At 31.5% G+C, this 288358-nt stretch overlaps 6 protein-coding genes and 1 long non-coding RNA gene across 8 annotated transcripts; 5 read left to right on the forward strand and 2 right to left on the reverse strand.

Moving 5' to 3' along the window:
- Positions 1–5117: 5117 nt before the first annotated feature.
- Positions 5118–11914, forward strand: LOC132750221 (C-type mannose receptor 2-like). Its single transcript, XM_060740165.1, has 6 exons — positions 5118–5712; positions 6040–6079; positions 7897–8073; positions 8559–8638; positions 9851–9935; positions 11242–11914. Exons 1-6 carry the CDS (start codon positions 5380–5382, stop codon positions 11475–11477), a joined length of 951 nt encoding a protein of 316 aa, XP_060596148.1. The 5' UTR covers positions 5118–5379; the 3' UTR covers positions 11478–11914.
- Positions 11915–89709: 77795 nt separating this feature from the next.
- LOC132750232 (C-Jun-amino-terminal kinase-interacting protein 4-like) lies at positions 89710–164552 on the reverse strand. The gene is given in 32 exon segments (XM_060740176.1): positions 89710–90799; positions 93942–94088; positions 98667–98702; positions 103407–103592; positions 104892–104994; positions 111021–111093; positions 111095–111146; positions 112157–112228; positions 114393–114536; positions 114924–114986; positions 115685–115900; positions 116266–116443; positions 117457–117609; positions 117956–118181; positions 120530–120568; positions 121928–122110; positions 139738–139928; positions 140513–140663; positions 141194–141250; positions 142079–142136; positions 143056–143073; positions 143960–143995; positions 145900–145935; positions 150343–150428; positions 151914–152019; positions 153078–153557; positions 154529–154809; positions 155704–155778; positions 155993–156084; positions 157191–157261; positions 157883–158003; positions 164117–164552. Coding segments are annotated over 32 exon segments (4146 nt in total). The 5' UTR covers positions 164417–164552; the 3' UTR covers positions 89710–90683.
- A 22-nt stretch (positions 164553–164574) lies between these two features.
- LOC132750224 (uncharacterized) lies at positions 164575–181661 on the forward strand. The gene is made up of 19 exons (XM_060740167.1): positions 164575–164795; positions 167197–167297; positions 167978–168050; positions 170618–170748; positions 170953–171041; positions 171273–171372; positions 171973–172016; positions 172571–172648; positions 173093–173289; positions 174092–174156; positions 175246–175352; positions 176112–176217; positions 176508–176607; positions 177167–177206; positions 178130–178181; positions 178590–178782; positions 179300–179417; positions 179783–179873; positions 180839–181661. The coding sequence occupies exons 1-19, from the start codon at positions 164600–164602 to the stop codon at positions 180911–180913; spliced, it is 1956 nt and encodes a 651-aa protein (XP_060596150.1). The 5' UTR covers positions 164575–164599; the 3' UTR covers positions 180914–181661.
- Positions 181662–182088: 427 nt separating this feature from the next.
- Positions 182089–183932, forward strand: LOC132750222 (uncharacterized). Its single transcript, XR_009628517.1, has 3 exons — positions 182089–182260; positions 182480–182662; positions 182813–183932. It is a non-coding gene; the product is annotated as an uncharacterized LOC132750222 (long non-coding RNA).
- Positions 183933–185758: 1826 nt separating this feature from the next.
- LOC132750225 (transcription factor IIIA-like) lies at positions 185759–196881 on the forward strand. Its single transcript, XM_060740168.1, has 9 exons — positions 185759–185902; positions 189689–189798; positions 190202–190298; positions 192545–192636; positions 192951–193024; positions 193388–193474; positions 194072–194295; positions 195394–195447; positions 196267–196881. The coding sequence occupies exons 1-9, from the start codon at positions 185798–185800 to the stop codon at positions 196825–196827; spliced, it is 1404 nt and encodes a 467-aa protein (XP_060596151.1). The 5' UTR covers positions 185759–185797; the 3' UTR covers positions 196828–196881.
- Positions 196882–200325: 3444 nt separating this feature from the next.
- Positions 200326–221470, forward strand: LOC132750226 (hyaluronan mediated motility receptor-like). Of its 2 annotated transcripts, XM_060740169.1 has the most exons (18): positions 200326–200481; positions 204722–204817; positions 205710–205789; positions 206115–206290; positions 207141–207227; positions 207763–208715; positions 209861–210041; positions 211505–211630; positions 211994–212119; positions 212498–212623; positions 212977–213102; positions 214291–214404; positions 215115–215198; positions 216444–216548; positions 217060–217151; positions 217417–217550; positions 218233–218392; positions 219140–221470. In XM_060740169.1, the coding sequence occupies exons 1-18, from the start codon at positions 200436–200438 to the stop codon at positions 219151–219153; spliced, it is 2826 nt and encodes a 941-aa protein (XP_060596152.1). In that variant the 5' UTR covers positions 200326–200435; the 3' UTR covers positions 219154–221470. The 2 variants fall into 2 exon arrangements, with proteins under 2 accessions (XP_060596152.1, XP_060596153.1); XM_060740170.1 differs by lacking the exon at positions 215115–215198.
- Positions 221471–271126: 49656 nt separating this feature from the next.
- On the reverse strand, positions 271127–274457 carry LOC132750228 (uncharacterized). Its single transcript, XM_060740171.1, has 4 exons — positions 273330–274457; positions 272718–272777; positions 272091–272274; positions 271127–271862 (listed from the first exon to the last, which is right to left on the reverse strand). The coding sequence occupies exons 1-4, from the start codon at positions 273378–273380 to the stop codon at positions 271831–271833; spliced, it is 327 nt and encodes a 108-aa protein (XP_060596154.1). The 5' UTR covers positions 273381–274457; the 3' UTR covers positions 271127–271830.
- Positions 274458–288358: the final 13901 nt, after the last annotated feature.

Here is a 288358-nt window from a genome sequence, read left to right on the forward strand (position 1 = left end):
GGTTTTACTCGGGTGTCTATTCGTGCCTGAAATACGTTATGCACGGAAGGCCACCTAAGGCCTTCCTCCATTAGTTCAGATTAAAAATCTGTAAAATGTTGTTGTTGTTTTATTATTTAAAAGTAAGTTATTTTGTAATAGAACCATCTTCTCTATCTCTGACGTGTGATGCAAACAGTATTAAGTGTAATAAAATTAGATAATAAAATAAAGACCTAAGTAATGAAGAGTTATGTTTCATTATAGCTGGTAGATGACAATACACTTCCTGACCCCTATCTATATGACTCTGTGGAGTTTAAATCAAATTCCGTCAATTCTATTTCCAAGACGATCATAACTGAATATTGTAAAGAAAATGAATCTAAAAGCAGAATTATGGTTCTGAACAGTGCACATTCTCTTATATGTCAGTAAAATAGTTGCCCCTGGCGGGCGGCGTCCATTTTTTTGTCCGGAGCATATCATCTTCACGCATTGATGAATTCTAATGAAACTTAATAGAAATGTTCACCACTATGACCAGGTCTCAAGATCACATGTCAAGGTCACACTTAGAGGTCATTGTAAAGCGCTTGTCCGGGGTAAAACTTTTACATATGATGTAAATATAAATTGGCACCATGGTAGGCTGAATCTCGATTAAAAAAACCAAGTGCCTGTGGTCAAGGTCACACAAAGGGGTCAAAGTTCAGATGAAAATATGTATTTGGACCATTTAGTCATCATTTTATTGACGGATTGAAACACAAATGGTCATTATCATGACTACCATTGTGAAGCTAAGTATTGCGCACATTATCAAGATCCCTGCTACCAAATTCAAGGTCACATGGAGAGATCAAAGTTTGTGTACGGTGACCATTTAGTCATCGTTTATTGATGGATTGTAACATAAATGTTAACTATCATGAATGCAAGTGTGACACATGTAATGTAGGCTAATATTTGAAATGTTCAGGTCATTATGGATGATAAAATATCTAGATATTGTCCGGATATTGTTCAGAGCATACCTCCAATATGCATATCTATCATGCCACATCTCTGAAAAAAGCTTTTGTGGCGGGCGTATTTGCCACATTGTTGTCCTTCTTAAGTATACTTAAGGGAGATAATTGAAAATTCTGCATATTGACGAATAACTGGTTATACAGCGTCCATTACTATTTTGTTCGCATAGCGACTTTCTAGCTTTGCTGTTGGAGGAATAATTAAGATATGATTACCGATCGATCTATGCTTTGGTTGGTACGGAGTCAATGTCACGAATCTGTGCAAAATTATAGCATTGAAGGACATACTTGACAGTGAAGTATTCATTGATGGTGCATGATCTCCTTTCACATTTAATTCAACAGTATCGAAAGTGTTTGGGTTTGTTTTCGTAGTGTTTCTTTTTCTAGGTGGAGATAAGGAGGGGAGGGTTATTCGCCCCTAGTACTAGTTGTTTTGGCGCATTTCCATATGCTGCTCCGTGCCTCATCTGACATCTTAGAATAACCAGCGACGTTCTATAAATTTAATATTCTATTACTACATAGAAATATCTTAACATTTTAATGAAAAAGTGATATTATCTTAGGTTCTTAATTGTGTTTATCTTTTCACTCTTTTGGGTTGCAAAGGATTGAAAAAGTAAAAATGGCAGAGAAGTTGTTTGCAAATCCCTCATTGTCATAAAAATGGTTAGACCATGGCCTTAATTTATTCGCTCATCGGCACTTCGGTATTTAGTAAAAGTCACTAGTATTTTAACGGAAAGTAATGATTTACCAACGAAACGTTATTTGATCATTTATGCTCTTCAAGTTAACCCCTTTTTCACCCTCTGCTTTCATAATTGCCTGTATTTGTCTTGATGTGTTTAACATTTATGCAGTATCACTTAAATTAGACTAATTAGGAAAGATAATAGTTATCAAGGGTGGTTCTCTTGACAATTTCATGTCGTTCCATATATCATGCCTCATTATGAAAACAAGTGATGGACATGAAGTTTCTTTGGTAACAAAAATAGCTTCAGACAACTCCCTGATTGGAATCATATAGTCAGTAAAAAAGTCATAATAATGATATGAAAAAAAAGACAATGACATTTGTAACACCCACCTTCATAGTGGGAATTCCTATTAAGGTATAATAGTGACAAATTCATATTTTATGTTTTATTCAAAGCATTTGTAGGCAAATTGCGTGAATAGATCCAAAACAAATTTATTTTACAATCAAAAATGTATCGTTACAAAAAAGTTTATTTGCTTTTGTTTTAATTTTGTTTTTGTACAATGTCAAACGGTTTAAAAGGTCTGTTCATGAGAGATAATAATAAAAATAATTTCTGTCGCTCTCCTAGCATGACGCTGTAATCATTTCTGAAACATGTAAATCAATAGATAGTTGTTGTAAATGAAACCCTACAATATATATAGAAAAAAGTTTAGTTATGATATTAAGAAAAGGAGGGAAATTAAGATGCAATGAGATTATTATGATCATAAATTAGAAATAGTCAAGTCTCTTAAACTTATAGGGGTTGTATCTTTCATGCTGCAAGCATCGAACAAATTGGCTAAATTAAGATCTTAACAATTCTAATGTGTTATGATTCGTAGCATGGAAGTTCCAATAAATATCATGTTTAATATTTTTATACGTTTGCACTTTCTGTTTTAAATTATGGCGCAAATATATTGGATTATTTAATTTCAGAGGTTATGGAGAGGGTACTTAAGAAATCCTTGAGTATTTTTGACTAAATAGAGTCTGCTTATATTTGAAATTTGAATTTTATATAAACGTTTAAAAGTTGAAAATTGACCCTGAGATTGCACATCTGGATAAACGGGAAATCACATATATTTTTTTTTAACCAATGTTTAATTTTGAGATCTATATGGAATTCCATCCATGTGATTATATCAGTCTTTTAGAAGAAAATATAGAAATACACTGGATATATTAAGTTTCTCTACTCATAAATTCCTGAACAGGCTGTATCATACCGATCCTGCAACATTTTCATTTTTGCCGTGTTGGGCTTTCTTCATGGATACAGTTTTTTCTTTATTTTTAACCTTGAAGCCGGTCGACATTATTACATTCTGCCCAATGAACGAAAATGTACACTCTTTAACTTAAAACGATATTAAAAACGAACTTCACTTAGTTTTAAATTGAACAGCTTATGCTGACGTAAGGACATTTTCGGGTGTTTCATATAGACATATAGGCAAATAGAATTTCTTTAAACTTGGCATGTTGTTAGAATAATATAACAGAAACATTTTAAGCGAAATATATGGGGTCAATTTAAGTATATTTTATTATTGTAAAGCAGTAATAAGTATTTTTATAATTGACTATGTATTGTAACAAGAATTTGAAATTATTATAATTATTGTAATAATATAAATATTTTCATCAATCTGTATTTATACATTTTGTTTTTCATGTTACTTTGAGTATGTTTGTTCTTTCTTATATTCTTGTTGAATATATGTTTAAGAAACAATATTTAATTTATAATATACCGTATGTATTTTCTTCTCATGTCATACCAAGTGTATTTGTTTTCATTGTATAACGACGATAAGCTTGTAATACTTTAGTCAAATAGAATATATGTTCTGTTGTATTTTATTTAGTAAGAAAATCCTTGTGATCTGTGTAAACAGGCATCATCCATGCAAATTACGTAATTTCTCTTTGTTATTTTATCAATAATGCAAGCTTCAGCACAATGTACCTTATGGTTACCCAATGCGACAGTAGATAAAAGACCTTGTTCATGCATAAATAGATAAAAGTTGATGGTAATGAGGCATTTAACTCATTAAGTGTAAAACTAGAAAGGTGATTGATGACAGTTACATACTTTATTCAGTTGACAACTAAATATCGATTCAGTGACAAATCCATTTAATTTAAAGATAGAATTATTGAACGGTTAAAAAGAATGACTTACCTTTTGTTTGACATGCAATCTAAATAAATTCAAACATAACTTTCATGTACTTCCGTGTAAAATAAGAATATGTAAGAAAATGTAACAAGTATTCAACATTGACATAGGATCGCCACGATGGGGAAAAGCATAGGGTATAATAATTATGACGATCTTCTGCGTATCGTAGTTTGGAGTGATACTTGTGTCGACGTGCCAAATGTAAACAGACGAAATGCTATTTCAAATTAAGTAACTGCCTTCCCAAGAATTATCATTTTACTATGACAGTTGGCTTGGCTATTGTAATTTCAAATTTCTTACTGATGTTCGAAAAAAGACATAAGTCTGTGTACGTATTCACTTTCTGATTATGTTTTGTATAAAAAAGACACACTGGGGGTAACATACGTTTTTGTTTTTTATTTAAATATTCCACTTGAACAGGTGAAGATGTGACAGTTCTACTTGGGTTCCCATCGTGTCTGAAATAATGCATGCGGGCATGATATCTTTGTTATCAGTTAAGTTGGAAAGTCACCACCTGAGACTTACTGTGTCACATTGAAGGTTCCACAGCCGTATGAACACATCTGCGGGTGTTTCTAAATTCAAAATTTCACCATTTTTATGTTTAAATGTTGAATTCTGCTTAAGACGGTGCTAGGGGCCTGGACGGTAACTTGCACTTTCCAGTACCGTCCATGAACAGGTTCAATCAAACAAGTTTGCAACATTTTCAATATTGCCGTGTCGGGCTTTCTTTAGGGATTCTGTATTTCTCTATTTTAGTGTTGATTTAGTTTATAACTTTGCAAAATCTGATATGTGATGCATATTTTCTTAAGTAATCTGCTATTGATGAAGTGCTAGTTTCAAACTCTAAAGCGTAATAATATTTTCTGGTATTTTCATGTTTATTTAACAGCCTTAAATAATTTTAACATCGATAATTCTTTATTCTGTTAAAGTGATTATAATGAATAATAAATATACTTCGTGTAACAAACGATGACATGTTTTCTTTCTCTCATTTAAACCATACATCTGTCAGAGTATTGACTTTATTTTGTTGTATCTATAATTTAAAATACATGCCCTCAAATCAATAAATTGTTTAAGTTTATTGCAGCTAGAATACTACTAATCATGACAATTATGCTGGGAAAGTTTAAATATATAGATGAATGACGACCGTGCATTTTCTCTCTTGTCATATTGAACATAAAAGCGAAAATGTCTGTAAATATTAATCTATGAATATCTCAAACTTCTTTAGCTTGTTATTATTATTCACGATACAACTTGCTGTACATATATTCTTAAATTTTGACATGGAAACAATTGTTATTTATGTACAGGTTTTTGTTTTTGGTAAAAAGGGAAATGGTAAAAAGGGAAATAGTTAGATATTTAACCAGATACAAACAATAATGTTAAGTTTTAGCACCTTTTTGAGTTGTGTTTTTATTCTCGGGAAGGTGTGTTTGGCGGCGGAAAAGACTTTCATGGCAAAGTGGATACAAACTGATTTAGAGTATCCTTGGAATATCTATGCTGTTAAAATTATTCTTGGCAAAGGTTTAGATCGCTGTGTCGAAAATTGCAAAAATACGAAAGAATGTGATTACATTAATTTTGAAAGAATAGTTAATACATGTTTCCTTATAGGCGTTAATACTTCGGATGGAGGCACATTTGATATTGCTGAAAGAATACAAACCAGAAAAGGCTATGTGTTTGGAAACAAACAGGACTGGACTTTGGTAACAGATTGTTATCTTATGGTTGTCGTGAATTAAATATTGACTTCTTTTTAATCTTATGAAATTTAACATATTCAAAGTAATATGTGTATTATAAAATTATTCGCTAACTCATTGAACCACCTTTCTTGCCAAACAAATATCTTGTTACCTTTTTTCTTGTTGTTTTTCTTTGTTGTTTTTTTATTGTTTTATTTATATTTGTACTGTTATTCCTTTAATGTTTAAAAACTTAAAAGGCATTGGTGATTAGTTTTGATTCGATGCAATTCGGTGTAATCAGGGTTTTCTTATATATAAAGTGACCATATAAACATTTTGTTTCAGAACATTAATTATGAAACGTGCAGTGATTGTGAAACCAAAGGTAAATACAAACAAAAAATATTTTTTAGATAAATTCACAATATGTCAACACCCACGTGAACAACACACCAATATTTGTAAATCTTTGTTGATTCAATTGTTAAAAAAACTAAACAAAGTACAAAAATGTATATTGCAGCGATATAAAAAAAGTAGAAAGAAATGTAAATGTGAAAAAAATGATCCGTCTTGTATTCACATATTGTATAATTATATATCAATATATAATTTTCATTGGTCCAATGATTACTGAGCATTTAATATGTTATTTATTGGAATCTCGTGTAAGGAACAGGAACTAATTGTTTAAAAGCTTTAAATTCGTTAAGGTTCCTCCATTGGTACAGCTGAACGTCATATGACGTATGAAGTGTTTGTGCGACTTATAACCAAACCCAAAAGCAATCCTTCCATATCTTGTTCTTATATAAAATAAAGTTAAAAATTAATTATTTTTAGATGCGTCACAGGCTTTATCTAATACGGATTTTGAATAATAGTTTCCTCCTTACTAGAAATAAACAGAAGTCTTATTCTATCGCTAAAAGCTTTGGAAAAAAATCGTATTTATGAATGCATGAAACTTTGCACCAGCAAGGTCAACGCCGTATAGGCTCATTTTGACTACCACCAACCGCTGAAGTAGGTGAACTCTCTCTTTATCTGCATCGATTAAAGCGTTATCTTCAAATACAGCCAGTATATCGTCAGATAGTAAAACTCCTACTGGAAACATAATTTGTAAACCCACTTTTAATGACCATGATAAACCGTAGGAAATTCAACAATTGACCCTTTGTTAAAAAGATAGTTTAGATACATTTAAATTGAACCTAAAATATACCCTCAATGGCATTGTAAATCACCAGAAATAAAACTATAATCGTTCAACTTTTTTGAATTCATCAAATTCTCCCTAAGTTGTTAAACCTATTTTTTTTCCAAAAATCTAAGAATGTTTAGGGATTCTGTGTTTCTCTATTTTATATTTAATAACATTAAAATGGACGGTTCAAAGGAAGGTTGCAAAATTGATACAGTTGTCTTTAAATATCATTTAACATCTAAAACGAAACTATCTGACAATGTAGCTATCTTTCCTGCTTGATTTTATTTTATTTATACATTTCACGTCATAATTATATAGCAAAATTTTAATGGTGTTGGAAAACATTAAATCAATCAAATTGTGTTGGTATACGAGGAAAATGTTACGAAATATAATGTTATGAAATATAAAACACTTAACCAGTAGTCTACGTGTTACATTATAGTAAATAAAAACCTTTTAATGTACATAATCTCAATAAAAAATCAAATGTTGACGATGCCTTATTCTTCAAACTTCATAATATTAACCCGTGTCTTAATGTATCACCCCGTCAATCCCTTCTAAACCGTTATTGTTAAGTAGGTCTTTTCAATGTCGATTTGGACAAATCAGGAGAACACGTCTTGTATAGCTTGCAATTACCATGGCATTGTCAACTTGAGTTTTCAAAAATTCATGATGGATTTTGTTGAGAATATTCACTTGCAGCATATTCGCCTCAGTTCCATTAAAACACTGATTAATTATGTATATTTTCAAAATCCCATTTAGTCTCCTATGAATTTACTAGCCCATTTAAGCTAAATATTTATGATATTCTACACGATATGGACGTGCCGTTAAACCAGAACAAACAATTATGTGATTCAATACACCATCCTGCTAAACTCATTCAATTAGAAAACGAATCTATATTTCTTGCTTATATAGATATTATTTTGATTCAGAATCATAATGCTGTTCTTAAATATGTATATTTATTACAGGATGTGGTCCACCTGCACATAAACCTAACACTGTTTTAAATGGAAATATGTGGTCGTTTAACAATAAGATAGAGTATCATTGCCAGGCTGGTTTCACAGATGTCTCTTACAGCACTGGCAGTGTGATATGTCAGGACAATGGTATCTGGAGCACTACATCTATTCGCTGCGTACCAGGTAATGTATCATCTGGTTTTAACATCAAGTGAACATACTTGTGCACAACAAAACATATAGTTTCATTTCTCATAAATTATCAGTAGACTTAGGGTGACAACCGCTCTAGAAATCCAAATCTCATTGGTGGATCGACTTTAAAGTTCACGATAACAAGGCAATGCGCAGAATCAATGCCATTCTTTGTACTGGATTAAAGTCTGAGCCAAGTTTAAAGGTCAAATGTCAATAACGTGTCTGCTCTATTCATCTTTCACTTCTCCTATCTCGGCTCAAATTCTCACATCAATAAAGTGATTAACAGAACCCAAGCCGCTGCTGATCAAGGTCACACAAGGTCAAATTCAGACACTTCTGTGTCCGCTCCTCAAATCATATACCCTTTGAATGATTTTAATGTGTTGACTAGATATGTTTAGATCTAATATTCACTTTATTATTATTTGTATGTAAGTGTTACTTTTTATTGTAGCTTTTCTTTTCAGATGTAGCAGTGCCTAATGTCTTTTTGGATTCATTTTACTTTTTTGACGCGGGTAACAGGCGAACCTGGCAAGAAGGGAAGGTACGCATTATTTTGCTCAAGGATTGTGTTATTTCTTAATGGTGAACAATAAAGAATATCTATTTCAATACCATTTTAGAGGCGCTGTGGTGAAAAATAAACTTTACAAATTGTTTTTCTAAATGTGTAAGAAGATACCTATGTGACTTATATGTTAATGTATTTGAAGTGATATATATACGTATATATATATACTCATATACAGCACCTATTAGTAAAGGATTTCAAATCAGGGATGGTAGACTCAGTCACAAAGCGAAACGCTTCAAAACAGCACGACTTAGATTTATGTTAATTTTCATGAAAATTTAAAAGTAAAATACTGTCAAGTGAACATAGAAAGTAATCGACACATTGCAAACGGCACTTACAATCTACTTAAATATAAAGAAAAGGTCAAAATATGCAAAAGTAGTCCTTACTATATAAGTCACGCAGTATAAATATGGCGACAAATACTGAGAAATAAGTTATAAATCGCATAAAACATGTTAATTATTGCTTGAATCTTTTACTTTTCTTAAAATCATAGAACATGTTTCTCAAGTCAGACTTTGTTGAAATATTTTGGCATCTGGAGGCATGCAACTTTAATAGGAGTTAAAAAATCTGGAGAAAAAAGATCCCTCAAAAGCATAAAATCTCAACAAAATCAGATGAAAATAGCAGACTCGGTGTGATTGAGCCTGTATATGAGATACAATGAAAAAATGCAACATCCCTCACACCCATTAGCACCGTCTTAAAACCGCATTTATTCCAAATAACTTAAATGAAGGAATAATAGGTTGGTATATTTATAAGCACTAAACAGTATTTAACAGCAGAAGATTATTATATTACACTTAGGAAACTCTGTTTTATAAATTTCCTTAACGAAGTGATCAAAACACACCGCAGTGATGCCGTGTTTTACTTTAAAGACACCGCCTCCGTGATCGAGGGGTTAGAGTCGATGACTTATAATCCAGTTACCTCTCTGGCGTGGTTCGATCCCCGGGAGATGCTTTGGTAGTTTAGCACGGAGGAAGGTAGTCTAGTACTGGTGTTACTCTCCAGGAACGATGGTTAGGAAACTACCCGCCTATATGACTGAAATACTGTTGGGAAAAGGCGTAAAATGAAACAAACAAACAAACTAACAATTTATTTTAAATGTCAGGTAGAAAAAAAGGTGGGTTGTTTCTATACTAAATTTTATTATATCATTAGACATACTGTGAAGGTCTAGGAGGACATCTCGCTGATATCAAGACAGATATTGAGATGGAATATATAACAACCTTATTTGGACCATGTAAGTATCGCCTCATTGAAAAAAGATAATATGAATAAATTGATAGTGTTGTGTCTATAGTCGACTTACTGAAGCATCCTCACAAGACACTTAATCAGATCTTTTTATGTCATAAAAAACGAAATCCCTAAGGAACACTCAAATTGGCAAAATCAAAAATATTGCAGGTTCGGTTTGATTGAGCCTTAATTAACATTGACGGAAGTTGAAATTACAAGTTATCGCCCAAGTCATTAAGTATTTTTCTATCTTATGTCCCCCCCCCTCCCTCAGCTCTAAAAATGAACATTCTTAAGACAATTTCTTCACATAAATAAAAAACATGTAAGAACTGTTTCAAGCAGATATTTCTGACTAATCCTTAATATGAAGCAAATTACGGATTTATATATAGATGGTCTGATAGAAATACTCAAACGTTAGCAATATTTGAGCATATTTATGTGTCCTACGTTTATAACAGTTTTCTAACAATTTTCGCTATGCTCTTAAAAATGTTGGTCATTTTACTTAAAATATAAATGAATACTATTAAAGGATATGTAGCTATATCTTATGTCTTTATACAAAATTTTATTTGTTATTATTATATTGTTTTCATAATCCGTATGATCGACTCTCTGAAAAGTTGTAACATAGAATGTCTCTATAATTTAACTCGCATGAAAAATGTACGTGAACAGAACAAAATGTTCTGGAAGAATATTTATGCTGCTATTTATGTATGTGTTTAACCGCAAAGTAATGATTCCGTGCATGCTCTATTTGTTCAAGAGGAAATAAACCAAAATATTTCTTTTATACTTGTATTTTGTAATTTTTCTATTTTTTTCTTTTATTTTTTTTCTTTTATTTTCTTTTCAAATTTCAAACAAAATATTTGTGAACTTCACTCAGTAGAGATAACTTGAAGGTGGTGGATAGGTCTACACTGGGCACATTTTCCTTATTTTCTTCAAATATTGATTAAAAACAATAGATATGTATCATTTGGATATTCTTACAAAAATTTGCTTGAAATAAGTTCAAGGTGATTTGGAATGAACATTTATTTGGCAAAAGTAATATTTTGTTCTAGTACATTTTATTATCTGCAATATATGTAATATAGCTTCATGTATCCCACACTTGTCAATAACTTTCATATTTGTCATGGTTTCAAAACCCTTTCAACGTAATAATTCATTGCATTACAGACTTTCCATTATACACTTATAAATATAGACCGATTCGCCTCTCGATAACTTCATTTTTATAACCATTTTATGCAATGAGTACAATAATATAAACTATCCTTTACTTAAAGATTTAGACGCATGGGTGTGGCTTGGAGCTGATGATATAGCAGAGGAAGGGAAATGGGTCTGGTCAGATGGAACTGCAGTCGACGATGGTTACATAGTATGGGCAACAGGACAGCCATCTATCAATAATGCTGAAAACTGTTTGATAACCAAAACAGTTTTTATTAGTACTTCAAGATATCGCGTTTGGTCGGGTAATTCATGTGATATGCAGTTGCGAAGTATCTGTGAATTCTAAGAATGGCGATTTTTTTTGAAAGGGTACTGGACAGAAAAAAAGATGTGTACATATGACGGGAAATGTAAGCTCAATAGTTAATCATGAAGACCAGTTGTTATGAGATATTGCATCTGCTTTATGATTTAACCCCGACAATATCTGATGAAATATTTAATGATGTAATTTTAATAGTATCTTACAGAACTGCTATCATATACAATTGTTATTCTCTGTATGCTGTAATAGAACTGAAATCTCTTTCTCCTTAAATAAAACATTTTATAGCCTATCATACTGTTTATGTTGTTTTTGTTTGGTTTTGTTTTGGTCACCATTAAAATAAACAGTTCAAAGGAATTGCAAGAATACATATATCAAGAATATAATATTCTCTGTAAGTATTATCAAAGCCAATATGCACGTATAGTAGCCTACTCAGTTTCAGATAGTAAACATTCACGACCGTCTTAATAGGAAATTAATTTACTATTTTCATTCACTTCTTCTTTGTCCAATGATGCAATACACTGACAAAATTCAAACACATATTTAAATTACACAATATATAGATAGCAATTTTATCAGCAAACATATCTAAGAAATGTCTTTATTTAAATGAGTTTGCTATATGACAATACCATATATGCAATAAGCTCTTTATATACTATAGTCTCTCCCTACTCCCAGAAACCTCCTTTTTCACCCTTTAAGTATTTTACAACGTAGAGAAATAAAACGTTTTCAACCAAACCGCCGACAATAACTCTGCAGACCTTCGGGTTTTAGCTATCAAAATTTGTTAGAATTCAAGTGCTATGTGAATTAGATTGCACAATAATATTATAATATTCATACAGCATAAAACAGTTCTTTGATCTACAACATTCCTTGATTTTAAAATTAAAACGTTACCTTGCCGACAGAATTCTAGCAGTACCACTCTTCTCTGAAGTCTTAATAGCTCATCTACAAGCAGCTGAAGCGGGTGCTTGAGGGTCGTTTTAGAATTCAAATGCAGCGTAATATCTCTAATTAGTCTTTCTCTCTTTCATGTGGCTTAATGTAATGTTATTAATACAGCAGTATATAAATAACACATGGGTTTTTTGACGAGGGATGATATTTTTACTGTTACTCACAAACCCATGTGTTATTTATTCTATTACCCCGAACAAAAATACTGTGATGATCTGAAATTGTCAACTAAATCTAACTGTAACAAAAATAAACCATAAGTAACAAACTGTAAAACTTTGTAACTAAACTGTCCTTACCTTTTAAGTTTTAAGTGTACTTTAGGCCTACTTGAGAAGTTTTTCTTTTTCTTTTATTCTTTAAGCAAGTGATGATATCTACAAATCATAAACATACAATAAGCTAGGTTTTATTTAGAAAACAAAACACTAACCCATTAACACGGTTATGATCTGTGAAATCTGATCCTTCTGTTTCCAGAATATTCTTAGCATGGTTTTTGACAAAATAACGATGATATCCTATGTGTGTCCACCATATCTGTAACGTGTCACTGATTATAATTTTTAAATAATCCTTTGTTGCATGTTTAAATAATTATTTACATTGCATAATTATTTACATTGCAAATACTTACGTTGAAAACGGATGTTCACTTTTTGACTATTCGACAAAACGATATTTAATACGCGAAAAGCACACCAGGGTGCGAACAACTAAATTTTATGAGTGTCATAGTTTCTCCTGAGAAGAAATTGATGTCCTATCGGGGTTTAACGTCGAAAATAAGAATGAATCGAGAAAAAAATGGCGGCCATTTTATTTCATTTTATTTTGGAAATAGACCACGTGAACAGATTTTATACTGTTACCTATGTAACAGTAATGACTGTTAGTCGTTAGTGTTATGAAATAAACTAAAGCTATGTTATATTGATAATATCACGGAAAATGTGTCAAAATAAAGATAGGCATATGTTCCAACATACCAAATGTTTTCAGTTTATACAGTAGATATAACCTGTAAACTATACTTAAAACCACGCTCATATATTATAATAATAATAATAAAGACTTTATTTAACGAGAGAACTCATTTGAACAAACATATCAATCTTCCATGAGGCCCTTAACAAGGAACAATATAAATTTAACATTTTCAAACTATTAAAATACATAAATGTAAAAACATACAGGAGATTATCAATTTGTATACATCAATGCGTGATAAAACCTCAAGTATAAGGTTTTAAAATGGTTAACAGATGTAGCAGACTTAATATAATCAGGAAGGCCGTTCCAAATACAAGATCCAGAATAAAAAAAAGACTTACGATATTATATGTTTTATTAGAGAGAAACTTTTGAAATTGCGTGTGTGCGTGCGTGTGTGCGTGCATGGATTTGATAATACATGTATCAAAAAAAATAATTGTCGACTATTGAATCAGGTTGATTAAACTACTGTTTTTTTATCAAAAGGAATATGCCTATGAATAATTCAGAATATTAAAACTAAGTGCAATTAAACCAATATATTGCTGTTTAAACATGGAGTTGGAACAAGATCTCTACAAATGCAAATTTTATTTTCATCAATACATGTAGCAATGTAAATGTAATTTTGTGCAGTTACATTTCCATATTCTTTGTAATTTTTCTGTAAACGAAATAAAACGTTGGTTGTAGTGTTTTTTTTTTTTATTCTAAACTATAAGAATTGGTAGATATCTAATTATCACAAGAATTTTTAACACACATTATTAAATTAGTATAAAAAAAATTCTATAACAAACAACGAAATTCTTATTTCTATACAATGTTATAAGAAGTACACTTGTTCCATTCTTCTTTCTATCTGTTGTTTAAGAAATGATCAGCTTATAAATAATTTTAGAATTAAGGCGTAATTGAAATGCAATATGACTTATAAATCTCCGGCACCGATTTAGTAAGGTTTAATTGGTGTACGAACACAGTTTTTCATATATACTGAAACAAAAAAGAAACTTTCTCCAAGTTTGAATGTAGATATGTTAGTATAGTGTTTTAATCCTTTTGAAACTCGATTTTTACGTTGAATAAACATATCGGGCTTTTATACGGGGATTATAGCTAACCGATTTTGCAAACAAAACAAAACGAGTTTTACAAGCTACTACATGTATATATGTGTGTACATCTAAGTGGTACCCTTGAACAACTGGCACATACTTTGCGAAAGTTTCTTTTTTGGTTCAGTATAGCTGGAATATACAAACTTGTGAAAATTGTTTTCTTGATTTTGGGTCATGCACTTCATTGAGAGGATAATTGACAAACTTGTATATCTGGAAGACAGTAAAATGATGTTAGAAATGATTTAGAATCTTTAGAATGACAGGAAATTACGTTATTCGGTTAAAGTAAAGATGTTTTCATGATATTAAGATCAATTTACGAATAAAGAAGATATTCTAATAGATATCTGATATTTGCACTACAACAAAATCTGGAATCAGAACATGTTGCTCGTCAATATTGTTTTGAAGACACAAATATTCAAAGAGAAAAACAAATAAAACCACTAAAGGAAAACACGTGTTGAAACAACACTGTGGACAGTCCATCTTTTTCATTGGTGGAGCACTTAATTTTTCTCTTAAATCACTCTTTAAGATTTGGGGAGCTTATGGAACATATGTTTGAACTTTAAATAGAAGAAAATTCTAGCTATAAGACCTAGATCGCCATCACAATCATTGTCTGTTTTTAATTACATTGTAAGAGTTTAATTTAATATAGAATAACAATTTCCGAAACTCTTTTACATTATTCTATAAGTTATATAGAGTTTACTTTAGATTACCAAGTTGAAGGACGGGAAATAGACGCACGTAAAAAGATAGCATTAGAAGTTCATTTCATAACCTATCGCTGTGCAGACAAAAGTTATTTGAGTCCATAGCCATTATCGATGCGAAGCTATTTGCTATTTTAGTGAAACATATCTAATGATATTTGAATATGACATTAAGAACAAAACGCAACAATTGCTTTTTATGTAATTTTATAAATTTACGGAATCATACAGATATTTACGCGCGCCAACACAGTGAGAGTGAAATGGATTTTATTTTACGGTTAAAACCCCGCATTTCTCTGGTAAGCATAATATTATGTCCAATATTACAATTGCATCAAATACTTAAAACAGATTTTATTTTCATCTTTAAAGTTTTCCAGACGTTTCGTCGTACTTTAAAAACAACAGATCCATCATATGATTTAAGAGGTTACTGTCTGGAATGGTTCTGGTATATCAGATTCTGTTCCTGACCTGATCATGTTGATTCATTGCATTTGTGTTTAAGTATGATATATTTTTTTATAAAAGAGATGTAAAACTTTATACTGACTAGCCATTTTGGGGGGAATATTCGAGACGAATAAAAACATTCCAATGATAAATATCTGCAACATGCTCTCCCGGTTATTTGCATAGACAAACATTAATAAAAAACCGACCAGAATATAGTTTGAGAATAAAGACGACAAGGAAGGTTTTGTACTTTTCATTTTTATCTTGTTAATAGTCTCAATTAAACAAATGAAATAAACTGCTGCAGACATGGCAAAATTGAAAACGTTGCAGGCTTGGTCGGAATGTGGATAGTGGTAAATGGATGCATCCTCTAGCACTAGTTTAGGCAAAACAACTCAACTTTTAAAAATTGAAAATCTTGGACAGTTTAGAATTTTGATACATCTGCAGATATGGTCATACGGCAATAAGTAAACATTCAATGTGCCTCTTTCTTGTGGCTTTCAGGTAAATGAATATGATTGCTATAAACGAAGACAACGGCGAAACGAAATAGTTTCTAAAAGTTGAAAGAGACTATTAGGGGTTAACAAGCTTGTGTGTCACAGAACAAAATTACATGATTGGCAAAATATTCTTAGGGTGATACTGGAACTACCAAACAAGAAAAAGATTATTTTGATAGATCTAAAACTTTCAAATACACAACAAGAATGTTTTGTTGAATCGACATGGGTTTTAAATGTAACATTTTTTATTAAATATACGGGATTTTTTAATTCGCCTTTAAGAACTACATCATGTATATAAATTCATTTGTTAGATATGTAAATATGTTCATTAAAGACCTGAATCTTGATAATATTTCAATGAATTCAGTTTTCAAAATCCTATAATATAGATCATATCTTTTAGATGAAAATTGTGTTGTTCGTACATACAGTTTATAATTATACAGACATTTTGTAATTGTACATACGTTTTGAAAGTAATTCGTACGTCCATCAGATTTCCTTTTATTGTAACAAAGAGCGCAAAATGCCTTCTTTGTATAAATGTACTAGTATTATATCTTATGTGATATTAAATTGATGTTAATTTAATATGAGAAAACACCGGCAAGGAACCCTGCAGGTACCGAACAAATAAAGATCATAAACTTATTAGAATATTGATAATGTTGATGAAAAATCTTGAATTTAATCTTTATAATCATGTAACTTCGATTTGTTCTGTTCATATCTGTTCTGTTAAGGTAATTTAGAGTTTGTATAGAATAATCCTATGAATTAAAATATATGTATACAAAACAACTAATAAAGAACACTTATTTCTTGACATAGTATGCACCTTTATCAACATATATAATGGACAATCAACGTATCGATTCTCGCAAATTCCATCTAAGCTTATCTTTTTACAATATGATTGGTTCTGTTCCGTAGCATAAAGACAGTAAATTATATGTGTTAGAGGTACAGCATGATAATTTTGGTTGCATTTCATCTCCATTGGCATGTTTCTTTCTTTCATCTTCAAAAAATGTTAAAATCGCCTCGATCAACAATTAGATTCCAAAGTATATCGTAATACGAGTGTACATGACAAACACCATATTAGTTTATCCCATTGCCCATTTGATAGATTTGTTTTTAAAAATATATTATTTAAATGGAGAATGAACGCTGACAAGCACTAACTCTTCCGAGGAAACAAAAACTACCCTAATGCTTTTACACGTACGTTATATCAATCTATTGTGTATGAATGATTAATTTCTAATTGAAATTATGCCGAAAGAGTCAGTAAACGTCAGATAGAAAAAAAATGTATCTAACATTTTTTTCTATGTTGGCACTTCATATTAACAATCATGTTAACATCTCTATATCTTTTATTTTTTATTTTTTATAGCTTAACTTCGAAAAGCATCAATCGTCATTTGCAAGTTAAAGCAATGTAATGTTTTATGTCGTCAGAAGGAAAAGACATAACAATATTTTACTTTAAAGGCAATCATGATATAACATATGAAATAATTTTCTCCAAGAACTAGGTTTGTTGTGACATATAAATGTCAAAGAGTATTTGCCTACAGATTCATCTCGACATAATTGTACAGTTGATTGGGAATGAATGTTTGCTTCTAGTTTAATCAAAATAGAAAGGCTTAATCTCAAACATGTGTTTCTGAGCACGAAGTTTTCCGTTGGTATTGATATAGATAATAGTAAATATAAAACCACTAATTTTTTTTTAAATTTTCATCGGTTGAATACTTTAATACCATATTAAAGCTATATTTTAAACTATTTTTGTTGTTAATTTGATGTACCTTCGTATTAATTAAAGTACTAAATATCCTATATCTGTCCATGATCTGCCTTAAAAAAGTGAGCATACAATGTTAACATATTTCTTACAAGCCTTTTAATAATCATTTGATGAACATCTTTAATGCCAAGCAATGACTAAAATTTTCAGGCAAAATCGAAAGCATGTTTTTGTTGACACATACTGGTATTAAAATAATAATGTTCATAATGATTTTTTTATTTGTCAAAAACTTAAATAAGCGGATAACTTTACAACACTAAAAATACAGAATATAATTTGGTCTAATGCTGTTTAATTGTATGTGTGAATTATCAGATACGTGGGAAATCTTATTTTGTTTGAATTTCACTTTTTTAAAGACTTTTTATGGGCAAAGGTTAAGTTGGTGTTATATAGAAATGCTGATGCAAATGTGCTTTTACAACTGACAAAACAGGGTTTTTGCTATAGCTAAAAAGCAGACAGGAGTAACTGTGTACTAAATACTTTTTCCTAAGAAAAGATCACAAACTATTTCTTATGCATTTCCCAGCTGTCTAATACAATTAATCAAACGAATCATAAATATCAAATATGATATAATTTCAAGATATTAGGAATTGATGCCCATCACATTTTTATTCTTATGAATTTTCATGTATCATGCGACTTAAATGCCACCTAAAGTTTTTCTATTGCAAATTCACCGTTGCAGTAAAGCTGTCGATTTGGACTAATCATTTAACTTGAATGTGTTATTTATTAATGTTTTATTTATTTTCGGTTGGGACCTTCTAAAATGTTATGGGTACGTTCCAGCTTGACTGGCGAAAGAATACTACATGTGCCCCTCCTTATATCATTTTGGATTCTAGCGGCACTTAAGTTGAACCACCGACGTGTGTAAGCAAACTGAATAGCTTCCTCGCAAGAAAGAATCCGAAATCTTGGATGTGGCGGGAATCAAGCCCACAGTGATAAGAAACCACCTTAACCACTCTGCCGCGAATGCTCTCCATGTATTTTCTAACCTAGAAAAAAATGCAATTGAATATTATCAAATATGCATGACAATAGTACATATTCTTTGTAAACAGTATGTTATGAACAAGTTTAAATCATAAACGTTTCTTAAACATGATAACAAGATATGAAATATACAAATGTATGCTAAAATATAGGTTTCATTTCAACATTGTCCTTGCTTTCTTAGATACACCCCAAGAGCTCAATTTTACTATCAAACTGAAACAAACTGATTAGATTTATAGCATACATACATGTAAAAAATAACAATAAAAGTAATATAAAGATTTGTTTAAAATAGCTTGTAAATAATTCGAATAATATGAACAGAAGAAATTAGATGATAGAAGAAATAAGATGAAGAAAATAAGACACAGAAAGGTATTGCAATTTTTATGAGAAGGAAGGTAAAAGTATGAAGTAGATAATGTGTGTAACTTCAGCGATTTTTAGGCTAATGAGTTTTACATTTAATTCATTTTTTATACAGTAAACAGAATACAGACTCTTTCAGGTACCTGCATAAAGATTTCAGAATGAAACAAGTTTATTTTTACCAGTAATTATCCTGTAGGATTCAAGTTGCTATTTGCCGTGCTCAAATTCATATCGAAAACTTCATGTTTATCTGTGTGTGTTTCAGAAGAGACCATATATATTTCGAGGTACATGCAATAAAAGATTAATTAAAAGATGTCTTGATATTTCCTCCACGACATGTTTTGTGTTATATATGGAATTGACAGGTTCGTTAGTTTGAAAATTTACTCTGTTTGTGAGGGATCACCTTCCTTGTTGTTACTCCGTTCAAACAAAGTTGGAGTTAATGTTTTTGTTAATATAACGGGATGATGTAATTGATTTAGTTATATTTTGGCCAAGTTTTCTACAAGTTCTTTGGCCATTTAGTAATTATCGTAAGATCGGAGTTTAAAGTTACTGCAGCACTAATCGGATTATAAACGGTCTGAATTCATAAAATACGACAGAGGTACTGCAAATTCGACAGTTCTTTTTTAATTATGCTGTTAACAATTAAGTTTGAGTCGTGATACTTTGCTTACATTGAGTAAATTAAAAGTATTCTGTACCTCGCAATGAATACGTTATATTAGCTTTGTTCAGTTTGCTTTTATTTGGATTGACATAAGAGTTTTGAATAAATTTATCATCAAGTGAAGTTTAGAATTGCAACTTCATTTTCAGATATCAATTATCTACCGTTAACATTCAGGCCCCGAGTACTTGATAAAATTGAACTTGAAATAGTTTGTTTATGAAACTTTTTTATTTCAAAAGATAAGAGTATTTTACAGTTGATCCAAATATTGATCTTTAGACAGAACAGACCTTTCCGGATGGCTATAAAGAATCAGGTTCCTACAGAGTTAATAATCTTTGTCGATCCTTTGGTACTTTCAACTTTATTCCAGAACATAACTCCAAAAGTATTTGATAGCTCAACTTGTTACTTAAACGATAAATAGATCTCATAAAAGGCTAGTGCAGTGCACAAATATAATAATACTGACCTTCTAAATTCTAAATTATTGCTCTTTGTTATTTTCCGTCCTTAAATTTTTTATCAAGCATTTGAGATTTCAAATTGAAACTTCATAGCTGGAAAGACCTCATTAAGGAAAAGTGCTGTAAATAAGAATTAAAAATCTACTCTGTATATCTTTGTAACTACTGCCCTTGGTCATTTGTCATTTTATCAAAGCGACTTCCATAAAAACACACATAATTATGCTTGATTCTAAATAGACATGCAAGTATTTGACGAGTGTAAATGTGTTCTTATCTAAATCATTTCTTGTAATCTAGGATCATTCATTTCAGTTGGTTTAGCTTAGAAATTAAAAAAAAAGAAAGAAAAAAAACAGTCCTTTGCAATTTTTACTAAACTTCAGACAGCTTATAGTGATATGACGGCTGTAATGATTGCAGAACTTAACGTCTTTGTTGTTTTGGATATCTTTGTGTACAAGCAAGTAGACGTGTTCTGTAAAATTCATTTTCTCCATTCTTGATTTCCTCTTTTTGTCTGTTTTGCCCTTTTCCCAGAAAAAAACAATATTCTAGATTCAATTTGCAAAACTTGTATTAATGACTCTAGGTCATATTTTTGGTTTTGGTGATAATTAACACACATTTTGTCTCGGAACAAGTGAAAATGACGGCAAATAATTTGGAATCTTTTGAAAGACGGATTTTTTTAATGAAGTACATTTATAGAAGCATTTCATGAAAGAAAGAATATGTGTCTTTAAGGTTTGATTGTAGCTCAGCACTTGTTGATAAACAGATGTGTTATGACATCTTGGCCACCAGAATCACATTTTCAATAATTATAAAACTTCAATTACGAAATAATTGAAGCTTTTTCAAAACTTGTGAAAAGATCACCCAACCCTGCAAACTTGTCAGGTTTGATTTGAACAAACTTTGACATTAGCGGCAATGGTAATATTGAGCATCATTCACGCCCCTAGCACCGGTTAGAATATTCCATGTCATACTTTTAAATCCTGCGTTTTCAATTGAACGACAAAACAATATATTACATCATCGCAACATATCGTAAATTTATATTTAGCAATAAGTATTTTATAATTGGTCTTGAGTGTATCAGGTTGTGCTTTAAATCTCTCAAAATGCGTCACGAAAAAAATCATCATCAACTCAATATAAATTTATATGTTTCCAAGGGTTCAATCTCCTGCCGGTTATACCAGTAAATGAGGCAAATCATTCTGTCAATTGCTTTCTCTTATTTTGCTTTACAAAATGAGGAAGTAATACTTCTAAGAACGATTTTGCTCAATCATGAGATTTTTGTTCATGGTTCATATTAATTTCTGAGGAGTGTTATGATGATGTAAGAAGATCGCAAAATTCAGCAAATACAGATATCACTGCGGTATACCGTACCCCGGATATTGCTCGATATTATGAGGACTTTCATACCAATTCGCGACTTTGAACGAGGAAGGAGGTAAGTTTAGTGACGATATTTAAGCATTTGTAATTGGTTTGATGTAAATTTTATAGAAAAAAACAAATACTTCGATAATTTCTCTAGTTGCTGAAACCCCAAAAATGTTCAGAAATAGCTTTGAAATGTAATTAGGAGGTACAATTCGTCTCTTTGCTCACGTGATAAATGAGCTCGGATCAGTTAAATTTGATGTTTTTGTGCATATACTTCCTAAAAGAAAAACTTGAATTGAGTGAAATGTGATAATGATGATAATGGTTATGATGTAAATGTTCAATCAACAATAGAACCCCAGATGACAGTGCATTTTGAGAATAAATACACATGTCAGTGTACCGAGTATTGCGTTGGAGTTGCCCGCCGGTGTCACGAGTATTGCTTTTTAGTGTAACGAGTATTGGTTATCAATATAAAGTAAATGCAAGTAGTTAACACAGAGTATTACCCACATTTAATTTTAAATATTTCTTATTGTGTATACTTATTTACACTATATGTGCAGAATATGCAGAGTTCGGAGGTACTTTACTGGAAACATCTGCGAATAATCCAGATTTTCATTCCTGCTCATGAAAAATCTCAGTCGAACGAACTCAGCAATTTTCTGTGTTTACAAAGTTCTCGTTGCTACCGAAGGATCAACCTTTCCAGAATTTGTTAATAATTATTGCATATCTTACTTTAAATAGTAAAAAAATGCATATAAAGTGCATTAATGCTGCCTCAAGATTGTCAATATTAGATGGTATTGAGCAGGTGTGCCAATATCTAATATCAACCGACTTCCTACTCTGCCAAAACACCATATAAAGGTAACTTTCGGTCTTTTGTACCTGCACTCTAGCAACGGCAGACTGTCTGCACGTGAAATGTTACGTCATTAGCAATGAGTTACCGTATGACTGCCGAGCGGGTACAGCTCAAAAATCGAATAATGGATTTTGATAAGATTATGATAAAGGGCAGAAAATGCAATAAGAAGGATATGTTCCTTATTACCTTTTACCTCAGAAAGGCGTGATTTAGGGCTGTCTTGTGCTGTCCTGTTTTTGTTTGGGGCCCGCCTGGGCTCCTTGCCACAGGTTTGTGTTGCTGGGTTGTAGGAGGTTGCGTTCATTGAACGCCACCTTTCCTTGTTGATCTTGTTTATCATATTTTAAGGCTTTACACCCCATCCCTTTTGAGGCCTCAAATAGTGTAAAACATGCGCTATTTAGAAATTTTGAGTTTGAGAAATATTGTTCAAAAGAGTGATCACTTTTTCGCCCCCCCCCCTCCGTTTAAAAGGTACATCAAGGGGGTGCCACAGGGGGGGTGCCTCCTTCTGTTTGGGGGTTTGAAGTGGGACAGTAGCCCCTCTTATCGCCGAGAAGATTTGGGACTTGTGGAGGGGGGGGCTAAAATGGCCTCAGGTCGATTTAAATGTACCGTGTAATCAACGCCGAAAATCTCCGACTTAATCTCAATCAATTGAGAAATTGCCGTTGTCATGGTAACTGGAAATTTAAAATTGAGCATGGTGTTCCACAGGCTATGGTCCAGCCAACATTTGTGCCCAGTTTCATTAGTATTGAAGCATTTTTTTTATAGTTTTATAGCCGTTTGAACTTGTAACAAGAGGCTTAATCAATGAAAACAGGCTTTTTCGCAATATGCTCATGTAGTAAAAGGTTAAGACAATATCGGCATTCTTGTACGGCATAAGCCCTCGGGCCAATATTTTACTTAGTGTGTCGATATGTTTCTTAAAGCAAACTTGCCCTGTAAAAACCTATTATTAATGTCATCTAAATATTTTTTCTTCTCCTTCTTTTCAGAGATGGGTCTCTCTTGAGACATGCATTTAAAGATTTTTATCGTCAATTTTGATGGTTCTACCCTGCTCCTGACCCTGCTTCCGACCCTGCACACACTTTATTTCATCCATAGTGTGATTTTCAATCAAATGGAAAATTAAATTAAATCTCTGTATTTGCCCGTAGGAAAAGAACAGTTATAACACTGAAAATGCATTGTTGATTCTGAATATTTGAATAAATATCATATTTAAACAGTGCATTATCAGCAGAATGTAATGGAATCGATAAACAGACGTGAAAATTAGACAAAAATATCGATTTTCCATACTAATGTGCTCATTTTGTTTTGCAATACACTGTACACTAAAGTTGGGCTATTTTGCAATACTCTGTACACTTAAAATCAATACTCGGTACACTTTCTTGTATCTTTTTTGACCTGTATCTTTTTGTACTTTCACACTTTTTGCCTGAAATTTGGACAAAGCATACTTGGATTGTGAATAAAAAATTTGCTCGATTCAATTTTTTTTTATATTGGTAATATAATAATTTCTAACGATTCTACAGTATCGCCGTCAGTATTTCCTAGTGAGCAGCAGATCGTTTAGAGGTAGTTTAATCAATTTTACAAATACCTGTAATACTTTTACGTCTTTTAGAGCTACAAAAATACCTCTAGATATATTAAACCCGTTGAAATAAATGAAATAGCCATTAGTTTGGAAAATATCGTCGTTGAACTTACCTTCGTTCTCCGTTCAAAGTCGCGAAATGGGATTAAAGTCCTCATAATATCGAGCAATATCCGGGGTACGGTATACCGCAGTGGATATGTGTCGTTTTTATTTTCAATGTGACACCCGTCAAAACCGAACGTGTTGTATTTTTTGTGTTGTTTTTGTTGTTGTTGTGGGTTGTTTTTTGTCTTTTTATTGGAGGTCTAGTTTATTATATTCAGAAAACATAAATTTAATCGATTTATTCAGATTTACATCATTCATTTCCTTAAAGAATCTGAACACGAATAGATTTTCTCTGCTGAATTGCATATAACTTCATTTAGGAGGAAGAAGCAATGAAAAATTTAACGCAAGATAAATGATTTTAGCTGTTTTGTCACAACAAACTGCATTTTAAATGTCATCTATCAGTAGATAGAATAAGAATTGAAATAGTAAATGCTATACATGTGTACATGTACTGTATTTATTCCTATGTACCATACGGAAATCCATACAAGGTGCAAAGTTAATTTTACAACAGTGCCAGTGAAATGGGGGTTTTAACCCTAATGCAATGATCATTTTATGACCGTGTTCACACCAATTATTTCTTAACAACATCCCGTAGAGAACTAAATCACTATCTGTTATTGCTATTTCTGCAGGCAAGTGTTTACCTTATCAGCCTGTACTTAATTGAATATTTGTCTAAGAATGTCTTTTGGATTATATGTGTGTGGCTCACTTTGTTTCCATTTTTCTTAGAAACGTCTTGTTAAATTCATCGTTTATGGTGAAACTCAATTTTTCAGGTCCTGCTGGTGCCTGTTTGGCTAATAGTGTAGATATATTGTTTACAACTGATAAGGAGAATAAGCATTGTGTAATGTCTAAATCACATTGAGAAAAGCTTACCTCAATGACAGAAGCTTATTATTAATGATTTCTTGTGAAAGCTGCATTTTATAAATTTCATAAAAATGATATAACTACATTCTTTTTATAAAATGGGTTTCATATCGACTTCCTTTCTTCTTTTGTCTTTTGGTGTCCAGACGACCAAGATTAATCTTTATAGCAAATTCATTGTGGCGAAATCAAGAGTAGATTTCCTTTTTACATATGAAAATCTGCATTTGGGACATTCACACATCAGTAGTAAATTAGAAAGCATGGTTTTAAGTAGAAGTCCGATTTTGATGGTATACTTCCGCATTAAATATCGGATGTTTTCATAATTTTATTAGTTGATCGACAGGCTCAATGTACCGCCCAGCAAAAATGGTAAAAGTTGATAAGATGGGAAAATCCTACATTTGCCGTTTACAACTATTAATTTTTAAAATATCAAACACAGTGACATAGCGCATATACAAGCTTATTACAGCTTTCATTATGCATGTTAAAATTCGTATACGCGCTTTAGTAGTACATATCTTAACACCACTACCATCATCTCTTGGAAACAAGTTTAATCATGTTAAGGGAGTGTTGAATTCTTTTGTTGAGATTAATGCTTCCGAGGGATCACTTTGTTTCCAGATTTTTATACTTCACAACAGCAGGTGTCAAGTGCCGTGTGGCAGCTGTAAAAGTTGCCCCGTACTTCACTTCAGTGTTGTTATATTTTTCTGGTCCTTCCGGGATCATTGATACCAGCACTATTAAGTGTTGAGAATTGAGTACCGCTCAAGCCGGTACTAGGGGCGTGAGGGATGTTGCACTTATTCTGCAATTCTTATGTAATTTTGTTTTGATTAATGCTTCCGAGGGATCACTTTGTTCCCAGATTTTAAAATACAGAAATTTGTTCTGCTATTGAAAGACTATATAGCAATTGTCGTTACATGTCAATAAATGAAATGATATTAACGAACAATGATATTTTAGAAACAATACATTTGACACTAGCGTGCAAAAACAAACATCAGGAAAATACTAAATTAACATATGAAAGTACAGAATGCTTGACACGTGAAGGCTATGTTTACGTAAACATACATATTTTAATCAAGTGTTAATTTTATGTAAATATTTAGCATGTGTGTGACTTAAATAACATTTCTCTTTCTTACTGTTCAATTACCATTCAATTTAAGTTCTGCCATAGGGCTTAATAACCATCGCTTATGGAACAACCACATGTGTACTGATTGAAATGTTGACAAGTTGATTTATTCATCTTCAGTATGAACATTTAAATAAGTTACAAAACATGGAGATAAAACTAGGCTTATTTAGATTAATTATCTAACGTTCATGATAAATAAACTAAACACGTTACTTAAAATGTACTTTTCTACGTACTTTCTTGTGATTTTAATACTCTCAGTGGAACTGAAATGTAATTATTCAATTTCTAAACGCATCTTTGCGACAATTGCCCTCTTGGAAAAACTGCTCACTATCACAGTATTACACAATTTCCTGTCTTATAACTTGAGTAATTATTCCTGCTATTCAAAGTCTTGGTATCATTTGAACACGTCTGTTGTCGATACATTTACCCTCCAGCATGAGAGAGAAACAATTTTCTACTAATGTATCTATTACAGTAACTTTCCGAAACATGGGAGTTACACAATGTTAGAGGAAATTGACAAGATACATAATACTCCCTCAGTACAGACTTAACTCTTTTGTTGAACTACATGTCTATTAATGGCAGATTATCATTATCTGAGAGAGGGGAGTTTAACTGTAAAATGTTATTTTACTCGTTTCTTCTTTTCATACAAGTATTTTTCTTTTATGTACAATATCTGTTGTAAGCGTTTTATAATTCATAAAGAGTTTTCCACTCTATACAGGGACGAATATTTGACAATGATAAAGAGACATATGCGCAAATGACAAGGTACCGTACAGTGTTTTATGCCATTTACGAACTTTTTGCAAATTAGACTGACATTTCCGTTAGTTTTACCCTTGTTGGAAATTTCATCTAGTTTTGGAGTGCTAGATTAGTCGCGTGATTTAGAATGTCGTTATTTCGTTGCATTTTAAAATGAAGCTGCATTAGATGTAAATTTATACGCTACTGTAGGAAAATAGTAACTTATTAAATTACATCAATTTCCTTGACAAAATTAATAAGGTAAACCATGAAGAAGAAAGAATATCCAAAAAAAAATGTTCAGATCGGAATATCCGTCCGAAAGCAAGTGTCGTTACAACCGAAATGGGCGAGTACTCCTCTGATTGTATATTACGATCCAAACTGCAACACATTTCGTAAAATGATTCCAGTACACGTTTCCTTTATTTCAAAGCTGCCAGCTATACAATATCATATTTCTTCTTTAAATTATGAATGCTATTAATGTTGGTGCTAGGGGGCACAAACGGTAGCTTATATTTACCACTGCCGTTAACAAACAGACATTGACATTGAAGTAGTTCTTATATCAATACACTAGTTTCCAGACATAATCATTTTCGAATTATTGACGAAATAAAAGACATACAACAATAATTGCAAAATATATCCAAATTAATAGTTCTTGGGTAAACGATCCGGCACATATAATATCAGTAATTATTAGATGCACAAAGTAGCAAAGCTGACTGGTTAATATTATTAAATATTCGATTTAAAAGTTCGTGATATATGATTGATTCAATAGGTATGCGTGTGTAACAAAATTTTCTGTCAAATATTTTGATTGATTGATTGAAATAAATAAAATAAGGTATATGTATTTCAAGTTCGGCTGTGGGATTGTTGCTTGGCGCAAGAGTGTCATATACTGTAACCCAACGAATATTCGCGACCAATTAATATTCGCTTTATTCGCGGATGGCCACGAAGCGCGAATATTTGTTTGCGCGAATAAGTCCGCACGATTTCGCGAATAAATTGGAGATAAATTTAAAATAAATGTTTGAACAAATCGTTTGACAAGCGTGGGAAAACTATCGAGCATCACAAAAGGCTATTGTTTTTTGGATCCTATAAAATAATTGTTTGAGTGAATTGTTTAGACATAGGTGGTATAAACCTATCGAGCATCACAAAAGGGTATCGGGTGTACATAATTACAAACAGTGAAATACAAGATGGTTTCATACTAGTATCGATATTTACCCGTCAAACTGAACAGCCTGTATAGCTCAGTTGGTTAGATTGCGGACTCATATAACATATTTTTCTCGGCGTGGGTTCGATCCCTGATTGGAAAGGGTATCTTTTTTATGAAACGCTTAAATTGAATTTCTTAAAGACTTTTCTAGATAAGTTTGCCGCTTTAGTCATTTTTTTTCTTTTCTGGTGTGCTTTCCAGATCATGATCAGGCAAAAACGATGCCAAAACATCCCTGCATTCTGAGGGTTTATATTTTATCAACCACCCTTTTAACGACATGTTTAGAAATGAAGACGAACGATGCGTACATGTACATAATTATATAGATCACAATTCACTTACCAATACAATATAAGGCTAGCGTATTGTTAATCCCATTTAACCACCAATGATGACCTCAATTATTGAAGATTAATAGTCGGCTAATGGATTTTACGGCCCTATCGGACTTTCCAATCCGCGAATATATTTTTTTCGGAAATCAAGAAAACGCGGAAATTAATATTCGCGAATTTATCCGACTTCGGAAAAACGCGAAAATTTGTATTCGCGAATATAAATTGGGTTACAGTAATACAAGAAGGAAGCAGATAAAATTTTGATTCGGGTTTATTTTTTATAAAGGAAACCCAAATTTTGGGCTTTGGGGGCATCATTTCAAAAATTCGTTTAAAAGGGTCTCAGTCTTTATTTTATTTTGCTAATTTAAAAATTGTTTTTAATTTAATTTATGAAAATGAGCAGATTAGTAAATTTAATTTAAAATTTTGACAAAACCCACAAAAGTTGCATTCAAGACGTGGCCATATAAAAAATTTTTAGTGATGAGGTTTTTTAACAAAAAGGGTTCAGCAACCGAAAGCGCTTATTTTTTTCCCCTTTAAATTTTCATGTCCCAAAAAAAAGTTTTTTGGCCTCTTTTACTGCCCTTTGGGTGCTCCTTTTGGGGCCCATAAAATTTGCACATTTCTGCTCATTTTTGGGTACTTTCCTGGGGGTTATTATCACTTTTCTGTTAAATTTTTAAACACGGTGACAGTTTAACTTCTTATTCCTTATTACCAAGTCGAATGATACAGCAAACAAATATAGCTGCTCGCAAATTGATTGATTGAATTTACATAAGTAGGATAATGCTGTTATATATTGCAGACTCTGACATTTCTATATTTGATTTTTTATGTACTAACAGAAATACTGAATGATATGTGCGTTAGTAAATATCTGTTTGATATGTTTCGCTTCCAAATGTTATGATTTAAAGTGACCAAACTTTGCACAGTAAAGATATTATGAACAAAATCAATTCTGAGCCGTGTACCTTTTTTCAGTACATTTGTGTAGGGGAAAGTAATTAGTATTTTTTTTAATTTGGGCGATGAGTTTTCCTCCTATGACACTAGTATTTGTGTGTTCCAAGGAGCAGGCTTATATTTATATAAAATACGATACCAGAACGTGTTTCATAATCTAGCATAATTAAACAGGTTTAAACATTGAAAGTTTCACAAATCATAACAGTTCAATTGATTGTTTTGATTGTTTGATTGATTTGAAAGTTTTTAAAAGAAAATGAAAAAATTGTTTTTGCAAAGTCTACAAAAACACTACTTTTTTACAGAATTTTTTTTTGCTGGGTTTTTTAAAATTTTGGTTAAAAATTAATCTTTCGATTTAAATTCTTTTTAAAAATCTCTGTTCTTTTGGGTGCTTTTTGGGTTTTTTTTAAAATTTTGGGCCAGTGTACCTTTGCGAATCCTTTTTCTTTTATTCTCTTTTTTCATTGACAGGGCCCAGCGGGAAACCCTTTTTAATGATCTGGGGTTTTTTTAATCCCCTAGTGGTGTTTTTAAATTTTTAAAAAGAAATCGGGTTTAAAAGGGCTTCCGTTTCCCTTCTCACTAACTTTGGGTAAAAGGGGTTTAAAAAATGAGTACATTATTCGGCGTGATCCATTATATAGTTACCTGATTGTTTTGAAGAAAATTTGATTTAAGAAAATATTTGTCTATGGAGATTAAATAACCAATCATTTACCACATTGTTAAAATGCCGAGCTTACTTAAGAATTTACAAAAAAAAAACACAAAAAAAACACGTGCTATTATAATAATAGGGTAACTAGTTTATTTCAAAGTGTAATAAAATGAGACATACACTCTATATTATTCAATTATGTCTTATTAATTCATCATGTGTTTATAAAAAGTACTAAGCAGAAACATTACTGGCTGAATTTGTAAGAGAAATGTTGTCGATATGGAATATTAGGAATAAAGTTGATTATTATATCTCACAAAATTATCTGATGTAGGAAAAGATAAATTTCAATCACAATTTTGTTATTTGATTTGCATTTCCTTTGAAACTTTGTATAATCGGTTAATTAATAAATTAATATGAATAAAAATGTAGTGTTTGTTAATCACGAAAACAAGTTTAGTGTCTGCTCAAAATCTAATCTTTATCACGCAAATTATCTTAGGAAATGTGTTGAACGAATGTAAACAAGCATAAAACCGTGCACTTGTCACATGGGTAGATACTGTAGCCGCCGTTAGTCATGACCAAAGTGAAAGTAATCGCGCTAAACTGTTAAATGACTTTCCTTTTACTGTTTCTCATTAAATGAATGTTATTGTATCATAAAAAATGATCTAAGGTCATTTTTATAAAAAGCAACGAGTACAGTATAATATAAGCCCTATCATTCTACTTTCCAGCCATCCAATGTAATCAATAATACGATGAAATACTGCAATTATAAAATATAATCGTAAGATAAAGGAATAGTATTTCTATATAAAAGGGAATGAACTTCATTTAGACTTATTGTTTTTATGAAACAATACAGAAACGAAGGAAGCAATAAATATATGAGGCCTCAATAATCGGTATTTTACACGCTTCTGTCCTAGATCTGATTTCATTTAAGGAGCAATGCATATAACAAAGTCAGTTCATCAATGCTATGGATTTTTCCTTTATATTAAAACATACAAAACAATTTATATTGCATACATTAGTTTAAGCAGTGGACTCGTCAGGTTATAACTTAAGACTTGACCATTTATTGACAGATCCCTACTCTGACACAATAGATTTAACCAAAACCATTGACATGTGTTCTTTCGTTCACAAAATGTTGTAGTGAAATTCTTATTTCATCCACTAATCTGATAATTAGACTTAGACAGGCCATCTTACATGATGGGAGATTAGCTGTTATAGTGTATCGAGTGATGACGTAAAGAAATTGATTATGTTGGTATTGTTTACAACAAATGATTATAGAAACTTACAAAATAAATTATGTTTTACTTTTCATCATACATTCATACCAGTTCTAAAAATATATATTATCATCTTTAAACATGTTTAAGTTATCTCTAAGGAGGCTATGTACCTTTATGAACGATGTCAAAATAAAAATAATTTGCATTGCTTATGAAACTTTAAATGTTGTATGTTGAACTGGATTAAACTATCATTCTGATACTTTATTAATCAAGCTCAAAGCAACACCTTAAAGAAGGTTTAGTCAATACACATATTGAACTGTAATGTCTTTGACTGGTATTTGTATTTTTTACAATCCAGATATTGAAGCAGTTATAATCAAATTTTACGTCATCTATCAGCACACGTCTTTCCGGAGCGGTATAAAAAGCATATTCCAACAGTGTTAATAAACGTCGTCGATCCTTCGGTACGTTCTAACGTTCAACTTTATTCCAGAACATAACTCCAAAAGTATTTGAGATCTCAACTTGTTACTTAAAAGGTAAATAGATTTCAGTGCAGAGCACAAATATAATAATACTGAACTTAAATTATTGCTTTTTGTTATTTTTCGTCTTTAATTTTTTTAATCAAGCATTTGAGATTACAAATTGAAACTTCATAGCTGGAAAGACCTCATTAAGAAAAGTGCTGTGAATAAGAATTAAAAATCTACTTTGTATATCTTTGGAGCTACTGCCCTTTGTCATTTGTCATTTTATCAAAGCGACTTACATAAAAATACATATGCTTAATTTTAAACAGATATAAGTTTAACAATTCTTTGCATTTTTTTTATTTCAGACAGCTAATACTGATGTGACGACTGTTAAGATTACAAAAATTAACGTCCTTGTTGTTTTAAATATCTGTAAGTGTGTACAAGCAAGTAGACGTGTTCTGAAAAAATAATTTCCTCCATTCTTGATTTCCTGTTTTGTCTGTTTTGCCTTTTTCCCAGAAAAGAAACATAAGCTAGATACAATTTGCAAAACTTGTATAAATGACTCTAGGTCATTTTTTTGGTTTTGGTAATAATTAACACACATTTTGTCTCGGAGCAAGTGAAAATGACGGCAAAAAATTTGTAATCTTTTGAAAGGCGGAAAATTTTGTAATGAAATTTTTTATAGAAACATTTCAGAAAAGAATAAATTGGAAGAAAGAATATCCATCTTTAAAGCTTAATTGTAGCTCACCACCTGATGGTATATAGATGTCTTTTAAAATCTAGGCCACAAGATTCAAAGTTTCAATAATGATAAAACTGTCAATTACAATTACGAATTAATAGAAAGTTGTTTCAAAAATTGTGAAAAAATCACCAAACACTGCAGACTTGTCAGATTTGATTTTAACAAACCTTGACATAAGCGGCAATTGTAAAATTATGCATCATTCACAACACAAGCACCGACTTTAGAATATGGGGTATACGAAACTTAGAAGCTTATTCTTTCGAAAAAAAAATAGAATATTCCGTGTCATACTATTAAATGCTGTGTGTATTGTGTTCCCGTTTAAAAACTGAACGACAAAACAATATATTACATCATCGCGTCATATCGTAAATTTATGTTTAGCAGTGTATCAGTTTGTGCTTTAAAATCTCTAAAATTGCGTCACGAAAAAAAATCATCATCAAGTCAATATAAATTTATATGTTTCCAAGGGTTCAATCTCCTGCCGGTTATACCAGTAAATGAGGCAAATCATTCTGTCAATTACTTTCTCTTATTTTGCTTTACAAAAATGAGGAAGTAATTCTTTTAAGAACAATCTGCTCAATCAGGAGATTTTTGTTCATGGTTCATATTAATTTCTGAGGAGTGTTATTAAGATGAAGAAGGGTGTTCGCAAAATAAAGCAAATACATATATGTGTCGATCTTATTTTCAATGTGACATTCGTCAAAATCGTTGAATTTTGTTAGTTTACATTGTGTGTATTTTTGTTGATGTTTTCTTTTGTTTTTTGTTGTTGATTTTCTCTGCTGAATTGCTCATAATCTTCGTTAAGGAGAAGGGAACAATAAAGCAGATAATGCAAGATAAATATTTTAGCTCTGTTGTCACAACAAACTGCATTTAAATGTCATCTACCGGTAAATAGAATAAGAATTAAAATCGAAAATGCTATATACATGTACAGTACTGTACTTATTCCTATGTACCATACGAAAATCCATACAAGGTGCAAAATTAATTTTTACAACAGTTCCAGTGAAATGGGGGTTTTAACCCTAATGCAATAATCATTTTATGGCCGTGTTCAGACTAATTATTTCTTCACAACATCCTGTAGAGAACTAAATCACTATATGTTAGTGCTTAATGTGCAGGCAAGTGTTTACCTAATCAGCCAGCACTTAATTGAATATTTGTCTTATATTGTCTCTTAGTTAATATGTGTGTGCTCACTTTGTTACCATTTTTCTTAGAACCGTCTTGTTAAATTCATCGTTAATGGTAAGCTAAATTTTTGAGGAAATGCTTTCCAAATCCTGCTGGTGACTGTTCGGCTAATAGTCTAGATCTATTGATTAAAACTGATAAGAAGAATAAGCATTGAATAATGTCTAAATCATATTGAGAAAATGTTGCCTCCATGACAGATGCTTGTTATTAATGATTTCTTGTTGAAGCTGCATTTTATAAATTTCATAAAACCAGATATAGCTACAGTTGTTTAAGAAATTGGGTTTCATATGGACTCCCTTTCTTTTTGTGATGTCCAGCTTTATCATAGCAACTTCATTGTGGCGAAATTGAAAGTAGATTTTCTATTTACATATGAAACTGCCTTTGGGTCATCCAAACATCAGCAGAAAATTAAAACACATGGCTTTAATTAAGTAACAGTCTGAGTTTAATGTTTTATATTTCCGCATTTAATATCGGATGTTTTCATAATTTTATTAGATAAAAACTCTTATATAACCGACTTGCCTAATGTACCGCGAAGCCAAAAATTCCGGGCAGTATTTGATTAGATCTGTTAAAAGGATTAATAAAAGAGTAGACTACTTGATTTTTAAACTGACGGCAAAATATTTCTACATATTTATAAAATGTAGCTTTTTACACATATTTCGTTTTTGTTTTTTTAAATTCCTCAAAATCATTAAAATATGTGTTACAGTAACGTCTTAACGCTACTACCATCATCTATTGTAAACAATTTTAATCATATTAAATGAGTGATGAAATACAGTTTGCTTCGCTATTGAAACAACATATAGCAATTGTCGTTATATGTCAATAAATGAAATGATATTGAGGATCAATGATATTTAAGCAACAATAATTTAACCCTTACGTACAAAAACAAAAATCAGCAAAATACTTAATTAACTTATGAAAAGTACAGAATGCTTGACATGTGAAAGCTATATTTACATACTCAGACATGTTTATAATCAGGTGTTCATTTTATACCCTTTCATTTTCAGCATATGTATGCCTTAAGTAACATTTTCGTTTTCTTACTGTATAAATACCATTCAGTTAAACTTCTGCCATAAAGCATACTAACCATCGACTTTTGAACGAACACATGTGCGTGGACTGAAATAAATGTTCATTTATTTGCCTTCGGTATGAACATTAACATGAGATAAGATTAAAACTAAATTAGATCTATAATCTTATGTTCATGTTCATGATAAATAAACTAAACACGTTGCTTAAAATGGACGTTTCTACTTTCTTTATTGTCATTTTAATATCTTCGATCGAACTGAAATGCCATTATTGAATTTCTAAACGTATGTTTGCGACAATAAATCTCTTGAAAAAACTTCTCACTATCACAGTATTACACAATTTCTTGTCTTATAACTTGAGTAATTATTTCTGCTACCAATATGAAGTTTCCAAGTCTTGGTATCATTTGAACACGACTGTTGTCGATACATTTACCCCCCAGCATGAGAGAGAAACAATTTTCTTTCTAATGTATCTATTACAGTAGCTTTCCGAAACATGGGAGTTATACAAAGTTAGAGGAAATTGACAATATACATAATAACTCCCTCAGTACAGACGTAACTCTTTTGTTGGACTACATGTCTATTAATGGTGGATTATCTGGTAGAGGGGTGTTTAATTGCGAAATGTTATTTTACTCGTTTTTTCTTTTTATTATATTTTTTTTCTTTTTTTGTACAATATCTGTTGTAAGCGTTCTATAATTCATTAAGAACTTAAACAACTATATACAGAGACCGAATATTTTTTGACAATCATAAAGAGATAGGATGTGCAAATGACAAGGTACAGTACAGTGTTGTATGCCCATTTACCAAACTATTCGCAATATTAAACTAACGTTTCCGTTAGTCTCACCCTTGTTGGAAATTTCATCTGGTATTGGGGTGCCAGATAGGTGCCGTGCCGTGAATGTCGTTATTTTCGGTGCAATTTTTTGAAAATGAAGCTCTATAAATTGTTATACTCTACTGTAGGAATTTAGTAACTTATTAAAAGACATAAATATCCTTGAAAAAAAAACTATTGAGGAAAACCATTTGACATATGGTAGAATAAGCAAGAAAGAATGTTCAGATTGGAATATCCGTCCGGAGGCAATTGTCGTTACAGCCCAAATGGGCTGAAACCCCTATGGTCTGATATTCTTATCCGAACAACTATGACAATATCATACCATGCAGTGGTTCCCATTTTTACTGCATTCATATAACTCTCAAGGCACCAAATTATTTCTAACATCAATTACACTAGTTTTCAGACATAACCATTTACGAACTGTTGCTGCGACCAACATTTTTTCTAAAGACACAAAACAATGAAAGCAAAAATCTATCCAAATTAATAGTTCATAGGTTAATAATTCGGAAACAAATAATATCAGTAACTTTTTTAAATGCACAAAAAAGCAAAGACTGATTGGTTAATATTATTTATATTTCGATTTTAAAGTTCATGAAATTGTGCAAGATATATAATTGATTCAATAGGTTTTGTGTTTGTAAAAAAATATTTTGATTGATGGAAATGAATAAAATAAAGTATATGTATTTCAAGTTCAGCTGTGGGATTGTTGCTAAATCCAAGGCAGAAAATGTATATAGTAAAACTTGATCAGCAGAAGAAACAAATGAAAAAGTGTAACCATTAAGATGCGCTTACGTGTTGCCCAAATTAGATTTGAAAGGAACAGATTAGCAACTATCCCACATACAAGGAGAGAATTAACAAAATAGATATATTACAAATTTGCTTATACAATAGTCTACAAAAAAACACATAGATATCAGAAATGATATATTATAGCTATCACCGGGTGTTGGAAGAATTAGCTTTTCCTACAATAATAAATCATACCTAGAATATTAACGTTTATATAGACAGCGAGCTTCCATTTGACGTTCAAAACTAATTTCAAAGTATTCTTTTTTTTTGGGTCTAAATAAGTAAAGCACAGCAACTGTGTATATAATGTCCAATGAACGAAAATGTAACGCCGAATATGTTAAATAGCTTTGGCCATCTTTGTCATTTGCGTCAAGGAAGCAGATAAAATATGATTTATGTATTATTTATAGGTAAACAGTGTTGCTTTGATGCATTTGATGCACATTTCTGCGCTACTGGATACACACGGTGACAGTATAACTTCTAATTCCTCATTACCAAGTCGAATGATACATCAAACAAATATAGCTGCTCGCAAATTGATTGATTGAATTAATTATAAGTAGGATTAATGTTTATATATAGCAGACTCTGACATTTCTATATTTGATTTCTGATATACTAACAGAAATACTGAATGATATGTCGGTCAATATATATCCATTTGATATGTTTCGCTTATGATGAATGTTATTATTTAATCGGACCAAACTTTGCACAGTAACCCCTTATGAACAAATCAATTCTGAGTCGTGTACCATTTTGAAGTACATCTGAGTAGGGGTAAGTACAGTATTTTTGTGCATTTCTTAATTGGGGCGGTGAGCTAATGTTAACTTTATTTGCCTTCCAACTCGAGGATCATGTGTTAGCGCATAATTTGGAGCAAGACTATAATAAATTCATACGACTATATTTCCTCACTAAAACACTAGTATATTTGCGTTTTAAAGAGCGGGCTCAAAATTTAGATAATAAAAAAGATACAAGAACTTGTTTCATAGTCTAGCATTATTAAACAGGTTTAAACAAGTAAAGTTTCACAAAAATTTAATCATGATAGTTTGATTGATTAATTGAAACTTTTGATTGAAGGTAAATGATACATTATATATGCAAAAGTGATATCGGTTTCAAATTTTTTAAAACATTTTTTTTTATCATTTCATATCAGAAAAATGTCATAAAACAAGTCAACAGGTATTGGTCTATCAATGTATGCCCTATAACGATACTAGCTCACTACTCTTTTAAAGATACGATTTCAACAGACATATAAAGTTAATATGTACCTCGAAACAAATTACAACCCTAAAGCAATATGTGATACATATACATATTAATAGTTGTTGCTGTTTTTGTTGTTTGCTGCTGATGATGATATTGTAGGTCATCATCATGCAAACGGCACTTATAATTCATGTAAAAACAATCACCAAAAAGAAGTCAAAATATACAAAAATAGCCTTAATATGTTGATGAATACTGTAAAAGCATTCATTTATTGAACATACCAAATAAATTTAATATTTGAATATTGAATCTTTTCATTTTCCTAAAATCTTTGCACATTTTTCTCAAGTTTGATTTTGCTGATCTTGATGCATATATCTTTAAATAATTTAGGATACAAAAAAAACTATGCTTCAGTTTTTTATATCTATAAATACCATAGAAATATATTATATCAACATAATCACTACTATTTAATACTGGTTTTGTTGTGCGGTATTAAATCTGCTGTTGATAGTAATGTACGATATAAATTCATTTCAAAATGTACCGTCAACGTTTGGTGAAACAATATTGGGAAATACTTTTTTGATGTCTGCCGTCTAGCAATATCATTTGATTGAATCCATTTTCATGATTATAATCATCTAAATATTCATTGACATGCCAATCAGCAGGTATCCTTTTTAATGATCTAGTGGTGTTTAATGAAGTAATGGTGAGTTTAAATATTTAAAAGGAAATCTGCTTAAAAGCTTTTGATTCTCTCCACTAAATCTAGATTAAATTTGAAAAAAAATTTTAATTTTTAAAAAAAATAAATTTTAACTATGCTTGATTTAATTTCCCCAATTTTTTACCCGTTGTTCCCAAAAAGCCCTGGGAATTTCCCTGGCAAAGCCTTTTACATTTAGTTTGGGGGTTTTTTGGGTTTATGATAAAAATCCCAAAATGAAATTTTTCAAATTTTAATTAAAAATGGGCGACCCCCCACTTTAAAATTTTAAAAGAAAAAAAAAGACCCCTTGGGGTTTTGTAAAAAAAAACGGATAAACCTTTTTTCAATATAAAATTTACAAGACATGTTTAATAAAATTTTAAAACAAATTCCTTTTATTAAAATTTAAAATTTTTTTCTTAATCAAACCCCTCCCTGTTTAGAAAAAAATACAAAAGCCCGAAACCCTTGTGGCCCGTATTTTAAAAAGATGTTTTCCCCTATGGAATATAATATTTAAAGGAATAAAGTTGAAATTTTTATATCTAACAAAAATTATCTGATAAGGAAAAAGGAAAATTTCAAAACAAAAAGCCCTTGGGTTTTTAAAATTTTCATTTCCTTTTTAAACGTTGAAAATTTGTTTTTAAAAAAAAAATAAAATTTTTAAATAAAATTATAGTACAATTTTTTTGATCTCGAATATTAGTTTTGTGTTTTCCTTCCCCCATCCCGGATTCCCCCTTTTCAAGGTTTTTGGGGCCCCGATTAAATGGTAAACACACCCAGTCTCATTGATATTTCTGTAGCCCCATGTAAATAATTTGGGGAATTGAACCTAGCGTAAGTTGAAAATTAATAAAAGTTTTTTTATAATTTTTCGCTAAAAATTTTTAGATACTTTCCTTTTAAATGTTTCTTCCCCTTAAGTGAAAGGGTTTTTTAAAAAAAACTATTTCAAATCATTTCAAAAAGAAAAAACAACTAGTCCAATAAAATATTAGCCCTATCATTCCAGTTCCTAATCAGAAATACAAAGCCATTCAATTGTTATCAATAATAAGATGAAATATTGTCATCATAGAATTGTATGAGATCAGGGTAGTGTTTCTATATTAACGGAAATGTACTTCATTTATACTTATTATGTTTTACGAAACAATACAGAAATGAAGGATAGCAATAAATAATTGAGATCTCAATAATCGGTGCTCACACGCTTTTCCTCCCTACACTGTTTTTTAAGAACCAATCCCCTTAAAAAAAACTAAGTTTTTCCCCAAGGAAAAAGTTTTTTTTCCTTTGTAGGGGATTTTGTTTTTGGCAGGAAAAATTAACCTTTAAAAAATGCCCTTTCAGGGCCCATTAAAGATTGGATCTTATTTGGTGAATTTCGTCAAAAGGTTGATTTAACCCCAAAAAATCTTAAAAATAAAAAGCCGTTTGGGGCTGATTTTAAAAATTTGAATTCGAAGGATTGAAAAAAAAGATTTAAAAAAGAAATTATTGGGTTTTTAAAATTTTCCCCCCAAAAAAATAACCAAAAAAATTTTTTTAAAAATTTAAAAACATTGGGTTTTTAAATTTTTTAAAACACCAAAATTCCACACAAATTTTTTTTTAATAAAAAGTAAATTAAAATCCCTTTAAAACCAAAATTTAAGTTAAAATTTTTAAAAGGGGTGCTTGGGAAATTTTATAAAACGATAAATTTAAAAAAAAAAAATAAAATTTTGCTTGCTTATAAAAAACCAAGCGTTTCAAGTTAAACTGGTTTTAAAAAATTTTTTTCTTTAAACTTTTTTTTTATCAAGCTTTAAAGCAAAACAAACAATTTTTGTGAAATTGTCAGTTTTATCTAATGAAAATAAATTAAAGTTTTTTTGGTATTTTTATTTTGTATTTGCAAAAATCCCGAAAAAATTAAGCAAATTTAAAAAAACGTTTTAAAAGTCGTTTTTTACGTTTTAAAAAAAATTAAACAAAAAATTTTCTAAAAAAAAAACAAAAAAAACCTGTCCCAAAATAAAATATTTAAAGGGAAATAATTTTAATTTGGTAAAATTTTTTTTTGGTGGGGGTTTTTTAATGAAAATTTACTTTCCAGAACTTTTTGGGTTTTTTTTCAAAAAAAAAAAATTAAAAAAGGAAGCCAAAATATTCCCAGAATCCTTTTCCCCCGTATGTGGGTTAAACTTTCCAAAAATTTTTTTTCAAAAATTGTTTCCCCGGAAAAATTAATTTAAACAAGACTTTTACCGGGGAAATTTAACTCCATTTTTGACGTAAATAAAATTTTTTTCGACATTTTTCGTGAGAAAAATCTAAAAAATTTGTTTTTTTCAAATTTTAAAATTAATATCATATCGTTTTAAAATTGTAAAAAAATTTAAAATTTTTATTTGTAATATCCTTATTTGTTTTTTGGGGTTTTACTTCCACCTCCGACCAGTAATAGGGCAATATCCCCTTTTGAAAGTTTCACTTTACTGGTTTGGAAAAAAAGGGACCCCAGGTGCCCTTCCCTGCATTATTTCAAAGGGAAACCCAAACGGTTTTTCCCAAATTTGACCACCCGACTTCCCCCAAAAAAGCTAGGGAAGGGATAGCTTCCTCACAAAAGAAAGGAAAACCAAAAAGGTCCCTGTCGGGGGAAATCGAAACCCCCCAGCGGTGAGGGGCAAGTGGTTTTTTGTCAAGACCTTAAACCCCTCGGCCACGGAAAGCCCCATTTAAATTTCCTTACAAAAATGTCACCCTTTTTTAAAAAAATTTTTTATTACTCACTTATATGGGGAAACGACGAGTAATTTAAAAAAAAAAAAAAAATTCTGTCCAAACAGTGAAATAAAAAATTTTGCTATTTATGTTTTTAAAAAACAACAAGAAAAAATCTTGTGCAAAAATTTTAAAAGGGAAATTTAATTCTTTTGCAAAAAAATAAGCTTAGAAAATAAAAACAATAAGAAAACGGGCCCCCTTTAGAATGGTAAAGGGAAAAATTTTCTGTATAATAAACCATTGCATGGGAAGCAGGACAAAACTTTTTTCTGTTTTACTTTAAATTTCAAAATTAAAATTAAATAACAGAAAAGGGGTTTTAAGTCGCTTAAAAAGGGCATCAAGCCAAAAAAAACCCCAATAGAAAGGGAAAAAAAATATTTTTTTCTTTAAAAAAATTTTTAAATTTTAAAGTAAATTTGGGCGTGAAAACAACCCCGTGCCCAAAGGGGTTATTTTAAATTTTTTCAAATTTTTAACTTTTAATTTTTAAAAAAAGCAAAGCATTTCGTATCCCGTTTTTGAAACTACACTGGCTTAAAATTATGAAAAAAAAATACAATGTGTTTTTTTTCCAAATTAATGCTCCCTTTTCTTTCATAATTTACAATTTTCCCGTCTTTCTAAAGTTCCAAATTAAAATTTTTGTCATCAAAAACCCAAAAATTTTCCCCCCTCAGCCCCGGGTTTTAAGGGCAAAAAATCATAAAAACAATTTTACCCTAAAATGTACCAGCTCTAATTTCCTGATAAAAAACCAAAAATAGACAAGAAACAGGAAATTGGGAAAGTAACTGCAAATCTTTACAAACGACGGGGAATATTGCTGCTTGATACGATTCCAAAATATTAAACATCAAATTCCTAACTTTAAATTGTTTCAATCTATAATAAAATATAGTTTTAATTTCTAAACGACTTCAGTATATACATTTTTACTTAAAATTTGTTAAAAAGCACGCTAGTGACAATGATGCTCGTTTGTTTTAGTCTTTCAAAAGTTAAGTTTACGTTTAATTTTGTTATGATTAAAAGAGGTGGATTTATATGATTAAAAAACCTCTTTTGAAATAGAATTAGGCATTGTGGCATGAGAGCTATTTTTATGCTTGCAATATTTTGTTGTTGTTGTTGTTGTTGTTTTTGTTGTTGTTGTTTTTTCTCTCTCTAAAAAACAGAACCCTGCATTCCAAAAGAAAGCAAGTCAAAAACAAACAAAAAAGCTGACATAATGGCGAGCATTAACGTTATTAAAATAAGTTAGCTTCCGACAATATAGCATAAATAATATAAAAATATAATAGTACGTAACAAACACATTTGGACAAAAAACTCAAACAAAGAGGAAATAAAAGGGAAGGGGAATTTAAAGAGTATACTTTATTAGAAGGAAAAGACTTAAACATTAACAATAACAATACTCATAATCAATATCCGGAAAAATGAAGTGATTCCTCGGAAGGCATGAATCACAACAAAAAAATTACATGAAAAATTGACATACTCGGTTTATGAGGCTGTACATAAGGGATTATAGAAAAAGGAAACATTTCCTTGTAGCCCCATAGCAACGGCTAGAACTATACATTTTAAAAAACATAAATAACTCAATAAAAAAAATAAACAATAAACTTTCAACAAGAAATATTTGAAACTATTAGAAGAAACAACGGGCATTTGCTTGAAAAACTGGTTGGAAACAAAAAGAAAACTTTTTGGGAAACTAATTGGATAAGGTGCAAGAAAAAGCGCACTGTTAAGCCCATCGACAAGAACGACAACCTGGTAAATTTTAAATTTTTCACTGACAAGGCCGTGTGAAAAATGCCTGAATAAAGCGTTTCATAGTATTTTTTTTATTTACTTTATGCATAATGTATGTTTCAATATAGTTCAGTTTAATACTAATTTTACAAAAAAAACAATGCCTAAAATCTGTAGGTTGAGTTGCTTTTCAAAATTTTTTTGGATTTTTTTTTAATAATTTTGGAACCTACGTTAAATTCCCAATATCAACCGGAATGCAAGTTATTTTAAGGCCAATTCACCTTATAAATTGAGTAAAGGTATAGCATAAACAAAGGCGTATTTGTTGACTTCGCGGACATTTTTTTCAAAATAAACAATTTTGCCTCTGCCGCGGCAATAAATTCTCGTTTTACGGTTTCTTGAACGACAAGAAAAAATGTTGGCGTAATAAAAAAATGGTTTGTAAGAATGTAACACAATTTGCACTAAAAAAATTGTACTTTAATGATAAGGCTAACTGTTTTCCGAGAAGTAAAAACAAGCACTTAAAAGAAAGCCAAAAAAAATACAAAAACTTTTAATTAAAAGGGGTCAAAAACCTATAAATCTGAATTTTTACCCAAAAAAAAAGAGAAATTTAAAAAATCCCTAAAGAAAGCCCCCAAAAAGAAAATTTAAAAAATTTTCAAGCTCGGGGTTTTATTTAAGGGCTTCAAAGAACGGGAATGGAAAGTGGTAATTTTCCGTCAACGCCCCCTACAACCCCGGCCCTTTAAAAAAAATTTAAAAATTTTTAAAACAAAGGAAAAAGGTGAAATTTGAATTAAAAAAACCCTCCGCAGATTGTTTTTTGGTGGTTTTTTCATTCAACCCCTTTAAATGATATTTTTCGTGCCATTCCAGGGAAAAGCGGGGGTATTGTCCCTAAATTAAAAAAAAATGCGTGTGGGGCCCCAAACGAGAAAAAAAAAATGAAATGGAACTAAATAAAAAGGAATTTTTGAAAAGGGGAAACAGAGGTTATGAAGCCTGCATATCAAAGATATGACGTCAAAAGACAAATTTAAAAAGCAGGCAACATACCCTAAAGGTGATTTAACATTATTCAAGTAGGCATATTGTAACCATCCAACTAGAAAAAATGCCAGCTCATTCCTAGTGAACATCATATAGAAAAACAGAGTTTTAAAAGGACAGACCTGTGCGTTTGTGGTTAACAATTCAACATGTTTGCCTGAAAATCTAAGGGGCAACAGGGTAATAAAAACCAATAAATTTTCAACATAGGCAAACCAGTTACGACAAATATAAAGAAGCAACTTTAAAAAGTTATTAAGATAATTTACAAAACCAGTTCGACTTCTAGAATATTTTATGGGTTTTTTTTTTTTTTTTTTTGCTTGATTTCTGTATAGTTCTTAAAATTTAAACATTATTGTCATATTGTCATCCTATTAGTTGTAAAACTAATTCAAATTTAAACAGTATGACTTTCTTTTTTTACATAATAATAATAGTATCTTTATTTAAAGAAGGTAACACATGAAGATATACCATCGTCAAACAAAAATAACAAATCTTAATTTTAAATGTGGCCCTCTTAAAATATATATTAAAAAGACACAGAAAACAACACCATCAAACAATAACAACTATTCCATTTGTCAAATCAGATTTGGTCCTATAACAAACACAATTTGATTGTTTTGACAAACGTTCCTTTTAGATATTAAAATAACATTCATACAATTTTCTTTTACACATAATTTACAAATAAACATGCATACACATTACGAATGTATAAACGTTATAACATAATGACAAAGTTCTCAAGATATTTATTTGATCTGCAAGATATTTTTTTCATATTTATTTTAAAAAAAAATTAGAGAATTAGAAGAACGGACATTAATGGTATTTTACTCCATTGTAACAAAAGGTCTTTTTACCACAGTGTGTGCGATGTTTTGGTATAACTTTGTCATTATGTAATACAGATCATAAACTGGGAATTTCATTGCAGGAAAAAGTCAAAGTTTTAAGATATACATGTATATAAGAAGGGGCTAGGTAATTACAAGTTTAATATATAATATTTCCAGTATGAAAATTACATCGTTCAATGAACAACAGCCACCCAAGTTCTTTCAGTATATTTTGATTTTTTTTAATCGACATGTTTAAAATAATCTTTGCAGCTCTAATTTGTATTTTAACCATTTTATTTTCCTTCGCTTCAAACAGTACAGCAATAATTAAAATTCGACATTATAAATGCTTTCAATTCATTGGTCAAATATATAATAATATATACGTCTAAATAATGCTTTTTGAGGTAAGTTTTGAACAAAGTGCTTCAGTTTGGTAATTCCAGGATAAGTTTTTAGCTATATTGTATAACCACCTAATATTTTTCGTATTTTTACATTTTCTAATTTTTGCTGGCAGTACTTCTGCTGTTCAATACAATAATTGGCCGGGTTGCACATGTGCAAACCCGGGTTATAGTATGGTGAATGATGGGCGGCGGGCGGGCGGGGAAAAACTTTCGTAACAGTTTTCTCAGCAACTACTTATCACAGCTTCTTTATATTTTGCATACAGCAATGACACGTGGTCCCATAATGTGGGATTCGATTTCAGGTGTGTCACTCATCCACTATCTGTTTATTGACTTAGTTAAATTTTCGACATTAATGGTCAATGGTAGGAAATTTTCGTAACAGTTTTCTCAGCAACTACTAATCACAGCCTTTTGATATTTCGCATACAGCATTAACACAGGGTCCCATAATGTGGGATTCGATTTCAGGTTTGTTGCTCATCCTTTTCCTGTTAATTGACTTAGTTTAATTTTCGACATTAATGGTCAATGATAGGAAATTTTCGTAACAGTTTTCTCAGCAACTACTTATCACAGCCTCTTGATATTTGGCATACAGCATTGACATGTAGTTCCATACCTTGGGATTTAATTTCATGTTTGTTGCTCATCCACTTCCTGTTTACCGACTTAGTTAAATTTTCGAAATTTATGGTCAGTCGTAAATTTTTTTTCGTAACATCACAGCATCATGATATTTGGTATACAAATGCAACCCGGCCTTTTCTGTCTTTGACCCATTTTTACTTTTTTGTTTCGTACATAATATCTAGCATTTTGTTTTATTTGGATGGATTAACATATTGTTTAAATTGCACAATCGATCTATGGCATCCAGTTTTGTTGAAGCTTACTTTCTACTACATTTAAATCATGATTGTACAGTTGTAGCTGTAGCGATATCATTTATATATAATGAAAATAAAAGACGACCAAGAATAGATCCCTGAAAAACACCAGAAGTTACAAGCCTGCTATTGGACATAATACGTTCAACTTTACCAACTTTTGGTCTATCAGACAGATAAGATTTGAAAAGATGGACACTTTTATCGTAAAAACTGATAAAGTTTTAACTTATGCAATAAAATTTCATGGTCGACAAGATCAAAAGTTTTCCTTAGATCTAAAAATACAGTTTCAACATATTTACCAGAATCTATATATGTTAGCCATACATGTCTAAAATGATAAAATTGCACAGTGCAAATTACAATCATAGAAATATTGAAACCCCTGCTGCTAATAACATTAAATTCTATATATGTGAATGCATGTCATATCTGAATGATCAACAACTATTGAATGTTGGTTGTAATAAAAATGATGGAATATCGACTTTGAATTAAAGTGTCAGAATTTTTAACCTGTCTTGCACAAAGCTCGTTTCAAACACACCCTGTAAGATGACAGGCATCATTGAAATATGTACAATGTCAGTCAATATGTCGAAGTGAGATATAATAATTATTTGAATATTTGAACTGGTACAGTGCTTTGCTAAAATTAGATAAGTGTGTTATTAGTTTGATTGTTTGTATTGCAACTAGTAAAATAGCAACCACTTACAGCTGTAAAAACAAATTAAAGATAACATAGGTGATGCCAATATCTTCTGAAAAATATTAAGCTCTCAGATATTAATTTGTCTGTTACAACACAGCAAGAATTCCAATTCGTATGCCTCATTACCAAGTCGAATGATATAATAAACAAATATAGCTCCTCGTGAATTGATTGATTGAATGTACACATGTAGGACAATACTGTCATCGTAAACACTGATATTTTTAGATCATTGGTATTCTAGATACAAACATATATATAATATAATAAATGATATAATATGACATCTGAATATAAATATCAACTGATGTATATTTTATACATGCAGACGTGTTGATTTCTGTAGATGTTATTTCAACTTCTTTGTCCAGCTTACATACTAGTCAGAAACAGTTAGTATATTGTCATTTTTCATATAGTATTTCTATATTTTTCCTAGATTATTTAACTTTCAATAACACCCACCCCAAGTTCTTTCGTTTTTAAGTATTTTCCTTCTTCGTTTTCATGAAACACGGTATGTAATTTATATAAAAAAAGAACTATGTAAAATAATTAAGAAATGCTTGCGTGTTTTTTCTGTTTTTTTTTTCTTCTTTTTTGTTTTTTTGTTTTTGGAGGGGGTGTATTTCTGTTTAATTTTTTTATCGGGGGTTCTTTCCTTCTTTTCTTTTCATTTGATATTTTACTTGCCCAGGCGAAAATAACTTAGGAGATAGCGGAAAAGTTACTGAAGTGTGTGAATGGAATTGATGAGAAGTTACATCATTATACATGTAATTGATATCAGTGAGGTGCATTTTTGATAACATTTCATCAATCATTTCATGTTAGGACATAATTATAAAAAGCCGTAAATTAGAGAAATGACCCATCAAATTCTTTTCATTCCTTACGAACTTCATTAATTGATTGATGCACAGCCTGTATTGATTTCTGTACAATCATAAGATTTCTTGGGATACTATAAATCTCGGAATATCTTGAACATTACACTAGCATTTTTTATTTAAATGAACAAAAATATGAAGTGACTAAGTCATTTTCTGATTAATCGTCGACGACATTTTCCTTAGATATTGTAAACTTGATTTCGTAAACTATGAGAAAGTCATTCAACTTCTCTGTATCTATGTGTTTTAAGTGAAATAGTCTAGACATTAATTACATTAATGACTTACATTTTAGGTAGAAACTTAGGGTTGAAATTCTTTATGTCGTCTACTTAATGCAATTGCATTTAAATGTTCTATTTATCTAAGAAATGTTATTGAGTGTTCTGTAGAAAGAATCAAGTTGTCAGAGTTTAAAGCTTCAAGTTTATTCTCTCTCCTTGAAATGTTTCTTTTTTATATATTTTTGTTAGTTAGTAATGAATAAATGTATTGAAGGAAAAGTCGTTCAACTTGTTTGTCATTATTTGAAGAAAAAACATACAATAAAAACAAAATAGGCTCGACATTAATGATTGATGACTCGTTTTTTATTTGGAGAGTCAAAACGAACTGCAGTACGTCTTAGAACAGTTTATAGAATTAGTTTGTCAAAACATAGCTTTCATCAGATACGTTGATTTTTTTCTCCTTGATTCATGTCAATACATCGCGTCTAATCATCTATAAATATTAAAGCATTATTAAAGCAAACATGTGTATAATAATACATCATTTAAAATGAACTTATTGTTCTTAAGTAAGTAAATATTTATTATTGTGCCGCGTACATCATATGATTACAAACAAAAAAGTTGCCCAACCGGTTGGCCTACAAGACACCTTAAATACAAAAACAGGTTACTTGTTTCAACAATTATTAAAGAGACTCAAATGAGTTTTTTGACATGGGGGAACTTGAAAAAGTTTCGAGATCAATGTTCCATTTGAAGTAACTCTAGACTAAAAACGTGTTTGCACAATTTCAGATCGTGCGCTCATTGTGATGTTTTGTTTGTTTGTTTGTTTTATTGTGTTTGTTTTGTTTTTTTGTTTTAATAAATTCAGAATAATTGTTCTGTGAAATATGTCCCAAACTTTAAAATTGCAACGCATATCACACAGGTATATATTTCTATTATAAGTACTCCTGCCGATCTATGTAAGACTTATGCTTTTGGACCTCAGTGGAGTTTCTTGCAATGGGGATAGGAGAAAAAGATCAAAAACCAACACAATTGATTAAAACATGTTTCACTTTAATAAGCTTTATCAGTTGATATGAAATTGGGAGTAGTACAATCAAAGTGAAAAAGATAATGATATTAATTTCAATTTATCAAGCGAAGATGGTTTTCCTATGTTGATCATAATATAATTGAATTAATCACATTTAAATTATTCCAATTTATTACAAAATATATAATAACGTTCCTGAAATGAATGCAATGAACTTTGTTTAAATGATTAATCAGGTTTATCTCTTGCATGTATTACTGTAATGTTCGTGTGGTAGGTATGGATAAAAGAATGAAGTTTTTCTCGTTATGGTGATGAATTGAACTGTATTATAATAATACGTTTATATTTTGAATTCACAAAGATGTAAACAGCCATAGATAATTTTTGGTTTGTCATTTTTTGGAGGTGTCCCTTTATAAATGTGTGTTGCAATAAACATGACTTGTTTTCTCACTATCAATACTGATAGAAATACGGTGCTACGGAATAAAAATAAAAGATCCAGCCTGCTTTCTCTGATGAGAAAGGAAGCAAACATTTTCCTTCCCATTTGAAACGATAATTAAAGTAAATGATCCATGGATAAATAAAATTTGACACATAACTGTCCTTAGTAACATATCTTGAGAACTGACACGACACTGTTCTTTCATAATTATCTACAATGTATACTATGTTACAGGATGTACCCACATTATGTACCCACATTTATATGAACGATGTAACGCAGTTCTAATGATTATCGGCATATATTGAATATGTTCAGCTTCATCAAGAAATGGTAAATACTAAAATATGTACAAATTTAGTTTTTTTTCTGTGTGAAAGATCCTTAATAGGTCAACATAGAAAAGGGTATGTGTTCATTATTATAACTGATGCTCCTTTGTAAAAAGAAAATCGGATTGTGATATACATGTATACCTAAAGAGATAAGGGATTACACAGCGCACTTTTAATAGGTGCTATACCAGGTTCTGGAAAAGCAATTAAATGTATTGTTCAATCAGTTGCTGTTTTGCACCAAATGACTAGTGTCTCTACAACACCCAGTAGAGGAATATAGCTGTGGCAATAATTACTTTTGCCAGAATCACAGGCTGGTTTTACCCAATCAGTCAGACAATTATTGAATTTACATCACATACTGTCTAGTAGTTGTTCACCGTGTTCAATTAAGTTCTACTTTCCAGTAAAATAGATATTATTATATCATCAATATTGTTAACATTTTGTTTCAGGTAATGTTTCGCCAATACTGTAGCATTTACAGATAATGAGGACATTGTGGCACATATTTCCAGGTCTGACAGATTGAACCATCAAGCAACATTAAAACGCTTTTTCATGATGTCCTGGATTCCATACAGAATAAAATCCAAAAGCACTTGGTAAATATTTAGTCGTTTTTACGCTAATAATGAATCCACTTTAGCCTTTTTCTCTGTTTTTTTTGTACAAACATATGTAGGAGGATCACACGCAAGTAATTGTCAGTTGTCACAAGTACGTTTTTTTAAAAAGCATTGTACTTTTAAGTCGTGCATGCAGCATATCGGATCTCTATGCAATATCAAGATAATTAATATAATCGAGGCTGTAATTATCAAAGAAGTCATCGTGCTTGCTCTAAAAGTGGTTTCCGGTATATTGAAACGTAGTCTAAACATGGACACGCTCTTTCTATAAAATTGGACGTTTTATTGTTTAAATAAATATAGCACAATGTTTATTTAATCGTGTAATAATTAGTGCAAGAGTTTCAAAAACCCAACTTATTTTATGAAGACAATTCTTCTGACAGTGTCCTCTATGGTATTCAGGTGGTATTTAATTCTTCTCTAGCTTTACAATTGTTTTTCAATTAGTTTATAGGACATAAATAGCTCACTATTTGTGGTGTTTGGCTTGGTCACTGTCATAAATGTCTTAGTGTAATCTCTAAAGCGTTTTTAACAAATATTTAAGTCTGGTAAATATTTTACTTAACTTATATACTGTCATTTGAGTCATTTGATCAACGTTTTACTAACTTTATATTTACGTCTTAAACATAGAATAATACATGGAAGGGAAAATATGAGTATAAACAAAGTTCAACATGATATATGATGTCTGGGAAATCATTTTTATTTCAAAGTTTTTACCAGTATAGCAATAATATAACATCTGCACACAAACATTCATAGCAATTATACATCAACTGAGAAAGAAAGCTTAAACCAGGTTATCAAAATGTATATAAAAAAATCACAGGCTTACAGTTAACTTAGTCATACAATTCAAATATACAGATTTGTGTAATATAATTTTATAATGCCTATTATCGTATGGAAATCAATTAAATACAAATTGTGAAAATAAAATAAATCTGCTTCTTCTTAGTCTTATATGTTTATCTGTAACTAATGTTGTTTATAAGTAAATGTTTCTTATACAAGTTTCAAAGTTTTATTTTCCCATTGCGCCACTCTGTATAAATAATTGATACATGATAAATAAATAGCATTAAAAATCTATAAATATATGCAGGTTTGCCTTATATAAACAATGAGTTATGAAAATGCAACACAATAAGAATTTATTGTTGAAAGTTGCTAATGTTTGACTATAAAATAGACATGTTCTAACAAGTTATACTTTTACTATCATAATCCATAAATTTTTAATATTTCTTTAACTAAAACTTTGATAATTTAAAAAAAAAAGCCAAACATCTGTAGGGAAGGGGTTTCAGAAGGTTGATATATTTTGTTTCTTTTGAACCTAGGTGACGTTCAATATTTAACCGAAATGCAAGCAAATATAACGGTCATTCACTATAAATGAGTAAAGTAGAGCCATAACAAAGGCGTATTGTTGACTTCGCGACATTTTTTAGATAATTCTCGTTTTACGGTTACTTGAACGACAAAATGAAATATTGACGTAATAAGAAAATTGTTTTGGTGAGAATGAAACAGTCTTTTATGCACTAAAAGAATTGTACTTTAATGGTAAGGCTAATTGTGTTCCGAGAAGTAAAAACAAGCACTTAAAAGAAAGCCATAAGCAATACTAGAACATTATCATTTAGCGCGACACACGCTATACATCTGAAACATTTTCGTCAGAACAATCTTAGTAGTAGAGTTAAACGTTTTTACTAAAACCCATTCCTAGTGAACGTCATTTTAGACAAACAGGGTTTTAAAAGGACAGGTGCGTTTGTGATTAACTTAAACATGTTTGCCTGTACATTTACTGGTTTCACATATAAAACATTTCTACTTCATGAATATTTTCTTCTTCTCCTTTTTTTTTTTTGCTTGATTTCTGTATAGTTCTTAAAATTTAAACATTATTGTCATCCTATTAGTTGTAAACAAATTTCAAACACTGTTATAAGGGTTAGCATCTTTGCGTTACTGTATAAATTTAATATTATCATAATTTCAATAAATAATTCAAATTAGTCCTTTGGAAAATTTTTTGAAAGAACGAACAATTTCCTTAGGTGTAATATTGGAAAATGCCATTTTCATGAATTTTCATTTTTACATAATTAATAGTATCTTTATTTACAGAAGGAACATATGAAGATAAATCATCTTAAAAGACAATTAGCATATCTTAATTTTAAATGTGGCCTTATTGAAATATATATTAAAACAAACACAGAAAACATCATCATGAAACATTTATAACTATTCTATTTGTCATTAAGATTTGATCCTATAACAAACACAGTTCGATTGTTTTGACAAACGCTCCTTTTAGATATTAAACTTATGCAAAAAAATTTCATGGTCGACAAGATCAAAAGTTTTCCTTAGATCTAAAAAATACAGTTTCAACATATTTAACCCCAAAATCTATATCTGTAAATCATACATGTCTAAAATGATAAAATTACACAGTGCAAATTACAATCTTAGAAATATTGAAACCCCTGCTGGTATATTATAACATTAAATTCTATATATGTGAATGCATGTCATATCTGAATCATCAACAACTATTGTATGTTTGTTGTAATAATAATGATGGAATATCGACATTGAATTCAAATGTCAGAATGTTTAACCTGTCTTGCACAAAGCTCGTTTCGAGCACACCCTGCACAATGACAGGCTGCATTGAAATATGTACAATGTCAGTCATTATGTCTATGTGACATATAATAAACATCTGAACATTTTAACCGATACAGTGTTACGCTAAAATTAGATTAGTGCGTTATATGTTTGACCGTTTGTATTGCAACTAGTAAAAAAACCTTTACTTTAAAAACAACTAACAGCTGTAAAAACAAATGAAAGATAAAATAGGTGATTTGTGATGCAAATATCTTCTAAAAATATTTAGCTCTCAGATAATTTGGCTGTTACAACAAAGCAAGAATTCCAATTCGTATGCCTCATTACCAAGTCAAATGATGTAATAAACAAAAATAGTTCCTCGTCAATTGATTGATTGAATGTACACATGTAGGACAATACTGTCACCATAAACCCTGATATATTTAGATAATTTGTATTCTAGATACAAACAGATATATGATATAATGAATGATATAATATGACATCTGAATATTAATATGAACTGATCTATGTTTTACACATGCAGACTTGTTGATTTCTTTAGATGTTATTTCAACTTTTTGTCCAGCTTTCATTCTAGTCAGAAACAATTAGTAATTTGTTATTTTTCCGGAGTATTTTTTATATTTTTCCTCTTTTTTTTCTTTCAATAACACCTACGTTTTTTCTTTTTTTGTATAATTCTTCGTTTTCAAGAAACAATGTGTCAAAATTTTAAAGAAAATAATCAAGAAATGTTTTCTTGTTGTTGTTGGTTTTTTTTTTTGGTGTTTTTTTCTTCTTTTTTTCTTTGTGCTTTTGTTTTTCTCTATTTTATGGTTTGCTTGTGTGTTTTTTGTTGTTGTTGTTTTTTTTGAGGGGGGTCTTTCCTTCTTTTCTTTCTTTTCATTAGATATTTTACTCACCAGGACCAAAAGTTCTTTCCAAGCGAAAATAACTTAGGAGATAGCGGAAAAGTTACTGAAGTGTGAGAATGGAATTGATGAGATGTTGCATCACTATATATGTAATTGATATCATTGAAGTGTATTTTTGATAACATTTCATCAATCATTTCATGTTAGGACATAATTATAGAAAGCCGTACATTAGAGAAATTACCCTATAGCTGTTCAACATCAGACTTATTTTCATTCCTTACGGACATCATTAATTGATGCAAAGCCTGTAATGATTTCTGTACAATTATAACATTTCTTTGGGTAATATATTTTGAATATAAAAACAATTCAATTTTTACACCTTACTAACCATTTATATTTTAGTACAAGGGTCGTGCAAAATGTTATGTCATCTGAGAATATATCCCGAAGTGTAATGTAGAAATGTAACAACAATATTATGATGTTGTACGGTGATTCGGTTGTTCGGTGATATTTTCACAACATTTAACACATTTGTACAGAAAGATAAGTCTAGCCCATGAATTCTTCATATTAAAAAAAAGAATCTCGGAATATCTTTACTAAAGGCGCGTTGATGAAAATTGACTCATTTTTCTCACTTTTAACGGCCTTTATTTTGGCTATGTGATAAATAGAATATTAAATTCGTGTTAAGTTCATAACCGAATTTATTGAACTCGTTGAATTAAAATAATAAATTATTCAACTCGTCGGAAAAAAATTCAAATTTTTGAAAAAATTACACTCCCTTCAATACCTTTTATATCTTGAAAATAACACTTTGCATTTTCTTCTTTATTTGTTTCAAAAAAAATTTTGAAAAATGACAGGGGCAATTTTTTTTGATTATTCCGTCAAACGAACATTTTCCTTAGATATTGTGGGAAAAATTTATTTCTTGGGAAATACGAGATTTGTCAAATTTAAATTCTCTTTTATTTATTTTGTGTTAAGTGAAATAGGCAAAACAAATTAAAATTAATTAAAGACTTACCCTTTTAGGTTAAAAAAAAAATTTAGGTTTTATTTTTCTTTAAAGTCATCTACTCAAATCAAAATTTCATTTTAAAAGTTTTTAAAATGTATTTATCTAGAAAATGTATTAAAAGTGTTCTGTTTGGAAAAAAATTCAAAATTGTCAGAGTTTAAAGCTTTAAGTTTATTCTCTCTCCTTGAAATGTTTCCTTTTTATAATTTTTTTGTGAGTTAGTAATGAATAAATGTATTGAAGGGAAAGTCGTTCGACTTGTTTGTCATTATTTGAAGAAAAAAACATACAATAAAAACAAAATAGGCTAGACTTGATCCATTATTAACAAATATGTTTCTCAATATAAGTAAGTAAAGTTAATAAATTTTTATTGTTGTGCCACGTACATCATATAATTACAAACAAAACTGGAAAAAGGTTGAAGTTACTTAATTTAGACTAAAAACGTGTGTGCACAATTTCAGATCATTTGCTCATTCTGATTGGGTTTTTTGTTTTTTGTTGTTGTTGTTGTGGTTTAAATAAATTCAGAATAATTGTTCTGTGAAAAATGTCCGAAACTTTAAAATTGCATCGCATTTCACACAAGTATATATTTCTATTATAAGTACTCCTACCGATCTATGTATGTCTTATGTGGATTTTCTTTCAATGGCGATAGGATAAAAAGATCACAAACCAACACAGTTTATCAAAACATGTTTCACTTTAATAAGCTTCATTAGATGATATGAAATGGGGAGTAGTACAATCAAAATGTAAAAGATAATAATTTCAATTTCAATTAACTAAGCGAAGATGGTTTTCCTATGTTGATGATGTGCATAATGTTTAAATTTATCACATTTAAAAAATCCCAATATATTACAAAATATATAATTAACGTTTCTGAAATAAATGCATTAAACTTTGTTTAAATGATTAATCAGGTTTATCTCTTGCATGTATTGATGTAATAGTGTTCGTGAGAATGCAGTTAATTGAACAATTGCGATAATAAATTGTTGAATAACTTGCCTATTTTTCATCTTATAAACAAGTAGACCACTTACATTTACAATACACTTACATTAATGTACAATATGAAGAAACATCTTTATTTTATTTTCACATGATTTGAGTAACAATCACATATTAAGCTTGTGTTGTCAGAAACGAAAAAAGCGTCATTTATTCACGAAATTCCAGAAATAAAAGAAGCTTTAAAGAAAGACATGAATACCGTCATATTGTTGTGAACGATATATCGTATTAATTAATAAAAGCTCGTTTGTAGCATTATGAACAAATCATGTTTTTATTGTACCAGAAATGTTATTGATAGGTTATAATAATAAGTTATATTTCTATATCAATTTTTGAACTTACCCTTACAATTTTGATTTAAGCAAAGTGATTAATTTTCCGTTTTAAATTCAATTAAGTCATCGGACAGAAATTTATAAAACTATATTAGAAATAAGTCCAACGAATAATATTTCCTTTTGTACATTCCGAAAATCATTGTTTTCAAAGCGCTTTCACTTTCATGCGAAATAACTAAATCAGAATTATGAATTGAGAAATTTTATTGAAGGATCAGTATTACAAAATGCCTTAAATCTTACTAATTGAACAAAGATAAATATTCATGTGGTATGGATGGATAAAATAATGAATGTTTTTTCTCGTTATGGTGATGAATTGAACTAGCTACCCATGTATTATAATGTTACGTTTATATTTTGAATTCACAAAAATGTAAACAACATTCAATCTTAACCACAGATCATTTATATGTGATGTCCCTTTATAAATGTGTGTTGCAATAAACATTATTTGTTTTCTCAATACTGACAGAAATACGGAACACAATTTAAAGATCCAGCCTGCTTTCTCTGATAAGAAAGGAAGCAAACATTTACCTTCCAATATGGAACGATAATTAAAGTGAATGATCTATAAATAAAGTTTGACACATATCTTGAGAAGTGACACGTCACAGTTATTTTGAACGACTTATACATAATAAGCTGCAATTGTATTCTATGTTATAGGATGTACATTATGTACTCACATTTATGTAAAAGATGTTACGAAGCTCTAATGATTATCGGCATCTCTCACATATTCGTAAATAATGGTCTTAGTTACATTTTATCTGCTAATTTAAGTGTAATATGACAAATGCAAATCTGTATTTAAAGATATCGACGAAACACAAAAGTCGCATTCAATACGCTAGCCAGGTCGTCATTCTCTCGAATGATCTTGAAAATAAACACTACGGTGGAAATATGTTTGATGAGGTTTTAAATATAATGTCTCAGTTTAAACATATTTTATTGCATTAAATACATTTTTACAAACAAAGTATACAAATAATGAGTATATATTAAAATGCAAATGGGTTAGGCAACAAGTTCTTACAACATTAGAATAAGCCCCTCCCTTAGATTAAGCCCTTCCTAATAATGTCTCAGCAACCGTATGCGCTATTTTTTCAATTTGATGTACAATAAAAGCTATTGGCTCATTTATAGTTTTGGTGCTCCTTTTGACCATAGAATTGCACGATTCTACAATTTCTGCATTATTATCACATTTCTGCGCTACTGGATACACACGGTGACAGTATAACTTGTATTTTCTCATTACCAAGTAGAATGATACATCAAACAAATATAGCTGCTCGCCAATTGATTTACTTAATTTACATAAGTAGGATAATGTTGTTATATATAGCAGACTCTGACATTTCAATATTTGATTTTTGATATACTAACAGAAATATTGAATGATATGTGGGTAAATAAACGTCTATTTGATATGTTTCGCTCATGATAAATGTAATAATTTAACGTGAGCAAACTTTGCTTAGTAAACACATTATGAACACAAGAGCGATCAGTAATCACATGTGTCGCCTCATAATGGCCAATTTCATGTTGGGACAAGTTTTGTGACAGACAGACAGACGGACAGTGCACAACTAGACTTGGTACTGATCATTATTGTAAAGTTTGAAAAAAATTGCACCAGTAGATTTTGAGGAGTAGTCTGGACAAGCTTTTGTGTATCTGGCAACACACAGAAAAAAACACCTTTTTATCAAAGGGCCATAACTCAGCCAAAATCATTCAACCGGAAAACCCGTGCAATATGCGCAAGGACTTGAGCTACAGATCAATCCTGTAAAATTTCATTGAAATTGCATCAGTGGTATAAGAGAAGTAGTCCGGACAAACTTTAAAAATAAAAATTATTAAAGGGCCATAACTCTGACAAAAATCATTGAACCGGTAAATCCTGACAACATGCACAACTAGACTTGGTACTGATCATTCCTGTAAAGTTTGGATGAAATTGCACCAGTAGTTTATGAGGAGTAGTCCGGACAAGCTTTTGTGTATCTGGCAACACACAGAAAAAAACACCTTTTTAACAAAGGGCCATAACTCGGCCAAAAATCAATCTACCGGAAAACCCGTGCAATATGCGCAAGGACTTGAGCTACAGATCAATCCTGTAAAGTTTCATTGAAATTGCATTAGTGGTAAAAGAGAAGTAGTCCGGACAAACTTTAAAAATAAAAATTATTAAAGGGCCATAACTCTGACAAAAATCATTGAACCGGAAAATGCTGACAATATGCACAACTAGACTTGGTACTGATCATTCCTGTAAAGTTTGGATGGAATTGCACCAGTAGTTTATGAGGAGTAGTCCGGACAAGTTTTGTGACGGACGGACGGAAGGACGGACAGACAGACAGACGGACAGACAGACGACGGAGAAGTGATCCCTATATGTCGCCACTACTCCGTAGAGGCGACACAAAAATCAATTCTGAGTCGTGTACCATTTTGCAGTACATCTGAGTAGGGTACGGGTAAGTACAGTATTTTTGTGTATTTCTTAATTTGGGCGGTGAGCTAGTGTTAACTGTATTTACATCACAACCCAGGGATCATGTGATCAGGGACAACTAACTTAGCATGATTATACAGGTTTAAACAAATAAAGTTTCACAAATCATAACTGGGTATTATTGAAACGTTTCATTGAAGGCAAATGATACATTGTATATGCAAAAATGATATTTGTGTCAAAACTTTATGAAGTTTTTCGATCCTTTCATAATTTAGAAAAAATGAACAGATGTCAGAGAGAAATACTTACTGGCAACTTGGTTTATCAATGTTATGCCCTATAATATACTAGCTCACTACTCTCTTAAAGGTTTACATTTCAATTTAATGATGTACCTCGAAACATATTAAACACGTCAAAACAATATGTGATTCATGTACATAATAATAGTTACTGTTGTTGTTGTTGTTGTTGTTGTGCTGCTGATGATGATTGATTTTACGTAATGATGAAAATCATATCATGCAAACGGCATTATAATTCAAATGCAAAAAACAAATTCACAAAAGAAGTCAAAAATCAAAAATAGCCTTAATATGTTATGAATACATAAAAAAACATATTTATTGAACATAAATTTAAATTCAATATGTGAAATTGATACTTTTTATTTTCCTAAAATTTTTGCACATTTTTCTCAAGTTGATTTTGCTGATCTGGAGGCATATATCTTTAAATAATTTAGGATACAAAAAAAAAACTATGCTTCAGTTTTTTTATAATTGTAAATACCATAGAAATATATAGATGTAGATTTTTTAGAATAAAAACAATAAAAACACTTCTATTTAATACTGGTTTTGTTGTGCGGAATTAAATTTGTTGTTGATAGTAATGTACGATATAATTTTATTTCAGAATTTACTGTCAACGTTTAGTGAAACAATATTGTTAAATAATTTCTTGATGTCTGCCATCTAGCATTATTATTTGATTGAATCCATTTTCTTGATTATAATCATCTAAATATTCATTGACATGCCAATCAACAGGTACCCTTTTTAATGATCTAGTGGTGTTTAACGACCTAGTGGTGAGTTTAAATATTCAAAAGGGAAATCTGCTTAAAAGCTTCTGATCTCTCTCTTAAGTTATTGCTATAGGAGAAAAAAGATGAAATACATAATCCGGCGTGAATCCTGAATATAGTTAACCACATAGTTTGAAAGGGAAATTTTGATCTAGAAAAATATTGTCTATTTGGTGATTTAATAAGTCAATTTCAATTTAATCACATTTGTATCGATTTAGGGGAATAATACATTAAAACACACACAATATTGTAAAACACAATACATAACAAATACATTGTTTTCACAATTAACCTGAAAATACTTGTGCATGCTTCTATATATTTAGTTAATTTCAGTTGATAGAGTGACAAAATGCAAATGCATGTTTTTTTTCCATATTTTAAAATGTGACATTTTACTTTAAAATTACAAAAACAAAAAACGTTGTTGTTATTATAAATAGAGTAAACCCTTAATTACTTATTTCAATGCTAATGGAATTTACAAAATATAAAAAATGAAGAAATAACATAAATTTTAAATTCAGTTATTTTATTCAATTTCCACCAATGTTTAGGGAAAAAAAATTGTACTCGTGGTAAGAAACATTTTACTGGCTGTATTCGTAAAAAGGGAGATGTTTGTAATAATGGAATATTAGGCATAACGTTTCCTTTTTTAAATATATTAACAAAAATTATCTGTAGGAAAAGATATATTTCAACAATTTGTTTATTCAAATTTGGCCCATTTCCTTTTCAACCTTAAATTATCGTTAAGATTAATTTAAAGTGATTTGAAATTTAAAGATAATATTACTGTATTTTGTTAATAAGAAGATTAGTGTTTTGCTCGAATCTAATCATTACCATACGCAAAAAATTAATTTCCTAAGAATTGGTAAACAAAATACTAAGGGAAATTTGCATTGGTCGATGGTTAGAAGACAGCCTTTAATGAAAGGTAAAACTTTAAACATAAGACCCTATTGAAAGGGTTCGTTGTTTTAGATAAGGCTTAAAAGTTAACTCTTTGGGGCCCAATTTAACCCTAAACCATTTTTTCATATGTTCTTTTTGGCAATAATACAGTTTTTTATTTAAAATATGAAATTTGGCATATTTTGTTAACTTTTTGCTACTTTTTTTGTGACAAATTATTTACATCTAATTCTCAACTTTATTTTTCATGGGTAACAGCATTCTAAGATTCTCAAAACCATTATTTAAACATTATTTAAAAATTCATTGTTTGCTTATAATAGAAGAAATTTTTTATCTATTTTCGAGACAAAATGTCCCTTTGAATGATGGTTATTGTATAATAAAAACAAATTTATTTTAAGTAATTTTCATAAAAACAACAAGTTCAATATAATATAAGCCCTATCATTCCAGTTTCCAATCAGAAATACAAAGTCATTCAATTGTTGTCAGATGTTATAAATAATAAGATGAAATATTGCTATCATAGAAAAGAATCGTATGATATCAGGATAGTATTTCTATATTAAAGGAAATGCTCTTTATTTTGACTTATTGTGTTTTATGAAATAGGATAGCAATAAATATATGAGACTTCAATAATCGGTGTTTTACACGCTTCTGTCCCAGATCTGATTTCATTTAAGGAGCAAAGCAAATAGCAAACTTAGTTTATCAATGTAATTGACTTTCTTTATATAAATACAGTAAGTACAAGTAAAATACATTCAAACCTTTTAAGAGTACTGCATCCTTTTTTGGCATCTTACTATTTTGACATATACTTTTTTTACTATTTAACCCAAATTTTTTGTTGACTTTATGCCAATATTTAATTAATAAGTGTATATTACGCCAAAAATTGACAATGAACTAAAAAAGCTTTTTCAATTGTGTATTGTTTGATATTTATGAATGAAACAAAGCTTATTCTATTTTTCTATTAAAACATACAACAAAATTTTATTTTGCAATACATTAGTTTAAGAAGGGTTTCTTTAAATAATGAATGTTCGTTCATTATTGATTGTAATAGTTGTTTTTTGTGAACTTGGCAGGGTTTGTCCTTTTTTCTAACATGGATGAAAGATTTTGGGCTTGAGAAAAGCATTGCTGCTATGTTTTTGTAAGGAAATGGGTGATGTTGGTATCGGTTGTAACAAAATATTTATAAAAAAAGATAAATCATGTTTATCTTCTCATCATACATTCACACCTTTTCTTTTTAATCATTATAATTATCCTTGGACATATTTATGTTATCTCAAAGAATGCTATGTCCCTTTAAAAACGATATCAAAAGAATATTGTTCGCATTGCTTATGAAACTAAGTGTTGCATGTTGAACTGGTTTAAATTATTATTCTGAAACTTTATTGATCAAGCTCAAAGCAACCATAAATGTGATTAGAATGTCAGTATACCTAGTGAAGTATTACGTCTTTGGTATGGTATTTGTATTTTGCACAATTCTGATATTAAAGCAGTTAAAATCGTTTTACGTCGTCTGTTACGTTAAACAATTATACAAACATTTTCTAAAAAAATCAATTATCCTGTCCTAGATACATAGTAATGGAATATTAATCCTGGTAAAAATATTATTGGTGTTTTTTATGAAATTTACTTTCCAGAACATGTGGTTTCTTTCATAACAGGAAATTAAAAAGGAAGACAATATTCCCAGATCACTGACCAGTCAATGTGCGATATAAACTTTCAAGATTTTCTTTCAAATTGTTCTGAAAATAATAATAAAGAGCTTCACACGGTGAAATGAACTCCATTTTCGACGTAAATAAGTGATTTGTTCCACATTTTGTCGGTGAAAAAAACATACGCGATTTTTTGTTTATTTCAGATTGTAAGTTGATATCAATATCGTCGTATTGTACATATATGTTATTCGTAAATTGCCTTACACATGTCACTTTAAAACAAAATAACTGCTCACTTATATGAAGCAACGACGAGTCATACAAAATGAAATAAAATAGTATTCTGTCCAAACAGTGACATAACTTTGCTATTATGTTAAATAAACAACAAGAAAACTCTTGTGCAAGTATATGAAACTAACTTGTGTGCATAAAGTAAGCTTAGACAAATAAAACATAAGACACGACACTCAGAATGGTAGAAGGACAAATTTGCTGAATAATAAACAGTTGCATGCAAGCAGGATAAAACTTTTTCTGTCGCTTTAAATTACAAATTAAGTTACTTACAGTAAACGGTTGTCTGTCGCTTAAAAAGAACAACATAAAGCAAAAATAACCTAATAGAGGTAAAAAAAAATATTTTCTCTTTAACTATTTTAATTTCATGTATTTGACGTGAAAACAGCGCGTGTTAGTTCTTATTTCATTATTTTATTCTTAACTTAAATTTTATAGAAGAAATGTATACTTATTTTTTCTGAAACATACGCCGACTTAAATTATGAAGAAAATACAATGTGGTTTTTTTTCCAAATTAATGCTCCTTTACTTTCACTGAATTATACAATTTCCTGTCTTTCTAAAGATTCCAAATTATTTCTGTCATCAAAACCAATTACTCCTCAGCCGGTTGTATGAGCGAAAGTCATAAAAACAATTTTCACTAAATGTATCCAGCTCTAATTTCCTGATAAAAAACAAAATAGACAGAAACAGGAAATTGGAAAGTAACCAAATCTTTACAAACAACGGAATTTGCTGCTTGATACGACAAAATATTAAACATCAATTCTAACTTTAAAGTCAATCTATAATAAAATATAGCTTTAATTTCTAAACGACTTCAGTATATGCATTGTAACGTAAAATATGTTAAAAAGCACCAAAGTGACAATGATGCTCATTTGTTTTAGTCTTTAAAAAGTTAAGTTTACGTTTAATTTTGTTATGTTTAAAAGAGGACAAAGGTGCATTAATGGAAATATGTAAATCGTCGTAAGATAAACAGTTGCAACCTTCATGCTTCCACCACAGCCTTATACTAAATGTATACAGTTTGACACTTAAAATTATATAGAATTCAAAAATAGATAAAGCATAGACAGAAGACAAAGCTTAAAAGCCCTTAACCCATTACCCAATAAACACGCCTTTTAAAGCCTTTTTCACCCCCACCCCCCATTTGTTGTCTCAAATGGTGAAAAAATGCCTTATTTAGGCCCGAACACTTGTTTTTGTTTCAGAAATGTTGCTTAAAAAAGTGACCACTTTTTCGGCGCCGCCCCCGTCCAAAAGATACATCAGGGGGTTGCCAGAAGGGGAATGTGCCCCCTTCTGTTTGGGTGTTTGAAGGGGGCGGCAGTCCCCCTATTCGCCAAGAAAATTTTGGACTTGTGAGAGGCTAAAAATGACCCCAGGTCAATCATAAGGTAACGTGTAATCAACGCGCAAAAGCCTTTGACTCTATCTCAATCCATTGAGAAGTTGCAGCACTTTGAAATCAATTTTGATGGGAAAAAATCAATGCAAAAAAGTGATTTTTGGCAATTTTGAGATGTCCCCTCGTTGCCATGGTAACAGGAAATTTAAAAGAGCATGTCGTTACAAAGGCAATGGTCCAGTCAACATTTGTGCCAAGTTTGATTAGTATTGAAGCAGTTTTTATAGTTTTATAGCAATTTGAACTTGTAACGGGAGACTTTAAAATGAAAGAGCCATTTTTCACAAAATTCTCATGAAGTAATGGGTTAAGCGTCTACACATTTATAGCAGAAAGGGCTATTTTTGCATTTTTTGTTTTGCATATTTCTTTTTTTTTTCCTTTTTATGTTATTGAATTTGTTTGCAATGTGTAAATAACTTTTTTGTTCACTTGTCAATATTTTATTTTTGAATACATTTTTAAAAAAAATTATGAAAATTAGCTGGAGGTATGCTGCATTGAAAGCAGGTTCTACTTTATTATTTTAATTACTTAATTTTGTGTTATGTAACTCCATTGACTTTGGTACAATTGAATATGAATAAACTTCACAGCTGCCTCAATACTTCATCTAACATGCAAAATCCTAAAGTGTCAGTAAAAATTGAAATAAATAATTGTTTGCACACAGTTCTTTTCTAGCTTAAATTACCGTGAAAATATGACCCGAAGCGTTAAGTTGGGTGGAATTATTTGATTAAAAAACTCTTTTGAAATAGAATTACTTAATTAGGCATTATATCATGAGAGCTATTTTTATGCTTGCAATATTTGTTGCTGTTGTTGTTGTTTTTTTCCTCTTAACAAACAGAGCCTTGCATTCCAAAAGAAAGTAAGCAAAAAAATGTGTTGACATAATGGAGAGCATTAACGTGATTAAAATAAGTTAGCTTCCGACAATATAGCATAAATAATATAAAAATATAATAGTACGTAACAAACACATTTGGACCAAACTCAAACAAAGAGGAAATAAAAGGGAGAGGAGATTAAAGAGTAAGGAAGTGTGTTAAATCAAATACTTTATTAGAAGGAAAGACTTACCATACAAGACAATACTCATATCAATATCCGGAAAATGAGTGATCCCTCGGAAGCATGAATCACAACAAAATTACATGAAAATTGCATACTCGGTTTGATTGAGGCTGTACATAAGGGATATAGAAAAAGAACATCCTTGTAGCCCCATAGCATCGGCTAGAACTATACATTTTAAAACATAATAACTCAATAAAAAAAATAAACAATAAACTTTCAACAAGACATATTTGAACTATTAGAAGAAACACGGGGGCATTGCCTTGGAACGGTCGGAAACAAAAGACTTTTTGGGAGAATTAATTGGATAATGGTGCAGAAAAGCGCACTGTTAGCCACGACAAGAACGACACCTTGTAAATTAAATTTTTCACTGACAAGCGTGTGAAACTGCCTGATGAATCGTTTCATAGTATTTTTTATTACTTTATGCATAATGTATGTTTCAACATAGTTCAGCTTAATACTATTTAAACTTTTATAATTTTAAAAACAATGCCTAAAATCTGTAGGTGAGTTGTTTCATAATGTTAGATTTTTATATTTTGAACCTTCGTTAAATTCAATATTAACCGAAATGCAAGTTATTTTAAGGCCATTCACCTATAAATGAGTAAAGTAGAGCATAACAAAGGCGTATTGTTGACTTCGCGACATTTTTCAAATAAACAATTTCCTCTGCCTTGCATAAATTCTCGTTTTACGGTTACTTGAACGACAAGATGAAATATTGGCGTAATAAGAAATTGTTTTGTGAGAATGAAACAGTCTTTATGCACTAAAAGAATTGTACCAAAGATGGGAAGGCTAATTGTGTTCAGAGAAGTAAAAAACAAGCACTTAAAAGAAAGCCATAAATATACTAGAACATTATCATTAGCGCGTCACACGCTATAAATCTGAACATTCCTCAGAACAATCTTTGTAGTAGAGTTATACAATTTACTAACCTTTTTATAGTGAACGCCATTTTAGAAAAACGGGGTTTTAAAGGACAGTTGCCTTTGTGGTTAATTTCAACATGTCTGCCTAAAAATCTAAGGGACGCAGAGTCATGACTATAATTTTCACATAGGCAACCAGTAAATGTAAGACAAGATGAAAAAGCAACTTAAAAGTTATAAAGATAATTTACAAAAACAGTTCTACGTCATGAATATTTTTGTGTGCTTGATTTCCGTATAGTTCTTAAAATTTGAAAATTATTGTCATCCTATTAGTTGTAAAACAAATTCAAATTTAAAACACTGTTATAAAGGTTAGCAAAAAATGCTACAATTCTTTGCGTTACTGTATATTTTGTCTGAATACTATCATAATTTCAACAAATAATCTCCATTAGTCTTTTGGAAGTTTTGAGAACGAACAATTGCCTTAGGTGTAATATCAAAATGCATTCATGATTTTCTTTTTTTACATAACAATAATAATAATAATAATGATTTTAATAATAGTAATAATAATACTTATAATAATTATAATAAAAATAATAATAGTATCTTTATTTAAAGAAGGTTATCTTTATTTAGGTTACACAAAAAGATCATCGTCAAACAAAAATAACATATCTTAATTTTAAAAGCGTCTTCTTAAAATATATATTTAAAAGACACAGAAAACAACATCATCAAACAATAACAACTATTCCATTTGTCAATTAAGTTTTGGTCCTATAACAAACACAGTTTTATTATTTTGACAAACACTCCTTTTAGATATTAGAACATTCATACAAGTTTCTTTTACACATGATTTAGAAATAAACATGCATAAACATTACGAATGTATAAAGATATTTATTTGATCTGCAAGATATGTTTTTTTTTATATTTATTTTTAAAGGTTATTAGAAGAACGTATATTAAATGGTATTATATTCTAAATAACAGAAAAAAATCTGGAAACAAAGTGATCCCTCGGAAGCATTAATCACAACAAAATTACATAAGAATTGCAGACTCGGTTTGATTGAGTCTGTACATGAGGGATAATGAATAAGTGCAACATCCCTCCGGTTTAGAGAAAAACAGAATCCCTAAAGAAAGCCCAACATGGCAAAATTGGCAAGTTCTTTCAGTGTATCTTGATTTTTCAATCGACATGTTTCAACATGTCGTTTAAAATATTCTTTGGAGCTCTAATTTGAATTCTAACTTTTTTATTTAAAGATCTTGGTTCGTACATAATACCATGCATTTTGTTTTATTTGGATGGATTAACATATTGTTTAAATTGCACAATCGATCTATGGCATCCAAATTTTGTTGAAGCTTACTTTCTACTACATTTAAATCATGATCAGATACATATATAGTAGGATCGCCAGCAGAAAGATCTATATTACAATTTGTTGTAGATATAACGATATCATTAATATATGATAAAAATAAAAGACGAGCAAGAATCGATACCTGAAGAACACCAGAAGTTACAAGCCTGCTATTGGACAAACTACGCCCAACTTTACCAACTTGCGGTCTATAAGACAGATAAGATTTGAAAAGATGAACACTTTTATCATAGAGAAATGATAAGGTTTTAACTTATGCAATAAAATTCTATGGTCGACAAGATCAAAAGATTCCCTTAGATCTAAAAATATAATTTCAACATATTACACAGAATCCATATCTGTCTATATGATAAAATTGCACAGTGCAAATTACAGTCATAGAAATATTGAAACCCCTGCTGCTAATAACATTAAATTCTATATATGTGCATACTTGCCATATCTGAATGATCAACAACAATTGTATGCTTGTTGTAATAAAAATGATGGAATATCGACATTGAATTCAAGTGTCAGAATTTTTAACCTGTCTTGCACAAAGCTCGTTTGTTTGAACACACCCTGTAAAATGACAGGCTTCATTCAAAGTTTCAAAGTTTATTTCAGAACTCAATTCATGTACACACATGACAATATGAGCTATAGCATATAAACGTACATTACATAAAGAGGCATAGCATACACATGAAAATAATAATATTAATACAATTCATCTTAACAAAATGGAGAGAAACACGCATTTTCAAGGATGAACAAATATGTAGAAATGTTAACTATTCTCAAATTTTGTGATTATTTCCTTAACAAATAAACAAAAAATTTCTGTATTCATTACAATGAGTCATATTCATATTCATAATAGATTTAAAAGGTAATATATTTGGATGTCTTAAATAATTATGATCTAGCATTCTTTTTCTTAGTACAGATAATTCATTGCATTCAAAGAGATAGTGGAATTCATCTCCAATACTTCCGGAGCCGTTACAAAGAGTACATTTACGTAAATTTAAATCTATACCATTCCAACTTCTGGTTTCTACAGGAAGTCTGCTGTTTCTTGTTCTAAACTTAATTACATATCTTATTAAGTTTTTTGGTGTATTTATTAAATAGGGTTCGAAATGGAATGTTTCTTTAAATAATCTATAATTTTTTACATTTACTTGATTCGTTTACTGTACAGTACCAGTCATTTAGAAATATATCTGACAATTTATGCTTCACATTAGCAACTAACCATTTGTGATTAGGAAACATCTGGGTCCATACATTAGGGTTTCCACATTTAACAAGTATATTTTTATATGCTTAAACCACAGAAATGTATGTCTATTAACATTACTACTTGTATTATAAGTTTTAAGAGCAATTTGATAAAATGTGCTTGATAGTTTTAATTCATTAGGTACAACTAGATTAGACCAAAAATTAATCATTCTACAATCAATATCAATAGAAATTGGTTTACACCACATTCGCCGTACACAATACAATTTGGTGTACTAGATTTTAGGCCTAATATATGTTTAAGATATTTCAATTGTACTTTTTCAAGTATACTGTTATTCCCATATCCCCAGCATTCACAACCATATAATAAAATTGGTTTTACAAGTTTGTCAAACAAATCTATTTGCATATCTAAAGGTAATTGAAGATTTTTTGATTTTTAATTAAACAGTACATGGCTTTTATTGCTTGGTTAGCTATATAGGTCTTTGCTTTTAAGAAACTACCACTTCTACTAAATAATACTCCTAGATATTTGAATTCCTCGACAACTTCTAGATTTTCATTACCATATGTAAAACTATACTGCGTTCGCCTACCTTTTGAAAATATAAGAACTTTTGTTTAAGATGTATTAACTGTTAATTTCCATTTGTCACAATAACTTTTATATAGGTTAATTGCAATTTGTAAATCGTTTGCTGACTCGGATAAAATAACAGTGTCGTCAGCATATAGAATAATAAACAATTTTACAAGGCCAAGTACTTCATCATTAAATGTCACACCTTCTATACTATTACTATTTGAAAAATAATCATGCAAATCATTCAAATAAAAAGAAAAGAGCAACGGCAATAGATTTTCGCCTTGTCTAACACCAATGTTACATGGAAAAAAATCAGACTTTTCACCATTTGCACATACGCAAGTTTTCGCATTATTGTAAATACTTTTGACAACATTTAAAAATTTACCACTTATATTATTCTTATTCAGCTTTATCCACAGTCTTGACCTACTAATGGTATCAAATGCACTTTTTAGGTCTATTAAAGCACAAAATAATTTTTTCTTAGAATTGTGAAGTAGATCAATTAACATTTTTAAAACAAACATGTTATCTACAGTTGCAAACCCTTTCCGAAAACCAGCTTGATATTGATTTATTAGATCATGTTTACCAGCAAAATTTTGTAATCGTATATTTAAAACAGAGGTAAATAGCTTTCCGAAAAAACTCAGCAGTGTGATCGGTCGATAGTTACTAGGCTCACTAGCCTCACCCTTATTTTTATATATGGGATTTATAACACCAACTGTCCAGGAATCAGGTATTACACCATAGTTAAAAATAATGTTAAAAAGTCTGTAATAAATATGTTTCATGATGGGGAAGGAGTGTCTAATATGTTCATTTAAAACATTATCTAAACCGCATGCTTTATTGTTCTTAAGTAATTTTACTGCAAACTCAATCTCTTGCAAAGATATTTCTTTATTTAACATGTCATCATTGATAACATGTAAATCCGAGATATCGTTGTCAGAGAGTGTATAGTTGTCATTACTACAACTATTGATATTTTTGAAAAAATTATACAGATCGTTTAATTCAGAATTAACAACGTTTTTCTTTCCACCATCTAGGATCTTCCAGTACTCTCTAGGACTTGATTTTTTTAGACTTTTAAGTTTTTTAACATTTGTCGTTTTAAATTGATAATAACTTTCCTTCAATTGTTTTTTATATATTTTGCTATTATTTTTTAAAGTTTGTTTATAAACATCATTTTTACGTAATTTGTACAAATATTTGGCTCGATGAAAATTTTTTAAATACTGAGCAAATATCTGTTACTAACTTATTAACAATTTCTTGAGAACAGTTGTTAGTTTTCTGTATAGTGATTAATTCATCATATATTCTATTTACATTATCTGTATCTAAGTTATCAACAAACGTTTGAATATTATTTTGATCCCACAATTTAGGTCTCTGATTAATAATAGTTGGTTGAGTCTTTACAAATGTATCCCCATGATCAAAAACAACTTCAACAGGACAGTGAGCGTCAGAATACATGGGACAAAAATCTAAAACAATCAGTTTAGAAATAAAGGAAAACATGCTACTATTACAAATAAATAAATCAATGGTACTAACATTTTTGCATGTAACGCGGCCACAGAAGTCGCCATTTGTTCTTCCATTAAGTATATACATACTATTGTACTTTAAAAAATCAATAAGTTTGTTGCCATAATTGTTAACAGAGTTGTCTTCATTGTTTCTTAATTTAAGCACATTTGTACTTATGAATATATTTGTTTCTTGTTCTAGTTCATTATATAAGTCTATCATATCATTTTCTCGAAATATGTCAATATCTGGTTCGGTGACTTCTTGCATTTGTTTTAGTCTAGCATTCCAATCGCCGAAAATACAAATGTGTTTATATTTACTTGTAAAAGTATCCAATTCTGTTTGAATTTCTAAGAAGGGGTCGTCAGATGCAAACATCGAATTTTCAGGTGGCACATAAACTACACCATACAAAATATCACCTTTTTTGGTAAGACTATTTGAAATAACAAACCATTGCACAAGTTGTGAATAAGTATCTATAAAAGAAATGTAAGGTTCAATATCCTTTTTATATATGCAACACAAATTCCGCCAGACTTTCTACCTCTATTAACTATTTGTTTCCTGTGTTTAAAGTAAAGATTAAAATTTTCTAAAATAACAGTGTCAAGTGAATCAGTTTTAGTTTCTTGGAGTCCAATCACATCGTATTTCTGAATAAATGAGTTAAATTCTGGACTTAATTGTTTTGACGCGAAACCGCAAACATTTAAAGATAAAAAAGATAAGTTTTTTGCTTGGCCTTTAAAATTTTAAAATCAAAATCTAAATCCGGGTAGATTTTTTTGTTCGAATAAACAATTTGAATAGTTATCAATACATGCACTGTTATTTTCAGTCACGAATTCTCTCCGCCTGGCATAGTGACCAGGTGAACTTGAGTTTATATTTACTTCTCCGCTATTTATTGAATCTATGTGAGGCCCCACCTGAGGGGACAGAAGTTTCGGTGTTGCTTGGTCGTTATATGGATTTGAAGCGCCTTTGATGAGACAATTGTCTACGTGTGCTCTCTTGATGTCAGTTTCCTCAAGGGGGGATCGAGCCTGATGTTTGCTTCTTTGCAGCGATTCAGAACGTTCTCATTGAAATATGTACAATGTCAGTCATTATGTCTAAGTGACATATAGTAAATATCTGAACATTTTAACTGGTACAGTGTTACGCTAAAATTAGATAAGTATGTTACAACACAGCAACAATTCCAATTAGTATGCCTAATTACCAAGTCAAATGATATAATAAACAATTATTAGCTCCTCGTCAATTGATTGATGGAATTTACAAATGTAGGACAATGCTGTCACCGTAAAAGCTGATATTTTTAGATAATTTGTATTCTAGATACAAACAGATATATAATATAATGAATGGTATAATATGACATCTGAATATAAATATGAACTGATCTATATTTTACACATGCAGACTTGTTGATTTCTTTTGATGTTATTTCTTTGTCCAGCCTTCATTCTAGTCAGAAACAATTTGTATATTGTCATTTTTTTCCTAAGTATTTCTATATTTTTCCTAGATTATTTTACTTTCAATAATACTCATACCACGTTCTTTCTTTTAGAAGTATTTTTCTTCGTTTTCATGAAACACGGTATGTAACTATGTAAAATACCAGGGTAATTAAGAAATGTTTGCTTGTTTTTTTCTGGGTTTTTTGTTTCAGTGAAGTGTAAATTTGATAACATTTCATCAATCATTTCATGTTAGGACAATATTATAAAAAGCCGTACATTAGAGAAATGACCCTATAGCTGTACGCCATCAGATTTCTTTTCATTCCTTACGGACATCATTAATTGATACACAGCCTGTATTGATTTCTGTATAATAATAAGATTTCTTTTGGGTAATATTTTTTCTAATATCAAAGAATTCAATTTTTACACCTTACTAAAAACTTATATTTTAGTACAAGGGTCGTGCAAAATGTTATGTCATCTGAGAATATATCCCGAAGTGTAAGGTAGAAATGTTACAACGTTATGATGATAATGTCCAGTGATTCGGTTGTTCGGTGATATTTTTTAAAATATTTAACACATTTGTACAGAAAGATAATTCTAGCCCACGAATTCTTCATATTAAAAAAGAATCTGTGAATATCTTTACTGTGGGCGCGTTGATGAAAAATTACTCGTTTTTTTCACTTTTAACGGCCTCTATAAATAGATTATTAAATTCGTGTAAGTTTATAACTGAATTTATTGAAATCGTTGAATTAAATAATAATATTATGCTCGCCAGAGGCTCGCGTTATATAATTTTTTTCAACTCGTGCAATAAATTCAGTATTGAACTTACACTCATTCAATATCCTTTATATCTTGAACATAACACTAGCATTTTTTCTTTTTTTGTTCCAAATTTTGAATTTCTGATTATTCGTCAACGACATTTTCCTTAGATATTGTGAACTTGATTTCTTGAACTACGAGAAAGTCATTCAACTTCTCTGTATCAATGTGTTTTAAGTGAAATAGGCTAGACATTAATTACATTAATGACTTACATTTTAGGTAGAAATTGAGGGTTGATATTCTTTATGTCATCTACTTAAAGCAATTGCATGTAAATGTTGTATTTATCTAAGAAATGTTATTGAGTGTTCTGTAGAAAAGAATCATGTTGTCAGAGTTTAAAGCTTCAAGTTTATTCTCTCTCCTTGAAATGTTTCTTTTTTATATATTTTTGTTAGTTAGTAATGAATAAATGTATTGAAGGGAAAGTCGTTCAACTGGTTTGTCATTATTTGAAGAAAAAACATACAATAAAAACAAAATGGGCTAGACATGATTCATTATTAACAAATATGTTTCTCAATATAAGGAAGTAAAGTAAATAAATTTTTATTATTGTGCCACGTACATCATATGATTACGTAAAAAACTGGAAAAGGTTGAGGTTACTTTAGAATAAAAACTACTTGTGTGCACAATTTCAGATCATTCGCTCATTCTGACACAAAAATAAAACAACACAATGTATAAGTGAATAATTAATCGCATGTATTGCTATATTTTGTATGTGATAATGCAGTTAATGGAACAAATGCGATAATAAATGAATTTGTTTCGTATTTTGATGAATATCTTGCCTATTCTAACATATTATAAACAAGTAGACCTCTAACATTTACAATACAAAGTTATTTATAGACAATATGAAGAAACATTTTTATTTTGTTTTCACATGAATTGAGTAACAATCACATAATAAGCAAAAAGATAGCGCTAAAACTTAAACTCGAAAGCGTCATTTATTAACGAAATTCAAGAAATGAAAGAAGCTTTAAATAAAGAAAGACACGCATACTGTCATATTGTTGTGAACGATATATATCAGCTCGATTGTAGCATAATGAACAAATCATGTTTTTATTGTACCTGATGTTATTGATAGATTATAATAATAAGTTATAGTTCGATGTCAATTTTTGTACTTATCCTTACAATTTTAATTGAGGCAAAGTGATTTAATTCAATATTCAATAAAGCATCGGACAGATATGTATAAAACTACAAAAGAAGTCCAAAGAATAATATTTCTCTTTGTACATTCCGAAAATTATTGTTTTCAATGCGCTTTCACTTTCATGCGAAATAACTAAATCAGAATTTTGTATTGAGAAATTTTATTGAAGGATAAGTATAACGAAAATGCCTTAAATCTTACTAATTGACAAAGATACATATTCGTGTGGTTGGTATGGATAAACGAATGTTTTTTCTCGTTGTGGTGATGAATTGAACTAGCTACATGCCACATTTATATTTTGATTTCACAAAAATGTAAACAGTCATAGATAATTTTGGTATGTCATTTTTGGGGTGTCTTTTTATGAATGTGTGTTGCAATAAACATTATTTGCTAGGTCCATACTGACAGATATACGGTGTTACTGAACACAATTTAAAGATCCAGCCTGCATTCTCTGATAATAAAGGAAGCAAACATTTTCCTTCCAATTTGGAACGATGATTAAAATGAATGATCTGTGGATAAATATAGTTTGTCATATATCTGTCGTCAGTAACCTATCTTGAGAACTGACACAGCACAATTCTTTTGAACGACTTAAACATAATTATCTGCAATGTATACTATGTTATAGGATGTACCCACATTATGCATTCACATTTATGTGAAAGATGTTACGCAGTTCTAATGATTACCGGCATATATTGAATATGTTCAACTTCGTCAAAAATGGCAGAGATACAGTACAGATGTTATCTTCTGTATCTCTGGAAATGGTAAATACTAAAATATATAGTACTTTTTCTGTGTTACGTAGAAAAGGGTATGTGTTCATTATTATAATTGATGCTCCTTTGTAAGAAGAAAATCGGATTATGATATACATGTATATCTCGAGTGGTAAGGGATTACACAGCGTATTTTAAATAGGTGCTATACCAGGTTCTGGAAAAGCAATTAAATGAATTGTTCAATCAGTTGCCGTTTTACAGCAATTGACTACTGTCTTTACAACACCCAGTAGAGGAATACAGCTGTGGCAATTATTACTTCTGCCAGAATCACAGGCTGGTTTTACCCAATCAGTCGAACAATTTATTGAATTTACATCACATACTGTCTGGTACCTTTTCTCTGTGTTCAATTTAGTTCTACTTTCCAGTAAAATAGATTATTATATCATCAATATTGTTAACATTTTGTTTCAGGTAATGTTTCGCCAATACTGCAGCATTTACAGATAATGAGAGTATTGTGACACATACTCCCAAGTCTGACAGATTGATCCGTCAATGTTCACCAACATCAAAACGCTTGTTCATGCTGTCCAGGATTCCATACAGAATAAAATCCAAAAGCACTTGGTAAATATTTAGTCGTTTTTATGCTAATAATGATAAATCTTTTGTAAGAAAATTTTATTTATCTAAAGGTATTTTTCCAGATAGCTTTTCATTTTCAATTGTTTCAGAGAACAAAATTATAAATTACCTTAATAGGCTCAGTGCTAATAAGGCCACTGGGTTAGATGGTATCCCCAGTAGGTTCTTAGGGGACAGTGCAACAGTTATAGCATGTCCTTTGACTCATATTGTCAATCTCTCCATTATTCAGGGTTCTGTTCCCGATGATCTCAAGAACGCACGGGTTATCCTTCTTTACAAGAAAAGTGATAAAACTGAAGTCGGTAACTATCGGCCAGTGTCTATTTTGTGTGTTTTTTCGAAAAAGTTTGAAAGGGCCATCCATGATCAAATGGAAGGTTATTTCAGTAAGAACAAGATTTTATACAGTTTTCAGTCCGGTTTTAGACGCGGCTTTTCTACAGACACGTGTCTGATCCATTTATCTGATTTTGTAAAATTTCAAATGGATAAAGGTAACATGGTGGGAATGGTTCTCCTTGTTTTGCAGAAAGCGTTCGACACGGTCAATCAAAGTATTTTATTAATGAAACTGAACGCAATTGGTCTCAGTTCTGATGCTGTCCGATTGTTTCAATCTTATCTTTCAGATAGACAACAGTTAGTTCAGGTATCTGGTGTTTATTCCAGCCAGGCTCCCGTCACTTGTGGGGTACCCCAAGGATCAATATTGGGCCCCTTTTATTTTTAATTTATGTTAATGATTTGTCGGCTGTCGTCAGAAACAAACTATTATTGTATGCCGAGGTTAAGGTCAAAAGGTAATTTAAATATTTCATGTAATGGTACAAATATCCAGGCTACCAGCTCAGTTAAATATCTCGGTGCAACTTTAGACCAGAACCTTTCCTGTGAAGAAATTGCACGGTCAGTGGTTACGAAAGCAAATGCCCGGCTGAAATACTTGTATATGAAAAGTCAATTCTTAGACCTCCACACTAGGAAACTCTTGGAAATGTCCTTAATTCAATGCCATTTTGATTATGTTTGTTCTTTTTGTACCCAAGTTTGACTCAGTATTGGAAGAAAAGGCTCCAAACAACCCAGAATAAATTGGTTCGTTTTGTTTTGAATCAGGACAGCAGGTCACATGTTGGACCAGAGCAATTTAAGGTTCTTAACTGGTTACCGGTCTCCAAAAGAGTTGATCAGATAACTCTTTGCCATGTCCATAAGATAAAGTCTGAATCAGCCCCAAAATACCTTAAGGAGCATTTTGTACCCCTTAATTAGGTCCATGACCGCTGTACCAGGTCCAGAGTGTCTGTACTTTCATCATCAGATTCCTGTGTAAGCTATTCTTTTAGTGACACAGGACGATTTTCTTTACCAAAGGTAGGAAGCTTTGGTAGAAAATCTTTTGCTTTTAATAGTATTGCACTATGGAACGGCCTTCATCAAAATCTTAGAAATATTCAATCTTCCCACACCTTCAAGCATGCCATCAAAGCCCATTTTATGGCCAGTTAATTTTAGTTTATTTTTCAATAGTATTTGAATCTTTTAATGGTCTTAATAGAGTCCCAGATTTTACATATCCTTAAGTTTAAGCACAACACACATATGTTGTGATTGTCCTTTAGTAATTTACCCATTTTTAGCTTGCACATTTAACGTTTTATAATATTTTATTAAATTTTTACAGTTTGACTGACAACTTCTGTGATGCACTATTTCATGATTCATTGATGTGATACAAACTTGGACTGTGATTTTAATGTGATACAAACTTGAAATGTAATATATTGTGATCTCAACTAAATTATTGCAATTAATGCCTTATTGAATAATACAAGAATTTATTTCAATTTCATACAAATTGACATGACTTTCTGTGTCATGCCTCCAATGTCAGGGACCACAATGGAAATAAGAGGAATTCTTTCCTCTTTTTTGTGTTATCCCTGGTATTGGTGGGCACTACATGGCTCATATATTAATATTTTGTCGTATACTTTTGTCATGTCATATTTCTAGTCTTCTTAATAATTTGATTATTGTTATATGTATTGTATCATTATGCATCATTATGTCATTGCCATGTCATGTACACTTTTACCGAATAAAACTACATGTACTACTACTTTAGCCCTTTTCTCTGCTTTGTTGTACAAACATATGTGGGAGGAGCACACGCAAGTTATTGTCAGTTGTCACAAGTACGTTGTTTTTTGTACTTTTAAGTCGTTCATGCAGCATATCGGATCTCTATGCTTTATCAAGATAAGTATTGTAATAGAGGCGAAGTTATCGTGCTTGCTCTAAAAGTGCTTGCTCCGGTATATTGAAACGTATTTAATCTGTGTTGTCTAAACATAGACACGCTCTTTCTATAAAATTGGACGCTTTATTGTTCAAATAAAGAATTTTTTTATCATATAAGGTATCTCCTCTTCACACACTGTTTGTTTTAATCGTGTAATAATTAGTGTTAAAAGTTTCAAAAACCCAACATATTTTAAGAAGACAGTTCCTCTGACAGTGTCGTAACTCTATGGTATTTATTTCTTCTCCAGCTTTACAATTGTTTTTCAATTAGTTTATAGGACATAAATTGCTCACAATTTGTGGTCTTTGGCTTGGTCAATGGCATAAATGTCTTAGTGTAATCTCTAAAGCGTTTTTAACAAATATTTAAAGTCTGGTAAATATTTTACTTTACTTATATACTGTCATTTGAGTCATTTGATCAACGTTTTACTAACTTTATATTACGTTTTAAACATAGAATAAAACAGGGAGGGAAATATGAGTATAAACAAAGTTCAACATGATATAGCTGTCTGGGAAATCATTTTTATTTCAAGTTTTACCAGTATAGCAATAATATAACATCTGCACACAAACATTCATAGCAATTAATACATTAACTGAGAAAAGCTTAACCAGGCTACCACATGTATGTCCACTAATAAAAAATCAACGGCTTACAGTTAACTTAGTCATACAATTCAAATATACAGATTGTGTAATATAATTTTATAATGCCATTATCGTATGATCAATTAAATACAAATTGTGAAAATAAAATAAATCTGCTTCTTCTTAGTCTTATATGTTTATCTGTAACTAATGTTGTTTATAAGTAAATGTTTCTTATACAAGTTTCAAAGTTTTATTTTCCCATGCGCCACTCTGTATAAATAATTGATACATGATAAATAAATAGCATTAAAAATCTATATTTATATGCAGGTTTGCCTTATATAAACAATGAGTTATGAAATGCAACACAATAAGAATATTGTTGAAGTTGCTACATGTTTGACTATAAATTAGACATGTTCAAACAAGTATACTTTTACTATCAATAATCCATAAATTTTAATATTTCTTTACTAAACTTTGATAATTTAAAAAAAAAATGCCAAAAATCTGTAGGGAAGGGGTTTCAAAAGGTTTGATATATTTTGTTTCTTTTGAACCTAGGTTAAATTCAATATTAACCGAAATGCAAGCAAATATAAGGTCATTCACCTATAAATGAGTAAAGTAGAGCATAACAAAGGCGTATTGTTGACTTCGCGACATTTTTTAGATAAACAATTTCCTCTGCCTTGCATAAATTCTCGTTTTACGGTTTCTTGAACGACAAGATGAAATATTGACGTAATAAGAAATTGTTTTGTGAGAATGAAACAGTCTTTATGCACTAAAAGAATTGTACTTTAATGGTAAGGCTAATTGTGTTCCGAGAAGTAAAAACAAGCACTTAAAAGAAAGCCATAAACATACTAGAACATTATCATTAGCGCGACACACGCTATACATCTGAACATTTCTCAGAACAATCTTAGTAGTAGAGTTAAACGTTTTACTAAACCCATTCCTAGTGAACGTCATTTTAGACAAACAGGGTTTTAAAAGGACAGGTGCGTTTGTGATTAACTTAAACATGTCTGTCTGTACATTTACTGGTTTCACATATAAAACCAGTAAATGTACAATTATGTACAAAACATTTCTAATTCATGAATATTTTCTTCTTCTCCTTCTTTTTGTTTTTTGTTGTTTTTTTTTTTTTTGCTTGATTTCTGTATAGTTCTTAAAATTTAAACATTATTGTCATCCTATTAGTTGTAAACAAATTTCAAACACTGTTATAAAGGTTAGCATCTTTGCGTTACTGTATAAATTTAATATTATCATAATTTCAATAAATAATTTCAATTAGTCCTTTGGAAAAATTTTGAGAACGAACAATTTCCTTAGGTGTAATATGAAAATGCATTCATGATTTTCATTTTTACATAATATAATAGTATCTTTATTTACAGAAGGTTACATATGAAGATATATCATCTTAAAAGACAATTAGCATATCTTAATTTTAAATGTGGCCTTATTGAAATATATATTAAAACAAACACAGAAAACATCATCATGAAACATTAATAACTATTCTATTTGTCAATTAAGATTTGATCCTATAACAAACACAGTTCGATTGTTTTGACAAACGCTCCTTTTAGATATTAAACTTATGCAATAAAATTTCATGGTCGACAAGATCAAAAGTTTTCCTTAGATCTAAAAATACAGTTTCAACATATTTACCAAAATCTATATCTGTTAGTCATACATGTCTAAAATGATAAAATTACACAGTGCAAATTACAATCATAGAAATATCAAAACCCCTGCTAGTATATAACATTAAATTCTGTGAATGCATGTCATATCTGAATGATCAGCAACTATTGTATGTTTGTTGTAAGTAAAACGATGGAATATTGACATTGAATTCAAGTGTCAGAATTTTTAACCTGTCTTGCACAAAGCTCGTTTCGGACACACCCTGTACAATGAAATATGTACAATTTCAGTCATTATGTCTAAGTGACATATAATAATTATCCGAACATTTTAACTGGTACAGTGTTACGCTAAAATTAGATAAGTGTGTTGTTAGATTGAACGTTTGTATTCCAACTAGTAAAAAAGCCTTTACTTTAAAAACAACTAACAGCTGTAAAAACAAATTAAAGATAAAATAGGTGATTTGTGATGCCAATATCTTCTAAAAATATTTAGCATTCAGATATTATTTTGGCTGTTACAACACAGCAAGAATTCCAATTCGTATGCCTCATTACCAGGTCAAATGATATAATAAACAAATATAGCTCCTCGTCAATTGATTGATTGAATGTACACATGTAGGACAATGCTGTCATCGTAAACACTGATATTTTTAGATCATTTGTATTCTAGATACAAATAGATATATCATATGATAAATGATATATTTAATATGACATTTGAATATTAATATGAGCTGATCTATATTTTACACAACCAGACTTGTTTTTCCATTTTATTTAGTTCCGCCCATTGTTTTCTCGTTTAGGGCACACGCATCGTTTTACTTGGGGATGCCGCTTTTCATGGGATGGCAGTTACGTGTCACATTGAAGGTTCCGTGATAACCGTCATATTAACACATCTGCGGATGTTTCAAAATTGTACCAGTTCATGTTAAATGTTGAATTCTACTAAAGCCGGTGCTAGGGGCTTGGACGGTAGTTTGCACTTGACAGTACCGTCCATGAACAGGCTCAATCTAACCGAGCCTGCAACATTATCGATTTTGTCGTGTTGGACTTTCTTTCGGGATTCTTATTTTCTCTATTTTATCGCCACATCAGCGTTGTTTGTGCAGTGTGGACGCTGTAAAAAGTCGCCCCGTACATTTAATCAGAGATTTTATATTTCCGATCCTTAAAGATCGTTCAGCACGACATTATTATTGTGCTTGTCGAAATTTAGTTCTATCTATTCGGCTATTTTCTTGTTGGGTGGTTCCAGTATTCCTCACGTGTTAGGCTTCCTTTTTTAAGGATTCTTATTTTCTCTATTTTGTTGATTTCTTTAGATGTCATTTCAACTTCTTTGTCCAGCTTTCAATCCATCTAGAAACAATTAGTATATTGTCATTTTTCGGAAGTATTTTCATATTTTTTCTAGATTTTGTTACGTTCTTTCTTTTTTTTAAAGTATTTTTCTTCGTTTTCATGAAAACACTGTATGTAATTTATAAAAAATAACTATGTAAAATAATTAAGAAATGTTTGCCTTTTTTCTGATTTTTTTCTTTATGTCTTTCCTTTTCTTCTTATTTGATATTTTACTCACCAGGACCAAAAGTTCTTTCCAAGCGAAAATAACATAGGAGATAGCGGAAAAGTTACTGAAGTATGAGAATGGAATTAATGAGATGTTGCATCATTATACATGTAATTGATATCAGTGAACTGTATTTTTGATAACATTTCATCGATCATTACATGTTAGGACATAATTATAGAAAGCCGTACATTAGAGAAATTACCCTATAGCTGTTCAACATCAGACTTATTTTCATTCCTTACGGACATCATTAATTGATGCAAAGCCTGTAATGATTTCTGTACAATTATAACATTTCGTTGGGTAATATATTTTGAATATAAAAAAGAATTCAATTTTTACACTTTACTAACCATTTATATTTTAGTACAAGGGTCGTGCAAAATGTTATGTCATCTGAGAATATATCCCGAAGTGTAAGGTAGAAATGTAAAAACGTTATGATGATGTTGTCCAGTGATTCGGTTGTTCGGTGATATTTCCAAAACATTTAACACATTTGTACAAAAAAATAAGTCAAGCCCATGAATTCTTCTTATTAAAAAAGAATGTCGGAATATCTTTACTATAGGCCAGAGTCTCGCATAATATAATTTATTCAACTCGTGCAATAAATTCAGTATTGAACTTACACTCATTAAATATCCTCTATATCTTGAACATAACACTTGCATTTTTTTCTTTATTTGTACAAAATTATGAAGTGACTTAATCATTTTCTGATTATTAGTCAACAACATTTTCCTTAGATATTGTGAACTTAATTTCGTAAACTACGAGAAAGTCATTCAACTTCTCTGTATTAATGTGTTTTTAGTGAAATAGGCTAGACATTAATTACTTAATGACTTAGATTTAGGTAGAAATTGAGGGTTGAGCTTCGTTATGTCATCTACTTAAAGCAATTGCATGTAAATGTTGTATTTATCTAAGAAATGTTATTGAGTGTTCTGTAGAAAAGAATGATGTTGTTAGAGTTTAAAGCTTTAAGTTTATTCTCTCTCCTTAAAATCTTTCCTTTATATATATTTTTTGTGAGTTAGTAATAAATAATATGTATTGAAGGGAAAGTCGTTCAACTTGTTTGTCATTATTTGACGAAAAAAAACAACAACATATGGTAAAACAAAATAGGCTAGACATTGATGATTGATGAGTTGTCAAAACGAACTGCACTTACGTCTTAGAACAGTTATTCTGAATATTTCCAATATGCTGTTGGTCTTCGTCAAGGGGAGGTAATGTCCCCTCTACTATTTTCAATTTTTGTAGAAGACATCGAATTGTATCTTCAAAACAATCCCGACTCAGGTTTAATACTAGATGATATTGTTTTAATTCTTTTACTTTTTGCAGATGATATGGCAATTATAGGCAAAAGCCCTGAGGAAATACAGGAACTATTAGATCTTTTGTATTTATATTGTAACAACCGTGGCCTTAAAGTAAATACAACAAAAACTAAAATAATGGTATTTAGAAAAAGAGGTCGTATTTTACCAACTGAGCAATGGAACTATAATGGCCAAAATATTGAAGTAGTTAATGATTTTAATTATCTTGGGACAGTTTTTAATTATACGGGCAATTTTACATTAAATCAGGAATATCTGAGTGGTAAAGCTTTGAAGGCAATGAATGTACGTCTTTGTAAATTGAAAGAATTTGACCTTTCTCCCAGAACATTATGTCAGTTATTTGACTCATTTGTTTCATCGATATTAAATTATTCATGTGAAATCTGGGGATATACTAAGTCTAAAGAGCTAGAAAGAATACATTTAAAATTTTGTAAAAGGTTATTAAGAGTTCAACCTAACACCTGTAATGCTAGTGTATACGGCGAGCTGGGAAGATATCCCTTATATATTCATAGGTTTGTAAGGATAATAAAATACTGGTTAAAAATTGTAGAAACTGATAACATAATCCTTAAGACAGTATATAATCAAGCTTTGTATGGTAGCAACAATGGTCATAAAAACTGGGTTTCAAATGTAAAAAAGCTTTTGAATGATTATGGATTTTCATATGTTTTTGATAATGTTAATATTATTGACAAAAAAAATATTTTTATTTGAATTTAGAAGTCGCGTTATTGATTCTTTTAAACAGGAATGGTATGCTACCTTAGATAATAGTTCTGTATTGTATATGTACAAAAATGTTAAATGTAGTTTTGAGTATGAACTTTATTTGGATATCTTGCCAAGATGTTTTAGATTTTATTTCTGTACATTAAGAATGAGTACTTTGTCTTTCAGAATACAAACTGGCAGATATTCTAGAAATAGAATTGTTAGAGAGGAAAGGTATTGTTTATGTTGTAATGCCTCAGACATTGAAGATGAATTTCATTTTGTTTGTATATGTCGTTGTTATGCAGAGTTAAGAAAAAAATATTTGAAAATTAAATATACCAGAAATCCATCAGTTTATAAATTTTTACAATTATTGAACTCAAATAGTAAATATGAATTAATTCAGTTATCCAAATTTGTTAAAGAAGCACTTGCTTTGAGAAACACACTGTTAAATGTTGAGCGTTAAACATAATTATTGCTCATTCTCCTGTTTGTATGTCTTTACTTTTTTAATTTGTAGTATACATATTTATTATTTCATTTTCTTGTTACTAGATAAATTAAGATTAAGAATTTTGAAAATGTCATACTTGCTATTACCATTATATTGACGTTATGCTTGCAAATATTATTGTATTATAGATGATGTACTATGTACAAATCTTAATAAAGTATCTGTTCTTTTCTGTTCTGTTCTGTTTATAGAATTAGTTTTTCAAAACAAAGTTTTATGGCCGTCGTGTTTCTCGTAAGTAAATCCGAAGAGTTTGTGCAGCTATTAAGACACAATAAATAAAACAACGCAATGTTTAAAAGAATAATTAAACAAGTTTATTTCTCGCATGTATTGCTATAATTTTGTATGTGAGAATACAGTTAATGGAACAAATGCGATAATAAATGAATTTGTATCGTATTTTGCTGAATAACTTGCCTATTCTAACATCTTTTAAAAAATTAGACCACCACTTACATTTACAAAACACAATTATTTTTACACAATATGAAGAAACATTTTTATTTTATTCTCACATGATTTGAGTAACAATCACATTTTAAGCTGATGTCATCAAAAACGAAAATATAGATTGTCAGTGAATAGCCAAAACTGAGACTCCAAAGCGTGATTTATTAACGATATTCCAGAAATAAAAGAAGATTTAAAGAAAGACATGTATATACTTCAATTTGTTTGTGAACGAAAATATCGTATTAAAATTCAATATAGTCGTTAGTTAGCAAAATTTTGGCAAATTTCATGTTTTTATTGTACCTGAAATTTTTATTGACTAGATTATGATTACATGTAATACGTTATATTTCTAGGGTATATATACTAAATATTATAGTATATTTTTCTGTGTTTACGTAGACAAAGGGTATGGTGTTCATCATCTAATTTAATTTTCTCCTTGTAAGAAAACCCGGATTATACTATACATATATAATTTACACAGCGTACTTTACAAGGGTTCTGGAAAAAGCAATTTAAAATGAAAATTGTTCAATCAGTTGCCCGTTTTACACCAAATTGACTACTTGTCACAACCCCCCCACCCAGTAGAGGAATACAGCTGTGGCAATTCATGTATTCTGCCAGAATCACAGGCTGGTTTTACCCAAACAGTCCAACAATTTATTGAATTTACATCACATACTGTCTGGTAGTTGTTCTCTGTGTTCAATTTAGTTCTACTTTCCATTAAAATAGATATTATTATATCATCAATATTGTTAACATTTTGTTTCAGGAAATGTTTCGCCAATACTGCAGCATATACAGATAATGAGGACATTGTGGCACATATTTCCAGGTGTGACAGATTTCAGCAAAATTAAAACGCTTTTTCATGCTGTCCAGAATTCCATTCAGAATAAAATCCAAAAGCACTTGGTAAATATTTAGTCGTTGTCACGCTTAAAATGAATCTACTTTAAGCTATTTTTTCTCTGTACTTTGTATAAATATATGTAGGAGGATCATACGAGGGTATTTGTCGTCAGTTGTCACATACAATTATGTTTTATTAGCATTGTACGTTTTTAAGGTCGTACATGCAGCATATCGGGTCTGTATGCAATATCAAGATAATTAATATAATTAGAGGCAGTGTAATCATCAAAGAAAGTCTCGTGCTTTCTCTGATATTGGTTACCAGTATATTGAAACGTATTTAATTTGTATTGATTAAACATGGACACGCTCTTTCTGTAAAATCGGACGCTTTATTGTTTAAATAAAGATTTTTTAATCATATAAGGTATCTCCTCTTCACACAATGTCTGTTTTAATCGTGTAATAATAAGTGCTAGATTCAAAAACCCAACATATTTTATGAAGACAGTTCCTCTGACAGTGTCGTTACTCTATGGTATTCGTGTGGTATTTATTTCTGCTCTACAATTGTTTTTCAATTAGTTAATAGGAAATCACACTGGTGTTTGGCTTGGTCAATGTCATAAATGTCTTACTGTAATCTCTAAAACGTTTTCAACAAAGGTGAGTCCAACATTAAAGTCTGATGAATGTTTTACTTTACTTATATACTGTCAATTGAGTCATTTGATTAACGTTTCACTAACTTTATATTACGTTTTAAACATAGAATAAAACAGGGAGGGAAATTTGAGTATAAACAAAGTTCAACATGATATAGCTGTCTGGGAAATCATTTTTATTTCAAGTTTTACCAGTATAGCAATAATATAACATCTGCACACAAACATTCATAGCAATTAATACATTAACTGAGAAAAGCTTAACCAGGCTACCACATGTATGTCCACTAATAAAAAATCAACGGCTTACAGTTAACTTAGTCATACAATTCAAATATACAGATTGTGTAATATAATTTTATAATGCCATTATCGTAAGATCAGTTTAATACAAATTGTGAAGATCAGTTAAATACAAATTGTGAAGAGAAAAAAAATCTGCTTCCATAGTCTTATATGTTTATCTGTATCTAATGTTGTTTATAAGTAAATACATTTGTCAAAGTTTTATTTTCCCATGCATCACTCTGTATAATAATTGATATATGATAAATAAATAGAAATATATGCAGGTTTGCCTTATATAAACAATGAATTATGAAAATGCCTCAAAATAAGAATATTGTTGAAGTTGCTACATGTTGACTATACGTTAGACATATTCTGACAACTTAGTGACAAGTATACTTTTACTAGCAATAATTCCATTAATTTTAATATTTTCTTTACTAGTTTCTACTTTTCAAAAAAATACTGTGCCCCTTTTTTATATTTAACCCATTATCTAATCTATAATATATGTTTAGTGATTATATAAACTTATGATGAAATCACAGTGAGAAGTGTTAAACTTTTACTCCTAACATTTACTCTATTGGATTTTTCATATACATATGTATAAATAAATAGTGTTTTTTATATTTCTTTCATATAATATCTACATTGTTACATTTAAGCAGAATTACTTATGGCATTGACAGAAGTCTACAATTAGTTATCATGTAATTATTGCATGGAATTTACAGGTTACGAGGTAAGGTTTCTTGTGCTTATAATAACTGAAATACCTTTGATATTTTAACCTTAATTAGTTTATCAGGTTACCTTATTAACATCTCATGATTTCAGTACACAGGATTTATATGAATACTTAACATGTACTTTTTGTTGATGCCAATTAAGGTTATAATTCCTTGTTTATGAGACATAAATCTGATAACCCTGTATATATATGAACTAAATACCTTATTAATATATAAGCTTATTTATACACAGTTAAAGCCATCCATTTATATACCCAGTTTGATATACATACAGGATATTTACAGTTGAAATATTTCTACACGATACACATGTATATTGCACATTCAATAATTTACAATACACAATGAACTTTGACATAAATTTACTACACAGAACAAGTTGAAATAAAAGCTTCAAGCATAATCCAAAGGAAAGTACAAGTCTGTCCATAAAATTGTAAGACTCTTTAAATAAATTTTATTCTCAATAGTCCCTTGTACAGTTAAGCAAGTCCAGTGCTTACTTCTATGTGAAGTCCCCTATCAATGAATACACTAGAAATGATTAAATAAATAATGTGCTATATAAATAAATACATTTACAAAGTATATTTACTTTATTGTAATCCAAGTATGTAACATTTTTTTCAATTTCATCAAAAATATGAAAAACTGTAGATTGATGATATAAAATTTTCCTTTCAGACTTCTGTATTTTCATTTAAAGTACAATGTAATTCCTATAATGTCTGTGTAATTTACAGAAAAATAATCAAAAAGTACCAAAACATAACTAAAATTAAAATTACATGATAAAATGTAGATAATATGCTAATATAGACATAATATGCTAATATAGACTATGTAAATAAAAGAAATTAAACTTGTTTTATAATTCAATAAGGAATATATAAAAACTTGTCTATATGCTGTCAGTATTAATTTTATTCTCTAAGACAATAACAAGTATTCATTTTATATTTGATAAATATGAACTGTGATGTGTTTTAAATTTACAATTCATTCAATATGAATAGAAATATCAATACAATTTGAATCATAAAATTCGAACTTTTTTTGTATTTCATAATGAACAAAAATTTGCGGACTTTTCTTTCTAGAACAAAAATTTTGATGACTTCTGTAGATAAGGTAAAACTAAGTGAACATAAATGGTGCAGTAAAATGCAAACATGAACTAAACTTTGTAAAACTAATAAAAATAAATCTTAACAAACATTCAAAACAAATTTATAATCAGTAACAGGTAAAATGTTCTGGAAGGAACACAAGTCACACACCAATCCCAACATCTGCCATTTTCAAGGACTAAGTTACCTTGACAACATGTTTATAACCATAGTAACACTTATTCTAATAATTAGGAGCAGTAGAATGATGCTCTATAGTTTGTTCATGTAAGATATTTTAAAACTGAAATTATACACTTCTAATATCCTAGAAGTATCAATAGTTTAATTTTTTAATAAACTATGAGTCACAATATTCGACAAACACAATGTAAATAATAATTATGCTATGTAAACATGTTATGTTAACATGCCAATTTAACCCTCTAATTGGTACTCACACTGTTTGATAACCCTCATATATTCCAATATAATTGTGTCCATTGGTTCATGTCCAACCCAACCCTGTATCGAACCCCCGGTAGAACAAGCAGTGTGAGTCACAATTTATTGATGAGATTATAAACACATACATGAACACAGTAACTGATGAATCTAGTATCACATTGGTCATACCCCACCCACTCCTTTCTACAAGACCTATTCTACCACCAGCCTTTAGTAAGAGTTATGACTTAAAATAACATATGACTTCATAATTTTTGTTATGCAATGTATATGTACTGGTATATGACCTTATCATATAGCCATTTATGATGATGTATAACTTTATCAGTGTATGATATTTCCACGGTGTTCTAAAACAATACAGCTGAAGCTTTAAATAAATATTGACATTTAATTTGGTTTTCCCAGGCTGAACATGATTGAAAAGCATTTGAACACTTGGAGACAACATCTATAGAATAGTTTGCAGTAAATGAAGTCAGGCAGTTTCTAGATGCGATTTCTATTTGTCAGAATCATTTCAATCCAAACTTTGTTTCTTCTAATCAGATCTTTAACAAATCACATGTTAAATCATCTCCATACATAAATTAATTGTCTGCCATACAAAGATGGTGAGACTGATATTGTCCATGGTGTATGATCATTAAAGGGAAGTTACTCCAGTCAATATATTCATTCAGGGGAGGAAACTTCCCACACTATCAGATGACTTCTCTCCCCTTTACTCAGTGATGATTTCTCTTCCTTTTCCTCAGCATCACCTAGAAGAATGTCATCATCTCCATCACCTAAAAATAAATAAAAAAGATAAAAATTTAATTTTAATTTCCCGCCCATTTACACTTAATTTTTAACAAAGTACAATAGTTTCTTTATTTTCATTTAAAAAGCCCAAAAAGAATTTTAAAAAATGATGGGTCTAAAATGGAATGGAAAATTAAAACTGTCTATAAAGAAACCTTTTTTTGAAAATTTTTTAGCTTCTAAAATAAATTTTGGTTTGGGGCTTAAATTTAAAAAAAATAGCCTGAGATGAAAAAAAACAAATAAAAGTTATATAATAAAAAGATAAAACCCCCCAATAATTATATATGTGCATAAAATATGGACAACAAGAGAACCACATGCGGTCTTAACACTCGTCTGCTTAAATTCTAAGTTAAAAAGGGGCATAACTCCAAAATATTGCTTTCAGAATTATGCCCCTTGTCTAACAACTGCACCTTGTTATAACAAACAAGTATTCCAAGTTTCATGTTGGTAACATTTAAAAATTTAATGTTTGAATAATGGGCTACATCAAAGTTTGTGGGCGACGACAACAACACAGTGATCATAATAGCTTGACTTTTTCTTCAAAACAGACAAGCTAATAAATAAAAAGACAAAATGTTTCTCAGTGCGAAATAGAGTATAACCATGTGATTCTACGGTACTAGAATACCCTAGCGCTTCAAAAATTTCCCCAAAATTGTTTTTTTAAAGGGTTTTTTACCCGGGGTTTTTTTTTTTCTTTTTAAAAAAAAACCCCCAACCAAAAATTTAAAAACCTTCTTTTCCATTGGATGACAATACAGACTAAATGACATTTCCCTTCGCAAATGATGAGCTTTTTAACCTAAAGACCTACTTGTATTTATCCCCCAAAAAAGTACTATGATGAAGATTCATAGACAGATAGTAAACATTGTTTTATATTCATTTTGATAAACATTTTCATACAATAGAAGAAATATGTTTTCAAATACATGTATAATTACATATACAGCAGACAGATATTTTCTCTGGAGGACAATCAATATAATAATCTTGCAATCTTGCACTATTTAATAAAAGATGAATCTGGAAGCATGCAATTTATTATTACAGTAATGTTTTTTATGACAATACAATTGCCATAGTAGATTTACCATAGAGGAAAATCAGCTATAAAATGAGAGAGGGAGGTCATCAATGGCTGTGGTAATATGTCTACACTCTGAATAATATGCACTGCAAAACTTAATGTTTTATATACACTGCTGGAATAGTCTTAGAAATCAAGTTAACTTGATAACAGATATTAGATATTAATAATAGTTACATATACCACTGAATTATATTTTTGAACTACAACTACATAAAGGGTAAGAACATTTTTGCAAAACAATAAATAGGAATGGACTTTAAACTCAAATATCCATTACAAGGTCTGGTTATGTAATATTACTGGACAGTTCCAATGGAATTCTGGCCAATGGTTGATGGTATAAAATTTTTGGAAAAACTTAATGAAAAGTTGGGCACTAAATATATAAGATAGGCATAACACATACTTTTTCTTTAACACAGTGCCTTTACCACATCTGTGTAAGGCAGAAAACCATTACAAATTAGGTTGTACAATGCATTTTCTTCTATAACTTTTTTCTTTGGAAAAATCAGTATTTCTTTTTTTTAATTGACACAGTGTGAATTTCTGAATATAATATAACACGCTGTTTCATTTAATGAAAGAAATATTGATTTTTTTTTCTTGAAAAACGTTTTCTGTATGGGTTGCTCATTAAATTGGTTGGGCTCTACACTTTATCCCATTTGAAATAATGAAACATAAAATAGTTATAGAAAGAAATATACTATCTGGACCTTCATTTGTATTGGTTTTCTGCCCCATACGAATCACAAAAATTCACATGGTTATAGGCACAGTGTTAAAATACATTTCTCAAAGATTCCAAAATTGATACCTAAAATCTTTTTTGATGGATAGAAAATCTCAAGGCTTGTGATCAAGATTGTAGAGAAGCAAATGGCAGATGGATGATAATGATATTTTATACTTGTCATTTAAAGACAACATTATGTCATGGAATATTAAGTTTGACCATATTTATTGGAAAAAAAATTGTTTTAACTAAAACTACATATAATTAAAGTTTAAAACAAAAAGTAAAAAAAAGAAAATATGACACCAACATTAATAAACATCAATTACATTAACAATCAGGCAACAAGTAGTCCTACCTTTTACGTTACCTTCAATTAAAACAAATTTCACACTTGACATAGAAAATCATATAAGGCTTTGTTCAATTTTGTTACTATAAAAGGTTGAGCGAAACAAGTAAAATGTTATTTTTATAGCAAGAACCAAAATACCATGATTTTTGTTTCCTTTTGCAAAAAGTGTATGATGAAAGCAAAGTACAGAATGCACATTAATAAGTAGTTCAATGAAAATGTGTATGCAAACATAGGAAGTTATCATAGAAAGTTTGAGAAATGATCATCAAGCTGTTATATTTGCTAGAGCAGTATACCCATTATTTTTCTGGCTTTGGGTAACTGTAGATTGAATACTGAAACAATTTTCAAAGTGAAATTATCTTTCATACATTTGTACAATTTTATTTATATATTTTATTTAGTTATATATCTTATATACATGTATAAGCAAACTAAAAGACACACTCTTTCATTGTTCTTTTTTGCAAAAGATTCAAGCTTTTTATGTTAATGTATAACTGACAAATGCTGATGTTCTACAAGCTTTATATGTCAATAAAACATGCCCTGGATTGTACTCAAATAATGCCCCCATCCCCTTCTTCCCGTATCACCAAGGATTGGATGGGGAACATTTAGTGCAAGAATTTTGTTGAAATTCTCTATTCTAAGTCAATAACTTTAAATTATAAAGTGATAATTATACAGAACATAAACCACACACTGCTAGCTTGCCTGCCAATATAACTTATACAAAATATACAAAATAGCACTGCTTTTTAAATGTGTTCATATCAGAACTTCTTGCAGATTGCAAGCAGTTACTATTCATTATGTTTTAACCATTTTGTGTCCACTTATTTTCTCAAATTAATGAACAAATTTAGCATAAGCATGTACATTATGACAATTTCTATGTTTTCAATGTAATAACAACTGTACCTATTCTAAAGTCAACATAACCCTCTCCGCCAGAAATGACAAGCCGGGAACCATCATCAGATCCTGGTTCACCTGGTTCCCCTGGTTCCTCTGTCTCAGGTTTGTCAACATCTGTTGTCACATTGGTCATTCCTCTCCTCTTTTTTCCTGTAAAATATACACATCATGAAAATCACTTGTCTGTACTATGATATCGAATTCTACCCTATACAAAATAATTTATCACATCATAATGTATGGCTTTCTTCAATAATCTTTGCTTCTTTTTATTTAGATATGAAATGAATGAGCTACTCTTCTTTCAGTAAACATTATTTCTATAAGTACAATGTATAAGAAAATTGACATAGGTTTTAAATGACCAAACAACTTTTTACCAATTCTTGAAATTTAGCGCAATCATTCTACATGAAATGCAGGAAAAATAGGCATTGCTAACCATAATTGTGAATTATCTGCTCTTGATATCAGTAACATTTTCACATTCATTGGCAGATAACTCAAAAACGAGATTGATGACCCACAAATTATCATAGGCTTAAAATTTCTCATATTCTAAGTTTCCTAAATTCTAAGTTTAATTAATTCTTGTATACAGTTTTCATTTTGCCTAAATGTCTAAATTTAGTGTAAAGTATTGCCCACATATAGAAATGAGGGTAAAGTTATTCTAGTCAATGTGAGACCATGATAAAACGGTGCTACATTCCCGCAGGAAAACAGAACAAACTAATGCAGGATAAAAAGTATGGAAGGAAAATGTTAGTACAGGAGTACTTAGTGCTGGAAGGAGGGATCAGAATGGGGGCAGACATAATAAAAGAAAATTAAAAAGCAACTTCATAATTATTAAAAGAATTGAAAAGCAAATAAACATAATAAGGACTAATCTAAAACTTCACTGGCTAAACAAGCATGAAGAAAGAAGGAATAAATTAAATGAATCAATGTTAATTTTGCCATTACAATATTGCAACAAGGGTGCCATAGTCACAAAATACGCCCGTTTACGAAAGCTTTAGATGGAGATGGGGGCATTATGGATAAGTGTTATCTAGCAAGCAAGTTTTTATCCTTGGCACTGTGTTGTTAAATGAACCTTAAAACAAATCAGTAGGGAAGATATGCACAGGATGTGTGACCTTGACCTTGGTCGCAGGGACCTGAATTTTATGCACGGCACTCTGCCTCACAATGATGAACATTTGTGCCAAATTATATTGAAATCCCTCTATGCATGTAGAAGTTTTGCTCCAGACAAGCGTTTTGCTATGAGCTCTAACTGTGACCTTCACCTTTGACCTAGAGACTTGGTTCATGTGCAGGGCACTACGTCTCATGGTGGTGAACAATTCTATAAAGTAACATTAAAATTCCTCCATGCATGTAGAAAATATGCTCCGGACAACATCTGGATATTTCATCATCTTTAGTGACCTTGACCTTGCATATATTAACCTAAATTAAATGTGTCACACCTGTAGTCATAATAGTTACCATTTGTGCTACAATCCATCAATAAATGATGACTAAATGGTCCCTATACACATCTTCAAATTTTATCTGAACTTTGACCTCTATGTGTAACCTTGACTTTGGTCGCAGGGATCTTAATTTTGCGTGCGACACTCAGCCTCACAATGGTGAACATTTGTGCCAAGTTATATTGAAATCCCCCTATGAATGTAGAAGTTTTGCTCCAGACAAGCGTTTTTCAATGAGCTCTAAGTGTGACCTTGACCTTTGACATGGAGACCTGGATCATGCATGGAGCAATACATATCATGGTGGTGAACATTGCCATAAAGTATTATAAAAATTCTTCCATACATGTAGGAGATATGCTCCAGACAAAATCTGGATATTTCACCATCTTTAGTGACCTTGACCTTGCATATATTAACCTAAAGTACATGTGTCATAGCCATAGTCATGATAATGACCATTTGTGTTACAATCCCTCAATAAATGAAGATTAAATCGTCCCTATACACATCTTCATATTTTTATCTAAACTATGACCTCTATGTGTGGCCTTGACCTTGGCTGCAGGGACCTGAATTTTGTGCGCGACACTCCGCCTCACAATGGTGTACATTTGTGCCAAGTTATATTGAAATCCCTCTATGCATGTGGAAGTTTTGCTCCGGACAAGCGTTTTTCAATGAGCTCTAAGTGTGACCTTGACCTTTGACCTAGAGACCTAGTTCATTCGGTGACATGGTTTCTCATAATGGTGAACATTTCTATGAAATTTGATTAAAATCCCTCCATGCGTGTAGGAGATATGCTCCGGACAAAATCTGGATATTTCATCATCTTTAGTGACCTTGACCTTGTATATATTGACCTAAATTATATGTATCACAGCCATAGTCTTGATATTGACCATTTGTGTTACAATCCCTCAATAAATGATGACTAAATGGTCCATATACACATCTTCATATTTTTATCTGAACTTTGACCTCTATGTGTGACCTTGACCTTGGCTGCAAGGACCTGAATCTTGCGCGCGACACTCCGCCTCACAATGGTGAATATTTGTGCCAAGTAATATTGAAATCCCTCTATACATGTAGAAGTTTTGCTCCGGACAAGCATTTTTCAATGAGCTCTAAGTGTGACCTTGACCTTTGACCTAAAGACCTGATTCATGTGCGCGACACTGCTCCTCATAATGGTGAACATTTCTATGAAGTTTCATTAAAATCCCTCCATACATGTAGGAGATATGCTCCGGACAAAATCTGGATATTTCATCATTTAGTGACCTTGACCTTGTATATATTGACCTAAATTATATGTATCACACCCATAGTCTTGATAATGACCATTTGTGTTACAATCCCTCAATAAATGATGACTAAATGGTCCATATACACATCTTCATATTTTTATCTGAACTTTGACCTCTATGTGTGACCTTGACCTTGGCCATAAGGACCTGAATCTTGCGCGCGACACTCTGCCTCACAGTGGTGAACATTTGTCCCAAGTAATATTGAAATCCCTCTATACATGTGGAAGTTTTGCTCCGGACAAGCATTTTTCAATGAACTCTAAGTGCGACCTTGACCTTTGACCTAGAGACCTGGTTCATGTGCGCGACACTGCTCCTCATAGTGGTGAACATTTCTATGAAGTTTCATTAAAATCCCTCAATACATGTAGGAGATATGCTCCGGACAAAATCTGGATATTTCATCATCTTTAGTGACCTTGACCTTGTATATATTGACCTAAATTATATGAATCACAGCCATAGTCTTGATAATAACCATTTATGTTACAATACCTCAATAAATGATGACTAAATGGTCCATATACACATCTTCATATTTTTATCTGAACTTTGACCTCTATGTGTGACCTTGACCTTGGCCACAAGGACCTGAATTTTGCGCGCGACACTCCGCCTTACAATGGTGAACATTTGTGCCAAGTAATATTGAAATCCCTCTATACATGTGGAAGTTTTGCTCCGGACAAGCATTTTTCAATGAGCTCTAAGTGTGACCTTGACCTTTGACCTAGAGACCTGGTACATGTGCGCTACACTGCTCCTCATAGTGGTGAACATTTCTATGAAGTTTCTTTATAATCCCTCCATACATGTAGGAGATATGCTCCGGACAAAATTGGACGCCGCCTGCCCGCCCGCCCGCCAGGGGCGTTCCCATAATACGTCCCGTTTTTCAAACGGGCGTATAAAAAAAATCAAAGACACCGATATGAAATTTTACAGCATTTATTTTAGTTCAATCATCTGGGAAGTAAGTTAAAAAAAAAACAGTTTTACAGAAGTGCCATTATATAATCTATATAACAGACTCAAACAGACATTAGATGCGTCACATCACAGGTGCAGTGCTGCAATGTCATAAAAATAGGCATAAATCTGCCAAAATGAATTTTGGGGGGAAATATTTGCCATTTTAAAAGGACTTTGTGCAAGTAAAAAAATAAATAGTGTTCTTTTTTTGTTCTACTTTCTTTATTTTTGCTTCAAACCATAGTATTTTTCAAGAAAATCCATATTGGGCTGTCCACATTCAATTCATCTTGTATAAACTAATTAACAAAAACCATAAAACCCATATCTGGCAAATCTTAACCATTTCATTTGTTTAATTTCTTTTATAAACAAAATGGAAATCTTGTCAAGTGAACTTTCAACCTAATAAATACTTCTAAATTGTACATGCTAAAACATATTTACTATTATAAGAACGTTTCTTTAGTGTCCCTGTCTTTTAACAAAACTTCTTAGATTGTTTAACATGACATTATGGCAAGTAATTAATAATGAGATAAGTTTTGGTGAAGCATGCATGTGTAGAAAGGTCAAAGCTTTATGTAAATGCTAAGGGAGTGAATGGTGTTTCACGACTCATTACATCTCAATAAGACGTATAATTAAACCAAGTCTACAATTTCCCTGTTGACATTCTATTTTCTTCCAGAGAGTTTTCTTTTTATATCATATTTACTATCAGGTATATTATATCATTCACTCAGGGAATCAGTTATGATGCTTTCATCAAACTATAAGAATAAGGAATTTCTCTCCATTTCCCCCTTCCTCTCTCAATCATTTCCTCTCCCAAGTCATCCTATAACTCAATCACAATGTTTTTATTTCCCCCCTCTCTCTCTCAATATAGAAAGAATGCAGTGTGAGCAGCATCTGCAAGCAGTAAGCACTTTAAGTCTGTACAATACCTGTGAGAATTGATGCCTGTCTTTCACATGGCTTCACTAAATAAAGTGAAACAAAATATTGCTATAAACAATGCAAATTGCTTTGAAAGTGCAGGGTTCTCTCCATGCAAGCCAAGCATGCTATTGTTACATTATTTTCATGCCAAGTATCAGTTTAATAATTTTTGAGATTTAAGATTTTTAAAATTTATTCCAGGTTAAGCATTATTTAATATACCAGTAGCTGAACATTTTATAAAAAGCTTTACTTTTCATATTGTTTATACAAGTATCATAGGAACTGTAATGTGTCAACTGAGATTTTTAAAAATTCATTCCAGGTTGAGCTTTATTTAAATATAGCTCAAAGCTCTACTGTTCATATTGTTTATACAAGTATTATAGAAACTGTAATGTGTCAGTTATCAACTGAGAATTAATCTTCACAAAGTCTACTGAACCATTTAATATTAGCTATCTCAATAATGGTAATATTAGCACAACCAATCACGTCAAATCATGCTGATAGTTTCTCATGATCTAGAGAAAATCACAAATTGATTAAGGAAATATTGCTGTCAACTGGTATAATTATTTTTTTTCTGTTTATCCTCGAGGACATTCGTCACATTTTAATCAACTGAAAACAATCCTTCAGTTTTACATTTGTCTAACAATAAAAAAGTCTAACAATTTTAAAACATCAACCTTATAACAAAAATTACAGTCAAAGTGCTAATGTACTTTTTTCTTATTTAGCAGAATTTTTATAATACAAAAAGTGCAATTTTCCTAATGAAGGTAAAAACAAGTGAAAGATTCCTGGTTGTCCGAAATCAGATATACCTGAGATATTATAAACTATCTACACAACCCAAACCATCAATAAATATTTTCACAGAGAGAGAAATAAACAAGAGGGCCATGATGGCCCTGAGGTCGCTCACCTGTATATAGCCCCCCCCCCCCCCCCCAACGTTGCAGGGCCAATTTAACCCAAGGGCTTTTATTTGCACAAACTTGGTAGACACCCATAAGAAGATGTTTCATGCTAAACATCTAAGCTCTAGCTCATTGGGCTTTTTAAAAGAAGATTTTTTTAAAGTTTTTACTATACACATATAGTTAAAAACAATGACACCCCTGGGGCCGGGCCAGTTTTGACCCCAGGGCTTTTATTTGAACAAACTTTGTAGACACTTGCTTAATATCTAAACTCTAGCTATTTGGGTTTTTTCAAAGAAGATTTTAAGTTTTTGCTATACACATATAAAGAAAATCAATGACCCCTGGGGCGGGGCCAATTTTGACCCCATGTCTTTTATTTGAACAAACTTTGTAGACACTCACTAAAAGATGTTTCATGCTTAATATCTTAACTGTACCTATTTGGGTTTTTTCAAAGAAGATTTTTTAAGTATTTGCTATACACATATAAGGAAAATCAATGACCACCGGGGCGGTGCCAATTTTGACCCCAGGGCTTTTATTTGAACAAACTTGGTAGACACCTATTAGAACATGTTTCATGCTAAATATCTTAGCCATAGCTCTTTGAGTTCTTTAAAAGAAGATTTTTTAAGTTTTTACTATATGCATATAGGGAAAATCAATGACCCCCCGGGGCGGGGCCAATTTTGACCCCAGGGCCTTTATTTGAACAAACTTGATAGACACTTATTAGAACATGTTTCATGCTAAATATCTTTGCTCTAACTCTTTTGGTTCTTTATAAGAAGATTTTTTAAGTTTTTACTATATTCATATAGGGAAAATCAATGACCCCCTGGGGCGGGGCCAATTTTGACCCCAGGGCTTTTATTTGAACAAACTTGGTAGACACCTATTAGAACATGTTTGATGCTCAATATCTTAGCCATAGCTCTTTGAGTTCTTTAAAAGAAGATTTTTTAAGTTTTTACTATATGCATATAGGGAAAATCAATGACCCTCCGGGGCAGGGCCAATTTTGACCCCAGGGCTTTTATTTGAACAAACTTGGTAGACACCCATTAGAACATGTTTCATGCTAAATATCTTAGCTCTAGCTATTTGGGTTCTTTAAAAGAAGATTTTTAAGTTTTTACTATATGCATATAGGGAAAATCAATGACCCCTGGGGCGGGGCCAATTTTGACCCCAGGGCTTTTATTTGAACAAACTTGGTAGACACTCACTAGAAGATGTTTCATGCCAAATATCTAAGCTCTAGCTCTTATGGTTTTTAAAAGAAGATATTTAAAGTTTTTTCTTTCGGTTGCCATGGCAACCAGAGTTCTGCATGGAATTAAATTCTTTGAACAATTCTTAAAGGTGACCACCAAAGGAACATTCCTGTGAAGTTTGGATGAAATTGGCTTAGTGGTTTATGAGGAGATGTCATTTAAAGTAAAAGTTTACGGACGGACGACGGACGGACGCCGGACGAAAAGCGATCACAAAAGCTCACCCTGTCACTTTGTGACAGGTGAGCTAATAAAAAAAAAAGAAACAGCAAATTAAAAAGCAAGACTAGTGTGTATACATAAAATTAAAGAAATCATTTCAAAACCTTAGCACAAAAACTGAAAACTCAAAAAATTCTCAACCACAGCAACCAGGGAAATAACTCAATAAAAATGATAAATATAAACTTTATTCAATCCTGCTTACATTAACAAACTCATTATGATAGGTGACAGTACAATATGACATGAAATCAATCAGACCTCAAAAATATATAATCAATTTCAATCAGCCAAACTGAACCTCAGGCCTAATCAAAATAATTGCTTCAATAATGTATATAATACTGGCACAGTCCTAGCGGAAAGAGTGGCTAAATTAATCTAACAACCTAAAGCTGTAATTGCTCGAGTAACTCATGAATAAATAATCTTGTTACCATCAATATATATCCTTACTGGAAATTTCCCGCCATGCAGAATGTCTTTACCTCACATCAGAGGGAAATTAAAGAACCAATCACAATAATTTACATATATATGTGTGGGAATTTCCAGTCATTTTCTTTCTAACAATACATAAATATGTGACTTTGGTCCTCAGTCTGGAAACAGTTTTCAATTCTAGGTTTAAATTGTAAAAACATTAATGTTATAATGACATAAGGAATTATTGTAGCTTAAAGAATTTTGTTTCATCTAGACTATACAATGCATAGAGAACAAATTATTGCTGGAATTGCACCTACATTAATTCCCTATTTTATTATCCAAGAACACAAAATAGTGTGATACATGTCATATCAAAATTGTCATTATCTACCAACGCTTAATGTCAGTGAACATATTGATTTTAAAATTACAATGATTTCTTCCTTCCATTATATTTTGATGTGAATGTTTAGGCATGCTTCAAAGTAAGTAATTATTTTAAAAAACAACCACAACAACATTTCTTTAGTGTTTATTATAAAATTAATTCTATATTTTGAAAACATAAAATTTCTTTATCGTCAAATTAATCAATGTGTTATCCTGATAAATTCATGGGTTGTAAAGCAAAGAGTCTTAGATTATTAAATCTAACATACCTGTATTTAACACAACAGGTAATAAATTCTATTTGGTGTTCTGGGTCAATATGCATGGTGTTACAGTGGCAAAATTTCCTGAGAGTATAGTCTTGAAATCTATCAGGTTATTTTAGGAACTGTGTTCACAATAAAACATCATACATGTAGTATTGTTTGAAGAAAATGTGCATCACTTATTCCTTTCAACTTAAGATATCAACGCTTATACCATATCTAATAAATTACTATTTAATTATAAAAGAATCAATTATTTCCACAGAAAAGTAACAGTGAAAAATTAAAATGATTTACATATCAAATTTGTTTGATGTTTAATTGAAAATGATCCTTGAGGAATTAATTGATGTACTTATATGTATCCTATCTAATTAAGTAATTAAAGAAAAGAAGTAATAGTTTACAGTGTTATATTTCAATCATAACTTTATCTAATAACTGTAAGATAAACATGTATTTTTACCAATCAAACATTGTAGCCATAGAAAGTAGCTATTTATCTTTTAACGATAACATTTATATTTTAGAAAAAACTGAATCCAAAAACCCCCAACTAGTTTTTAAAACAGAAAACCCAAAGTTTTTACAATTTTTTTTTTCTTTTTTTTTATGAATTTAAAAAAAAAAAAAAATTTTAAAAATTCCCATCAAAAGTTTGGGAAAATTTGGGAAAAACTTTAAATTTTAAAAAAAAAGAAAAAAAAAATTTCCAAAAAAAACCTTTTTTTAAATAAAATCCTTTTAAAAAAATTTTTGGGGTTATTTTGGATGCAATTGAAGAAATTTCAATGAAATCTTTTTTAATATAACGAAAAAAACCCTTTTAAAGTTTCCCAAAGTAACTTTTGTTTAAAAAATTAACTCAATCTAATGGAAAAAATTTTCCCCCCAAAAAAAACCAAAAACCCCCCAAATGCGGGAAACCTCAAGTTTTCCCCTTTTTTCCCCCAATTCAAATTTAAACAGGATGGCTCCAAAATTGAAAACTTGGTTAAGAAGCATTTTACAAGCTAGGAGTTTTGCTAGGAGTGTTAACATTAAGATCATGCCTCACTTACACCATTCAACATTATGTCACCATAGTCACCCACTCTGGTCAACAATATAACAATTTGAAATTTTAACTTCCCAACCTAAATACTCAACATAAAGAACTAAACCAGAGTGCTAACAAGAGAAATTAAACAACATATAAACAACTGACTATAATCTATATGTGTACTAACCTGGCACAGCAACAAAGAATTTCACAGCATCCCTGTGACCATGGAAAGATAGCTGGGCCTGGGCCATTGTACAGTAAGGTATAAAACTTGCAGGCATCACATCATCTGTCTTAGTGTCAGTATACACCCTCACTAGACCGCCAGGACGACCTCCTGATGACCCCATAGATACCGTCTGCTTGTTGTCTGTAATAACATTATACCTTTAATAATTTCCCTTTGTAAAAAATTTATATAATGCTGGATTTTTTTTTTTTAAAAAAACCCATTCACTGTGTTTCTTGTAAAATTTCCCCTGCTTGAAAAAAAAGTTTTGACTAATAACTAATAAAGTACTGCTTTCATGATCAGGAAAATTACTTGCAAAATTAAAAATTTAAAAAATTTTAGACTTTAAAAAAATTTTTTTTCTATCTCCCAGAAAAAGCCCCGAAAACACAGGGTACATGAGTGAAATGTTCTTACATACTGGAAAAATACCAATTTTCCTTTTTAAACTATTAAAAATGTTTTGGTAATGTCTAGGTTTGTTTTTTTTGAAATTTTTAAACAGGGTGGGGTTTTTATTTAAAATTTAAACCCCAAAACTTTTGCAATAAAAAAATTCATAAATTTTTTTTGAGATTTCCCCAAAATAACATCACAAAAAAAAACGAGGTCTGAGACAAATACTGATATAATCAATGCCACATACAGTAGATGAAGGCCATTAATGTAACATGTGGTGAAGCTATTATACAGAAGTATTTTTTATTTAAATCACACTGTAATCACAGTGTTCTGTATTTCAGGAGTGTGCTATATATTGTGTTTTTTTCCAGAGTTTAATGGAATTCTGAAATTTCCTCCTAGTTTAAATCTACCAAAACAGAAATTAAAATTGAAATTTAAGACTAGAAGTAATAGAATTGATAATAAATCTCAGTACTTCCCAGGCTATAGAGACATCATCTAAACCATTCCTATATTGTCATTAAATGTCTGTAAGCAGATAAAATATTCCAGGAAAAAAATATCAGCTTAACATGTTAACAGTCTTTGTTTGAAAAGTTTCATAAATAGATTTCCACCTACGCTGATTTTTTTTACATCAAGAGTTTTAGAGTCAATAAAAGCTTTTGATAGCTGTAGACAATAAATACCAATTATATCATGTAAGAGAAATTTTGCAATGATTTTTCTCCTATATTTCATACAACATGTTCTGATGAAAGCATTTTTCTTTTCTTTAAAATTAGTTTACAGTTTACAGATTTATTTTTTCTTTTGCTATAAAGCATAGTTAAGTCTCTGTTCTTTGTAAAGTATTTACATAAAATCATGACAAAGATCTGTATAAAATTATGGGGTATGGTAGGATTCCTGTTGTAGTGCATGCTTTCTTAAAATATTAACTAAAAAAAAGTGTAGAGACTTGGACGCAAATGATAACAGATTATAATCATTTTTTATGACAATAGTAAGAGATCTGACAAAAGGTACTACTTTCTGACAAAGGTACAGGATTATATACACCATTTCCTGTTCCAATCCATAATCTATTACACGGAGATCGAACTGGAGGTGATTTCTTACACAAATGAAAATCCTAAAATTTACCGGTTCCTGAAACAATTAAAACATGAACAAAGGTAAACATATGTTTCAAACAACAAGCATAATGCCTTCGAAACAACTTCAACAATATTCTAACTGTTTAATATAAGCCTTAATTGTAATTTCATGAAAATTATTCAGTCAAATAATTTTAAACATGATAATTTTTACATAATGAATTAAGATAGTCTATTCCATTACATAATTAAAGTGTACTTCAGTTTTTAACTGATGAAATAATTATTATCATTTCTTTTAACTCAAATTATCACGACATTTTTGATTTAAAATTCATTAAAATCAAACACTTCAAATAAAATTTTTTAAAATAAAAAAATTTTGTATTAAAAAAATGACATACTTAGCATTTTTAACTAACATTATGGTTCTATATCAACATCTTGTAAAAAGTTTTGGTGCGTGTAGGCCGTGGTAAAGACGTAAAGTACTGTCAAGGGCGTTATTGGAATAGCCAACACCATCACCGGGACCACGCTTAGCTGTCGTACCTTGACTGCTCTTTTACGAGGATGTGCATAAAACTTTTTCTGTAATATAGGTTGGGTTAGATTTATTTTTAATCCCTAAATTTTAAAATTTGCATTTTATCAATATTAACATATTAAATGATAAGGTTAATATGTTATAATATCAAAATAATGACAAATTTAAAAAAATTAAACGCAACTCAGAATGTTAAGAAAAAATTAAAATCAAAATTTTAAAGGGGCCCCGGCCCGTCAGAATATCTTTTTGAAAAATTAACAGAACCATTAAAAAAGCTGTTTTAAATTTTAAATTTTTTTGGCCCAACCCCCCGCTGTCAGTAACTTTATTCTACCCTAACCAGTCAAACCCAAAACCCCCTTTTGCCCTTTTGAAAAATGGGCTGACTGTTTCCCTTTAAATTCCCCTTTAGTTCCTTTTAAGGTTTTGGAGATTTTAAAAAAGGGGCCCAATAAAAATTTGGGAAAAAAAGTTAATTTTTTGTTTCCCCAAATTGAAAGATGAAAAAAAAGGGAATTTTAAAAATTTTTTTAAACCCCTTTGGGGGGCCAACTTTTTTTTTTTTTTAATTAAAAAAATTTTGATTTAAAATTTAAAAAATTTTTTTAAATTTTGGTTTAAAAAATTTTTGGTTTTTGGTTAAAAAAATTAAGGAACTACAAATGTGACTCACTGTAATTGTCATGGGCTGAGGGGCAACAAAAATGAACTTTGTTTCCCATATCCCCCACCAGACCCCTTTTTTTAGCAAACACGACATAACCGTATGGAATGGTTTCGGTTTTTCCCAGATCTAGTAGATGGTTAATTTTGTAGGGCCCATTGCCAAACTGTAAAAAATTTTACAAATATATTAAAATCTTATTTTGATATTTAAATTTTAAAGGGGGTGGGTATTTTTTGTCTATACGGGGGCCAGTGTTTAAAATCTTTTTAATTTTTTAATTTTTTTTTTAAATTAAAAATTTTCTCTACATAAAACAATTTCCCGCATTCCTAAGTACATTTGTTTAAAAATTCCAAAAATCAAAATTTTCAACAACAGTTTGAAAAAAAAACAAGTTTTTTTATTAAAAATTTCTTTTAATTTTACAATTTTCAACATTCCTACAGTTAATAAGTTTTTTATCAAAATTTCAACATTCCTAGAGCCAAATTTTAATTTTTCAATCAATTTTCAACATTCCTAATAAATGATTTTAATTTTCAAATTTCCAAAAATAAATTTTTTCCTTTCCCCCTTTTTTATCATTAATACAATTTATTTCTAAAAAAGTTGTAATTAAAGACCTTTATTTTCAACATTTTCTTAGTTAAATTTTGTCTATCATATGACATTATTCTAAAATTTATAGAAAACATTAGCTATTTATAGCTACATATCAAAGGCATTGAACAGGGAGAACTTAGTCACACTAAATATAGTGTACCTTTACATATATAGAGGGTATCGAAATTTCATGTAACAGTTTTATTTAAATCACATCATTCATTTCTTATTCTGAACATTTTCTAACAGTGATACAAAAGTTTGAAGGTAAATTGTAGTGGACATCTTGGTAAGGAAAACAAGAATCGTCAAACCTCAATTGTGAATATTTCTTGTCACTTTAGATAAATGTCTTCCGAATATTGTCCAGTTAAAGTTTGTCTAGGGCAGAACAAAACAAATCAAATAAGCCAAAGAGTCAGTATGCAAATAAAGACAAGGTTTAATAATAGAAAATTTGTCCACACCATCAGATATATAAATCAAATTGGGATATTTGAACTCCTTGTGGAATATAAACAAAACCTACATTAGACACAGGACATTTTTGGTCTGGCCATGGTACTCCTAGCGACTTTTAATATATACTCATTGAAATCAAGCTTCGAAAGTTTTATGTGGTTAGTGACATTATTTCATTTTCCTTCTATATTTCAAGGGAAGCATTATTTTACGTTTTCTTGTTTCTGGTCATTATAAAAAGGAAAAAGGGTTTTTACTAAACCCTTTTGTAAATTTTCTCAATATTGCAGTTTTTTAAACCCGTTTTTTGTAAAAGAAAATGTTTTGTTAAAAAAAAAAATCAGGAACAACAATGGGGGGTGGAGCATTTAAAATGTGTTCAAAAATTTTAAATAATTTTTGGGGATAGAATTTTTAATTTTTTAATCTGCCCCGGTTTCTAAATGAAAAAAAATAAAAATTTTCAGCTTACTTTTTAAAATGTTTTGTCGTTCCCTTTTTGGGAACTGGGAATTTGACCTGTTTTTATTCCTTTAAAATTTTAAACTTCCTACAAATTTAGAGTTAAAATTGAAACTTTTAAAAAAAAAAATTTGAACCAATTTTTAATTTTTAAAAATAACTATTTTTAGAAAAATACATTTTTCCCACATTAAGCTTTAACAGGGAAAGGGTTATCACTTTTTTCATATATAGAGGGTATCCCAAAAACCATAAAAACAAAATTTTTTTTTAAATTAAAATTTTTAAAAACAGTTTAAAAAAATGATTTCCTTTTATCTTAAAGGAATATTGCAACGTCCCAAACGGGCCCAAAGGGAACCAAAAAACCGACCTTTCACATGTCTGAAAATTTTTTAAAAAAATTTTAAAACTAATTTTAAAATTTTTTTAATTTTAAAATTTTTTTTAAAAGTCCTTTTTAAAAAAAAAATTCCTAACCATTCCCTTTACATTAAACTCAAGTGAACTGAAAATACTGCACATCTTAAGTCAAAACCCTCTAAGTTCATTAAAATTGAAACTTTTCAAGAAAATACCTATAAAAGATAAATATTATTATATAATACAATTATAATTAACTATCTACTTAAAATTACATGAATAATGGCAAAACATACATCTTTATACCTTCTTGGACAAAGCATGGATTTCACTTAAATTTTAACAAATTAAAAAACTAAAATTGTCATTGATATAAGGGAGAAAACTCTTTTATCTATGTATACATATTACATCCCACTCAGTTCACACTTTGTCCAATTATCTATGTTGGATATATTTAAACTAAAATACTTACACAATGTTTAGAATAGAATCTCTAAGTTTTACTTACACAATATTTAGAATAGAATCTCTAAGTTTAACTTACACAATGTTTAGAATAGAATCTCTAAGTTTTACTTACACAATATTTAGAATAGAATCTCTAAGTTTAACTTACACAATGTTTAGAATAGAATCTCTAAGTTTTACTTACATAATATTTAGAATAGAATCTCTAAGTTTTACTTACACAATGTTTAGAATAGAATCTCTAAGTTTAACTTACATAATATTTAGAATAGAATCTCTAAGTTTTACTTACACAATGTTTAGAATAGAATCTCTAAGTTTAACTTACATAATATTTAGAATAGAATCTCTAAGTTTTACTTACACAATATTTAGAATAGAATCTCTAAGTTTTACTTACACAATATTTAGAATAGAATCTCTAAGTTTTACTTACACAATGTTAAGAATAGAATCTCTAAGTTTTACAGAATGTAAACATCTCCTCCACTGGGACACCGAGGAATGAACATACAAACTGAAAATGACAACACCATAGTTTTAACTTATTGATTTAAGTACCAGTAAAGCTTTTCAAATTCTATTCACAGTTAAAAAAAAAACAAGCAAGAGCTGTGTGTGTCTGAGCATTGTATGCACCAAGTCTGTGATGTCATATGTGATGTACAATGTTAAATTGCAATAGGTTTCAACTAAAAAATAAAACAAAACTACCAGACATTAAGTGTCACTGTCATGTTGATCTTTTCATAATATATGTAAATAAAGGTCATCAACTCACAATGGGTAATATCAGTACCAGGTTTCACAAGCCCAGGCTTATTTCTTCTCAAGTTATTGATTGGATAATGATTTTACACCAAGTGTCACTGTGACCTTACCCTTCAATCTTACGACCTCAATTGGGGTCATCTACTAGCCATGATCAATATTGCCACAAAGTTTCATAAACAAGGCTTATTCTTACTCAGGAACTTGAGTGGACAAGGATTTACACTTGTCTCAAGTTATTGAGTGGGCAAAGATACTGCATTAAGTGCCATTGTGACCATGACCTTTGACCTACATTCCTCAAAAACAATAGGGATCATAAAATAATCAAGGGAATTGTCTGTACCAATTTTTACAAACCTAGACTTATTTCTTCTAAAGTTTTTGAAAATAAGGAATTTACACTGTGACCCTGACCTTTGACCTTAAAAATAAGTATGAAGAAAACAAACCATAGAGTTATCAAATAATCAAATGGATATTGATTTGACTAATGGATAGAATGATGTGACTAATGGACAGACAGACAGACAGACAGAGGGACAAGTATCATACTAAAGTATGACCAAAGGTTCTAAATTTGTGAAATGAACATGCCCTGTTTTAAACTGGAACAGTTTACTGCTAATTCAAAGGGTTTTATTATCAATTACAACAACAAGAGCTGTCAGTAGGACAGCAACGCTCGACTATTCTTAGTGCTTGATAGTAAAAAAAATGCTTGATACAGCTTACCTCCTCCTGTTTACAGGTTGGGTCATGATGCTGTGAACAAGTGTGGCAAAGTTTCAAAGCCATATGTCAATGGACTTTGAAAATATTTGAACTATTACAAAAAAACTTTAACATAAATTCTAAGTCGAAAAAACGGCATAATTCTGTCAAAATGCTTGATAGAGTTACCTCCTCCTGTTTACAGGTTGGGGTCATGATGTTGAACAAGTGTGCAAAGTTTCAAAGCCATATGTCAATGGACTTTGAAAATATTTGAACTATTACAAAAACTTTAACGTAAATTCTAAGTCGAAAAAGGGGCATAATTCTGTCAAAATGCTTGATAGAGTTACCTCCTCCTGTTTACAGGTTGGGTCATGATGTTGAACAAGTGTGCAAAGTTTCAAAGCCATATGTCTATGGACTTTGAAAATATTTGAACTATTACAAAAAACTTTAACGTAAATTCTAAGTCGAAAAAGGGGCATAATTCTGTCAAAATGGGCTTGATACAGTTACCTTCTCCTGTCTACAGGTTGGGGTCATGATGGTGAACAAGTGTGCAAAGTTTCAAAGCCATATGTCAATGGACTTTGAAAATATTTGAACTATTACAAAAAACTTTAACATAAGTGTTACGCCGACGCCGACGCCGACGCGGACGCGGACGCCGCCGACACTCGGGTGACTGCAATAGCTCTACTTATTTCTTATTCGGAATAGTCGAGCTAAAAATGCCAGCCCTTACAATATCATGGGCCTATATTTTAGACAAAAAAAATTGTTTGCAAAACTGGCCCCGTCCTGGTGGTAAAGACTAGTCTATCTTGTGTCTAGCGCCTGTCACAGTTAATATATTGAGATAATGTTGGGAGGAACAAACCTGCCACTCTCTTGCTTCCTAGCCACATTGTTGGTAACACCACTACTTGTCTTTCAACCTTTCCTCTGCCTGGATGTTACTTCCAGACGCCAGAGGCATTGATTCCATCCTTAACCATCTCTCTGAAGGCCTCGCGCAAAAAACTCGCCGGCTCATGATTACCACTGCTCGTGTCAGGGGTGCTGTACAGAAGAGACCGGAGATCCCTTGGCCTTAAACACTGTAGGCTGTAGTGTTTCTCCTATAAAATTGAGAAGTAAAATAATGAAATAATTTTAAATGAATTGATCTTGTTCCCAGTAAGAATTCCAATATAAAGGTACAATGATTTGAAGTTAAACAAAAAACAGTATTAATTAATGTGAAATCATATCATAAGAAGTGAGGATCAGGAATGCTGGACAATATTAAAAAACACAAACTAATTCAAAATGTTCAAAAAGTAAGTGTTTCAACATGCAGTGATGGATCACCTTTATAATTAAAAATGTGAAATATTTTCACTTGGAGGATTAGGTACAAGACAGTGCTTACTGCATATAATAATCATGGTGATACAATTGATCAGTTTTTATAGTAAAATCAGACACAATATTATTCAGGCCCATGACAATCTTATATTGCTAACTTGTAGACTCAAGAGAAACTACATGTACAAATAAAGTCAAAATTATATAGTCTAGTAACAAATTTTCAATATTTGTTTCAAAGATTCCTTTGTTAATCGCAAAATGTATTTAAACATGCGCATTTTTCATAGACAATGTGTATTTTCCTAACCCGTTAGGCATCTCAGATCTAAGGACTTTAGTCAGCTTTACTTACATATAAATCAAATACTTATACAAATTCATGGTCATTTTAGAGATAATCTTCAAGTACAAAAAGTTATAACCTTGGTCATGTGCTTAAACCAACTTATATCATCATCTAATCTATGAAAATTGCACATCATATCCATTATAACCCTTACACATGAAAATACATGTCATTTGTGGGTAAAAAAATATATGAAAATAAAAAAGAATTTTCATATTACATGTATATACTAATATAAAAGAAGATAAAATTGTGAACTTCTTGTTAATTTATGGCAGGGGTTGATGGGGAAGCATGGTGAAAAGCGAGAAAATAAAACAAAAATTAAAGAGTAAACTGTTTTTAAGCAGAAAAAGAATAAATTCCTCCCAGCAATTTCAATGAATCTCTTAATGACTACATACTAAATATTCATATTAACTAATTATTTACCAAAGGCTATTCTATCAAGAGTTCCAGTATGGAAATGACTAGCCTCACCACTGTGCGGCAATGATCCGCCTTCTGTAATACACATGGGTAATCACACAACACCAGAATATAAATCACACAAAACAAACATAAATATCAGCGGCATATATTCATCAACATTATAAGTCTCAATGCAAGACTTTAGCAATGTCATATATTTTCTTTTCCCATTGTTTTTTAAAAAATATTTTAACAAAATTTTGGAAAAGCTTTCTTGGGAAGTGAAAATATTTTAGATTTTTACCCCCAATTTTTTCCAGTCAGGTGTGGGGAAAATTCAAGGGTTTGTGAATAAAACCCTTTAAAAAGGATATGCCCCAAACTTCTAAAACTCCCCCAAAAGTGAAAATTTACTTGGCCCAAAACAAAAAAAATGGTTTTGAAAAACTAAAAATTTTTAAATTGAAAAATTTAACCCAATACAAAATTCCACATATTTAGAAAAAAAAACTCTCATAGTCAGAAAAATTTGTAAAAAAACCCGTAATTTTTTTTAATCATATTTACATGTTTGTATATATTATACTTAATTTTTTAATATGTTTTTACCTTTCTTTTTTAAAAATTAAAAGAAAAAAAAATTTGCCTTTTGTTGGGAATGGGTTTTTATGTCTATATTTCAGACTTTTTATGTTGATGAATACATGACCAGGTCAACAAGTGCATAGTGACATAACATTCATGTTTATAATTACATAAACATAACAGCTTAATTAGTGAAGCATATACTTATTATAAATCAATTCCTTACCAATTAAAAGCTCTTCTTCAATTACATTTTTCTCTAGAAAAATAATAGCAAAACAAAAGCTTAAGCAAAATCTTATTACATATCTAACAAATAAATTAACCCAGCATTAATTCGTTTCCTTCTTTCTTTAGTTGTAAATGAATATGATAATTAACACTAAAATATTAAGATATATATATATATCCCTCCCTGTTGTGGAAAATGCCACTCTATGCAATTGTTATTTGAACAGTGTAATATCATTGAAGGAACAAGGGTGGTAAGACTGAGAAAACAGTAGGTTGATATTCAAGTAATCATCTTAGAAATGGAATAAAGAGGTGAGACAGAAGAGAAAGACAGTTTTAATTGTTCTATGATCTAGGGAAGCATAATACACCATGCCTAAAATTATAGTGTTTTCCTTATAATATTTTAAGGTGTTTACAATAAGGTTCACATTTTCTTACATGTTTGGAAAAAGGTAGTTATGATCAAAGCAAATGTTCATCAATATTTTAGTAGATATTGTGAGCATTACTTTTTAAAATTCAGGTCAAAATTCATCCAAACTCTAGTGTGCATTTTGGTCAAATAAGTTACATCTACAGACAAATAGTAAAGGAATCAGTTGATTTGGTCTATCCAATTTTTTTTTAATTGTCAGACAATTTCCTTGTTATTATTAGAATATATTAAAAAAAACTTTCATAACTAGTTACTAATTACAGAACTCACATTTTTGCACTTGTCATAGCTAACAGAACTAAAAAATATTTTCTGTCGCATGTTTGTTGTTTGTGATAAACATGTTTTTCTATACATTGTAACTATACAAAATATAACATACAATAAACCTTGAGCTATTTTTACAAAGTATGTATACTCCAGGGCTTACAAAGTTTGATAGAAAACATTTCAAGTTCCAAAATAGAAGATATTACATGCTAACATTTCCTCCATGGAGGGTATATTTTAAATCACAGACACTCTCATATTCCATCATTAATCTTATTATAGCAAGCAAGTTAAGAAACAATCATCTATGAAATCCTGCCTTCACTTAATTACAAAGTCGCTTAGAGAGTTTAGAAAATGAAATGCCCTTTAAAAACCAAGGAAAAAAGAATGCTATATGGAAGGGTTTGGAAAAATGATACAAAGCATGTTAATTTTCAGTTTTTCCCGATTTAAATTCAAAACAAATTTTTTATGGGTTAAAATAATATTCTTCCCTTTGGGAAAACATTTTTATGTTTTTCAAATTCCCTGGGTTGATTTCGAAGAACAATTTTTCTGATCTTTTAATACAATCAAGAGGACCTTAACAATAAATCTCTCTAATGTTCTAGATTGAAGACATGCAGGTCAGCATTTGAACTATTGGCAGTATCAAGCAGTTACTGTTACTGAAAAAGGACAATTTTAGATTAGAAGGGCTCATTCCATGAATGCCATGCTTATCACCTTTCTCTACCGAACCATCGGAACATCTAGATGACCTTTTACCAAACAAAGACTCGAGGGAGGCCCTCTTGTTTGAGGGTATGTAAGAATCTACAGAAGCCCTCTTGTCATTCAAACTACTGGAACTCCTACTTTTTCCACCACCTGAATTTATATGTACTCCTGATTGGCCATACATTAAAACTTTATATATACATTTATAGCTGATACAAAAAACAAATGCACAGTGTATCAATGATGTGTTTGCCAATACGAGTTTGTGTCATCAAGAACTAGATTGTTTTGCATATAATTACCACTGTATAACACAGCTTCATTGTTGTGTATGTGGTTACTTTAGTAACTAAAACAAGTTTTTATCATTAAGACAAAGAGGGATGTTTAAAGTTGCAATCTGTCAGTAACATATACTGTCATCAATTAACTTAACTAAGATACAATGTAATATTCAACAATTAAAGGATATATATGTATGGTAAACGGTAATACACTGGAGGATAAAAATAAACATTAGACAACAACAATTCCCACCTTCATGTTTAGAGAGTACTTCGGAGACGGCCTCGGGTAGATTAGAACGACTTGGTGAAGCATCTGATAAAACATGTGCAAAGTTAGTATGGTGAAAGACCAATTTAAAGTAATGTTTTCATGATAAATTAAAGTTCTTTTGTGAAATTACAAAAACTGTATCATTTAACTGTATGAAAAAGTAAATTAAAAAATATTGTCCCAGATAACATGTATGTGAGCATGATGAAAGCTATCTGTGTAAATATGAATATCTAGATCAAAATTAGAAACATATAAGCTTTCTACAAACTAGTTAAAAAGTTATAAAGGATATTTTAAAGCAAAAAAGCCATGATGTATCGCCCACCAGAATTTATAAGGAAATTTTCTGTCTATACCTATACTAATATACTTATAATAATAATTTTATGTTATAATATAAGCATTATAATGCTTTCTTTAATAGCGATTCTGTCTGAGTCATGATAAGTCATCTTAATATTATATAAAACTATATACATGTATCTAAATTATATAAATACATATAATCTTTAGGTTTTCTGTTTAATTAATAGGTAAAGAAATTTCTTGTTACAAGACATCTAATAAATTCCATAAAGTAGTTCTACTAAGAAAAGCAAAAACAAAAGAATGTTACCACACATTTCCCACACTGTAGTTATAAATAAAACGTTGTACATAATTACCTTCTGATCTAGGCGTATTTCTAAATAGAAAGTTATAAATGAAATGTACGAAGCTATATTTGGTGTAATTACCTCTAGATCCTGGTGCAGAACCAACAGGTGATGCTGTACTGCTTTTACCAGCACCTCCTGTAGCACATTGTACAAACGATATACCACCAACCCCAGCATCCTCGCCACCTTCCTTATTCTCCTTGCTGGTATCCTCGGGTACAGGTTCTGGGTATTGAGGGTATGACTCCGCCTTCAATATATCCTCATCTACCGGATAATCTGACTCCAGAGCTCCTACAGTATGTACAACAAATTTACTACATTATGCGTGTTGTCATATACAAATTATAGAGATTTTTTAACATGGTGTTATAGTTTAATTTAACACTATAAACCCTCACTATTTTATGTAATGTTGATTTCCATTCGACCAATGGGAGTTATTCTTACTGTTAATTTAATTGTACCAAGTGACTAAAAGTTTTGTACTGATGTGTAGGTAACACTACTTTTTCACAGTAAATATTTGAAATGAAACAGTCTCCCAGTGAAGTATTTGTTCAGGTAATAAAATAAACAAAACCTAGGTTTGTGAGTAACAGTAAAAGTATCATCGCTCATAAAAATACTGTTATCCTTGGCTTACACCTCATACATACCTGGAACACTAGCTATACATAGTATAGGTGTTGTAGAAACTCTAAATGTCTCCAGTACTTCACCAGGATGATTGGCATCTATGACAGAAGCATTACTCTGTGAGTGAGAACTCGTACAAATCCACACAAAAGAAGACAACTGTTCTTTATCTGATTTCTTTATATTATTCTCATGATCCTTTATGAAATAAAAGAAGTGAAAACATGTTATTCTATAGTAAATTAATATGAACAAAACACATCTTTAACTCTGTTTCTTTCTAGCTTGACATCCCATTTTACCATCATGTCACCTTATAGGTGGCCTAAACCATTTACAATATATACTTGTTTTCTGCAAGTAACTATCAATTCTTTGTTGTTACACAAACCATACAGAGAGGTTATTGCCTTCCAATAAGGAGATCATATGTTTTAATTGTAATTTATCACCTGAACTTGCAGAAATTGTTTAAAGGAATTGCTCATGTTTGGAACTGTTCATTATCAAATTTAGGAATACCAATATGAAAATTTAAAGTTTGTCAGACAACAGCATAGAACCTTGTCAGGTTGCACTGACATGCAGGATGGCCTAGCTCAATACTGATTGCAAAACTAATCGCATAAGGTTCCAGCAGGGTAAAAGTGAAAGTCAATAAATCAACAACTCTACCAGATACATTTGGAATTCATGCTATTTAAGTGAAATTAGTATGATGAAGCATTATGATAGCATTGAATTTGTTCTTTTGTATCATAGTTTGGAGACCTTTGTATTGAAAACGAGTTAAATTGTATACCCATACATTCACAGTATGTTAACTGGACAGTTACTGCACTGTCTGTAGAAATAAAAATAGAGCATGCTCATTGATTAGCTCATTGTTTTCTTAGGTTTACTGATTGTGACGCCAGGAATGGGAGAACAATAGAAAAGTAATATTCAGATGTGCATACATTGGTTTTTTTCTGGGGTTTCATATTGTGTTGACAAGGAACATGTTTTTATTTCTGCTAATGATACAAAAGAGAAATAACATAGCAAAAATTGGCAATTTGATTTATACTCTGGGGCTGTGCCTCCTCGTACAAATCAGATAGCCATGAGTTTCAATGCTCTTTCTACTACTTTTAATGCTAATTTTTTCCTGGATAAAGTATGGAATAGTCTGATATTGGCAAAATTTGAACTTCTTCAACAATATTTACCTTGAGTTGTTGTTCTAGTTTATCCACCTCATTGTCACCCTCCTTTTTATCTTCTATCTCTGGAGGGTTAGAGTAGAAAACACTGGCCCCTACAATAGAGCCACCATCCTTTGTTTTACCACCAGTCAAGTTTACACCAGCTGCACACCATATCTGAAATATGTTTTACACAGATTTACATGTATTCACTGAATATTCAATTCTATATATACAAATAAGAACTTTTGATCCCAATATAAAGATACATGTATATAAACAGTCTTTTTTTTTAATTAAAATTCTCAAATAAAGTCTTTTTTAAAAAACAAATTCTCAGACAAATAAAACATCATCAATATTATAATACTACTTGTACTAAAATCTTTGGTTTCTTTGGCTGTTTTGTTTTTTTGTTTGTTTGTTGTGTTTTTTTTTTTTTTTTTTTTTTTTTTATAAATTTACCTTTGTTCTAATGTCATGTGCTTGTTATTGATCAGATTTATAATAAACAGCAGCTTACCTTTAACCCAAATTCACCTTCCAGTAATGGTCTACAATACACTGGCACTGGTACAGGCACTGCGCTTCGTGCGGGAGTCGAACTTGGAATCTGTGGCTGAAACTTGGCAGGTAGACTCCATCCATATGCTTGCATACGTCCATCATCCTTCTTGACATGAGCCCGAACCTGTTTATACTGCTCCTTTCTCTCCTTCTCTCTTTCCTTCTTTGCTTTTTCTGAGGTACTGAGGAAAACAATTATAAAATTGCGTCAAAAGTACAGAAATATACACAAAACACCTATCACAGTTCATCAAGCTCTTTAATTTAATAATATTATTTTTCCTGATAAAGATCATTGTTTTGATCGAAACTAGTAGATTTAAATAAATTATCTCAATCTATTTGGTGGTGACGTGCGGTTTCTCTTACTTCTTCTCTGCCTTTAGTTAATAAGAATATGTAAAATTCATTAAATGTCAGTTATTAACTCTCAATTAATCATATTAATCAACCTTTTTCTTCTTATTTTTCAATTCTGATTGTCAAAAGTAATGTACCATGTATGAATGTGATAAGATTCAGGGAAAGTCAGAAGTTGTTTATTAATTAAATTTTTGGGTTAACAGAACATAAGCAAAGAATGTGCATAATTATCTATTTAACAAAAATCAGAACTATTTTAGATTTAAGACTTAAGAATCTGTCACCCAGTTTCCCTCAACCATATTGCGACACACAGGATAGTTTTACCCCAAGGTTTACTATATGTTACTTACATATACTTGAGCAAAACACTAGCTATTTCATGACTGAAATGCATTATGTAATTATACTCTTAAATGATATAAATAGTAGACCTTCTAACCTTAAGAGATACTGTAACCCAACGAATATTCGTATAGGTACTATACGGAGCATGTGTCAGTTTATTAATCGTTTGACAAAAGTGGGAAAACTATCGAGCATCACAAAAGGCTATTGTTTTTTTTATCCTATAAAATAATTGTTTGAGTGAATTGTTAAGACAAAGGTGGTATAAACCTATCGAGCATCACAAAAGGGTATTGGGTGTACATAATTACAAACAGTGAAATACAAGATGGTTTTGTACTACATGTACATATATGGAGAAAATGTTTGCTGAATTGTGATCACAATTCACTTACCAATACAATATAAGGCTAGCGTTATATTAATCCCATTTAAGACACCAATAATGACCTCAATTATTGAAGATTAATAGTCGGCTTATGGATTTTACGGCCCCATCGGACTTTCCAATCCGCGAATTTTTTTTTTTCGGAAATCAAGAAAACGCGGAAATTAATATTCGCGAATATGTTCGACCTCGGCAAAACGCGAAAATTTGTATTCGCGAATACAAATTGGGTTACAGTACCTGGTTTTATCTGATATTTTATGACTTGTATACCTAAAATTATATACAAAGCTTAGGACTCATGTACTGAAAAATTGCAGGTATACAAATGCCTTAATTCAAACACCTATACATTAAAATATGCTCTCTTCTATAATAAATTTTATATAATAATTTGAATAATTACAATGAATATGAATTGGAAAAAGTTTCAGAGTTATCTTTGTTATGCAAAAAAAAATGACTGTCAGTGTTGAGCAGTGTTTACCTTCCTTAAGAATTAATAAGGATAAAAGTTACCATTTAAGCTTTTGTTACAAGAGGAGCTTTGTAAGACAGATTGTCTCAAAAGATGGAAAAGATAGTCTCTTGATTATATAAGGTATAAAATTTCCAATTTATTATTTTTGTTATCACCTGTTAGCATTGTTAAGAAAATTAATTTAAACGTGACCTTTCAAAAGAAATCAAGCTAGACAAAAAGTATGCCAAGAGACACGCAGAAATTTGATAAGTTCAAATAAGGAAATATATTAGGTATACTGCATGTAAGAGTTATGGGAATTGGTCAGGCAATATCAGGACTAACCCGGTAGAAAAGTTTAAACTTTCTTGCAAATATATCCAGTAAATTGATAAGGTATACTAGTAACCTTTACAAGCAATTATCTAAGCTTCAAATTCACAATGATGTATAATTAGGTAAAAAAAATATGTAAGAGTTATGGTTCATGGACAGATACCTAAAATAATGATCTCCAAGACAAGTTTCTAGTACATATTTTCAGTAATTAATTAAATAAAGTTACACATTAAACCTTAACCAAGTGTTATGTCAACACCGATTAGATGCAAATGTTAGAAGGACAGCCCTACTATTCTAAGAATAGTAAAGCTAGTTAGAAACCAAGGGTACCTCAACACCAATGAATGTTATATATGTACAGTATTATCAATTTGCTCTTTACATTAAAAGAGTGTAGACCTGAAAAGTAAGTTTTTATTCTCAAGTCTGTTTATCAAAAAAAAAAAGAAGAGAAAATACATACAAACAAGAAAACTGTTATTTTAAAAAACAGCATAAAGTGCTTTTATATTTACTTTTTTATTAAGTACCCTTGATTTGTGTATGTATTAAAGGTAGGTGTATTGTTAGTATAGGTATATAAGATGCATACACAGGAACTAAGGAAATAAAATATAATAACATACTCTGGTTGTGTAACAATTGGTTCACCGAGTGATTTGTTTCTGTAAAGTTTAAAATATAACACCTTTTCATATCATAATTTTTATCATCATTCATTTTACAACAGCCTGTTGTACTAGAAATAGCACTAAACTGGTGCCATGTAATTATCCAGACTGGTTGCCTTAAGTCCACAGACAGAAGCACTGGACTGGGACCATAGTTTCCTGATCCAATGACTGCAATCGATGGATATAAGGTAAATAATTTGACTGGTTCCAATTAAATATTCAGAAAGCACAGGTATTATAGGATTTCTCTAATGAAATCTATAAAATACTGGAACCATACAGTACTTGACTGGTATTCTAAAAACTATAAAAAAAATTCTCTATTATAACAGACTGGTACCACCTTACTTTCCTGAATTCTTCATTTCTTCCATACAATTTCAATTTCATTAAATCCCTTTTTCATTCAGGTGACATTTCAAATTTTTTAAAATGTCATTTTTCAAAATCTTAATTTTACATCTCACCTGTTATTGTCAAAAACAATTGTAATTGGGTAAAAATAACAACATTCAAAAATAACAAAGTGTTCAAACATATATATCTAACTCTTGCTACATTAAAACTGAATAACATGCCTGACAAATATTATATAGGGGGCTGCCAAAATTATATGAATTTCAATATGCAAAAAGTCAGACAAATATCTTGTTGAGTAAAAAATCAAATGATTTCATGCAAGGACAAGTTTTTATAAGTCAAAAACAAAAAAGTATTGTTTGTCCATCCTTTTATTTAAATAACAGTACATGAACCAGCAAATTTACATCAAATGTTTTCATCAATGATTAATATACAATGTATATTTTCTATGTACAAAAGAGGAAATTTATAAAACCATGGGACTAAAATTCTGCCACCAGGTCAAATTTAGAATAAGCAGTCCTTGTAATGGATTGAAGTGGTCTGGTAAAACTAAATAGCAAGCAGACACTATGCCAATATTTAGTTCCTATCCTACAATTATATATGGTCTGACAGCCCCTCAATTTACCAACTTTCATCTCCACTACTCTGAGAACTAAATGAAAAATTCAATATACTTTCAACAACAAAAATAAAACACAACACCATGCACAACATCAAAACACAGTGACCAATTATCAAAACTTCTTGTTCTTAATGCATTGTTTATATATAATAACAGATTATCAAAATTACACAAGAGATTCAGAATTTCAAAAGATATTTGAGAAGCCAAACTATAACTATGCTTGTTAAATTCCATTAATTACTCATCACACAATACAATTTATATGATTCAAAGACTAGTATTTATCTAGATTTCTCATGAAACAAAAAGTAATGACTATGGTCAATATATTTGTTACCCAATCATTGTATACTTACAGATCATCTTGAAGGAAGTCATAAGCTTTGTTCTTATCACCAAGGTTATATTTTCCTCTATTTTTCTGGTTTGGATCACCTACAGGTTGTACATTGGTTGTTGGGGCATTGTACTTAATCATGGCAACAGGAAGAGGTTTTTTCTTTGGCTTATCTGGAGAACTGCTGAACAGGTTACTGAAGCTGAAGAAAATATATAGAACATTAATTTTGTTAACAGGTCATTGCTATGACAACCAGTCCTTGTTAGGACAACCAGGGTCATTGCTATGACAACCAGAGTCATTGTTAGGACAACCAGGGTCATTGCTATGACAACCAGAGTCATTGTTAGGACAACCAGGGTCATCGCTATGACAACCAGAGTCATTGTTAGGACAACCAGGGTCATTGCTATGACAACCAGTCATTGTTATGACAACCAGGGTCATTGCTATGACAACCAGAGTCATTGTTAGGACAACCAGGGTCATTGCTATGACAACCGAGTCATTGTTAGGACAACTAGGGTCATTGCTATGACAACCAGAGTCATTGTTAGGACAACCAGGGTCATTGCTATGACAACCAGAGTCATTGTTAGGACAACCAGGGTCATTGCTATGACAACCAGAGTCATTGTTATGACAACCAGGGTCATTGCTATGACAACCAGAGTCATTGTTATGACAACCAGGGTCATTGCTATGACAACCAGAGTCATTCTTATGACAACCAGAGTCATTGCTATGACAACCAGAGTCATTGTTATGACAACCAGGGTCATTGCTATGACGACCAGAAGGGAATCATATTTCTGTAGACACATCTTTCATCTAAATACTCCAAGTTATCATTAGTTATACAGATTGTTAACAGGTTATATACGGTCCCAGTATACTTGATTGTAGGCATATATAACCCAAGCCATTTGGTGAGAGTTGAATGGCAAACAACCATTAAAAATACACTGACGGAATTATATAACCTGCATAAAGTCTTGACACAAATTTAGCCTATTTACATGCTGTGAGCCAATATAGAATAGAAAGCTTAGACTATACTGTACTGTGTAAGTGCTTTATTTCAATGTCAAAACACAAATTGCTACTAGTACATTATAATATTATACAAAAACACAAACAAAATAACTTCACATCAAACAATTGTTTTAAGAAAGACATCTCAACTGTTTAATCATATTCAACACTATTTCTATTTTAGGAAAAACAGACAGGTAATACAAACCTTTTCTTATATAAATGTCAATCTTACATTACTTAAACCAAACATAATGAAATTAAAAATAAACCATATAATAATATCAATAAATAAAGACGGTCAGAATGCATAAAGATGAAGCCACAACAAACTGTTTCATTCCTGACCTTATCATTCAAAGTTATTGACAAACACTTTTTTCTTCTAAACATCATTTTGTATCTTGAGCCAGTTAAAAAAAATACAATGTTAACTTCAACAAAGAATACTAAACAATGTTGAACTTATATAAATACCATGATTTTTTTATCATAAAAGATATGCCAGTAACCAGTCTCAACCCTGTACTTTCACCCAATCAGCAATCACCTACTATCTAATAGCATGCCTAATATGTTAAGTATAGGAATATAGCTTTCCAATAGTAAAATCCATATTCAAATGTTTTTTAGTTAAAACTAATCCAATAACCAAATACTGGCAGAATTTCTCAGTTTATATAATATTATATATGTGTCAAATCAAAATTCCATTCTCAAAACAGTAATTAAACTGTTGATTAGGAAATTAAAGGCCTTTTAAGAAAATCTAGGTATTGAACAACCTAAATGAAGATATGAAATTTGAAAAGTTTCTAGCTGGACGAGTTTCTTTGTTTTAAGGAAGCAACTACAGTCATGTTTCTTTGTGAAATGGCTTAGAAAAATATAAACTGTACCACAGCAGTAACAATAGGAGACTGTCAGAGAACATGTGATGTTTAGTGACAAATTTCCGCACTTTTTAAGATTTGGTTTAAGAGCTACACAACTAACAGTTATAAATAAAGAGTTAAAGAGAGATTGCCAAACAAACAACAATTGTAGAACAATAGCTTCTCACGTGTAACAGAACATAACAAACGTAAATAAACAGTATACACTACCAAATGTGCATTTAGCAAAAACTTTTCAACAAAATCATACATGAATATTTTGCTTACATATTAACCTTTTTTCAAAGATTTAAGTTAAACTATTAAATGCTTCATTTTATATTTGTAGTATTTATGTCCAATTCTCTTTCTATCCTGCTTTTTATATTGCCTAAAACAACATTTCCATATATTTACCATAATAATGACAATTTTCCACTTTTCTTATTTTTCATATATTTAACATTATAAGCTAATGATATCTTTCGAAAGCAAGTAGGATAGAGTAAACTGTTTTATATAATAAGTGATTCTGTAATATCCAAATAATATTAAAATTATACATTATTACATTATAATTTAGCATTAAACCTATAAATGTAAAGACCGCCAGCCAATCGGTATAAATACATAAATACACATCAAGCATGCATGTTAGGGTTGACTACATCTAGAAAACACCTTTACAAGATCATCGTATTACAAGAAAGTATATACTATCTTATACTAATTTCTGATTCCGTATCAATACTTTTGTTAGAATTTCCAAAAAAAAAAATTGAAATAATATTACTTATAACTTCAAAATCAAATGTATTTTAGACAAATGTCTAACTTTAAGAAGAAATTTTGAACATATTAACTATTTACAGAAACATTATGTAAATGAGAGCTGAAGGTTCCAATAAATCATCTTTAAAAATAATGACTTTGGCAAAGAATTGTTGTAAAATCAAATTGAATAAGAAAAAAAAAACAGATTTACAAACTCAAAAATTTGGACATAATACTGGTCTTGCAAAGGTTTCAAAAGCTACAGATTTTGTACACATGAATAACTAGGTAAAATCTGTATATATGTATGTATGTGTAAAAGTATAAAAACAAAAAAATATAATAAATAATGTAATGTGAAGGTCAAAATGAGAAAACATACCTGGCCAAGGAGCTGTAACATGCAACAAAAGAAAACAAAAATAACATGGGTGAATAAATGTAACACAAGGATTTAACAGACAGGACAGACCTGTAAGACAAGGATTTCCAGTAAAAGGTAAGACCTCTATGATTGGGAAAGTTCCCATTGTCATAGACATGCCCTCTACATTCATTTAAAGTCAATGTTTCATCCAGTTCATGCTTAGGAAACATGCAGAATTGATGCAAAACATGAAATATTTAAATAGTTAACCGTTACTATTACAAAAACATATTAGTAGAATTTATTTTGAAGCTGAAATACATTAATTATTAAGGTAACAGGCCTTTTTAATATAATTGTACTTTCTCAAAGTATTGTGAAATTGTGTTTACCTGACATGTGTGTCCTTTAAAAATTAACTTTTTATAATAATCTAGGTATATTGTATCAATTCAAACCTCAAGACTATATGTTTAAATGTGTTTTATTTTATTATAGTGATTAATTCAATATATCTAAAGATGTAACTCAGCTATAACAGAATTATTTGTTGGCAATATTCCTACTAGATTCTAGATCAAGATTCACTCATTCACCTTTTACAAAGGACTGGCCAGGAGCCACATTTTTCTTCTTTGACCCAGACCTGGTAATTTCAAGAGCTTCATTTTTCACCTTGAACCTAGACTAGTCACATCTAAAAGCAAATATGACTTGTCTTGCCTTATCAAGTTGTACAATTTTTCTAAGCTGTGGTTCTAACACACAAATCTGGACAGACTTGTACACCATGTATTTTCTGTAGTAAAGTTGGCTGAACAAAGATTACATCACATACAGATACATTTATATGTTTCAGAATGAGTCGAGTAATTTCAAAGCGATGAGTTACAGTTAGAGAGAATAGTCCTTACATTGGACATGCTCATCCAATGGTACTCACATATTTGTTATCATTGGTATAAAGTAGAGTAACCATTGATAGATAAATCTGAACAATGAAGCTCGTGATGTTATCACAAGACTGTCCCTGCTGAAATAAACACCATCATACTACATTAGTCTTCCCCTTTAAATCTTCTCCAGCCATTATATTCATATTCACTGAACATTACTGTAAGCTATGTACAATTTGAAACACTTCTGTTCTTCTATTACTTGAGTTATAAAGATAGTTCATTTCAGGCACAATTCTATATATACATTTCATATCTACGAAGTTCTCATTAAATTTTGAGCCTCTGTTGATCACTTTATGTAGTAGTTCATAATTAATTTTATAAATTTGCTTTCCAATTGATTCTGTAAAAATAATCTTTTTTTAATGAAATGGCAATTTAATGATTTTTGTTTGCTATTGCTCAAAGTAAATAATAGCACCCAACAGAAGAAAGTACTGTCAAGGTGCATGGATGGTGCAGTAAGCTTAGATTAGCTCTATCATGATGGCGATGACATGTCACGATCATTATAAGTTAGTATTTAGGAAGCTGACTGAAACTAGAACTGCCATGGCATGAATACCCCCTAAATGGCGCTTTGTCAGAATCACCAGTGGTCATTTAGAGCTTAAGGACAACCTCCCAGCCAAATCTGAGGGTAGTAAGCCGGTCCATTGCTTAGTTATGCATTCACCATGTTTTTAGTGGCAAAGATCAAAGTGACCTTTACCTTTGACCTACTGACCTCAAAACTGAAACTGCCACTGCATGACTTGAATACCCACCCCCATTCATGCTTTGCCTGGAGGTGTTTTATGATAAATAAATGAGAACATAATTATATATTTCAAATGTGAAAATCAGTGCACTGTGGACAGGCATTCTTAAGCATTTGAGCAGACAAGCTTATTGCAGTAAAAGCCCCTGTGACCTTGACCTTTGACAAAGTCACCTAAAAATCAATAAGGGACATCTACTAGTCATAACCAACCTCAACACCAAATATGAAGACTGTTGACCAAAGTATTCTTAGGCAATTGAGTGGACAAGCTTTTTAAAAGGCCCCTGTGACCTTGCCTTTGACCCAGTGAATTCAAAATCAATAGGGGTCACCTAATGGTCATGATCAACCTGCCATATATGAAAACTGTGGGTCCTAGGATTCTTATGTCATCGGGCTGACAAGCTTTTTGAAGTCAAGGCCCCTGTGACTTTGACCTTTGACCCAGTGACCTCAAAATCACCAACCTAAATACCAAATTTATGATGACTGTTGACCAAAGCAGTCTAAAGCAATTGAGCTGACAAGCTTTTTTCACTAAAGGCCCCTGTGACTTTGACCCAGGAATTCAAAATCAATAGGGGTCACCTAATGGTCATGATCAACCTGCCAAATATGAAAACTGTGGGTCATAGGATTCTTAAGTCATTGGGCTGACAAGCTTTTTGAAGTCAAGGCCCCTGTGACTTTGACCTTTGACCCAGTGACCTCAAAATCAATAGGGGTCATCTAATGGTCATGACTCACCTCCATGCCAAATATGAAGACTGTAAGTCAAAGGAATATTAAGTTATTAGGCGGACAAAGCTTTTTTTTTTAGTAAAGGCCCTTCTGACCTTGACCTCAAAATCAATAGGGTCATCTACTCATCATAACCAACCTAAATACCAAATTTATGACAACTGTTGACCAAAGCAGTCTTAAGCAATTGAGCTGACAAGCTTTTTTAACTAAAGGCCCCTGTGACCTTGACCCAGTGACTTCAAAATCAATAGGGGTCACCTAACGGTCATAACCAACCTCCATGCCAAATATTAAGAATGTGGGTCAAAGGAATCTTAAGTTTTTGGGTGTATAAGCTTTTTTTAATTCAACGCCCCTGTGACCTTGTCCTTTGTCCAAGTGACCTGAAAATCAATAGGGATCATCTTATAATCATGACTAAACTTCATGCCAAATATGAAGACTGTGGGTCAAAGGATTGTCAAGTTATTGAGCAGACAAGTTTTTTTTTTGACAAGGCCCTTCTGACCTTGACCTTTGACCTAGTGACCTCTAAATCAATAGGGGTTATCTACTAGTCATAACCAACCTCAATACCAAATATGTTGACCAAAGAATTCTCAAGCAATTGAGCAGCAATGCTTTTTGAACTAAAGGACCCTGTGACCTTGACCTTTGACCCAGTAACTTCAAAAACAATAGGGGTCATTATAAAATCATGACTTATCTCAATACCAAATATGAAAACTTTGCGCCAAAGGATTATTAAATTAATGGCCGGACAAGATAAAACTGACAGACGGCCGGACAGACCAGCTGATTCCAGTATACGCACAACAAGTATAAAGATATTGGATAGGAGCATTTTCTACCACCAGTATTCAGTGACATGTCATGACAGCTTTTTTCTGTGTTGATTTATTAGATAAAACTTAACAGTACTTCTCTAACTGTATTAAGTAAGGTTTCAGTGACTTTCCTCTCTGTTTTTCTTAGTGTATTCCAAGAAATCTTGACAAAATCACAGACGAAAGTCGTTTTTTTTTCAAACTTATGGCAACACTGTTTGTTTTAAGATATTAATTTCAATATGAATTTCAAGCGGAAATGTTTAAAGGGCAAAGCCATTATATAAATCTAGTAAGACAAATGTTTACCAATCAAATAAATGCAGTAGTCATGACAACAGCCTTATGTCAGTCAAGTCACTGTTGGCTGCTCAATTATTGTTTATTAATATTGAAATCTCTAAAACTACTTGTCAACAGAATCAAAATCAAAATGGTGCTTTTGTCTATTTACACAAATAAACTAGGGTACCTAAGTTACTACCCAATACGGATTTGTGGAAAACCTGATATTGGTGCAAGACCAATTATATTGTGCTGACTACTTCCTTATCATCCTTGAGCAAAATTAAACTTTGTTTGTATATTTATAATCATGAAATTCTGGTGGCCATTTTCAGTTGTTATCTAGCCCAATAGATTCTGGAAGCCTATCGGATATTTAGCAGGTGATGTCAAAATACCAAATGAGAGAAGATAATTTTGTAGCTAAGCACATCCTCATAATGTGTAATACATCTTTTGTTGAGGTTAAAACAGAAGCATTACCAATAGATATGTATTTTGAGTCAATGCGTTCCTAACCATTTCATTACATTATGGACTAGACTTGACTGTGTGTATAAAAAACATGTTATACAGCCCATTATACACCAAAAGAACTTGGGTATTTTATACATTAGCATTGTATGAGTGCTTTGTCTCCCGTTCTAAACATATATACCGTGACATATATGCATTTATATTCAAACTGGCTATAAGTGAGGTCCATTGTGTATGTCCACTTTCCATGTTATCTTTATTTGACAGGTTATATTGCCCTATATAAACAGTTGCTTGTAACGGCTTGGGTTATATTGCAAAAATTTATCTAATATCATATGGTCATATAACCTGCCAAGAGTCTAAATAACCAATTTATAATAGTGCAAACATCCTTCTTTATCAGCAAAAAAATGAAATAATTTTATAACTGCTTCCTGTATTATAAATTCGCTCTTGATATTTCTGACAGGTTGTATGGCTGTATGTAAATGATTGTTTGCAATATAACCCAAGCTGCATTTTCCAAACAAACATTTATATAGGGTCATATAACATGTCAAAAATCTTTATAACTATATATGGGGAGCTGGCTAGATCATCTACATTCAAGTATGTAAGGAATCAGAACATTATATTAAATCTAAACATTGCCTATTGCCTATCTCAGTGTATGCTTTAAGTATTAATTAATGACAATGTTGAATTCTTTCTAAGCATCACTAACTTTCAAAAACAGAAATTTAAAATTATAGCTATGAACTTTTCTCACTGTTCCCTACACTATATATTCAAATCTAATGTAACCAAGAGGAAATATCTATTACTCTGGTATCTTGAATAAACTTTCATTTTTTATGGAACAATGATTTACTGTTTAATGGAACAACTTGACATTTATTAGTGTCTATATTACAAAATCTTCTCAGAAAATTACACCAAGGAAGCCTCTGGATTAAAATTACAAGCCTCATTTTCTATAAAATAAGAGGTTACATCAAATTAAGATTCCAGAAAAAAATGTGACAGTCTGGTGTCCTACTTAAATTTATCAAATTAAAATGTTCTATTTAGCAGAAGATGAAGATCATAATTATAATATAGCTACCTTTTGTCTCATATGTCCTTACAGCAGTAAGAGTGCATGCATTTTGATGCGAGCTATTGGGGGTGGTAGAAGGGGTAAGGACTCACATAGTTAAGGGTCACATGACTTCTTTCCTGCTTTACTGGTCAGGTAGAAAACCTTGGTAGTCCCTCCATGCACTTATTAAATGCAAAAACGATCTCCTGAGTAGAATCATCGACCTAGCGTAAGCTTGCGCAGGAAAGCTTCCTCACATGCATGAATGCTAATTAAGTCCCTGACAAGATTCAAACCCACAGTGGTTGGGGGCCAACAATTCAAAGTCAATGACTTTAAACACTGACATGATCACTTGCATTATCCCAATATTGTGCAAAATAGATAATCTAATTGGGATCATTTTAGAAATAATCAGATACCAATCTTCCATAATGTAACAGGAGTTTTGCCTCACATAGATAATTGTGTTGACGTTAAAATATTCCATCTTATTTTTCTTTGTCCTTGAAGAAATTTAAATTGAACTCTTTTTATTTGCTAATAAATTTTTACAATGGAATTTATGAAAACGATAAATTATTGCCTGTAGTTCTTCAGAAAAGTCTGGTAAAGAGAGGCATTCATAAAACTGCTATAAAGTATGGCAAGGTAAAATTTGATTGTCTTTTTGTTTCAAATTATACAACAATGAGCAAAGCAATAAGTTCTTGTCTGCCATAAATGATTTAAGTGAATATACAAGAATGGATTTGAAAATAAAAACAAACTTCTTCTAGCAAAATAACAGTATCTTTAATAAATAAAACTTGTAACAGGCACATGAAACTAAACAACCATCAATATGCAAAAAAATAAACATACATGGTAATTCTTACATAGTCACAGACAACCAATTTTTTAAAAATCATTAAATAATTAAAAATCATTATTAGCTATATTGAAGCAACAAAAAATTGAATGTTTTGTATAATTACAATACATTTTGTAGCAAATTAGGGATCAATAAGGGATCATATATGGCAGACAAGCAACAAATCTCACATAATCTCAAATAATGAGCAAGAAATACATGCAGACAAGAAGTAAATAAAAATAAATATAAAATGATAATTATGCAGTGAGGACTGATTACACCATGAGACAGAAAAAAAATAAAAGCATGCATTTCATTGGCTGGTGGTCTAAATTTCAGCTGAAAAAAAAAGAAATATTATTGGTCCATTCCTGTCATGTGACCTTAAATTGAATGAAAATAATTAGTATAATATCAGAATTATATATTGGATAATAGTGAAATAAAAATGATATCATAATAGGTCCATCACCGGGACAAGTTTACTTAATGAACTTCATATAAACATTTTTTGACCTTGAAAGCTGCCAAAATGACCATCTTATTGATCCCTTTACATAGTTGCTATGGTAACACATGTGCAATAATTATTAAATTGCTTACACAGGAGCTGCTGGACAAACTCCCATATTTGCGGGAGTTACACTGGAAAAAAGCAGTATTAGATGAGAAAACATCAAAAACTGACATTTCCAAAGCATTACCTTAATCATCAATAAATGAGCCATGTCACGACAAAACCAACATAATGGGTTTGCGACCAGCATGGATCCAGACCAAAGTCTGATCAGGATCCATGCTGTTCGCTTACAAACTCTATAACAAGTAGAGAAACCGATAGCGAACAGCATGGATCCTGATCAGACTGCGCGGATGCGCAGGCTGGTCTGGATCCATGCTGGTCGCAAACCCATTATGTTGGTTTTGCCGTGACACGGCTCAAATGTATGTTAAAATCAAGTTATCAAATAAACAATTGAACAGCTGAAAATATACCATAACTTTTATATAATATCTCAAAGTTTTATAATTACATACCCTTTGATTCAATAAGAGTAAGATTTATACTTAAAACTTCTATTTATTGGCTAATTTAGAAGGAAAAGATAGTATTAACTTTGAAATCAGGTTTTTATAATGAAATTATTCAGAGGACCTTCATGTTTTACATGTAAATGGTTGGACGCAACACTGTTACAACTATCACATAATATATAACAAGTAATGACTATATTGCAATTAACCCTGTGATTAATGTTTCAACATTTCAACATGTTAAAAAAAAGCTGACGGACCAACGAATGTCATTATGCCCAGTTGCACCATATGTAATAGTTTGACCAAATATCATAATATATTTAAATTGAGACAATTACACTAGATTAGCTACAAGCTAACACAACACATATAAACCTCTTTGGTTATGAGATCATTTAACTCTGACTATATATTGATGATGAATGAGCAAGTTTTAATGGATTTCCATAGTAAAATATTGTTGTCTTATAGACAGAATTTCTAAATCTATTTAAACATTATATAGCTAATCAATTATCAGTTAAAAATATTTTTTTAAAATATTCTTTGATATGTTACACTTCCTTTAAAGCACTTTGTTAAAACAATTAATTACTTTAATTGTAACCTATATCTATTATCACTACTTTCAAAAGTTAAGCATAAATTATTATACAAATAAAAAGATAATATAAACAAGATATGTTTGTAAAACATGTATGCCCCCTATCAGCAGCCAATTAGTCATGTGATAAGGTTATTATGCATGACTTCTGACCCAGTGATCAAACAATTAATAAGGGTTATAAAGTATCTACTGGTCATGACCTTGACCTTTGACCCCTTGACCCAAAACTCAATACGGGTCATCTGCTGGTCACGACCAATCATCAAACAAAGTTTGAAGTTCCTAGGCCTAGGCGTTTTAAGTAAATTGATCAGAAACCGTTTTTACCTACAAGGTCAATGTGACCTTGACCTTTGACCCCTTGACCCCAAAATCAATAGGGGTCATCTGCTGGTCATGACCAATCACCATGCCAAGTTTGAAGTTCTTAGGCCTAAGGGTTCTCTTATTATTGATCGGAAACCGTTTTAACATACAAGGTCAATGTGACCTTGACCTTTGACCCCAAAATCAATAGGGGTCATCTGCTGGTCATGACCAATCACCATGCCAAGTTTGAAGTTTCTAGGCCGAAGCATTCTTTAGTTATTGATCAGAAACCGTTTTTACTTACAAGGTCATTGTGACCTTGACCTTTGACCCCTTGATGCCAAAATCAATAGGAGTAATCTGCTGGTCATGACAAATCACCATACCAAGTTTGAAGTTCCTAGGCCTAAGCGTTCTTGAATTATTGATCAGAAACCGTTTTTACTTAAAAGGTCAATGTGACCTTGACCTTTGACCCCTTCACCTAAAACTCAATAGGGGTCATCTGCTGGTCATGACCAATCATCACACAAAGTTTGAAGTTCCTAGGCCTAAGCGTTTTTAGTTAATTGATCGGAAACCGTTTTTACGTACAAGGTCAATGTGACCTTGCCCTTTAACCCCTTAACCCCAAAATCAATAGGGGTCATCTGCTGGTCATGACCAATCACCATACCAAGTTTGAAGTTCCTAGGCCTAAGGGTTCTTTAGTTATTGATCGGAAACCGTTTTTACCTAAGAGGTCAATGTGACCTTGACCTTTGACCCCTAGACCCCAAAATCAATAGGGGTCATCTACTGATCATGTCCAATCACCATCTCAAGTTTGAAGTCCCTAGGCCTAAGGGTTCTTTCATTATTGATCGGAAACCGTTTTTACCTACAAGGTCAATGTGACCTTGACATTTGACCCCTTAACGCCAAAATCAATAGTGGTCATCTGATTGGTCATAACCAATCACCATACCAAGTTTGAAGTTCCTAGGCCTAAGGGTTCTTTTGTTATTGATCAGAAACCGTTTTTAATTAAAAGGTCAATGTGACCTTGACCTTTGACCCCTTGACCCCAAAATCTATACGGGTCATCTGCTGATCATGACCAATCACCATACCAAGTTTGAAGTTCCTAGGCCTTAAGGTTCTTTAGTTATTGATCGGAAACCGTTTTTACCTACAAGGTCAATGTGACCTTGACCTTTGACCCCTTGACCCCAAAATCAATAGGGGTCATCTACTGATCATGACCAATCACCATACCAAGTTTGAAGTTCCTAGGCCTAAGGGTTCTTTTGTTATTGATCAGAAACCGTTTTTAATTAAAAGGTCAATGTGACCTTGACCTTTGACCCCAAAATCTATACGGGTCATCTACTGATCATGACCAATCACCATACCAAGTTTGAAGTTCCTAGGCCTTAAGGTTCTTTAGTTATTGATCGGAAACTGTTTTTACCTACAAGGTTTATGTGACCTTGACCTTTGACCCCTTGACCCCAAAATCAATAGGGGTCATCTACTGATCATGACCAATCACCATACCAAGTTTGAAGTTCCTAGGCCTTAAGGTTCTTTAGTTATTGATCAGAAACCGTTTTTGCTTACAAGGTCAATGTGACCTTGACCTTTGACCCCTTGACCCCAAAATCAATAGGGGTCATCTACTGATCATGACCAATCACCATACCAAGTTTGAAGTTCCTAGGCCTTAAGGTTCTTTAGTTATTGATCGGAAACCGTTTTTGCTTTTAAGGTCAATGTGACCTTGACCTTTGACCCCTTGACCCCAAAATCAATAGGGGTCATCTACTGGTCATGACTAATCACCATACCAAGTTTGAAGTTCCTAGGCCTTAAGGTTCTTTAGTTATTGATCAGAAACTGTTTTTGCTTTCAAGGTCAATGTGACCTTGACCTTTGACCCCTTGACTCCAAAATCAATAGGGGTCATCTACTGGTCATGACCAATCACCATACCAAGTTTGAAGTTCCTAGGCCTTAAGGTTCTTTAGTTATTGATCGGAAACCGTTTTTGCTTTCAAGGTCAATGTGACCTTGACCTTTGACCCCTTGACCCCAAAATCAATAGGGGTCATCTACTGGTCATGACCAATCACCATACCAAGTTTGAAGTTCCTAGGCCTAAGGGTTCTTTAGTTATCACTCGGAAACCATTTGGTCTACGGACCGACGGACCGACGGACCGACGGACCGACAAGTGCAAAGCAATATACCCCCTTTTTTTCAAAATGGGGGCATAATTATGGCAACAAACTGTATAATTTAAACACACTTCTTACTTTTTTAAATATCACCTACTGATTAGCTACCTCTTTCTAAATATAGATAATCAGATATATTTACTTTACATCTACACATACATCTAAGAATTATGGAGAAAAAAAACACACCAAGTCTGGTTCTGATTATGTCCATAAAGTTTCATTTCAATCTACACATACTTTACAAACACTTGATCTAGAAACAAGAATGGGAGATAACTCTTACTTGTACAGATAATCAGTGATAACTATCTCTATGCCTAATTTCATATCAACATAAAATATGTACATTATATTGTACAAGTAGCACCAATGATCCTGAGAATATATCAACTTACGATACAGCTACCATTGATAAACATACATTGTTGAACATTGTTCTTTCTTTTTGTAAATGAAGAACAAAGAAAATACATGGCTAGTTCATAAGAGATAAAAAGTGCACTGTTTAGAAATATGACATGATGAGTAAGTTGACTGATGAGTTAAAACTAATCATATTATAAGAAATAAGAAGCAATGATTTTAGTGAGTTAAATATTTGATTTCCAATTAATCTCGTTAATATCACTGAGTATGAAATGTCATCAAAAATAAGAACAAAAAGAAGAAAAAAACAAGACCATATACCTTAATTAGAGTAAAGACAAAATCATTACATTTGAAATGGAACCGAAAGCGTTAAGCCTTTGCCACCGGTATAGAGCCAGGCCAGCCTGCACGTCTGTGCAGTCTAACCAGGCTCTATACTGTTGGCTGACAAACTTTAAATACTCATAATTGATATCCTTAAAATTGATTATGGACAGTCCCAAAAATGGAAGTGGGACAAGTCCATTTAAAATATTCAGCATGTTAAGGGTTAAAGATCTTAAACAAGTTATAAAATACTTGATTATTTATAAAGAAACTGCCTAAATATATAGAATATCAGTAGTAGACATACAATGTAGGTAATATCATATGTTCAGGTTTTGAATTTCTATGATCCTTACTTGATACAAGCAATAAAACTTGTCCATCACTTCTTTAACAATGAGTTTTAAAAAACATTCAAAGGTAAAAAAACAGAACTGTAAAAAAAGGTTTGAGTACTAAAATATGAAGACTGAATAGTTTTTTGTCAGACAATTTGTGTTTCATATTGTCCTGCCTTCTTCTTTGGTGTAGGTGCAGGGGGTGGGTCTGGGGCCACCAAATTACTGAAACTGAAAGGAAGGTAATATGCCAAGTTAGATAACTCTCCTTGATTATAAAAAACTTTGAAATTCTGGCAAGATGCCAAAATGCTTTTTTCTATATGAAATGATAGTAAAATAGCCAGTAGAATACCTTTTGTTGTATGAAAAAAAGTCTAAAGTCTGTCAAATAACTGAGACTGAATTGAAGTACTAAGACAACTCCCCTGAGGAAATAACTTCTTTACAAATAAACTTTGAACAATGATTTGACCTATGTATTATAAATGTCCAGGAAAGTAAGTTTAAACAAGATTGCATTTGAGAAAAATGCTATGCCACCGCATTAATACAACACTAAATAGTAGTGTTGGAACAGATTTTTTTTTGTTTCTATACAATTTTGAAGAATGTCATAATGCATAGATCCCTGACATATCTTATTCTTATTATCAGATTAGTGGTTAAATCTGTTGTTAACTCAATAAAAGATCAGAGTAGGAATATATCAATGCACTCGAGTCTAGTGAATTTGGTGGTGAAGGTCATATTTCACACAGCCTAAATTTCATGACTACATCAAAGAACAGTAAGACACTTTGTCAAAATCTAGGTCAGCTGAAATCAAAGTTCACTTTACGTCTTAATCTGTGCACATGGTTCAAATTTCATAGCTGTACATCAAAGGACAAGAAAATAGGTCACATCATCAAAATCTAGGTCACCTGATATCAAAATTCAATTTTACAACTAAAACTGTGCACATGGTCAAAATTTCATTGCTGTACATCAAAGGACAAGAAAGTAGGTCACTGTCCCCTTGGGCAAGGCAAAATTTTGGACCCAAGGGTTTCATTCAAAACAATCTTGATACAGGTCCACCGAACAACATTTCAAGTCAAATATCTAAGCTGTAGCTTTCTCCCATTCAGAAAACATTTGTTTTATTTTCTGTTTTTACTATGTGTACATAATGAGAATCACTGCCCCCAGGCAGGGCCAATTTTGACACCAGGGGAATAATTGAACAACTTTGGAAGAGGACCTATAGATGATATTATATAGCAAACATCAAAGCTCTATGCCTTGTACCTTCAGATAAAAATATATTTTTTTACTATATATATATATGTATATATATATACATATAAGGAAAACCTATGGCCCCCTGGGCGGGGCTAATTTTGACACTAGAGGCAAAATTTGAACAACTTTGGTAGAGTTCCTATAGATGATATCATTTTAAAAAATATTTAAGCTCTAATAAAGACAATAAGATTTTTTACTATAAGTATATATTGAAGATACATATAAGGAAAACTAATGACCCCCCGGCAGGCCGATTTTGACCCCAGGGCTATAATTTGAATAGTCTGGGTAGAGGTCTACCAGACAATACCTTCTGCAAAATACCTAAGCTCTAGGCCTTTTGGGTCTTTGGAAGAAGGTATTTTAAGTTTTTACTATATGTACATATAGTGAAAAGCAATGACCCCGGGGCGGGGCCGATTTTGACCCCAGGGCTATAATTTGAACAATCTTGGTAGAGGTCTACCAGACAATGCTTTATGCAAAAAATCTAAGCTCTAGGCCTTTTTGGTCTTTACAAGAAGGTATTTTAAGTTTTTACTATATGTACATATAGTGAAAATCAATGACCCCCGGGGCGGGGCCGATTTTGACCCCAGGGCTATAATTTGAACAATCTTGGTAGAGGTCTACCAGACAATGCCTTATGCAAAATATCTAAGCTCTAGGCCTTTTGGGTCTTTACAAGAAGATTTTTTAAATTTATTCTTATAATTCCTTTTGGTTGCCACGGGGCGGGGCTGATTTTGACCCTAGTGCTATAATTTGAACAATCTTGGTAGAGGTCTACCAGACAATGCCTTATGCAAAAAATCTAAGCTCTAGGCCTTTTCGGTCTTTACAAGATAGTTTTTTAAGTTTTTACTATATGTACATATAGTGAAAATCAATGACCCCCAGGGCAGGGCCGATTTTGACCCAAGGGCTTTAATTTGAACAATCTTGGTAGAGGTCTACCAGACAATGCCTTATGCAAAATATCTAAGCTCTAGGCCTTTTGGGTCTTTACAAGAAGATTTTTTAAATTTATTCTTATAATTCCTTTTGGTTGCCATGGCAACCAGATTTCTGCATGGAATGAAATTCTTTGAACAACTTTGGAACCCCTTCACCCAAGGATCAACCCTTCCAAGTTTGGTTGAAATTGGACAAGTGGTTTTTCACAAGAAGATTTTTTAAGTTCACTATATAATCTATATAACACACACACACACAAACAAACACACACACACACACACACACAGGTGAATCGCTATATGCCACCGCATCGCAGATACTGCGGTGGCATAAAAAAAATCAGCCCATATTTTTCACAATCTGTTGAGTGAAATCAATTATAACTTCCCCAACAAACTATTCATATGTACTTCAACCAGGGAAACAATAGCAAAGAACTGTTTATAACTTTTAAACAACAGCATCAACATGTTCCAAACTTTGTGAGAAGGTAAATGGATAGTAACTGTCCACTTGTAACATGAATAAATATGAAACCAGAACTAGAACATGTAACATGAACAAGAAAACATTTGGATAACTGAAAAGAAAATAATGAGTAAATATGAACAATAGAATTTATAAAAACTTCAATAAAAGTAAGGTCACATGACAAGATAACCAATTATCTCTACATAATATTGCCCATGAACAGATCCAGATTCTCTCTCATATACAGTGTTACTTTTTACTTTCTTCAGCTAATTTTGACTAGTCCATATTTTACATATTGATAATTGTTTAATATAAAAACTTTCTTATTGTGTATAAACATTGTATGCAAGAATATAGACATACATTATTCGTGACAATTTTGATCACATGATGTATAACTATACTTCACTTATATAAAACAAACGATGCACTAGAAAGTAAATCTGGATCTGCTAGAAGCTTTATATGAAAAAGCACATGTTCAAGCTATGTATTTGTTATCTTTTAATGACAGTAATCTTACCGAAGACATTTTATATAGCTGTTTCAAATTTGACAAACCTTTCAGGAAATGTTATTAAAGTTCATATCTTTCAAAAACTTCAGACCAATATTTCATTTATGTTAAAGCTACAAAATTTTTTACTTTTGTAGTTGCTATAAACATCCTTTCTTCTTTTCAAAAGGCATAATCTTTTCAAGTATGAATTATAAAAGATAAAAATTTCTGACAACTGGATCATAAAACATGGTATCACACAAAATACTGGTCTGTGTTAAAACATGCATAAGATCACATCAGCTAAAAGAGGCAGGTTTATTATATATACAACAACAGTGAGTACTTACAAGTTCCATATGGAAGACTTCTTCTTAGATGTAGCAATTTCTGGATGTTCCCTGGAAGCCCGGATCATTTCTGTCCAACGCACCGCCTCTTGTAACTCCATAAGTCTCTCCTTGTATTGGTTACGCTCCATCAATACACGCGCCATCTCTACACGTGTAAAACGTTTACGCTGTGCCATCGGTACATCGTCCTGTAACATCATTATATTGTCAACTTATCATCTCAAAAACATCAATTACTTTCAGACTGACACATTTAAACAGTATCTGAAACAAGACTGACAGGAATACTAAAACAATCTCCACATACAAAGTTTTAAAGAGGGAAAAAAAGCTCCTACTGAAAAAAATACTAAAAACGATTACGTCTTTTTAGTCACATGTAATTTTGTACTAAATATATCATTTCATTGTTATTTCACATTATCTAAATTATTGGAAAGCCGCTACATTGCAATTTAATTAATGAATATGCCATGATATTTCACTTAATTCAAAAATGGTTATATCTCTATATTTTCATTAAATCCATGTACTATAAGAGAATATGCAAAGTGAAAAAGTTCATATACTCTTTTATATTCTATGGATTTTACATATAAAAGTCAAAGGGAGGCAACAATGAAATGAAATTGAACATACTAGCCATTTAGCTACAACTTAAATGTGCAATAATACCTAAAATGATATATGCCAATATGTATAACGTTACATGTTTTATATCATGTATGTATAAATCTCTAGAATGGTAGACCAGTAACCTGAAAACACTCACCTCAGTCTCTCCTTCTTGTGCTTGCTGTGATTTCTTCTCTAATTCTTCCTTTGTTTTCTTTACTTCCTCCTCTAGATCTTTTATTCTACCCTGTAATTTGTCCTTTACTGCCTTCAGAGATGTTATCTCTCCCTTCAAGATTTCTTGCTCACTGTAAATATACAAATATATATACATATATAAGCCCTGTGTACAGTCTCATCTAAAGTATAATACAAGATCTGTTGTATGTCATAAGTGAATATTTACCCATCAATCTAACTAAAATTTGGTTAACAATATATACATGTACTTTGCTTTGCTTTAGACAATTTATCAGTTTGTATTTCAATTATCATAACTGCATGCATAGTTCAGGCTATCTAACTATCCCTTTTTCAATTAAATATAATATTAAGGATTGAACGCTTAAACTTTCCTTTTGTATAATGGACTAGCCTTGCTTTGAATCTGGAATGGTTCATTGTTACTGTGAGGGCTATCATTAAAATTTTATTAAGCAGCCCTCAGAAAATAACCTACCAAAACTGAATGGATGCTCAGGCTGGCCTAGCCCTATACTAGCAAAGGCTAGTAACAGAAATGTTTAGAGAATAATTGATATTATATTCTAATGTGCATGAAATATGCTTTATTTGAAAAAAGTAGAAATAAATTTCAAACATATCATAATGTACATACCTAGACAGCTCATCCACCTTGGCAATTAGATCATCTTTCACGATGTTTAAGGCATTCCTGTAAAAGTCAACCATAATATGTGATCAAACATTCTTTATCATAAGATAAACTGTAAGATATTCCTGCTCAAAAAATTGAATATGGCTGCATTTGACATGCTATTTACATTAAGCACATGTGCAGTGTTTATAAATGGTTCCTTTTGATAAATAAGAAATAATATATCTAAACATACTCAAGGATTTAAACATGTCATAAACATATTCCAAAACATCATTATGGTTAAAATAATTTGGAAAACATATGCACATTGTATATAACCATATTTTAATGATATGAATTTCAAAACACCATTATACCTACACTGGGGCTATAAATACATTTTTGAAGATATTATACCAGTATTGTATAATGATGATGTCCGCAGACTTGGGTATTCACTCGTTCATTTGGTTAAAATTTTTAAAGTTGTCTGATTTCCTATTTTCATGCAAATAACCCCTAAATAAGCCAAATAAAATATTAGAAATTGTTTTCCTATTTTCAGCATTTGATTCTCATTCATAAGAATAGGAAGCAATAAACCTTTTCTTCCATCTTGAATTTTAGCCAGAAAAAAATGCTGTCAGAATCTATAATTTACACAGGATGTTTAATTTCCATAACACTGTTTTTGATTATTATCATAGTACCCTAAATCTTTTGAAGCCATTAATGACTGGCTTCTAATAACAGAATTTTAAAAATCTAGCACCACACTTATGAAATAATTTATTTACATCAATATCATCTAGTCGAGGGCAATGTAACTTTTTACTGACTGTCATGTGACTATATCTTGACCAATCACAACACAGGAAAATTGTCATATAAGAATGTACTTACTTTGTAGCTAAAAGTTCTGTATTTTCGAGGATTAGATTCTCCAGTTCTCTGCTCATGCCTGCAATAACAACAAAACATAAATACTTGGTCAATAATGAGCAATAGTAAAACACTTGCATGGAAAGAATTGAGACAGAAGTTGACAAAAGAAATAAAATTATTGTTAGTTTAGATGTTACAAATTCTATATTGAAACTATATTTTATTTGATTAAACAAGTTCAGATGTTACAAAGTCTATTGTGAAACTCAATTCCATTGTTAGGTCAGTATTACTAATTCTAAGGTAGATATTCTTTTTAATAATTCAATTAACTGGAAGGCTTAAAGAAGACTTTATAATTATATGAAATAAGTAGAGATGAAGAAAAAATATTTCATTATTATGCAGGTTCATTAATAAAGATTTCTACATGTTATAAACCCTAAATTTTACTTCCACAATGATAAATCAAACTATTATAAACAATAACAAACTAAATAAAGAAATTTGAATGTTTTTTTAATCATCAAACATATTCTTACCTGTTCAACACCTTATCTGACATCTTATTTAATGTACAAACCTTGTTTCAGTCTAATTGAAATATAATTTGACTACTTCCCCCACCCTTATTACAGAAACAATGATTGTCCACTATAGCTTCATATCATTTCCCAAGATTTTTATTCTTTCTTTACGGACATAAACTGGTAGATGATCTTGATTTTACATCTTGTGGATTCAAGAAAACATAATCAATGTTACCAGCTTGGCATATGACCTAATCACATTGTAATTTTCCTGTATATAAATCCTTACCAACTTTAGGCAATAGCATATCTCCATAACCCAACTGTACTCTTATGAACAAAGTATCAACTTTACATTCTCAAAAGCTGATATATACCAAAACCATTACAATTTAAAATGTTTCCATTTTCATGAACTATTAAATTTTTCATGTTAAGAGTTCTTCCCAGTAAAATAATGCTTACCAAAGAAGTTGTCACTCACTGTAGAGTTCAACAACAACAACCCGTTGGTTAGAAGAAGCATGGTAGGAAAGAAAAAAAAACACACTAGTGTTAGTAAATCATCTATAAACCACTACATGAACATCATACAACTTCTGATTCTTTACTTATATATTATATATACCAAAATATTTGTTATTTCAATTTTTGTGTTCTTAATTTCTACTTCATATTTGTTTTGATTGGCACTTTTACTTCATAAGTTATCAAAATTTACAAAGTATCAATACTTTGTGGTACCATCATCCATAAATTTGGCTGTAGATTCTTGTTTTGACAGCAGATCTTAACAAAATATTTTAATAATACATTTTTATGTAATACTTCAGATAACACACAATTCATACATAAATATTCAATATCAGAGTTTTCAAAAATTTGTAAAATGTTCCACACAGAAGCATTCAAATCTTGAACAATCTCGACAGACTGTTACAAAACTTGGTATTATGTATTTTCTATCATGCAAACATTCAACTATCTAACAATGGAACCATCCCTGAGTATGATAAATTACAAATTGAAAATGGTTACCATCTTGCATAAACACTAAAATCACAAATGCATTATATGTTTATCTTTATTTAATGGTAAAAAGAATTTAAATATATATTTCTTAACATAGATATAAAACTTTCGTGGAAAGTATTTTTGAAATTTCCTCAAGCAAATATGTAATGTAAAATAATCTTTTCAAGAGGGCATATTAAATTAAACCAAAGTATACAGGCTAATAAATAAGTTGTCCCCCCTTAAAAGGTAAATTAAGAACCAGTGTAATTTTCTTTTTAACCAGATCTAACTTCATATAATTACCGGACAGTGATAATTTTGATATATAAAGTAATATAAATGTTTTTCCTACCATTGGATCCTCGTTCATCTTTCTCATCTTCACTGTCTGTTTAAACAACAGAAATAAACAACATCAACACAATACAAACTACATGCCCTCAAACTAACGTAATATAAACATCAACAATTGTCTCACAGTATTCCCTATAATGATGTCTCAAATTTTGTTAAGAAATTACTTAGTTTTATAGCATTATTCGATCTTCAGTAGCTAAATGAACTCTTATGTTTGTAAACAAAATAGAATAAATAACAACAAATAAAGAAAAATATTTTTGAGGGTGAAATTTGACCAAAATTCATTGAGTTTTATTGGTTGAGTTTTAATAGTATTATTTTATCATCAGGCATCCTGAAAACATTTGTCTATATCTGTACATCTTATTTCTGGGTTTTAACTTGTGGTTTGTAATTTATCAGAGATATAATCTAAATCATTTGAATTCCATTACTTCTCATATTTTTTTTTACATATAATTGGAGTATAAGATAACTGTGAGACAGTTGTTAATGAATGTTAACATAAAATAATGCACAAAATGCAACTGTATTAACCAGCATTATGTTTAAACATACTTGTCATGTTGTCAATTAACTTAAATAAGTTACAATACAAGCATTATATTATGACTATAGACAATTATGCTCATATAAGAATTATTGAAGAACAACATTTGTCTGAAATATTGCACAGAATTTGAATTGACAATGTCTGGAACAAATCTTCTCAGGATTTAAATTTTCAATTTTAGGAACAAACTTTTTCTTCTTGTTTTAATTCAATACTAAAATAAAATGGTTAAACATAATACTGGCTTATCTGACTTTAGATTGTATCTATATTAAAACAATGCAGTCTAACTAGGGCTTCATTACAAAAAAAAAAAGTTACTCATGACATATTTCCTTATTACCTACCTATTTATGTAAATTCAACCTTCACTTAAGGTGAAGGAAATATAAATTAAACATCTTTATTTTGTATAACTCATCATTTCAGACTGATGCATGCAGTTTAGCAAGCATTGTCATATGAATCTTTTTTATAGAAAAGAATTTTGTTAATACCATTATGCTATGTATGAAGACTATCTAATACATAATATTAGATCTATTCTATACATTTATGTTAAAAATGATGCTATAATACGATGTAGTATACACTATCATGCAATCACCAGCTAGTCTGATTATAACCAGGAGTCACACATGAACTATCACCAAACAACAATGACTGAGCACCACAATCTTATTCTTAACGACACAACTAGCTTGAATCTGCCAGCAGGGGTTTAAACTGTGTCAAACTGCTAGCATGAGTTACACACAGACTTCCACCAGCCATCAGGAGACATTGTTGGCATAAGTTGCACTGCACACAGACTTTCACCAGCCAGCAGGAATTATAAATTGTGTCACACTTCTAGCATGTGTCACACAATGATTTCACACAGCTAGAGCAGTCTCAGTTTGAATAGGTCTGTATCGGACAGAGTGGAACATCAATTATACTGGTCAATCTTTTAGATGTCAATAATTTCCCATATATATTGGTCCACAGATAGAGAAATAGTAAGAGAGTAGAAATTCTTATTATTTTTTGTTATTTTTTAAGTATAAATATTCATGTCATAATATCAACATGCAGGTCTGTTACGAAAAATTCAAACTGATGACACAAATGAAATATAAATCCATGTGGTTTTTTTATCAGATTAGCAAAAAGTGCATATTTTTTCAATAGAAAATGTTTCATGATTTCAATAACATGCCAAAATTGTAAATGAAAGCCAATGAAAAAGGTAAGGATTTATTATTCATTTAAAATGTGTCATTCAGAGCCAAAAGTAGAAGCAAAAGTAAACGATATTGAACAAGAAGACAACACAATGCAAGAAGCACTCTACAACAAGCAAACTATATCAAACTATACTGTACATTCCAGCTCACCTGAAGATGCATAATCAGCAGGATTAACTGCCCTTCCTTCAAACAAAATCATTATATATACATATATACAGGGAGATATCACATTAAGCTCAGTGCTTAATCATTGTATATACGACTCGAAACCTACCTTGCAACAATTTAAAATGGCGACTTTTTTTAATTGACAAAAAAAAAAGATTCATAATTCATAATGGCCGACCTGGAGAGCCAATGAAAATTCTCAAATCTCATAATAACTGAGTTTTCTCATAAAAGCCGTACTTTTTGCATAATGGCCTTGTTTAATGTTCATAATGTTGTGGCGGACTTTATATTAGCCTTACATTTAAAGTGAAAACGTGCCTAATATTGAAAAGTTAATTACTAATATAATATATTGTATTCTAAATACTCAACTTGAGTAATAAATAGCCTTAATATTTACAGCGGGCGTACCTGGTTTTATTATGATTAGATAGGCCAGTTATTATTGTCTCCAGACTCTAATATTCCATGTTAAAATGCGAAAAAAATCCTCATAATTCATAGGGATATTGTCAAGTTTTATGAAACATTAAAATGTGGTAACCAAACTTCATAAATAATCAAGTGCATTTAATCCTTTTCTTTGGATAAAACAAGTATGAAAATGGAAGGTGTTGTTAAAAATTTCTTACAGCTTAGTTTAGCCACACCAGAAACAATGCAAACTATCCATCTATATTCATCAATAGTAAAACAAGAGGGCCATGATGGCCCTGGATCGCTCACCTGACACAACCGCATTCAAGCAATGTCTTAAACAAGCATCATGACCAAGTTTGATGCGACTGAGTCAAACATGTGACCTCTAGTGTGTTATAAAGATTTTTCCATATTTGGGCAATGTGACCTAATTTTTGACTGGACACGACCCATATTCAAACTTGACCTAGAAATCATCAAAACAACCTTCCTGACCAATTTCCAGGAAATTTGGATCAAAACTGCAGCCACTAGAGTGTTAAAAAGATTTTTCTAATTTTTAGCTCCTGTGACCTAGTTTTTGACCAGACATGACCAATCTAAGCACTTGACCCAGAAAACATCAAAACAACATTCTTGACAAATTTCCTGAATATTTGAATAAAAACTGCAGCCACTAGAGTGTAAACAAGCTTTTTCTATTTTTAACTCCTGTGACCTAGTTTTTGACCTGAGATGGCCCATCTTCGAACTTGACCTAGAAATCATCAAAAACAACCTTCCTGACAAATTTCCAGAATATTTGAATCAATACTGCAGCCACTAGAGTGTTAACAAGCTTTTTCTATGTTTAGCTCCTGTGACCTAGTTTTTGACCGGAGATAACCCATCTTCGAACTTTACCTAGACATCATCAAAACAACCTTCCTGACAAATTTCAAGAATATTTGGATGAAAACTGCAGCCCCTAATGTGTTAACAAGCTTTTCTATTTTTAGCTCCTGTGACCTAGTTTTTGACCGGAGATGACCCATCTTCGAACTTGACTTAGATATCATCAAAACAACCTTCTTGACAAATTTCCAGAACATTTAGATGAAAACTGCAGCCATTAGAGTGTTAACAAGCTTTTTCTATTTTTAGCTCCTGTGACCTAGTTTTTGACCTGAGATGACCCATCTTCGAACTTGACCTAGAAATCATCAAAACAAAACTTTTCTGACAAATTTCCAGAATGTTTGGATGAAAACTGCAACCATTAGAGTGTTAACAAGCTTTTTCTATTTTTAGCTCCTGTGACCTAGTTTTTGACCAGACATGACCCATCTTCGAACTTGACCTAGAAATCATTAAAACAACCTTCCTGACAAATTTCCAGAATATTTTAATCAAAACTGCAGCCACTAGAGTGTTAACAAGCTTTTTCTATTTTTAGCTCCTGTGACCTAGTTTTTGACCGGTGATAACCCATCTTCGAACTTGACCTGAAAATCATCAAAACAACCTTCCTGACAAATTTCCAAAATATTTGGATGAAAACTGCAGCCACTAGAGTGTTAACAAGCTTTTTCTATTTTTAGCACCTGTGACCTAGTTTTTGACCGGACATGACCCATCTTCCAACTTGACCTAGATATCATCAAAACAACCTTCCTGACAAATTTCCAGAATATTTGGATGAGAACTGCAGCCACTAGAGTGTTAACAAGCTTTTTCTATTTTTAGCTCCTGTGACCTAGTTTTTGACCGGACATTACCCATCTTCCAACTTGACCTAGATATCATCAAAACAACCTTCCTGACAAATTTCAAGAATATTTGGATGAAAACTGCAGCCACTAGAGTGTTAACAAACTTTTTCTATTTTTAGCTCCTGTGACCTAGTTTTTGACCGGAGATGACCCATCTTCGAACTTGACCTAGATATTATCTAAGCAACCTTCCTGACAAATTTCCAGAATATTTGGATGAAAACTGCAGCCACTAGAGTGTTAACAAGCTTTTTCTATTTTTAGCTCCTGTGACCTAGTTTTTGACCAGACATGATCCATCTTTAAACTTGACCTAGATATCATCTAAACAACCTTCCTGACAAATTTCCAGAATATTTGGATGAAAACTGCAGCCTATAGAGTGTTAACAAGCTTTTTCTATTTTTTAGCTCCTGTGACCTAGTTTTTGACCAGACATGACCCATCTTCGAACTTGACCTAGATAAAATCAAAACAACCTTCCTGACAAATTTCCAAAATATTTGGATGAAAATTGCAGCCACTAGAGTGTTAACAAGCTTTTTCTATTTTTAGCTCCTGTGACCTAGTTTTTGACCAGACATGATCCATCTTCAAACTTGACCTAGATATCATCTAAACAACCTTCCTGACAAATTTCCAGAATATTTGGATGAAAACTGCAGCCTATAGAGTGTTAACAAGCTTTTTCTATTTTTAGCTCCTGTGACCTAGTTTTTGACCAGAGATGACCCATCTTTGAACTTGACCTAGAAACCATCAAAACAACTTTCCTGACAAATTTCCAGAATATTTGGATGAAAACTGCGGCCACTAGAGTGTTAACAAGCTTTTTCTATTTTTAGCACCTGTGACCTAGTTTTTGACCGGAGATGACCCATCTTCGAACTTGACCTAGAAATCATCAAAACAACCTTCCTGACAAATTTCTAAAATATTTGGATGAAAACTGCAGACACTAGAGTATTCACAAGCTTTTTCTATTTTTAGCTCCTTTGACCTAGTTTTTGACCGGAGATGACCCATCTTCGAACTTGAACTAGAAATCATCAAAACAACCTTCCTGACAATTTCCAGAATATTTGTATGAAAACTGCAGCCTCTAGAGTGTTAACAAGCTTTTTCTATTTTTAGCTCCTGTGACCTAGTTTTTGACCCGAGATAACCCATCTTCGAACTCGATCTGTATTTCATTGAGACAAACATTCTGACAAAGTTCGATGATGATCCAATCAAAACTGTGACTGCTAGACTGTTAACAACCCAATTATTAGAGTGTTAACAAGCTTTTTCTATTTTTAGCTCGTGACCTAGTTTTTGACCAGAGATGACCCATCTTCGAACTTGACCTAGATATCATCAAAACAACCTTCCTGACAAATTTCCAGAATATTTGGATGAAAACTGCAGCCTCTAGAGTGTTAACAAGCTTTTTCTATTTTTAGCTCCTGTGACCTAGTTTTTGACCCGAGATAACCCATCTTCGAACTCGATCTGTATTTCATTGAGACAAACATTCTGACAAAGTTTGATGATGATCCAATCAAAACTGTGACTGCTAGACTGTTAACAACCCAATTGTTAGAGTGTTAACAAGCTTTTTCTATTTTTAGCTCGTGACCTAGTTTTTGACCGGAGATGACCCATCTTCGAACTTGACCTAGATATCATTAAAACAACCTTCCTGACAAATTTCCAGAATATTTGGATGAAAACTGCAGCCTCTAGAGTGTTAACAAGCTTTTTCTATTTTTAGCTCCTGTGACCTAGTTTTTGACCCGAGATAACCCATCTTCGAACTCGATCTGTATTTCATTGAGACAAACATTCTGACAAAGTTTGATGATGATCCAATCAAAACTGTGACTGCTAGACTGTTAACAACCCAATTGTTGACGACGAACGACGCACAACGCACGACGCACGACGACGGACGCCGGACATAGCCCCATCACTATACCTCACCATGACCACTTCGTGGTCAGGTGAGCTAAAAACAGATGCTAACATATAAAATTCTGATATCAATATGTAATATGTGTTTTCAAAATATAATTTATTAATATCAACTACAAAAAGGAAATTTTTGAAAATATTCTTTTTCACTATTTGATGAACACAGGTCTATTTCTTTCATGCTAAACTTAGGAAACTAACTGGATCCCAAAAATGTTCCTCTTACAGCAAGAAAAGCAAAAACAACTCAATGATGGGATATAAGCAAATGTCAGGTGTGACCAATATTTACCTGTAATATCAGCACCATAATCTACATCACCTATAAGGTCAGCATCTTGTATTGTAAGTTCATCATATATAGAGGCATCATTTCTCCTAAAATACAATCAATAAAATACAATGTTATAATCAATTCATGATCATGTTTTAAATTTTGATACTACAGTGTATATACATTAAATATCTTCAGATGTATTGGCAAAACTGACTCTTCAGATGCATTGGCCAAACTGACTCTTCAGATGTATTGGCCAAACTGACTCTTCAGATGCATTGGCCAAACTGACTCTTCAGATGTATTGGCCAAACTGACTCTTCAGATGTATTGGCCAAACTGACTCTTCAGATGTATTGGCCAAACTGACTCTTCAGATGTATTGGCCAGACTGACTCTTAGATGTATTGGCCAAACTGACTCTTCAGATGTATTGGCCAAACTGACTCTTCAGATGCATTGGCCAAACTGACTCTTCAGATGTATTGGCCAAACTGACTCTTCAGATGCATTGGCCAAACTGACTCTTCAGATGTATTTGGCCAAACTGACTCTTCAGATGCATTGGCCAAACTGACTCTTCAGATGTATTGGCCAAACTGACTCTTCAGATGTATTGGCCAAACTGACTCTTCAGATGTATTGGCCAAACTGACTCTTCAGATGCATTGGCCAAACTGACTCTTCAGATGTATTGGCCAAACTGACTCTTCAGATGCATTGGCCAAACTGACTCTTCAGATGTATTGGCCAAACTGACTCTTCAGATGTATTGGCCAAACAGACTCTTAGATGCATTGGCCAAACAGATTCTTCAGATGTATTGGCCAAACTGACTCTTCAGATGTATTGGCCAAACAGACTCTTAGATGCACTGGCCAAACAGATTCTTCAGATGTATTGGCCAAACTGACTCTTCAGATGTATTGGCCAAACTGACTCTTCAGATGTATTGGCCAAACCGACTCTTCAGATGTATTGGCCAAACAGACTCTTAGATGCATTGGCCAAACTGACTCTTCAGATGTATTGGCCAAACAGACTCTTAGATGCATTGGCCAAACAGGCTGTCATTGTTTATTTGTTCCATGGGTTTTAACCCTTAACCTGCTGAGTTTGTGTCATCGATTTCCCTGACTTTGAATTTGAAACAGTCCATTATAAGTTTAAGGGATTTCAATATTAAAATACAAACATTGAGCAGTCCACAGTATAATCCAATCAGACTGAACTGTCATGCAGGTTTACTTGGTTTTATACTGGTGGCAAGGGCTAATCAGGTTTCAGGTTCAGTAAAAATGAAACAATGAGATTCATATGGCATTATGTATAGTTGAGGAACTAGAGTTTCAATGTAAGAGACAGCTTCTATATAACTAAAACCATACAAATCTGATATAAGGCGTATGAATTATTTCCTCACATAAAATAAAAGTAAAAAAATTGTACCTAAAGTAGTTAAACACTACAACATTTACCTCTAAGATTTATATTATTTTACTATAATATTCTTGAATAAAAAATCTCTATATGTTCTTGACTGCAATTTATTATTTACAATAAAATATATTGTTTGTAAGTCATACTTTGGAGTTCTGTTATTATTCATGCTACCACTGCTGTCCATAGATTCTTCCATCTCATCTAGCTCAGGAGTTGTTGCCACTATGTGTGCAATAGTATCATCCAAACCTATATAACATATAACCCTTTATAACAAATTAACCTTATATATTACATACATGTTCTACTCTTTACAGCTTTTATCACCCTTAACAGCATATATTACATATAACCCATTACAGCCTATATAACATATTACCCTTTGCAGCCTATATACAAAATGTAACATATTACCCATTATGATTACAGCTTATAGAACTTATAACCAATTACAGCCTATATAACATATTACCCTTTACAGCTTACAGAACATATAACCCATTATAGCCTATTACCTTTTACAGCCTATATAAGACATTACCCATTACAACCTATATAACCTTTTACAGCCTATATAACCCTTTATAGCTGATATAACAGGTAACCATTTACAAAATGAATGTATACTTCATTGTTTATCATCACACTGTTGACTGAAAGTCAAACATAAAATACTGGTTTTATCGATGAAAAAAAGACCCAGGTTTCCATATTTATCATTTAACACAGGTAAGAACATGGGTAGAATATAAAAACTTCCTCAAGCTATCTTATACAGTAGTATTATTCAGCCTGCTGGCATGTAATGCAAAATTTAATGTAAAGGTATTTGTTTATATCAACTTACCATGCAAATTTCATCCAAAGGGAAAGCAATACAGAAAAGAAAAGAAATGCATGAAAATTGTATCACTGCATGTTACCAATCTAAAACCCTAACAGTATGAAACTAATAAGTGTGTCTATATGATAGTGCAATATGAAATGACTTTGTTTATGTTTTGTATGCAACAAAAACAAAATTCACATAAAAAATACATGGAAATAAAAACCACCAAGTAACTAAAAAATAAATAATGCAAACTTAAAACACAATACAGGTTTGATCCATTATATGAGAAAAAATATCTGGAAAGAAATCACCTAATTTTCTGGGGAAATTAGCAAATACTTACTGTAAGATTTTCACTTGCTCAGTGAATTTTTAAAAACTTGGCACTGCTCCAAATATAAGAATTGGTTAATGTTACAGATAAAGAGGTTTACACTTCTTGATACAAGATGTTCATGTAATGGATCACACTTACCAGGCATGACATCCTCCTCATAAGAAAAGTCTCCATGGTCAAACACTGGTGAAATAGGTGACTGAGGCATTTCAAGGACATTTCTCTCAGTCTGAGCAGGTTTCTTAGTGTCTACTTTCCCTAATTTTTTAGTTTTACTTTTCTTTTCTATAACCTTTTCTGATACTCTTTCAACATTGTTTATACCTGAAGATTCAGAACTACCTTCATTGAAGGTTTCAGTAACTGTCTTTGTGTCTACTTGATGAGATGCATCACTACTGTCTGAGACATTTGGCACATTTTCCGGTTCTGATTTAGTTTGAGCATCTGTATCACAAGTTTTATCTTTTTCTGAATCAGTTTTACTACTTTGATCTGACATAACAGATTTTTCATTATCATTTTCATTTACTTTGTCATTTTCATTTTCTTTGTCAACTGTCTTTACTTCAGTTACAGCTGGCTCAGACTGACTAGAACTTATAACCTGTTTACTTTCTGATGAATCGGGAGTGAGGCAGGGATATCCTTTTTATCTTCTTCTGTTTCTAACGAAAATGCAAACATAACTCAATATGCAAAATCATAAAATAAAGCAGAAAAACAAAATACAGCTAAACACTAATTCTAGTTTTCTTTCCTTTCTACTTAAAACTTATGCTGCAGATGTAAAAATTTAAAATATTGCTAACTTTGTTGCAAAAGTAGACTATTTCATCTTTTTAAGTTTTTGACATTTTGGAAAGGAAAGAATATCAATTTAACTACACAACATAAAGAGTATTCATAGCTTTTTATATATTTATGATCATTGAAACTAAAAACCACACATGACTGTAACAACAAAATATATCAGATCATGCAAAATGATATGATGATAAATTAACTATGAAGTCTTTGAATGATTCCTTACGAGTTTTAAATTATAAATCCATAAGCAATATATTTCATACATATTATAAACTGGGACAAATTATGACTATATATGTTCAAGGACACTGATGAAAATTGGTCATTAATTTATAAAGACATAATTATTGTACATAAATGTCATAGTATTCCACCTTAAATCTTTTGATTTGACATTATGAAATGATTGATCTAAAAAAACAAATTTAACCTTTAGAAAAAGCTGAAGATCGCATTAATCAAGTGAATAAAATATTAGCCCATAGGAGATTCTGACTGTTTAACATGACTGTATAAAGTGAAAAACATTTGACAGATTATGAGATAGGTATGTGAAAATACAAACACATGCTTGTGCATCAATAAAAACCTCAATCACAGACATTTAATATATATTTATATAAATACACACTATCTAAATAAAAGATACATTTAAAACACAAACATTCATGTAATCTTACTGGAGTGTACTGCAGCAATGTGGTTTAGATGTAAAATATTCCACTTACTTTTCCTAGTCATTTTACAAGTAAATATACAAGCATCCAGGTTATACTTACTTGTGGCAGTAGCAAATTCACGGACTATAACAGCATCAGTATTCTGTTCTTTATCACTTGTTTCCGTGGTAACTACCACATTACGTCCAGTGTTTGAATTTATATCTGGAGTGTCAGACCCACTCAGTTCACTTTTAATACTGATATTAGAGTCTTTACCACTACGCGGTGACATCATATCAAATGCACTGGCGTCTGGAGGGCTGTTAGTAGAGCTGAGTGGTGTCCCTGAAAGGTGCATGTTTCCTGTTTGCCGCAAGTTTGGGAGTTGGAAACCACCCCTGATAATAATAAATCATTTGAATTATAACATAAAGGATCAACAATATAATTTATCAGAAACAAAATTACTTTTTAATGAAGCACAAGTAATATATATATTGTGCTTTCATGGAAAAATGAACAAGAGTACTTAGAACCATTTTGAATATGCTCTTTTCTACCACTTTTTTAATTTCATACTGTCTTTGATTTGGAACACATCATGCTTTATGTTAAACAAGATTATGTGATATACACTGTATTTTTCAAAACTTCCATAAATACTGGTTACATTTCACTTGAACTTTGGTATTAAAATATTTACTTTATAAACCAACTAGCTGCACTTGGAAAACTTGGAAATAGTAAAAAAGGTAAATGAAAAATACGGTAAAATGTCTTAGAATCTATATATATATGCAGAAAAGATTGATTTGATACAGAAAAAAAAATCTTGTATTAAAATGATTTGGTTTCTAGCAATAATTTTATAGGGTTACATGAAAGATAGGAAATAATCCTTGTTTTGAATGTAGAAGAATAGTTACATTTCAAGTAACCTCAAGGAAAACATCTGAATAAGAAATACATGTATGTCAAGATGTTTCTGAGAGAATAATATGTAATGAGAACATGGACACTTTCATATTTACAATACATGCTTAAATCATGTAATAAATCTACGAAACATTCTTAATGTAATGAACATGTAAAAGATGAAGAATATAGATAATATTATGAAAACTTTCTAAAAAAATAACCAGATAAACAGCTAGGCCAAAGCATGGGCTACTATCAATTTTGAATAAGTTTGGAAGAAGCTATTCAATGTTTCAAATAAGTCTTGCCACAATAAATACAGTTTTATTTTTTTCTCTGCACTAGCAATTATCTGGTTACAACATGCGCCTTACATGTCTATAGGTGATGGTTGTGGGGATTTCCAGTTACTGTAATTATAACTGTTTTTCCGCGACCCTCGATCTATACTATAAACATCATCTCCTCATTAACAAAAACATCTTACATACTTATTTGTGGTTTAATACCGAGACATCAGATTGGAATATTTTTAAATGCCATTTAAAACATATCAATTAAAAGACAAGTTGTTGGTTTCTCCGACAAGAAATTGAATAATATATATATTCTACTGTAAGCAAAATATTAGTGTTCAACAAGCATGGATTGTGAAATACCGACCTAGATCTTGGACTGTTGGCCATTTCTGCAATGCGATCACTTCCCATCAACATCTTGGCTCTCTCCATGTAGTCCATGTGGGTACGCATCAGCTGTAACACAAACATAACACAGGTGTATACATAAACTTTACTTTTTGTTGTGTTTTTATCTTTGCGTAGATGTCATAATATTCTGACGACTTTCCAGCTTTACTGGTGGCAGAAGACCTGAGATGGCCCTCCGTGCATTACTATATCACAATACAATATCTCACTAAGTAAAATGGTAAAAGTGACAAAAAATTTTAACTTCCTTGTAAGCAGTAACAGTCAATAACACGTGTGTTACAAGTAAGCATTAATGTTAACCCTAAGCCTGCTTGAGCCAAAGTGATAAACCTTTGCAACCAGTACAGAGTCAGGCCAGCCTGCACATCAGTGCTAATTGACCAGGTTCAACACTGCTGGCTAACATTTCATTTTAAAAATTGATACTGGACAGTTATAAAAATGGAAGCTGGAATAGACAATTTAAGAAATTTAGCAGGTGAAATGTTAAAATAAGAGCTCAAATGTGAGTTTCCAGCATATACATATAACCAAATGTTCAGTATAGATGTACATAAATAATAACATAAATATAACATTTTCAATTGTTGGTATGCATTAACTTTAACACAATTATGATAAACAGTAACATAAATATAGTAGTCCATCAACTGTAACAAAAGTATATTTAACAGTAATATGAACAAGCCAGAGGCGAGTAAATTAACCAAAAACAAACATACCATATTGTATTGCAATAACTGTAAACAAATACGTTTAATGGACTTATACACATTTTCTTTGTAACTAAAATATTAACTAAGTGTGCAACTGTTTTTGTATCATAGCTGAGAATAGTTTTCTTTGAAGTGTAAATGGGTTAAATCCAATACTAAATGCAGTACAGTGCTTTAACTGGATAGAATAGGTATTAGATACCTATACTCCAATTACTGCACTAACTGAAGCTGATCATTTTTAGGACACATCAAATCCTTTTAACAACCAATACAACAACATACACCTGGGTAGAAACCAGAATCTCCCATAGATCAGTCAACTGTTTAATATATAAAGAACAATTTGTATCATTCATCCTTAAAACAGGCAAGTGCAATAATTGAAAGTTAAAACTCTTATCTATTTTACCATTTGAATATCAATCATACCTCAGTATAACGTTCATGTACTTTATTGTATTCTTTCTTAGAATCTGCTTCCTTCTCTTCCAGTCGGTTTACTGTAAAACACAAAATTAAATATTTCAATCTTGTGTCAACTATCTGCCAAATGGTTGAAACCATCTGTTTTCAACAATAGTTTAGATAGTTTGAAATATAGATCTTTAACCAATATCACTCAGTACCAGAATTAAAATATTCCATACAAGTCAGTTGTGATAAATGGCTGGTCAATTGTCACAGACAAGTGTTGTAACAAATCGCTAATAATTACTGAAACAAGTTAAAAAGTGCAGCTTTAATCATAGTATTATTATGAGTGAAAAAAATCCAAATACACATACAAACTTTTTAAAGCTTGCATTTATACATATACTATTTTGGTAAAGGATGGTTTGTTTCGTTTGGGTTTTACATCACACCAACACAGTATATGTCATTTGGTGACAATCCAGCTTTACTGGTGGAGGAAGACCTCAGGTGTCCTTCCTTGCATTATTTCAGGCATGAACGGGCACCTGAGTAGAACCACCAACGTTCCGTAAGCTACCTGGATAGCTTCTTCACATGAAAGAATCCAAAGTCCCTGTCGGGATTTGAACCCACAGCGGTGAGGGGCAAGTGGTTTGAAGGTAAAGGATGGTATATAAATGAAATGAATTTACAGGAAGACAACTTACAATGATCAGTAGCATTTTTATGTTTTAATTCCAGCATTCTCACTATAGATTCAAGGCTCTCGACTTTCTCCTCCGAATTTTTCTTGTATTCTTCTGTCTCATCCTCCAGCTCAAGGTATTTCTGAATAATAAAAAATCAAGTTATACAGGATGGTTGCATCTCTTTTGTTAACTTAAATGCTAACTGTACAATATTTTGTCTGTTTTACTGAACCTACAAACTTTTAAATGAATGTCATTTGGAGCAGAACGATACAGTAAGATAAGCTAATTGAAGAAGTAATATTATTAAATGATGAAAATATTCACGATTTAAATTAGGAAGTCATTGTGGAAATGTCAAGAACAAATAAACTTAACATTTTATTACATCTTTTATTGTAAAACTAGTATTAAAGATCATTTATATTCCATTATATATAAACATGCATATACATGTATATTATGTTTTATTTTTCGTCAATGTTTTAAAAGCTTGCAAAACTTTAAAATTGACCTTTGACCTACAATGTACTATTGATTGTTTCATCTTTGTCATTCAAGGATATAATGACATCAACCTTTTCTTTGAGAATATTACACAAGAAAAGTAAACCTTGTATTATCAAAGGGGCGGCAAAATCAATTGTTTGTATTGCCCAGGTTGTCCCACTGTCACAGTCCTAACAGACAAGTGAACTTTGTTCAAGAATTTACATCATAAATCATCATACAGACAAGAAAAGAAATGCCTCAGATAAAACAGACAAGTTAGTCATAATCAGATTTGCCGACCCTGTTGTATAGATACATTAATTTCATATTCATTTATAAAAATATTATAGCCATTTTTGACTACAAGATAGAAAGATTATACTACAGTATATTCAATTTCTTATTTCTATTTGTTAGGGAGCATGCAAAATATTATATGAAATCAAACTGTATTTAACAGTGACGGCCACATTGTCAGTATCGGACATTTGTTCATGCCAATTGTAATAGGTTTCCATCAAAATTAATATTATCTTAGAAATATGACAATCACAAATAACTGACAAAAGTTAACTAACAAGTTACCAGTTAAACACTCACTGTTACATACAACTTTGTTATTTTTCATTACATTTTGTTAAAATTACAGACTTTAGGAATTTTAATGTACTATAAGGGTTGTATAGAATGGGATATTGTGCAATTAAAGATGAGAGAGAATAATAAAATTCATTTTATATTACCAATAAATTTAACCTATAATTCCCACTGAAATAATGCTTTTTTATATATACATATATTAGTTGTTGTTGTTTTTGTTACATGTATATGTACACATATACCATAAATACTAACTGTCTTGCAAGATTGGCAGGGTACCTGTTCAATTTTAACAAAGAATATACATATAATGCAGTAAATAACCTTTAAAGAATAATTAATATGAATAAATGTAATGATTGATGATATGGTATAATCATGACACCAGGCCTATGTCACCAGTGTAGAACCTGACAGTCAGCACTTTTTGTGCAATCTGTCTGGACTCCATACTGCCGGCATTTTGTCTACAGTATTTAAACAATAAAATTCCTTCAACTAACATAGGTTAATATTGGTATATTGGTAAGGTCAAAAAAGATAAGATACAATATACCAAATAAATATTATATTAAGGATTTTACCTATTTCACAGGCTCAATGGATCATTGAATTATACTATTTAATTCACTTACAGATCTTAGACATAAACATTTTTAAATTAAAATTTCCAAAAAGTGTGACTGAATGACTGTGTAAGATGAACAAGAGCTGTCGGTAGGACAGCAACGCTCGACTATTCTTAGTGCTTGATAGTAAAAAAAATGCTTGATACAGTTATCTCCTCCTGTTTACAGGTTGGGGAAATGATGGTGAACAAGTGTGCAAAGTTTCAAAGCCATATGTCAATGGACTTTGAAAATATTTGAACTAATACAAAAACTTTAACGTAAATTCTAAGTTGAAAAAGGGGCATAATTCTGTCAAAATGCTTGATACAGTTACCTCCTCCTGTTTACAGGTTGGGGTAATGATTATAAACAAGTGTGCAAAGTTTCAAAGCCATATGTCAATGGACTTTGAAAATATTTGAACTATTTCAAAAACTTTAACGTAAATTCTAAGTCGAACAAGAGCTGTCGGTAGGACAGCAACGCTCGACTATTCTTCGTGCTTGATAGTAAAAAAAATGCCTGATACAGTTACCTCCTCCTGTTTACAGGTTGGGGTCATGATGGTGAACAAGTGTGCAAAGTTTCAAAGCCATATATCAATGGACTTTGAAAATATTTGAACTATTACAAAAATTTTAACTTAAATTCTAAGTCGAAAAAGGGGCATAATTCTGTCAAAATGCTTGATAGAGTTACCTCCTCCTGTCTACAGGTTGGGGTCATGATGGTGAACAAGTGTGCAAAGTTTCAAAGCCATATGTCAATGGACTTTGAAAATATTTGAACTATTACAAAAACTTTAACGTAAATTCTAAGTCGAAAAAGGGGCATAATTCTGTCAAAATGCTTGATAGAGTTACCTCCTCCTGTCTACAGGTTGGGGTCATGATGGTGAACAAGTGTGCACAGTTTCAAAGCCATATGTCAATGGACTTTGAAAATATTTGAACTATTACAAAAACTTTAACATAAGTGGTTACGCCGACGCTCGGGTGACTGCAATAGCTCTACTTATTCTTATCGAATAGTCGAGCTAAAAAGGGGCATAATTCTGTCAAAATGCTTGATAGAGTTACCTCCTCCTGTTTACAGGCTGGGGTAATGATGGTGAACAAGTGTGCAAAGTTTCAAAGCCATATGTCAATGGACTTTGAAAATATTTGAACTATTACAAAAACTTTAACGTAAATTCTAAGTCGAAAAAGGGGCATAATTCTGTCAAAATGCTTGATAGAGTTACCTCCTCCTGTTTACAGGTTGGGGTAATGATGGTGAACAAGTGTGCAAAGTTTCAAAGCCATATGTCAATGGACTTTGAAAATATTAAAACTATTACAAAAACTTTAACATAAGTGGTTACGCCGACGCAGACGCCGACGCTCGGGTGACTACAATAGCTCTACTTATTCTTATCGAATAGTCGAGCTAAAAAGTAACTAAATGCATTGCATTGTAATTCAGCTTTTCAAAAAATAAAAAAATTGTCTTTAAACAACAAAAATTAACTGATGAAAGCATACTGAAATAGCAATAATTGCTAAAATGTAAAACATGTACATATCAATATATAAGCATTAAAAAGGTATGGTTATTGTATATAATAATGTAATATGAGTCAAGTGGTAAAACACAGTGTGTGTATTCAGTTGGCCCCTGTAGATGTAATGATTAAATGACATACCAATGATATAGTAACAACAGGATACTAATGAATGAGTGTATTAACTCAACAAGCTAGATCACAGCATGATAACATCATACTACACATCTATCATACAGCTTCTGTCTCTCATCAACTTAACCATATTCAAACTACTTATCACACAAATACAACAAAACATTATACGGAGGCTTACAAAATTATTGTAATTGTTTCATGTTTTAACAATCTATTGTCAATGAAGTAAAGACTTTTGGCATTTCATTCTTGACATATTTTTGATCAAAAATGGTTAATATGCACAGTTCTAATCATATTTGCTAATTAAACACTTGGAGAGTTTCGTGAATGCACATTAAGGCAATGTTTCTCAGCCTCAGTAAAGGTTTTTTTTCCAGAAGATAATTTTTTCCGTTGCAACCATGAAATTGCATAATCGTAACTAATATTTTTCAAAACATGACTTTGACAATAAAAAAGAGATTTAAAAGAACATCAAAAATGCTTTAACTAAGACTGGATAAATTATGTTAAGGGGTAAATAAAGCTGTATGGTAGAGAGATGAAAAACAGATGGATGCCAGGCATTCTATAGTTATCAAAACTTATAATAAGCAAAGCATGTAAACTCATTAATTAGGTGGAGCTTCTGCACCAGACAGATTGAATTTTTGTAAAATATATTTCTTTAACAATGTTTTAATATTTCAGCCTTCTAAGACAATTGACGATTTCATAAAATTATTGAATTTAATTAATAATTCAAGAATTATTTGTCATCAAGGTACTTTAGATAAATAAATAAATCAAAATTGAACCATATATGTTTAAGGTTTTTTGTACATTAAAGTTAACTGGTTATAAATTTATGCTTTGTCAGATATATTTATTAATTTAACTCAATTCATACAAATTATTTTCTATCATTTGTGACTAATTAAACATAGCAGAAGTTCAAGCTTACAACTGAAATAATAAACACTTTTACTGCCCAAGCTAAAAAAATTTTTCTTCTAATTTCTGAACCACACTATGCCAGTCATTTCCTCTGACACAAATTGACTTGTAAATTAAAAAGAAAACATTACATATGTAACTTCATAGTCATTGTCGTACACTTTTTAAAGGAAAAAAAAACAAGAAAATTAGTTTATAGCTCAAAATTCTTCTTATAGTTGATATTATTTTGAAAATTACATCCTTAGCCCATTAAAACTGATGACCAAAACTAGGTCATACTTCTAGGCGCGCTTGATTTCAAGCAACAGGAATGTTTTACATTATTAAGCATCTTTATGTCCAGATAAAATAATTTTTTTGCAAATTTTCAGGACTTCAAATTAATTTAATGCACATTCTTACTACAGTCTACAAACATTTATTTCCAAGCATAGTAGCACACAGAAAACATTTAACAGCAAGGAAACATACTTTTTTTCAACTTGCATGTAAGTAAACACAGACATAAAAAGTTATTGAAAGTTTTTTATCTATTTAGTTATGATCTGTTTGATTAAGAGTTTGGTATTATTTCAAAAAAAGAATCAAAGTGGAATGACTTGACATTTGGTAGTTGGGAGAATTTAATTAATGGGCATATATTTCAACTTCATGACTAACAGCAAACTTGTCATGACAAAAACATATATTTCTTTTCAAATATATATCTTTTATAATAATCTTAATATTTCTTTTCAAATATATATCTTTTATAATAATCTTAATATCTAAATAGAAATTAGCATGGTTTACTTGCTGAATAAGATGTTTTATGTGTGACCTACACAGCCACGTACATTTATTTACATATTGATGATATTCGTCTGCACTCTCCAGCGAGAGGCTGGGGTGCAAGATCCCAGATGATGTCATATCCTGTTGAAAACATTCCAGTTCAGTGAAACACAAACAAAAACTGAGTAAATTCATTTAAATTTTCAAGAGAAAATGAAAGTGTGCGGAACCAGGTCCTGTGCAGAATTGGGTACACTGACTCTAAGCTACTTTTCATACATTTCAAGTTTAATACGGGGAAGTCAAAGGCCGGGACTGTGAAGTGGGCCAGGGCTTTGGCTTGCCCAGCTATCGACTACACATATTTAAAAGAATATCAAATAAAAAAAAATAAGAATATATATAGAATTCCATACGGTATACATATCAATGAAATTTTCAGTGTCAGTTCTAGTGAGGCACCACCATTTTTAATGTAGCTCAATGATAATAGGCGGGGTATTCGGATAACAAACAATCATAACTTTTCGGTTTAATAATAATCATCAAGTATTCTGAGTGAAAACAGAAGTGGTGCATAAAATACCGAAAGACACCTTTAAAATGGAAAAATGAACTCCGAAAGCATGGAGCTAAATATAAGATGGAACAGAAACTGTGATGTCACACAGTTAAAATCAGTATCGGCGGAATTGGGTTCCCGCAAGTTATCATATGTCGCGAGATTTAATGCATCCTGGGTAAAAGTAGCCAAAATACTGCCATATTGAATTCCCGGAGGAACATCAACAAAAAAGACTTAAACATTTTCTTCTAACATAAGAAGCAATAGTTATCTATTCTAAAACGTACAAAACACACTTTTCCACACAAATATTTCTCCGATGAAAATCCATGTTGGCAATGTAAGCTTAACGATAGCATAAAAACCGGAGACTAGTGGGAAAGCTCGATTATCACCGAAGCGCGCTAAGGAATGTGGGTCTGAATCGAAAATCGTCTATTTTCTGAGTTTCCTATCCATTATTTATATATCTGTGCCAAAAGACACCTTTAAAATAGATAAATTAACTACTTCTCATTCATAGGCTTTGTGTGTTTTCATATTATTAATTACATACACATTTGCAAGCAAATGCCTTCAGTCATTACCTGATCTAATGATTTTCGAAGTTGTTTTTCACGTTCATACTGTGTCAAAAGTTGTTCATTATCCTCTTTCAACAACTCAATTTCAACATCTACCTCTTGTTTCTCTGAGTACGCAAGATCTAGACTTTCAAGTATACCAACGACCAGAGGCATGAGTTCTTTAACAACATCTTCATCGTATTTCTTAATCATCTTTTCAAATTCAGAATAAACTGAGGAAGCCAACTGGGAAACTTTGTCTGACATGACATGTCCCTCTTCCCTGGCGTAAACTACTTCTGACATAGGTGAGGTTGCCATAATTGCAAGAATCTGATTATTTTAACGTAATCGCAAGATATATACTATTTACGATTTCAACTTGAAAGCTAAAATACCAAAACTATTGACATTTCTTTGACAGATTTGTCTAACCGTCCTCCATTTTGTCAGAATGATGATTAGTAGTCATGTGACTGCCACGCATGCGTAAAACCTTGTGGGATGTCCAAAATGGTGGCCTCCATAGCACACAGAGTAGTTCACCGAGTTATTTCTTCACAGAAGTCGATTATTTTGCACAGACCAGCGTTGTATACTGCGATTTCAAAGAGATCAAATAGTTATGGAAACGTTCTCAAGGGTGACACAGTGCGCATTGGTTGTGCATCCGGATTTTGGGGTGATTCAATGGTTGCAGGTTTGTTTACATAGCTAAGGGAGATAATCTTACAGACTATATTCCTTTATTTTTTATAAAAAGGGAAATAACTTAAAGAAAAATTTTTTTATGGTAAACTCAATGACATAAGTAATTGATGTCATGAATATGAAATTAGGCAAAACAGAAAAGTGGATTTAAATAATTGGTCTTTTTTTATTTTACATTCTCCGTTTTAAATGTGTCATTTGATATTTCATTCCCCGTTTTCCTTTTCACTCGGAATATCCCAATGATTATTATTAAGCCGAAAAGTTGTGATTGTTCCGTTGTCGGAATACCTTGCCTATTATCATTGAGTTACATTGAAAATGATATAATACTGAAAATTTCACCAAATGGGCAATAGGTATAGAAATTTATATATTTTTTAATTGTTTTTTTTAGCTCGCCTGTCACAAAGTGACATGGTGAGCTTTTGTGATCACTTTTCATCCAGCGTCCTCCCGTAAACTTTTACTACTACTTTAAACTACATCTCCTCATAAACCTATAATTTCATTCAAACTTCACAGGAATGTTCCTTTGGTAGTCAATTTTGAAAATTGTTCAAAGAATTTAATTCCAAGCAGAACTCTGGTTGCCATGGCAACCAAATGAAAAAACTTAAAATATCTTCTTTTAATAAACCAAAGAGCTAGAGCTTAAATATTTGGTATGAAACATCATCTAGTCAGTGTCTACCAAGTTTGTTCAAGTAAATGCCCTGGGGTCAAAATTGGCCCAGCCCTAGGGGGTCATTGATTTCTATATTATTTGTATATAGTAAAAACTTAAAAAAAATTCTTTTTAAAAAAACAAAATAGCTACAGCTTAGATATTAAGCATGAAACATCTTCTAATGGGTGTCTACCAAGTTTGTTCAAATAAAAGCCCTAGGGTTAAAATTGGCCCCACCAGGGCCAAAACACCATTTTTGGGGAAGGGGCCTCAGCCTTTTTCTTGGGGAAAATATGCGTGATTTTGGCATACTTTGGGAAAAAGGGTCTCAAATTTAACACAAATTTTTAACAAGGTCTTCAAAATAGAAAAGCAAAAAGCACTGGGAAATACAAATAAGGCAGTAAAAGACCTTAATTCAACACCGTCATTTAACTTTATTCTAAATTCTATGGGAAATTTCAAAAGACTGGGGAATTTCGAGAACCAAACTGGGGAAAAAAAGAGGCTAGTTTGGTTGGGGAAGTAGCCTATATTCAGCCTCTACAAAGAAGGGTTTTTTTGGCCCTGCCCACCCCAGGGGGTCATTTTTTTCCCTTTATGTGTATAGATATTCTTTTAAAAACCTCAAAGAGCTAGAGCTAAAATATTTTGCACGAAACATCTTCTAATGGGTGTCTACCAAGTTTGTTCAAATAAGGGCCCTTGGGTTAAAGTTGGCCCAGCCTCAGGGGTCATTGATTTTTCTTATATGTGTATAGTAAAAACTTAAAAATACTCTTAGAGCTAGAGTTTAGATGCTAAGCATGAAATATCTTTTAGAGAGTGTCTACCAAGTTTGTTCAAATAAAAGCCCTGGGGTCAAAATTGGCCCCTCCCAGGAGGTGTCATTGTTTTTCCCTATATGGTATATAGTAAAAACTTTAAAAAATCTTCTTATAAAAACCCCAAAGAGCTAGAGCTTAGATATTTATCATAAAACACCTTCTAATTGGTGTCTACCAAGTTTGTTCAAATAAAAGGCCCTGGTTTACAATTGGCCTTGGCCCAGGGGCCTATATACAGGTGAGCGATTTCAGGGCCATCATGGCCTTCTTGTTTTATTTGATTTCCTTTTCAATATACGCTTGTATGTAGTCTATTATTCTATTGTCAGGCTTCACAGACCCGGCCTTTGACTTCCCTGTATGAAACCAACATTGCATGTTAATGAAGAAAAACTACTTTTCTACAAATTCATCTTATTTTCATGAACAGTTTACCTCTTGAACAGCTCTAGTATATTTTTTTTCATTTCCCACTATTTATTTTAATGTACATACTTTTTTTGTGCAAATCTTCTTTTGATTTATATTTACCCTTTGTTAGTGGTAAAGTACTTGTGAGGGGTTTGACAGAAATGGATGATAGGAAGTTGAAACATTGCATGAAAGACGAGATAACTTACAAACAAAACTTTTAATGTAGTTCAACATTTAAACATTATATCAAAGACAGTCTAAAGATGACACAAATAAAAAACAACTAACAAATAGCTTTTTAATTTGCTGACAGATAAACTATATACTAGTATATTTGTAATTCCATTGATTTTAGAAATGCCATGAGATTCCCAGGTAATATAAGAAACAGGGATAGTAGCTAATATTCCTTCTTTACACCTGTATTACCTTCATCATATGGAAGATTTATTCTGTAAAATTTTATAAATTTATTTCAGCACCACAGTTAATTCATATGGGGAAACTGGATTATTTGGTGTTTGACTACCTGTCAGAAATTACGATGTCACTACTAGCTGCTGTAAAGAAAAAAACAAATGTAATTTGTTATCATTATATCCAGTGTCAACTCTTCATTATTGTGCCATTTATGTTCATTTTTTGAAATTTGAATTGAGAATATTTATATGACTTAAACAACACTTTTTATTCTGATCTTTTATTCTCAATAAATATGGTTATTGTGATAATTTGATTTGATGAAACCAAAATTAAGTTGTACAAGTGCAAGACAACTTTTTTTGGTAGGGTGAACAGTCTTCTGAAAACAACTAAGATTAAGTATTAATTAGATTAAGAAAGATGGAGAAATTCAAAGTTCTTGTCATGTCTAACTCTTCCCCATGATTACACGTTTAAACAGATTCGTTTTGATTTTCATTCCTAAACGTTTACGATATTTTTTACTGTTTAATCGAAATGACCATATTGTCCTACAAAATATCTTAATCATTGCCTGTAATCACGGCTTTTATCGATTCCAATTGGTTTATTCTAAAATAAAAATGGAAAATAGGTGTTTACAACCCTCTACACAGTATCACCGTGCAATAATCGCTTGTGGCATAATACATTTTTGGTAAAGTTGATTTTGTAATATTTTGAAAATATATATATTTTCATTCATGACTTTTTTAATCAAATTTCATTGGCAATTTTATATTTATAAAAACAATATATGTATTATAGACCTCATATTTACAATTATGCTTATTTTAGGGCGCTGGAGGATTTGCCCCTGATTTTGTTCAGGTTGCCATGGCACCACATATTAAAGATATCAAGAAAAAGGGTGAGTATATTATTATTAATAAGCTTTCAGATATATATTTTGTATTTAAGATATTACCATAGTGATTTAATTAATCAATGTAATTTTGATTTCACTTGTATGTGATAAAGTTTAAGCAGAATAAAATTAGGGGCGTCCATAGCCAAGTGGTTAAGATTGTTGACTTCAAACCACTTACCTTTCACATCTGTGGGTTCGAATCCTAGTAAAGCTGGAATGTCACCATATACTGTGTGAGTATGGTGTAAAACCAAAAAAAAAAACAAACAGCATCTTATCAGTACTATAAATTGGATATATTCAACTTGGTAGAGTGATAAAAGAAATAAAATATATATGTATAATGAAATATTTCACCTGTAGCAAATTAAATGACATGCTAGCCTGTACTGAAAATAGTGTCTCTAGTTGTAGTTTTATTGTTAAAGGGATACTCAGGCAAATTTATTACAAAAATATTTAAATAATCTTATGAACTCAAATCACGCTAAAATGACATTGTTTAAAATCCCAGCATGAATTTCTGTAATAAATTCTATATATTTTGGGTTTGAAGCGTAAATATATTTATATTTGTTGAACGCAATTCAGAAGCCGGCAGAATCACCGAGTAATTATACCCCCACCACAAAATTGTGGGGGGGGGGGGGCTATAATGGATTCCCTTTGTCGCGTCGGTCGGTCCGTCGGTCCGTCCGTCCGTCTCCATTTTCGTGTCCGCTCTATAACTCCTATACCACTTGAAGGATTTTCTTCAAACTTGGCTCAAATGTTCACCTCAGCAAGGGGATGTGCAGAACCCATGTTGCCCATGTGTCAGCTCAAGGTCAAGTCACAATTGAAGGTCAAATATCAAACACAATCATATATTAGACTGTATGTCGTGTCTGTTCTGTAGGTCCTACAATAATTGAAAGATTTTCTTCAAACTTGGCTAAAATGTTCACCTCAACAAGGGGATGTGCAGAACTTATGTTGCCCATGTGTCATTTTAAGGTCAAGGTCACAATTGAAGGTCAAATGTCAAACAATCAATTTTTACACAATATGTCGTGTCCGCTCTGTAAGTCCTACACTAATTGAAAGATTTTCTTCAAACTTGGCTCAAATGTTCATTTCAACAATGGGATGTGCAGAACCCATGTTGCCCATCTGTCAGCTCAAGGTCAAGGTCACAATTGAAGGTCAAATATCAAACAATCAAATATTACACAGTATGTCGTGTCCGCTCTGTAAGTCCTACACTTATTGAAAGATTTTCTTCAAACTTGGCTCAAATGTTCACCTCAACAAGGTTATGTGCAGAACCCATGTCACTCTTTTGCCGGCTTAAGGTCAAGGTCACACTTGAAGGTCAAAAATTGACCTAGAAAATGTTCTTTAATTTTAACATATATCTGAATATTTCTGAATCTAGGAAAGGTATTTGCTTGAAACTTAAAATATAAATGAAGTGTCACAATTAAGATATGCTGGTCAAGTTTCATAACTCTGTATTGCATTTTAACAAAGTTATGCCCCTTTTTAATCTTCAAATATACATACAATCACATATTAGACAATATGTTGTGTCCGCTCTATAAATCCTATACTAATGGAAGAATTTTCTTCAAACTTTTCTCAAATGTTCACTTAAACAAGGTTATGTGCAGAATCCATGTCACCTTTGTGCAGGCTAAAGGTCAAGGTCAGACTTGAAGGTCAAAAATTGACTTAGAAAATGTTCTTAGATTAAAACATGTTCTTGAATATTTCGGAAACTAGCATAGGTATTTGCTTGAAACTTAAAAGATATATGAGGTGTCACAATTACGATATGCAGGTCAAGTTTCATAACTCTGTATTGGATTTCTTTAAATTTACATACAATCAATACTAGACAATATGTTGTGTCCGCTCTATAAATTCTATACTAATGGAAGGATTTTCTTCAAACTTTACTCAAATGTTCACTCCAATTGGGCGATGTGCAGAACCCATCTTACCCTTGTGTCAGCTGAAGGTCAAGGCCACACTTGAAGGTCAAAAATTGACTTATAAAAAGTTTAGTATATTGGGAAAATGAAAGGTTATTTGTAACTGTTTCGAACATGATTTGATAATAGATATTTTTACTATAACCTGTACAATTATGTCTTTTTTTCACCAGAGATAATTTCTTTTTATGTATTTGTGTCACTTAAGTTATTCCCTTAACCACCTTTCCAAGTTGTCTTCTGTCAAGGACATTGGTGGGGGTATGAATCGCATTCAGCGATAGTTCTAGTTGTAAAACAAGTCATATCATGTGACTTGAACACACCCTTGAAGTTAAATAACAGATAACAGTGGATATTGAATGATTGAAACAAGCCTAAACAATTCATTTGACATGTTCATTAACGTTTCAAAAGTTCACTGTGACAACTATTTTAAAATCTAAACGCTCTAACTTGGCCCGCGTGGGTCAGGTTAGAAAACCATCATTTAATACTTTATAATTGGAAAAGACCTGTTCCTGTGACTGAATAATGAATGAAAAATTCAAAAAGAAAAAATGAAAATTTTGCCTGTGTCTCCCTTTAAAGGTGTAAAAGTGATAAGTAATGCAGGAGGTGTGAACCCTGAAGCTTGTGCAGCAGCCCTGAAAGCTGTTTGTGAAGCAGCTGGTGTTGATCTCAACATTGCTGTGGTAACTGGAGATGACCTCATGTCACAGGTCAGTAAGTGGTTAATATTTATAGATTCTGATTAAATTGATTACATGTACATGTACCATATTAAAGTCAAGTTTATAAATTGCTCTGTATGGTGACTCTTTAACTGAAGAACTTGGTGTTTTTGGAGTTATTTTCCTGAATTGATAGAAAATAACTTATTCTGCAGGGATATCAATATATAAATTTTTCTTGTATTTTCTTAGATGCAAGAGTTGCTGAATTCTGGTATAACTGAAATGAACAGTGGGATAGCCATGCCAAACACTATAACCAGTATGAATGCTTATCTCGGGTAACTTTTTTCTCTTACATATTCTTAAAGTTCAATGAGGCTGAACTTGATCTATACCACAGCTGCCATTATACTGCAATTAATACTGCAAGCATTCATAGAGTTAAGTCTAAAGATCTGCTTATTTTGTCTACTATTATCCTGTCTACATAAAACATACTGTTACATTCCCTTTCATTTCATAATACTTTGTATTGTATTAATATACTCTGATATATTTGTGTTGTTAAGGGCAGGTGCTATTTCACGAGCATTGGATCTTGGTGCAGATATTATTGTGACAGGAAGATGTGTAGATAGTGCTCTAGTGTTAGCCCCTCTCCTTCATAAGGTAAAACTTATATACTACATAAATGTAATACTGTAAACCATGAATGTGTTGGGATACATGTATGTTATAATGTTTAGTATGAAAATGACTCATTAGACATTCAAAACTCTTCCATTTAGGCAAGATACTAATGATATTATTGTACTAAATAAAAACAACTCATCATCAGTCTGTATTTCTAATTACATGTAGTTATAAAGATTTTTGAGAGGTTATATAGTCTTGTTTGAACAGTTGTAAGGTTATATAACTAGAGCTGCTTGGTAATGGTTATATGACAAACAATTGTTAATATGTGGTTATATGTGGTCATAAAACTTGTCAAAAGTACTTTTAACAAATAATCTAAAATGTTAAATAAACAGGTCTGTAATTGAAATGAAAATTTATTTGTCTTGTAAATAGTTTGATAAATAATAAATTTGTAGTACTTATGTTTATAGATATTATATTATAAAAACAATATATCATTGGTCACTGAAAACTGTTGTTTCTAATGTGCAGTATTTTGATAAAATTCGATTATAAGATACAATGTAGAAAATTTGTTAAGTTAAAGCCTGGTGTGATATTTAGAGCTTTATATACCTTGTGTTACAGTTTAAGTGGAATATGGAGGATTTTGATAATTTAGCAAAGGCAAGGTGAGTTCCTGATCTCTTAATTTTTTCCCCTTCTGATTTTGATTTTTGATGGCATATGTAACGGTAAGCCATTTTCAAAACTTGTACTTATATGGTCACTTAGTTAGCCTGATACAGTAGATTTTAATGAAAAGCAACTTACTATAGTTTTTAATATATTTCCTGTAGTTTGATATACATGTATTTCTTTACATTATTGAAATACATGTATATGAATGAAATGTGTGTGCAGATTATATAGGAAATAATTTAGGGAACATGTAAAATGAAAATAATTTGATCCTATCTCTGGCTTATTCAAACCAAATATTATGTTCTATAAATAGAACCAATTGCTTCATTTTTCATGCATATTGAAAATATATAAACTTTTTATTTGTTGACTTATACCTGGAACTGGCATTATTGCTTATAGTAAGTGTGACTGAAATCGAAAAAATGCAAAGGTATTTTGTTAAAAAAATTAATGTAGGTTTTCAAATATTTGTTGTATTTTAAGTTTGAAATTTAAGCCTATTTGTAAGTTTGTTATAACTGTATAAGTATATTTATAGCTTGGCTGGCCACCTTGTAGAATGTGGAGCACAGGTCACTGGTGGAATATTTACAGACTGGCATAAAGTTAAAGGCTGGTATGTTAAAATTTTAAAGTTTTTTCTTGTGTAAGCTAAAGAAAATTCCAACCCCAGGCTCACTTAGTTAATACAGACATTTATAGGAAAATACATGTAAGTCTTCTTCTGAGATGCTACAATGCTTTCTATAGTAGAGATATTTTTTTACTGTAATTAAAACCTAGGTCTTCCTATATCACATCGACTATGTGAAGAATGGTGGGGCTAACCTATTCAACCTGATGTGGAAGCTAGTATTTTGGTATTACTTTGTTTAAAGTTTTGAGTGCAGCTTCTTGTGCAATGTCTTATCTTATTAACCACTGATAACTGGAAACATGTCTGAAATCATAATAAGAGGTCACTTTCCAAGGCCAATAACTCTGACATGGAATTCGACTGTTTTTTTTTTTACATGCAGAACAAACTTTCTTTCTTGTTGTTTTTCTTTCACTACTACAGGTCAAACATAGGGTTTCCTATAGTAGAATGTGCCTCTGATGGTGATTTTGTTGTAACCAAACCTCCTAAAACAGGCGGACTTGTTTCCAAGGCAACAGTTGCTGAGCAACTACTATATGAACTTGGTGACCCCTCTAGGTACCAGCTACCAGATGTTGTCTGTGATTTTACTAATGTCAGAATAGAGGAAATACAAGGTACATTAATAAAGCTTTGTTGTAGTGTTTAAAAGACTTTCTTTATATTTTTTATACATTAAAGGCCCATTATGCCCCAGAAATGATTTTATTTTTATTTCTCAAAAGTCTTTCATACTTGGTGTCCTGTTATAGTTCCAAAAAAATACTCATTGGTTATTTACATGAACCATCTGTTGCTTCAGTTGTTGTTTGGCAATTACTATAGTTATAGTAATTTAGTATTTTGTATGGAAGTCAAAATACCACTTTATTTACACTTTGCTACATTTATGACAAATAATTCCACATTCAGAGTAACTTTCTTTCGATAATAGGCAGTAATATGCTTTAAAACCAGTAGTTAAATGTTATATTACACATATTTGTACTCTCTAAAGAAAGGAAAATTTATTCGTTTCTGATGTATAATGTGCCTTTAATGTTTTTAAAGATTAATTTTTTATTATTGTTTAGTATTTTCTTTAGAAAGCCTATAAATGATGAATATCTAAACAATTTAAAAGTACATGCATATGTATTTCAGCATTGTAACTATTGTAACTATTTTGTTTTTCATGCTGAACATAAATCACCAATTTAGTGGGTTTTTTTTATTCATTTTAGATAGAAATGAAATTCTTGGCTGTTAATTGCTATGTTATTTCTATCACAGGCAACTGTAACATCTCGCAAAAATTGTATTTTATATTCTTTTCTAATAAAGGCATTATTGAAGAGTCTTCAGTATTAACAATAAGTAAGGAAGATTAAGATATTTTCTCTAGAAATTATTTCTTTATATGATATTGTGTTGTAACAGGACAGGAAGGTGAGGCAGTGTTTGTGTCAGGAGCAAAAGGTCTTCAACCTTCACCTCATTATAAGGTAAGCATGTTGTTATAGAATATATGCATTATACACAAAGATGTATGATACAGCAAACATTTCTATGTGTATTTATAATGTTCTCTCTTTTGAATAAAGAATTACATGTATTTTTGACAAGTTATAAATTTTCATCTTTACTGAAGTTCTAATGTTTTGCCCTCTTGCATATACATGTACCTATAAACAATATCCATTTGCATAGTTTGATGTTATTTAAGTAATTTGGAACAAAAACTTTCAAACATTTGTTCAAAGAAATCTCGTTTAAGCTTGACTATAGAAATTTTGTACACACTCAGGCATCAGCGTAGGTTCTGGCATCACACTTTGGTTAAGTTTTTGCGAACAAGTATCTCCAGAACTACTGTAGGGAATGGGTTGAAAATATACTCATTGTTTGAGAGCTTGATAGATGGTCACTGTTTAAGGCCCATAACTGATACATTGATTTGGCCAGAATTATGGCTCTTTTTGAACTTAAAAAATTCTACATAATTCAGTCTTTTGTTTTACTATCAAGCACTGTGAATTAAGTCAAGCATAATGTCCTAACAACAGCTCTTGTTTATTTGAGAAATAAAATTTTGACAAACGTTTGTAGCATTTAATTGAAATTTTATACCAATCAATCATGACATTTTATAGAAAGAAATATAAACCAAATAAAATAATAATAAATATAAGGGCTTAAGTCAGAATATAGAATTAAAAAGAAAATTTTAGTAGAAAAATTTAAATGATTTCACTCTCACCTTTTCCACCTTTAAGGAAATGGTACTTCCTTTTAGAAATTTAAAGTTAATAATAAATGATTGTGTACAAATTGAAATTGCCTAATTAATACTCTAAGTACTTTGATTTATATCATGGAACATTTTATACTGATATTTAGGTATTTTGTTAAGAAATATCTTTTGTGTACGCACAATAATGTAAGAAGTTTTGATGCTGTAAAGGTCTTCCTTTGTATTTTGAATCATTTGAAAAGAAACTAAGTTCTTAAAAAGTAATAATGAATTAAGCATATTTTGTCAATGTTTAATGTCAATACATGTTGATGATGAATTTTGATTTATTTTGATGTAGGTGAGTGCTACCTATGCTGAAGGTTACAGGCTGACAGCTGTATGTGGGGTCGGAGGCCCAAGGTCAAAAGACAAGGCTCTCAGAACAGCTGAAGAAATTTTAAAAAGGTAAGTATCAGTTATGCTTTATGGTGCTTTAATCAGTTATTTCTAGTAGTTGTTGGCAGTAGTCATAAGAGAATAACTGGTCCCATACTTTTACAAATGTATGTGTAAATAATATTTAGGTTATATTGGGCAACTATACAAAAAACTTACAGAGAAACCAATAGAAATTGATTGTGTGAATTATTATAACTGCAGTTTAATCTCTGAAACACCCTTTTTGGGGATAGAAATTGATTGTGTGAATTATTATAACTGCAGTTTAATCTCTGAAACACTCTTTTTGGGGATAGAAATTGATTGTGTGAATTATTATAACTGCAGTTTAATCTCTGAAACACTCTTTTTGGGGATAGAAATTGATTGTGTGAATTATTATAACTGCAGTTTAATCTCTGAAACACTCTTTTTGGGGATAGAAAGTGATTGTGTGAATTATTATAACTGCAGTTTAATCTCTGAAACACTCTTTTTGGGGATAGAAATTGATTGTGTGAATTATTATAACTGCAGTTTAATCTCTGAAACACTCTTTTTGGGGATAAAATTTCATCATTGCTGAGAGATTTTTAATTAAGAGAGGTTAAGATAAATTTTTGTTAAGTCTGACTTTGGAAATAATGCTGCTGTTGTTGTATAAAGGTGTTTACATAGCTTTAAAGAGAGCTGCTCTGGAGAGGATATACTATATACAATTTTGTAAAAAAAACATTAGCATAGTTCTTATGATATTTGGGATGATAAGATGCTATAATTTTATAGATGTAGACAGATATTCAAGCAGCTGAAGCTGGATGATTTCACCAAAGTTCATACAGAGATTCTAGGTTCTGAACATAATTATGGTCCTATGACAAATCTACCTCAGGTAAATGTATACATATATGAGGGTTTAGATCAACAAATAAGGGCAACATTGGCTGAACTTAATCGTGTAACTTTTGGTGTTTAGGGTGTCATGTTTAACCTCATTCTTTAATTGTGGTAACTATTGTTGGAAATTAATGAAATTTCTGGAGGGGATTTGATATAAAATATATTAACATGCAATCTTATATTATAATATTGCATAGCGGCTTAAACATAATTCTCAAAATATGCAGTGAAGGTTTATAAATTTTGTTCAGTATTATGAAGATTTTGGTTATGTTGTTGTAGGGATCACGCGAGTCGGTTCTCTGGCTCGCTGTTCATCACAAGGATAAGAAACCGTTGGAAATACTGGCACGAGAAATTGCGCCTGCTGGCACTGGAATGGGTAAATAAAGAGTCTAACTTTAAATATTTATTCATGATAAAAATCATTTTCTTTATCCTTATTGGTCATTTTGTGTTTTGGTGCTTATGTGGTATAGTTGTCAAGGTTGCTTACATCATTTGTCATTGCGAGCATTTCCAGCTTGCTTATTTAAGTGAATCTGAAATGTGCAACAGTAGAATTTTAGGATTTGTTGCATCACTTAACATCAGGAAAGTTGTCATATGATTTTAACAATATCACTGTTGATTTAAAATCTTTTATACTAAAATTGAAATTCTTAGGAGGACAAAATTCAAAAAATTTGTTTTGATGCATTTTGAGAAGTTGCAATTATGTATTTAAAAAAAGTGAATTTTTTTTTTTTGATAATTAGCTTCAGTATTTATGAACTTAATTGTTTTACTATTCTTTAAAACTTTGTGATTCTTTCATTCTAAAGTTTTTGTCAACATTTAGTAGAACTATGATGTCAAAATTATTAAAACATTTGGTATTCAAACACATTATTCTGTATCAGTGACTTGTAGCTACTTATTTTATTTTCAATCATTTACAGCACCTGGGCTAACTGGCATTGTTGGAGGGAGACCTAAAGTGTATGTTCTTATTTTGTCATTTATATAAAAGTTGCAAAACAGTGTGTTAACATTTACCCATGTGAATATGTGTAATGAGCTTGCCATGATGTAAATTTTGAATTTCCTATAGTTAATTGAGTTTGAAATTGTGCAGACAACAGAAGAGAGTCTTGTGTCATAAACAAAACATTATAAAGCATTGGTGTAAGAGTAAGTCTGTCTTATTTAAACTTTAATATTGTCACCTTAGTGCAATAACTTGTTAAATCCTATTTAATTTAGAATGACTTATCCCATTACTGCACTAAGGTGACTAGATGCTTAATTTGTGTGATAGATTTGTCCTGCTTGACTTCAGAACAGACCATTCAAATATAAGGGATTTCAATATCAAAATACAAAAAATGAGATAGAAACAGTATAGAGCCTTCTGAGACTGCTAGTATGTGGATGATGATCTGGCTGTATAGTGGTGGCAAAGGCTATTTACATCCAGTTTCAGTAGGGTAAAGTTAGATAGTTCAAGTAGTAATTGTATTTCTTATTTTTCTCTGCTTTATATTGTAGAAATATAGTTCTATTATTAATACCCGCTGTATCATTTTGATCCATATCTATTTGTTAATTACTTTACATTCACGTTTTTGCGCAAATTTGTCACGTTGACTTTGGCGTCGTAAGGGACGTGACGTCAAATACTTTGTACGTTATTCTGATGAAGACAACAGTCGAAACTAGTAAAGATTAAAGAAATATGTGTTGTTTTGGTGTATCTTAACTGTAGTATTTGTAAGACATTTGTTAATTGCAGTTATTTCGTAACATTGCTTGATACGTCTCAAATGTGTTTATACTGTGAAAGAAATACACAGGTCAGGCATGCTTTTCTTGAATATGAAAGAAATTTGCTAGGAAAGTTCATTATGAATCTTGTATTTCAGATCTCCAGTGCTGAAACTTTTTTCGTTCCTACATGATAAACAGAATTATAAGGTATAAACTATAATAATTGCATTTGCTCTCCTTTTGTTCTCACACAACTTGTTTTTAAAGCACAAAATTTAAGTGTAATAATATAAGAGTGTTCATGGTGTAGTGGTTAAGTTTGTTGATTGTAAACCACTTGCTCCGCACCACTGTCAGTTCATATCACATTTCATCTAGCTTACTGAACGGCGGTGGTTCTTCTCAGATGCTTGTTCGTGACTGAAATAATGCAGGGAAGGGCATCTGAGGTCTTCCTCCACCAAAGCTGGAAAGTTGCCATATGACCTATACTGTGTTGGTGCGACGTAAAACCAACCAAAAATAAACCAACAAACAAATGTTACATGTAGAATATATATGTAATGTTAAAGCAGTAATAATTTATAGATTGTCTGTATTCATTTCTGATTATAGATAGACATAAAGATGAATGGTGAGCATGTAGAAACATTTAACCCAGTCACTGTACCAACAACAACCCATGCTGACACCTGGTTTCCTAGCACAGGTAGTACAGGGTCAGCTCTACCTCGGGGAACCAACACTTACAGACTTGAGGACGTAGCCTACACCAGGAGTGGAGACAAGGGGAACAACTGTAACATAGGTAATTAATTAACAATTATTCTTATTCATATTACTTTCAGCAATACATTAATTCTTTTGACATTTTGAAGTCTGCTTTCGAATATTGCATGTTTTAAAGAAAGATCTGAAGAACAAGATAATACCAAAATTCAGAGACTATGTATTGGGATAATTTAGAGAATGTGTAAGGTGGATAGCTTAGGCGTTAGAGCTGTGGACCATTATCCTAGTCAGGTTGTGTTAATTTTACTCACCTTTTGACACTTGGCTAAGATTGTGCATGCATTTTCACTTTACATTATCACATGATGATATTCACTCATTATTTTCCATGTGTTTTAGGGTCATAATTGTAGGCCAATAATTCTAACATAAATTGTCACTGAAACACAGCCTTTGTAAACTTTAAAAATTCCTGTTTAAGGTTTTACATACAAGTTCTATCTCCTGAATAATTAAAGATATTGATATAAGTCTGTGGTTTGGATATGAAAGTATCATGATTTAGAATAGAGATTTATATATTATATGAACAGGTGTGATTGCACGTGAGCCAGGACTACTACCCTACCTTAGAGAGGCCCTGACAGAGGAAGCTGTTGCTCAATATTTTAGTCACATGTTTGATAATCCAGATCAGAAACGTGTTCAGAGGTTTGTTATATTTTATCAACATATATTTATAAGGGTAAGCTTAGACTGACAAATTCTGTGTAAGTTATATAGAAAAGTCGAAGGAGTTTTTGTTTGAAATTATAGAAAAAGTAGATTGAATAAGTTTATATCTCTACATTAAGGTGTAGATATAGTAATCTCCATTTATGGAACATACAAAGTGTTATATAATCTGTAATAATTTTGTACGTATGACTTTTGTTGAGAGTGCCAAAGATAATACTTTTTCAGTTCCATAAAAAATTCATTCAGAAAATTGCTATTTACATTTGAATTTATTATATTTTCTTATTCATGTGTGCTTTTAATAATTTACCAACTTTTCTCATTAACTTTTTTTCCAGATATGATGTGCCAGGAATAAATGGCTTTAACTTTGTATTACATAACTGTCTTGGGGGTGGAGGTATAGCCTCTTTAAGGAGTGATCCACAGGTAAGTTTTGTCATTTTAATATTTACCTTGTAATTCTAAATTGTCTGATGATTTTGCCTTCCAAATTGATGAATAAGTGGTCATTAGCTTTTGAGATTGATAACCACTTACAGTAAAATAGAGGTAAACGGAATCCCTAAAGAATGCCGGGAATAACATAATTGAAAATATTGCAGGCACAGTTTGATTGAGCCAATAAATGGACAGTGTATCTCACATATGTCTCAATGACATTTTGCTGCATACATTTACCATACATTGTGTTAAAACCAATAATTTTAGTCTGTAACTGAGTTTTAATTAAGAGTGTCTGGTTTACTTGCTTCATAACACTACTAATATACGTTCTTATAATGTCATGGGCATTGAATCATTTCATATGTTGGAACTATCGTGTAAAATTACCTGTTGATTCTACTAAGAATGCTACTTGTGCCTGAAATAATGCACAGAAGCCTTTTAAAGTATTTGGTGTTTAAATAAGTTTTACCCATGCTGGAAATTTCATATGGCTTGTGAGTGTAGGACTCGAAGGGAAGGATATTCTGATCTGTATTGCAAACACGTGTTTTGCTTGCATATTCTAAAATATTTTAAATAGTTTTCCTAGATAAACTAATTTATCATGGAAATGAATGTCATTTCATTATGTACTATTTTCTTTATTCATATCGGCAAAATGACACCATCCTAAGCATGCAGTTCATTCATTAAAATGTGCCAAAATGATATCATTTTGGACATGTGACTCATCTAGCAGCTCTATGTCAAATAAAATTATTAGCATGTTTTAAAATAATGATGACAGTGGTCGGATATGTAAGAAAAATTTGAAAAAAAAAGTGAGATGAAAAATATATGGACTTTTGTACAACTGATTGATACGTTAAAAAATAGATTGACAAAATGTTTTATGAACGTTCCTTACTCAATTTTGATTTCAAATGTTCACATATATATTTCAGGGTAAAGCATACGGACAGATGTTACTTGACTTCGAGTTGAAAGATATGCCAGACTTAGCTGATTTAACAAGCTGATTTACCTCCCTTTATGGATTATAAAAGGGATGTCTTCAGTAGCACTGTTAGTTCAGGGATAAATTTGGAGTTATTAGTCTCCAATCAAAAACATTTACTAATACATGTTCGTAGAAGTGCTACAATTGTCTTTGTTATGTACAATTTTATTCCTGTATTTATGCTAATATCATGTCAAAATCATAGTTTTGTAAATTTTGTTTTGTAGCGAATTATAAAATTCAAGTTTCATTTTGGTCATTCTTCCATGATTAGCATTCATCATAGTTCAACAGAGAATGGTCTCAGCATACATTATCCTGTGATAATAGAATGATGTTAGGATAGAATAGCTTGGCATATTTCAATTTATTCTCTTAATCTCAAATTAATGTTTGAATTTATATACAATGTTGCTTTATTTAATTTCATTGGTCTCTACTGCCTATATTGCTGTAATATTTAGTGATAATGCATTCAAAACTAGAAACTGTTTCTTAAGTGGTTGAACAAGTAAATTTAATGTTGATGCTTTAAGATTCTAGTACTGATGTTGAATTAAATCTTAAATTAGTTTTGAGTGTGTTAAAAAAGATAGCTTTTTTATCAAAATATATAACATTATACAAGAGTAAGTCTCCACATGGTCAATTTGTTATTTCATTAGTATAGAAAAATGTTCAACTCTAAGCATGATGTTATTTACACCATTATTTCATGATTTTTATTCTAATATATTAAACTGATTATGTTTTGTTGATTCATGTTACCTTTTTATATATTAATATGACATGTGTTCACATAACTTTTACAAAATGCCAGGTAAGAGCACATTGATTATTGTAAATTGATTTTGTATAAAATAGCTGTGATACATTTAAAATATACAATGTACATGTATTTGAAATTAAAGAAACTAAAATGAATAAATATACATATATTTTTCATCTGTTTATTATTTTTTTTGTTACATAGTCTACCAATGGCTTCATAATTTACTCACTTATCAGTACAAAGTCCATGTTTTTGGCAAGTAACATAACTGTGACATCCCTTTTTACCCATGTAATTCTCTTTTTAGCACTTTGAAAACAGTAATGGTTAACAATAACCTATAGGCCTTTCTCAAATTATATGCATACTTTACATTCCACCACCAGAGAGAGGCTAACAGGTCATGAATGTAAACAAATGTCTGACCTGATAAGCCCTAGTGTGTTAAACTTGCTGGGGAAATCTCATTTTTATTCCACTCTGTTATTCCAATTCTAGATATGATTATACTGTTAATTTTCATAAATACCTAAGGATGTGAGTTTAATAAAGGAGAGGATTGTGAAAATAAGATGGATGAAAGAACATTTCAAGGTAAAATACCATTTTTCTTTTCTTATCAAACCAAGCTACTGAAGATGTATTACTGTTTACATTAATTACTCTGATTCCTCATTGATTTAAATGTTTCATTAAATTATAAACATAATTATACATGTATGTTTTGTTCATAAATTTCATTTAAAATATCACACTTATAATGATAACATTTAAAACATAATTGCTTCACGGTTATTTTATGTACTATTTCAGATCAATATTTTGCAAAAGTTGCTCGTATTGAAGCATTTCACACAATAAGATTAACAATCATGGACATAAATTCATATATGTCTGAAGAGAATAGATGTACCCTGTAGATGGTTCGACTAGAGTAATAATGAGCAGACCAGTAAGATGAACACTAAAGAAGAAGATTTCATTACCAGATGAAAGGTATACACAAGACTCAACTTTCATTTCTTAAACATAAACAAAGTTCAGCCCCTGTAAAAATATATGTGCAATTAAAATATAAATTGATATATTCTAGAAATGTCATAATTCTTGTTTCCACTTCTAAATAAAATGTATATATTTTTTCAGGAATTCCATTGGTAACAGTCATGAACACAAATTGACAACTGGTATTTGAATCGCCTTTAATTGTAATATCTCTTCATGGCAGTGGCATAACAGATGAAAAAGAAACTATCAAACAGTTCAAAGAAGAATTACAGAAAACTTAGGAAGAAAACAAACAGTGATATTAAACGTTTGATACAAACATATTTTCAAATGATGACAGTTGTATATTTTGTAATGTTATACAGGATTTCCAACAAAATTTACTATAAATTCATTACAGTTTTCAATGTATAAATCATCAGCAAAAACATTAAGAGCATTTATTATGATGCAAGCAAAACAATCAGCTTGACTGACAAAATGTTTTTAAGCATAATTTAAAGGACCATTCGTTCAGTCTTTTGCGCCTTGAATTTAATAAAAACTTAAAAAGAAATCATCGCATTACTTTGCTTTTAACATTGTGCTTTGGTACAGCTGCAGGGAATATGTCAGCATGTTAATTACGTTCAATATTTTGTCCTCATATTGCATTATATTGTTGAGAGAATATTTCTTGGAATGTTAAAAGAAGTGCTAAAACTCGATGCTGCCTTTCCTAATACCCTCCGACTGCCATGTCCTGTACAGGTTTTCTGCGAATGTTCAGTCCCCTACGTACATGGAATATTTGGGGTTGGTAAGTCCAGGCAACATCCTCTGGAAGTGCTGTGTTCCCCAATGATTTGTTATATACCAGCCAGTTGAGGGTTCCAACAATATGACCACATAATCAAGTCGGACTAACTGGACAATGCAATAATCTAATGATACTTCAGCTTCACGTCTTAAGATTTGACTGACATTTGCAATCAAATGATTGTATTTTGTTATATACTAAATATTTTATACTGTAATTAATTAAATAGTTGATAATATATAAGTTTTACGTTCCTTACTTAGCATGAAATGTATTTTTATATTGCTGTAAACAACATCATGTGTTATGATACTGAAAATCCATTGAAATGTATAAGACAGGTGTGTCATGTTTAAACAAAATATTATTTTGATTTGATAAGGCTGTCTGTAAAATTAACAAGTTTCTACATGTTCTAGAGAGTCATCCAGATTTTTTTACTTTTAAATACAAAGTGAATAAAACTTTTTTAAACTTTTTTATTTCAATAGCTAAATTTAGGGGAAGTATGGTACAGAATTCAGCATCCAACTGTTTACATCTATTATCAGTTAATTGCTTTATACACTCTTGACCAACATGTGTTTAGGTTAGCAATAAAATACTGATAACACAGATAATGTCTATTTAAGTTGCAAAGAGTTAACCTGATATTTATACTGACAAAGAATATTAGAAATTACTTGGAATTATCATGAACTTTAATCGACTTATCAGGTTTTGTATACCCTTCACTGTGCATTGTGTTAATTAAACCCTTTGTTGATTTATTTATCTCCAGAAGAGATTTTTGTAATATTAAATATATAGTTCTCAACAAGTATGTAGCAAACAGAACATTATCAAGATCTCTGACACTGTAGAAAAATCTTACGACCATGTATTCATGATATGTTTACATAGAGCAGATACCGAAGCTTGCCCTGTTAGCCTCGTTCTGAAAAATCTATGAATATGTATGAGGTAATATTAAGAAGGGTCTATTCTGGCAAGTTGGGTTTGGCTTCACAAAATGCACATTTATTGATTAATATTAAGTCTATGAGAGAAAAGAATTGATGTGGATAAACTTTACAGGCAAGTTAGTTGGTTATATAAGTTTTATCTGCTATACCCACTAACCAGTTCATTGGCCATGATCTTGGCAAGGTATATAATTACAGTAGCCATTTTAGCCCAATTATTTCCCTCTTTAGACTTTGAATATAGCTGTTGGTCACCTATTTTGCCAAGTTGGAGTGCAATCCGGTTAACTCAATCAATAGGTAGAGTGTTGGACTGTGAATCGGCTTCGATTCCCAGATGTGCATGTCACTTTGGTTGTGATTGATCATGAAATCCTGTCTATGGTCATTCCCAATGTACCTTTGCTCTGGCTTGTACTGAAGGTATCAGTTCCTTGCGAAAGTAAAGGCAACTAGTACTGGTTGACAACCTGCCCAGGAATGATGTGATGGCTGAACTGTGCTCTGGTAAATTCAATGTGGCTACTGGGCTGTGATACCATCAACTAGCCGAGTGGGATACATCTATACCAATGGCTTATAATTAAGCACACTAATCACTTTAAGGCTATAATATTATTAACTCGCATAACCCTGGTATCCAGTTTCCCTAATTATCTTCCCTTTTTGAACATTTGGTATTAGGTTTTAAGTTGAATATGTTAAATACTTTATTAGTGCCAGTGGATTCTAATAATACACATTTATTTACTTACATCACTTATCCACCACTTAAGTGGACTAACTGCTTAGATATTTCCAAAAATGTGTTAAAAACTGCATATAAACCAACCAAATCAAACTAAGAAATGTAGGACTATCCTACTTGGGTGTGTGTATGATTAGCAATTGCTCCACTGAAAAGTGATTATGATCGAGTACTGGGCAATGACCCCATCTCTCACTTTAATTTATGAGTCAATTATAAGTGATCACATGGATCCAGCACAGTGTTTGGATAGTGTAAAAAAGTAATTCTAGAAAAAAAGTATATACTGTTTATATAATATCTATCACAGGGACCCAGCACAGTGTTGGAATAGTGTAAAAAAGTAATTCTAGAAAAATATATATACTGTATATATATTATCTTATATAATTATTATATATACAGTACAGTATATATTTTTTCTAGATTTACCTTTTTACACTATCCCAACACTGTACTGGGTCCCTTTGTAAATAATAGGATTTGTTTAGTTAAGTTCTGTTCAATAACTCTTAGTTAAAAAATCGCGATGCATTTCGATGGATGATATTAGTTGAAGACGACAACAATATAGTAGGACATGTTCATTCGTTAGTAAATTTTACAGTACCATGGCAGATGGAGTAGGTACACATGTTTGTACATTTCCTGGCTGCAATAAACGTTTTAAAAAGAACAGCAGGTTACAGAGTCATTATTTATCACATACTGGCGAGGTAAATTCGTGGTATATTTTAATTTAATCGAAAGTGTAGATTTTTTAGCTAAAATTCCATTGAAATATGAAAAAGTGGAGTAGTTTTCGGATATCACTGGAACCACCTACTTCCCATTTAGTTGTCCTGTTCCCAATTGAGTTGCCTTACTCCTACTCCAGAGCAGTTCACAGCAGCTGTAGCTTGCTTTCATCAAGTCTCACCCTAGTATTCCGGGTTTTTAACATTGTGAAGGAAACTACCCGCCTATATGACTGAAATACTGTTGGAAAAAGGCGTAAAATGAAACAAACAAACAAACAAACAAACAACATTGTGAATACGTTAGAACCTTCCAGTGTAAGTAAAGGACACTATTTATACTGTCAGAGGAAAAAAAACTAGAGCTGTCATCATTAGAAATGATATTGATGTATCGTTTATAATTTTCTGTTGATCAATAATCGATACCCATTTTAAAAAAAATGATAATTTTGATTATTTTAACAGGCTGGTGAAAATGCCCGATTGGGTTAAGACTTAAAATATCATATTTCTAGAAAAATAATTGATATGTTTCTTTCTCACTTATTTTGTTTATTAAGCATTGATATACGATACAAATAAAAATCAAAATATTTTGGTTATCTTTTATTTTCTTAAAATTATTTCCCTTTTTCCCATTTTCTAGAAACAAAATATTTGAAGTTCATAAAAATTATATTGTAATGTAAAATTTTAAATAGAAATGTGTCCAACAACTTCATTTTGCTCTAGATTATTGCGCCAATACCTTTATTCAATATATCTGGATCAAATCGATATTCTGTTTCTGGCATTTATATTTTGACAATTCTTTGACACTGAACATTATATTTTGAAGTTTTTTCTGAAAACTGAATGAAATGTATGCTGACAGGTGTTGGCGCAATGAATTAGAGTATTAAGAAGTTAATTAACCTATTTTGTTTTACACTTTGCATATGTAACATACTTTTTAAAGACTTCAAAAATTATGTGTTATAAAAACATTAAAAAAATTGTGCATATTGTCAGCATTTTCCGGTTCAATGATTTTTGTAAGAGTTATGGCCCTTTAATAATTTTTATTTTTAAAGTTTGTCCGGACTACTTCTCTTATACCACACATTGATCTGTAGCTCAAGTCCTTGCACATATTGCACGGGTTTTCCGGTTGAATGATTTTTGGCCGAGTTATGGCCCTTTGATAAAAAGGGTTTTTTTCTGTGTGTTGCCAGATACACAAAAGCTTGTCCGGACTACTCCTCATAAACTACTGGTGCAATTTCATCCAATCTTTACAGGAATTATCAGCACCAAGTCTAGTTGTGCATATTGTCAGCATTTTCCGGTTCAATGATTTTTGTAAGAGTTATGGCCCTTTAATAATTTTTATTTTTAAAGTTTGTCTGGACTACTTCTCTTATACCACTAATGCAATTTCAATGAAACTTCACAGGATTGATCCTTGCGCATATTGCACGGGTTTTCCGGTTGAATGATTTTTGGCCGAGTTATGGCCCTTTGATAAAAAGGTTTTTTCTCTGTGTGACTACTCCTCATAAACTAGGCCATCCTTAAAAAAATGTTTGTTTGCAGTAACCCGACCCAGAATTTTCAAGGTGGGTAGGTAGGTTGTTTTTTTTTTTTATTATTGAACTGTACTCCCAAATAAACATGGAATTTCAAAATGCTGGACAATATATGCTTTGATAATCTGGTAACAATTAATAAATTGATAACTGAATTCTAATTTAATGAGACCTACATTTTATTTCTTCTATTTACCTTTAAAAAAACGAAAACAAAGCACAAGGAATAATTTTCTGATTCCAAAAAAAAAATTTTTATCCAGACCATGAAAAAAAATTTTGAGTAGGGGCAAATTTTGTGAGTCGGTCGCGTTACTGCAAACAAACATATTTTTAAGGATGGCCCTACTGGTGCAATTTTATCCAAACTTTACAGGAATGTTCAGTACCAAGTCTAGTTGTGCACTGTCTGTCTGTCACAAAACTTGTCCCCACTACTCCTCATAAACTACTGGGGCAATTTCATCCTAACTTTACAGGAATTTATGTCGCCACTACTCCAATCACTTCTCCATCTGTCACAAAACTTGTCCCAACATGAAATTGGCCATCATGAGGTGACACATGTGATCATTGATCGTTCTTGTTTATAACATAAGCCCGATCGGGCATTTTCACCTGCCTGTTTAATGTCTATAAATTATGAAAATTCACCCAAAACATATATAAAAGCTGATGGCCATGTCTGACACTAAGCTGTTGTTAGATTATAGACACATTTCATAGACTGGTGATGACTAAAAATGGTTTGGTAAAAATTATGCATAGGATATTTATAAAAGGTACACAACATATTTGTATGAACAGAACATTTGTTTTACTAAAAACATTTAAACAGGTATGAAAGTGAAATATATAAAGAAATTAGAATATGTATCGACATATCGCTGATATTTATTATCTGACATCAATGTATCGTCAATATGCTTTGCTATGAATCAATGACAGCTCTAAAAAAAACCTCATCTGTAAAATATGTGTTTTTGGATGTATTACTACTATTTAGATAAGTAAATATAGATTAGCAAAAAAAAAAGACGCACATGAAAAGAAAAGACACTGTTTTACATACACAATTACATTTCATTGTCTAAACTTTTTCATAAAATGAATACTAAACTAGAAAGTTAGAAAGGAAACACATCAACACCAAAACATGCCTTGTCCAAAAATTACTGACTTGAACCCAGTGGCGATATTGTAGCTATTAAAGGGCAAGTTGTTTTATGGCAAAACATTATCCAATATATCCAGATATCTTTATGATGTCTCTGTACTGAAGTATTTTTCTAGACTATTGATGTAGTGGCAGCATTTCTGTCTCCATGTTATCTAGAGATCCATTATGATATGCTATTTGCCTTACAAACACAATTAGCCAGCTAAAAAAATATGATTGAGACCTTATAAATGAAATCTTTATTTCCTTGTGTGAAATTGCAGTACTGCCTGGAGAATACACTTTAAGATTAAAGAGGAAATATTTTTAATTTCTCTGTGTTTAACGGATGCAAAGAATGATTTTTAGCTCGACTATTCGATAAGAATAAGTAGAGCTATTGTAGTCACCAGAGCGTAGTCGTCGGCCTAGTTTCTGTAATACCTCAAATATTTTCAAAGTCCATTGACATATGGCTTTGAAACTTTGCACACTTGTTCACCATCATGACCTTAACCTGTAGACAGGAGGAGGTAACTCTATCAAGCATTTTGACAGAATTATACCCCTTTTCTGACTTAGAATTTACGTTTAAGTTTGCATACCACCTCAGATATTTTCATATACTATTGACATCTGGCTTAGAAACAAGTTGAAATTTTATACTCTTTTTTGAGAGCATAATAGGACTCTCTTCAAGGCCTTTAACAGTAACATGGATTTAAAGGAAAATTTGGCCCTTTTGTTAACTTAGAAAATTTTACATTATCAAGGCTCTTTTACTATCAAGCACAAAGAATAGTCGAGCGTCGCTGTCCTCCCGACAGCTCTTATTTTACTTTCATAAATTTCTGAGAAACTTATTGCAAGTTCTTCCTCCACCAGTTTAGTTGGAAAGTCGCCATATGACCTATACTGTGTTGGTGTGACGTAAATCCCAACCAAAATAAAAAGAAAGAAACTATCACTGCTACATGTGGTGAATCATCATGTCATTGTTGTGCAATAAAATGTTATTATTCTGTATTTTTAAAGCGTCCACACATCTGTAGTTTTGAGGGTTGTAACAAAGCTTTTAAAAGAGTGGATCACTTAAGTCGTCATCAACAAGTTGCCCATGTGTCAGATGAGGAACAGAATCAGAGGTATATATATATATATAGTATTTACAAAATAAATTTAGATAAGAATTTGCATTTTATGTAAAAGTCTTACTGGCTTGGAACTGTTTTGTGCTATTTTACTTCTATTTGAAAACTAAATGATTAGACTTTTATGGAGTGAAAGTTTACTGTTAAGAGACACATGAAATTAATAAGGTGAGCCACTTTACTTGCACTATCATAAGTGTCTAGTGGGAAATGTCAATGCTGCACTGATGATAAATTCATAATCATCATCAATAAATAAATGAATGAATTTATTACTTTATTAATTAATGATTGAATGAATAAAGATCATAAAAAATAGCAGAACATGCAAATGTATTTATCATTTTAGTAGTAGTCTCTACAAATTCATGCAATAAAACCTCTATATATTTAACAGTTGGGAATGTGAAGAGAGTGACTGTGAGTCCACATTTAGTTCTGTGTATGCCCTGAAGAAACATATAGCCCAGTGCCATGAAAGAGATACGTACAAGGTATTATAGTTTCATATATTTTTTGTCAATAAAGATCATGGCTACAATCGTTGCAATCATTCTAAGCTCAGGTTTGAGCACATGTTGCTCATATTGTGATGCACCGCATTTCACCGACCTTATTTACCTGCTAGTTAACCTATGCATATTTATTTTCTGTTATATACGGTTTATATGTTGTAAAAATGTTAAATACTATTGATTGTCAATGTAAATTAATGTTGAAAGCTTACCCTTACGCTAATATCGGCAATTTTACTGTTTACTAAAACCCGGAAGTGTTTATTGTCAGCCATGTTGGTTATGCACGATTTGATGACGTCATGTAATTACGACGTCATGTTTTTATTTCTATTTATCAAGTGAGGTTACCTATGGGAGCGTTAAATTATATATACGAAAATAATAATTTGTTTGTTTATTTTTGCATCACATTTACCGATCCCTCGTTATTGTGTATTCTTATTATTTTCTATATTAGATTTGTCGATTTAATTGATGGCGCTTTGTGTAATTTTAACTCGTACTTCATTATCCGTTAGCAGTGTTAGCACTGTTAGCAACCCTTTCGGTGCCTCTTTGTTAGCATTTTGTTAGAAACTCACAAGTTTCAAATATTGTTAGTAAACCGTTAGCAAACTGTTAGCAATACGTATATAAAAGGCAGATTTTTGTTAGCAGCGAGGACTCCGCAACTGAGAACCTCAGTATTCATTAGAGTAAAATATTATTTTACATTGAAAAGTAATTTTATTTTATTTTTTCAGTACAAAATTTACTTAAAGAAGCTTTAACAAGAATTTAATAATTATTTTATTTTTACATTAGAACTATTGTCAGAAATAAAACTTAAGTCAATATTCTATGCCGGAAAAGTTTTGCAATAGTAATTTGCGTATATTTTCCTAGGTGAATTAGAATCTATATTAAAAGAGAGTTAAATTAATTCTATTTTGTTTAACATTTTCCATTTTAAAGTTTAAGTATTAATACATCTAAAACTGTTTATTTATTGTTTTTAACACAAGCGCCAGCCCCGATCTGAGTCATATCTTAAGGTTAATTTTGTAAGCACGATCGTATATTGAAATTCAAGATATTTCATATTATTGTTGACGGATTTTACAAATGCGCAAGGTTGATTGTTAAGGGCTTACATAAATAAATTTAAATAGTTAAACTTGAACATTCTTATGTTATTTGTTTATTTTACTTATAATTCCATGAAGTTATTTAATTTACTGCGGAGTCCATAATGTGTCGTCTGATGTCCGTCAGTCCGTTTTTCTGAGCCGCATAAAAGCTGAAAGTTGCTTAATTGGTACCAGCAAATGAGTCTTGCATAGGCTTATTAATTTTAAGTGCTTTATTAATAAGCATTTGTTTGTGATCGCATCCTGTCTGTAAGTGTCTGATTATCAAGCATTATTCAAAGTAGGCATATTTAAATAATGCATATATGATACAGCATATGTCTATGTCTGTGGTGTGAATTATTATAATTGCATAAGCAAAATAACACAAGGCTGTTATAAAGCTGACTTATTATACAAAAGTACATGAACAGATTGCATAGAGAAGCGGCCTTAAGTAATAAAACATATAACAGTCTACAGCAGTTATTAAAGAGCCATCCGCACGGGACGCAACAATATTATGATTATATTGTGTCTGTCATGTGTTGTCCATCTATTGGTATGCACTATTTCTTTAAACAACATCTCTTCCTTAACCACTTGGTAGACTATGACTAAACTGCGTAAACTTGAAAATGAAATCTTTAAAATCTGCTCAGTAACTACAATGGTAAAATAATTCTCTGGAAATGGGGATCGTGTCTGATGATTATAAAAATTATAAAAATGCAACTATAGTCCCTGTTTACAAAAATATTAAACTGTTCCAATTTCTAAGAAAAATTGATCTGTTCATTAAAAGAAGTGACAGATATATGATTATACACATGTTAAAAAAAAACCCATACAAGTCGTGGATTTGGTAGTTTTTCAACTTTTTAAAAAATACTCTAAATTCCCAAAATGTTGGAGAATTTTCCCCAATTTATGCCAAGCGCCTTTTTCTAAATTGGCTAGAAAAGGCCCTGAGAAAGAACATGACAAATTTGACTTCTGCATTGAAGAATGATATTTATTTCTATCAACGATTCTAAGTTTAAATAATATTTTTTCAAGCAAAGTAATTTGATTGTATTGTGAAGTGGAATGATTTATAAATCTATGTTTCAGTGTACTGTGATTGGCTGTGAGGCTGTGTTTAACAAGCATCATCAATTAAAGACACATAAATTAGAAGAGCATGCACAGGGCAGGCTGTTGTGGTAAAAAATATTGTATATTTTCTAATAATGAACCTTATGCTTTATTAACGTACCTAAGTAATAATGTACCTCAATAAAAAAAAAAGTTTTATAATTTAGCAGTTACTCGGATTTAAAGCTCAAAAGAAAATGAATTGAGAATCATTTGAACTGAATTTTTACCCAATTTAGTTGAATGTTTGTAGTATATGTAAACTAATTGCAGGTTATGAACTTACTTTCTTGTTTCATGTTTCTGAGTTAAATCATAATAAACAGTTTATTTGATGGATTATAAAAAAACAATAAATTTGATTGACTGTTATTTATTACAGTTGTCCAGTCGCTGGGTGTGGTAAGGCGTTCCCAACACAAAATAAACTGAAGAGGCATCAGAAAATACATGAAGGTAGTTTATGTTATAAAGTGATTCCCAAATATAAAGTTTCATTATTTGTTTATTTTTTGCCCTGTAAAACAAAATAGTGAGGGGCTTAATGGTTAAAATTTTGATAAGGGTGTGGGCCATATTCGTGTATATTCTTTTCTCAATAAACAGATCTTGGTTGAAGCACAAACTGTACAAGATACTATTACATTTAAGAATTCAGTGTGATGTTATTAGCTTAGAACTGTGAGAGGTAATGAAAGATAGATTTGAAAATTGAAGACAGGCACTGTCAAGGTTTTTAAATATAACTTTAGTTTATGTCTTTTTGGTATGCAAGATGCATATTTGTACTGTTACAATCTATATATATTAATATTACAGGGTACACATGTACAGAGAGTGAGTGTGGTAAGAAGTTTGACAAATGGTCATTGCTAGTCAAACATAAAAAGGTGGATCATGCTACAGGTAAGGTGATAATATTTAATATTTCTCGTTATAGTTCATATTAACCTTTAACCTGTTGAATTTATGATTGACTTGTCCAGCAATGAATTTGGAACAGTCCATTCAAAGTTTAAGAGATTTCAATATAAGAAGCTAACAATAGTATAGTGACTGACCAGATTGGACAGTAGGGCTGGCTGGCCGGGCCCTATACTAGTTTCAGAGGCTAATTACTTCCTGTTCAAGCAAGTTAAGGGTTATGCATAGATTAGGGCACAATTTACATAACCTTTTCTGAGATTGAAATAAATTTAATTATTGTTAAATGTAAGGTGAAAGTCCTTAAAATATCTTAAAAGTAGTTATTATGAAGTTCATTTTATAATAAAAAAGCAGATGCTTTTAGGGTTGACTGTTTTGATTTATATTGAATTTCAACAGATAACTAGTTACAAACATTATTGAAGTCTTGACTGATTTATATAATCTAGGAATATATATACATAGCATTTCAAAGTTTAGATTTCAGACTTTAAGTGTTAACGAATGCAAAGCTTGATTAAAATAGTTAACATATGATAGAATTACATTATTTTTAGTCTGATAAATTTGTTACAGTACATGAGTGCCCAGAATGCAAGAAAACATTCAGTCAGAAGCAGTGGTTAAAACAACACATGTTGACACATGCTGACAGGCGTATGTCATTTATCTGTAACCATGACAACTGTGGACGTTCCTACCTAGATCAGCGTAATCTAAATGCTCATATACGTAGCTACCATGAAGGAAAGAGATTCTCTTGTGAACATGATGGGTGTAGTCAGACATTTACTACCAAGGTATGGAACAAAAGTTGAATATTCAACATATTTGTTAGAATGGACTTGTGATAAAAAAACCCACTGAAAATGTGAAATAAGGCAAACAATAGAATCATTTGATGAAGTTATGATAAAGAGCATTTCATTTTAAAGATGTTCACATATGAGAGATATCTTCCCTATATTCTACATGTCATACTTTTGTCTTGATTTGGGGAGTGGGGATTGGGTGTCTTTTGATCAGTATAGAAAATTGTTTCTAATAAAATTCTAAAAATTTTCTTAGTGGTCAAACAACCTTGTGTACCAATATCAACTTGCAAATATTATTAAAGCAAAAATTTTAAAATGAAATCTGCAATTTATGCTTGTTTTCAAATGTGATATACAGAATATCTGTAAGTCACAGAATAGTATATGGTTATCAGTACAGACACTTTGCCATTTTCTTTAGACAAGATAGGTATTAGATTTGCGTATTTCTGAAAACATTGAATTGTTTTGTAAATTTGTGTTTTAGCACTACTAAGGCAGTCAGTCTTTGGCTGCTTAACTAGACTTGTTGGCATGTTTGGTCACAATTTGAATACAACAATTACTCGACTGAAGAATTGATCTGTACACAAGTTATAGCCAATAATTATTGTTAGCAAGGGCCACATACCTATCAGTGGATGTGTGTCATCATTTCCAGTTTATTATAAAGCTGTCTTGAGCAATACCCTCCTGGTGTCAGCTTTCTAGGATAATTGAAAAACTAACAGAGACTTAGATGGGAATGTGATGATTGATTGTAATTGTTGTAATTGGATCTTTTCCAGTCAGAATAATATGGTCTATATTTTGTTAGTTCATTGCAGCATGTGAAATATATTCCAAATTTATGCTTCATTTACCAGGATGGCTCCATTACAGTCACCAAGATTCTGGGACAATCCTGTATGTAGAGATATTATGGCATGTCTATACACTAGTGGTTAAAATTGATTGCATATGCATTAAATGGTCAGATCAAAATCAGTATGAATAAATAATTTGACTTAAACTGTAAACTATAATTTAACCTGTATATTGAGGATTTCCTTTAGTTACTTTAGTATTCCTTTCTTGTTCCAGCAAAAATTACAACAACATCAGAAGTTACATGATCCTAACAGACCATTGCCCAAGGTAAGATTATGTCATCTTGTTATATATAAAATAAATCATTTCATAACATTAATTCTGTGTATATGTCTCTGAGACCTTTATGTAATATATATCAATGAAACCAGGCTAAATTGCTTGCATACATTTTTTAAATGCTTAAAACTGATAAAGTGCGTACAGATTTTCTTGTTTTGGAAAATGATACATAGTTTAACAAAGATATTGCAAATTAGAAAAGGCACTTTGGTTTAAATCAGTTTAAGAGTGAACATCCAAGTTTTAATCAGGTTTGAATTCTATTGTAATTTAAAAGCGTGTAGTACATAATTTTGTAAAAAAAATTTCAACCATTAAGTGTATATTAAGTACTTAATCAACTAGTGTAAAGTTGAAAGAAATTTAAAAAAATCAACAGATACATGTAATTGAATATTTTTGTTAGTTTTGTGAATCTGGAGGTTTGTAGTTGAGATACTGTAATCAGTCAGTGATATGAATATTGAAGAATGTAATGATATTATCTCACATTTTCCAGATAACATATGAGCCGCGTCACAACAAAACCAACATAGTGCGTTTGCGACCAGCATGGATCCAGACCAGCCTGCACATCCGCGCAGTCTGATCAAGATCCATGCTGTTCGCTTACCAACCCTTTTACAAGAGAGAAAATAATAGCGAACAGCATGGATTCTGATCAGACTGCGCGGATGTGCAGGCTGGTTTAGATCCATGCTGTTGGCACACGCACTATGTTGGTTTTGTCGTGATGCGGCTCATAATTATATATTGTAGTAAGAATATTAATGCATTTATCATTTGGTTATTTTATGTTTCCAGAAAGCTAGAAAGAAGAAATCAAAGGTAGAGAAGCTTCTGGGAATAAGCTTGGAAACGGAGTCCAGAGGTCAAGATCATGCAACCTTTTACTCTCCAAACAGAGAAGATAGTATAGATCTACCTGACCTATCACATTTACATGCAGATAAAAATATACCTGCAACTTTAACAAGCCCAGGTGAAGTAAAGGAAGAGTATATACAACATAGTGAAATGATGGAAACAATTCTTCAAACTGCATTACGAAAAGTTAAAAGTATTGAAAAGAGTAAACATGATGATAGAAATGAAGTAAGTGATGAGATAGGACATAAGGAAAGTGCTGAAATAGAAGTTATTGAAAGTGATGAAAAAAATGAAACTGAAATTAATACAGAAAGAAACAATAGTGAAATTGATATGGAAATTGTAAAACACATGAATAAAACAGAGAAAAACTCAAGCAACAATATGGAATTTTCAATATATATCCTTGATGGAAGTGATGGTAACTTGCAGAAAGTAAACATGTGTTCAAACAATTCCATGGAAGCTAGTCACAATCATACTGACACAGTTTAATATTGTCTGAAGTAAAGTTAAGTTGTTACAGTTTGTGCTATATATACATTCTGTAATACTGAACTAATCTGAATGTTGATGAAATCAAATGATCCATCCTGAATATAGTCATTTTTAGTTTGGAAGAAAAGATCAAAAGCTATTAAGATGCATGCAGCGGCGGCTTCATCATCGTGCAAAAACTTTAGTGTAGCTTATTATTGGGCATTTATTTGCTAAAATGTTATTTAATATTATGTTATATTATATATTAAAGAGAAAATAATAAAAATATATATGAACTTATCATATTAAGTTGTTGTTTATCTTGGGTAGCAGATATTAGACAAATTTACCTCATCACTAGTTTCCTGGTGCAGGTAGGCCGTGTTCAGATAGCTTATAAAACCAAAATATTTGTGGTCTTTCCATGGACTGACAAAATTGTGAAATCTACAGGGCTTTTCTGGGAAATTGGAAGAGGTGTTGGTCGTACATTTGCAATATTTTGTCAAATATAGAAAAAGTGAAATAACAACAAGCAAACAAACTAAGATCTAAATTCATTTCTACATTGTTGTATGATAAAGGCTGCTGCTTCACAGACCTTGAAGAGGTCATTAATTTTTCAAGAAGTTTGTATGCATTGATCTTCATTGAAACATCCAGTTGTTGATAAGTGTGTGGTACACAAGACCTTTTTCTGTAGAAGAAACTTATATTGAAATGCATATTGTACAGTGTAACACCAAATGTTTTCACACTTTTCAAGGAGAAAGTCGCATCTGGGAATGTAGGCTATATAACATAGGCTTTGGAAACTGATCCAGTTATTTGCTGTTTGTCAAAGTTCCAGCATAACTGCTATTTGATGTTCAGAGTGAGACACTTTACAGTGTTATATCTGGCATAATATTGGAGCAGCATTTGCTGTCCTCAAGGAATGGCACTGTAGTGACTGTACCAGCCCTACCTATTACATTGTAGTAATCCAGGGGTTGCTAGTTGGATCCTAGGGTAAGGTGAAATTTCTCCATGACCATCTCACACATTGTATTTAATAGTCATTTGTGAGTCACTGCTGATTCAGAAATTACATAAAATTAGAAGTTGGTTACTTTCTGAGAAATTGGTACCTGCTGGTTAGTTATCCAGGAAAGCTGGTTAGGTAGATACCACCAAAGAATCAGAGTAAAACCAGAAAAAAATGAACAGTGAAGACTTACTACAAGTCATGGCAAACTATCTCCAGCAAAGCTCCATTTTCCATGTAGGCCCAGGGTAACTCTGTTTTCAAAATTAAGAAAGATGTGAAGAAAGATTTTGTATGCTTTATAAATATATATCTATATTAAACTGCAATTATTTGAATCTTGGAGGAGCTTGCCTCAGTCCCCCAGCAAATATAACTACTACATGCATTTCAAACTGGCCCAGTTTAGACCGTTAGTGTAATGGGAGACTTTCCTTTCCTAGCCACCAGGTGTCATTCTTCAGTCTTTCCCACAACCTATTTCACTTAATTATCAATTGCTGTAAAAGGTTTTTTCCAACCACTTGATTCACCATTATTTATTTCCTATCAGATTTTAACCTGACACACTTTTTGATGCACTGTTCATAATAATATTTCTGTCTTATTCTTTCTCAAGTACAGTGTTTCCAATTGATCTTGTTTTCCCTTTATAACTATCCACTCCTCAAAACAAAGCAATGAGCAATGTGTGTCTCCCACATTTAATGAAAGATGAAAGTAAAGTAAAAACTGGGAGAACTATTTTCCAGATCAAAAATAAGGGAACATGCGAAATCAAAGATCAAGAGTATGAAACAGAAGTGCTGTATAGTATAAAATACATTGTATTTAATAAGAACAAAGAGTAAAATAACTGCTTGGAACTAGGGGAGCAGAGCAAATGCTTGCCTGAGTGATTCAATAGCAGGCAAGGTTATGATTTGTTCTAGAAATTTCTTCCATGTGTTAGTGGTGTTTAGGAAGGATAGGGTATCTGAAAAAGTAAGATTTTACATGTAGTTGTTGTAGGCTATAATGGGGATGCATGTGCGGTGAGAATCTATCTAAGAATTCAAGGTTGTGGAGGATAGTTATTGTTACAAGATTATGGTAGGACATTATTAACCTGGTGTCCAGACGCACTCGTCTCTAGTGTGCTCTAGCCTACTGTGTTTTGGAATTCTGTGACACATGTTTACCTGTAAAGTAGTCTTTTTTACAATTACCACATGGCCTTACTGGTTTTTAAAAGTGAACATAATCTGGCACCAATTACATTATATATCTGAACTACCAGTTTTTTTAATAATGATAAATATAATCTCCGCTCTTCAACAAATAATGATCTTATTCACTTCAGGCCACGGACAAATTATATGAAACAAACATTTACATTCAAAGCGGCACATTTATGGAATACATTTCCAACTGAAATAAAACTACAAAGTAAATTGTCATCTTTTAAGGGTAAACTAAAGGATTATTTAATAAAAAATACAGCTTAAAGCGCTAAAAACTTTAAATTGATTTTTAACAGAAATTTATATAGCTCTCTATAGCGTTTTGTTAACATTGATTGATGATTGCATGTGCATACGAAGTTAAGATACTAATTTCTATAAGTTATTATTTATAATCCACAAAAATGCTATGTATTTTGCAAGTATTTGTCGTAATTATAATGCTGTTTATTGTTATTTCTGTTTTCTGTTTATTTATGTATAGAAGGCCATATTGGAAATAAGTTGTATGTTTATTATGTACTCTTAATATGTCACCTTCTCAAAATAAAGTTATTATTATTATTAGTAGTAGTAGTAGTAGTAGTAATAGAAGTAGTAGTAGTAGTAGTAGTAGTAGTAGTAGTAGTAGTAGTAGTAGTAGTAGTAGTAATAATGACATTATGTTTAATTACGCCCAGTGTCCTGTTCACATTTGCTGAATATATGTTTTTTCCAGTTAAGGTCCTGGAGGATAAGTTTAACCATGAAGTCTATAAAGGAACTGGTCAGGATTTTATCTGCATGTGATATTGAGCATTTTTTTTTATGCAAAAGCATAAAATATTAGATACATTGCAAAAATGGCAAATGGAATGTTGCAAAATTCAAAAAAAAATTTTTTATGTGATATGTTTTTATATTTAAAAAAAAAATTCATTAATGATGCAAAAAATAAATATCTATATGGTAAAATTCAGCATTTATATATTGTATATGTTTTGAATGACTATAACTTAAAATTTTTATACAATACAAATGCAGTATTTTTCTACATAAATATTCATTTTTCACAACATAGATATAGGATTATACAATATAAATGTGCTTTTATATCACATAAATATATTTTTTTGAATTTTGCAACCTTCCACGTAGTTCATAGTTTCCTATAAAATATAGAAGGAAAATATTTAGCAGTGTTCAAAATACTAAACGCTCCCCGATGGATGATAATGCTATTTTGAATATTGTTTAGACATAGCCGATAGAAAATCGTCCTGATTGGTTCAATCAAATTGTTTTCAAATTCATTGGCGGAGAATATGTAAATTTTTAACTCTCGTATTAAATCTTTTATTTTAGTATCGTTCCCAAATCAAATTATAAAAACTATGTCTTTCCCTCGAGCAAACGTTAAAAGATTCAACGAAATCCAAGGTAAGTGCCACACGAGGAAGATATCGTCCTTATTTATCACTGCCAAAAATAAATTATTTCGATTCATGTTATTTGTTATAATTTTTAAATAATTTATGACTGGTGAAAGGATGTGTGCACAGAAGTCAATGCCTAGGAAGTAATCATTTTATACAGGAATGGTGCAGTCTTGCATGCCATGGAGTAGTTGAAGTTGAGACGTAAGATAATGTAGGGTCCCTCAACAGGGTGATTTGATTGACTAAGAAACTAAGAAAAAATAGATGCCTAAGTTTGAACACAGGGCTCCAATTTAACACTCGCAAAATGCTTGTTGAAAAATGATTTTGCAAGTTAGATTTATGACTACTCGCAATTTTTTGCGAGTTGAAGAAAAAACAGAATACGCTCGTCAGGAAAATCCGAAATATGAATGGGCGTAATATTCGCAGGTAGCCGAGTTATAAACAATGCACGCACTTGCTGTCTTCACAGGCTATCAAAAGAAAGACAATCAGACCTTCAGTTAAAACAGTTTAAAAATGGAAGAAAGAACTGCACATCAGTCTTACGTACAAACTCAATGACGATGGAAATGTTGCCAAAATATTTTGCGCCGATTGTTGTGCGCATAATCCAGACCGGACATTGTCAGTATGGCGACAATATTGCATTATTATTTTTTTACATGGAGATTGACATTTGATAAAAATTCCTGTCCCCTAAATCAAGTTTTTGAGTAGAAAGTTACGTTGCTGATTGGTACCCCGGGCAGTCCAAATAAATTACAATTTTAATTTTGTTATTTTCTATATCCAGCAACAACTTTGTCTTTCAGCACATCAAATAATTAAACTTAAAATTGAAGTATTATAATTTTTTTCATGCCCAATTTCATGATTATGTCAGCTGTCACACAATATGTTTAAACCTTTTATGCAGAAATAAAAAAAAGTGCTAGTTGAATTCAGTTTTAGCTAGTTAGAAATTTGTCCAAAAGAGTTAAATTCGAGGCGCCCTGGAACATTTAAGCGAAATTGACTTTGCCACACTTTTTTTGCTTTCCCTACATACAGGTCTTTACACGGTATCTGGACCAGGGTTTTGAGGCCGAAATGTCCAGGAGATGCAAAGTCCTGAAATCCTTTACACATCACATTGCGCTTGTCAATAAATTTAATCTTATCTATGGGTGTAACATAAAACTTAATTGGTGATACAAAATTACTTAACAATTTGTTCATAACTTCATTTTATATGTATATGCAATAAAGTATACAAGTATATTTTTATATGCATGGTTACATATCATACTTGTTATATAGACATACACAATTCTAGTAATTCTAATTTGTGCAATAAAATTGAAAAAAAAAACACAACAAATCCAATGTTATAGATTGATTTGATGAGATGTTACATGTAAGCATCACATCTCCCTAAATTAAAAAAACTTCTCGCTATTATTCAAGAAGGGAATAGTAACTTCTCCCTAAAATTTCAGTCCAAGGCAGTCCATGGGGTCTATTAATTGTTATATGAAATAGAAAAATACAAAACCTTGTACTAAGGGTCACATTTTTGCAATAAAAATTAGTCTGATGTACAAAAAATGTTATGGGCAGAGAATAGTGTGGCAGGATTGTGAAGGATGACTATGATTTTTTTTGTCATATTGATTGGTTTCCTTTTACATGTGTATTTCTGTTAATATGATCTCTCTTAGTCTACAACAACTAACTTTCTGCAATGAGTAAGGTTAACTCTCGAATTAATATCAGAGTTAAAATATTGAAGGCCTTTGATTTTATAGTGGCTGAGATATGAATACTTATTTTAAAAAGAATAAATCTGATACTTCAGTACTCAATATTGTCATACACAGTGTCACGACAAAAGAACGGTTATAAAAAATAATGCTTTTTTTGTGACTCCAACAAATTCACTGAGAATGGTAATTACCTGAGAAGGGCTTAAATTTATGTAATGTTGTAAGAACTTGTTGCCTAACCCATTTGCTTTTGTTTTCTTGTTCTATTTTGTGTGTATATTTGCATGTATACTATACTATATAGGCAATAAAATATGGTTAAATTAAACTAAAACAAATTCAGTGCTTTGATTTTTATTAGTAACTGCCCTTTGTTTCTGTAGAGATATTAATTTGAAACTTTACTGGAGGATAGATCACAGTAAAAAGGAATGCAGTTGACAGGAATGACAAGTCAGTACATATTTTTTGTGGGAGTTACTGCCCTCCTTTGTCTATAAATGTTAACTTGCAATTTTTATTTTTTAGCAGGCTATTACTCCCAATCTTAAGGAGATATCAGCTCAAAATTTTGTGGCTGAATAGCTCTCATGTACTTGCTAGATACTTTATTTAACTTTTTGGATCAAATATATATCAATATATGCACATGTTTTTCTTTTTATGCTCCTCGGAGGGAAAGCATATAGTCAGGGCCTTTTCCTTCTGTCCCTGGAGCATAACTTGAAAACTCTTGGAGATAATTTGTTTAAACTTCAGACAAAGGTAGTGGGCTTTGAGGCAGAGTGCAGTGTCAAAGAACCATAACTCTATTTTGCCCGATTTTTAGCTCGACTATACGAAGTATATGGAGAGCTGTCCTTCTCGCCCCGGTGTCGGCGTCCGTGTCCAGATTTCAGATTAAAGGGCAGTAACTCCCATAATTTTTTTTCACTATAACTTTGTCATTTCTTAAGGTATCAACTTCAAACTTCAAATATATGTTCCTTATCTTCAACCACATCTTATGTGACAAGGTTCATAACTCTAGCACCAATATATTCAGATTTATCTCCCCTTGAACTTAGAATTTTCCTTAAAAAATATTATTTTTTACTGTTACTTATTTATTTCTAAAGGGATCAACTTCATACTTCAAATATATGTACCTTATCATCATCCACATCTTATGTGACAAGGTTCATAACTCTAGCACCAATATTTTTAGATTTATCTCCCCTTGAACTTAGAATTTTCCTCAAAAAATACTATTTTTTACTGTTTCTTCTTTATTTCTTAAGGGATCAACCTCATACTTCAAATATATGTACCTTATCATCATCCCCATCTTATGTGACAAGGTTCATAACTCTAGCACCAAAATTGCAAGAATTATTTCCCCATAAACTTTGATTTTTTTTACTAGAAAAATGAGTATTACAATAACTATTTTATTTTTAAAGGTATCTACCTCAAACTTCAAATACTTATTCCTTATCATCAATTACATTTATGTGACAATGTTCATAACTCTTGAAGCAATATTTACAGATTTATCTCTCTTTGAACTTAGGATTTTCTTTAAGAAATATTATAACTTCTTTACTTTTTAAGGTATCTACTTCAAACTTTAAATATATATTTCTTATCATTACACACATGTTGTGTGACAAGGTTCATAACTCTAGCGTGACTATTTCAAGAATCATTCCTCTTGATCTTGGACTTTATGTTAACAAATGTTATTTTTTTACTATAACTTAATACATAGTTATACATAATTGATTTTTCTTTCATAGTTTTGTCCTCCTTACTGCAACCAGTATTTTATTAGTCGAGCTTCGCTGTCTCCTGTGACAGCTCTTGTTGAATTATCTCCCCTATTAGAAAAATCTTGTCGGGGACATAACTCTAAAACTATAAGAGATATCAACCTGAATCTTTGTAGGTAGATAGATCTTAATTGGTAGATATGCAGTGCACAAAAACTGTAACCCTGCCTTGCCTAATTTTGGAATTATTGCCCTTTGTTCATTTTTACACTTTGTCAGGAACATAACTGTTTAAAATTATAAAAGATGTCAGCATGGAACTTTGTAGGTAGATAGAACTTATTTGGTAGATGTGCCATGCACAAGAACCATTACTCTGCCATGCCTAATTTTTTTGGAGTTATTGCCCTTTGTTAATTTTTACGTTTTGAACTTTCATTACTTTGTCTGGGACTTAACTGGGAAACCATAAGAGATATCAAAAAGAAACTTTGTAAGTAGATAGATCTCATTAATTAGAAGTCCAGTGCAAAGAACAGTATTTCTGCCTTGCCTAATATTTGAATTATTGCACTTTGAACTTTGTCCATGGACATAACTCTGAAACTACAAGAGGTGTATTTTCCTATGTCCAAAACCTTTTCGGGAAGCATCACTCTGTGCAAACTGTGTTCAAACCGGGCTCTTGTTTTTCTATGTGATGATTATTAATTGTATATATTTATATTTTATGTTTCAGGATGTGCCCCACCTCCTGGTTCATATGACCCGAAGCAAAAAGATAAAGCTCGTGGATTTGTAGTAGATAAATCTGAAAGGTTTAAAAATCCTAAAGGTAAATTTTGCAAGTAAAATGTTTAAAGCTACATTGGGTATATTACCTGAAGTTAACAAATTAATGATATTTTGAATTTTGAAAAAAACAACAACCCAAAATATCTGTATGAAAAAAGTATGTTTCTTTATTTCCGTAAAAGGGAATGAAGCATGTCAGAAAGCATTACTGAATGGTTAAACTCCTACTTTGAATACCAGCATAATTATATTAAATATTTTTTTCTGGAACATTTTATTTTATGTACAGTAGACAGTTATGGGTGTAGATATTCTATGTTTCAACTCTTAGAGAATCAACCATAAGATTGTTACAACATAATTTTACCCTTATATAGTTTATAAAATATTTTTAAAAAATAATGCTTTATACCTTTTAAAGCGTTTGTCAGAATACATAAAATAAATGCTCATTTTAGTAAGGAAAAGACAAGCTTGAAATAATACTTTAATTCAGTATGAATTGAAAGAAAAGAAAAAAAACATTTTATGGTTCCTTCATGAAGGCTGTGCCTCAGTACTATGTGATGTATTACCAGTTTCTTTACCAAATAAATCTACTCAAAAGATGGCTTTGAAATGTGAATGTTAAAAATTTTGAAGACAGAAAACTGCAGAATTATGACATAACAACAGCTGACTTACATCAGCTAGAAGTTTGCCTCTGCTATGTACTGTGCATGTTAAATTGAATTGAAATTGGAATTTTTTTTTTAAAATGTGTGAGTAAATTCCATTCTCAGTTGTTGGAATTTGATTTTCCCCTTTTCTGAATTATATAGCTATATTTTCACCTTTAGAAAGCCTCAGGTTGTTTTGAAAATTGAAAAAAATCACTGGTGAGATAATTTTGAAAAGTTAACTTTATGTGCATTTTAATGTATTATTTGTAGATGGTGTATGTGCAGGTGCAAATGCAAGCACCATCAGCAATGGTAAAACACCTGTCAAACAACTCTTCCCGCCACCACAGGTAGTGTATATATAGCTTTTCGGGGATTTTTTTTAGAGGAATAACAGATTTGATCAATATTTTTGATGGCAACTGTATGTGATATTAATCATGAAATAAATCACTTTTTGATAATAATCAACATACATTTCATTGTTTAAATGTTTATGTATAATGTACTAGTATTATACATTTTGTAGTTATACCCAATCAGAAAATCATTTCATGAGTAACAGCAAGAAAAAATGTTTGTATTAGCAATCCACTTAAGTCAGCTATTGCATTGTCACAATAACAGCATATGAGTGTAAAAATATGTATTTAATAAAATTTGGTGTTACTTCAGGGGTCCAGTCATAAGCCTGCACGTTCGGTGGAAGAGTGCAATAGCACAACAAAAGCATTGAAAAACAAGATGTCAGGTGTAATGGAAGAGAATAAGAAACTTAAAGAAGAAATTCTAGCTGTTCGTAATGAAATAAAAGAAGTGGTTAAAGCCAGAAAGTTGTTAGAGGAACAAAGGTATGTTCAACCTTAGATAAGCCTATGTAGCATACTGATTTAAGAAAAAATACCTTTTCAGTTGTTAGTTTAACAAAATGTTTTAGTTACGCATCATAATTTGATCAAGGTAATACTTTCTTTACCACTTGCCCCTCACCGCTGTGGGTTCGAATCTGACTGGGCTTTTGGATTCTTTCATTTGAGGAAGCTATCTAGCTAGCTTACGGAACGTCAGTGGTTCTACTCAGGTGCCCGTTCGTGCCTAAAAAAATGCACGGAAGTGCACCTGAGGTCTTCCTCCACAAGTAAAGCTGGAATGTCGCCAAATGACCTATACTGTGTCAGTGTGACATAAAACCCAAATCAAACAAACAAAAAATACTTTCTTTCTTATAATTAATGTAGCAGTGACATATTGTTTTTCTGTTACAAACTTGGTTGATCATTCTATAAATTCTACCTTGTAAGCTGTTATAATGGCAGGCCTGTGCCACAAGTAAACAGCTAGGCAAGACTGCATATCACAGCAATTTGAGGACATTCTTAATTCAAACATATTTTATTCAAGATATATACACATGTAGATAATTTACACATTAGAGAAGAGAGAAATTAGACTGAAACCTGCAATAGCTCATGGTAGTCCACTCTTTTAACAAAAGCTATGCATATAATACATGGCTAATTATAATTTTCATTATGCCCTATTAAGTGTAAAAATAAAGAAAAATTCAAGATATTTACAAATATGTAAGCAATTGACAGAGAATAATAGACAGGGAGGAGTATTCACATTCTTAAATGTAATTCTCTCAATAGAATATAGTTTTAATCATTTATTTTGTGGTGTTTTACCTTTATATTTTAGAGACAATTTAATGGACAGCAATGAAAATTTGAAAGATCAAGTAAAACAGATGTCTACAGAACAAGCAAATAGAACAGAACATCTTAGGTATGATATAAGAGTCTACAGTGTGAGCTAGTGTACATTGGTCAGGCAAAAATAAGGTCTCAAACAGTTTGTCCGCACCATAAGTCTACCACTAGTTCATGGAATTTCAAAAATCCTGGCACCTATGATCAACATCATAAGACAGTGTTCTCTCACAAGGACCGCTTTAGGTCAGATATGACAGTGGGCCCTACATGTTGCCCTTGGGCATCTGTTTAAGAGTCAAGCATACAGATTTATGATTTTATTTCAAATTATTCATTTATATTTTATTTTCAGCCATCATGTAAAGTTGATTATAATACAAATTCAATACAATACAATAATATAATTTTCTACTCTTTAATATATGGCAAATTGTGTAGGTTCATGCTAAGAATATTTATTTGGTCTTTATAGACACAACTTTTTCCCGTAATTTATTGATGTTAGGTTGGGAAAGAATATTTTATGTCTGGAATTGTGTTTTCTATGTTAGACTGTTAATCATTGTCACTGTTGAATGACGTTTTAATGTAATTTTGTTTATGTCCAGGGTGCTAACAGCCAATTCTGAGGAGTTACAGGCAGGCACCTTGATCCTTCAGCAACAGCTTGCAGAATTACAAAACATACATGAAACCAAATGTAGAGAAACAGAAGAAAAAATATCCTCACTTCAAGAAAGGGAAACCTTGATTAATGAAACAACTGCAAATTTGCACGAAAGAATTGTTGAGCTTCAAGCCCAGAATGAAGATCTTGCAGCAACTTTAAGGGAAACTGGGGAATTGTTGAGTAGAACAAAAGAAGAAAATGATAAACTTGAAGAAATGTTGAGACAGGCTGAAGCAAACTGGGAAACAGAGAAAAAACAATTTCTGATTCAAGTGGAACAGTTAGTGTTTGAGAAGTCAAGGGCAGAGAGTATGTTAGGTGATACTGAGGATAAAGTTAAGAAGATGGAGACGGATATGTTAGATCAGAAAACCCTTTCAGATAATAAGATTGAAGAGTTAACTAACCAGCTTGATGCTGATAAAGCAGAGCTAGTACAGTTACAGAACAAACTGGGTGATTTAGTTTATGAGAAATCTCAATTGCATACAGAGGTTGGACACTTGGAGGCTCAATTGAAAATTGTAAAATGTGAGTCTGAAGAAACTGTTTCTCAGGCAAACAAAGCAATGGAAATAATACCAGAACTGAAGATAAGAATTGAAACACTTGACACTGAGAAAGCTGGATTTGAAAAAAGAGCATTTGAACTATCTGAACAAAATGAAACATTACAGACAACTTTGGAGAAATTTCAAGCTGATTTTGATGAGCATTCAAATGCAGTGGAGAAAGAAAGAATGGAAACACATTCAAAGATTGTTGCCCTTACTGAAGAAGTTGAAGGCTTGAGAGAACAGAAAGATCAAATGGCCAATGAATTAGACAACTGGCTTACAGATAAGTCGGAACTAGATATTGAAATTGCTAAACTACAGTGCAGGATTAAAGGTAACATTTCTCGTGTTTCTCAAGTCATTAATTTGCAAATTTTCAAAGAAATCTTTTGTGATTTAAGTATTTTGAAGTCAAAACAAATATTTGTGTAATACAATGTAATTCATGTGGAATAAAGACTGTTGTTTCTGGCTAGAAGATTAGACAACAGGACCCGGTTGTTCAAAACATTGGTTAAAATTAACCACTGGATAACTTATCCACTGGTTAAATCCTTATCCAGCGGCCAGCTATCCAGTGAATAAAATTTCATTGTTTGACAGTTGGATAGTACACTGGCTACCTAACCAGTGGATAGCGTGTTTATCCACTGGTTAAGTACCACAATGCAACAGGGTTGGTTAGTGATTCTGGAAACAAAATGGCTGATTTTTTGATGAATAATAAATTTATTAGAATCAAAAAGCTCCCAAAAAATAATTTTGCATGTTTTGTGCTTTCTTGTTTTTGGAATTTAACAAAAAGTATATCAGAGACCTTAAAGTATTGATAGATTTATTTTCCCTTAGACACACATAAGAAAAAAATCAAAAACAATTTTTTTTCAAATTTTGAATTGAAATTACTTCCATTAGATGAGAAATGTTCTAACTAAGAAAATGAGTACCAACACTTGTATGTTTTATTAAAGAATAAGAAAGTTATGACTGTTTAACTGAATTTTCTGAACTACAACAACAACAAATTTAGATTGAAAAAGGGTTCTAAAAGCACTTTTTTCATAAATGTTTCAATTTAATCCTATGCATTTTATATGAAATGTTCTAGTTAAGAAAAATAAACATATATTTTTAAGAATAATCTGGTTTTAAACAAGTTTTAATGATTTTTACTGTTTTAATGATGATGACTAACCACTGGTTAAGGGCATTATCCGGTGGTCATAGGACTGGTTAAAGTTAACCGCTGGATAACGCATTTTATCCGCTGGATAAGTTTTGAGCAACAGAATTTATCCAACAGACAAAATTTAACCAGTGGATAATGAATTTAACCACTGGTTAACACTAACCAATGTTTTGAACAACCGGATCCTGTTCTACTTTGTCAAGTTATCTGAAGCTTTGATTCAGGGTTATTGCAGATTTTGCCAGAAAATTAATGAACTCTTTTTTCATGCTGTCCTATTTCATGTTTAGTTTTAGAGATGGAGAATGAACAGGTTAAAGAGGAAACACAGAAAGAAATTGTTGATTGTAAAGATGAGATTGAGAGAGTGAGAAAGGAGAAACAACAAATAGAGAAAGATATGGAACAATATGGAATAGACCTGCTTAGTAATGCAGCACAGTTACAATCAATGCAGGCCAAGTTAGATACGTATGTATTACACCTGTTACTTCATGCGTGCAAGCTTTCAGGCATTTGCATGAAATTCTGGTTTTTTTTGTGGGTTTTTTCCTACTTAGAAATCACATTTTTCCATATAAAACCATTGGAAATAATACTAAATTCAGGGTTTTCAGATGTTTTTTAACTTGCATCCATGGTTATGTAATATTAGTAACTATTTTGTAGTTAAGTAGATGGTACCTTTGTTTCTGAATCATGATTTTTTTTTGCACAGAATGTGTCATCAGTCATTCAGCTACATAGATTTAAGAGAATACTGTGAAATCATTTGTATTCGTGGGCATGAAATTTCGTGGTTTTATCAAAACAGGCATTTTCGTGGGTTCTTAAATTCGTGGATTTTCATTTTCTTGTAAAAAAAAAGTAATGGAAAGTAATATTTCACTTAATCACTGCGCTGTTTTACTTACCCCGTGTATATAACACAGCTCTTGTCAATAAATTTAATCCTGGCCTCTGGCAGTAACACAATTACTGCCGATAATTGACTGCAATTAACACCTTTGTGTGACATGATATGCAGCTCCATTATATGCCCCTATAATTCGCCAATGTAAACATCGCATAAATTATACGACATCTGCCAATTTTTAACCAGCCAGTAAAAAAGTTAACACCCCGAATTAGTCCAAAACTACACACTACATCACATCGACTGTGTAAATTTATATGCATATAAATTAATACCAGTAAATGGCTCAATACAGTTACATACATGTATGTGTGCATCTAGTGTAAAGACGACGGCTTCTTTGATATTTTCGGAATAGCAGTCACACAAATACATATTGAAAAAAATATATTTAAATGGATCATATAAACACTAGTCGTTAAAAGTTTTATCGGGGATAATTAATGCACTTGGTTCCCATATTTACTCGATTATGTCACGTATTCTGGCTAACACAATCAAGTAGCCTACAACGATCAAGTAGTCCCCTGATGTTTACATGCGACGAACATTTGTGACAGCAAACTGAAGACATACAATCGATTTTTCTTTCAAGTTTCTTAAATATTGCAAAGTTAAACTATTTATGGATTTAATTTGTCACTGACCTGATTATAATATACATTCATACCACAAATATCGGCCGGAAAAGCGCCGACGCATGTTGTGATATATGGAACAGAGACATGGTAAGAAGCGTTTGGTGGGATAAAATTTCGTCGGGTGTTAAATTCGTGGATTGACCTATCCACGAAAACCACGAAAATTCGTGCCCCACGAATAATGATGATTTCACAGTAATACTTCCTTATATACTAAATGTTGTTTCATTCTTATGTTGGACATTAAAGTTAAGACCTCAAATGAAAGGAATTTAGAAATGAACTTAGAAAAGAAAAAAAGACCTTGACCATTTAGAATAGAAATGATAAATATCCAATGTTGTAACCCACAGTTTGAGATAACTTTATGTTTACAGGGCAACAACAGATAGTAAGAAGCTGGAAACAGAAAACACGAAGATGAAGGAGGAACTTGAACAGAAAGATGTTCTCATCCAAGACAAACAAGCACAGCTTGATGATTTACAACTTGCATATGATAGGTCAGTTTAAATAGTTTTGTTTTTAAGTTTACACTGTTTGCAGGCTTTCTTTTCTTTTTTAAGAAAAAAAAGTGTTACTACTATTTTTGTTGTGATATCAAAGCCTAAATTTAAAACATGCCATAAAACTATTTTTCTGTATATATTGTTTACACATACTGTTTACACATGTATAGCAAACTGTAAAAGAGTATATTCAAAGGTAAAATAAAAAATAACAGAAATAAGAAATCATATGCCTTTTGAAAATATATAATGAATTTTGATATTAAAGTTTTTTTGCTAAGAATTTTCAATTTTCCTGATACAAGTATATATTTAGTGTATTTTTTATGGTAAATAATTTTTGTTGCTGATTTTCAGTAAGTGTAAGGATTCCGATGATATTGCAAATGAAAAGGAAATTCTAGTGGAGGAATTACGAGTACAGAAAGAGAGTTTTGAAGATTTGAATTGTAGTCTACAACAAACAAGGGCTGATTTTATCAAGTATGTCCATTACCAGAACTGCATTTATTTTTCCCTATTGCTTTTTTTTCATTCCTGTTTTCTTTCTGTTCTGACTTTGTCCGATTATCAAACTTTAAAGTTTAAAATTTCTTTAAGAGACATAATTGTATTTTGTTAGTTTTATTATTGTTGTGTTAATATGATATACATGTATTTCAAAACTGAACACGATCTTCATTGAAAGGTCACATAGGAGCTGTAATATCTATCTTCTAATTTTTCCTCTGCAATTTTGCCAGGATTTTTCATATTTATATGTTATCATATGCAAGGAGCAGATTTTTATAGCTTTACAACATAGAGTGAACAAGGGTGCATATAGATTTGCCTGTGTTCATATCTATATTTTATTTTCAGACGGTGTAATGAGCGGGATGAACTTGTGAAGAAGAATAACACCAAGGATAAAAGTTTGTCAGCATTGTCTGAACAAGTTGCCCAGCTTACACAAGAACTTTACCAGGTTAATCTCTCACTTAAAACGTAAGTAAACTGTACTCTATATCTCCACCATTTTACTGCTAAAATTTAGAGAAAATTTTATTTTAAGGTCCCTGGTTATACAGACTATACAGATATCTGTCAATGAAGACTTTAAAGGGAAAATATGAAACTTGATGGCAACAAATGGTTTGAAGTGTACCTGTTTTCAGAAATCTTTTTTGAACTTGCAATTTTTCTTTAACTTCCTAAGACTTGTCTACAGGTTTGACTAGTTTTTTAGGACACATCCACTATCACATTCTAAATTACATTCTGATATCTTTCTTGTATCAGTTTATTATAAATATTTTATTAGTTTATCTATACAACTATAAGTAATATTTTTATTTCAGGAAAACAAGTGAGTGTGATGAAGTGTTAGAGAAATGTAGGGAACAAGAGAAACAATTAACCTTGTCATCACAACAGGTGTCCAATTATAAACAACAAATAGAGGACTACAATGAGCATTTACAAATGTAAATCATTTATCTATAGTCTTCTTTATGATATACATATGTCTTCTGTAACATCATTATTATGCATGCATGTCCTATGAACACATTTCTAGTTTTTGTAAAAGTTACATAAATTTTAAAGAAGAAGTAAAATGGTTACTAAGGAAGTTTAGTTGATAAGTGGTTGAGATCATATACTGAAAAGCACTTCTCTCTAATTGCTGTGGGTCCTTTTGAATTATAAATAAGCTGTTAGAATTGCCTGCAACTGGTAGATTGATTGAAGGTTCTATTATGTAACCCTCTAATGCCTGAAGTTAGGGAGGACAATTATTGGTATTCCATCAGTAGTAAAATTAAGTATTGTCATATAACTTTCACTCATTAAAACTCAACCTGATAAATGGCATGAAAATTGTTTAATCTATAGAGATGGTAATTAGAAAAAATAGAAAAGTATATATATTGTAAGTTACAGTCAAGATGTCCCCAAGCTGATTAAAATCAGCTCCTAGATAATGCTTTGTATAAGGATCTGACATCCGCTAATAGGTAGTCAACTTCTCGTGGTCTTTCAAACAACCTATCATTGGCGAGCTTTCATTATTTTGAAAACGATGCAGTTTCTAATGTAAATTTTGGAAAACCAATACTGAGTAGGTAATTTTTATGATTTCGAGAATAAACATGGCATTGCCCATAAAGCTGACAGGTAAACTGAAAAAAAATCTTGCCCATTAAAAATTGATTCTATTATTTCAAGTTGATTTGTTAAAAATTATTTTTTTTGTCTAAAAAAAAGCAACAACTTCCACAGATAACAGTATTTTGATACTTCTTCTAATGCCTGTATAAAAACAGGTTCGATTGCATGACTTAAAATAGTTTTTCGGGAAATCCAAATTATAAAGAAGGCGACACATTTACGGTGGTAATCAGATCTACATGGAAGAAATTAGATCTGAACTTTAGTCAGATTGAGATCTCCCCGACATATTATCCATGTGCACTATTTATTATTTATCTATCAAAGCCTCAACGTCTTGGAAGAAAAGTTATCATGTAAGTCTTGTTCAATATAACATGAAAATCATAGTTTTAAAAAGCTTTCCTCTTTAAATGACTTCACTTTTTTGAGTGAAAATGTTATACAAATTGTGTCTTTGTGTTCCTATATAACATAGTGGAATGATAATTGTATAATTACAGGAAGTGTGAAGAGTGTGAGGAGTTACAGCAGAAGTGTGAAGATTATGATATTGAGCTGACTATGGCAGCTAGAGAGGCTGTAGATCTCCAGGAACGTGTAGAATCACTTAGAAAGTAAGTCACTGATTATTGGCAATAATAAGTATCACTAGTATTTTAACGACATGGTGTTATAGGGCTTAGTAGCTTTCAGATTATTGTTCTTGGTTTCTGTTAGTAGTTTCAAAATACTGATTTTGTTGTTTGATTTGTGTAAGTTCAGAAAGGTGTATTTGATTAGCATCAAGAACTATTTATGTTATGTTGATTATTGTTTATCTCAGTGTATAATCATTGTTAATATAAAGTTCTAAATGACTAAAATAGATGACGTAAGTCATTATGACTAATTGAAAAATTTTGATATTGACATTTTTTCGATAAAAAATGTTAAGCCGTTACTAAGTTTTTAATTCACTAGTTATGTGTTTTTTACCCAACTCTGCTCATTAAGAGTGTAAGATTTTGATAGTTAATATTTGCAAGTTCTAGATGCTTTATGTATTTTATGTTACTAACAGTGTCTGGGTCAACTTATTTTCCGCTCTTTATTCACCTATTTGGAGAAGTTTTAAATAACCTTGATTGTTTTTATATGAAATTTAGAAACTCCTGCTTAGATGACTGCAACCTTGTATATAAGATGTTTACACTAGTAGTCTGATAATAATCCAATACAAGAACCATTTTCTCAATTTTTATCCTTGGCAGAATTCTTTAATGTAATATGCAAACATATGATATGCCTTATTGACAAAATAATGAATGACTCACTGCCCCCTCAGGTATAGCAACTACCTTTATGAGAAGTTAATCTGTGTTACCTTTACTGGGTACCAGATTGTTGAGAAACAACCAACATCATATAGGTGAGAGTATTGTTTGGTACCCAGCTTGTTTCCCATGATGCATTGCACCAATCTTTATATATGTTTATATGTAATTTGTTGAGGCTGTTTCCCATGTGTTTTGCTTCTGTCATGAATTAATGATTAAAATGTGAAAATTCTGTCCTGTCATGATTACACCAGTCTGTTTAGTTGTTTATTCAGATATATATTAAAGTTATTCTCGACATAAAATTTGTAATGCCTTGGGAAGCAATCTGAGCATTGTTTTATATAAAAGTTGTAAGTTTTTACTAGATCACTTGCATGATTTGCTAGCACAAACTTTCATAACATTAGACAGCTTGAGTGACCCTGCTTTATTATATATCATGTTATATAGTATGTTGTGTATTTGATTGTAGTTTTCCCATACTTGTTTTTACTAACACATTAGTAATAATTCTTTCCCAATAACATAGTTAAATTGTTTACTCAGGGAAACAAGCTGGTTTCAAAGTGATTAAGATTTCTGTATAATATGAAAGAATGCCATAAGATTTAAAAGACATATGTTATTTCTATAAACTGATTCAGAGACTTGAAAATTTAACATTAGTTTGATATGAACTATTTTCTTGTATTGCGAAATTGTAAAGGCTTGAATTTATAAACTTTACAAAAGATATTATGTTAATCTTTGAGATGAGATAGGTTCTGTGTTTGATTATTAAACATGTATTCAAGGCTTAATGAGGGTCCATCCACCCCTTTCAGTCAATGAGAGTACGGACCCTGTTATTAAACATGTATTTGCTTTGACATATACAACATCATATCTCTAATTTGAATGATGAATGCAGTGTTCATTATCTTTTATGGTATGATTAAATATGTTGATTGCTGAAGTTTGTAGAGATTTTGTACAGAACTACAGATCATGATAGAAATATGTGTTAGTTATTGAACTAAATTAAGGACCTTAACAGTACAGTGACAGTGTAACTTTAAAAAAAATCAAACAAAATTTATTTGGATTGGGTTTTGTCGCTCTTGCATGAAAGTTAGAAAGTAAGTGTGATGTATGTTCTGTTTTATTCCTTTGTGTACTTCCATGACAGATGAACTTCAAAGAAAGACCTTGTGGCTGCAAAATTGAAAATTTTCTTGAACTTGCACAACAATTTAAAAAAACATAAATTTACTGATGATTTCCCTTGTTGTGTTTAATGTTATTATAATGATGAGTATAGTCAGAGAATGTAGACAATATGGTATATATTACAGAGAGAGTGAAGCTGCTGATGTAAGACATGAGGAGGAAATACAAGGTCTGAAATCTCAGCTAGAAAACAATAGCAGTACCGAGGAGCTACAAAATGAAGTTGACCAGTAAGTTGTTACATAATCATTTCGAGAATCTGATTGTATGCATACAACTTTGACCTGTCTAATTCTAACGATACAATAAGAATTTCACCACAACATGTTTGTTAACAAAAAAGCATATGTCCATGTATGTGGTTAAATCTATTGTTATTCAAATTAAAGGTCAGAGTAAGGATCTATCAACTTTGTCATAACAACATGAGGTCCATAAAACGTAATACATTTTAACAAAAAATACTGTATGTTAGGGAATTCATAGATACAAATACTTATCTAATTACCCTTGTTGTATTTGTTTAAAGATAACTTATTTTACTTTTTTTGTAATATTGATTATTAATTGATTTTTGATTGATTTATTTTTATTTCATATTATTTCAAAATTCACAGCAATATTCCTATCTATCATTACAGTCATACATGTTATGAATGTTAAATAAAATTTGCTGTCTTTAATAATTGTGTTTAAGAGTTTTTGAATTGAAGCAATTTTTCTATGATTTTTTTGTTTTAGCTATAAGAAGTTGTATGAGGAACTCCAGGCTAAAGTTGAACCTTTTATGGATCAGATTGATTCCTATGAGATGGAAAAACAACTTCTTCTTGGTAATCTTATAATGAATGTGTTTTATTTATTACTTCCTTTCCATCAGATGTAAGCATACACTCTTTACTTGCTGTGAAAGAAAATGATAATTGTATTGATATTATAAAGCCTTATTTAATACATGATAGATATATAATTAAACAAACAATTATCAATTTTAGATATTAAAATATTTTCTTCCACTCATTATTTGTTGAGAAATATTCTGAAATAAAGAAAAAAATATCAGTCGTAGAAATGTCTTCAATATATATATAATTACAGGGCAGAGTAAAGACACTCGGGCAGAGATGGAGAGACTAGGAAAGAGTTATGTGGATCTTCTAAGTCATCAAAATCATAAACAGAAGATAAAGCATATTGAAAAAATAAAAAATGAAAATTTTGCATTAAAACAGGTAGGTATATATATTCTGATGAAACTTGTTGACTTGTAGTACACTGATTCAATAAGGCTTTATTTTAACAGTTGGCTATTGCTAAATTTTGCTGATATTTGAACGCTGCATGCTTCCAGATTAGTCAAAATATTTTAAGAAAGTCTACCTGAGGAAAATGTACTAGGTATAGAGAAAATTAAAGAGATTAAAGATTTAAAGATTCGAGTTATAATTTACATGTGCAATTTAATACTGATTTTGCCATAAACTTGTAGTGCGTGACTAACATAGTATTTAGGGCTATTTGTCCATATTTTAACCTGTCTGGTTAATTTATGTGGATTGTTGGTGCCATTTGCAATGTGTAAAGTACTTTCCTTTGTTCTTTTCATAGTATTATACTTTTCGATAGTTTTTCAAAATTTTGAAAATTAGCATGAATCTGGAGGAATGCTGCTTTGATAACTTAAACATTTATACATAATTTATGAAATAAAACTGTACATACCAATGTTATGAAATAAAATAATATCTCTTTTGATGTTTGATTTCTAATATTTCAACTTTGTATTTTTGCTTGCTCATAATATTGAAAATTCTTGAAGAACTAAATGAATTTGTGTGTGTTTTTTTAGGGAATTTTTTTCTTCACATGTAACAGATAAAACAAACACACTAAGTTTTTATGATATAATTCTAGGAGATAGAGACATTAAGACTACAGACAGTGAAACAAAAACGTAGGATACAGAAGTTAGAGGAGAAATCAGCTCCTCCCAAGAAGTTTGATTCCTCTAAGGCATTTCAGCACGCTAAAGAGAACCTTGAAAATACAGTAACAAGTTCACCACTCAAAGAATGTAAGTGTCACCTTGTTATATTTTTGTTCATGGCAACTTTTTTAAATTTATATTTAAGAAAAACTATCCAGCTAGCTGATAGGTCATTGGTTCTATTTGTGTGCCTGCTGTCCATGAAATAGAGGTTTATGAGCTTTGTTTTCCTTTCATCAGGAAAATAAAAAAAATTCTGTAATTTCTATTGAAATTTAAGTGATAAACCTCTTTACAAACAAGGTGTTTTGAAATTCAAGTACCTAACTTGTATTAAAGGAGAGCTGATTATGATGTTAAAGAGTTGTTAAAAGGAAAAGAAAGCACATTGCACTGTTTTTAAGTGTCTCAGCTACTGAAAGCATGTGACAGTTTGTCATATTGTGTAACTGTATGTGTGTTAAAGATGCGATATTATTTCTTGACATATCTTGATGTAACTCAAAATCTTATCAATTCACTGTTTGCCAATATTAGATGAATAAAATGATGCAGTTTGACTACTGTTTGTGTACAAATTGCTTCCTTCAATTTTCTGTAGTTTTTGAGATACATTAAATGTGATCTTGGAATTCTTGTGTAGCACAAATATTTCTACACTAGTTTCTTAAATTATATTAGATATTTGTATAGACATCTAAAACGAACCTTTCCATGAAAATTTGCTTTCGTGAATCTAATACACATACAGTATTTGTATGAGGAAAAGCCGATTGAATATGTTGAAAAGTTTACTTATGGCAGTTAATATAGATGTTTTGTTTTGTGTTTCAGTGAACAAGAAGTAACAGCAATATGGAGTGCTTGAGATCTATGTAACGTAAGCTGTTTGTTCTGCTGGAATTGTTACACGCTAAATTGTTACATGCTTGGCTGTTACGCTTTTACCCCTTGAGCTGTTACAATGTTGACATCCTAACCTACAGTTTGTGTTTCATATTATCTAACAATGTGAACAGTGATTGTTTTTATCAAATGGCAAAATTATCTATGCTTGATACAGTCTACCTCCTAATGTTATTGGAAAGACAGAAAAGTGTACTGGTCATATATTTTAAGTGTAGGCCTTTGATAGTGGATATTTTGTAAGCTTATTATGTTTAGAGTGAATTTGTTGATCAATCATTCAATGTGGATTTGATTGAGTCATGTGAGGTGCTGAACAGGGAGTACTGACACAAAATTTGACCTGAGTAGCACTAAGTCTTGTTACATTGAATACCTGATGATTTCTGAATTTATTACTACTAAAACACATGCAAACCACCAACATACTGTAAAGAATAGGGAGAGAAAAGTATATTGCATATCAATTCATGTTTATTACATATAAATGAAATCCTCTTATGCTTTTAAATTGAATGCTATTTGTCTAAATGTAAATTGTAGTGTATGTGAAAAAAAAAATCATGTATAGTGACATGTAGTGACAGAATGAGGAGTAAATGTTGACTTATGTGTTGTCCAAATTATGTCTCATGTCTTTTTCTTTCTAATTCTGAACATGTTTAACTTTTTTTTCACCCTATCATTTATGTTATGCTTCTTTGATGTTACTATATTACTATGTTTTATCTCTGACAAATTGTACCATACAAGTTAATCTTGTAAAAATAGACCGTCGGTTTGATCATGATGTTGTACAATATATGACACTGTCTGGAGATTGTTACACTGTTGGGATTTGGCCACAGATCTGAATTTTTTCATTTTTAACCAGTTTTTATTTGCTTAGACCTATCTACTTTTATGTATGATTGAATTGTATATCTTGTTCTGTACCAAATAATATCTAAAATTTGGTTTTGGAATTTTTGGTTCGCTTTTCAGACAAAATTACATAAATAAGATCTACTTCTTGTGGAAAAGTTGCCTATATATACATGAACTTTGATCTCCCAGTCTGTAGTTTTTACCCCAGACTGCAGGAATAAAGATTTACTTGATATAATTTCTGTATAATGTGTCATTCATGTTTAATAATTGTTTTAATCTTTTAATTTAGAATTTTGTTTTATCTCGTTTACACCCAGTGCATGCCTTCATTTTTAGATATTTTAAACCTGATATATTTATCATGCAAATATTTCAGTTGGAAAACAAAAACATTGCAACTGAAGACCTGACTGTATTTTATCTGTAAATATAGTAAAGTAAATGTTGTCATTGTTTAAGATTTTTTCGTCATAATAAGAATTGTCTATGCATGTCCTTTACAGATTTAGATTTAGTTATCATTGTACAACTAGATGGCCAGCTGATTGGTTAGTTAACTCTCTCAATGTACAAAGTAATGCCTTTAAGCTAATTATATGCAGTTGAAATTCACTGGGATTTTTTAAAATTTCATTTTGCTTTCCATAAGTACACAAAAATAATACTGTATTGAGATATGGTAAATTTTGTTTATTTCATCATGTTAAATATTATATGGCAAGGATATTGATCTGTAAACAATTATTTTAAGTGTCTGGGCAGCTTACTCCTTCTTATCTCTAATTTTCTTTTTAAATGCCAAGCACATCAAAAATCATATGTCAGTATGGTTGTAGTAATACTAAAGTCTTGTAGACATCAATACCAGATGTTGTCTCTAGTAGGTCATATTGAAGCTTAGTAACATGTCATCTAACAGTTCATGTAGAAATTCTAGAATAGTGATATTCTGATTAACTGCAGACTGAGAGAGATAAAGAATACTCCCAATATTTATAATTATCCCTTATTGTTTTTAACTACAATATATAATAATGAAATACATATTGTAATTTTATGCATACACATTTATAATGGTTAGTATTTTGTGTATCAAGAAGTGTTTCATGTACTTTTAATCTCTTTTATATGTTTATGCATTAATTTTTAAGGAACATACAGTTTAATATGTAATGGATGCATGTTGTAAGAATAGTTTTCATCAAGTGAAACACATCACCCTAACATATCATAGATTTGTACCAATAGGAACTTAACTAGGAAAATGCCTTACAATTCTCTCATAGTGTAAGTTTATATGCATTCTTCTCTAAAAACATGTCTTTTTCTACTCTACATGTTGATTGTTAAATGCTATTAACAATTTGTCATAATAAAATATCTAGGCATAATGTATGTGTTGTTTTTATTTTATGTCAACAAATTTGAGATAAAAGCCAAAGAAACAAAGCACATGTTTTAGACATTTTTGCTATCAGGTAATGTTCCGATGTAGGTCTACAGAGGTCAGTTGTAGTTATGAGCTGAACTGTGTTTTATAACAGTCACTCAGTCTTGGGACATAAGACCAACTTTGTTGTCAATATTTTATTGTTCAGAGAAAAGTTTTATAAAAAAGCTTGAATCTGCTATGTGTTAATGTTCATCTGCATTGCTGTTCAAAAATTGAAGGAGTCACAACATTGAATCATAAGTTAGGACATTTTGTCTTGGTAATGATCTTAGGACTGGTTTCAGACCAGGGACTTTCTAAGAAAGGCAATGCAGCCATGTATTTCAGGCACATTCTTGTGTGAACATGTTTTGAAACATTTATTAAATATGTGTTATTAACTTGCCTGACTTACTGGTACATTTGTAAAAAAGTCCAATGATAATTTGAAGTGTTAAAATGCTATTAACGCTGCCAATACTAGGGGTGTGTTTCTGACTACAATGAGGAAGATTTGTTTAACTGAGTTAGTGGCATATGTAAACCAGCTCTAGAATATATCAGTCTTCAGGACTATTGATCACAGGCTGAACTGTGGGTAAATGGATACTTGTACATTTTTAGCTTGACTATACGTCCAGATTTCAGATTAAAGTTTTGGTGCAGTAAAATATTTTTCACTACAACTTTGTCATTTCTTAAGGTATCAACTTCAAATATATGTTCCTTATCTTCAACCACATGTTATGTGACAAGGTTCATAACTCTAGCACCAATATTTTCAGATTTATCTCCCCTTGAACTTAGAATTTTCCTTAAAAAATACTAATTTTTACTGTTACTTCTTTATTTCTTAAGGGATCAACCTCATACTTCAAATATTTGTACCTTATCATCATCCCCATCTTATGTGACAAGTTTCTTAACTCTAGCACCAATATTTTCAGATTTATCTCCCCTTGAACTTAGAATTTTCCTTAAAAAATATTTTTTTTTACTGTTTCTTATTTATTTCTAAAGGGATCAACTTCATACTAATATATGTACCTTATCATCATCCACATCTTATGTGACAAGGTTCATAACTCTAGCACCAATATTGCAAGAATTATCTCCCCATAAACTTAGATTTTTTTTTACTAGAAAAATGTTATTTTTTACTATAACTTTTTTAGTTTTAAAGGTATCTACCTCAAACTTCAAATACTTATTCCTTATCATCAATTACATTTTATGTGACAATGTTCATAACTCTTGAAGCAATATTTACAGATTTATCTCTCTTTGAACTTAGGATTTTCTTTAAGAAATATTATAACTTCTTTACTTTTTAAGGTATCTACTTCAAACTTCAAATATATATTTCTTATCATTACACACATTTTGTGTGACAAGGTTCATAACTCTAGCGTGACTATTTCTAGAATTATTCCCCTTGATCTTGGAATTTATGTTAACAAATGTTATTTTTTTACTATAACTTAATACATAATTATACATAATTGATTTTTCTTTCATAGTTTTGTCCTCCTTACTGCGTCCAGTATTTTATTAGTCGAGCTTCGCTGTCTCCTGTGACAGCTCTTGTTATGTGACACTACAAATAAAAGTATCCAGTGGAACAAAACTGCAACTACAGTATTCAAAGAGAAAGTAGAGCTATTATAAGGCATGTACCATCTTAATTACCAGTTAAGTTTTGATGCATGCTAATGTAGCTCATCTTCTCCATTTCCTTACTGTTTAAAAAAAAGTGTTTTAGGACAGGTGGATGCTTTGGTTTTTAGAAAGAATCTATTATCTTAGCAAATTTTACTTTTATGGCGTAAATTAAGTCTGTGATGACAAATTAAGAATTAAAGAGAATTTTTTCAAGCTGTAATTTGATTGAAAAAAAAATATGTTCACATGGTTTTGATAGAACAGTAGAACAGCAATCATGTACAATAAGAAATTGTTGATGTTTTCAAGCTTAAACAGACGTCAGACTAGAGTACAGTACACCATTTTTATCTTGACTATTTCAAAGAACAGTGAGACCCTGTGATTGTACACACCCTGGCGTTGCCATTACACTTTAGTTAAGCATTTTGCATGCATGTTTGTTTCTCCAAAACTACTGAAGAGGAACTTCACACACTTATTTGAGAGCGTAATAGTAGGTCACTGTCCAAGGCTTATAACTTTAACTTGGACTTTGACAGAATTATGGCCCATTGAGAACTTGGAAAATTCTACATTTACAGGCTCTTGTGGACTATCAAGCCCTGAGAATAGTCAAGCAATCTATAAACTACTGACGGCTGTTGTTAGATACTCCTTTTACAAGGGATAGCTTGTCATGCAACTCAAGTCACTCCAAAAATAAGTCATAATTTGCTAAAAGTTGCACATTATTGTAACAATAAAGACAGAAATTTCTGTCGCCATGTTTAGAGTCGGCATTGTTCTGAAATTAAATAGCACAAAAGCATCACAGGAAATGGGAATTGAAAAACCGACCACTTCTAGCACCAGTATTGTCACAGTTCTGAAAGAAATGCTTTTACAGAAACCGGCAACATTCTAAAAAAAGATACATGTTTATACAGACTTCAGAACCATCACCATTCTGAAAATGGATTAGTGAGGTCATCTGAAAGTTATGTCTAAAACCAATATAATCAAAGGTGCTAAAACCAGGCACTCTACTTCAAGCTCCTAACCAGGTTTTGTATATGAACTTGTTCAGTCAGCCCTAAACTGACAAGACACTGAATATGAACCTGTCCACCCAACTTCAAGCTGCTGACCTGGTATTTAACATGAACCTGTCAAGTCAGCTCCAAATGTGTCCAGTCAGCACCAGGCTTAAAGCTTAAAACCAGGCTTTGAATATGAACTTGTTCAGTCGCTCCTGACCCTGTTTTGTTGATGAATCCGTCCAGACAGCACCATACTTCAAGCTCCTGACAAGGCTTGTCAAATCAGCACAAGACTTTAAGCTTCTGACAAGACATGTTAAATCAGCACCATACTTGAAGCTCCTGACAAGGCATGTCAAATCAGCACCATACTTCAAGCACCTGACAAGGCATGCCAAATCAGCACCATACTTCAAGCTCCTGACAAGGCTTAACAAATCAGCACCATACTTCATGCTCCTGCCTTCAAGCTCCTGACAAGGCATGTCAAATCAGCACCATACTTCAAGCTCCTGACAAGGCATGTCAAATTAGCACTATACTTCAAGCACCTGACAAGGCATGCCAAATCAGCACCATACTTCAAGCTCCTGACAAGGCTTGTAAAATCAGCACCATACTTCAAGCTCCAGACAATACATGTTAAATAAGCACCATACTTCAAGCTCCTGACAAGGCATGTCAAATCAGCACCATACTTCAAGATCCTGACAAGGCATGTCAAATCAGCACCATACTTCAAGCTCCTGACAAGGTATGTCAAATCAGCACCATACTTCAAGCTCCTGACAAGGTTTGTCAAATCAGCACCATACTTCAAGCTCCTGACAAGACTTTTCAAATCAGCACCATACTTCAAGCTCCTGACAAGACATTTCAAATCAGCACCATACTACAAGCTCCTTACAAGACTTTTCAAATCAGCACCATACTTCAAGCTCCTGACAAGACTTTTCAAATCAGCACCATACTTCAAGCTCCTGACAAGACATTTCAAATCAGCACCATACTTCAAGCTCCTGACAAGACTTGCCAAATCAGCACCATACTTCAAGCTCCTGACAAGGCTTAACAAATCAGCACCATACTTCATGCTACGACTTCAAGCTCCTGACAAGGCATGTCAAATCAGCACCATACTTTAAGTTCCTGACAAGGCATATCAAATCAGCACAAGACTTCAAGCTCCCTACAAGGCATGTCAAATCAGCACAAGACTTCAAGCTCCTGACAAGGCATGTCAAATCAGCACCATACTTCAAGCTCCTAAGAAGGCATGTCAAATCAGCACAAGACTTCAAGCTCCTGACAAGGCATGTTAAATCAGCACCATACTTCAAGCTCCTGACAAGGCTTATCAACTCAGCACCATACTTTAAGCTTCTGACAAGATATGTCAAATCAGCACCATACTTCAAGATCCTGGCAAGACTTGACAAATCAGCACCACACTTCAAGATCCTGGCAGGACTTGTCAAATCAGAACCAGACATCAAGCTCCTGACAAGACTTGTCAAATAAGCACCGTACTTCAAGATCCTGGCAAGACTTGTCAAATCAGCACCAGACTTCAAGCTCCTGGCAAGACTTGTCAATTCAGCACAAGACATCAAGCTTCTGACAAGGCATGTCAAATTAGCAACATACTTCATGCTCCTGACAAAACTTGTCAAATCAGCACAAGACTTCAAGCTCCTGACAAGACTTGTCAAATCAGCACCATACTTCAAAGACCTGACAAGACTTGTCAAATCAAGACACTACTTCAAGCTCCTAACAAGACTTGTCAAATAAGCACCATATGTCATGCTTCTGACAAGACTGGTTAAATCAGCACCATACTTCAAGATCCTGACAAGACTTCATGCTCCTGACAAGACTTGTCAAATCAGCACCATAATTCATGCTCCTTATAAGACTTACTATCAGCTTCTGACAAGACTTGTCAAATCAGCACCAGACTTCAAGCTCCTAAAAAGACTTATCATATAAGCACCATACTTCAAGCTCCTGACAAAACTTGTCAAATCAGCACCATACTTCATGCTCCTTATAAGATTTACTTCAAGCTTCTGACAAGACTTGTCAAATCAGCACCATACTTCAAAGACCTGACAAGACTTGTCAAATCAAGACACTACTTCAAGCTCCTAACAAGACTTGTCAAATAAGCACCATATGTCATGCTTCTGACAAGACTGGTTAAATCAGCACCATACTTCAAGATCCTGACAAGACTTCATGCTCCTGACAAGACTTGTCAAATCAGCACCATAATTCATGCTCCTTATAAGACTTACTATCAGCTTCTGACAAGACTTGTCAAATCAGCACCAGACTTCAAGCTCCTAAAAAGACTTATCATATTAGCACCATACTTCAAGCTCCTGACAAAACTTGTCAAATCAGCACCATACTTCATGCTCCTTATAAGATTTACTTCAAGCTTCTGACAAGACTTGTCAAATCAGCACCAGACTTCAAGCTCCTGACAAAACTTGTCAAATCAGCACCATACTTCAAGCTCCTGACAAGACTTGTCAAATCAGCACCAGACTTCAAGCTCCTGACAAGACTTGCTAAATCAGCACCATACTTCAAGCTTCTGACAAGACTTGTCAAATCAGCACCAGACTTCAAGCTCCTGACAAAACTTGTCAAATCAGCACCATACTTCAAGTTTCTGACAAGACTTGTCTAATCAGCACCAGACTTCAAGCTCCTGACAAAACTTGTCAAATCAGCACCATGCTTCAAGCTTCTGACAAGACTTGTCAAATCAACACCAGATTTCAAGCTCCTGACAAAACTTGTCAAATCAGCACCATACTTCAAGCTTCTGACAAGACTTGTCAAATCAACACCAGATTTCAAGCTCCTGACAAGACTTGTCAAATCAGCACCATACTTCAAGCTCCTGACAAGACATCTTATCATTTAAAATGTTTGTGTCAGAGGTCATTCAAATTAAATTATTATTATAATATATTTTTCTTAAATTAAAGAAATGAGTCTTGTGGCAGAAATGTAGATTAAAAGTTAGCAGAAGAATAAAAAAAAGAATACTATGAATGTTTTATATATAGCTTGTCTCTAATTAGTTTATCTGATTATCAAATAAAAAACCAATATGTGTAATAATAAAGGCTGAGATTATAGACTGCAGTTTTGATGTTCTCTGGAGGGTGATGATTATATTGGCCGTCTCATGGGACAACTTTGCTATCATCATAACCAGAATATCGGAACCAAACTTTGACAGCACTGGGATACTTTGCTCAATTTTTCCTTTTACTATAAACTCTTATAAGAAAAATAAAATATTTATGGTGGATAACCAGACTGGATCTTCTCTATCGTAAAGATTGTAAGTATTGATAATTGGTTATGACGATCTTTATGAAAAACTGTTTTATCTGCGTGCTTTATATCATATAAATTACAAAATAGTTTGCATCAAATCTTTATGATTTTGTAAGAAGACTGACTGTATGTAGATTAAGAAGTATTGGTGTGATGGATTCATTTATTTTGATTTCCATTATTGGAAGTTTTTATATTTTTTTTATTGATTTATACGGTATTTTTTGATAATTATATCCTTTTCAGCAGTGTACTGAAAATATCATAATTCTGTCTGTGAAAATTAATTTAATGAAGTCTGTCTGTGAAAATATTTGTAAAGTCCACCAAATTATAGCTCTATTTGAATTAAGAGGAAAAGCATAGTTATTATGTAACATTGTATATTTGTTATAAATAAAAGTAAATACTCGATCACAAAGCAGCAATAAACATTGGCACACTTTCTGTTACAATGTATGCTAAAATCTCAAGAATGTAAAAGTGACATTATGCTCATATTTTCATAGTCAAGATGAGCTGAATTGAATTTTTATGCCCCCACAATGTGGGAGCATATAGCGTTGCACTTGTCCGTCCGTCCGTCAGTCAGTCAGTCCGTCCGTCCGTCCGTCCGTACGTCCCAAAATCTTGTGAACGCAACTCCTCTTAAACCGGATGGCAGATTTTGCTTAAACTTACAGGGATGAACAACCTTAATGTGTAGATGGTAGTAAAGGAAGGAATTTTCGTTGTGACCAAATTTAACAGAATTATGGCCCTTTGTTGATTTTTTCACTAGATACTATGTAGAAATTTTGTGAACGCAACTCCTCTTAAACCGGATGGCAGATTTTGCTTAAACTTACAGGGATGAACAACCTTAATGTGTGGATGGTAGTAAAGGAAGGAATTTTTGTTGCGACCAAATTTAACAGAATTATGGCCCTTTGTTGATTTTTTCATTATATACTATGTAGAAATTTTGTGAACGCAACTCCTCTTAAACCGGATGGCAGAATTTGCTTAAACTTACAGGGATGAACAACCTTAAGGTGTAGATGGTAGTAAAGGAAGGAATTTTTGCTGTGACCAAATTTTACAGAATTATGGCCCTTTGATGATTTTTTCACTATATACTTTGATGTAGAAATTTTGTGAATGCAACTCCTCTTAAATCGGATGGCAGATTTTGCTTAAACTTCCAGGGATTTTCAACCTTAATGTGTAGATGGTAGTAAAGGAAGGAATTTTTGCTGTGACCAAATTTAACAGAATTATGGCCCTTTGTTGATTTTTAGTTTTCAACTTGTGGCACATGTAGTCCAAAAAATATTTGACCTAGAGTCATAAGATTGACAGAACAGTGGCGTGTGGGGGCATCCGTGTCCTATGGACACATTTCTAGTTATTTCAAAAGATTGACTGTTAAAATGGTGTTTGACCAGCAATTTATTTTGGAAAATGTTAAAGATAAAAATTAAAATCTGCCTAAAATATAAAAAGACTGCCCTGTCCCACTCTGTTTATAACCTGAACGTTTCAGGTAAGTTCGAATTGATATTTACAGAAATTCTGTTTCGATCCGGACTTATTTATTGTTTATATGAAGTAAATTATTAAATTAAAAGGAATTATGGCTATATAAAAACTTATTTTGACTTTCACCTGTTCACTCACTGGATACCCTTGAATGAGCATAATGTCACTTAAAGACACTGGGACATCATAATGAGAAGATGTTGTGAACAACAGTATGTGGCATTGTGTGGCAGATATCATTAAAATATATTGAAATACTTTAGAGAGAAAAAAAACCATATTAATGAAATACATAGAAAATATGTTTGTTTGACAAGCTTATCAAAGCTTATATTTCACCTGCAAATACCTGCGACTACAGTTTTCATGTTTGAACTGCATGGTGTAACATTATTGCATCTGATAGTCACTTTATTTACGGTATCTTGATCTCACTCTGAAACAAAAGATATCCTGTATGCTATATATTTTGTTTCATTAGTTGTACATGATGACCTAGGTTTTTAGCTCGACTTTTCTATGAAAAGGGGAGCTATCCTACTCGCCCCGGCGTCGGCGTCGGCGTTAGCGTTGGCGTCACACCTTGGTTAAGTTTTTCGTACCACCCCACTTTATTTCAGAAGTATTACAAGTATGGCTTTGAAACTTACCATACTTGTTCACCATCATAACCTCCATCTACAGACAAGAGTACATAACTCTGTCAAGGTTTTTGACAGAATTATGGCCCTTTTTTGACTTAGAAAGTGTATTGAGCTTGGTTAAGTTTTTTTGTACCACCTCACTTTATTTCAAAACCATTGGAGGTATTGCTTTGAAACTGACCATACTTGTTTACCATCACGACCTTCATCAACAGACAAGAGGACATAACTCTGTCAAGGTTTTTGACAGAATTATGCCCCTTTTTGACTTAGAAAATACATTGAATATGGGTAAAATCCACTTATTGCCTTAACCCTTTGAGATATTGCTTTGAAACTTTTAATGCTATTTCACATCATTACCCCCATCTGTACGCAAGAGAAGGTAACTCTGTCAAGGATTTGTTTTAAAAATTAAGGCCTTTTATCGACTTAGAATCTTGGTTAAGTTTTTTGTACCACCTCACTTTATTTCAAAACCATTGGAGGTATTGCTTTGAAACTGACCATACTTGTTTACCATTACGACCTTCATCAACAGACAAGAGGACATAACTCTGTCAAGGTTTTTGACAGAATTATGCCCCTTTTTGACTTAGAAAATACATTGAATATGGGTAAAATCCACTTATTGCCTTAACCCTTTTGAGATATTGCTTTGAAACTTTTAATGCTATTTCACATCATTACCCCCATCTGTACGCAAGAGAAGGTAACTCTGTCAAGGATTTGTTTTAAAAATTAGGCCTTTTATCGACTTAGAATCTTGGTTAAGTTTTTAGTACCAGTCCACTTTTTGACTGAACTGTTTGAGATATTAATTTGAAAGTTGGAATACTTGTTTACAATCATGATTCCCAAACATGTCCAGGAGAAGGTAATTCTGTCAAAGATTTTATTTGAATTATGGCCCTTAACTGTCAATGTTTTGTATTATAGGCAAGCACTAAAAAAGTCGAGCGCGCTGTCTTACGGACAGCTCTTGTTGGTCATTGTCTCAGTGCTTTTACTGCTTTATTTCTTTTTCTACCACTTTTTATTTCCAATATGTTACTAATTATTACTCAGCAAGATTTATTTATTTCTGGTCAGTTTCCCAGCCCCAAAGTTTTCTTTTATTTTTTCCATAAGTCTACTTGTATTTTTTCCAAAAGTCTACTGGTATTTTTTTTTAGCTCACCTGACCACGAAGTGGTCAAGGTGAGGTATAGTGATGGGGCTATGTCCGGCGTCCGTCGTCGTGCGTCGTCAACAATTGGGTTGTTAACAGTCTAGCAGTCACAGTTTTGATTGGATCATCATCAAACTTTGTCAGAATGTTTATCTCAATGAAATACAGGTCGAGTTCGAAGATGGGTTATCTCGGGTCAAAAACTAGGTCACAGGAGCTAAAAATAGGAAAAACCTTGTTAACACCTCTAGAGGCTGCAGTTTTCATCCAAATATTCTGGAAATTTGTCAGGAAGGTTGTTTTTAATGATATCTAGGTCAAGTTCGAAGATGGGTCATCTCCGGTCAAAAACTAGGTCACAGGAGCTAAAAATAGAAAAAAAGCTTGTTAACACTCTAATAATTGGGTTTGTTAACAGTCTAGCAGTCACAGTTTTGATTGGATCATCATCAAACTTTGTCAGAAATGTTTGTCTTAATGAAATACAGACCAATTTCGAAGATGGGTTATCTCGGTCAAAAACTAGGTCACAGGAGCTAAAAATAGAAAAAGCTTGTTAACACTCTAGAGGCTGCAGTTTTCATCCAAATATTCTGGAAATTTGTCAGGAAGGTTGTTTTTAGGTGATATCTAGGTCAAGTTCGAAGATGGGTCATCTCCGGTTCAAAAACTAGGTCACAGGAGCTAAAAATAGAAAAAAGCTTGTTAGCACTCTAGTGGCTGCAGTTTTCATCCAAATATTTTGGAAATTTGTCAGGAAGGTTGTTTTGATGATAGCTAGGTCAAGTTCGAAGATGGGGTCATCTCCGGTCAAAAACTATGTCACAGGAGCTAAAATAGAAAAAGCTTGTTTAAAACACTCTATAGGCTGCAGTTTTCATCCAAATATTCTGAAAATTTGTCAGGAAGGTTGTTTAGATGATATCTAGGTCAAGTTTGAAGATGGATCATGTCGGGTCAAAAAACTAGGTCACAGGAGCTAAAAATAGAAAAAAGCTTGTTAACACTCTAGTGACTGCAGTTTTGATCCAAATATTTTGGAAATTTGTCAGGAAGGTTGTTTTAATGATATCTAGGTCATGTTCGAAGATGGGTCATGTCTGGTCAAAAACTAGGTCACAGGAGCTAAAAATAGAAAAATCTTGTTAACACTCTAGGGGCTGCAGTTTTCATCTAAATATTCTGGAAATTTGTCAGGAAGGTTGCTTAGATAATATCTAGGTCAAGTTTGAAGATGGGTCATCTCAGTTCAAAAACTAGGTCACAGGAGCTAAAAATAGAAAAGCTTGTTAACACATTAGGGGCTGCAGTTTTCATCCAAATATTCTTGAAATTTGTCAGGAAGGTTGTTTTGATGATTTCTAGGTCAAGTTCGAAGATGGGTTATCTCCCGTCAAAAACTAGGTCACAGGAGCTAAACATAGAAAAAGCTTGTTAACACTCTAGTGGCTGCAGTATTGATTCAAATATTCTGTAAAAATTTGTCAGGAAGGTTGTTTTGATGATTTCTAGGTCAAGTTTTGAAGATGGGTCATCTCAGGTCAAAAACTAGGTCACAGGAGTTAAAAATAGAAAAAGCTTGTTTACACTCTAGTGGCTGCAGTTTTGATTCAAATATTCTGGAAATTTGTCAAGAATGTTGTTTTGATGTTTTCTGGGTCAAGTGCTAAGATTGGTCATGTCCGGTCAAAAACTAGGTCACAGGAGCTAAAAATAGAATATTTTTTTTAACACTCTAGTGGCTGCAGTTTTTGATCCAAATTTCCTGGGAATTGGTCAGGAAGGTTGTTTTGATGATTTCTAGGTCAAGTTTGAATATGGGTTGTGTCCAGTCAAAAATTAGGTCACATTGCCCAAATATGGAAAAATCTTTATAACACACTATAGGTCACATGTTTGACTCAGTCGCATCAAACTTGGTCATGATGCTTGTTTAAGACATTGCTTGGATGCGGTTGTGTCAGGTGAGCGATCCAGGGCCATCATGGCCCTCTTGTATGGTATAATATAGTGTTACCCTGTTCCGTCCTCCGTCATTCCGTCCTCCCATCATTCCGTCATCATCAGTTTCTTTTCATTATCTTAATAACGGTTGCACACATTCAACTCAAATTTGAAATATGGTTATATCATGAGAAAATACAGGTAAAGTCCAAATTTGGTCATGGTCCGATGATTTTTGACAGAGTTAAGCCCCTTGATGAAATTTTCAGTTTCTGTTTATAATTTTGAATCAATTCGAGTATGTATTATGCAACGTTTACCTCAATGAAATTTATCATGTACAATGATGCTGAGCTAGGAAGCCATTACTTTCGAAAAAGGAATCATTTTATCTTTATTGAGCACTTTGTTTTTACATGAAAAAGAATATTTTAGTCGCTTTTTATAGATTTATGATAATGTGACATGTACCGAAGATGGTTTTATTTTTAATAATCCAAAATTTGCAAAACTCTAAGTTAATATGTCAGGGTGACGTCACACATCCTGTCTGATACAGTGGCTGAAAAGGAGTCGCCATTGTGGAAATGTATGTAGTCATTATTTTGGCTACAAATATGCAATATGAAATTTACAAAAGGTTAACACTGAATAGTATCCGTGCCTTGAACTTTGTATAAAAATGGTTTGTGTTAACATTGAATAGTTTTAAGGGCTTTGAACTTAAAATGAAAAAAAAGTTTGTGCAAACAAATTTGGAACTTAATATTATAACATCTGAAATTTTGGCTGCATGCGGGGGGGCATTCGTGGCCTGACGACACATTTCTAGTTTCATAATATATTTCTTGATGGAGCAACTTGCAAAAAAAAAAGTTGATGGAAATAAAGTTATATAAAGACATATTAATCTGAATGAAAACTGTATAATAGAATTTATTTAAACATTGTGTGATCTAAGAATATCATAACAATATAAAGTTGTCTCTATCCTTGTTTACATTAACCTATGCCAACTTTTTTTTTTTTAAATAGCCTATTTATAAACCTACAAAAACTTAAAAAATGGCACACTTGTAAATGTTTAATGGAATTCCATGAAATTATATACAATATAAACCAGTATTAAAAATAAAGTTTGTATTGAAAAGTTTGTATTGAAATGACCTGAAAATTTTAATTCAAGGACAGATAACTGGAAAATGAACTTTGTGACCGTTAGTGTTTCAATTAGAAATGTTTCTGTTGTCATGTTCTAAGAATCATGCAATGTTGAAACAACTTCCATTGTACAGTTTTTATTCTGCTTACCAGTATATGAAGAGGATCTTGAATGATTGTAGGTTCAGTACTGAATTTATTGAATATGTTGAATAAAATTATACTAGTCGAGGCTCGATGCGAGCATAATATTTTATTAAAAGTTCAGGAATGATGAGCATGAAGTAGAGTTATGCTTATTGTCTGCAGTTTCAAGTTTAATGATTATTGTCAGACTTATGACCCCTTAATGATTTTATTTTTAAAGTTTCTACAGACATCTCTAGTATCAGTAATGCAATTTTAATAAAAAATTACAGAATAAATCGATAGATGCAAGTACTTGTGCATATTACATGGGTTTTCATGTTGAATATATTAAATAAAAAGGGCATTTTGGCCGTGTTGCCAGCTGTAAAGTAGCCGCTACTGATAAGTTGGTTGGTTGTCAGCACTATCTAATAGGGATAGGGGGCCATCTAACTGTAAACAGCACAAAAGAGAACAATAGAGTTCATTCTGTAACAATACAGAAAAAAAAAATTAAGGAAATAGTAATAGAAATGGCCCTTTACCCCAATTTGGCTGTATGTCCATTAGGCTGTACAACAGGCTACTCCTCAAAAGCTGCTGCATTTTCATCAAAACTGTACAGAAATGATAGGTACCAATTGTGCTTATCATTGGCATTTTGTAGTTCTATGATTTTTGACAGAGTTATGGCCCTTTGATTATTTTTAATGCTATTAATGAAGATCAACATTAACAAAATCATGCAAAGCATTAGCATTGTGGTATTATACACATTACATATAAAACAATCTTTATATTTTTCAAAATAAGAACTATCTATGGAAAAAAAACAAAACTTTTTTGTTGACACACTTATAGTGAAATGTTTACAGTTAGTGTGTCTACATAGATCCCTGTCTAACTCTAACTAGTGGATCAGATACAATAAGAATTTCACCACAATCTATTTGTTAACAACTGAGCACATGTCAATGTTTGTGGTTAAATCTTTTGTTGTTTCAAAGCAGTGGGGTATATTGCTTTACATTTGTCTCTCATTCGGTCGGTTTGTCGATCCATAGACCAAATGGTTTCTGATCAATAACTAAAGAATGTTTAGGACTAGGAATTTCAAACTTGGTATGATAATTGTTCATGACCAGTAAATGACCCCTATTGATTTTGGGGTCAAAGGTCAATGTCACATTGACCTTGAAGGTAAAAACAGTTTCTGATCAATAACAAGACAACCAATGGACCCTTGACCTTCAAACTTCACAGATGCATTGCTATTGGTCAGAAGATGGCCTCAAAGGATTTTTGGGGTCAAGGGGTCAGAGGTCAAGATCACAATGACCTTATAGGTTAAAACACTTTCTGAACTCATGGGCCATTTACCTTCAAACTTCACAGGTCTATTGGTCTTGGCCAGAAGTTAACCCCTATTGATTTAAGGGTCAAAGGTCAAAGTCACATTGATCATGTATGTATAGACGGTTTCCATCCAATAACTCAACAACTCTAGTTGTCTTGGTCGATATTTTTCATTGAACTAAAAATGCTTTTGGTATACACATTTCAAGTGTAATATAACAAATTGGCTGTCGTTTAAGATGCCTACATGATTCATCAAATTAATGCATATATTATTTGGTAAGATTTGTGATAACTCTGTCATAAAATTGCTGCACACAACCTTTATGGTCACAATTACCTAGTAACTAGTCATGACCAGTAGATTACCCCTATTGATTTTTTGGTCACTTTTTCAAAAGTCAATTACCTGACCACATGACTAATGAGCTGCGGATAGGGAGTAAAACATATCTTGTTCAAATTTATAAAAGGTCAGAATAGGGCTCTATCAATTGCAATTGATGTCACATCAAAATATATGGACCGTGTTAGAAATTTTATTGTTACCTTATATTCAATATTCATAACCATGTCCTTTTACATGACACAGATGTATATTTTTGAGCAAATAAAATTAACAGAGAAAAAGACTTGGCAAATTTAATTTAACTTGCAAGTTTTCTTTAATTCCAACACATTTTTTTTTAAATGTAGAGAAAATTTGATTAAAAATCTTAACTTGCGATCAATCAGTTAACTGGGCTGAGATACAGGAAAGAAATTGATGATGTGTGTTGTAATGTTTTAACCAATTGCATATAAATTGTTTTTACTGAAAACAGTGGGCCTTTCCAGTTTGTTCTATCTATTTTCCAAAAATTAAAAGTTCTTTTTATTTTATTTCTTATTTATACAATATAACTATTTGTTATATGAGAACTTTTTCATTTATAAGCAACAGATACAAAAAGATGTTCATGTACATTAATGAGATACATATATTTGAAAGCCAGATGAGCCAAAGAAAATCAATATTGAGAAAATGTGCTAAAATTTTAAGAAAGATAAACCCATTAAAGATCCAAGTGATATTTTATGCAGATTAAGACTGCTTTTGCAGTATATTAAAATTTATCAACATACATTATATTTCTACTGCGTTACTAATGCAGTAAGGGCTGTTTTTGCATATGTTGACCACTTTTTGGTAATTTTCTTGGATTGTTAGTGCCAATAGCAATATATAAATTTCTTTCTTTTGTTCATTTAACAATATTTTACTTTTAAATACATTTCCAAAATATTCATGAAAATTAACCTGAATCTGGAGGCGTGCTGCTTTAAGCTTATAATTTAATAAATAATTTCTTAAATAAGTAATCAGAAGAGAGCACTTTCATGGTTTAAGAGTTCACATGTATAACATTTTAATCATTAGAGAGTTATTGAGAGAGTGTGGAATATTAGTACAATCTGAGAAATAAAATTGGGGTTATTGAATGTGTGTCTTAACAGTTCAGGAGTATGTCGGGATGGAGAAAAAATAAATACAATTCTTATACAGTTTTCTAAGTTTATTACGTGTTTTTCAGCAACAACAGTGTCTAGTAAGTTAATAATCTGATTTCAAGTTGTAGACAAGTTTTTTTCTCATTGTTGAAACGCTTAGATTCTAACAGCTTCATCTTTGTGGAATTCCAATACATGTATCAATCTATTGAAATAAAATTATATGTTTTTACGGAAGAAATTTGTATAGAATTTAATTGTCTACAAGTAAGTATTACAATATTGGCAAGACACAATCATTGGCTTCCTAATCTGGCAACAATAGTGCTCTCTGTTGAATGAAACAATTAAATTTCTAAAGTACAGTAGTTAAAAAAGATCAAATTGTTATATTGTAATAAAAGAAATTGTTCAGAAGCAAATTTGTTTAAAGTCATGTACTCATTTTGTAATCATATCTTGCATCAAATGTAAAATAAAAAGGACCCTACTCCTTCCATTGACAAATCTATCAGTGTTGACAGATGCTCAATAGTTAGGGTATGAGGTTACAATGATATTCCTATCAGAGACAGACAATACTGTTTTAGTTGAAAACATTATTGTATAAATTAACATTACATTAAATTAATACTGCATTTGCACAAAAAAATCATGGGAAGGTTATTGGAAACAGTTAAGTAAGTCTCTGTTAGTATATATTGAATATTTATGATTGCTTAGTATATATCTAATATTTATGATTATATGACTAATATTCAGATGTACTTATGTCTTTAATGTAGATCTGTTGACGACCTTATATGTTTTGCCTTCTTTATAATTCGGATATCCCGAAGAAAGCTATTTTTAGCCATGCAATCAAACCGGTTTTTACAGATAGGCATTAGAAGAAGTATCAAAATACCGTTATCCATGGAAGTTAAACAAATTGTTGATTTTTGTTAGAAAAAAAATGTTTGAAGTAATTTTTAACAAATTAACTTGAAATAATAGAGTCAATTTTTAATGGGCAAGATTGTTTTGCCAGTTTACCTGTCAGCTAAATGGACAATGCCATGTCTGTTCTCTAAATTATGAAGATTACCTACTTAGTATTAGTTTTCCCAGGGTTAATATTAGAAACCACATAACTTTCAAAATTATGAAACTCACCGATGATTGGCTGTGAGAAAGGTAAACAGAAATGATTTCGTAGATCTAAAAGCGCAGCGTTATTTAGACCTGATTTTAATCAGATTGTTATAAATATATAGGTGAAAGGTTAAATTGTCCTTAATAGCAACAAATTGGTCAAGTTTACTTCCATCCTTTCGAAACAAATAAAAGGTTTCAGTGTCTGGATTTAGCAGAAATTTATCTGCACCAGTAAAGCTTGAAAGCTGCCATATGACCATAATAGTGTTGGTCAAAAACAAATAATCTTAAACTTCATATTTGCAAGAATGCTGCTCTAGGTAAATTTTCAATACAAGTAAATTTGGTCAGTCCGCAATGATATATATGAGCCGCGTCATGACAAAACCAACGTAATGCGTTTGCGACCAGCATGGATCCAGACCAGCCTGCACATCCGCGAAGTCTGATCAGCATCCATGCTGTTCGCTTACAAACCCTATTACAAGTAGAGAAACTGATAGCACAGGCTGGTCTGGATCCATGCTGGTCGCAAACACATTACATTGGTTTTGTCGTGACAAGGCTCATATTATGATCGCAAAATTTCTAGAGTTTCTTTAATAACATTTTTTCCAAAATCATTTGCCGAAATTATTACCAGAAGCTAATGTTGTCATGGCAATAAGTTTCATGAATATTTGACAGTCTAACAAAAGACTATGTCTCAGTTCCTTTTACTGTATTATAATTGTAGGACAATGTTATATTACATCATACGAGGAAGTATGTAAATAAGGTAGGCTTCAAAGCTATAAAGGTAGAAGGATTGTGATTCCTTAGACTTACATACATTTGAATAATATAATTTTAAGACTGGAGTGTCAAACAGTTTCAGTTTAATAAGTATAGCAGCTTCAAACAGGAGCTACTAAGTAACTGCATGGTGGGTGAGTGATGTTTTTTTTTCATGAAGTTTTATTGCAAAATGTAATACTGAATAAAAAAATCTTGACATTGATCTAAAAGTTAGCTTGATTTACTTTTGAATCTTCTAATGATTTTTTTTATTAATACTCTTTACTTCTGTTATCTTGAAGTCTCTGGGCACTGTAAATAAAACGTCATGGTATTGAAATATCGAGATAAGTTTATATGGAATCAAACCAAAAGTCAAGATATTGAAATGATATTATCAAATAAGTTTATATGGGTTCAAACCATAAAGTCAAGATATTGAAATATCAGATAAGTTTATATGGGTTCAAACCAAAAAGTCAAGATATTGAAAAATCAGATAAGTTTATATGGGTTGAAACCAAAAAGTCAAGATATTGAAATATCAGATAAGATTATATGGGTTCAAACCAAAAAGTCAAGATATTGAAATATCAGATAAGTTTATATGGGTTCAAACCAAAAAGTCAAGATATTGAAATATTGAAATAAGATGTTATGGGTTCAAACCAAACAGAAATTGAATTTTTTACATAATTATTAGTTATACAAATTGCTGACAGGATATAAAGGAAAATATAGCAAGAAGGAGATAAATATGACCCTAGGCGCCAGCACGAATTTATGATTACCCAAATTGTTATTGTTTTTAAAATTCTAGTATAATTTTCCATCAGATATAATTTTATACACTTTAAGTCACTTAATCATTGCAAAAAGTGATATATGTGCTGCAAAAATTGTTTGAAAAATGATTAAACACGCTTGAAATGTGCAGAGCCTTCCCTGTATAGTAAATGCACAAAAAACATATAATAACAATAATGATTTCTGTAATTTTTAGAAGTATAACTTTTTTTAACAATTTTGGTTTAATGTAATACATTTATGTAAGCTTTTATTGTCTAATGTATGGTAATTTTTCTTATGTTATCTTATGTTATATAATAATGTCAGTAATTTATCTCAATAAAATGCTGTAAGAAAGAAAGGAGTAATTAAAATAGAGGAAAACAAAATCCCTAAAGAAAACAACAAAATTTAAATGTTGCAGGCTCTGTTTAATTAAACCTGTTCATGCATTGTATGGGAAAGTGCAAGTTACCGCCTATCCCCCCTAGCTTCGGCTTAAGCAAAATTCAACATTTAAACACGAAAATGGTGAAATTTTGAATTAAGAAACATATGCAGATGTGTTCATTGATTTTAATATCATTTCCATCATTATATTAACTTTTCTGAATTTTTATCTCAAAAGAAAAATACTCATAAATTTTGATAAAAAAATACTGAAGATGCCTTTAACTGTTATACATTTGTTTTAACTATCTTAGATATAATCATTGTAAATTATTGTTTGAGATCTCATGAATGTCGTCTGTTACATAGACACTTTATAAAACTTGCTACTCTATTTATCATCAGTGATTTTATCACACCAGCATTGTAAGACAGTGCAATTTTCTGTCTTGAACATGAAAATAATTGTTTTGATTAAAGATACACCAGAACAAATAGGGAGTGTTAGATCCTATTTCCTTGTTTCTGAATTTTCAATAAAGTTGGCTGGGAAACAATCTATCAGCAAGACTGACAAGTAAACTGTCCATTACACTAGGCTGAGTGATATAAGAGCCAGTCAATGCCTGTATATGTAAACATTAGACTTCACTGATCTCAAATAATCATGTTTGTTCTTGTTGCTTTACTAACCAAACTGTCAAAATATTGTTATTGAACGGAAATTTATACAGTTGTCAGTTTCTTTCAAATTTATGATTTTTTTCTTAGTAGGACAGTAGCATAATATTTAACCAAATTAGAATTTAAGACATAGTTATTTCCCCCTGGGAGCATAATGACTGTGATGGGAAGGTCCTTTCTAAGGTACATCCTGTTATCTTTGTCTGACTAATAACTTAAGAGGGTGGTTTATTTATCATTGTATGGACATGACCATGGTAAGTACATGACCCTTACTGATTTTAAGGTATCCTAGTGTCATTAAACGCTGGTTAAACCAACATCAAAATGACTCAAAATAAACTTACTTGCTTTGTTCCTGGATAAGATTGAACAAAACAATATAGAAAACAAGGAAGGGCTGGGAAACTTACCGGGAAATATACTTGTATTATCATACCATAATGTTAATGTCATACATGTATTCATGACTGCTTTGATAAATGTTTTTGCTTATTTTTTTACTGTTCAGCATGCAGGTTGTGATATTTTTATTTGTTATGTTTCACTTTGCTATATCATTTGAAATACCACTCTGCTAGCTATACCATTTGAAAATCAACTCCATAGAGGGAGTTTTTATTCAGTTTATTCATTTTCATGATAATTTACAGGAAGTTGTAAAAATTTGATAATATGACATTTAAAACAAAACTCTCATCAAAAGGTTGTTTTTTTAAATAAATTGCAGCCAGCATCAATTGTCATTTCATATTTTTGTTTTTGATATTTTCAAATTTTCTGATGTTGAAGCCATTGTATCATACTGCTTAAATGAAATGTTGGCTTCCTCGGTCATAAATACACAGATTTGAGTGGAATTAGGAACCTTTTCCTGTTCTAACAGTTTGGATTTTATCATGTTTCATTAACTATATTGGTAAATATTTGGTTCTTTACATAATGAATAGGTTTCACATGATAGTAATATTTGGTGCACATATTACACTATTACACAAATGTATTGTAACAGCACTACCAAATGTTACAACTGTAGGTCTATATTTGATAATTTTTTATTTTTAAGTACATTGTAGAATATCTATTTAACTTCATTAAATAGCAATGACATGCCAACTTACATTTTTTACAATAACAAAACATCATGACTCTGTCAAGTTATATAACAGTGTTTACAATTTTTTGGCCTTAAATAACTGTGTGATTCTGAAAAATTGTAACAAACAAAAATCTGGGTGGGGCATTTGCGTTTACCAAACACGTTCTTGTTTTTGGTTCTTGTTTTTTTTTTCTTGCTTGAATTGATGATATTTAGTCATGGGATGTTTTTCTATTAGTTTGTGTTTTTCCTCTGGGAGTGATTCAGTACCAGGAAGCTTCTCTCTTATTTAATAAGATGACACTTATTCTGTGTTAATAGTTTATTTGTTCTCGGAAGGTTAAGGCACATTCTTGGTTTATTGCCATTCAGTACAAGAATTATTTATATTAAGTAGAATGGATTCAAGTACATTTCAGTTCATTTTGAATTCAGATATTACCTTCTAGATTACTGTGTATCATTTTGTTTGAATATCTAAATGTTACAACAGTTTGAAATATTACAGAACATCAGTTCTTCCTACTTAAATGCTAGTTTGTTCCTGAAATAATGCATGGATGGGCTCTTGCGGTCTGCCTCCACCGCTGGAAAGTCTGCATCTGCATATGTGTCTAATTTCAAAATTTTACCATTTTTGTGTTTTAATGTTGAATTCTGCTTAAGCTGGTGCTAGGGGCGATAGATGGTCACTTGCACTTTCCAGTACCATCCATGAACAGGTTTAATCAAACCGAGCCTGCAACATTTTTCTTTAGGGATTCCGTTTTCTCTATTTCACTCCTTTCATTTTTACATTGCAAATCGATTATAAAGGACTGACATTATTATATACCATAAAAGATGCCTACCAGAAAGTGCTGAAGCTCATACAAACATGCTTATGCCAATGAAAAATAAAACATTCATGATTACAGTCTGTTGTGTGCATTGAAAAGTACATATATGTATTTGTTGCGGGAGAGCTTTTATCCCCCTGTTATTTTCATGGGAGGGCTTTTGTCCACCCTGTCATTTTCATGAGAGGGCTTTTGTCCGCCTTGTCATTTTTGGAAGTTCTGGCTTTTGTCCGCAAGTTTATATTTTTGCTCATTTATGAAGGGATTTCTTTGAATGTAATATGTAAATCTTTTTTAATGTAAATGTAACAAGCAGAAACACTATAACATGTTGTCTGTGAGGGAAAATTGTTAACACAAAGTGTAAATTCTTTTTTTTTTTTCAGATATTTATTCAATTTTGTTCAATTTTTCTGTATAGAAAACCTGTTTCTGACTGCCACAGTGATCTTTGAATACTATAGCGATAAATGTTGCCAAACTTTCGTTAAATTATTATTGTTTAATTTATTTTGACAATAATTATTATATTTTTATGACTTTAAGGCTCTCTGTAAAACATCAAACTACTGTATAGAACTCTTAACATTTGTAGCTTTAATGCAATACACAGATAGTTATGGTATCCCAATCTCTAAGGAAATATTATTGATGAGGCGCAACACACCAGCAGTGTAATAATGTCCTATTTAAGAAATCTGCTGTACTGTTTTATTTAATTAAACTCCCTACAATTTTCCAGGATTTTCATGCTGTTTTTAGTAGTTGCCTTTTTAGCTCACCTGAGCTAGCAAAGGGTGAGCTTTTAGGATCTTTAGGAATGCCCATGGCCGTCCACACTTGTTCGTTAACACTCTAGCTGTCAAGCATCATCAAACTTTGTCAGGATGCTTGTCTAGGTAATAGTTCGGATGACTGAGTTCAACATGGGTCATCTCAGATGAAAAACTAGGTCACAGGAGCTAAAAGTAGAAAAACCTTGTTAACACTAGTGGTCAAATTTTTGACTCGATCATCATCAAACTTTGCCAGGATGATTGTCTAGGTAATTGCTCGCATGAGTTTGAACATGGGTCATCTCGGATGAAAAACTAGGTCACAGGAGCTAAAAATAGAAAAACCTTGTTAACACTCTGGTGGTCACATTTTTGACTCAATTGTCATTAAACTTGGTCAGGATGTTTGTCTAGGTAATTGCTTGAATAAGTTTGAACATGGGTCATCTCGGATGAAAAACTAGGTCACAGGAGCTAAAAATAGAAAAATCTTCTTAACTTGGTCAGGATGCTTGTCTAGATAATTGCTGGTGTAGGTACGAACATGGGTCATCTTGGACGAAAACTATGTCACAGGAGCTCAAAATAGAAAAATCTTGTTAACACCCTAGTGGCTACTGTTTTGATCCAAATATCCTGGAAATTGGTCTGAAAGTTTTTTTTGATGATTTCTAGGTCAAGTTTGAATATGGTTTACCTGGGGTCAAAAACTAGGTCACACCGCCCAAATATGGAAAAACCTTGTTTTGATCCAAATATTCTGGAAATTGGTCTTTGATGATTTCTAAGTCAAGTTTGAATATGGTTCACCTGGGGTCAAAAACAAGGTCACACTGCTCAAATATAGAAAATCCTTGTTAACACTCTAGTTGTCACATTTTTGACTCGCCTAGCTGTCATGAAACTTGGTCAGAATGCTTGTCTAGGTAATTGCTCGGATGAGTTTGATGGGTCAGGTGAATGATCTAGGGCCATCTTGGATGGAGTAAAATGGTAGTTTCAGAGAAATAATGGGGGGGGGGGGGTAGAGATATGAATCTTGTATAATGTCATATTTTTAGGCAGTATTAAGACACTGGAACACAAGAGAGTATTGATGATTGTTGTTCTGTCATACACATGATAAAAATCTTCATTTCTTATTCCAATCTGGAATATCATTTTTGCATAATGCATATTGATGGAACTCATTCCAGATTTGCAATATTTGTCTTAAACAAATTGTCTTCAAGCTTTGGTGTACCATTTGCAGTACAGCAAATTTTCTATTTATGATTTTTTTTTAAGTATTATGTATGTTTTAAGGAATTTTCATAGAAGGGTATTGGTTTTATCCTTTCAATTTGAGCTCTGTGTGATGGTGTTGGAGGTCATTGATTATGATTCAGATTTACCTGCCCCTTACTGTTGTTGGTTTGCTAGAAAAATATCCAGGTAACTGCAGAAAAATCAGCAGTTCTTGGAACATTTTCCATACCACCTTCCTTGTTTTCAGAATGCAAATATTGCTAATTTTTCTATCAGGTTTATTTTTGTTGCTGAACAAAAACATGTGTTCAGCCAAATTTTTGTAGAAGTCATGTTTAGCTTATCTTTTTCAAAGATAAAATCTGAGCTATTTCTAGTCATGGTGTTATTATTGTCTGCAAACTTCATCATTGCTAATACTTTTTGTATTTCATAATGGATTGTCTTTACAGGTAGAAATAACAATCCTTTGAACAAGACTTGACTGAACTTGACCTTGACTCATATTTAATATCCTTTACCTTCAAAGACAACTTTGTTAATTATGCATGTTTTTGTGTGTGCTAAAACTGGCTATATCTTTGTTAATTATGATTGGATTGTTCTCATAATTGGACATAACAGCCCTAAGGACAAGTCCTTCAAGAAAGTTACATTTAACTTGACCTTGATTTTACAATGGCCAAAACTTTGTTATTCATAAATGGATTTTATTTACAGAAATGGACAAAAAAGAACAGCGCTAACATCAAAACTAATATGTTACCATATTCATGTATGACCTTGATATGTACAATACCTTGAAAGTCAAGGTCAAATATGGAACAATTTAAAAAAAAGAAATGAAATTGTTTTCTCTACAATTTTGTTTCTCTGATGTTTGCCTTTGGAAATAAAGCAACCTTGACTGTGTCGTATAAATTGTGAATTATTCTTTTTTAAAAATTGTTTGTTTGATGATATTTTATATAACCAAAACAGAGAATGGCATTACTTTGAGGTTAACTTAAATTGTACAGGAATAATACTGGCACATTGTGAAATAAAAGTGAACAACATCTTCTAAAAAAAACTCTGCTCTTTCATGCGTACTTGATTGTTATGTATTGATATATCTTGAAAGAATTGAAATTATTCTACCATATATCTTTAGTTGTTTATGGAAATTTTGTAAAAAAATTTGCAGTTTATTAACTCTGGCACCAATTATATGGATATGTCTATAACATTTAAGACAGATTTTTGTCATGCACTTAAAATCTTAATAATTTTATTGGTTATTCTGTGAAAATTGAAAACAAATATACAACGATATCTTAAAGCATAAAGATGAGGAAATATAATCTTTTACTAGTAATACCTTTATGAACGTAATTAACACTGGTGATATATTATTGTCCCCCGCCTTTTCGAAGAAAAAAGGGGGATATAGTAATAGGCTCCGTCCGTCTGTCCGTCCGACCGTCTGTCCGTCTGTCCGTCCGTCCGTCCGTCACACTTTCGTGTCCGGTCCATAACTTTGTCATTTATCAAAGGAATCTGAAATAACTTGGCACAAATGTTTGTTATAATAAGACGATGTGTCATGCGCAAAAACCAGACCCCTAACTCCAAGGTCAAGGTCGCAATTGCTCATTCAAGGTCAACATTGTCTATTTGATGGTATATGTCGTGTCCGGTCCATAACTTTCTTATCTTTGAAGGGATTTTGTAAATACTTGCCACAATTGTTCACAATAATGAGACGATGTGTCATGCGCAACAACCCGTCACCTACCTCCAAGGTCAAGGTCACACTTGGAGGTCAAATGTTAACATAGTCTATTACAGGGTATATTTTGTGTCCGGTCCATAACTTTTTCATTTATCAAAGGAATCTGAAATAACTTGGCACAAATGTTTGTTATAATAAGTCGATGTGTCATGCCCAACAACCAGACCCCTACCTCCAGGGTCAAGGTCGCACTTGCTCATTCAAGGTCAACATTGTCTATTTGATGGTATATGTTGTGTCCGGTCCATAACTTTCTTATCTTTGAAGGGATTATGTAAATACTTGCCACAATTGTTCACAATAATGAGACAATGTGTCATGTGCAACAACCGGTCACCTACCTCCAAGGTCAAGGTCACACTTGGAGGTCAAAGATAAACATAGTCTATTACAGGGTATATTTTGTGTCTGGTCCATAACTTTTTCATTTATCAAAGGAATCTGAAATAACTTGGCACAAATGTTTGTTATAATAAGTCGATGATTGTGTCATGCCCAACAACTAGACCCCTACCTCCTGGGTCAAGGTCGCACTTGCTCATTCAAGGTCAACATTGTCTATTTGATGGTATATGTTGTGTCCTGTCCATAACTTTCTTATCTTTGAAGGGATTTTGTACATATTTGTTACAATTGTTCACAATAATAAGAAGATGTGTCATGTGCAACAACCGGTCACCTACCTGCAAGGTCAAGGTCACACTTGGAGGTCAAAAATTAACATAGTCTATTACAGGGTATATTTTGTGTCCAGTCCATAACTTTTTTATAGATCAAAGGATTTTGTAAATACTTGCCACAAATAGTCACTATAATAAGACAATGTGTCATGTGCAACATCTGCATCCCTACCTCCCAAGTTCAAGGTCACACTTAGAGGTCAAAATATAACATATTCTGTTTTAGGGTATATTTTGTACTTCTTCAGGATTTTGAAATAACTAGGCACAAATAGTCACAATAATAAGACAATATGTCAGGTACAACACCTGCACCCCTACCTCCAAGGTCAAGGTCACACTTAGAGGTCAAAGGTTAACAGAGTCTGTTGTATGGTTTATTTTGACTCCCATCTATAACTTCTTTATAGATCAAGGGATTTTAAAAATACTTGGCACAAATAGTCACAATGATAAGATGATATGTCATGCATAACACATGTGTCCCTACCTCCAAGGTCAAGGTCACACATAGAGGTCAAACATTTACATACTCTGTAATAGGGTATATTTTGTGTCCAGTCCATGACCTGGGATTTTAAAAATACTTTGCACAAATAATCACAATAATAAGATGATATGTCAGACGCAAAACATGGGTCCCTACCTCCAAGGTCACACTTAGAGGTCAAAGATTGACATAGTCTGTTATAGGGTATATTTTGTGTCCGATCTATAACTTCTACATAGTTCAAGGGATTTGAAAGTACTTGGCACAAATAGTAATATTAATTAGATGATATGTCATGCACAACACCTGCACCCCTACCTCCAAGGTCAAGGTCACACTAAGAGGTCAAAGGTTAACATGATAGAATTTTACATTCCGTGTTTCATTTTACTAGTATTTCTTTAATAAATTCATTGTTGCTTTTGCAGATATAGCATTGATTATAATTTTGGAATGAAAGTCCTGACATCCATACCTCAATCTTTTGAAATAGCACAATTTTATGCTTCATATAAAACTTCCCCGAGGCGGGGGACGTTGGTAACTCTGTTACAAATTCTTGTACAGTAATATATTGAATGCCAAAATATGAGGCTCTCCTAGCAAAACATATGTTAAAATATGAGGCTCTCATTGCAAAACCTATGTTAGAATACTGAGACTTCCAATCACTAGCTCCTCATGACTCACTAGTCTGTTAGGGAATCTCAGTAGGCACAATGATATAGGTCATGTGTAGGTGCTATCATACTAGTTTGCAGTTGTAGAAGCCATCATACTAGTTTGAAGTTGATCCTTACCAGGTGCTTGGCTGTGCCTGAAATAGATAAGACATTTTAAGTCTTCCTTTAACAGTAGTGATGTGATTTAAAGGCACTGAGGTCAAATTACTGATATGACGGGACTGGAAATATTTTCCCCGAGATAATGAGTACAATTTAATGTAGATCTGAACCAAAAGCTTGTGTGCCAATTTTCTGATCAATCCCTCATCTTGTTTTTCTAGAATAATCAGTTTTATTTTGCAAAATGACCTAAAAATTCATCTTAATTCTGATTTCTTATTAATTTTTGCAGATTTGTCCATTTTAAGTGCTCGACCTTATCTATATAAATATCAAATTTTATATTTTAAGGCTTTCTGATCTCTTACTTAAAACTTTAAAACTTAATCTGCCAAGATGAATGTAAGGAAATAATACATGTATTTACTAGTTCTGAAATCACCTCCATTTTGATATCACAGTTTATCTTACAAAAGGTCATATCTAGTTATTTCATGAATAATTTATTCATGATGAATACATGGTCAATGGATTTTATTCTGATGAATGTGAATTGTTGTGATAGTTCAGATATCTAGATGTTCCTCTCTTCTCCATCGTTATAATAGTAAACGTTCCCATTGTATTTTATCCATTCTGCAATTTCTGTTGGCTCTTCATTTACATGTTTTTTCTATTTATGTTGTTTTCAATAACATTTGTTTGGAAAATGAACTTTTTACACACACAAAAAGACAATGTTGGATTTATAAATTTATTCATATTTTACAATTTTGTTGACTTTAAACATTCTTGAAAATGATAATAGTTCATAGAAATTAAAGAGAAGAGACATATCTTTGTACTCTACTTATAATGCTAGGTAAGCATTTTAACATAAATATATGATTCCATGAAATGTAAACATTTACACAATTATGTAAACATTACACATTTACAAGATGTTATATTTGATGTTTTGTTTGAATCTAAAGAGTGTATGAAAATTGAATGCTATATTTGAAAAATGACAGTACCTGATGAAGTCCCATCTTAAGAACTCTTGTCTGAAATTATTCAACCGTATAGAACCCAGTCTTTTACCAATGCTCTTAATATTCTACAATGACAAATGATCTGGGAAAGATGAATTGTGAGATGAAATTTCAATAGTAAGGGGGAATTTTTATTTTGTTTTGCTGAAATATGTCAAGTACCTTAACCATTACACAATTTAAGTTTGTAAAATTGACATAACTCTGCTTTAAATTTATAATTAATTTAAAGGATTTCAGAAGTATAACCATTATTGTTATTATAACTGTTCCAGGTGTGATCCGATAAAACCAGTCTATCTCACTATACTAACAGCCTAGGCAAATCATTGACACTGTTTGTGAAAAATTAAGAACATATTTCTTGGAAAAATAAACACATGTGAAAATTAATGCAACTTCACTGATGTTATAAATCATCTACAGATAATGTAAGCATACTACTTACCAGTAATTGTCAGTTTCACATCCAGTTACAGTATAACAAGTAGTTGTAATTTACTGTATACTTGAGCATATATTTTAAATTATCAGGTACTTTAGTAAAAGTCAAAATGATACTGTATATGAAGATTTATAAATTTGATAACATTAACAGATATGTAATGAGCTCAAAAATATCTTTTCATATCTATATAGTATTTCTTTTTTTTAATTGGATAGATATCAATTTTGGCTTTTGTGACATATATATGTTATGATATGACAAAGACAATAGGCCTATGTGTTTTAAAATATAAAGATAATGTGGAATATGCTATTAGTAATGGTGTTATATTACATAATTATAATAATATAATTTTGACTATGATTGACAAATTATAACATACAGTAATTTTTCTTCTTATTTTTTAGAAATATTTTGTTTTTTAAATTCAATTCAAATTTTATTGCATTTTTCGACAAAACTTTGCCTTTGGCAATACATACAAAACATACATAAATCACTTGAAATATGACATACATTCAATACAAATACACAATGTTCACATAAAGTGCAGAAACATATCAAATTTACAATTCTTGCATTGTTTCTAAAACACTAGATCTTAATGCGAATGCTTTATCTAAAAATTTACATAAGTTGCAATATTTCTACTTTTATTTTCCTGATGACATAATAGAATAGAACTTATTTTAAAGTTGGAAAAGATACATGTTTTTAATAAAATTTTTCTCAGTTCTGAATATAAGGGACAACATAATAAGAAGTGGTATTCTGATTCAACATTTTTATACGGGCATAATTTACACAATCTGTTATTTCTATCAGTTCTCATATATCTACCTGTTTCTATTTCTAAGGAATGAGAACATAATCTAAAACATGATAATTGTTTACGTAAATTGTCATTTTTTACAAAATTAAGATATTCCTCGAAAACAAAACTGTGTTTTATATTTCTTATAGTAGTCAAGCTTTGGCATATTATCTATACAGTCATGCCACTGTTGTAAAAATTGATCTCTTATTCTCTGCTTAAATAACAAATATTATAATTGACATTAACTGCATAGTCATAAATAATGTACGGGAAGCCCATATCAGTAATAACAGAGTGAACGCGTTTAGCCCAGCATTTTTTCATTCCCATTAATACATTGGTCTAAATAAATATGGTATGTGGGCGCCTGCTGGCGCTTAACGATTTTATTCCAAAAATTGTAAAGCTCTTTCCTTACATAGAACAGACAAAAGGAAATTTACCTAGTTCCCCATAGATAGCACAATTTGGGGTCTGTCTTTTGACACCTAAAACATATTTATAAAATCTTATCTGTAGTTTATCAATATCTTTCAGCTTATATATACCCCAAAACCTCTGACCCGTATAATAAGATTGGAGCTACCATTCTTTCAAATAAGTATAATTTTGTTTTAGCATCAAATTTAACTCTATAAGAGTGCGAGAAGATTGTGGTAAGCTCTTAAACCTTGATCTGATAGTGCTTTCACAGCTTCAACAAAGCTACCTGTGTAAGAAAATTTCACTCCTAAATATGTAAAACTATCTACTTTTTCAACAATTGACCATTTATAAATAAATTAAAATTATGGACTGACTTACGTTTTTCAAATACACATATTTTAGTTTTATTAACATTTATCTTCAAACCCCATTTACATGAATATTCAAAAACATTATCAACTTGTGCCTGCAAGCTTGCAGGGTCAGTTGTAAACAACACAATATCATCCGCAAAAAGTAACAAATATTTAGATAAAAGGTTTAGGTCGTTGTTAGACATTTTGTTAAGATCTATACACTGATCAATATCATTAAGGAATAAAAATAAAACAGCAAGGGAGATAATGGCTCGCCTTGTTTTAAGCTAGAGTTACCTCAAAAAAATCAGAAAAATTTGATTTAGAATCAATTTTGACACAAGATAATACAGAAGAGTAAATGGATTTTAACATATAGTAACCATTTTACAGCTAACGCCATTTTCAATCAATTTAATCCACAATGCATCTCTTATTACAGTATCAAACGCATTTTCATAATCTATGAAAATACAATATAGTTTTGATTTGTTGTCAGTATCTTCTGGATAAGGGAATGTAGAATAAAAATAGCGTCAGCTGTAGATCTAGAATCTCTAAAACCAAACTGTACATCGTTAAAAAATTTGTTCTGATTCACACCATTTATTTAACCTATTACGTAGTACTAGGGAAAATATTTTTGCCATACAATTTTTACTAACGTGATGCCACGGTAATTTGAAGGATTTTCGGGATCACCTTTCTTATAAATAGGTACAATTTACCCCTTTACACCATGCTTCTGGGGTAAATGCCAAAGTCTAACAAGATTTTATTGAAATAGTACACAAATATGGGCTTAATAAATTATATTAGCATCAATGAAAAAGTCAGCCAAACAATATTTAAATAAATCAGCACTCTTATTTCATATTCAACGAAAGATATAGTTTTCGAACACTTCTCCACACTGAATCGGACCATCTAACTGGTCAATTATATAACCGGGCATCACGGGTGAACTGAATAAAATCGTCTGCATTAAAAATTACTGTGCTGCAAATTAGAAATATTATGAAAAATGGTTAACAAACTATCTTGAATCTAAGTTGTTTCTAATCCGACGGGCTTACGTTTGAAATTTTATTTATGTATTTCAAAACTTACGCGGTGAGGTTTTTGAAACATTTGTTGGACATATTAATTTTTTCATTTAGAGTTTAAAAATATCGCTTTTTGGCTCGTCTCTTAACCTTTATATATTCCCGTCTACTTTACAAGAATAACCAACTTATTTATTCATTACAACTTATTTACATTAAAGGCCTCTTTTTTTATTAAAAAAATCTGCTTAGCATTTCCTGCAATTCACATTAAACCAAGGCAGCTTTTTTTTAAACCTTTTTTACAAGGCTTTTGAACAAAAAATGTTTTTTCCCAAAGCACTTAAAAAGAGATTTCAAAAAATTTCGTCGGACAAAAAGAATTTACACAATTATCAACATCAGTTTCGCCCAACACAAGTTTCTGTGAAAATTGTCAAATATATGCCTTTTTGCCTCCAATAGATTTTAAAAAAGATTCTGTTTTCATCGCTGTTCCATATAATTTTTTCGGGTTGTTTTTCAGGTCTGGTATAATAATATTTAAATCATTTTTGTAGCTTAAATTGACAAAGAAATGGGCAAAGTGCGGGGAAATCAGAAAACTCAGTCATTGTCCATAACACAATACGTCATTTAAAAGATGAAAAATTCTCAAACTTTGTTATTAAATAGTCCTACTGTACTCTGTTGTCGATCTGTTTTCTATAATTTATTAAGAATGAAAAAGGTTTTTTAAATCGCCGGTTTCCTAGGGCCGGCCCAATTAACAATACCGTAAAAAGGTTATTTTTTTTTTTTTTCTTTACAACATTGAAACAATAAATTTTTGTTTCCCCAAAAGAGTTTTTCACCATGAGGTGGTCCGTATTTTTACGTGTTTGTGGTGCTTTTCCCTTCCAAACTTCCGGTGGGAGAATACATAGCCGGTCCCCAAGTTTTAATATTGTCTACGTAATCGGGTTTTTTCAACCCGTTCCTCGCATTATAATCTCCCCGTAACAATAAACAATGCCCTAGGTCACCCATATATTTACGGATTTCCCCTTCATTGAGGTTATCAAAAAAATCAATATTCAAAATAAGGTTGAGTTAAACTATTTTATAAACATATGAGTCTTCCGGTGGTATAATAAGCAAGTACTAAATATAAAATATCTTTATCAGATCCAAAACATTCCTTTTTTTTAAAGCTTAAGGCCAAATTTATTCCTTTGTTATTAATGCTCACTATTTCTAATTTTTATTAATTTAAATTTTTCCTTATAATATATAACTATTGCCATCCGCTATTTTCCGTTTTTGCTTTCGAATTTTAGCTATTTGGTCTTGGGGCATTTGCATACTCAAAACCCTATTAATTTTTTAAATTCGAAAAATTTAGAATGTCTCCATAAGGCTTCCGTCAAGAAAGTAGTAAATCATAACCAGAAATAAAGGGTTTAAAAAATCAACTATCATTCAGTTTTAAGAATTCAAGCCTTGTATATTCCAAGAGAGTACATTTTAGGTAATTTCCCATTGAGGGTTCCTTTAATGTATTATTGCCGGGGGCAAGCAAGTTTTCCATTCGTGTCGGGTTTACTATTAGTTCCAGTATTCCCCTTCCCCCCGGGTAAAGAAATGTAAAGGTTTTTTAATCTTCTGGTATAAAGGAAGCGCGCGTCAAACCGTGTACTAATTTTTATTGTTAACGTATTAGCTTAATTCAACAGTAGACCTAGCACGTATGCCTCTTCAACGCGCTTTTTTAAGGGACGGATTTAGGTAATCTTACGACGCTCGGTTGCACAATAACCGGATAAATTGGTCACTAAACACTGGCGATTGGACAAAATCACTGTTGTTCAAAGACTCTCCTTGTTTTATATTTTATTTATTTTGAAATAGTTGAATTTTTACGACAATGGGTCGTCTTTTAAATTAAACTTTGTATTGCCCAATTTCGGTGCGCTCTATCATTTTAATAGATTCATCCGCGGTCATTCATATTTGAGTGTTTTCTTTAAAAAATTTTAAAAAGGAAAATTTTTTGCTTCACCAAGTTTTCCTCCTTGCGCTCTGTAGCGGTTTTCAACACTCGGCAAAAGTCCGTAGAAAAGTAGATTATCCCCGCATTGATCTTGTTTGGAAATATTCAATCCCAAATCTTCCGATACCCGGCTTTATGATAACAGATCAAAGACTCGAATCCCCTTGCGGATTGCCTGGTGACCCTCTTTTTTGTTTTTTTGGTCTAAACTGTTTTATCAAAATTGAAAGCTGTTTTTGGCTTGAATTTCGTCACATGAAACTAGAGTCGTACGCTCTAACTGGCCTCAATTTCGGTGGGATTTTGAAACTTTGACAACTGTTCACTTTTTGTTTCCAGAAAAGTCACTTTAGTGTCCCAATGGAGGTCCATTTTCTGTGTCAAAAATTAGATAAATTTGCTTCTCCCAATATTGTTTTAGCTTTTTGAAGTTTTCGTATCCAAAAATTTCAAAAATTTTGAGTTCAATTTTTAAATTTTCAAGTTTTTCAAATAAAAGTTTGAATGTCTAACGCTGCCGAATGCCAGGTGATATATTGGGGTCTGCGAAAATTGTGGGGAGTTTCCATGTACATTTTGCTGGGGTGATTTGGTAAGTACTGGGGCCTGTCGATCCGCCAGGGTATATTGCCCGCGAGACGAGCCGCCGCGTCTGTCGTGTGGGGGCACAAAGCCCTGGGCCTGGTTTGAGATTTGACTCTGAGCGTTGGAGTTTTGAGCCATGGCTTTGGGTTTTATGAGCTCGGCTATAGAAAAAACGTTTATTCAGGCCCAACAAACTTACTGAATCAGGCGACGACATCCGATTTAGTCCGCTTTTTATTTTTCTTTCCCATTTCACTTTATATATTGAAAATTCACAATCTTAAGATCTAATCCACACATATAACACTCATATAACATAAACTCCTGCTTTGAAAAGTTTTGAAAAGTTTAGATAATATATATAGTGCACATATTTATCATTGTAAGTCCTTCAGTATATCTATAACATTAGAAAAGATTATTTTTTGAACGTACAATGGCTGTTTGAAAAAACTCGACCGCCATATTTCAAGCCTCGTTATCAACCTCCAATTAAATAAAAATAATAATAAAATTAATAAAGGTGCACATTAATAGTGTAGGTGTTAAAATTTTGTGTGAGATGTATGACAAAGTTTGTTTTTGTGGCATAAAGATTGGTCTGGAAAGCGAATCTCATTATGTACATTTTAAATTCAATATTTCACACTAATTGAAGGTTAATATCATTTGTAGATAAGGAACCTATGGTTCTCAATTAGGAATATTGGAAGTCTTCAAGGACTTGATTTTTCATTAGTAGATCAATCATTATTAATTGCTGGTAAATAAGCATTTCACTGCTGCTGCCACTTGCAGTTCTGAACTATGATGATATAGTACAATGATATAAGATTGGACAGAAGTTATTGAGAGTGAGATATAATTCCACTTATTGCATTAATTATTGTTGCTGGTATAACCTCAGAAATGTCCAATATTATCACTTAGACTGTAAAAATAAGGGTTTTTGCCAGATATAAATTGTAGAAACAATAAACTCAGGATAAAAGATGTGCTGTTAAGTGTTAATTGCTCTATACTGATCACTTAACGATGTATAATATATTACAATAATTGACAGATTGGATTGTAACATCAGATACAGCAGCATGTCTTGCATGTTTGCTATTGGATAATAATCTATTTATTGTGTGTGTGATATATTGAAATGTCTTATACTGATATTCTCCTATTTACAGATTGGATATTTACCAATGATGGTTGTGATACGCATGGCTTTTAACAACATGATCACTGGTAAGTGACTTTATTCTTAAGAAAGTAGGTTTTAGATTTTAGAATTTTTATAGCACCTGTTTAATTGTTTTCTGATTAGCATTTTGCTTTGAAGAACACAACCTGAAGGCGTGACATAGGTGTAAGACTATAGTGATGCTTAGAAATTACAAGTCTTCTTCTGTTCTTAGTTACATTTTCTGATCAATTGGTATGATCTTTGCTTATATTGTTGAATTACTTTTTAGCCAATACAAACTTTTTGATGATATTAATTAACATTGCTGTCTCCTTGACATTTTTTTTTTTTGTAAACAATAATAGGGTAATCTTTTGCGCTGGTTTATTATTATTTCTTAGAATTAACCTTGTCATAACAAAATACCATTATATTTGAAATTTATAAATTATGTCTGTCTTAGAGAAATTACATTATTTGATGATATTTTAAGATACAAATGTTTGTCTGTGTTGTTTGTCTTTGAGTGATGAAGTACATGCCAGATTTTGAAGCTCTTACTTAGTAGTCAAATGTCAAGTTTTGATATTTTACAGGCAGCACTAATAGAATCTCTGTTATAAAGATGGTAAAACTCAATAATCATTTATTATCGTGTATGTAAATTTTTACATAATCTCCAGTAACATAATATATTATAAAGATTACTTATGAGCCAGTGAATAACAATGATTAGAATTACTTAATTCTTTAAGATGAAATTTCACACTACATGTACATTTAAAAAAAAGTAAAAAAAAAAAGGCTCACTTTTAAATAGGTTTAAGAATGATGTACAGTAAAAGTTGAGAAAACCGGACGGCTTTCGGACCGAGGGTTTTGTCCGGTTTTCTCAGCGGTCCGGTATTCTCAATGTCCCCTTCAGCTATTCAGGATCTTATAAAGTGAGCAATAACTTACAAAGGATGCTGAACGTATACATGTATTTGCATTTTCATGATCATGAGTAAGTATACTGCTTGAAAGAAGAAATGATAAAAAATACTTTGCAATATGTTTTAATTGTTTTTGTCCCATTATTTCATATAAATACAATAAAATTTTGGATTTAAACAAACAGTAGTTACCTCATAACGATAAAGTCCGATTACACCCGCAATTTTTTACATTTGGGTAATGGATAATGATTTAACGAACATAGTTTACTTTGTTTGTTTATAATAATGCCCCAATTGTAAATATTGCCTATACCATATTTGTCAGATAAAGATTTTTAAAGTAGGTCTCAGCAAAGTTTCACTGTCTTTAACTTATTTAAATTTGTCACTTATAGACAGCTCTCGTCGAATTCTTTTAGGCCATGGAATAGAACTTAGCGCTGATAAATGTTGTTTCCGTTGCGTTGTCATTTTGTGCTATTTTTCATTCATACTGATTTAAACTTATCAATTTCTCGTGCATTTTGGCATTTATATAAAACAGTAACATCTATACCTTACAATGAATCAAACTGTAAAAAGAGACATAATTAACTAATCAGATAATCATTGTTCCGTTACCGCTCAGTTAGCGTATTAGACACAACCGATTGAGTACACAAGGTTATTCACACCTTCGTCGTCCGGTATTGTCAGGGTAATTGTCTATATAATGGACTTTGTAGTCCCCTTTCAACCGTCCGATATTCGGTTTTTACAGATACCGGTATTGTCAATGTTCAATACAATAGTTTAAAGAAGGGAAAATTTGGGACTGAATTATTCGTCCGGTATTTAGAGAGTTCCGATTTTCTCAGCGTCCGGTTTTCTCAAATTTCACTGTATTACTTAAGAATTTAACTATCATATACCTCTCTTAAACTGTAAAATGGCATAGTTATACTCTTTGATATTTAGTTACCAGTGGTGACTTAAAAATAATCTGCATTTAAAGGAGACTTTAACATATAATGAGATTGTTCACTGTTTTTGGCTTGAAATAAGCAGACTTGGGCATTATATTGCCCGAGTTAGTAGGTCGAATGTCCTCAAAGCTTCATGTAGACTTGAATTGATATTTCTAGAAAACATATCATAATGATGACATTTAATCCCTATGTTGTTATAGCAAGACATTTTATATATTTGTCTAGCTCTCAGACTTATCTGTCATTTTAAATACTGGGTAATCATGAAATCAACAGTAATTACGCTGATAGGACGTCAGAAGGGGCACCACAAATATCACCATCTTCCTTAAAGTAACCTTTAGATCCCTTTTCTTTTTTAACATTAACTGATTTTGTAAAACTAACAGAACATGTCAGATGTATTGCTAACATGCTTTATATGACTAATGTATTGCTAACTTGCCTCACATGACTGATGTATGGCTATCATGCTTTACATGACTGATGTATTGCAAATATGCTTCACATGACTAATGTATTGCTAACTTGCCTCACATGACTGATGTATTGCTAACATGCTTAACATGACTGACTTATTGCTAACTTGTTTCACATGACTGATGTATTGCTAACATGTTGCTTCTCATGACTGATGTATTGCTAACTTGCTTCACATGACTAATGTATTGCTCTTTTGCTAACATGCTTCACAAGGCTTCTGTATTGCTAACATGCTTCACATGACTGATGTATTACTATCATGCTTAACATGACTGACTTATTGCTAACTTGTTTCACATAACTGATGTATTGCTAACTTGCTTCACATGACTGATTTATTGCTAACATCTTCACATGACTGATGTATTGCTATCTTGCCTCGCATGACTGATGTATTGCTAACTTGCTTCTCATGACTGATGTATTGCTAACTTGACTCACATGACTAATGTATTGCTAACTTGCTTACATGCTTCACAAGGCTTCTGTATTGATAACATACTTCACATGACTGATGTATTGCTATCATGCTCACATGACTGATGTATTGCTAACATGCTTCACATTACAGATGTATTGCTAACTAGCTTCACATGACTAATGTATTGCTAACATGCCTGACATGACTGATTTTTGCTAACTTTGATTCACATGACTAATGTATTGCTAACTTGCTAACATGCTTCACATGGCTTCTGTATTGCTAACATGCTTCACATGACTGATGTATTGCTATCATGCTTCACATGACTCATGTATTGCTAACATGCTTTACATGACAGATGTATTGCTAACATGCACATGGCTGTAATGTATTGTAACCAAACTTAGTCTCTTCTCCTTAGGTAGCATTGGAGAGGTAAGTCTGGCTAACAAAGTCCTGCATGAAAGTAACATTCAGCAGGCCCGAAATAAACACATACGAATACAGTTTCTACTTCTACTTATTTATTTTTCATTTATTCATTTATTTGCAAACACACAACCATATTAAAAGTTATTACACTCAAACTTGACATTATTCAAATATTTACATTAAAAACAATACTTCTGATGAATTATACTGAAATACTCAAATGTTTTCTTTTCCACATTTCTATATTTCTCCCTAATCTCCATCCTAATCTAATCTCAAACTCATCTCCCAATCAAAATCTATCTAATCCCAAACTCAATCTAAAATCTCCTTTCTGAGAATAAACCTACTATTTATATTAAAACATAACCCGAAAAGTTCAGGTATACCTGAAGAAATGATTAGTATACTGAAATTGACTAATGTTAAATTATGTTAAATGATATTGCATAAGTAACCCGACAGAAAGTTGGTATGACCTGAAAATGTCATAATTATATTCATTTAGAGTACCTGAAAAGATCAGGTTACCTGGAACTGTAATAAATTGGTATAACAGATTAACATGTATTAGATAATTGACCTGACCAGCTCAGGTATTGTGCTTATCAGAATGATTTATGGTAACCTGAAAATGCAATTAACATCTACAACAAATTAGTAGCACTTGTATTCATTACTGATAAAATGAAGACTCTGTTTTTAATCCAAAGTAAAACAAGTAGAGATTTTGATGCTAAAGCATCAAGTCGAGGGATAGAAAAATGATTGTATAATCAATGATTGTATAATCATACGTATAAGAAAACATAAGTTTAATGGTTCAAGTATGAAAATAAGAGGAACAATGAGTTGAGTAATGTTTGTCACTGAGGCTTGTAAGGCTAGTGCTATGCTGGTTATTCTTCTTGTAATTGTACTTTTTACATATACTGTTGTACCATACATTGAAATCCATATAGGTTACTAGTTCAGATTCAGATAATTACCGACAAATAATTACCGATCATCGAATATTTGCAAAGTGACTATGAAAATATATATGTTTAATTATTTCAATTGAAACAATACAATTTTACTGTAAAAGTGTTGTACATCATTATTATGACGTGCTATAGAAAAAATTAAATTTAAATAAAATTAACGTTTCATTGCCTTTCGGTGCGATCAACACAAAGATAGTTTATTATTTTTTTCTATGTATCTAATACGATTCCGGAGCTCCTAAGGTCATACCGTTTTGGAAACCTGCATGACGGAAACCGACGGAATATACCGAAATCAACGATTACCATTATATATTTCAATAATGTGCCTCATAAGCATAACATTATTTTGGGATGTTCAACCTTAACTAAACTATTGAACTTTCTTCAGAAAGGGCCAAGTTTAACCCTTTACCAAGAAGAAAGGAAAAGGTATGAACATTTATTTTTAAGGTGTAAAATATGAGTAAACAGGTTTTTCTAATGATATAAAGTATGAAATTGATTAATGCAAAATAACTTATGTAATTATCTGTACAAAATTACAATGATTTGCATCTTATCAGTTTCCACACCTTTTGCTAACCATTAACAAGTTACCTGTCTTATCAGCAATATGTTACTATTAATAGATTTTATAACGATATACAACATATATAAACATGTAGTCACGTGATTCTTACGAAAGTCCAGGGAGAATTTGTTTAAAATTAGATAAAATACTGTAATATAATAGTTCTCATAAAATATAAACAACCAAATAATTCTAAAGTGTCATTTCAAATTTCATTCATGATTTATATATTATAAAATAGCAATGCTTGACACATAGAAAAAAGTAAAAGTTACCCTAATATTCAATGACTGATCCTTAGGGATACGTTATTGATTCATTTTATGAAAATTCTTGTTATGTTGCTTTTTAAGATGTCAATATGTGCATATTTCATTTCATTGAGCAAAGTTATCATATGTTTGATTTTTTGAGATTACTGAAAAATAATTGTTGTCTTTAATTGGTCAATGATTGATATTCTTTTATTTTCAGATTTTAAGGGCTTCTCCTACCATAGGTATAATATTAAACTATTACAAATATAGTCGCCGGTTTCTACCGGCGACTAATTACTCTCCATAATTTATAAACTAAAAACTGTCACAGTATTGCTAACTTGCTTTACACGACTATTGTATTGCTACCTTGATTCACATGACTGATGTATTGCTAATATTCTTCACAAGATTGCAGAAAATGTTGTTACTCAATATAGGCAATGTGTCAAAATGAAATTAATGTTATTATTCAAAAGTTCACTGCATAGTATATTAATGTCTTCAGTTTGAGATTTATATTTTTTATCAATGGAAACCATTGTTAAACTTTACATTATGTTCATTATTCAAACTGAAATATATTTAATACAGTATATAAGTGTTGGTGATTGTGACCAAGACAAGGTCAAAACTAAGAAAATTGGGTATGTACAAAAAATAATCTCACCTGTAATTGATGTAACCTTCTGTAGTAATTACTTTATATCAGTCAAGCATGGCATAATCATGTACTTGCTGGTCAGACATAATAAAGAGTGAGGTTGATTGAAAGTATGATTGGTCTGCTAGGAATATGTTCTCTATTTTACACCTGTCATCTTGTCTTGTTGAAGATTTGATTTGCTATTCACTATCTACAGCTGAAGTTAGTTTTGTAGTTCTTCAATCAGACACTGATCTGTTGTGGTTTCTTGCTCCCCCAGTAAACCTGAAATGTGTCCATGACCATCATGTGACTGAGGAAAATGTATCAGCAGATCTTTAATCTTGACCTTGTTTAATTTTTGTAATGGAACTTTCCAAGTATTTTGGATGAGTCCAATATAAAATGTTAGGGATTCCACTTTAATAATGGTAAAATAAAGGAACCAACAGGATATAGAGCCTTCTATGTCAGACAAATCTAACATGTAGGCCGGCCTTGTTCTGTACTATAGTGACAAAAGTAACTGGCATTCTTCATTTAATACTTTCATTATTTAGACATAAATGACTATATTATCATTTGTCTGTTACAATGTACTGGAAGAGATCATGCATTAATTTTGCATTAGAAAATTTGTAATCTTGTAATTTTCTAAATAACAACATAAATTTATTTGAACTATTACTTTGCATTTGTTAATAATCATTATTTATTAAGTTATTATGATACTCTGTAGCAGTTTTTCAGAGTTATTGCCACTTTTGTTCCTATGAATTTCCTTAATAAGAGCCTAACAAGTTTAGAAATGTCACAATACTTGTTATCTAAAACTCTGGAAATGCGGGTTTCTCCAAGCTTATTCCCCCAGTACAAACCAAATTTTTTCCTTAAAGGTTCAAGGTGCACTGCAATGCGTAAGAGACTGGTAAGCCTGTTGCACATACTTTCGAAGCTGTAACTTGTACCTGCCGGATTAGCTGAAAAACCCAAAATATTCCTTATTCTGTAGTAAGTCTACAGTACTATAATTGTATTTGTACGAATATAATTACATATATAAATGACGACAATAGAGATAGTATTGTCTAGCACTATAAGGCAACATGTAAATGAGAAGTGTTCTGTATTGATCAAGTTTTTATCACAGATACAGTACCTTATCCTTCATTAAGAAAACTTTCTTATTATTATAGTTCTCTTATATCTTTTCTTATTTTGTTGATAACACAATTTATAGACCTACATATTGTATTTCAAGATTTCTTTAACAATTTTATTGTTGATTTTCTAGCCAATTTGATGATATTGACTGGTAATTTTTACATTAAATTTGATAGATGGGAGAAGCTCGAAATTATATCAATATTCCAATGGAAGAAATCTTTTTTTATTAAATAATTCAGAAATTTAATAAAGGTGCTAAAGTTTTTTCACTTTTAAGTTTTTTTCTGTAAGAATTTTTATGTTCAAGTATTGACTGACTCTCATGTATATTATACAGAAGTGCACCAACACATAATTGGCTGTAACTTATGAATTCAAACTAGTAATATACAGTAACATCAACTAATATATAGTAAGATCAAGTTATCACCAACATGATTTTAGTTTTAAATGCGGTAGTTGAACTCCTTATTTTTGACTTTAAGGTATTTCAGCATTAATTTGAATAGGATATCAGGGTCGGTGATCACATGAAATTTGTTAATGGTAGCATTGCCACACCCATCACCTAAATGGTATTTGATTCACTAGATGGAAAGATGTGTTCCATTGGAGCTTGGTCAAATATTATAAGATACAACAAAAAGTTAACAAATGAATTCTAATTCATGGGTTCTGCGAGCCATAAGTGGTGACCCTTTGTTACCGTAAACAAATGTCATATGATCATAAACCCTAGGGAATTTTAGCTTATTACTGTCTCACTTATACAAAAATGCTCTTGTATCTTAAATGCTTTAAGAAAACAAAGTTTGATTGCTTAAATTTCTTCTTGATCACTCATGTTTGACATCAAATTGTAAGAATCAATCATATCATCTTAACCCTTATATCTAAACTGTTTAAATGGCAGGAATTGCCTCTTAAAAAATCTGAACATTCTCGTGGTATAGTTTAGTGAATGATTGATAACATTAAAAACCCCTGTTTGTTTATTTATCCAAATTTGGAATGAATCAATTACATGTTGAACGTCAGATTAATGTAATATATACATGATCAATCAATCAATTTATTTAGCAGTGAAACTTTCTCTAACATGGAATTCCTCCGTGAAATCACACATTAATTAGATTGCTATTTCTTGTATAAACAAAACAGATAGCATGTTTACATTTTGTTTTCATTGCTTTATTTGATTTTTATATATATATATATATTTTTCTTTTCACATTTTCTTGTAAATTTTTATGTTTATTGTCTCAATTTTACATATCACATTACAATATACATATTAAAAGATTACAAAACATTTACACTAAAACAAAACAATAAAAAAAGATACACTCTCTTGCAAATGGAACTTTTCAATGAATTTTCAATCTGTGATAAATCATAAAAGTAATAAGTGCATTGACTATATATATATATCCTTCTTGAATGAATAAATGTGATAAATATACATGTATATAATAAAAACAGAATCATATTCAAATTGAGAAACATTGTTGCTTTTTAAGTAGAATGCATTGTAATTTTCTTCATCATTGTTTTATTGGTCAAATATGTTGGTATAAACTTTAAGGTATTTTTCTGAATATGTAAGTTTTAGCACTAGCTGTCCTTTGGTAGAGATGTACTCTTGAGCTATTTTGAGATTGGCATTGATACATTTGAAAATGGTGTGTGACAGCAAAATATTCATGGGGAAAAAATATTTATTATTGATGGCAACAGGGTTTATGAATTGATTTCTGTTGATTTGACTAAGAAGAAAACTTGCAAGGGTTATGTTGTGGAAGTCACATGTCAGAATGATATTCCAAGGACTTATCTATATGGTGGCACAAAGGCCACGACATAGTATCTTGTTCCCACGACTTAACTATCTTGTGGCCACAACTTAGTAACTCGTGGCCACAACTTAGTAACTCGTGGCCATGACATAGTATCTCGTGCGCACAAGATAAATAAAAACACACACATGTCAACTTTGTGCTACCATACTCAAAATTTTACTTCTTTCTAAAAGGCCTCGTATCACAGCCAGTGTGTTCACAATGAGAGAGCAACTGACTGCCAATGTTTGCAGTTGGCTGCCAGTTGTCAGGGATCACTATTCAACTGTAAAAGTAATCACAGAAAATCCTAAATTTGATTTATACCACTTTCATCATTATCTAATTCATTTGTGAAATACATGAGGAAAATAATCAATTTAAATTGTTTCAAGCATTTGAAATCTCATTTTCTTTTAAGTGATTATTCTATATATGAAGGAAGTCCCCTTTTAGCAAGAAACAAAATTTGCATTATACATCTTTATAAATTGCATGTCATTTTGACTTTTTGTGATTTCAAGGTCAGTTGGAACATTTGTCTCAGTATAGTCCTCATAAAAATAATACATATGACAATTGTACCATAAAAATGGACATACGACCGTTGAAAGATGGTCCCTGGTGATGATAAATCTACCTTTTTAATTCAAATGTAAAAAACTTCTTGTCAAGCGAACTTTTTTCTATAAGCTTTAAATAAAAAAAAAGTTCCAGCAAAATTTTCAGAAAAATTGTTTAGTCTTAAAGTCTCTATTCATATTATTCGGTTGTCATAGTTTGATGTTTATTTCTGATGAAAGTTGAGGAAGAATGTCATTCACATATTGATTTATGAAAATATGACCTCTATTTTAATACATGTTATAAAGACTAAATTGAATTTAAACACATGTTGGTGAAAAGAGAGGATTTTATTCTTCTGCACTTTAAATATGGAAGAAATAATTATTCCATGTAGAATTTTACATGTAAAATTAGATTATGTAATGCCTGTTTGGGTACTTTAAATGCAGAAATATTGTCACAAGCAATTATGAAATCTGTGCTGCTAGCACTTGATGACCAACATTTCTACGATTTTATATTACATTGTATTCTGGTCAGATTTCATTTTTCAGCAAGGAAGTATAATTGTCTATTAGGGGAATGTCTCTAGGGATGTTTTGGTGAAATTATTTGGTTTGGTGAACGTTAAGAAGCAGCTATGTATGAAATAGTGGTACAGGTCTAATTTGGTGCTGCCATGATTGAGTGGTTTATCTAAGTTAAAGGAAGATTCAGGAAAACTATTGACAACTTACCTAATATAGAGCTGTACACATAGGCAACAAGGAAATGTTTTTGTCACTCTGTCTCTATAAACTCTTAAAGTAACAACGTAATACTGAGTTAATAAAGATCACACAGTTTGTTGCTGTTGTTTTTTTACATAGAACATATAATAAACTTATCATCAATTTTTGTTTTGTTATGATAAATGATTGAAACCTTTCCTATGACTCTACTTTCCTATGACTTTCCTATGAGTCCTACTATTAGGTCCAAAAGCCTAAAACATAAAATTTAAATATGTACCATTAAGACAGAATTATACAAAAAAGATAATTAAGAAATTTACCAAGAATTAAATTGAAAATCAGTATTTAGTACAATTTTGAAATCTGACTTTAATTAAAAGCATGTAAGCACTTTATTTTTAGGCCATTTGCACAGTAAAAACTAAGAGAGCAAATCATCTGAAATTTTGCACAGAAGTTATTGGTATAGACCTTCATCAAATGGTGTAAGTAGTAATATCTGAAGAAAAAAATCCAGTCCTATGTTATCAAAAACGTCTGTAGAGTCCATTAAAGTTAATTTTTTGAAATAAAATCAGTGTTTGAGTTGTATTGGTTTTCATGCACTAAGGCCAGACTCTGTTGACAGGTATTAAGTGCCATGTGGCACTTGTTAAATATTGTCCTTATAATACATGTATTTCATCTCAATGTGCTTAATTCTTCTGGTCTATATTGAATACTGCTTTAGCCAGTGCTTTGGGACATGGGAAATATTGTTATGTACACCTCTCATTATTGATAAAATCTCTCAGATTCAAATCAAGACTGCAATTATCACTTTTAAAACTTGCTTTCAGTGCTTTCACAGGGTTTCCATTTTCAAGGTATTTATTTAAATACTTGTGATATCAGTTGACAGTTTCAAAATCAAAAAAAACTATACAAATACCAAGACCATTATAGAAATTCCATTGGGAAAGTGTTAAAATATCCTTAGGTAAGTAGATTACAAATACGAGATTTTCTATTCAACATATCATATAGTGATACATATATATAATCAGTATTCATTGATATGTCAGAATTTGGAATGGACAGTTATTGTTGTCCAGCAATGGCTTATTGTTTGCCTTCTCTCCAAACGTCATTTATCTCAAATCTGATTTTCTTCCTTTATTGTCCTGATCAGTCCCCCAGTCTTATTGTGAGGTAATGGGCAAATATATCACTTAAGTAATTTTTCAATTATTTGTATTGTCTGTACTGAAGCTATGTGATTGTATGTGATCATCAGTAGAATTGTATGAAATTTAAAACTATCTTTAGTTTTCCTTGCTAGAAATTATCATATTAGTCATCAGAATTTGTTTGATCTGTAACAGACAAACTTATTTATAAAAGAGACTGTCTTTATGTCTCTATAGGGCCTGGTTTTTTGAGTATTTTCCCCCAGAAACCCAATGTTTTTGTGTTATTTTCCTTTAATAGACATGTTTTGCAATCATAAGAGAGCACTTATACTGTGTAAAGTTGATATTATTATCATTTTTCACTTACTTGAGCTTAAATTTGGCACAATATGCATCAGAAACTAATAAATTTTTCTTCTTAATAAGGGCAAACATGAGTTTAATAACATTTAAGTAATATTTTACAGCGTGTTAAAGCAGTAAATGTGAAATTATTTCTCGTAAAAGTAGCAAAATACGATAATACAAAATACTGAATTACCATAACTGTACAAATTGCCAGAGAGAGATAACTCAGATAATGAGTAACTTTTTGAAACTATAAAATTGCCCAAAAAGAAAGCTTTTAAGAAATAATATAAAAGCATTTTTGGGGCATAATAGGCATTTAGCATGATCATGATGAGTTTTTGTGCTGTTTTGTGTTGGAAGTGGTACATCGTCAACATTTTCTTGCAAAAACATTTTCCAATACTCAGATGAAGGGATTTTGACTCTTGATTGGTCCACTGTATATAACTGTATGAAAATCTTGCTATTCTTAGCTGTACTTAAGGGGCAGACATTCTGAATTTAATTCACATGTCTTGTTAACTTTGAATGTTTTGTTTTTGTATTCCTGTCCAATGTTAACAGAGTTATGTTGTAATTTCTAAAGATTTTTGAACAAACTGCGACTGTAACAGACAAATTGGCTCAAATGTTTGACAGACATTTAATTAAGACAAAGAAAATAATTAATTATCTTAGACGTGCATCTCACATTGCAAATCCTAATCAAAACCAAGTGATGCACAAACATGATTTTACAAGTTATAACCTTTAATTGCAGACTCGTCCTGTTTTTTGTAGTCACTAAGTTTTTTTGTTCATACAATTTTACTTAAACTCAGAAATGGAATCAGTCTGCTGGAAGGAAGTGACAGCATTCACTAATGATTACATTGCAATATAAAGCAGTTCTTTGGAACTGTTTGCAAATGTTGATTTTAAATTCAACCGAATATTGTGATTGGAAAACTTTTAAAGTAAGTTTAATGATGATAACAAGCACATACACACAAGTACACACTTTCATACACATTACACTTACTTAATTCTGCATTTGATTCTTTTTTCCCCAAAACTTCGCCATTCTACTTTCTAACTTTATTTTTTTGCAAATCTAAAACCAGCAATTACAGTTGACTGAGACATTATGACACTGGACAGAAGTGAATACTCAGTACATCAGGCCTTTGATTAAAATCTTTTTGACATGCATATTTATTCATTTAGTTAGTGTTATTCATTATTAACTAGGTCATAAGCAGCAGATATCTATGTTGTTGGTAGTTGGATATCTATGTCATTGGCAGTGCATATACTGTCAAGGTCTTTGGTAGTTGGATATCTATGTCATTGGCAGTGCATATACTGTCAAGGTCTTTGGTAGTTGGATATCTATGTCATTGACACTGCATATCCTGTCAAGGTATTTGATAGCAAGGTATCTATGTCATTGGTAATGCATATACTCTCAAGGTCCTTGTTAGCAGGGTATCTATGTCATTGGCACTGCATATACTCTCAAGGTCCTTGTTAGCAGGGTATCTATGTCATTGGTAATGCATATACTCTCAAGGTCCTTGTTAGCAGGGTATCTATGTCATTGGCACTGCATATACTCTCAAGGTCCTTGTTAGCAGGGTATCTATGTCATTGGCACTGCATATACTCTCAAGGTCCTTGTTAGCAGGGTATCTATGTCATTGGCACTGCATATACTCTCAAGGTCCTTGTTAGCAGGGTATCTATGTCATTGGCAGTGCATATACTGTCAAGGTCTTTGGTAGTTGGATATCTATGTCATTGGCACTGCATATCCTGTCAAGGTATTTGATAGCACGGTATCTATGTCATTGGTAATGCATATACTCTCAAGGTCCTTGTTAGCAGGGTATCTATGTCATTGGCAGTGCATATATTGTCAAGGTCCTTGTTAGCAGGGTATCTATGTCATTGGCACTGCATATACTCTCAAGGTCCTTGTTAGCAGGGTATCTATGTCATTGGCAGTGCATATACTGTCAAGGTCATTGGTTGTTGAATATCTATGTCATTGGCACGCAGCATATGCTGTCAAGGTATTTGATAGCAGGGTATCTATGTCATTGGCACTGCATATACTGTCAAGGTCTTTGGTAGTTAGATATCTATGTCATTGGCAGTGCATATACTGTCAAGGTCTTTGGTAGCAAGGTATCTATGTCATTTGTAATGCATATACTCTCAAGATCCTTGTTAGCAGGGTATCTATGTCATTGGCAATGTATATACTCTCAAGGTCCTTGTTAGCAGGGTATCTATGTCATTGGCAAGTGCATATACTCTCAAGGTCCTTGTTAGCAGGATATCTATGTCATTGGCAATGCATATCCTGTCAAGGTATTTGATAGCAGGGTATCTTGTCATTGGCACTGCATATACTGTCAAGGTCTTTGGTAGTTGGATATCTATGTCATTGACAGTGCATATACTGTCAAGGTCTTTGGTAGTTGGATATCTATGTCATTGGCAATGCATATACTGTCAAATCTTAGATGTTAAGATATCTACTGTAAGACCTCAAAAATAAGTGTATTTGCTTAAAATTAATTTAGTGAAGGTTTTATGTGCTTATCATTTTGTCTTAATTTCCACCAAAAAGTTGAGCTGTTATGGTCTCTGCATTGTTAGAAAACAGAATCCCTAAACAAAGTCCAAAGCGACAATATTGAAAATGTTTCAGACTTAGTTTGATTGAGCCTGTTCATGGAAGTGAAAAATGCAAGGTAATGTCCACACCCTCTAGCTTAAGCAGAATTCAACATTTAAACATGAAAATGGTGGAATTTTGAATTCAAAAACAACCGCAGATGTCTTCAAACGGCAGTTATTATTGAACCTGCATTTTTTTTTTTTTTCGTGCCATTTCATGAAAAACTTTAAAAACTTTATTGTAGCCTATTACATAAAAACTTAAAAAAAGTAATCAATAGAGATTTTGAAAACTTGTTTATCATGACAAGGTATATTTGAAAGACAAAGCTCATTTTATAAAAGCAGTATTGTTTTGAAGTTATGTCCCATTTGTCAAAATTGCTTATTTAGAAAAATAATTTAAAAACTTAACAAAAGCATCAACATGAAATTTTAAAAACAGTTGTTAGACATCGGGCATTATTCTGAAAACTGTCTATTTTTTAACCTCATTGAGGTCAGCAAGAAAATTGTTTCTAAACTTTACCCGTCCCTAGATTTGCCACTAAAATGCCACCCTTTTCAATGGTGGAGTATTTAGACAATTTTCCACCAATAATGCCACCAAAACGCCACCAAAACGCCACCCAAATCATGAAAATGGTGAAAAATTTGAGCAGGACTGATGTTATATAATTTTCCAGTTAATTCCACCTTTTTTACACTAAATGCCACCAATGAGTGGAAAATTGGTGGAGTATTTAGACAAACTTTCACCATAATGCCACCATTATGCCACCTTAGGGTGGCAAACTCATTTTCCACTAGATGCCACTTGTTTCCACTTATTGCCACCATAATGGTGGAAAATTGGTGGAGTATTTAGACAAATTTCCACCATTATGCCACCATTGAGTGGCAAACTTATTTTCCACCAAATGCCACTTATTTCCACCTTTTGCCACCATAAGGGTGGAAAATTGGTGGAGTATTTAGACACTTTTCCACCATTTTGCCACCAGATAGTGGCAAATTCAGTTTCCACTAAATGCCACCTATTTTCACCCTTTCAGAAATTTTCCACCTTGTGGGTGGCAATAGCTGGAAACTGCTTGAAAGTCACCCTGTACCCTAAATTGGAAACAAACAAATTTTAAAAATAATCCTTTTTAATGTTTCCATATGAAATTATATATTGTCTCAAAAAATAGCAAAACATTAGTCCATTTATTTTCTTCAGTTTATCTTGCTATTCCTGGACGGTTTGAGTTCAGTCCTTTAGGTTGTCGGCAACTTTTCGAGCGCACAATCTAAAACAAAAAAAATTATGAATGATTAATACAATAATTAAAAACATAAGCTTACATTTTTATATGACTATTGGATATTTCTATATTCAATTTGAGTGCATAGATATGATTAAAACACTTTAAAAAACAGCACTGCAGACGTGGAAGAATCAGACTTTTCTTATTTACTCCAAGGCAGAAAATATACGCAGAATCAAAAAAGATATTTTCATTCAGTTCATTAGTTACCTTCCAAGAACATAAGTTTTGCCTTGTCTGCACAAGAAGGTCTAGCGTCAGACTCTCTGTTCCCTTTCCTCATACCAAACAATGAGCGGCCTTTAATCTCTTCTATATTGAATAGCATTCTGAAGAGCTTTGCTGTACCTTTCTCTTTTGAGGCATATGGCTTCAGTTCTGCCATCACTTGGTCCTAAAATATGATTAACAATATCAAATAAGTAAAGACAGAAAATGATTATCAATATCTAATATGTAAAGACAGAAAATGAAACACTTTTATAAGACCTTGGTATATGTATACAACTCTAAAATTTTAAAATAAGAAAGAAATAAAGAAATACAACACATCAACACCAGTGCAGGTTGAGTAATTAATAATCTTCCAGTTTCAGTTCTTAAAGAACCTTCATCAGGATAAATATTTGATAAAATTTTCAAGCTAAAATGTACAAAAACTAAAATTTGTAAAACAAAATGTAAATGCAAATTAAAGTGTCATAAAGAGTTTGAATTAAAGTAGGTTTGTAAATAGTGACTAATAGCTATATTTATCAAGAACTGAAAAGTGTCTTATTGGGTACTGTGACACTTCTTTCCTATTAATTCTAAAATAACTTTGAATTAACAAGATACCTTTGTAAAGCCACTGAAGATCAAATGTGTTGCTCCAGGCTGCTCCTCATAGCTTTGTGTCTGCAAAATAATAATTCTTATTTAATGCTGTTTCTGTTATGAACTGTCATTCTCCTAATAGCATGTTACTCTAGACTGTCTAGTTGTGGTTATATAATTATCTACTGCACCATGAAAGCTGAATTACAACAATGAAGGAATGAAACTTACTAATAAATCAGTTACTGTTAATCTGCTCCACATGTGACACACAAGGAAAATTGTTTATAGCATGAAAGTTGTAGTAATAGGTACCTCAGGTTATCTATAGTTTGATTGATGTAATATTGTACATAATGATATTGTACTTACTGATTAATTTCTATAATTTTTTTCTCAAACTTAAAATTTCTAACATATTGTATTTAAGAAATGATGAAGATCTTCCTACATTCTTTATATTCCTACATTCTTTATATGTACATTGTACATGCAGCTTTCTTTTTAGTCAAGTTACAAACAAAACAAATATAAAACACAATTTTATACAATATCACTTCATATTTTTACTGTCAAAAAACTAAACAGTTTCTGCATGAATAACAATAATTATTGTATGTAAAAGTTGTTTACCTGAAACTTTGACTGGGAATGATTCTGCTGTTTATCTTCTTGTCTACACATTCACACTTCAGTTAAAACTTCTCATTTCTATTTACCACACTAATAAGACTTTAAATGTTTTCTTTGAGAAATCAAAAATATGCACCCTTACATTTTAAACAAAATATCTCCAGAATTGCTACAATATCAATAATTTCCTTTGTGTTTGCAAGCTTTAACTGACCTCAATTCCTTTGAATTCAAACTTTACAACGGTGTAACTGCATGGACAGTCCATTATAATTTTAAATTGTGAGGGATTTTCCAAAAACCATAGCACCCATCATTTTATTTTTTACATTCATTTGAATGTATAACTATATCTAATACCTAAATAGATTGAGTAGAAATAAGCTTTTGAAAGATAATTTAGCATGCTATTTTAAGACAAATTCTACATAAAACATGTATAATGTTGCCTCTCCCAAAATAATCAAATGGAACATTCTGGTCAGCATGAGTAAACTATTAACCCCCATTCATAGATTACTAGATAAGAGGGCAGTAGTTTTATCAGATCTGAGATGTATGCTGTGTTGTTAAATCTTAGAGGATGCAGTATTTACTAGATAGTATTTACTTATCCTGATTGTAAGAAATTTATCAGACATTATGACTTATTTACTTTTCACACATTAATTTTTACAATAGATTTAAAGCCTCTGAAAGCATAGCACAAAAGATGTTAGAGACAATAATTTTAAACTCCACATATAACTAAATCTCATTTATGAGAAGTTACAATGCCAAGGAACCATAACTTTTTATTGCATGATTTGGGGTTTATTGCCATTTTTTACTTCTCTATGCTTAATTTTTGTCTTGATCATTAAGCTTAAAAAGTACTGGAGATATTAATTTGAAACTTCACAGATATAGATCTTTTTGAGTAATGTGCTGTGTTTAAGAACCATAACTCTTTGCATACTTTTGGAGTTATTGCCCTTTGCATTTTTCACTTTAATTATTGTTAGCATTACATGAAAAGTGTTAGTACTCACCAGATATCAGTTTAAAGTAATATTGAAGAGACAATTTATTATGTCAATTAGAAGAAAAGACAAAAGTCAAACTTTATTTAAGATTGACATTAAATATCATAAAAGAAGCAACAAACTTTATGCAGAGATATGCATTTTCTGGGCATAGAAGAACATTTCAACTATTAAATTAATGTACAGATTATCACTAAAGAACAAAGTACACTTTAAAAGCCGTAATTTTATTTTACAAGCATAGAATGGAACATAAACATTTTGACTTGAAAGTCAAATTTTACATCCCTAAAGAAAAGTACTGCCATAAAAAATGGGAAGTTAAGTAACCCCATACTTTTCTAATTTTTCCTGATCATAATTATATGTGTTTAACGCCTGAAAAAAGTGATTTTACGTCCAATTTCTGTGTCTTTTCCTGCTACTTTACAGCTGGAATTATCATACCGTTACTGTGAGGCAGTGACTTTTGTATCAGAATTGTGTTCATGGCATTCTAGTATGTTTAAGAAATATGAGTTTCTGATAAAATTTTCTAACTGTTCAACTTCAATAAATTATATTTTTGATAAAAAGTTCACTTGATGCTTTGGTAGAGTACAAACTATATACAGATTTATTTCAGTTTGGAGCTTTGACTTAAATAAATCTTAAACCCTGCAATGCACAATTATTAGATTTATCAGTTTTTTCCACCAATTTTTATACAACCCAGAAAATAGTTAAGAGTTTCCCTTTTCGACTAAAAGTTATTCACAAAATTTTCTAAGTTTTTTTCCACCATTTTGCCACCCAGAAAATAGTTAGAGTTTCACTTTTCCACTAAAAGCCACTCATTTTCCACCTTCAAAATAAACTAAGTTTCATTTTTCACCAATTTCCACCCTTTTGCCACCATAAAAAAAGTCTATGTTCAAATTTCCACTCAATGCCACCTAAATGCCACCAAAGGATAGAGGCATTTGGTGGCAATTTTGCCACTACAGTGGAAAAAGAGTGGAATTTTGTCATTTTCCAGTTAATGCCACCTTTTTTACACTTAATGCCACCCTTTTCAGTGGAAATAGCTGGCAAGTAGTGGCAAATCTAGGGACGGGTGTAACATAGTGGCATACAAACAATTTACTTATATTTATATGTCCAACTTGAAAATATATACTATGTATTAATAATGAACCAGGGAATCAGCAAAATGGACAAGTTATCCATGTCCTAGCAGTACATACGAAAAATTGTAGTGTTAGGATATGATTACAGTAGTGTTATCTGTATTGGCCTATGAGACCGAAACTTGATTCTTGTAGATAATCATTTCAGATATGAAATATAACTTGTCAGATACTATATTCCAGATCTTATCATAGTTCTTTCCCTTTTATGCACTCAATTGTGCTGTGTTCTAAACCTGTGTGAAATAGACATATTATTTTGCTTCTTCACTTCTATATTCTAAGGAAATTATAAAACGTACAGATTTGGGGATGAAAAAATAAGAGACGAAAGAATAAACACTTCATTGATGAACCTTTTTGGAAACATAGGAAAATTTTAAGAAATGATGTTGTGGACTTTGACTTTTGGATTTTAAAATCTCCTGTACAGTACTCCTTACTGTAAGCTTTAGATACCCCTGTTCTTTTGGTACCAAAACAAAACAAGGCTGAAGATCAGTCTTTCGTTCACTCACACAATATCTGCGCTCCCCCAGGGATGGTGTGAAGTCTTGGATAAAACTATTGACACTTGCAGTAATTCTTCATAATTGATACTTTGAATAAACTGTAGCCATCATATCTAAATATTCCAGTAAAATTGTCTCTTCATTTTTAGCATGCTTGAGGATGCAGTGCTCATATGAGTTTTTAGCTCGACTATACGAAGTATATGGAGAGCTGTCCTACTCGCTCCGGCGTCGGCGTCCGCGTCCAGATTTTAGATTAAAGTTTTGGTGCAGTAAAATATTTTTCACTATAACTTTGTCATTTCTTAAGGTATCAACTTCAAACTTCAAATATATGTTCCTTATCATCAACCACATCTTATGTGACAAGGTTCATAACTCTAGCACCAATATTTTCAGATTTATCTCCCCTTGAACTTAGAATTTTCCTCAAAAAATACTATTTTTTACTGTTTCTTCTTTATGTCTTAAGGGATCAACCTCATACTTCAAATATATGTACCTTATCATCATCCCCATCTTATGTGACAAGGGTCATAACTCTAGCACCAATATTTTCAGATTTATCTCCCCTTGAACTTAGAATTTTCCTCAAAAAATACTATTTCTTACTGTTTCTTCTTTATTTCTTAAGGGATCAACCTCATACTTCAAATATATTTACATTATCATCATCCCCATCTTATGTGACAATGTTCATAACTCTAGCACCAATATTTTTAGATTTATCTCCCTTTGAACTTAGAATTTTCCATACAAAATATTATTTTTTACTGTAACTTATTTATTTCTAAAGGGATCAACTTCATACTTCAAATATATTTACGTTATCATCATCCACATCTTATGTGACAAGGTTCATAACTCTAGCACCAATATCGCAAGAATTATCTCCCCATAAACTTAGATTTATTTACTAGAAAAATGTTATTTTTTATTTTAACTTTTTTATTTTTAAAGGTATCTACCTCAAACTTCAAATACTTATTCCTTATAATCATTTACATTTTATGTGACAATGTTCATAACTCTTGAAGCAATATTTACAGATTTATCTCCCTTTGAACTTAGGATTTTCTTTAAGAAATATAATAACTTCTTTATTTTTTAAGATATCTACTTCAAACTTCAAATATATATTTCTTATCATTACACAAATGTTGTGTGGCAAGGTCCATAACTCTTGCATGACTATTTCTAGAATTATTCCCCTTGCTCTTGGAATTTATGTTAACAAATGTTATATTTTTACTATAACTTAATACTTAATTATACATAATTGATTTTTCTTTCATAGTTTTGTCCTCCTTACTGCGTCCAGCATTTTATTAGTCGAGCTTCGCTGTCTCCTGTGACAGCTCTTGTTAGGATTAATGGTTGTCAATAATGGAGTAATGGCATTCTGTTTCAGTACAATTAAGTCAGTACCCTTCATTTTACTACAGTACTTAAAGCTAAATCCATTAAAATTCCTATGTTTACAGTAAAATTATGATGTTTCCAAAATTTGATGGTTGATTTTTTTGAAAGACTAATGTTAACATAAAATGTTTTTGTTACATGTATTTAACACAAATGAAAACTTCTGTAAACATAACAAAAGGTTCTGGAACAGAATATCAGCCTGCTATTTAATATAGGTTTGAACTGTTTAGCAATGTTTTTGCACTCAAAAAGAAATATATCAACATATTTCTTTCGGAAGATGGACAAAACCCCACACATCAAAATTTATAGAGTGGACAAAACCCCACATTAATTTATATAGGCATTTTTTTTTAAATTCAAACCAAAAAAATTGTAAACTGCAGGGAGCTCAGCAGATGTATAGTTATATAGTAATAAAAACATAATGGCCCCTTATCCTGTAAGGGCATGATGCCCTTCATTCATAATTTGTTAGTTTTTCTTCAGAAAAAAAAGCTCAAAACAAACTGTTTGTCATAGAACTGAAGTCTTAAAAAATCATGTTGCACTTTAATTATGTAATTAGTGAAAACATCAACAAGTCTGTGTGACATGCAGCCTGCAGATATTATATTACAAGAATCGTGCAGTTGTTCTCATTTAAACATTGTTTTCTGTAATTGTATATCTTGTTTACAACTTTTTCTGCTTGCAGCTAGCATTAATAACTGACAGTGAAAGATTTGATTTTTGTATCATTAAGCCTGATTGTGGAATAAATTTGCATATAAAATTTTGTAGAAAGTAACCGCTCACTAATCAAAAAAGAAAACATAATTGAGTCAGTTGATAGAATATTAAATGTTGTCTTTGAGAAACTGGTAAAAGTCAAAGTTTGAAAGCAACAAATAGTGTGATATATATATAATAGTAGGTAATATAAATATTATTGAGTTTCATATGAAGAAATCAATTTTTATCAATATTATTCTTTCCTATTTAGAGCAGTGTCACACTGCAAGAAGTTTAATAGCTTACTGGGTGGAATCAATGTTCATCTAAGGAGCTTGCCCCCTTTGAACAGCATCTGCCCTTTAACTGAAAATAAAAATACCATAGTCAGAATATCTTTATCACCATCACAGACTTCCTGAAAACCGTAAAACATGATTATAAATTTTTCCAAGGTCCGATGGTTTCAAAGGTAAAGTTGTTTTGATTTTGGGAAGGCAAGGGACAAAAATATCTTTGAATTCCCCATTTTTTAATAAAAGTTGTTGAATTCCTAAACTTTTAAGATGATCATTTTGACATTTTCATAAATAAAATCCATCAGTTTTAGAAATATCTTCTTGCAACAACTCCCTGAGGAAGATCCTCATCAAACTTGGAATAATGTTATTCTTTTTTATATTCTGTCAAGTTCATGAACAAAAAATACCTTTGGTTTATACAGAATTTATTTTAAAAAGCTGCCAGTTTCTTTTTAGCAAACTCAACCCCCATTTTTACGCACTTTGAAAAAATGAAAACTGTCTTAAATTGTTATATTTACTGAAAGGTTTAAAAGTTAATACGTTTTGTTTTTCTATCTTTACTACTTTTTTAATAAAAATGCATTTAAAGTTTGTATTTGCCATGGCATTTTGGTATTTTGCCATGGCAAAATAAAAAACAATATTGCCATGGCAAGATTTTTCCTACATTTGCCATGGCAATTTTTATTTTTTAAAATCTCAAAACATTCTTAAACTTATACTATGACATGTTCTTGGTGCTATTGTTATGTATGGGTGGCATTCTCTAATTTTTTAGCTCACCTATGATGACCTTTGTGATTGCTTTTCGTCCGGCGTCCGGCCATCCGTAAACTTTTATTTTAAACGACATCTTCTCCTAAACTACATAGCCAATTTCATCCAAACTTCACAGGAATGTTCCTTTGGTAGTCAACTTAAGAAATTGTTCAAAGAATTTAATTCCAAGCAGAACTCTGGTTGCCATGGAAACCAAAAGAAAAAACTTAAAATATCTTCTTTAAGAAAACTGAAAGACCTAGAGCTTATATATTTGGCATGAAACATCATCTAGTCAGAGTAAGAGACCAAACAGCTAGAGCTTAGATATTAAGCATGAAACATCTTCTAGCGGGTGTCTACCAAGTTTGTTTGTTCAAATAAAAGTCCTGGGGTCAAAATTGGCCCCACCCCAGGGGGCATTGTTTTTCCCTTCATGTACATAGTAAAAACTTAAAAAATCTTCTTTTAAAAAACATTAAGAGCTAGAGCTAAGATATTTAGCATGAAACATCTTCTAATGGGTGTCTACCATTTTTGTTCAAATAAGGGCCGTTGGGTGTAAATTGGCCCTGCCCGGGGGATCATGACATTGATTTTCCTTATATGTATATAGTAAAAACTTAAAAAATCTTCTTTTAAAAAACCCAAAGAGCTACAGTTTATATATTAAGCATGAACTATCCTCTAGTTAGAGACTACCAGGATTGATCAAATAAAAGCCCTTGAGATAAAAATTGGCCCCGCCCAGAGGGGGGGGGTCATTGTTTTTCCCTATATGTGTATAGTAAAAACTTTAAAAAATCTTCTTACAGCTAGATCTTAGATTTTTATCTTGAAACATCTTCAAATGGGTGTCTAATGAGCTTGTTCAAATAAAAGCCCCTATGTTAAAATTGGCCCCGCCCCGGGGGCCTATATAAAGGTGAGCAATTTCAGGGCTGTCATGGCCCTCTTGTTTCAGTTTGCCACTGCAAATTTTTGCCATGGAAATGCCATGGCAAATATCTACAATGGCAAATTTTCCATGGAAAAAAATTGGCATGGGATATCCATGGCAAAAATTTGCCATGGCAATTACATAAAACTTTGCCATAATAAAAAATGCATGGAAAAGTAGGACTTTTCTGTCTTTGAAAAAACACAGTGTTCGTGCAACATAAACCCCACCCCACCTTTTAAATAGAAATAAAAGTTATACCCATTTTTATTATTTGGTCAAAATTACCAATAAAGTAGAATTATTTTATTGTATCAACATGAAATTTTCAAATACTTGATTATCATGACAAGGCACAGTTGTCAGAGAAGAGGTGTAGTCCTGAAAGCTATTATATTAGGATTTATGTTCTTTTTTCATATTTATAAAAATTGGTTATTGATATAGTTTTGTCCCCCTTAACGGACAAGTGTTAACTTGTTAGATAATGTTGTTTTGCTTAAAGAGATTCCTATGAGATAGGATTGGAAATATTATTTCGAAATTTGTAACTAATGAGAGACAGGTCTAGACTAGAAACTTGTGATCATTTGTCCAGTTTTTTTCTCCAGAGTGATATTTATTAAAAATATAATCAATGTTCAATTCAAATATGAGGATCTTTTGAATGATTTTATGCCTCCGAAGAGCAGCATATTAAAATCAAATTGTCTGTCAGTCTGTGCGTCCCCACTTCGTTCGTGTCTGAAGTGTAACTTAGTCTTTGAATGACTTGGCACAAATGTCTACCACATCAAGACGATGTGTTGTGTCTAAGAACCAGGTCCTTAAATCAAAGGTCAAGGTCACATTAACATTTCTAAGTTTCATTACTAAGTTTCACATTATCACAATTAGAGTAAAGCAGTACACACATTAGTGTCCAGGCTTTAACTTTGTCATGCATTGAAAGATTTTAAAATAACTAGACAGAAATGTCTACCACATCAAGACAATGTGTCGCGTCCAAGAATTACATCCCTACCTCAAAGGTCAAGGTCACACATACATTTTGAATTTCACATTATCACAATAAGAGTTAATAGGTACACACAATTGTGTCCGAGCTTTAACTTTGTCATGCATCGAAGAATTTTAGAATAACTTGGCATAAATGTTAAGACAATGTGTTGTGTTTAAAAATCACGTCCCTCCATTGAAGTTCAAGGTCAATCTAACATTTTGAAGTTTCACTTTATCACAAGAGTTTATAGGTACACACATTTGTGTCCGGACTGTAACTTTGTCATGCATTGAAGGATTTTAGAATCACTTAACATGTCTACCACATCAAGACGATGTGTCTTGTCCAAGAATCACGTCCCAACCTCAAAGTTCAGGGTCACACTTACCATTTTGATATATTCACTTTATCACAATTTAAAGATACACACATTCGTTTCCAGACTGTAACTTTGTCATGCATTGAAGGATTTTAAAATAACTAGGCATAAATGTCAACATGTTGCATCCAAGACCCATGTCCATACCTTCAAGGTCAAGGTCACACTTTATAGTTTGAAGGTACTCATTTTCTCGAGAAGAGTTCGTAGATGCACATTCATGTCCGGACTGTAACTTTTTCATGCATGGAAGGATTTTAAAATAACTTAGCACAAATGTCAACTACATCAAGACAGTGTGTCGTGGCTAAGGCTCATGTCTGTCTGTGTGTCCCCACTTACACAGCAATTGTGTCCAGACTGTAACTTTGTCATGCAGTTAGGGATTTTGAAATAACTTGGCACAATTGTCAGACTAATACATTGTGCAGGCTTGCCTGGCTCTAGCCTAATCAGTTTTGGTTCCTCAAGGTAAAATATCTTGAAGAAAAAAAGTGATCCATCGGAAGCACTTGCCCATGAGATTAAAGTACAGTACATAATGTACAGTAGTTGCAGTTTTCACTTTGATGAAATTGGGCCTTTTTTAAACCTTTGTTTGACTGTTTGATGATTTTAAAGAACAGTAAAAGGTCATCTACTGCAGTTTATTTTTCTTCATTATCAAAATAAAAGGTCTGAGGAAAGTATAATTAATCTCTGGAAATTTCAATGTTGAGAGCATTTCAACATACTTTTTATTTCCCATGAGACTAAGGAAAGTGTGAATTCACTTCAGTTAAAGGAATAATGGATCCATTCAGAAAATGAAATGTGTCCAAAATATGATACATTATCTATGGAGCTGTTTCTACATTTGTTATAGTCTGCTCTTATGTTTTATTAGTGAAAGATATAGGGCTATTTTGTGTGTGAGCATTATATAAATGCATGATATAAATTTGGATAGAGTCATAAATATTTTATCCTGAAACATTTTATGGAGTTTATGGTAAATCTTTCAAAAGAGAAGTCATAAAGGTTAAGCATAAAATTTGATGCATTCTAAAGATTCTGATCTGTTAAAAAGAATTGACATGTTTCTGAAATGGTTATCAAATGTAATATTGATGTGTTAGATATTTGGTTTTTAAGTACTTGACATATACTTGCATATAATATATTGTATATTTGGTATTTAAGTACTAGCCATATACCTGCATCTGATACCTTGTATATTTGATATTTAAGTACTTGACATATACCTGCATCACAAACCTTGTATATTTGGTATTTAACTTACTTGACATATAGTTGCATCTGATACCTTGTATATTTGGTATTTAAGTACTTGACATATACCTGCATCTGATACCTTGTATATTTGGTATTTAAATACTTGACATATAGTTGCATCTGATACCTTGTATATTTGGTATTTAAATACTTGACATATACCTGCATCTGATATCTTGTATATTTGGTATTTAAGTACTTGACATATACCTGCATCTGACATCTTGTATATTTGGTATTTAAGTACTTGACATACACCTGGATCTAATATCTTGTATATTTGGTATTTAAATACTTGACATATACCTGCATCTGATACCTTCTATATTTGGTATTTAAGTACTTGACATATACCTGCATCTGATATCTTGTATATTTGGTATTAAGTACTTGACTTATACTGCACCTGATACCTTGTATATTTGGTATTTAAATACTTGACATACACCTGCATCTAATATCTTGTATATTTGGTATTTATGTACTTGACATATACCTGCATCTAATATCTTGTATATTTGGTATTTAAATACTTGACATACACCTGCATCTGATACCTTGTATATTTGGTATTTAAATACTTGACATATACCTGCATCTAATATCTTGTATATTTGGTATTTAAGTACTTGACATATACCTGCATCACACATCTTGTATATTTGGTATTTAAGTACTTGACATACACCTGCATCTGATACCTTGTATATTTGGTATTTAAATACTTGACATATACCTGCATCTAATATCTTGTATATTTGGTATTTAAATACTTGACATACACCTGCATCTGATACCTTGTATATTTGGTATTTAAATACTTGACATATACCTGCATCTAATATCTTGTATATTTGGTATTTAAGTACTTGACATATACCTGCATCACACATCTTGTATATTTGGTATTTAAGTACTTGACATATACCTGCATCTGACATCTTGTATATTTGGTATTTAAATACTTGACATATACCTGCATCTGATACCTTGTATATTTGGTATTTAAATACTTGACATATACCTGAATCTGATATCTTGTATATTTGGTATTTAAGTACTTGACATATACCTGCATCTGATACCTTGTATATTTGGTATTTAAACACTTGACATATACCTGCATCTGATATCTTGTATATTTGGTATTTAAATACTTGACATATACCTGAATCTGATATGTTGTATATTTGGTATTTAAATACTTGACATACACCTGCATCTAATATCTTGTATATTTGGTATTTAAATACTTGACATATACCTGCATCTGATATCTTGTATATTTGGTATTTAAGTACTTGATAATTATATAGACCGCCTCCGTGGTCGAGGGGTTAGAGTCGATGACTTCTAATCCAGTTACCTCTCTGGCGTGAGTTCGATTCCCGGGAGATGCTTTGGTTGTTTAGCGCAGAGAAAGGTAGTCTAGTACTGGTGTAACTCTCCAGGAACGATGGTTAGGAAACTACCCGCCTATATGACTGAAATACTGCTGGGAAAAGGCGTAAAATGAAACAAACAAACAAACAAACAATTTGACATATACCTATATCTGATATCTTGTATATTTGGTATATAAATACTTGGCATATATCATGTTACTACTTGTATCATAGTTTAGCGACCGTTCTGTTGAAAATTTGTTAGAGTTTAATCGTATACATATACATGCACAGTGCGTAAACTGGAGTGCAGGAATAAGTTTCCAAGCCCATTGATTGGCTCATTTTTGCTCAGGGTTACTATGATACAATTTAAAGTTATTCTTGTAATATGCATCTAGTATTTACGTTACACTGAAAGTTTTCTGCAGGCATATTCATATTGTAACAAATTATGTCAGACAGGACATTTTAATATATATGTTTAAGTTACGGAAAAAATGCATTTATGGAAATAAAAATTGTTGTGGCTTTAACTCCATTTGGCTTGAGTCTGTGGCGTTTTAGTAAAGCTAGTTTTTTTTTTTTGAAGATAAATAATTGACATACTTGTGTCTCAGCATAACCTGATTTCTTCTTCTTCCGGCATTCGCTATAAACTAACTTTAGAAAATTAAAGAAATCTGTCTTGACTTTATTTTAAGCCCTTTTTAATACAATTTCTTTTTGAAAGAATTTGATTTTTTTCTCTGGCTTTTGTTTGTTAACCCAGGATAGAGATTGCTGTTAGAAAAAAAAAAACTTAAGAAATTTCAAGTATAATATAATGATTGACTTATTGCTGGATTGAATATCAGTTTAATGTGAGTGCATTTTTGCAACAACTTTAAATCATTATGACTCTTGCTCAATACAGGAATACTTGAAAACAATTTTCTCGCTAAGTTTTACTTAAGATGTAACATCACTTGTGTAATTAAATCTTGGAATATTAAGACACATTCTTGTTGTCTCTTTCTAGTTAGAATCATACAGTAGTATATTTTACCTGTACATCTCATTTGAGATATAATATTCTTAATAATATACTTGTGACCAAAAACAAAACACACAACAATGTGTGAATCAATGGCTAATTAAAGGAGAGTCCTTTCAGTCAATGGTTTGAGATTGTTATTATTTTGTTACTTTAAAATCTTAAATTGTAGAAGTAATGAATATAAAGACTATCCTACTCTTGAGTATTGTCAAGGAATTTCAAAAGACAAAGGTCCTATATCAGATTGTTTGTGGTTTTTTTTTAGACATGACAAATTTATGGAAAAAACATGATCTCCAGGAAATCAACTCAGTAACAGTATATAAGAATAACAACTGTAAATCCATACATTGACAAATAATTCCAAAATTCATCCATTTTCCTGCAGTTTTGATTGAAAGTCTTGTTGTATCATTACTTACATTATTATCATATTTCATATCTGAAAATGACTCAAGAGGGAATCTTTACACTGCTGATCGTAGAACTGATTGGTAAAAGTTCTTTGCATGACTAAATCATGCACTTTAGATCAAAATGCAACATTAGTGTTGATTGACAAAATTTAGGTACTATTTCAGATACGACTATTGTCATAGTCATGTAATTCGCGGACATTAAATTCCCTCTGGTGACTTTCAATGATGTCATAAATGATTGCTTGATTATTCTCACATCTAATGTAAAAGAAGCTTATGGAAAATTATTAGACATTGATTGCAGTAGGCTGTCATTAAATCACATTTATTTCAGATGTATATATTTGAGATATATATTCTTTGCTCACCTGAACATAAAATAAGATATACTTTATTTTTATGACAGTATCTGTAAATGTTGTCCAGTAATCTACATACTTAACTAGGTGTTGATGTCTGCTTCAATGCTAGCATAACATTTAGGTTACAAAAAATTGTATACTGCCCATACAAGGAACCTATTTAGATATTGCTTTGAAACCTTTAAAATTCCCTTCAACTAGGATGCATAGTAACATAAATTGTTACCATTTTCAGGTTAACTTTTTAAAGAAAAAGCTGAGCTATTGTCATGATCACATTGTCAGCGCTGATGTTGGTTAACTTTTTTATTCTCCTGGAAGGGAGAGCAGATAGTCACCACTTTGTTTGTCTGTCCTGATGTCTGTCCGTCCAGATGTCCCTCTGTCCCCTATTCTTGTCAGAGACATAACTCTCAAACTACAAGAGGTTTCAAAAAGAAACTTTGTATGTAGATAGTACTTGATTTTCCTTATATGTGTATAGTAAAAACTTAAAAAATCTTCTTTGCAAAAACCCAAAGAGCTAGAGCTTAGATATTAAGCATGAAACATCTTCTAGTGATTGTCTACCAAGTTTGTTCAAATAAATTTCAGATACAAATATGAACTTTGTGATATCAGTTTAAGATTTAGATTTTATATCTCCTTTTGTTTATAGTTTACACTATTACTTGTTCCTTGTCATGGAGAGTTTTTATAATACAGGTGAGCGATTTCAGGGCCCTCTTCTTAGTTTTTTACTGACATTTAGTAATGAATAAACACAAGATGGTATATTTATTAAAAAAAGAAATGTTGTTCATTTTCCTTTAAGACCAAATGCTTAGTAAAATCATGTTGCATTTTAAATACATAATTTGTGAAACCAGAGAAAGCATGTGAATAGTGAGTTAATCTGACATGCAGCATGCACAAAACAAATATTATTGTACAAGAAACATTCAGTTCTGATCATTGTATCATTGTTTACTGTAATTGTATATTTTGTTTACAACTTTCTTTTAAATCTGTGAGTATTTCTTCTAACTATGGAAAATTTGAAGTTTTTTGTATCATTAAGCCTTTAAGAAATCAATTTGCATATTTGTAGAAAATTACAGCTTACTAATCCAATGAGAAAGCATAATTGAGTTAGTTGATGGAATATTGAATATTGTCTGTGAGAAACTGGTAAATGTTCCCTCATCCAAGCTTTAGTGATGGATGAGGGCCATTATTCTAGTAAGGCCGGAGGCCTAAGCATGTATACAAATAGCATGTTTTTCGAGGTTCGCGAGATAGGTACCGCATTTCAAAGATAAAAACGCAAAATAAACTAGTCGTACTACGTCACACACATCATGATCACTCGAGCGTTTGATAATCATAATTTAAAGAAGTTTTGTTTCAGCATAAAACCCTTTACAAGAGGAGGGAAAGAAATAAGAAAAAACAATGAGGTGGGTAATGCATATGTAGCCAAGGGTCACCGGCAGGGCCTTCGCTTTGGGGTCGTTTGGGGAATACTCGCTGGCGTAGTGAGCGCCCTACACGGAAACCCTCGGTTGGTTGGGTGTGTGTGGGATACTGGTGTATTATTATTATCCAGTATCCTCTTTGTTATGATGACTTATTTTATAACTCAAAAGTCCGGTATGATGTTATTTCATTTATTTCTTTATAGCCCATTGAAAGTTCTCAAATACAAAATAATCATATAGTCCACACATATATTTTCACAGCTAGCACCTGAATTTTGCTTACGTTTTAAATACTATAGATGTTGTTAGTTTCGGAATAAAAATAAGACTAATTTAAAATATAAAAAGCAACAATATAAATTAAGAAAGAGTTGTCATAGTGATTAAGCCTTAAGCTATATTAGTAATAAATGTCAAAAGATAATCAAGTATGGCTTGTTTGATAAAAGACTAGGAAATTGAGAATTAAGCCATAAAGTATTAAAATCAAAAGGTGATAATATTTCCTTATTGACCACTATGACATGTTTATATTAGAGTTGTAAAATTTATCAGCTAAGAATCTAAAAGTAATTTTTATCAAAATATTTATACAACAATGAAATTCTTTTAATGATTATTAAAAATGTAAGTTATTTATGAATATTGAAATTATTGAAATTATTAATGTTTTTTATAATTAATTTTCTAAAAGCATTTTGACGAGGAAATGCTATGTTACACATCACCTGTCCTTATAAAATGATTGTCCTCAATCATAGTCATATAACATAATGAATACAATAAAAAGAAACATACAAAATCATACAAACAAATCGGATATCCTCAATTATACACACAAACATACAAAATTGATCA

The sequence above is a fragment of the Ruditapes philippinarum genome, unplaced genomic scaffold, assembly GCF_026571515.1.
Source record: "Ruditapes philippinarum isolate M1 unplaced genomic scaffold, ASM2657151v2 ctg3411_1_1_1_1, whole genome shotgun sequence".
Taxonomy (NCBI): domain Eukaryota; kingdom Metazoa; phylum Mollusca; class Bivalvia; order Venerida; family Veneridae; genus Ruditapes; species Ruditapes philippinarum.

What these genes read in the sequence shown, in the direction of transcription:
- LOC132750221 (XM_060740165.1), top strand. Translation starts at nt 5,380, where the DNA reads ATGTTAAGTTTTAGCACCTTTTTGAGTTGTGTTTTTATTCTCGGGAAG. An exon ending in CAGTGATTGTGAAACCAAAG is followed by an intron (nt 6,080 to 7,896) that starts GTAAATACAAAC and finishes TATTTATTACAG; the next exon opens with GATGTGGTCCACCTGCACAT. An exon ending in GAACCTGGCAAGAAGGGAAG is followed by an intron (nt 8,639 to 9,850) that starts GTACGCATTATT and finishes TTATATCATTAG; the next exon opens with ACATACTGTGAAGGTCTAGG.
- LOC132750226 (XM_060740169.1), top strand. Translation starts at nt 200,436, where the DNA reads ATGTCTTTCCCTCGAGCAAACGTTAAAAGATTCAACGAAATCCAAG. An exon ending in ACTACAGTGCAGGATTAAAG is followed by an intron (nt 208,716 to 209,860) that starts GTAACATTTCTC and finishes TTTCATGTTTAG; the next exon opens with TTTTAGAGATGGAGAATGAA. An exon ending in TTACAACTTGCATATGATAG is followed by an intron (nt 211,631 to 211,993) that starts GTCAGTTTAAAT and finishes GCTGATTTTCAG; the next exon opens with TAAGTGTAAGGATTCCGATG.
- LOC132750225 (XM_060740168.1), top strand. Translation starts at nt 185,798, where the DNA reads ATGGCAGATGGAGTAGGTACACATGTTTGTACATTTCCTGGCTGCAAT. An exon ending in ATGAAAGAGATACGTACAAG is followed by an intron (nt 190,299 to 192,544) that starts GTATTATAGTTT and finishes TCTATGTTTCAG; the next exon opens with TGTACTGTGATTGGCTGTGA. An exon ending in AAAGGTGGATCATGCTACAG is followed by an intron (nt 193,475 to 194,071) that starts GTAAGGTGATAA and finishes AATTTGTTACAG; the next exon opens with TACATGAGTGCCCAGAATGC.
- LOC132750224 (XM_060740167.1), top strand. Translation starts at nt 164,600, where the DNA reads ATGTCCAAAATGGTGGCCTCCATAGCACACAGAGTAGTTCACCGAGTT. An exon ending in TGGCATAAAGTTAAAGGCTG is followed by an intron (nt 172,649 to 173,092) that starts GTATGTTAAAAT and finishes TCACTACTACAG; the next exon opens with GTCAAACATAGGGTTTCCTA. An exon ending in CTATGACAAATCTACCTCAG is followed by an intron (nt 176,218 to 176,507) that starts GTAAATGTATAC and finishes ATGTTGTTGTAG; the next exon opens with GGATCACGCGAGTCGGTTCT.
- LOC132750228 (XM_060740171.1), bottom strand. Translation starts at nt 273,380, where the DNA reads ATGTGTAGACAAGAAGATAAACAGCAGAATCATTCCCAGTCAAAGTTT. An exon ending in TCTTCAGTGGCTTTACAAAG is followed by an intron (nt 272,275 to 272,717) that starts GTATCTTGTTAA and finishes ATCATATTTTAG; the next exon opens with GACCAAGTGATGGCAGAACT. An exon ending in AAAACTTATGTTCTTGGAAG is followed by an intron (nt 271,863 to 272,090) that starts GTAACTAATGAA and finishes TTTTTGTTTTAG; the next exon opens with ATTGTGCGCTCGAAAAGTTG.